Raw genomic sequence first — 280,889 nt, 5'->3', positions numbered from 1 at the left:
TTTGACATGTTAGAGTGGTTGTCAGTCCAGAGAGAACCAGACAGCGGAGGAAACAGAAGCAGACAGTGAAATGTAGTTTTATATAATAGAGGTACCACCTGTGACTGGAGCATAGTTTAAGACGCGCTTGTCAACTGGATGATATCGACTGATGATAAATGTATTAACTGTATGTTTTCCACTCGTCCAGATAAATGTTATTAATGGAAATAATGTAAAAGAATATTGGGTGGAAACCAAGGAATGAAAATATATATTTTGTTAAATTTGGGGCAGGCCCTAACTTCCTAAAATATGTCTCTCCTGATCAAACAGTATGAAACTATTAAACTTTCTAGAAGTTTTAGAAAAAGTTTCATTGTTTTTCCATCATTGTTTTTCCATCCGGCTACATCCTCCTGTCTTTGTGGGAAAACATGTTTCTGTGGGTGCACGTGGTTCAACTTTCTGAGACACAAAGCTTGTGTCACTAAAATTCAGTCCAGCAAGAGTTGCTGATGTAAGTCTGTTTTGGGGTCAGCAGGAAGCAGTGCTGGATCTGCTGTTTGTCTGCTTCGCCGTGTGAGTGTTTGTGCGTGCGTGCGTGCGTCCGTGTGTGTGTGTGTGTGTGTGTGTGTGTGTGTGTGTGTGTGTGTACCCAGAGCAGAAGCTCCAGGCCTTTCATATCTCCAGTTCCTGAACTGGAGCAGAGCAACTGGGAAGCATCGCACACACACCAGTGGCTCGTGGCCTTCCATCACTCATTGAAACCCCAAGGCTTCGTCCCAAATACTGAAAATACATCTCACCCTAAACTTACGGCAGCGATCAGGTGGAAACTTTTTTTTCTCATCTTTTTTCCAACTCAAGCGAGATGTGTAAACATTGTAAACATTTTAAACACATGCATGAGCTTTGTGACTTTGATAAGAGAAAAGGTGATATCCAAATACAGTTTATGATATTAGTTTTGTCTTAAATTATGAATCTACTCAGAGTTTTATGTATCTGGCCCATGGATTTCACAATCTGGACTTTGAGTAAAAGAAGTCAGCAATTGATTAGTTTTTGTTTGAATTTAATGTTTTTCTGCCAGTATAATAGCTATAATGCCATAGCTTCAACGTTATCCATTAAATTCATTGGACAGATTAAAAAAAAAGAGCTCGGTGTAATTAACTGGCCTGACAGCTCTTTGTTGGTTTTCTCACATCACTGTAATGTGTGTGACGTTAGGAGCGGTTTCATTCGTCTTCTTCTTTTGGCTGATCTGGTGGCTTTCTCCGTAATGTTTTTTTCTTCTGTTACTTATCGTAATGCAATCATGGCTTTGCAATTTGTAGATAAGTTATAGAGAAAAACATTGAAAGCAAAGCTCTGAACCGATGAGGGTCTGAGCTATTGTTCTTATTTGGTCCACTAAACAGCTTGGATCGCTCACCGTCACATAAAAACACACATTTACAGTACACACAGTACACACACACACTCCATGCATATCCCCATCTGTCCTAGATCCCCTGGTCATTATTTAAAACGATGCCTGACAAACAACCAGCAACCAAAACACTTAAATAAGCTAAGATATAAATATATCCACCACATCTGCCTCCTTCAGTCACTTCCTGTCTGCGAGAGACAGACACTAATGGACAGAGTTAATGTAGCCATTTACCCTTGATATGTCTGTGTAGGCTGCGATGCCCCGTCCTCTGCTTACTGTCTGCGCGGCTCTTCCTGTCAGATTCCCCAGCCTCCAGACAACCTGGAGCACACTGCTGGCCTGTCATTGGCTGCCAGGAACTGCCACAGTTTGACCTCACTGCTAATAATACCAGCAGGGCCATCAACCCTCTAAACTCTGCTGACTGTTGCTGAAGGAGAAGTGATGTTGAGTGATATGACGATGAGACAGAAGCAAACAAGGAAAAATAACGGGCCGGATGAACATTTTCATGTTGGCGTCCAAAGTAATTGTATGTGTCTGTGAGTGTTTCTACTGCGTACAGGTGTTGATCAACATGAGGTCACATGGTTGAGTCTTCGTTGAGCTTCTTTTCCACCAAGTTCTCTGCAGAAATACCAAGGAATGTGTGGCGTAAGCACTAGAGATGTGTGACGTGACTGATATGATCTGGATTGAATCAAACACTTAGACTGCTGGATGCCTCTCTGGGGGGACGGTATTAGCACCGATAGCAGCGAGCCTTGCTCAGCCATCGCCATGATGAGAGGTTCATTTGCGTCTTTCGCTTCATTCCCTTTTTTGCGGGGAAAACACACACAGAGACAGGCAGTGAACCCACATTTACATTAATGTTATAGAGGACACAAAGCTGTAAACACATTGAGAATAACTAAGTTACTTTGAGTTAATCAGTTTTCCCTTTTCATCAGTTATGACTGTTCAGATTCACCACAAACGTCACACTCACTGATGCATTTGATGACTGTTCTGTTCTGAGCTCATATTTGACACCTTCAGAATTTTAATAAAGTACATATTTCAACAGAAAGTCTACGGTCATATAATCCATCATGAATCCTGGATGCATTTATGAACATTGAATATGTCTGCATTTTCAAATAGCCGCAGGTTATCCTGAAAATAAGATGCACTAGACACCACACCCATATTAAAAGCTCGTCGGAGACTTTGTAGTTAAAAAAAAATTAAATTTCAAGGTGTCTTTGGATAAATGTGTGAATTGGAGATGAAACTGCATTTCCACACGTTTGATAAATTAGCCAGATGTGTCTCTGACCACCCCTGGACATGATGTATAATCACATCATTAGTGGTGATGGGATTTGTGCGATTATAATCCAATCATCCAAGATGAATATTAACGGCAGGTGAAGTCACGGCACATTGTCTGTCTCGGGCGCTGCTGGAGGAGGACACCCGGAGAAGTCAGTTTAATCATATGGTGGGAAAGTCTGTCCACCCTTAACCTCCCTGACAACTGCTATTTTAGCACCCTCTGCTTCTCTGAGCGTCACACTCCCACAGAGCGATCAGCTGTCAACACTCCCACCAGCGACAGCTTTGTAATATGTGTAAGGACTCTTAAAAGTAATCTCTCTCCCCTGACGCCTTTAAGAGCCAACAAATAGCACGACCACCGTCAGAAGCTTGAGATAGTTTCCCTATCAGACGGCCCGGACCAGAGCCCTTCTGCTCGCTGCTGCAAGCAAGACGATAAGGCTCTGTGCACACACACACACACACGCACATACACACGCATATACACGCACAAGCATACACACAGGCTGCCTAGCTGCCTCAACCTTGTTAAAACAAAATATTGTTTTTTCTTTTACATTTGCAAAGAACAAAGGTTTGAATAATGTTTTTTTTTTTTTTCATTTTTAGATTTTGTTTTTGACATTTTGTCATTTTTTATATTTACAGTATAATGTCATAAAGAACTAGTCATTTTCATAGTTTTTGCAAATGTCATAACAGTGTTTAATCAGAGTGAACTGGACCTACGACAAGCATTGTGCTTTCCACCCATTAACTAATGTGGAGTCAATCACAAGACCTTTTCACCATTAATAGAAAAAAGCCAGCTCAAATTAGCTCTCGAGGACATTGCAGGTCTTCCTTTATTATAAGGAAATAATGAAGAGGCCACTTCTGATCTTTATTCCCAGCAAACTGAATTACCCTGCTGCATTAGTTTGAACCAGAGCTTATTTGTCAAGTGTTTTAATGCTTCACTGGTGGCTTTGCTTCGTTTCATGTTTCAACATTTTGTAAATGAATAGCTTTTATTTTCTCTTTCTCTTTGCTCTCTCGCTTTCTGTACTTCATGCTTTCTTTTTTGGTGATGACATCCAAATGGACTGGAACGGCGAGCAGCTTTTCCCCAAACCCACTGATCATTACCGAGAAAAACTTTTTTCAAGGATACCTCTGGTGAGAAGTTTTTCAATTCACAACTCCCACCGAGGTGCAGAAAAATAAATGGAAAGACGAGAAGAGCATCTTCTCAATGACCCTACTGTGACAATATGTGTCTATGTGTGTGTCTATGTGTGTGTGTGCTCTATCTGTGTGCGTATCCGCAACCCCGGTGTACAGTTTTCCACTCATGGACATGCAGGAGCGGTGTTATTGGTGCACTTAACGTTCCTCCCAGACAGCAGCCAATGTAGCACTCAGCGGGGTGTCAGGACTTCACACATTTGTAAAACAGCGAAACACAATGTGAAGAAGGTGACAGTGAGGCAGATGAGCAAATGTGATGTGCTGCTCCAGGAACAAGAGCTCCAGGAGATCCGCCCCTCTCCACAGACACAATACAGACTGGTTTGACACATCTGGCTACACAAAATACACTTTAATGCAAAGCAAAAGGTCAGTTTAGCACATTTCAGCCCATCAGCAACGCCCCAGGTGACCGCTGGACACGATATTCGGAGCATGCCAAGTTGCCCAGAGGAGTCCGCTCAGGCCAGTGCTTCCTCAGGCTCAGTGGATCCAAAAGAGTTTCCTCTGAGGTATGGCATAGTTCAGATTCAAAGCCAGTCCTCTGGCAAGCTGAACATGGATAAACTTGCTGATGGAGCTTTGTTGTAGAGCATATGAAGTGTGACAGAGATATTTAAATGCAACTCTCTGGCAACGTGTGCGCTATAGGGATGTCACACGAAGCTCCCGCTATCTAATGCGTTCATGTCACAAACACATCTGTATTTGGTTTTATTCTGGAGGAAAGGGCTTACATTTGAATTCTTTTGAAAAAACTACCAATAAAATGGTTTGAGTGGAAATTGGTCTGTAGGCTGTATTGTATGATTTTTTTCTGTTTTTTTTTTGAGTTTGTGTTTATAATGGTAAACACTCCACATTAATATAAAGTTGGTGTCTATTTAAAAATAAATTAGTAAGCAACTGACAAAAATCTGAAAAGCACTTCTGACCCATTCCATGCACTTTTGGGACTATCCCTCACATCTTTCTATGTTTAGAGCACATTATCTGTTCATATCCAAATGATGCATTTGTATTTGTTTCCCTGGTGTGTACTGACCTCTGGCAGGCAATAAATCAGCCTACGACCTATGCACACTCCATTAAACCTTTTTCTTCCCACTATTCTGCCATGTTTTATACACCCAAACAGTAAGGCGGTCCACACTAGGAGATGAAGAAATGCATGAAGTTATATTGCATCCCAGCCGGCCCTGACATGCTGCTGTGCCGTGCCATCCAACGCGAGCCAGGAGCTGCAGGGAAGGATGTGGGGCACAAAATCAATTTCCTTTGTCGCCTCACCCAGACCGGCTGCTCCCCTGGACCAAATAATATATAATCCTGCCATGACTCCTCAATTAAAATACAGTCTAAAAAAGCACATTACTCTCTGTGTCTTCTCTCTATCATTTTCAAAAGGAGATTAGCCACAAAAAGGACTTCTTGACAATAACTGTTATTAAAAAAGAGACAATTCAGGACATTTTGGTCTTTCTTCATCTGTGGGTGAGCTCCTTGTCAATGTAAGGCAGGCTGCGAAAGTTGAAAAGAAGGTTCAAATTAATTTTGGGTGGTTACAGACTTAATCTTATTAAAAAATAATGGTAGTCTGTCTGACAGTCAGTGAATTTTTTAAAAACACGTCTGCAGCAAAACAGCGGCTGTAACCAGCATACTTAATTAGCTTAAATAGCTACAGGCACAGCATAAATAATGAAATGCTTTAATAAACAAAATGTATGAGGGGAAAATGAAACCAATTTATTCTTTGCTAACTGTCTCCTACAGAGATGCAAAACACATATTTTCAAGGGGGAGCAAGAGCGTGCTGTTCCCCCGGGAACGACAGCACAGATGAAAAATGAAGTTGAGTGACGACAGAGGGAGAAGGTGTAAAATGAAAACTCACATATAAACCCTCTCCTGAATTCTAGTGAAAGCTATAGATGACGTCGCCCGACCTCTGACCTCTCTTCAGAGACTCAAACATGTGGCTGAGCTCCTCGGGATGATGAGAGGGGCGGAAGATGGCAGCTTTCAGATGCGTTTTGCTGTCAGACAACGACGCGACTTACGAAGAGCGCGGTGGGAAGTGGACGGAAATGAGAGGTGGATGACCTGTGAAGTATGAGGGGAAAAGAACAAAGTGAAAGCGAGTAATATTTTTGAAGAGGTAGAGAAGGAGAGTGAAGGCAATCAAGAAAATGGTCCTTATGCAACAGAAAGGCTGTGCTGGTTTCTTATTCATAGATTCATCGTGCTGCTTCATGTGAGGTGCTCATGTCAGAGAAAAGATCACCAATCCAATAATGCAGGACAGGCATTGTGCTTTATATATATATATATATATATATATATATATATATATATATATATATATATATATATATAAATAATAAAAGACCCCCAAAGAGGTACTGTGGGTTATAATTTACTTTGTGTAGGCTAGTATGCCGCATCTTACAAAACACAAAATATGCATAGCACTGTTTGAAATAGATATAAAAGTATGAAAGACATAAACACAGCAGGAGTGCATATCAATATTATGTCATTTCTTGTGTTGTTTTCTTTTTACTTTGATTCCTACGGACCATTTCAAATCCCCAAAGAGGTACTGTGGGTTACGATGGATGAAAGTGACAATTTCATCCATCATGAAGTCAATTTTGTATCAAACCCAATGTATCCATCATGAAAAAATAACTAATAAAGACAGTTTTCTGTTATCGCGGATTTTATAATCAATGTTGGAAAATGTATTATAATTAGGTATTCATGTATAGCCTGAGAAGTTTCCTTACAAGCTCAGCATTTCACGCTCTTTGTGCTGCTGTCAGGAATGATTTAGTGTCTTTCTGCTGTTTTACAGATGTGTGGACCTCTGGGCCACACGGAGAATGAATAATCCTCTTCTTGACCTTACACACTCGCCACTGTTTGACCAGCCCCACCTCACCGCCTCTGGTAAATGTTGGCATTAGCATTTTGGCATTTCCGCTGTTTGTACTTTTTTGCATGCGTGATTCGTACTGATCTGCTCCAGTGTGCAGCCGGTGCTGTGTATTAGACAACCAGACATTTTTCACAGTTTTGTTCAAGGAAAAACAAACTCATATTGTCATGAATTCAGAAGGGCCCTGCCTGAACAGGAGGACAGAAATCTTGGACGTCAAGAATACCCTCAGCAGATATTCCCAACATGCTGTCTGCCCTTTTCATGAGGGTCAAAAGCTCACTTTTCACTGATCTCATTACAGACAGTGGCATTTCATTAGCTAGAATCTATCATAAAGCACCATTATCTCTCCATCTGATGGAGTCTGCTCTTCACAGCCTCCCAGGCCTGCTATAAATGATAGCTAATCTAATCCTGGAGCTCAGTAAGTCCCAAGTGAAGAGAGGGGAGAAAGAAAGAGGGGGTTGAGGAAGAATGAAGACAAAATAAACTGAACTATAGAGCTAAAACATTACAAAGCATGACGAAGCGGACTTGGGCGTAATCCTTGTCCTCCTGTTTGGATATTGTTTTTGCCGTACTTGCCATTCCTCAGAAGCCTGGAGGAAACAAACTGTTGATGAATGTGCTTCATATATTCAATACCTTTAAGTTTCTGTTTTGACGTAATTTTTAGAAAATGAAAAATTTGCCACCTTTTATGTCAATGTGCAAGCAGAGAGTTGATGGGAAATGTAGTCAATTGAAGTTAAAAATTTGGTTTTTGCCTGCTGTCCTGAGAGATGAATGCTGAGCAAAATCTGTTGTTCTTCCTTCATCAAGCACTATGTCATTTGACGTGACAGTGACGTGGTTATTGGTGAGGAAGAATTAAAGCCTTTTTTTCAGCTTGGATTTCTAGTTTGTGCCTCTGGGTAGCCCAGAGTTGGTTAACTTTAGATGGCACTAAAAAAGAGAAAAATATAACTTCTTTGTTCTCTTTGCTTGATTTGCAAAAGGTTGCTACATGTCCAACAGCAAAAATGGCTTCTCGAAGTATAAGAGCAGAGGCCGTAATGGACGAGGATCCATTTTGGATGTGAGCATACAACAGTGCAACAATATACAACCAGGGCTGCGACTGCATTAGGCAAGAGGATATGGACACAGTGCATCAGAAGCTGCATGCAATGCATCATGGTACATGTTGGCACTGAGCAAGAGAAGAACTCGCTTTCTCGGTGAATAAAGCTTGCCCTGAGAAATGTATTCAATTGATTACATTTACCATTAACACTGATTGACATATAAGGGGGAAGGGATTTCAATTCTACTTTCAATCTAATGCTTGCCTTAATTATGTTAGCCAGCGTGAGATATGTGAGACTTTTATTCTGCTTTCTAAAATTTAAAAGGAATTCATTACAATCAGCCACGGTGACGTCCTCTGCCGCCTCGGCAGCCCTCTGTCAGGAGCTCTCCATGATGGCGATGTCGGTGGTTTGACCTCTCAACCCGTCTGTGTGTGGGAGGATGTCAACAGTCAAGCTACCAAAGATAATGTACTCAATTTTAGGGAACTGTGCCATGACATTATGTTATAGGCTTTAATTAACAGCAGAAAAGTGACTCGAACCTCCTAATTTATGAGTCCTTGAAATAATGGGAGGGTTGATGTATTGATATCACAGCTGTATGTTTTCAGCACGCTGGCGCCATTACATGCTTTTAGCTTCTGATTTACAGCTCATGAACCTAAAGGATGAATTTAGAAAAACAGACATGCATGACTTCGTCTGCTTTTCAGAGAAGACTTGTGATTTGTGTGAGATCCTGCCACGGACGCCATCGCTCAATCGTCGTACACGCCGTGACAGACGGGCTGAAGTGGCTCTCAGCCGAGTGACAGCCGATCTATGAAAGCCTTTGAAGTGTAAAGCGCCAGAGCTCTGTTACGTTGAAATGTTTCTGTCGCTGTGGACATTGCTTCGTGTTACCAATTAAATGTTGACTAGATTTGCAAAGAAGAGGAAAAAAAAGCCGTTGAGATTTAGTCAATAACTGAAGTGCTCAAGGGCCTTCAACTCAGAAATGATGAACCCAAAGGTCTAAGAAAAAGCAGAGTGATGCGTTAACTCAGTCCAGTATTGTTCTTTGAGTTCAATAGATATCAGTGTTGCCGACTGATATATACAATATGAATCATAAAGGCCAAGGTGATCGTCTTACAGTTAGATGGTGTAAGGTTTATTATTAAATGTAGGGATTTATATGTAGGACTATATCAGGGGATAAAACACATCGTAAAGGCCGGTCCAATTTACCTATTTTCCCAGAAATGTCTGTAAAAAATGAGGTTTTGGTGAGGTTAATTGTGCAAAAATAAATACAAAATATTCCTTTTTTATTATTAATAAATAACTTTAAAGTTAATAACTAAAATATTACCATTTCAAATGAGTTATAGAATAAGGATTAAAACATAGGTATGAGTGAGTGTTTGTGTTCGTGGAGGAGAGAAATAAGAAGGTGGAGAGGAAAACGCTCTTTGTGCATCTCTCTGCTTAATAGAATAGATAATGAGAATTAAATAGGATTTTCCAGGCAGAACATGGATACCCATAATTCCCATAATCCCAGAGCCCAATAAGACTAAGTGCAGGTAACCATCAACATGGCAGTTGTTTCATGCTCTCCTTCCACCCCCACCACCAGTTTAATACGAGACCTCGGCATTAATCCCTCACTGATATTAGCTTGATCTTGAGTATTTGGAAGGTAGCACAATGTGATTAGCAGAGCGGAGTCAGCGGCCATGAATGAGCCCAGTTGAATCCCTTTTCAATAGTTTTTATAATCTCCTTTGTGTCTTTCCAGACCATTTTTTTCAATCCAGGTGACAGAGTACATGACATTTCAATGTTATCAGCAGATCACTTCAGAGACGACAATAGGATCCAACAGTAAAATGTTTTCTCTTCCAGTCTGTCAATGGTTTAGAGTTTGTGGTTTATAGTTTGCAGAGTCCAGATTTCTCTTGACACGGTGCTCATTAATTTCTCTTTGGAAGACCACTTGGAGTTTGTTCTCACCACTTTGTGGCAGACAGTTAGAAACTGTTTCAAGTAAGTAAATATTGGTTGTTTCATTATTTTAACTTTACTTTGTGGTTTATGCTGATCGAAGTACTTTAAAAACCTTGCCTTGTTTCAGATTCACCAGTATGTTGTGTACGAGAACAAGTCCGGTGAATTTTGATTGTGAGCAAATCCCAGGAAACGATGAAAAGCAACAAGATATTGGTCTTAATAAAAAGGTATTGTCTGTGCGGCCAAAACCTGATAGATTGTATTTCTCTGTGCCATCAAGAGGTGTTGCTGTATAATATAAAATCTACGCATCAACCTATTTGTCAGTGAGCCCACCTTTACTCCTTTTATATGATGTTTATAGAAATTAAAGTCTTACATGACATGGTGGTATTTTTAACCTGATCTTTGGACTACACAAACAGAAGTAGGGATTTAGAGTTGCAGACAAATGTGGTCATTTTTCCACACGAGTCTTGTTATTGTAGGTTTTGGATCAAATGCTGCGATCTTGGGATGCGGCCAACAACGCAGCCATTGCTTCCAACTAATTTGGTTGTTAACAACATATCTGATCTGCTTCAGTATTGTGGTGCTCTGCCCGTTGGACATGGTAGTGTTGTGTCAAATAATCATAGGAAACACAACACTATTCACAATAGTATCGTGAAAACAATCCTTCTACAAAGTGTTTTACATTAAATACAGCTGTACATAAAATTATTAAGTTACATTTTCTAGACCTGGTATTTTGTGTGTGTCTTTCCAGCGTTTCCTGATTGTTAATTTCCGTCACCTGCTCTCGTTCCAGACTCCTCCCTCCTCCTATGTGACTGTAAAGCCCCGCCCTCATTGTGTCCACCTGTGCCTGGTTGTCTCCCTTCTGTGTATTTAGTCTGCGTCTTCCCATTGTCAGCAGCAGGATTGTCTTCCCGTGTGCTTGGAGGCTGTAGTTTTATAGTGTTTGTTTCCTGTACCAGTCTGTTCCCTTTGTTTTGTAACTTTGACCAGTAAAGTGCCTTTTTGATTTTCCCTTCCACCTGGCCTCTTGTCTGTTTCCTCTGCTCCTGAGTCTCTGCCTGTCACACCCGGTCCTGACAGACCTGTGTGTCACACGTCGCCAACAAGTGTGGCCATCCAGCCAACTGTCATGCAGTGCTGTCGTAATGAAACTGTCTACAGGTCAGTGTTAAAGACTAATGGTCAAACCTATGAAAATAAGACCCAGACTGTAAAAAAAAAACAACTGTGCTGAAAGCAGAGACTGTTTAAGGATGGCCTCACACTTAAGATAGTTCAGGGTCTGCTACACAATAGACATCAAAAGGAAGTCTGGTGGTTATGAGGGGGAAGACCTAACTGCCCCTGTCGACAGACTGCTGCAAAGGTAGTGCGGCCTCACGGAGAAATGCAGAACAAAAACACCTCTGAGAATGAACTCTCTTCAGCGAAGCCTGAATTCCTGCATTTGTCTGAACCAGGTTCCAGTCTGCTTTGTACTGTCTTTCATTCAGCAAGCCTCTGCCACAGCACTCTAGCTATCAATGAATGGCAATTAGGGACTCCTGTCGCTTCCTCGCCTCCGGAAAGAGCAGGGAGAAGATGACAGACGTGATTTGGTGATTAGGTCCCATCCTTCAACCTTCATTTACAGATACAGGCAGGATTGCTGTGTTTCTAACCTCAACACCACCATATTAGCATCTGAATCTGTGGAGAGCCTCTCTACAGGTAAAGCTAATGATGAAAAACATCCTCTCCACCGGGATCGTGATTAGTTAAGGGCATGGGCGGTGTTGTCACTTATCGGGGACATGATGAATAAAACATGAACTTTCAAGCGATGGGAATGAAAGAGGGGAATCAGCTTTTACGAAAACACACAGGATTAAGAAACTGGGGAGAGGGATGCATAAACTCAAATAAATTGTGAAAACATTGCTTTGTAAATACGCAAATCTATTCAAATGGTCTACAGTAATCGAAAGCCATTTCAATTTCAATTTACATTTTTCGGCTTGTGTAAAAGGAGAAAAAATTGCCCAATGTGGAGACAGTTAACAGCAAAGCAGAAAGAAAGGGTTTGTCATTTTTGCCTTTTCTGGTGAATTTGTTGACAACTTTAGCTCCTCTGCACTCTTAAAACTAGTAAATAATGTTAAGGGGCCATAAGCCAAAAAAGTTAGGGGACAACTGTAAGCGACCATTTTACTTAGCTGCTTTTATACATTTTTAATGAGCAGTTTTTTTTTTATTGAATTTCCCCTACAATACTTTGCTGCAAAATGAGTGGGCTGTATGGGTAAAGTCCTTGCATGTACACGTTATTTCATCACAACAATATCAACGTTTATCCAAATATAATACATTTACTGTGAAATCCAATGTGTTGGTGTTTAATGGATAAAATATCCAGACAGAAATATTTGTCTGATCCAGCCAACGACATGACGAATCAAAGTTCATCATTACACTGATTCCCACCGAATATTGTAAAAGAAAATCTGTGTTTCCATCAATCAGTGATTCAATTTGAACGTCACCCACGATGGTATAATACACCTAATAGATATTCACGTTGATGTTCATTTAATGTCTGTTATGTTGCTATCTATTGCCGAATGAAGTAACACAATGGTGATTAAGATCAATTAATAAAAACCTTTGCGTGTGTGGTATTATGAACTGTGGCAACATTCACGGAAAAGGTGACACCTGCAATTACCAATTCATTGCCATCAGTAATGCTGACGAATGAGATATAAGATTGTAACTTTAAAAAGGGACAAATTGATATATTATCATGCAAATACATGAGGTATCCTGCTATTGCAATATAACATGACACAGTAAATAATAAAATGATTCTGTTGTAACAGAGCTGTAACAAAAACTCCCTGTAAAGGCAGCAGGGCTGCACACTCCCCTGTGCCTATTCAGTGCCATGTTAGAAACCAGCGGCAATGATTCATGCAGCGTAGTTCACCACCAAATGTGTCGGTGGACATGAGTCGATGAGCTGATAAATAGTGTGAAGGAGAAACGGCACAATGAAGATTAGGGCTGTAGAGGGAGAAAGTAGTCCCTTGACCCTGAAGAAATATACCGGTCCATACTGCAGCTCAGTGCCAACTCACCTTCTTTGTATTCATGGGAAACACAAACCATGTGCTACTATGTACAGCTTCATGAAATGCATAGTTATGCTGTCTCGGGCTCTGCTAGTCCCATCATTTGACCCCATTTGAGTTACGTGTCCGTGCACAGGCGCACACAAACAATAATGTAATTATATTCCACTAACCCACCATATGGTGCATGGTAATAGAGTGGAGGACATCCCTGAGGAAACAGCAGCACAACTCTCTGGGCAATGAGCCTACACAGCAATGTGGGCTCATTGCTCACTTCACTGAGTCTCTCGCCAGTGTTATCAAGTAAAGCTCCCACAGACTCTTCTTTTATCCATCTGCTGGGCTCGATGCTATTTATTACTGACGCAGTTCATTCTTCAACTATCACAGTATCCATATACAGTTGGAGGCCAACAGATTACAAGCTCCTCCAGGTTGTGGAGGGCAGAAACAAAAAGGAACCTGCAGCAGAAAGAGTAATGAAGTGCTCTCTGGACTCAGAGAAAGACACATATTATGGAGTCACAGCTCTGTGTAACTGGGTGCAAGACGTGAGCAGTGGTATGTTCATCCAAATGCAACTTCAGGAAGAATGTGAAATTGTTTACAAAGAGAAAAACAAATGGCTGTGCAAAAAAAAAAAAATATATATATTTTATTTTCCTGGAGATCTTTTTCCCCCTGCCCACATCTGTAAGATGGCTCCTTCATTTCTTGTTTGTACTATATTGTGCAACAGTAGTGTCCATCAAGGCCACCCAAATGTTGTCAATTGTCACAGGAGAAAAGGTTTGGTTGCCCATGTCCATAAAAACTGACAGACACGATAGCCAGACCTATAAAAAATAAGATCCAATTCATAATGAATTTAAATGATCCTTCAAGGAGCTTACTTGTGCGCCTATAGAGGCACAACAACACAATCACACTGAATGATCAGCCAATCAAAAAAGGATGGAGAACGAGAGGGGCTAGTAATAAAGGGCTGCAGCGAGACATTAACATGCATAGATGTGAAAGGAAGATGAAAAATGATGAGTTTTGTGGAAAGTGGGTGTGAATGAGGTACATGGGTACATATGGAAGGTGAGAATTAGTTGGTGCCCAGATGGAGGGCACCAAGATGCAATCAGATACCCTGACTGGATGTGTGGACAGGGGCTGGACAGATGATTAGCAGATGTCACAACACAATCTCAGCACTGCGTGACATGTTATCTGAATGAGACAATTAAAAGGCCTGTCACATTGGCTGTGGGAGGCAAAGGAAAGGATGTCTGTGGAATCACTCTGCTCCATTTAAGGCCCTGCTGCAACTGGAAGTAGGTGTCCTGTGATCATGTTATGGACCCAGAATTATAACTAGAAAACAGATTCAGAGTGGTTCCCCTTAGCCTCACTGCATGTGATAACGATCAAGTCTGCAGTGGCATCTTCATAACATGAGCATACATTTGCATGCAATATATAACAGGAGCTTGTATTGACGCCACAAAAGTCCCTTCTTAATCCACCTCTGTCTTCAACAAGCTGTCTCTGGCTTTGTGCAACAATTTCAGCATTTTCCCGATGATGCTATAATGTCCAGTATCAAACTATTTATACAATAGGTTAAAATTGTTGCAATATATAAGAATAATAATGTGCAAGACAATACATACTTTGGTCTTTCCTGATTATATGAAATGATTAAAAAAAAAGGTCTTGCCTTTAAAGGAAAGGTTTTTGCTTTTCAATGGAAAAAAAACCAACAAATCAGATGATATTATATTAATCAGTGGCTAGAGAGCCTCTTAGGCTGTAATGGAAAAACTGACAGGTGCTACTAAAGGCCACCTATTACAGTTCAGGTTCCATTTTCTCCTGCCCACCCTGACCAATCCTTATCTGTATTTCCTTGTCAGCTTTATCCCCCTCACCTGTCCACTCTGCTGCACCTATTCCCTCTGGTATATAACCCCCAGCTTCACTCAGTCACTGCCCGATCGGTCTCTCTGTTATGCCAGACCATCCAGCATACTCTGTTCCCGAGCCCAAGATTCCTGCCTTCATCCTTGTCTTGTTTCCCTTGTGTATTCTGCTGGAATTAACCTCTGCTTTCAACCCACCCTTCTTGCCCTGAACATGGACCCAGCATTTCATTTCATCATAGGCCCAACTTCTGACCATCCTGGGAGGCCAGATCCAGTGGCTCTGCCAATTTCCGGACCAAGGCACGATTGTGCTTGCAGAACACGGCCGCTCCGTGTGATGCAGATTAGCTGACCTCGCCAGCCGGTCTCAACTGTTCACCGGCCTCACTGACCTCCCCGGCCACGGCAGTCATAGCCCAGACCATCGCGCCACCACTTCCAACAGTCCACCCCGGGATCAACCCCAGCGGAGCGACACCGATTCCTGAGTCGGTGGAGCAACCCTACGTTTCCTCAATTTCCAGCTGCCGCCTCCAAGCCAAAGCGAGCCTTGTTTCCAGCTGCCACCGCCGAGCTGCAACAAGTCTAATTCCCCGTTGCTGCCCCCCAGCCAACTCCAGGGTCCAGTCAGCAGCCTGTTTCCCATCGGTTGTCGAGCCGACTCCAGCTCCACGCCTTCCCTGACCCCGAAGTCCTGCTCCCCTGAGGAGCCCCAGCTTCAACATCCAAAATTCCCATTAGCAGCCTCCTGCTCCAGCCTCTGAAATCCCCATAAGCAGCCGCCTGCTGGTTCCCGCTCGTGCCTCGTCAGCTCTATCACTCTCACCTGCCGACTCTGCTGTTCCCCCTGAACTCAGCTGCGTTTGGGTCCTTCCACCACCTGTTACCCTGCCTGCATGGGGGTGATTAATGCACTGCTTGGAGACAAACAAACTCTGTACGTTATGACAAAGAAATGTAGCGTGTGTCTATCTGGATGAAGAAGTAAGGAACTGTATACATGGTGTGTTTCTTGTTGTTTGTTTGACTGTTTCTTTAATATTTCTGTGCGCATTCATACATCTGTTTTGTTTTATTTGTTCTGTTTATTCAATGTGGATAAAAAATATAAGCATTGTACATTTAATGGAAATCATAGCAATCTTTTATCAGAATTGTCCTTTTGAATTACACTATCGAATAACAATTATATTACCGGCTAAACTCATGCTGACATCACAAGATGAAGCAATCAGGAGTTTAAGCTCAACAACAAACTTGAATGTAAAATTGACTGAGGTTTTTCGGGCTAAAACTGAACCCCAGCTGTAGCATTTCCCTTCCCAGGGCACACCTTTTAATGTAAACAATAATGAGTGACGAGGTTAAAATGGCGGTGGAGATCCCACTGGGAGTAATATGGGTAGAAGCCAATAGTATAGTGGTGAGGGGGGGGGAAGCATAAACGCACACGCCTAATCACTGCCAACAGTGCCAGTGTGCATATAAAGCAGGAGGAAGTGAGCTGAATGCATAATGGTAGCATGAACTCGAACAGGCAATTTACCAATTCCGCACACGCCCTGCCATGATTTAATAAACTCCTTTACAGATGCAATCGTGTATGGGGCACATAAGTAGTTGTTACATCAGCATCGAGGTGTTGTGTAGGTTAGAACACCCAGGAGTTATTTACATTTTGACGAAGAGAGCAATTAACATGCTTCTCCAAACGACAAACTATACACGCTATGAGACCTGCAGATGCAATTCTTCATTGAAATGGCATCAGGAGAAAGGAAGAGAGAAAAAATATCAATTAGTCTTTTGGAAAAAGGAATTGATAGTTCATATTTCATCACACAGTACTCGGCGGTGCATGGACTAGTCTGCTTTCATGTACAGTTCACTGGTTATCATGGGAATAGAGCTTGACTAATTGAATTGCTGTGTTGTGTGCGATACAACCGATCTCAATCAGACGAGAGCGTCAGTAAACAGACGGCAGGCCCATACATCTCCGAGCCTGACATCTGATCGCTGGAGGAACAATTATAAGCAGATGCATTTGGATGGCTCCCGTAGATAAAGAACGTAGCTGGACGATCTCCTCGCTTTTGAGATGTCTTGTTTCCTGGTGATTTGCGATCTAAACATGCCAATCAGGGTTTAAGGGGTTATTCAGGCCCTCCACAATCAAGAAGAGGCGCCTTTTCAAGAAAAACAAGAGTTGAGTGTTTATATCAAAGTCAGGACTACTTCAGGGGGATATACTCTACATATAAATGCCATTAATCACAGTGCATGTGAACAGTCAAATCATGACGGTCACGCTGAGAACTCAAGCTTGGGCGTAAATGTAGATGGGTAAATAGATAGATACTTTATTAATCCCCAAGGGTTATAGTTATAGGTTATCGTAGCGCCCAACACTATACAGACACCAAATGGAATAAGCTTAATAAATTGAACACACAAAATAAAATACAATAACAGGGATGACAGATTCATGCAAAATAAAGATATATATATATATATATATATATATATATATATATATATATATATATATATATATATATATATATATATGATAAAAAATAACTATAGGGTGTGTATTAAGGACAATAATTAGGTTTAAACAGTGTGCAAAATGCAAGGTATGTGGTGTTTGAGGCATAAATCAACATAAATAATGAATGTGTACAGTGAAAATGGGTCCAGAGGATCTGGCTAGAGGTGATTTGTTGTACAGTCTAGTTGCCGTGGGCAGGAATGTTTTTCCTGTAGCGGTTCTTGTGACAGCGGAGCGTAATGAATCTCTTGGAGAAAGCGCTCCGCTGACCCTGCAGGAGAGGGTGGTCCGGGTTGTCCAATATGGACAATGGTTTCTTCAGTGTCCTCCTCTCCACCACCTGTTCCAGATGCTCCTGCTTGCAGCCGATGATGGAGCCGGCTTTCTTAACCAGCTTGTTAAGTTTGTTGGTGTCGCCGGCTCCAATGCTGCTCCCCCAGCAGACAATGGCAAAGTGCAAGACGCTGGCCACAACCGACTGATGTAGCATCGTGCTGCACACGTTGAAGGATCGAAGCTTCCTCAGGAAAAAGAGTCGACTCATCCCCTTCTTGTAGACAGCGTTGATGTTGGCCTTCCGGTTCAGTCGGCTGTCGATGGAGACACCCAGGTACTTGTACTCCTCCACCACGTCCACTCCCAGGTCACTGAAAGGTCTCGGAGCTGTCGTCTTCCTCCTGAAGTCGACCACCATCTCTCTGGTCTTGGCCACGTTCAGAAGCAGGTGATTCTCACCGGCGTGCTACACAAAGTCACTCCCCACTGCTCTGTACTCCTACTCCCGTCCATGTGTTCAAGGGAACATGTGTTTTGATAAATGACTGAATGCAATTCAGTAGAGTTACTGCGTCAGTGGTGTAGTAAATATTCAGATGTTCCACTTAAATGACTACAGCAATAACACAGTACAAATACTTCTACAGACAGAAGCTTTGTTTTTATTCAAAGTAAATTTCATTATATTTCAGCAACAATTCATTATTTTGTGATCTGCTTCCATTTTAATTGGCTGGCGATGCCGTTTGTCAGTAATTTCACATCAACAAGTCTTTCATGTTCACCTGCTGTCTTGATTAATTCAGAATAACACACGTTTCCATATTCACCACTCTGCTGCGCTCATGAAAAATGAAAGCATTCATTAAGAAGTGTAAACATTGTCATGTGATGAATTAGATTACTGGTACTGAAAGTGAAACAAGCAATTTAACGCTGCGGCATGGTGAAGTGTCCATTTCTATTTACCACCGACTCATTGGATGAAGGCACGTTATTTTGCATTTGTTATTAATGCAAACCCTAAAGTGGAATCAAAACTATGACTTTAAAACAAGTACAGTGGGTTAAAATATATACACTTTATTTTGAAAGGTACGGTAAAAACAGAGGCAAAAATGGAATTACTGAAAAGCAAAAAGTGAAAATGCTTTCTGTTCAGAACTTGAGTAAATGTGTTTTGTTAACCAGCCTGCAGCTTTTCCCTCAGTCTTTCTCAGGGAAATGTGAGAGTATCTAACTTTACAAGATGGATTTCATTCAACCCTGGACTCCCTGCTGCCGATCCAGGAGGCACCGCAGCTGAAACGCCATCACTCTGCCTTTATCACCAAAATCTTCACTCACTCTGGCCTCTGCCTTCCTCTATCTATCTCTGGCTGGATTTAAAATTGCTTTGGCTATCTATCTCATAGTGAGGTGTAAAAGGTATTCACTGAGCAGCTCCAGTAAGAGTAAAAAAAAAAACACAAAACCCCTGACAATAACAAAACCCCTGTTGCGTTCGCTGCACTGATGAGAGGAGGGCGCCTTTTCAAGTGTTGTGCATGAGCAGACACGGCTCTGTAAAATCTGTATTTTTGCCGAGGCCTCTGAAATGCAAACACCAAAATACACTATCCTTTGTGCTGCTGAATTTCCATGTGAAATGTGAGGTGTATTTGTTGAGGAGGTGGTGTCCCTGGCGATGGAGGGCTCCATATGTTCCACATTTGTTTACCCAGTCATTACAGGCCTCTTCACCCTGTGTGACTGCACTGTTGTCACCCCCTCCGCCATTCTTCTTCTTCATCTTCATCGTCACAGGAACAGCAGCCACAGGGGCGAGTCGGTCCACAGGAAATTAGTAGTGTGACAAGATAAGACCCAGCGTTCATCTGATACTGTTCCTTGGCAACCAGTAAGAGCAGCGGAGAGTAACAACAAAAAAAAAGCAGTACAATGTGTCGGAAAAAGTACATGCTGATATGAGACGTCAGCTTTGTACCCATTAAATTCACTTAGACTGTAAATGCATCAAGACGAGCTAAGCAACCGGCACTGTTGCTGACTATAACTCGTGCATAAGTGACTGTCTAGTAGCCTGCAGTGACTGCTGGCGGGTGAGATATTTCACTATGCGTGACTGTATCTTTGTGTTTTATTAGTTTCCACACCAGCACGTGCTGATAAAGTGTTATTATTAAAGCAGCTGTCCAAGCCAAGAGAGTCACGGTGAAACTCGTTAAAACTTTCCCGGTTACATTAAATTCCAGGGTGCAATGAAATATTATAAAATAAGTTTTTACACAGGCTGCAAATTCAAATGAATCCACTTCTGACACACAGCACGTTGTGAACAGGAATTGAGCTACAGAGGATCTCACAGGTTTGCGTCGTGGCGCCACAGACGTCAGCAGTTTCGGACGCTTTGTGGCAAATTGACCGGCACTTTCTGTGTCTGACATCTCATTTAATCTAAATTGTTCCAATGCGATTAGCCATTCAACCTGTCTGCAAGTTCAAATGAACACAATTTCACTCTGGATTGTTTAACGATGGCAGAGCCGGAAAATGTTTTCATTCATGTCATGAATACGGCTGCTTACATAAACTCCTGTCTTTGTTGTTCCAGGTTCACTGTGAGTCACAGTCCAACAACGAGAGCACCCAAACCCATGTGCATGCATCCACTCACCGCTCACCGCCTGCGTACAACCTCAGTGCTGCCTCACACACAGAGCAAGAAAAAGGTGGTGTGTGTGTGCGCAATAGTCAAAGTAAATATGTTCAATATTCAGCATGTGAAAACATGAAGTCCTCAGAAATGTTTCATATCATTTAAGTTCAATGAATAAAGCATGACCATACTTTACTTTTGGAAGTAGGGAAAGCCCTTCAAAAACAACCTAGTAGTAAATGTATTTGTATCGTTTAATCCATGCTACAGGCCCGAATGCAAACATAACTGAGGTACTGGTAATAAACATGCTCAACCAGTTTACACTGAAACATACCTCAATGTTCAAATGGAGGGGATCGGTTGCTCTAAACTGATCTTCACCCAGATCTTGTGACCCTGCGCAACAGCAAAGTATTGTTGCCCGGTAAGAGGTAAGTGCAGTCCTCTTGAAACATATCAGTTAAAGTTTTTTGTTAGCCAGCTGAGGTTGAGTGGCATCTTATCCGCAGCCCGTGTTGCTTGATGTTGCATGACCAACTGGAAAAACTGCAGAGTCAATGAGTCAATCAGGGCTTTGTGGAGGCTGGATCAACAGAGCGTGGCATGTTTCTGAACCAGAGCCAGAAGAATAGCAATAGAAAGAAATGTTGACATGCAAAAGTAAGTATTAAATCAGAACATTTCTTCAATGAACGTTTGTGTTAACTCAAAACAATTGTAGATGAGATGGATCCATAAGTCACTACTTATTGTGCTAAAAACTGGCTTTGTGTCACTTTTATTCAGTAAAAAATATTTAGACTGACACTATTTTCATCAACACCTGTAAATTTCTGGATTTTTGTCATAAAAAGGAAAATAATGAGCTGGAGTCATAAGACCCTCTCGTTTGCCATGCCATCAGTCAGCAGCAACACATCCCACACAGAAACAGCAACACATGTAAGTCATCACTCATCTGGTCTCACTGTTCGTATATTGCACTCTGATGATGGTCATCAAGCCCCCGCACACACTCTGAAACCCCTCCATCCTGAGCCTGAGCCATCAATCTGCTCTCCACCACAGAGGCTGATTCATTTTGATCCACCTGGTCACCTCCACCATTACTGCAGAGGCCACATCTCATCGCCACAGCTTTACAGACATCATTAAACAGTATGCTCGCTCACATACGATTAATTGATTTAATGCCTCTCCTTCAGAGACTTAAAAGAAGAGGAAGAAGAATTCAGATCCTTTACTTGCAGGTTCTCAGTACAATCGTCAGAACATTAACATAACTGATACATAACTTCTGTTTCATTGTATCATAAATCAGGTAAAATGCACTGTGGTCAGTTGTGCCAGAAAGTGATGGGGGCACAGACAGATTATTGGCAGCACTTAAAAAAGTGATTCAGTGCCTTTTATAGCTCAGGGGTAAAAGCTATATCTCAGTCTGGGGGTGCGGGCGTACAAAGTCTTATAACATCTACAAAAAGGAGTTCAAATGGACCGTGGCAATGATATGTGAAGTCCTTACAGATGCTGGTGGCTTGTCTGAGGCAGCGTGTGCTGTAGATGCCCTCCAGGGCTGGGAGCTGTATCCCAATGATCTGCTTTGCTCTGGAGACGAGTCGTTGAAGAGCTTTCTTATCCACTGCTGTGTGGCTGAGATACCACACAGAGATGAAGCATGACCAATGACCATATTTTTTTTTTTGCTTCTTAAGGGGAAAAAAGCTTTTGCTGTGCTTTTCTGACCAGTGCAGCAATGTTCACCATGCGAGGTCCTCTGAAATTCATTGGTTATCGGTGGCCGCCCGCATCCGCTTCAAAACATTGGTACTTGCGTACCGTGCTGCGAACAGATCAGATCCAATCTACATCCAGGACATGGTAAAACCGTACCCCTTCAGCTCGTTCACTCCGGTCGGCTTCTGCCAATCGGCTTGTAGCTCCGTCACTGCGAACTAAACACTCAACAAAGTCACGACTATTTGCTGACCTGGCTCTTAAATGGTGGAATGAGCTCTCCATTGACATCAGGACAGCAGAAAGTCTCTACATCTGTCGCAAACTAAAAACCTTTTTTTTTTTTTCCTACACCTTGAATAAGGAAAGTAGCACCGTAGTAGCACTTACTGATAGCACTTTATTGAAGAAATTGTACTTTCTAGATTCTTGTTGTTCTGAGTTTGTACTCATGGTTGCACTTATTTTAAGTCACGTTGGATAAAAGTCAGCTAAATGTAATGTAAACCTTGATGCTTTCTCCAGTCTGTCTGGAGACTGGAGCATACTCATCAATGTATGACCTTTTAAAGTGGATGACGAGGTCTTTGATGTAACAGGTTTTTCTTTCAACACCGCTGACACCGCTGTGTCATCTCCAAATATGATGTTTGTGGCAAATGCAGGACCCCAATTGTGACTGAGAGAGGGTTTGGGATAGGGCTCAGAACACACTCCCGTGGTGTGCCTGTACGAAGAACACGCCTCGGTCTCCCAACATGTAGACGCTCCGATGGGAAACTCAGGATCCAGTTGCGGATGAACTCCGGATCCAGTGGTGAACTGTATAGACTGTCTGGTGGAGTTTGAAGGTGAGCTTGAAGGAGATGACAGCATTGAGAGCAGAGCTGTAGTCTACAAATAGCTCCCTCAGATATGTGCCCCCATCTCTCCATGTGAGTCAGGACGGTGAAGAGCCAGAGAGATGGCGCCCTCTGTAGATCTGTTAGCAATGTAAGTGAGCTGGTGCGAGTCCAGTGAGGCGGGGACGATAGCTTTGAGGGAAAGCTCTTCAATACTGTTTGCGTGGAGGCAACCGGATTGCTGATGTTTGTTTTTCTTTGCACCGGCACTATGTAGAAACGGATTGAAGATTTTTTTTTTGCGTAGATTGACCCCAAATTGCAACATCTGGAGACGTGTGGTTTTCAAAGCACAAGAATGGTATGAAAAATGTAATCTGTGAAGTAATGTAAGCTGTCTAACAAATGTAGTGGAGTAAAGCGTATAAAGTTGTGTGAAAAATGCAAACTAAAGTAAATAACTAAAATGTGTACTAATCCTCATCCGGTTAACGAGTAAACGTATATACTTACATCCATCACAAATCAGCTCACGTTTGAACATGTGTGAGAGACAGATTTGGTTTTCATTGTTGCCACCGTGGTTTGTTGAGTCCACTAAACGTAAGGTGGAAATAGGAGTCGCAGGAGGGCCGCGTGCTGAGCGTTAAACGTGTCTCTGTCTTTAACACAGGTGGCTGACAAGCAAACCAAAACCAGATCACCAGCATGTGGAAGAAAACTGTGCCAGGTGTCATTTTTAATTACAACACCAACAAGCCACCAGGCTGAAAGGCAGCGAGATAAATCGCTCCGACGGGTGATTTTTCTCGTGAGTGGACATGCTGGAGAAAGTGAGCATCTGTTCACTTACATATGCTGCCATGAATGACTATTTCTGTATGTGTGTTTTTACATGTGCAGGGAACAGAAAGGAGGACATCAACATGATTTCCAAAGGTTGGATAGAGCTCATAAACATGACAAGTGATGTTGTTAATAACACAGGTAAAGTCATACAGCTTGTTTTCATCAATATTTCTATTGCAACTAGTGAAGGTGCATATTTGTGTCTTTTCTAATCTGACCTTTTACCAGAAGACTCCACAATGTTTTTAACTATTAAATTGATTAGCGATGAACTCACAGTGGGATACTCTTAGTGGAGAAGGAGGGCCAGACAACAGAGGTGCACTTAAGGGACAAGAGTTACCGAAAATAGATCACAAACACACTTAAATTAAATAGAAACACTGACCTTCAGTGCTCCACTCAGACAACAAAGCCTCCCAGTTGGGTACCAATAAGGAACATGTGACAAACAATCTGACAGAGAGACATTTAGATTTCACATTTAACATTTCCTCTTGCCATCACAGTGACAGCAGGATCATTTAGGGGAGCTGCTGCCAATGTGTGCCATTCAAAGATCAATAGCTTTTATATGCAATTTTAGATTGCGTGTGCGGCTATCATCCCTCCTGTCGTCATCAAAACAACACAACTGGATTGTGAGGAGCTCCTTCCACACAGTGTGCAGTCACAAAATATCACAAAGCAAAACTGTCAAACAATTACTGAATACATTTGTTATTGTTTGTGTGGAAAAATCAGGTATTTAATAGATGCAAATAGGCCACTGTAAGAGAAAATGGATAACCAATGTATATCCATTTCTTGGGCTGCTTCCAGTTACGAATCATGGTACAAATGGAAAGATGAAGGAAGTTATCATATTTACTATAAATTTAAGAACAAGATAACATTTTACAGGGTCTCTGTGAAAGAGTTGCGTGCTGAGTCCTCATCAGATTCCTCTGGCAGCCCAGTGTCACTTTCTTAAACCAGTCGCCTCATGCTCAGCAGGTTGTGGAGGTGTCGCTCTACATCACGAAGCAGATCTTCTTCGCCACATGAAGCCTCATCACAGCCACCCTGTCTTCATTCTACTCCTTCCATCCCTTCAGTGTTTAGCCCTCATCCTACAAACTGAGGGTCTCTGCAGATCCCCGAGGGAAACGTGTTGTCAGATCTCAATGCTGTATTCTATTACGCTCCATTAGTCATTTTGAAGGGGACGGGTAAAGATGCAGAAGACACATATTTCCTCACGTGTGCTTTCAATTTTATTTTTATTTTTCACATTTTGCAAATAAACAAAAAAAATGTTTTGCAAAAATAAAAATAAGGTTTTTTTCCTCACTTCAGATGACATCACTTGCAAAACTAGAAATCTTTTGAGACGAAGCCCGGTGAACTTTTCCATGACAGTTGTTTATTACAGGATTTTATTCTCCGGGTCCCCAGTGACTCTCCAGTCAATTATTTATTACTAGATCCTGTAAAAGTAGCAAACCCACTGGATAAAAATAATGTTACAAGTTAAAGTACTGCATTAGCATGTTTTCTCAATCAGGAGAACAAAAGTATTGATATCAACTTATACCTTAATAAGCACCAGAAGCAAGTATTTTACGAAACGAAGGTTAAAGACTGGTCCTGGAAACAAACACGACAGATCGACAGCGACGCAAACACACAGGTAGACAGGCAACAGCGCAGATGAAAGTGATGAGGGCGGGGCTTCACAGTCACACAGGGAAAAGGTAAACGAGGAGGGAGGAGTCAGGAACGGCAACAGGTGAAGGGAATTAACAAATCAGGAAACACTGAGAAGACATACAGAATACACAGGGTGTTACAATCATGCAGAAAAATAACCCTTTCATCATTTTATATCAGAATGTCACATTTGTGTCATGAGTTTGGTAATGATCTTTTCGCAGGTTCACCTACGGAAACCTTGTTACAACTTTTACTTCCTCTAGATAGTCAAGTTTGATCATCTTCTCGGCTCACATTATTCTGTAAGCAGCATTTTAGATTTGTATTATAAAGTATTCAGTACAAATGTTGAAAAAAAAGCAGCATAAAATGCAACTTTTTAAGTAAATTCAAAGAGAACTGAGTACTTTTTTTGTGTGCATACAATAAAACACTTCCTGGTGATGAGCTGAATTATGCATATGTTGTGTATATAGAGGACACATGCACGTCCTCCTCCCCTGCATTTCATACGACCCCTGACCTCAACATTAGTATGTGAAAGTCAGTACACTTAGCATGCCCACAGGCAGTCAGGCTGTCAACTCCCATCAACCGTGCTGCTGAGCTGTGATTCAGCAGCTGGATGTGGATCCAGGGGGGTAAAGAAGAGAGGGAGGTGGAGGAAGACGAGCCGGATGTTGGGTGCATGCAGGGGGCTTGGCCCTCTGTCAGCCTCAGTCATTCAGAGCCTTTCCTGGACTCGGCACCGGCCCTCAGGGTGTCAGAATGACAGGGAGACGTGAAGTCGCAGGCAAACAGGTTAACAGAGGCCGGGATATAACTGAAAAGCTCAGTCACCTCCCCGTCGGAGCATGCTGACTTTTAAGAATCACACAAAGTCACTCTATACCGCCGTCATCATAACACCTTTTGAGGCTACAATAAAGTGTGTGTGTGTGTGTGTGTGTGTACAGTTTACTGTACATGGTCATGACTCCAGGCTGTGTGATTAAACCCTTTACTTAGTCTCTCCTTTCTGTTTGACAAGGCTTCACTCTGACATCTGAGGTCCTGGGAGTCACCAGAGTCCGCTGGATTGATGGCAAATTGGCACGAATGCAAGATTCGACTCAACGAATACACTGTGTAGAAAGAAGACATAATCTTTTGTGGATGAATTCAAAGAAGTGATTGATGTCATTCTTCATGTCATTGTTATTTTCCTCTTTGGATTTCCAGTAAATGTCTGGTTCTCAGCTTGTTACTGACTGCAGGTATAACAAAGATGAGAAAGAGGAATGACCCATACCTGTGACAGTTTCATAAACCCACCAAAATCAATGCTCTTAAATTAGATGTATGGTGACAGCAAAATGACTCGCAGGGATAGTTGCCTTTGTATGTCCTTCTCTCTGCTTCTTGTTATGTCTGCTAGTCTTTTTTAGTTTCCTCCTTATTTACCATCTATAGAAACCTATTTAGCTTCAATATGATATAAAAAGCTTCCACTGTTCCAGAGAAGCAACTGGAACATATAAAGAAGATACTATTTATAGAAAACATGCACAATATAAAGACTAGCATGCCTAGATGCATAAGATACACAAAAATGACATTAAAACAGTGATATGTTGCCCTCAAAACGCATTGGACTTGAATCTGTAAAGGTTCAGTCAACTTTCTGAAAAAGCCACCTAGACCTTCCCAAACACAGCATGGCTAATACATTGTAATAAAATACTGATTCAGTCTGATTATCTGGCTTAAAAATTGGTTTTAATGGAGTCAAAGGAGCGAGCTTCAGAAGTCAACAAAAACTAACAAATAAAGCTTAGCAATGAAAAAGTATGCGTTAAAACACACTCTAATATCTGACTGTTAAAACCTATGAAATATGGATTCATGGTAACACACACACACACACATGATCGTCCACACAGAACGTCTGATAAATCATTTTCTGAGCTGATAATCGAGGGGAACGACAAACCCTTATAAGAAGCTAATAGTAAAGCTCAAGAAGAGCTGGTGTGGATTACATTAGAAGTTCAACTTTGTCTTTTCAAAAAGATATTCACCTTATTTTATGTCTCGATATTCCTCCATAAACGTAGCCAGTAAGCTCTTTACTGCTTTTGGTCATCCAGTCGGACGGGAGAGGGCATGCTTCTGTTACCATGCAGGTAACACCAACCCTCAACCACGGTGGACGTGGTCTCACTGATCCTCTCTCTCTCTCTCCCCTGTTGGTTTAATTATTGCAACCCCATGGATTGTTTGTGTGGTGATGGAAAAATGTCGACTCTGCAGGGAGGTTGAACACGATGAAATCCTGACAGAGTTCCCCTATAATCAGTCTTGTGTGTTTTTCTCTCTGTTCTGCTCACTTTGTGCAGTGTGACTCACCACGTAGTAGAAGTGTAGAGGGAACGATAAGTTACCTCTTTAAATACATGACATGTCGAACAATATTTTCTCGGCTGTCATCACATGAAGCATTAGCCAGGGTTGGTGCACGTGAAATCCTCGGCTGAGAGGAGAAAACTCCCCGCGTGACGCCCAGTACAGCACCCTCATCTCGTGCCACCAGCGCTCATGAAAGGGATTCTAAAATTGACTTTAAGATTCAGACTCTCAGAGACTTGGTTCAGTCACAGCTCCTCCTGTATTTGCATAAACATCACCAAAGTCGTTTCATCTGCAGATTTTAATGAGGCGATATTTAGCCCATCCAAGGAAACGTGAGAAAACACCTCTGAGGATGTGAAGTGACAGCAAAGTGAGATCCAGTTTTAAATTCAGATTCTGCCTCGGCACACCTGGACAGGTCTTAAGTATTCAAGAAACAGTTTGACATTTTTGATAATATGCTTATTTGTCTTCTTGACAGGAGCAAGATGAGGAGATCGATACCACTCTCTATATCTGTACGATTAGCTTAGCTTAGCATAAAGACAGGATCTGGAGCCCGGCCCTGAACCAAGACTAGATCTACTTACCAGAACCTCCATAACTGACATCCTTATTTGTTTAATTTGTACAAACATGTATTTTGTCAAAATGTCAATTTGCCATTTTACAAGTTAGTTAGTTGGTTAGTGGACTTTAATGTTGTTTCTAGTGGCTTAGCTGGCTAAACAATTTTCAAGCATATAGTGTGCAGAGAAGTGAAGCGAAGACATCCTGTGGTTGTGTGTGTGTGTGTGTGTGTGTGTGTGTGTGTGTGTGTGTGTGCGTGCGTGCGCGTGTGCGTGCGTGTCACCAGCACATCAAGAGGTGAAGGGTGCACTGAGGCTGAATGGTGATTACATTAATTGTCTGTAATAATGCCTTTTAGTGCCCATCTACGAGCACCGGGAGGATTCAAGAGTCTGCTCCAGCGCCGTGCAGGAACAAGAACACACTTTCCGTTTCCAGCTTCTGAAAGCAAGAACATGTAATGTATGCAACGATCTCAATAGAGCTGAGGACAATGAAGTGGGGGTTAAGCTTTTAAGCCTTGTGTTCATTTTGTCAACATTGCCGATGTGCTGAGAACACGATTAAATCGTGTATTCCTGGCACGTAGAATGCATCTTCCTTTCTTTGTCTCTCTCTCTCTCTTCCTTTGTCTTTGGTTGTTTCATCTATCTTTTTGGTCTTTTTCCCATTCCCGCCATGCTCTCTGTTTAGATCACATTTGACTTCACCTTTCTGAGCCAGCTCTGTTGAAGGCTGCTCTGTGCTTTCAAGGTGTCACTTTGATAAGGACACGACAGTATTATCCTTTATTGTGGCAGTCGTTGTTTTATTTGTATTTTGAAAAGACCCAAAATAAGTTTCCTGAGAAGCGTCAGATCAGCAGGCTCACTATAGACCCCTCTGGCCTAAGTATTTGATTTGTAATCCTGATGAAGCGAGTCACCGGGAAATGAAGCTCTTTGTCATTGAAGGAGGTCTGCTAAAGGGCTGGAGGATATCCCAGCATGCACTAGGCCAGACACAGGGTAAAAGATAACTGGCAGACAATACCATGTGCAATTTCAGATTGAATACATCTTATCTTGCAGTTGATATAATTCCATTCATCTTAGACAAAACAATAATCTACCATGTTAACAGAATACTATTGAACGACTAAACGGAAGCATTGAACTGTGTTTATTATTAGTCGCTGACAACGCTTTGAAATAGCGCTTTGTATCACGAGCCAAACATTAGACACAAATAATGAATTAAACTCTGTTGGTCGGTGAGATGATTCTAGTTTAAAGGACCTGAGAAATTGATTTTTTTTGTGGCACTCTTGGATGAACATTTAATGATTCCCTTGAGGAAACTGGGCTGTTGCTGCAGCAAAGGGCAGCAGAAAAGAAAATATACGCTGTGAATAAGAATTAGGTGTATAGAGGGAAAAGGATAATGGAAATGAAATGCAATGTAAATGAGTGTTCTTAAAGACTAATGCAATAAGACATGATATGACACAGAAGAGGATGAAAATATGCATGAGATCAAAAGTCTGCTTTCAGTTTCTAAATAATTTGTAGAAAGTTAAACCAAAATAGCGGCACATTTCAAAATATGATGAATAATAAGAATGTTAATTCCATATCAAAAAGGAAACTATGTTCATAAAATATCACACAAACCAAACTGGAAGCAGATAAACAAAATGGTGCCTGAGCTCTCCGACATGCGCAAAAACATCCCAAGGCTGAATCAAACATTGGCGTAGAATAGCATGGCACTGTAATCCCTCGGCTACTATCTAATACTCCATTTTTAGCCAAGTATGTGGCTCAATGGATAAGACTAAAATGTCTTGAAAAAAACTGTTGGATGGACTCCAATGAAATTTGGCCTAAATAAAGAGTGAAACTGTACAAATCTGAAAGATTCCCTGACTTTCTCATCTGCCGCCTTCAACAGGTCAAAATTGTATTTGTCCAATATTGTGGTTTCTGACCGAATACCTGAACATCTCGGCATACTAGAAACATTGAATTCACAATACTAGGAAGCAGATTCTGCTTCATGTGGTCAACCAACTGAACAAAGCAGTAAACATCAGCTGATTAGACCACCAAACTGCTAAACTGTGTTGAGTTTGAGGAGGCAGTGAACCTGAGAAGAGAAATCAGCAGCACTGCTTCACCTCCCACGGAAAAAAGAAAAAAAAAAGCAGGACATCCGGGTCGATCTGACCCAACCATCAGGGACAGTTTTAGCTGGCTTGTCAGGCCAACGCATCCTGACAACAGCCTGTATGGAGATTATCCATGAACAGCAGGGTGGGACTGGTAAAGGTCACGACTATGATTTCCTTTTTCACACTGCTTTGCCGAAGCACCTGTCACTGATGAGGCTGGACACAAAGGCAAGCGGTCATGCCGTTTCTCATCCACTGTTGAATCTCAACCGCACATGATCAACGCCATGTTTGCTGTAAATGGGACAAAAGGGAACTGAATAAATGGTAAGATTGAGCTTTAGGAAGTTTGATATTGTCTCTCTTCAAATAAACATGCACAGTAAGAAGTGCAAGACTTCTTCTTGACTCAAAGCAGTGCAATTAGCTCTATAATTCTTATGCAATCACACCTTTGAAACCACCATCCTCCATGGAGCTCCTCTCCATCTCGCTCTCTTCTTTGGTAAGTCAGCCAGCTCGGAAAGCCAGACATCAATACTTGATCAGGGTCCAAGGGGGCCTGCAGCTACCCAACTCCACCAGCTGGTCGGGGCAGCGTGGAGTGGGATGGAAAACCGAAACAGGCTCCTGTAGGCTCGCTGCGTCCAGAGAGCCGGCATCAAGCACTCGGCGGTTCGCAGTCAGCCTCAGGTAGCACCGGGACTGCATGAAAAGGATCCGTCTTAAAATATCCCAAATTCAAAAAATATAAATAAAAACGCTCCCTATCAAGCAGCTGAGGGATCGTGTGTTTGTAGAGAAGGTGTTGTTTGCTTGTCGAGTCCCGCGGGATCCTAAATGTGTTGAGTCCCATGTGAGATAATATGAGACAGCCCAGCATCTGGCACAGAAGCTTCCTTCCTCCATTTTTTGACTGTCTCGCCACAGAGCAAAGCCACGGTTCGTCTCTGAGGAGACAGTCAGACCCGTCACACTGTGACATCCTCTGAGAGAGCTTTGTCTTGAGGCAGCAGCCACATGAAATACTGAGGACGGCTTTCATTCTCATGCTAATACCTATAAAGAGAATATGAATACCATCTAAATATTGCATAAAAATAGATTTCATCGTCATCCATCAATGACAAAATGAAGAATTACCATTCAAACCTCAGAGATTAGAGAACATTTGCCACATTTGTGACAAGGATTTATTTTAATTTGGAAAGTTTGAAGTATTGAGATTCTTTAGTGAATAAAAAGATAAAATACAATGTGAAAGTACTCAGCAGAAGTCAAAGTTTAGTTTTGAATAGACAGTAAACTTTACTGAAATATTAAGTCTAAATATCATTTAACCAAAAGGTCTAAAGGTCCACTTACTAGCTTTTTCCTGGAGTTTTTCACCTCACCTCATAAATTGCTTAGTTGAGCAAAAACTATAAGAACTATAAAAAAGATAAAACATGAGGTTGAATGCTCTGGAAAATGTTGGAAAATAGACCTTAACTTCAAGATTTTATGTAATTTTCTTGTTGCAAGGGTCAAGAACAAACTTTCCCGTCCACATATTAACTAGTTTATGTAATGTTTGTTTGTTTCATCTCTAGTAAGGCGTCATACTTTACGATGCATATCGTGTAAAAGACAAATGAGGTAATACAAAGTAACACAAATATGCAAGTCTCTCAAAATTGCATTGAAAAAAATGTATCTGACTCTTTATGAGAAAAGGCAAGGCTGCGTTATGTAACTTTAACGGCAAAAACATTTTTTATAACATACTAAATGTGTTTGAAATATCTAATTGCAGCATAATACGGATCTGTTCCTGTGAGTTTGTTTCATCGTTGTATGAACGTGGCTCAGACTCCTGGAAGAAAATCTGATAATTGCCGTGAAATTTGAAAACAGCAAGCTAAAGCTCGTTTCTCCGTCCAGCTCAGTAAGTTTTCTCTGATCGTGATATTTTCTTTGAAATATTTTCTAATCCGGTCTTGCCTGATACAGTAGCAGCGCCCCACAGGGCGTCATGTGGGCCGCAGTTGGACACGATGACTCTCTCAACCCTCCTGACCTGACAGGATTCGACTCATTCGAGTGTTTGTAGCTCAACAAAGCTGTCCATGATGTACATGTATGTCCAATTAGTCCCGCAGCGTGGCGAATCTCTCTCCTTTTATAAACAGCATCCTGATTTAAATAGAGGGACAGGCTCTGGCGGAGCCGAGCGGTGTTTGTGCAGCGGACGTCCAAATGTGCAATCATCAAAGGATTTAAACAGATCTGAGAATTTGACTTGGAGTGAAGCTTTAAGCTACAACGGGCAGATTGTGTGGACTGGAGGGACGAGTGTCAGCGTGTCCGGATAACTATGAGTCACAAAAAGAAAGATTGAGCCAACAATCCAATGATAACCTTTATTTACGCGCACGGCCAGGGGGCTCACAGCTGAGGAAATACATTTATATTCATCCTCCAAACCTCATAATATTTATCTTTTTCTTTTCTCATTGGCGACAAAACATCCACCAGCCAACATCATGCATACCCAGAAATAATCTCCTGTACTTTGGATTAGAGATGAGGTTTGTTCGCATTTCGTTAAACTTTAAGCCTTTCAAATCCCTTTTCAGATCTTTTTCTTTTTGCCGTACATGAAGGTTAAAATATCTAACTTAAATACCTTTCATCACATTTTGTTGGCTGAGAAAGCAGAAATGCAGAAAACTTTGTAAGGGGGGGATCTTACTGATGTTCACGACCTAAAATGAGATAGCGGAAACAAAATAATTTGCATTCATTGCCATTGTGTATAATAAGACAATAATAAGGCAGTGGGGAAAATTGCAGGATTACAGCAGCAAGAGACACATAGTAAAACAAATAAGCAAGGAATATAAACAAACAGTAAAACAGTAAAGAATCTACAAGAGCAGTAGACTATAAAACCAAACCTGCGTGGTGAGATACTAAAAAAAAAAAAAAGGGGGGAAGGAAAATGTGTTTCCTTGGCTGGACGCAGCAAGGCGAGGAGAGCCCAATAACCATGAAAGTCTGTCACTGTCTGACTGAGCCACTGAGTGACGGATGTTACACCATCGGTCAGTCGAGCGTTGGAGTTTCCCGGTTGGCCGTTGCTCTTCCGAAATGAATAAGAACAATGAGCTGCTGCTAAGATCGCTCCGATCAATCGTCTGATCCATTTAAAACCTACGCGGATGTTGTTGCTGCGACATCCTTAAATTGTAGAGGGTTGATGCATTATGATGCCTGTAAGTGTAGCGCGGCTGCTGTAAGGAATAGTGTATACGTATCGAGTGTGCGGTTGAGCAACAAAAACAAAGAGAGGGTGTTCGGCAGTGGAGGCGTTCAAAGCAGACCGCGAAGTAGAAATTAGCAGTAAAGTTGTCAGATGGTGGTAAATGTACAGTCTCAGTTTGTATGCTGCAGCTCCTCAACACCAAGGTAAAGCAAACTAATTCTCCCCTGTGCCTCCCGACCGCGGTCTGGAAGCTGAATCAGGAAAGCTATATTGTTAAACTTCAACATTTGAGGCTGTTGGCATGTTAGTATAATTGGGATGCAGCCTATGTCCGTTAACAAAGTGATGCAAACCATTGCTGTTTCAGTGACTGAAATAGGATAATAACCATTTAGATATGTAATCTAGGAAGACAAATGATTGAAAATAGCATGATTATATTGTTGAATTTATGAAATCACAGCAGTCCTCATGTTTGACTCAAACTGTAGCTCAATCAAGTCATATGATGGTTAATATTACTGGGACCAGGACATTCATTTCATATCCAGGAATTTACAAAACACTACCGCTGACTATTGATGTGCGATTTGTCCACAATGTAGCACCCGGACCATACAAGGTCCTGCCACTTCATGTGATGAACCCCTTGCGTAACTATCTCCATATCCCATGAGTCTGTGGGCTCAGCTTGCAGGAGCAGAGCACTGTCACAGTGGTAATCCCCTGAGAAACAGCCTCCTCACTGGGACCGTTCACTCACGAGAGAACTGGCAAACCCAACATCTAAGCTTTGACAAGAAAAATGACCTGTGTCGTAGAAGAAATGTTGTTTATGGCTTTTTAAAAGCCTCTAACTAAGCTTTACAGTAAACAATACTGATATGGATAAACGGATCCAAACTACACACATGGGCCACACATCTACTCACACGGGCAGAAACAGGAAACTCCTGTCAAAGTGACACACGGGCAGAGCTGCTCTCTGCTTCACTGGACACTGTGCACCTGAGTCTCTGGCCTCGCGCCTGGATGCTCCGCTGAAGAGATGGATCTTCCAGGAAAAAGCCGCAGCTAAATGAGATCGCTCATCCCTCCTAGGGGGGGGGGGGGGGCTTTTATTACCTCTCTGACACTGCCCAACCTCTGGACAACCACACACAAGGCACAGTGACCCCGTCGCGTGAGCTCTCGTCCAGAGAGCGCAGCGTAACAGGCGGCCCACTGCTCTCCTGCAAGGTTCCTCGCCACTGTGCATTACGATCAGATGAGCGACCGACAAGCCGCGGCGGACGCACACTCTCACCGAGAGACATCCCCGATGAGCCGAGGAGATGAAAAGAACGGAGAGGATGCAGATTAAAGGAGCAGCAACAGGGAGAAACCCTTTCCCCTCACATCCAGTCTGGCTGCTCGTCCCTGTCTGCAGGTGTGTGCCTCGACCTCTTTGCTCCCACCAACGAAAGCGTAGAGTCGGAGGGCTGAAATTCTCTTGCTGAGCAGCACGTGGAGCGGAGGATGAGAACATGAGCCCGAGGAGAGCCGAGAGGCCGGGGCGCTTTTCTCTCCCTGTGTATGTGGCATCTCGCTCATTACCGCGGCGAGCGTGAGTCACCATGAATAGCTCAAATCACTGTGGAAATAAGTGATACATTATGTATTTGTCTATTAAGTATGTGTGGATGTATTTTGTGAAGACAAATTGCAGTAATATGAAACAAGGAAGGCTGCTGATGTGTATTGATTTATTTTTATTTTTTTTCAACGGAAGAACAACCTCGAGAAGTCATTATGAAAAATCCTTTTGTGCACATCGATTTGTGTGTTTGCTTCTCCATGCTAACTACCTCTGAGACCTGGAGAGAATACATAATTCACAGACTGGTTTTTAACTCTACCATCCAGCAGAGCGACAGCACGAGTGTAAATGTGAATCAATCCTGCAACACGTATGATTTGGTCAGAATGTTTAAAACATTAAAATGTATTAATTATCAAAAGTGTGGGAAGAAATAACAGCTATGTGCTGCAGAGATAATCTACCGACAACAAGGTCTGGCCCTGTCTTGTCTTGTCATACCAATTATAGTCTATAGAAATAAATAGAATATGTTCCATCCCCGTCATAGGTCATTGAGGAAGGAAAGTTGTTCGGCCTGAAAGATACACACAACGGGTTTTGGTGAGAAACAGAACAAGTAAACATATATTTGTTTCCATTAAAGCTCAAGTGAAAATTGTCTCAAGTGATTTGTTGGCAACCAGATATCTTAAATCAAACCTAAATCCCATAAACTGTGTATAGTCCATCATATATGGAAAAATGCAAAACAATGTGTACTTTATCCATATTTTCAGCTTTGAGCACATAAATGGAAGTAGAAATCTAACACGTATACTCCGAGATGCATTTTTTTAATATAATAACAAGGCATGTGTTTGTACATATACACAGTGCAGGGTTTCTTTTCTCTCTTGAGCAGCAGAGGTAAACTATAGTCGACATGTGTGTAGCGCTGCCAAAGGTCACATAATTGACATGAGAAAGTGTGTTCATGTACAAATGACATCAGATGGGTTTAAGCTGCGTGGAGGTAAACGTCTGGATTATCGGCCTGCCTCAGAGGAAGCGCTGCAGCCTCGCCCGCCTCTCTGTCACTAACTGTTGCCCCGTCTGTCTGGCTTCAACTCACTCAGAAACATCCTCACGTGTGTGCTTCTGCTGAGATGAATATGATTTATCCAAGGTGTTATACCTCCCCAAAGACAGTTTCCACCCGAATGAGCAGCAACCACGTTTCCTTATCAGGAAATAGATTCACTGAATGCATCCCATACTACCTGACTAATTCAGTTCACTGTGTGGAGGGAGGTCTCAGTAGTAATTCCTATACGGGGAAATGTTATTCAGCCTCCACTTTGCCAAGGTCAGATTTTGTCTTCAGACCATTTTTCATTTCCCAGGAAGGAGGAATAAATGAGTTCATATTTCGAAATAGACAAGAACATTAGTCAAGCTGAATGTACCAAGTAAATACCATCACATTATGTAACTCTGTGTTGAAAATGTTGGTACGTATCGTATGCTTATTCATAAATCCTTATTCTTTCTGCAATCTGTTCAAAATAATTGTCATTGTTGTACCTCCTCCGTAATGCAGAGGAGGTCTACAAGGTGAAGGAGAAGTGGAAGAAGAGAAGAACAAGAGAGAGAAGAGAGAACAACACAATCTTTTGTATCTAATCCGAATGCAAGAAGTTTTTATATTTACAGCCGTTGTGTCCCAAAGATAAAATGACTAAATAGCATAAAATATGCAGCAAGAGTGTATCCATGCAACTGCAACAGATGGATAATATGTGCTGCATCTGAGTGGGAACAACCTTTCAAACCTCGATATTTTTTCAGTGAATAAGAACACTCATTATTTTCAGAGACAAACCTATAACTTTATCCAAAACAGAAGAAGGCAGAGTTTCTTTAAATAATAATAATATGATGGTAAGTGGAAAAAAAATGTCTTCATTCTGAATGACAAACCTTAATATGAACAGTTGAATCCGTACATTCATGTGTGTTCATAATTTCATAAACATGTGTGTGAAAATACCAAACATTTAGTCAACAGAGGAGCTCCCCTGCAGCACACATGTGTGTATAATAATAAATATACAAATAATGACTGGAAACCATCTTGTGATCGGATCAAACCACCAGATTGGGACAAAGGCGTAAAATACCGACTCCCTACCCGCCAACGTCCGCTGCCCGAGCTCTGACCACACCCGTCTTCAATCTCAAGCTTGATTTTGAGTTCACCGGTGAAGTTTCCTGACAACATGCCATGGTGCCTGTCCACAGACCAACAGAAATGTAAACACCTGGGATCTCCCACTCAGACTCACTCGCCTGGCTGTGGCTCAATGTGAGTGGATTTCACTGATTTGCAAGATGCAAGTACAGTGTTCATCTCCTGCATGTGGGACTCTTGATGTTAGGTAATGCAAAGAGGCTTCTTTTAGTCACGCAGTGAACAGGGAGCACTTAAGGGGACGATGGGAGGTCTTTTAATCATCACAACTGAGCGTGCAGCACAAACAACCGCACTGCAGTCACCATGACGGGTACAACACTCTCCATCTTACGCTGAACCTCTCCGCTGCCTCCGTGGCTCCATGTCCGTGCTTTCTGACTGCAGCCTTCCCAGCAAGAGCTTCCCAGACCTGGAAGACACATTATTTTGTGTTCTGTCGGTTTCCTGTTTGTGGTTGACACTTTATAAAAAACTACACATTATTTAGCATTAGTAAAGCATGAGTAAACAAAATACAAATTAGTTCTGGTTGGAACAATGTTTTTTTTTAAATGATTAATTAAGTGTTTACTCATGCTTTACTATTGCTAAATAGTGTGTAGCTATTATAAAAGGCTACCAATTATTTGTGCAAATGTTACCAAAAGGGTGTCTCTCACACTTGCTTGCATCACATTGCTGGGAAAGCTGAAACAATTTATTAATTGATGACTTAATTAACAGAGAATTGGTTAGTTTAGTATTTTTTCCAGAGAGAGAAAAAGAGAGAGAGAGAGAGAGAGAGAGAGAGAGAGAGAGAGAGAGAGAGAGAGAGAGACTATCTTCTAATGTTTAATAGACCAAATGATTGCTCAAAAACATATTCCTCCACAGTAAGCTTCTGCTTCTTTGTCGGCAGCCTGATCAGAAATTCAATGTGCGGCGGCTCCATTAGAGGGTTCAGGCACATTTGACTCTCAGGTCTGCAAAAGCCTCGGGCGCAGTGCCCTCATCCTTCTCTTTATTTTTCAAAATGTTTTTTTTTTTTTTTTTAAATGATCATTTATACTGACAAATGTTTGCTTTACAATTAATGCAACACCACTGGCGGGCAATTCAGGAAAATGATGTGTTCTGGCCCAGGGAGCCAATCCTGTATATACGCTAATTAAGCCATGGCTGCCACACCCCGAGCAACAGCGAAGGGAACGGAAGACTACGACGAAAATGTACCTGAACCCCTGCTAGCAGCTTCAAAGATGATATTAAATGGTTTCCCTGTGGAGCTTTCAGCCAGCATCATCAAACAGGTGTTAGATTGAACCGGAAAGTGTTGCCGCTCTAAATATGTTTGTTGGGTGTATAATGCATAGATTCAGAGTCACATACAGTTCACAACATGTCTATCATTTTAGTGTCTGATTACATGTTGAAAAAGATGGAGGAAAAAAAGGACACCACAAAGAAACACACACTCACTTTTGTACACTCATTGGGTGATATTAGCTGGAGTTATGTAACGCTCTCTGATGCTCCATCTGTTCACCCCAGTGACTACTGTATCTATCTATGAAGAGATGGATTTACTGAAGCAGACACCTTTAAGGTAGTTACAGTAGCTTCCTGTCTTTAAAGAGACAACAGAGCACAAAGAGAGGAGGGAAGAGGGAAAAGAAGAAAAGAGAATATAAGTTAAAATTGTCCACCTCTCTCTCTCTCTCTCTCTCTCTCTCCTCTTTCGATGAGCTCTTCCTCTCTGGACTCTCGGTTACGCTTCAGTTCATCAAGCTCAGCGCTCCAGAACAGATGTAGTTTATCAGGGCATGTCCCTCCAGCAGCCCACCCACCTCTGTCTGGGCCACAACAAACCTCGAACCACATCCACACAATAAACAACAGCATGGACAAGACATACTCAATGACGTGCATGGTAACATGGACACATGTTTAACTTTGTATGGTGCAAAATACAAACACCAAAGGCTTTCCAGGAATATGTAAAACAATGAAAATTGTGATTACGATTAGGTGGACGTCCCAGTATATAAAGAGGACATTGTGGAATGAAAAGAGGTGAAATTTAAAAATATTGAAGCAAGCTTTACCTCTTTCATTTAGTTTCTGTTGTGTAACCTCTGTTGTGTTAGGACGTCACTGAAGAAGAAAGAAAAAGCAACTGTCAAGTTGATAATAGATATATATAAATATGAAATATGACTGCATAGAATTATATCACTGACAAATTAAATTGTTCAAAACATGCGCCTGTCCAGATCGGATATGTATTCAAGTACTGTACTTAAGTACAATCTTGAGGTTTTTGCACTTGAGTGGTTCCAGATAACAGTATGCTATACTTTCTACTACTACCTTACATCGATTACTAAATTGTATTAATTTCTACATGTTCAGCTGCCAAGACAAGATGCATTTTCAGATTCAACTATGTAGCAGTAAAAAAAAAAGGAAACCACTATTATTGTTCAATAATATATGATAAATATAACACTCTGAATGCTGTGATTTTGCATAATGAGTGACATATTAACATATGTAGCCGCAATATGCACTTTGACTTTAAGGTGCAGTGTCAGTGAGGAGGTTGCGAATGGCAGCCACCTGAACACTCACTTCTCTTTGCAGGTGTGTTGGAGAACTACGGTGGCCTTCAGGTAACGTAAATAGGAGAAAGGCCCTCTCCAGAGCCAGTGTCTGGTTTGGTTACTTTAGGAACAATTCATGCAACAATAACAACAATTCATGTAATAAACCAAGTGGGGATCACTTGAGGATCTGGAGGGGAGGCATCATTCATTTTGGTGTCTTTGTTCTCAATCTTTAGAAGCAGCATAAGCAAACAAACGGTCCAATCGCTCAAGGATTTAGTGCATTGGTTTAATCAAGCAAAGGTTGAGTGCTGTTAAACATGTATTTAGTCGAAGGTGCTTGAAAAGCAGACGGAATAAATAAGTGAGTAAACACTGAATATAAACGCTGGAGAGTAATTTTATCCTGCTTTTAAAACGAAGGCGCGTTTGCTGCTGGGAGCTAATCACCTTTGTGCTCCAGCCTTCATTAGCTTCTCCGGGAATCAATGAATTAAAGCTCCAGACGAATAAAACATCCGCCCTCGTCTACATTTGGCCTCGCATCTTTTTTAGATGTGTCCTCAAACTACTTAAACTACGGAAGTGAATGTGTCAACATGAAGCCACAAGGGGAGGAAACAGAGGTCAACGATGTGAATGCTTTTGCTTTGACTACATTTTTAATGCAGTACATTTACTTACAGCAAATATTTTTTTTTACATGTGGTACATTTATGTTTATATTCGTCCATTTCCCGCTTCATAATACATTTGCAAAGTAGATTAATAGTAGATTAATTAATTAATCCAGGTTTGCTATCTTTTCCCCCCTCCTGTAGGAGCCATAATAGACTTTAGTAATTTATGTTTCAGTGATTTATTAAAATGTCTTCAAATGGTCCTTTGAATTACTATTTAAGTCATAACTTTATAACTACGTCATAACCTATTTCGCTCAGTTGAGGTTCATCAGTCTGTGGATCGAGACAGTTTTTTGACCGTCGTGCCAAGTTGAGCACTAAATGATTCTTGTAACTTTGTTTTTGTTAAGTAAACTTTTTGAATTGGAGTTACTGCTTCTGAAGACTCATTACGCGTCAAACTCATCGCCCAAACACAGATTGTAACCGTAGTGGTAATTCGGATTACCGGACAGAGACAAGATTGCTGCTACGCCTCCCATTCGTTATGCATTTCTTTTGTGTGTGTGTATGGGGATGTATTTCATTTCCCGCATGCTCACATTTGTGTACACGTAAAAACATTGATCCATAGTGATCAAGAACTGAAGCCTGAATTCTCCGTTCTTTTTATTTAAGGAAGTGTAAACTATGATGCCGCTGACAATGCAGACAAATAATATATTTTTGGATTCATCTGTAGAAAATGAGTCTAAACACTCAGCTAAACACTCAACCTTTGGGTACTAATCCAACACCCGTGTGTGTGTCAAATGTGTGTGACATGTATGTTTTAAGGTTGTGATGTCACTCGATTAAGAATACAGGACGCGCACACATACACACACGCATAAACACACACGCTAGATGTTAGGCGCACCGGTGCGGTACAGATTTGGTTGCACTCTGGAGCCATGCTAGAATTTAATTAAAGAGATTGGCCACAATGTTACCGATACCTGATCCAGCTGTTTTATTAAGTATTGGCCAGATATACGATAATAGTATCGGTGCATCCCAACTTCTGGATGAATATTTCCCTGCGGTGTCTTAATAACACAATATTAACACAGTGCTGGTTATGTACTGTGGGCCTTTTAAGAAATCTGAATTATCAGTCAGAAGCCAGAACCAAACATTCACAAGCTTTTTTAAGAGAAAACGTTGCAATGGGACGCTATCGCCGCAGAAAAATTATTACAACGTGCATTCTTTATCTTTCTAATATTTCCAATTAAGACTCTAGGAATACACTGTTTAAATCAAACACCAAAGTATATATTCCGATTTTCTAATCAATCACGTCAGTTCAATGAGAAGGATCTGAGTGCTACTTCTAACGTAAGACTTATAGTCAAGACAAAGAGTGAATAGTGTTGGCATTCAAGTGACAACGGGGTGAAAGGTGCTCTTTTGTTTTGTTTCAAGCTTCTTTTTTTTTTGCAGTGACAGGAGACAGCTATGACGGTAGACATGTTTTCAAACCGGCAGACACCCAGTACTACATCAAATTAGCATGACAGGAAAATGAATCGGCGCTCACGGTAGAATAAAGTGAGATTACAGTCAAATCCAGTGACACACATCTCATTATTCCATCTTAGACCCGCACAATGCGACACGACGCACACCCTGGCCCTTCCACAAACATCCAACACGTGCAGACGCATTCTCCCTGAGGACGCCTGTCCTACCTTTCAGAGTACGATGTGTACGTTCACGTTTTCAGAGGAGAGAAGTCATTGCTGTGCTACTGTATGTTCTCACACGAGCCTCTTGTGTAACAAGCTGAAGCCAGAAGTGCTATTTTATTCAACTGAGTCATGAGGAGGAAAAACTGTCAGCAAGCAAAACAGGTAACGTACGCATCACCTAAACCAGCACACATACGCTATGATATAGTCAGCCGAGCGATATGCAAATAAATAAATGCACGCCCTCTTTGACATAACATTAAACATCCGTCATGCAGCCACAAACAAATGGAGAACAAACGCGTGGGCTTCGGTCTGTGCCGACAAAGCCGGAGTGGAACCGCGTGTCTGAACTTTTGCCCACTCCATCGTGGGAGTGGGCGAGGAGCTGGGGTGATGCAAGCTCAGGCAGAGGCAAATTCTCATTTCCCGGCTTCAAAAAGCCAGCAGCCCTGTAGTGTTTCATGTCCTGGCAGCCAAGGCTTTCCCTCTGCTCTGCTGGTGAATACAACCTGACCCAGAATCCACTGCGGGGGAGCAGCGAGCGCAGACTGCGGGGATCGCCTTCTGTTCGGTCTCTGCTTTCATGTGGAAGTGAGAGTGTCGTGGGCATTTGTCTGTGGCGGGAGCCGAGTGGGTGTAGGGTTTCAGTGTGATGCTGGCCACAAGTACGATTACAGCAGCGGCATGATTAGGCGTCCCAATTTGCTTTCCTCTACTCTGTTTTATTCTCTTTGTTGCTGTTAATTTCTTTTCTTCCTCGCAGCTGTTTAGGCTTGTTCATCCTCCTCACCTCGCTTCTCCTCGATATGAGAGCTCCATCCCGCTGACCCATTGTTCATCATTTAATACGGACTGGACCTCCATTCAGCACTAATTGAAGAACACAGCTATAATTAACAACCAGCCTTAATTGGCACGTCTTAATGATACTGCTTATCAAATCAGGGTATTTTTCACAGTACATGATGTTCTTTAGGTGATTAGTTCGTCATTCACCGTTTCACCACTGCTGGCACACGCACACACACACACACACACACACACACACACACACACACACACACACACACACACACACACCTGGGTAAATCCCTTGTAGTAGCAGGGATGAATGTGAAAAAAAGATTATGCACGAATAAGAACATGAATATGAACTTATGCATATGTATTAACTAGTATGGGAGGCTTTTTTGCCATTAAAAGAATAAAAATATTAATATTAAGTCAAAATATTGACATTTTATATGTTACTTAAATAAATTTATACGTTGACTTAAAAGTCAAATATTTAATATAATTTCTAAAATGTATTATTATTCACAAGTTTTGAGCAATACAAAGCAAGTTATTGCAGACTGATGAGAAAATGAATCTGAATTTTGATCACAATTCTTATTATTCTTATAGATTCTCATTCTTAGTTCTAATGTTAATGAAGTTCTATACAACTTTATTTTTAAAATACTGTGGAGTAAGTGCTGCTTGTAATCAGGAGGTCAAACAAGAAAAAATAAATCTAACATTTCCATTTTGGATTCAGTCAACTAACTGTGATGAATATTGTATTGTAATTGAATAGAGTATGAAGAGTATTTTAATGAGTATTTTCTAGCCTTGATAAGTTCTTTTAGTTTAGGCGTCAGTGAAATAATGTTTATACTTTCAATCATGGATATCAAGTATGAAAAAAAACATTCAATCATGGAACTAGAGTTCAAATTATAATGTTCATTTCATTATAGAGTTCAGAATCTTTCCTTATATTGTAAAACTGTGGAAACAACATAAAATTATCTTACGAGCTGTCCATATAAATGAATATTAAGCTATAATTTAGCATAAAGCCATTATAACCAGTAAAGGTATAACACCATTAACATGACTCATTTGACCAGTTAGCATCTAAGCTAATTTTAACAGTGATGTCAATGGAGAAATGCTAATCGCGATTAGCATCTATTGCTACAACACAGAGGTTAACAATACGCATACAGAGAATATATCGTGGCAGAACAGCAGATGATGCAGACTTTTCTATTCTTAAATCCAGATTTGGTACATTAAATTCATCACAATCAAATACAAAATTAAAGGTGTTTATTCAAATATGTGTGGTTATTATGTGTGGTTATTATTAATAAGCAATCTCTCTCTTAACTATTGCACGGCATAAAGTTTGTATTTGCTAATGTGTGACAGTAAAAGACGTGCAGGATGACACAAGTAATGAGTAAAGCAGGGCATATAAATGCTCTGGAAGCACACACTGCTGTTTCTAAATGAGTAAACATGGCTAAAAAGCTTGTGCTCTCGAGGCTGTGAGAGTGTTTGTCACATCTCAGAACTAATTACAAAAGTTTTGCCCCAACAAAGTTCAGATAAAAGACAAAGATGCAAAAGGGACTTGCCTTTCTCGTCTTCCCACAACTTAGGGCGCTTTACACACACACACACACACACACACACACACACACACAGCCTTCGTCATGCAGACTGGAGGACCTGCGGACTGAACCGCTGATTTTCCGTTACATCTTCGAAGCCACAGCTGCTCAAAATAAAAAAACAATTCAAAAGTTGTTTATTTTTGTGGTTGTATTTGTGGTGGTACTGCTGCCAAACAAGAGACCTCGTGACAGTCTCCAATAACCACCCAGGGAAAGATGAGGTGCTTCACCCATAGGCAATAAACAATAACCACATGGATATGTCGGTGCATAAAAACATGCAACATATTCACTTCCTTTCTCACCACAGTGGGACTGTGTGTGTCAAAGTGACAATGTGACTCATTGGGCCCTGGGTGGCCCTGTCGGGCCTCTTTTCCTGCTGCTGACTGAACGTCCCCGGCTCTGTAAACATAGACAAATGCGCCCTACAGGAGCACCTGCCGCCCTGCTGCTCCCACATGCCTAAAACTAATGAATTTTTAAAGACAGCATCAATCAAACTGCGGGCCAGATCAATAGGCCACAGAGTGAATTTCATCAGCGCTGCAAAAGCAAGGTCTCGCAACACACATCGCTTCCACCCGGGCGTCTTGTCAAGCAGCCTTTCACTTCAGCCGAGCTTCCCTTTGGCTTCGGTTAAAGCCAGAGCAGCAGACCAGCATAACCGAGGCAGGTCTCTAGTAATATAATCTGATTGAGGGTAATAGAGGGTGTATATAGTGGCGGTGTGTCCTCTGCGCAGCACTGACTGACCCTACATGGTTGATTTGGACACATGGTAGCCAGTCAATCAGAGCATCGCCGCAGTGGTCATGGACCATCATTGATTTTAATCATCCAAAACACAGAGGTCACTGTGGAAAGAAATCCTCATCAGAAACACAGCTGACTGGAATTGACCATCAGTGCATGATGAACGTCACGTCAGTGTTTTCATGAAAGTCACATGCGCACTCCCTCACACACACACACACACACACACACATAGAATATTAGAAGGAGTCACATGTTTTACATATTAATTCTCATTTTCATTGAATATGATGTGCAGACCAGGAAATCTTTTCATTCATTTTTTTTTATTTTTTTTATTTGGACAAAATTTTGCCTTTTACAAAAATTGCACAGTATGTGTATTGTGCAGAACTATAGTTTTGGTTGGAGACGGAACTGCTCTCAAAGCAGACACTAGATTTGTTCAAGAGGTAAAGCTCAAGGGACCAGAGGCCCAGGAACATTTCTTTTTTTTTTTTTATTAATTTTTTACTCCGGTCAAAACATGAATAAAAACATCTAAAAGTCAATGACTTATTTTAATCATTTATCAAATATGACATCCCAAAATGTCAGCAGGGTTTTTAACTGGTTTACCTGCATAAATATCAAACACAGGGTCATTTTTCTAAAGGGGAATGTGAAATGCCAGACTTGGCTGAACAAATAGTTCGTTGTCCAAATGATTTCACTGGAAGGTGGAGTGAAAAGTCAGCCGTCATAGAGACGTGGGAGCTTTCACATTGCTTTTGTCTATTAGTCTAACTTTAGGTTATTATTACTCTCCACTCAAGAAACATCTTGATCACCAGAACTCCAGTCTGGAGATCTTTTTTTAAAAAAAGAGGGTGTCAAATCTCTGTGTTGTGTTAATTCAGCCATCTGCGTGAGAAGTCCATCCTCTCCATCTTTCTGAATAAAAAGATTCGCAGCAGCAACGGATCCGGCAATTTACCTCCGATGAAGATAAAAGTGTCGGCTTTCTCGTATCTTCTCGCTCTCCCTTCGGCTTTTGGAAAGCAATAAATTGCTTAAAGATTACGCTCCAAGGAGGAAGCAATTTAACAGCTCCACGGTGCAGCGATAAGAAATCGAGAAGTGAGTAATCCCTGAAATCAAATTTGACTCAATTAAATGAAATTAGAAATGTTAGAAGGGAATATATCATCAGCAATGATTGGTGGATAGAGGATTACAGTCAGAAGACAGAGAACGGAGAGTTCCTTTGTCATCTGTCCGTTTCCAGGTAAACTACTCCATCCCCAAAAAAAAAAAGGCAGCGGAAACAAAACATACCAAGGACTCCTAACAATTTGCTATTGGGTCCAAACAGTGGAAGGATGTTGTATCTGTTTGTTAACATCATAAACTGACTTCTGCCTGCAAGCCAGCATACTACTCATGTGAACTCAGAAGGAACAAAGCACAGAGGTGGAACACACGGACGGCTCCAAACAGCCAGCGGCTCTGCTGATGGCGTGTGGCGCTGAACAAAAGTTCATTTTCAGGGTGACTTCACTCTATAATTTTTCTTTTTTTCGTTCACTAATTTTTCTGCTTTTAATAATACAAAAAAAATATGTAGGACATTCCAGAGCTGTGGTGTGGACTCCAGTGTGTGTGTGTGTGTGTGTGTGTGTGCGTGTGTGTGTGTGTGTGTGTGTGTGTGTGTGTGCATGTGTGTTCTAGTGCGAAATCTAAGAAACCGACTCTGACAAGTAAAAGTATCTGCAAGTGTAGATATGAAACTACTTACTGTGAGTCTGTCAACCAGTGGGAGAGCATCAGGTCGATCATAAAGGAACAACTTCTTTGCCACACATGATCAATTCAAAGCAAATAACTTCAAATTGTAAAAAAAAAAATGAAGTAACTGTGCAGAAAGATTCAGGGTGAATAAAAACATCACACACATGGACTGGGACTCCACATGCGTTTATATACTTGATTCAGATCTGCTCAAATGTTAGACGAGTATAATCCCACTGTCACTAAACTGTAATCGTTTAAGACATGACAAAACCTAATGTTAGTGTCGTGAGACTCAAATGATTGTCTTGCTAAATGAACTAAACACAGAATCCACAAATACTGGGAAACAAGTAGCTCTATCCCACAACATCCTTTAATCTGCTGGAAAAGCAAAAAAAAGAAAAATGTTTGCTGTTTTTTTGGTTTTACTGCCAAGACGAGGACTCCAGCAGCACCGAAGAAACGAGGACGAGCAAAATAAGGAAAGCAGCGTAATTTGGCTAAAAGCCTGCTGGATTCTTTGAATCTCAAGGACGTTTATTTGTCCTGTGCTCCTCTGCGCACACCCCGCCCAGCACCATTGTATCGTTCTCAGTAACAGAGCGCTTCCAGCCATTCTTGCTCAGCTGCTTATAAAATAGGAAGTCATGTAAGCCTTTGGAGCCACAGGGATTGGAGGTCCCTCGAGTAAAGCTGGGTACATTCAGAAAAACTCCAGTTTTGCTTTTGGATTGTTTTTTTTTTCTGAGCCCCTTTTCTGAAAGTCAAGAGACTTTTAAGTCGCTCTTCACAGAAAATTGGCTTTTTAAAACATTGAAAGGCCAGAGAGCAGAACAAGTTTTATGACACGGGGTCATTAAATGCAAACTTTCCCAGAAGCGGCACTTTGAATGTTCTGTATGCAAAGATAAAAGTGTATTCACTGGCTGATCTATTCAGACTCATCCATTTATGAAATACAGCATATACCAGTGATTCAGTCCTCCCCAGTCATCGCTTACGTCATGGGCTTCTCAAAGATATCACCATGCAAAGCTATTCTGCTTGCTGTGTTGTTTGAAAACTCAGCATGAACACACAATGTGAATCTATTCTCATTGTTTCAACTATACTGCATTTATTGTGAGAGACTTTCTCTCACAATGTCTTCACCTCTCCTCTGCACCAGGTAAAGCTTTACAATGTTTTGTCAAGGGAAGAATACAAAGACACGTTTATTGGATGGATTTCAGTCTGCGACCTTCTTCTTCGTTATTTGTTCCCACAATAAAGGTCTTGTTTGCTTCTGTTCCTGCTCCTGAAGGTTAGCATAGCTGCTGCAATAGCATCAGTTATATCAGAACTGCAGAGTATTTTTGTGTTCATTGTAATAGGAACAAAGAATAGTATATGTGGCTTTTGTTGAAAGAAAATATGTGTTTTATCTTCTCCCAACTCTCGATGGCAAGAGTTTGAGTGACAGATGGTTCATCCAATCGCCTGCCAAGTGTTTTTTTTCATAGTGTCTGCCCTTTTCCCAGCAGCTTCCAATGACAGCTTCTCACATGGTTCAAACCATCTGGTGAGTCATGTTGGAACTGCTGGGCCCTAAACTATCATTTCTGAATAATTGAACTGTATGAAGATAGACTTATTTTCTTGTAGTGACCAATTGCAACTGAAATGCCAGTTGGAGGACATTTTGGTACTCGGGTCAGCAAGGAGCTCAGAGATAATTAATACAAATGTAGGACGCTATGCTAAATATGGGGAATCTAATAAAAAAAACAGTTTGAGTCGCGATTACTTTTTCGATTCGAACAAGCAATTTTAATACACAACATTTCAGAAAACGGTTTGTTAAGAACTCCCACTTTTCTACAAGACATCTCACACTTCATTTATCCATTTCTATCAGCCATGTCTGATGCAAATCTGGATCCAGGTCACAGTGGCTGCCAACTTTCTCCCCAGTCACATTCTGCAGCTCTCACCACACATCTAAACTCACACTACACTGGAATCGCTTCTCATTGAATTATAAAGAAATTGGTTCACGATATTACAGCCATTTGTGGCAGCCATGCTGAGTTTTGTCTCTAGTAATGCATGCTCATTCAACCGTAATACAGCTGCATGAAATTGTTGTGTTACAAATCCCAAGTATACAAACTGTAAATGTAAAACACAAAGCAGACAGGTGATGATTCTGATGCACAAAACATAAATCAACAACGGAAACGAGCTACAACAGAACTACTCTCAGATCATTCAGGTCTGAGTTTAGGTCTAAAACAAACCAAACTCAGAATCAAACATAGATTTATTATACCCGTTTGTGTTTATTGGGGTTTGTACTGTTTTCTTATCTTTGCCTTGGACCACGTCTTTGAGAGTAATGTCTCTTTACCAACAGTTATGGGTTGTCTCTGTTCCTCTCCAGCCTTTCTGATACAGATGGTGTTGTCATGGTTTGCCTCCAGCTCCAGAGTGCTGATAAAACAGAGAAAACAAAACATCTTTTTTTTTTTTTCTTCTCAAATCTGGGAAGCATTACCACCCCCACAAAACACATAAGATGGGCATAGAGAATACAATAGAGGGCGCATTGGCTCCGGCAACAATTCTCTCTGCAGACTGGCCGGTAACATTTTCCAATATATTTTGGGATGAAAACAATTCTACATTTCTATTTTCAAGCAAACGTTCAGTCTTTGCTCTGTCGAAGTATAACCTAAACCCATGCAGGAAAATATGAGATTAAAATCTAATATATACAGCTGTTTATAGAGACATTTAATTTAATCACGTCCCTTGTTATCAAAATAATATGAAATAACACAGCAAGAAATTGCTAAAGTTTATTAATTTTCCGCCTAAACGACCACACCTGCCGGGCAGGCTGAGGGAAGTACATGTGTTGCCTGCAACTCTGTCAACCACTGGCATCGAACACAAAGACTGTCGTCAAGCACCGACAGTGAAGAATGTGTTGCACTGTTTCTGATTAAGAGACAGCAAGAAATAGATAAATCATCAGAGTACTGCTCCAGATCTGCAGCTTCTCGAAGGCCACCCTCAGCCATCTGTTAAAGAAAGCACCCCCCGTCCCTCCTTCACACACACACACACACACACACACACACACACACACACACACACACACACACACACACTTGTCTGTGTTAACTCCTCTGCTGCATGCAGAGCTGCTCAACAAGGCCACAGATGCCATGGAAGGCCACTGGGACTGTAAACAAACCCACTTCCTCCCTCCACATTAATCAGTCATAACAGGGGGACAGATCCAAGTTTCAATAACTAAGAACAAATATTTTTCATTTCTGTTTAGTGTTCGAGAGCAAATTACATCGATATGAACTAACTCATTCTGTCACGAATCTGTCCGTGACGCGAGGAGCACGTCTGGAATAATGGGGAATGAAATAAAGAAGAGTTGTTGGGAAACCGTGCACCGTTTCCTACCTCCTGCCGGCTGCAGCTCTCAGCAGCTGGCACACCAGTTCAATCGTCTCTGGAGGAGACGACAGGTGGACATTTCGGTTACGATACAATCCGTTGGCTTCAAATATAGCCAGTGGGTAAACATGTCGACATGCTAATGGCTGCTTCTGTAAACATGCAGTGAAACAACATTCAAGAGGTAACTTCAGAAAACTCCACTTGTGTCCACAACCAGAGGACAACTGGGCTCTTCCTCATTTACAAGTGAATGTTGATTGGAACAACTGTAACTTACATACTATTGTAACTATGTGGCAAGAATATGTGGTGATTTAGTTTTTTATTATTGTGCATATTGCAGCCGCAAACAATTTGATCAATCTGCCAATTCATTTCTCTATTTGAACATAATTGTGTCTACTATATTAGAGTGAGAGCTTTGGTGGTTAACATATATGGTTTGGCTGATTCACCTTTTCATTTCCCAGCAGTCTTAGCTGTTTATTCATGCTAATTATCAAATCCTTGCAGTTGCCGGTTCAAACAGTTGCTGCTGCCAAAAGTGTCAAAGTGTCAAACGCATCACATCCTGTGTGTCAGACGACGTCTCCGTGGAAAAAACACTGTGAACCAAAAAGCTGACCTGGGTCTTGGCTGATTCGGGTTTCTATTTTCTACAGCCTGGGTAATGAATGAAAAACTAAACAACTCTGACCAGGAATAAACTGTGTACTAAATATCGTAGAGACATTCCTCACAGCTCCTTTTCTCCTGACAGCCACCTCAGCAGCATCAAGGACAGTTAATAGTTCAATTACAGCTCGGCAGGTTCACTCTCAGGAGGAATCGACTGTTAGCAGCTGATTAGCTCTGCTGCTGCTCAATACACCAACGGGATAACACTCAGCTGCTGGTTAACTGCCACAGCGACATTTTATGAACAATAAGAACTACACGGGTGAGCGGAGTCCATTAGTGGAGACTGAGCAAAGTTTTGATAGAGATGTTGGAGAACAGTGACATGAGAATTAAGATAACTAACTGTCCTCCGATAAGGTGGATGAAACGGTGGATGTCTGTGTGAGCAGCAAAAACAGAAATAATTCATCATGCTGGTGATGGTGTTTCAGTGAAACTTTGAGAATCTATACTTCTGTCCTCAGCCCAAGCTCACGTTGTTAAATCCCTTTTTTACTCTGGGATCTATTCTAAAACTTCAAAGACATGTGCCAGAATCCTGCACAGACGCACCTAATGATGCATCGCAGTGATTGGCAGGACCGCTCAAACATTAACCAGCTTTTGCAGGCTCCGCGCCGAGGCACCCGGCTTTATGCTGGATTCAGTCGGGGAATAATTGTCTCTGCAGGTGGCGTGGATCTGCTGCAGCAAAGAGGAGCACGCAGGGGAAAGTGAATGTAGGGCATCAATGTATGAGAAAAGGCACCAAACTGTGCATGCGAGTGCCATACCTGTTTAAAGTTGTATTGTGTGAATTCCTCCTGCATGTTTGTCATGTGAAGCAGCACCTCATCCCTCTGTGGACTGATGGCGCAGTGCTCTTTGAAGTTGAAGGAACATCAGATCAACAAGGCTCTGATTTATATTGAAACATCACTCGCACGCCAACAAGATTACATTCACTTCTTTTCACAGCCATCCCTTTCTAGTTTGGATTTCTTTGATGAATGTAGTTGTCAAAACAATCTGTTTAGTTCTGTATAGATTTTGGTTATAACAGCATCGGCTGATGCAATTTGCTCTGTTGACATGGAATAGTAGATGTAAACATTTGAATATAAGGACCAGTGTGTGGACTTGAGTGGCTTGTATAGCGGTGAGGTTGCAGATTGCAACTACCTGAATGCGTCCGCTCATCACTCCCTCTCCAAGTGTGTCGGAGAACTATGGTGGACTTCAGGTGACATATAAGCCAGTGTTTGGTTGGTCACAATTTGTATAATATAATTTATTTCTGCCAAGAGATTCCCATAAATCCACCGGTTCGTTTACAGCATCAGTAATGATATTTTAATAATCAGGGGTCGAAGGTAACCAAGTACATTTACTCAAGGACTGCTCTTAAGTATAAATTTGAGGTACTTGTATAGTACTTGCGTAATTTCTTAATAATGGTACTTCTGGTCTACGTTTCAAATATTGACATATACGACAATATACGACAAATATTGTACTTTCTACTTATTTACCTTTAGTTGTTGGTTAATTTGCAGATTCAGACTATTATTACAAAATATAAATCAACTAATAAATGATGATGCCTTAGTGAAGATTAAGCTAAATGCCAGTAAATACATGTTTCTAAATTAGCCTCATCTATACCAGTTACAAAATTATGATTGATGATGATTTTTACTCTATGGTTTTCCACCACTGCCAATAATATGATATATGTAATAATGTATATTTCTGAATGGGACCATTTTGTGCAAGAAGCCATTTGACTTTAATACTTGCAAGTACATTTAGCCGTGTTGTAACATTCAAATGCAGGACCACTAATAGTAGGAGTATCACAGTTACCTACACAAATGTCTCATTATGCATTACTTTGTCAATTCTGCAGTAGAATGTGCCAGAAACTCCACGTGGAACAACAGAAACATTCAAAATCGTCACGTCTTCGCCTCCAACCACACGTTGAGAAGCAAACAATATGGCGGTTAGCGTACGCCATCTGGCGTTAGCTGGACCTTCGTGTGTTCGTGTCGGTTCATATATTCGCACAACAGCTTTAGCAGGAAAGAACATGGACGCGAGAGCGCGCTTTCCGCACGCGGATCCAACGAGAGGCAATCCCGAGAGGCGCGTGCACCCGCCACCACGCGCAGCTACAGCGAGAGGGGGGCGCGCGCGCGCGCCGGAAGGTTTCTACGAAAAAAAGAAGGAAAGTTTGATCATCAGTCACCCACCGACAGCCTCAGCGCCGCCGTGCGCGTTCACGCCCCAGACTTGGAGATGTCGGCGCCGTCTCCGTGCGTCTGCTGGCTGAGAGAAAACGTATTTTGTCCTCTAAAAGAAAGTCAACGTTAAGGAAAAAATGTTTCGGTAAGTACTCAATTGTCTTTGCGCTTTGTTTAATTGAAAAGTGTTAACTTTCAACATGTTTAGCAGACTTTTAGTACAACTGAACATATTTAATGACTGTGATGCAACAGTGCCGATACTGTAGGTGTTTGTGAAATAAAGCGAACAATTGATTCTGTGTTTGCGTTACTGCGCGCGCGCATGTTTGTGTCCATTCTGGTACAACTGAGGGGGAATAATGAACATGGTGAGGTATAAAATTAAGTTTTTATTCATCATCTCTTTTGTCATCTCTTCAGGCAGAACAGGGACTTTCTAATATTCAGCAGATCATAAGGGGTTTTATGTCAAATTTAACTGTTGCAATGCACAGTAACTCCAGCTTTCAATGTGGTGGAGCATATCTTAATAACTCATATGTTTCGTGCGTAAGATATTACTGTGAAAAGTTATTAAAGCTGCCAGTCACATAAATGTAGTGGCGTAATAAGTACAATATTTCCCCTATATATTGTGGAAACATAACTATTAAGTAGCAGAAAATGGACATACTCTGAAAAGCAGTAAGTAAATGTTCTTAGTTACTTTACACAAGTTAAAGAGCTCCACTATGTGCTTAATCAGCATTAAGGCTTAAGACTTTAGGGCCAATGTTCCTCTCGGGGAAAAAAAAGTCCTTTTCTGTGTACTAACATATCTCCAGTTGCTTCATTTGCCTTTGTAAGTGTTGTATATTAGCAGAGATTTCTAGAAAAGAAAAGGGAGTCAGAAAGGCTTTGGGGCAGCAGAGAGACAGTAGAACGCTGTGTGATACGGCGAGTGTAACACAAATTAATCAGATTAAAGAATTACAGCATTCCATAGCAGAATCTCACGTAATCATCCGGGCAAAAAAAGTGGAGATTTGTAAGGTTGGAAGTTCAGCTGCCCTTTGGTCATGTAACAGCACACACAACCACGTCTCTCTGCTTTGTAAATGGCATGCCTAAACACAAAGGAATTATATTCTACTTTACCTCGAGAGCTGTCTGCTTAGCCAATGACAGCTTTCCTCCAGAGCCTTTACTCACATCCCATGAATATGACCAGGTGGGGCAGGACGGGTTAATGATTGACAGGACCGGGCAGAGCGCAGGTACACTTTACACTCTCTCAGAGAGGCTGAATGTGGGAACATGTCACCGAAATTAAACTGCAGATAATCCAAAAGTACTTCAGCCGGGACTGAAAACATCAGATGGTAAGAGGTCAAAGTTCTTCAAGGTTTTGTTCTGGAATTTATTTCTGTGTTTGAGAGTTTAAATGTGTGTTTTTCTGACAACTCAACGTGAGAAAGAACAGGAAATCATCACAAATTTAAGGTTTTTGATTATGTGGCTGGTTGTTACAATCCAATAGAATCAGTAGAGTGTTTGTTGTGAATCTGATTTGGCAACAAAAAGGTATCCGTAAAGCAACCATACTGTTCACATTATGCTGCATGAAGTGCAAACAAAGAACAGGTGCACTTCAGCTTTTTGTGTATGGCTGCTCCGATAAAGATCAGTTGTATGTGAGTCGAAGGTGTGCCACATTTCAAACAGTGAAAACACTGCTGATTGTAATGTATTCTCCCCTCCATTGGTTCGGAGGTGCATTCAACAAAAGTGGAAATCAGGGAAATGCCTCGCAGAAATATCCTCAAGTACCGTAATAATGTCACTCATCTCTGGTTTGATGTCGGGCAATCAGACTGAAACCACCAATTACTGTCCTCGACAGATGAGCCGCCGTCCATAATCGAGCTCGGACAATCAGCCGACCCTGATTTGGACTTTCTTCCTCTTGAACGAGTCGCTGGCTGCAGCCGCTGCGGGAGCCGGAGTCGCCATGGAGACGGTGGTGATCGTGGCCATCGGGGTGTTGGCCACCATTTTCCTGGCCTCCTTCTTTGCCCTGGTGGTGGTGTGCAGACATCGCTACTGCCATCCTCACGACCTGCTCCACCCCTTCGACTCCAAGTCAGTGAATCAGTACGAAGCCTCTAAGTCTGCATCAGAGTTTAACTTTTATCACAGTTTAAGCTCCTAAAATGTATTACAAATATTACAATATTGGTTGTTCTCTGCGCAGCTGTTTTAAACTGTATGATAAGGGTTTGTGTGACAATAGTTTAGCATTATTTTAAAAAGAAGAGAAATGTCAGGAAACAAGGGAATTCAATGCAACAAAGGTCTTGAACCAGCGGCTTTACAGTTCATGGTTGGCGTTCGGACCTTAAAGCCACGGGGACGCTTCATGTATACGTATTCCTTAACCTCAGTTGGACTTCATTTACCTCAACAATTAATTCTTTTTTTTCAACGTCTTTCCACCCTATGGATGCCCTTGACAGTGTTATTAGTTACCATATGTTCAACCAAAGCTTATAGCTTTGTTTTCTTGTCATTCTTTTAATTGTTCCTTATAAAAAGGTCACAAATCATCCTAGAACTTGATTTCCACATTCTACCAGGAAAGACATTTTGCATGTTCAGACCCTAATTCATTCCTCCACATCCCGCCAAATGTGGATAAGTACCTCGCGGCCTCGACTGGGCCCCCTTTAGACAACAGGGGCAACAACTGAAGCTATCGCCACTAAAACCTGCTTTACTGGTGCAATCAATCAACTCACCGCAGCCAATCTAAATATAATGGAACTGTGACTTTCTGGTTGGTAACCCAGCCTCGCTTCCTCTGCTTTCGCTGTTCTGTTTTACAGACCCACGGTGGATCTGATTGGAGCCATGGAGACCCAGAGCGAGCAGTCGGAGCTGGAGCTGGACGATGTGGTCATCACCAACCCTCACATTGAGGCCATCCTGGAGAACGAGGACTGGATCGAGGACGCCTCGTACGTCTTACTGGAGCCGTTAGAGCGTGACATTGGTTTAACATTTCAGACGTTTGAGTGACCTCTCAATGCCACCACTAACTCAGTAAATAACTAAATACATGTTCTCGGGTACTATTGAGTACAATTTTGAGACACTTGTACTTTACAAGTAAGTTTCATTTTCTTAATTGCACAACATTTATTTAATAACTAAACTTAATTTGAGACTTTAGATTAACAGTACAACATATAATCAACAAATACAATTTGGTCTATTATTAGAGGTTAAGAGAAGCCCATTTATCTTTCGAGGAAGCAGAAGCTTTGAGATAAAGTCCCGCCTTTAACATGTAACATTGAAGCAATGTACACACGAATGCATCAATTAATGATACGTGGAGAATTTAGATAATTTATTCTGAAATTGATCATTCTGCATAACAAGTATTTATACTTTTGGTACTTTAAGTATATTTCCATGCTTACTTTTCCCTCAACATTTTGATTGCAGGACTTGTACACGTGAGTGTTGCTGCTTTGATATCCAGCTCCTTCTTCCAACTAATTCTGTCATTTCTTTTCTCCACAGTGGATTGGTCTCTCACTGCATCTCAATCCTTAAGGTAATGTCATTTCTTACTAGTGCCTTTTGTCCATTTTCAGTGCATATTCTTATCCACTGATAACTCTCTAACACATCATTTCCATGGACAGATCTGCCACACTTTGACTGAAAAGCTGGTTGCCATGACAATGGGTTCAGGGGCAAAGGTCAAAGCACCAGCCAGTCTCAGCGACATCATCAGTGTGGCCAAACGCATCAGCCCTCGGTAGAGTATTAGATCTACACACAACTCTCACTGACACGTTACTGACTCAGTCTGACCTCACTGCCCCGTCTCCTCGCAGGGTGGACGACGTGGTCCGGTCCATGTACCCGCCTCTGGATCCCATCCTCCTGGATGCCAGGTAATCACATTTGTTGTCCCATCATTTAAGTTAAAGGAGCTTTTTTTTGTCTGACTGATAGTATAATCCACAGAGCGTTGACTCTTATGGATCTGTAAGAGCAGAGGAGGAGCAACCACACGACTTGATTTATCTATAATGTATTAACCGTTGACATATTCAGAGATAGTGACAGTGATACAAATGTAAAGTGTCACAAGCAGCTCAACATTTGAATATAAGCTTTATGCAATCCTTTATGTGCGGTCTTATTTCCGTCAGCTCCATCAGACCCCTTCTAAGTCTTTTTTTTTGCTTCATTTTTAAAGCTTTTTGGCAATAAGTGCTTTAAATTGAAGCTTTCCTTCTCTTCAGGGCCACCGCTCTCCTCCTCTCAGTCAGCCACCTGGTGCTGGTCACCCGCAACGCCTGTCACATGTCTGGCAGTATGGACTGGATCGACCAGTCGCTCAACGCGGCCGAAGATCACATGGTGGTTTTGCGCGAGGCAGCGCTGGCCTCCGAGCCGTATCGAAGCCTACTTGTAGCTGACGTTCAGAGAGAACAGGCCATCTAGACATAAAATACATAAGTCTATGTACTTCTGTACTCAGTTGACACTTAACAGGTACTTATATTGCCAGACAGTGTTGAAAAGGCACACTTACCAAACTTATCAAGTCCACATTACCAGGGACATCTGACCGCCGTGCTGATGGGTGCAGGGACTTGACATTTTCACTTCTTCCACAAAAAAGAAACTTGAAAATTGTTTCTTTTTTTAATCATATTTTTACCAAAAAGTGCTTGAAATCAATCTGCATTCATGACAGCAACATGGTAAGTAGATGTCACACCTTCAGATACAGGTGAGGTTATGTGTGTTACCCTACAGCAGATCTTTTCTTTTATAGACTTGGTCTGCTTAAACTGCAGAAAAATAAAATTCTCGGGTGCGCCATCACCCAGCGGTGGGCCTAAATCCAATCTCACCAGCACTGCAGTCACATGGAGGCTTAGTCAGCTAATCCATTCTGAGGAAAATAACATCCAGTTAGCCAGTGAACCCAAAGGGTTCCAGCTTAGTGGACCAATGGAAGACTAACTGGACTCATTTACAATTTGTCGGGTCGGCCTGATTGTGGATGTGGTAAAACGTCCCTCGGATACTCTTACGCTATTAGAAACAGCGGTCTGTGAGCTGTAACCACATAACGGCAGTTTGTTTTAGCCACATCAGCAGCAGAGTAAGAGTTTTTTTTCCCCAGTTCAGTAATTCCCTTTAGGCCAATAGCTGCATTGTATTATGATTAATTGAGGCCGTTATCGATGGAGAAGAACCACTTTGGGCCACACCGAAGTATGTCATCAGCTTCTCGATGGATTAGCACACACATTCGGACAGACATTCATGGTTCCCAGAGGATGAATCTTATCAACTTTGGTGATCCCCGGCCCTTTCCTCAAGCACCTTAAGCAGTTCCACCATTGTGAAGACTACTTTTGCCTTAAAAATCAGCACGGGTATTAATTTACTCCACAGCATGGATCACACTTACTTTTTCAAAATGGAGCCAGTAATTAAAAAATTTTTTTTTTTAATCAAATAACTGAAAAAGGAATGAAAATGCCATCAACCGGTCCATTGTGTTTGTGTGTTAGCATGCCGACACACTAAACTAATATAGTTAACATGGACATCAGCATTTTAGCGTTGACAACATGCACATGCTGATGTTAGCATTTAGCTCTCGTACAGCCTCACAGGGCTAGTGAAGGTTGGAGAAGTCTTGTTTTCCCCGGTGTGGTTCTAGGAGTCAGCACTAGACAGTCAAGAAACAGTTTTTTTTTTTAATTCTGCCAACAAACTTTTTTTTTTTTTTTAATTCTGCCAACAAACTTTTTTTTTTTTACTAAAACTTCAAAATCAACATTAGCTTTTGTTTCTATCTACATTTGTCCAGGAATAAAAATATTACTCGAATATAAGTACCAATAAAAACATAATAATCAGCAGAAATACTGAGCTTTCACTCACTACAGAGACATACAGTATGTTGTTACGTATTGCCGTGTTATGTGAGGTTGTTTGGAACACAGTGTTGATTGAGCAGGAGCAGAATTAGCGTGTTGTTTTGGGCCAGAGGGACGTTATTGGAGCATGTCTACCTGCTCTTTCATGCATAGCTAACCGTGAATCCCCAAGGAGTCCTAATAAGGCATTAGCCTGCGCACAGCCACAATGAACACATGGGCTTATGCTGCAATATGCATGGCACAAACCTTTGCTCACACAAGGCAGCCAGACAATGAACACATCCGTGTGACACGAGACTCTAAAACACACATAATAGACTACGGAGTCAAACACACTCGATGACAATCAGGACAAAAACGCAGTGGTGTTAAAAATCTGTTCACTTAAAAATCAGCTTTGAGCATGTTTTGATGCAAGAGGTATCGATCGAGGAGGAAGCCTGTAGCAAAGTGGGTAGCCTTTTATTTTTTTTCTTGTTTACATGTTTGTTTTTTTTAGCATTGAACCTTTTTTATGCACTTTTTTGTCATTCCTTTCCCACAGTTTGTTACTGATGTCCTTCCTTCACTCCTACACACCTTTTCTTTTTATCTTTCATTGATTTGTACAGATAAAACTCAATAGGAAAATGTTTTGGTTCTGTTGGGTTTTTTTTGTTCTGAACAACAGCTACAGAGAAATCCTTGATATCCTGATAAAGAGTCCACACACTCATACTAGTTTGACATCAATAAAATGAATTTCTTTCCTCTTTTTATTACTTTGTAAGCAGTCCTTTGTGCAGCAGCATGGTGCTGATGCCCCCCTGGCATCTTCCCTTCTCAGAGGAAGTCCCTGCTGCCGGAGCGCCAGTCAGCCTCCATTTGTTTTCGCTGTCTAGCAAAGCAGCCCTTTGCTTTTCTTCAGATCAATTTGCTTCCAGTCTGGTAGGGAAGCATATTCATCTCTCTTCATTTCCAAAATAATCTGAAACATAATTGCCGTGATTTATTTACAGAGAAAACAATGTGGAAAATCAATTCATATATAATCAAATATAAACGTTAAAGTTTAGACTTCCTCTCAAGATTTATCATCAGATTATAAACATTAGTGCATTTATTTTTCATTTGCAAAATACAGCAAACACTGCGGCCTGCTGGTTGAAAGGCCTCACTTGCATACTACGCTGTCAGCTTACCTGAAAGTCTTGATCAGACAGGTAGACTTCCAGGCGCCGGGGGTCCACTCCTTCAGGTAACGGGCTCCGCAGCAGCTCCTCCAGAGGGTACTGGGTCTTCATGAGCTGGGCCAGGGCGTCCTGCACCAAGGTCAGCTTCACCTGCCCCGCATCGCCCTGACGCAAACAAACACACCCAGGGAAAGAGAGAGCGTCAGCTATGACTGCCAATATCAGGCTGTATTAATGTCTCGACTACAAAATGAGAAACAGCAGGTGTATAGATATAACTGCGTGGTCTTCGTACCCGTGTGTGGGGTCCGAGGCTCCTCTCCCAGCGGGGGAACACGTTAGTGAAGGTGAGAGGTTCTAAACCCTCCAATATGAGGTAGGCCTGTGGTGGGCGTCTTGGGTTCATCTCTGGGATACAGAAGGAAAAAAAAACCACCTTAAAGCATGTGATAAACACATCAGCAGACCAGTGACCCTTTCATTTCCATGGCGTTTCTTGTCAAGCGTCTTCCTCCTACCTTTGCAGTACTGCAGTGACGTCTGCATGGCACACCTCCTCTCGTCATACCAGCTGCTCCAGGCCGAAGCAGAGCTCTCCGTCTGCTCGGGCGGACCCCTCAGCCACAGGTAGACCTCCAGACGGTTGTCGAGCAGGAACAAGGCTGGCGGACAAACAACAAACCTTGGTCACATAAATGGATAATAAAGTGGGCAAAGATTAGATTGATATCAAATGTCTAATAAGTACCATTAAAAAAAAAGCATTATAATGTTTGTTTTTATGTAGTGTGTTTTTGTGTAGTGTGCTCTCACCCGGCTGCGGTACAGAGTACAGACTCTCCTGGACAAAGGGTGCTGCCATCAAGAGTCCCGGCAGCCGCGATGGACTCTGCAGCTCTTCGGCCCGGAAACTCCCAGAGGAGGCACTCATGTGGAATAGACGAGGCGTGAAGTTATACTTTCCTGGATCTGACGGAAGATATTTTTTCAACTGTAAATTTTAAAGTTCACAGCGCCGAAAGAAATGTCCGGGGTTGAAATAAGCGGTTTTACTACCCTGGAGCATGCAGTCGTAGGCCTTCCTGTCCATTTGCCCCAGGGCTGCCCAGAAGTCTGCAGGCTCTGAACCTTCCTCCACTACCTGCACCGCCACAGGGCTGCTTTTACTCAGACCCAACTCAGATGGACACCTAATGCATGACACATACAATTCACAAGCTGGGGAATTATTTCAACTTTCATTGTTTAAAAAAACAGCACCGTTTGAAAGCCCACTCTGTGAATGTGACTCACATTTGAGTGAGACGCTCCACTGCCCTCTTGCTGACCTCTCTGGAGCTGCTATTAGCTTTACAGCCAGTCCAGAGGTACAGCACTCCCTGCTGGCTATTGAGCAGGACAACAGAGCCCCTGGACCTCAGACCTGCACAGCAGCAGTCCGCCTCCAACAGGGAGCCTTCCTCCGGGAGCTCACCTCGCACACAGAACAGATGCCACTCTGCTACAACAAACAGATAGGGTGGATTTTTAGTCCAATGCCAAAACAAGGAGAATGGATACGGGAAGACAGAAATATGCCCTTACTGTACAGTACCTGCATTAGTGCAGGCCTGCTCTCGCTTTCCCTTGTGAATGACCAGGCCTCCCTGGAAAAGCTGCAGAAAACAGGGAGGTTCCTCTCCCTGAAGTACCACCACCTTCAGAAACATAACCAACAGACGGGCTGTCAACAAAAACAGGCCCGCTGGAACTGAAGATGTCAGCCTATAGTTCTGACATCTACAACTCAATACTGAAATAAGCCTTAAAATATAAAAAAGGTATGAATAAATGCTCTATATTTGCAGTAAAAAATGTCAGCGTAAGATGATAACAGGTGAAGAGGTTAAGGACAGTGTACGGGGAGGAAACACTTCATATGATACTGAATAAATAAAACATTTCTCTGCATCATTCACATCTGCTTAAACTGTAACATAGGCTGAGCACATAAAGTATGTAGTTTGCTTCCTACCCCTTATCCTGCATTGACTACGGTCATCAGTGAGTACATTATGTTTCCATCAAAAGTGTAGTTAAACAAAAGTATTATCCCTCACCAAAACGGTGCCTGAAGACTTTACCTGTGACTCTTCATGGTTGTTCGTCCCAATAGACAGGAAAGCAGCGGTGTCCCGCCCACTGACACTGGAGTGACAGCCCCGCCACAGGAAGAAGGCAGTGTTTTCTTTTTGTCCGGGACTTTTGGTACATTCATCAGGGCCGTGTGTCTTATCTACAGCAGAGAAAATCCATTTATGTCTACATTTCAAATCAAATGACACTGACTGAAACAACAGAATGAGCTACAGTGAGGAGAGTGACGGTAAGCTATCGCGTGATGATGAGGTCACTGACCAACAGCGGTCATGCTGTACTTCCAGCGGATGACGTAGGAGTCTCCGTCGTGAAGCTGTCCGGTGCTCTCTACAGGGATTTCACTGTCATCGAACTCCTGGACGTGCCAAGTGTCCACAGCAACCGTCTTCAGCTCCATCTGGCATCCTTCCTCCAGCGTGATGACCCCGTGGCCCCTCTGGACGTCCACCCCAGCCAACACGTTACGGACCGAGCCGTCCCCTCCCAGAGACTGACCCGACACCAGAGCCTTGGCGTCACAGGCGCTCAGGACGTTTGGAGCTGGAGACACAAGCTGGGGAGACGGAACGGGAACGGGCTGTGCAGAATTAGAAGTTAAAAGCCAAGAGGGAACCTTTAAAATCATGGTCATCTTCCTGGTATCAGTCAACAATTGACTTATGAACATTAAACTGTAGGATGAACCTGTGTCTCCTTGCTGACTGCAGCAGCTTCCTCCGTGCCTCCTTTCGCGTCTGTCCAGTCCAGAAACTTCTCTCTGAACAGAGCGGTCTCGTTGTGCTCCGAGACACAACCGAACAACGCCCAGCTGGGACGCCCCTCTCCTTTCCTGAGGACAGATTTAAAGACTTAGGAACCTATTTTCAAGGAGTATAATGACAGTAAATACACATTACAGGCTTAAACCTTAATAGACAGTGGAAATCATTACTAACAGTTTAGTTTTAGACAGCCATCAGATGTACCTGCCTCTCGAGGTGCATACTAAGGCTTTGGAGCTTATACAGAATAAATGTCTGTATATACTAAGTGGCCAAAATTACATGGACAAGCCTGACCTGAACCCCTTCCAACAGCTTTGGGGTGAGCTTAGAGCCAGGCCTCATCACCCAGCATCAGTGTTGGACCTCACTAATGCTCCAATGGAACTGAAAGGGAGCAAATCCCTGCAGCCCGTTACTGCAATCTTCACAGAAGCGTGAAGGCTGTTAAACCGGCAGATTAATGCAGATGGTTGTGTAATGACGTGTTCAACAGGTTCCTGTCCACTTGCTTTAATTTCTAAACAACTGTCTTTTGCCAGCTGCAGCATGTCAGTGTGTAGTGTGGACGGCATGCCGTGTGGACACAATGCTGGAGTTTCTCCGTGTGTGGCAGCTGCATGCACAGTCAACATAAAGCTGTTTGCTCACTGCGAGCACAACTACAGCCACGTCTCGTCATGTGTGCACCGCAGTGTTCAAGACGCTTCGCGAGTAGCTACCGCTGTCTTCAACCGCTTCTGTAATGCACTCAGATATTGATATGCTGTGTATTTTTAAACGGACTAAAAGCTTCACCGCATGCAGTGTGAACTTACTGCTGTGTGTTCGGGTTGCACTGCGTGGGATCCAGTGGATTGACTCGACAGTTGCTGTAGTCGTAAGCGCCGACCCACACTTGGTGAGTCAGCTGAAGCGCAATGTTCCTCCTGCTGAGGGAGACATCCTGTCCAAGCCACAGGTACACCTCACTGCCGAAATCAAACACCAGGGCCTGCACACAAACACGGAGGCACAGGAGGCGCATAGAGAGGAAACCGAGACATGAGCAGTTCAAACTGACATGAAACAAATTGGAATTGGGTCAAACAGGAGGATCCAGAGGAGACCTCCGACCTCAGTGGAGCCCAGCAGGGAGGTACGAGGGACAGCCGCCCAGGCCTGCTCGTGAGGCACTAGTCTGTTCTCCACCAGCCGGTACACACAGTTGGACTCCACCACACCGCACTCGTAGAGCTCATCCTCCTCTTCTTCACTGGCTCCTGCGGAGAAAGCAAACAAATCTTCCAGCTTATTTTTGTCACTTTGGTCGAATTTGATCACAACTGACTAGTTACATTACACAAAGCGTTAAAAAAAATGTAAATAATTACTTTACAACAGGGATTACAATATATGGACATCTGGAAGTTCACTTTATAATCTCATTAACTTCCAGTTCCCCCACCTCATCCAATGGATATTAGTTTGTCCAGAGCAACACAACAAGTTCATAGATTCTTGATATAGTGATTCATTTATAATCTTCCATTTACACCTTAGTGATACAGTAACACTAACACAATCTACTCCAGACATTATGACCACTAACCCCTGTATTGTCTCCTCCCTCCGAGGAGCCTCCAGAAGTCTGCAGCCAGGCTGCCGTCACAGTTCAGCCCCTCCTCCAGGTGGACCACCTGCGAGGCCCGACAGCCCAGATCCTGATGACTCTGGATGGACGATGCCAGCTCAGAGGCCTGAAACACAATAGTGATCACATTCTAACACCACAGCTGAACAGGCATCTGGACTTCAGTACTAAACCAGGTTCCTCACCTGGAGCCCATCTAATGCTGTGAGGAACAGTATTTTAGTATTATTATAGTATATATGTTGGGTTTTTTAAGTGCCCTCCGAATACTGAAACTGAGTCACAAGTTTGAATATGTTTGAAAGCAGAAACTGTTGTGATTGTATTGCACCATGTTTGTTAACAGCGTTCATACACAAACACTTTCAGTGGCCCAGCGGCTGAAATTCTTAATAAAGTCACAGAATTTAACACCTGGAATCTTTAATTGTGAATTTACGAACCCAACAATTGAATGTCACTTGTTCTGCCATATTGTATAACCTTTCATTTGAAACTTCTTTCAATCAATAACTTATAATAACTTGGAGCATAAAGCAGAAATCATTACAAAGCATCAATACTGCCGGCGTGGCCTCCAGAAACGGTACAAGCTCTGAACAATGTGTTCCAGTCACAAAATGTTCCTGACGAGTAACACAGATGTTCTTCTCTAGCACATGAAGTGATATTTTATTGCGTTTGATAATAAAGGTTTTAAAGTGAAGCATTTCTACACATTTTCACCAAATCCACATTGCATGGCCCACAATGCTTTACACCTATTACACCGTGGCATCCTGTGAATGTATACTGACAACATACGGTGTTGCTCCCCACCATAGACAATGATAACAGTCCTCTCTGGTACCTTGGCTTTCTCTTGTTCATTGGCAAACTCTGCGCTCCACAGGATGCAATGCTCCGGAGTGACCAGCAGGAAGCAGTCTCCACTGTTCAGCGACTGCACCGACGGCTCCACCAGACGCACCTGGACATGCCGCCTACCTGTCACCACAAGCACTAGTTGTTGTAAAAAAAAAACCTCAACACAAAGACGGCATTTATGAGGACACTCGTGCACACAGATGAAACCAAAGTGCTCTGACCTTTGATGTGAATGAGCATCAGGCTGCTGAAGGGAGGAAAGGACTTGGTGGAGTCTTCCGATGTGGAAACATGCGACTCTGCCACCGAGGAGTTCTTGGACTCTGTTGGGAGGGGAAATTGAAGATTAAGCAAAAGATGAATGAGGAAGATCAAAATGAGAAACGAGAAAATAGTCCCACTCACTCTTCTCTGCTTGGGATCTCTCCTCTGCAGCCGTGGTGTCGACTCTCTCTCCCATGTAGTCCTGCCTGATGTCCTCCCGGGCAGCAAGAGCCCGGAGAGGGTTCCTGGAGCCCTGAGTCCGACGGGACGGACGGACGGACCGCCTGTGCTCTGCGACTGATGAGGTCAGTCTACACACACACACACACACACACACACACACACACACACACACACACAGAGTACAGCGTCACAGACCGCATAGATAGTCTCCATGAGACAACACTTAATTACATGTTTGAATAGGAATTAGTACAAACATGTATGATCGCCACAAATGGACTCAAAATTGCTAGTTTATCCCTCGTAAATTAATTGATCTAAATATATTATATTCAAAATTAAATATTGTCAACAACTATTATCACAGGAAGATTATTTGTTTGTTTTTATATATTTATGGCAAAGAAATAACATTTTTAGGACCATTTCTTGGGATTTTTAAGCATTTCAAACCTGATGTTTAAACACTTTTATTCTTACAATTACTTTGTCTGTCAAAGAATTATGTAAACCCTGATTAAAAAAAAGGCGTTATTATTATTGTTTTTTCATCATCACTACTACTACTACTACTGCTGCTACTGCATCTTCCTAAAATCAAGATAATTTCCAGACCTGTCAGAGACCATAGCACAGTATATACATTATTGCTCAGATAACTATGAACAATAATTAGAATACAATCTGTGGTGAAAACCAGGCTCACATGGGTGCGTTTGTTTGGCAGAGGACACTCAGGTCCTGCTCACTCGCTGCAGCGGCGGCGTCTCCACACGGCGGGGGGGCGCAGGCGGCGGGAGGGGACGGAGCGCTGTAGAAACCAGCACCGGGCGCGTTCGATTCATCCACAGGAGTCTCCTCCCTCACGCCATGTGGAGACACTGAGAGCGGAGAGCTCTGTGGGGCTGCAGCAGGACAGGACAGGAAATATAGATCTTTTTTTTTAAATACTTAAGACTGTAACAACTTTTTTTTAGTGAGACTTTACACGACCTTACCGACAAACTCCAAAGACTGCGTGGGGATTTCTGTCAAGCAAGAGAGCAAACAGTTAAGAGAAACAAATAATACAAAAGTTGTTTTTATTCACAGCTAATGCAGCTCTGACCTTCATATGAGCGCGTCAGAGCTTCAGAGTCTTCCTCCTCATGAGAGGTGTCATTTCTGACTGATTCTGGAGATCCTAACGGAAAACAGAGGAGACGAGTCAGAGACACAAACCCATTGAGGTGAAGACGTGATGAGAGCCGAGAAAACCAGAGCCAGTAAACGCACCTCTCTTGTTCATACATCCGGTCGCTTGCGCATTGCTTTCCTGCTCTGTATTCATTTCCTTGACTTCGTCCATCTCATCCTCCACCCTCTATGAAGACAGACAAACAGATGTGTCCATGTAAGAAACAGATGAACTCTTCTGTGGATTAAAACGTTAAAAAAAATTTCAAAAAGAGATGGCGCTCTGTGCCACCTTCTGTCTCCACTGAGGCTGAATCTGGTCTTCGGGAGAAGAGGAGACTTCTTGTGCCTCAAAGGACAGATTGGTCTGAGGACGAAGGGACAACAGAATACAGAGATAATCAGGCAACAGGTGAGTTCTTCAGTGGAGAGGGGAAAGGCCCCTTTGGAGAGATGCACATGAAAATATATGACGATGAATAAATCCGCCTCCGTTGGGAGCAATAAACAAATCGGATAAAAGCTATCAAGATACAAAATATATGAAGGAAGCAAAACACATGAACTCCAAGATGTACAGACTTCTTTTGACATGGACGTAAAGGAAAACTTTCAAACTATTTTTTAACATTACTTTATATTATGCATACAAATTTACAGAGCATTGATTAATGTGTGTTGTCCTGATGAATACACAAAGTGAAATAAAGGGAAACGTGACAAAGAAACATGTCAGTAACCTGCTAAATGTGAGCTTTTGAGTTTACTTTCAATACAGCGGGAGAAATATGGTGAGGAAATACTTGTCTCAAGCTTTGGTCTTCTTTCTTTTGTCTGTCAAATATTGTGAACATAAAGATTAGGAAGGTTGGATTTGGACGTATGACATTAAAAAAAAAGTGTTGTGTAAGAGAACGACGAAAGTGAAAAGCACAGAATTAACAGGAACAAAATGGAAACCGTGAAGTGAGAGCTGCGATGTATCACTTGAGAAAAATTGACAAAAAAAAAAAAAACACTCTGCAGGTGACGAAGTCGACTCGTTAGCGAGAGTCAAACTTCACACATCACCTGCGCGTGAAACTGTGCGATGACAAAAAGCTTTCACTGCATCCAAAAACACTGCAAACCAAAAATAAAAAAATAAAAATAAAAGCGAAAATGAACCAGCCATGCAGCGACTCAAACAATTACCTGATTGAAACACATGATATATTGGGGTGTACTGCTAGAATAGACAGAGGCAAAGACGGGTTCCTGGGAGAGAAGAGGAATTAGAAGAGAAAGGGGAAGGCTAAAGCTATTGTAAAATTAGTAATGCATACAATCTTCATAATGGGGATTTCAATAGATCTATGCATTTCAAAATATCAGTGGAAAACTTACCCAGCACTGAGCGTTGACACTTTCCACAAGAAGGCGCTCTGTCTCTTCCTGCAGAGGACAGTGTGTGTGAAAATCAGTAGAGAATACAAACAGGAAACTAATTGAAATGTTGCCCTGAGAACAAACAGAAATTATACTAAGATGAAGGGGAGACCTTCATACTTCCAAAAAGTATCCGACATTTATAGAACCGAAACCTGAACATTGGATTGAGCAAAGTACAAAACTCTTTTAATTCCTATAATTTTAGATATCTTGTTGAATCTATTTGATCGCTAACTTTTGGTGAATTGAAGAGAAATTAGTGTGGAAACAAACATCTTTATGTCTATTTTGAATGTTTTCTTTCCACTAGTCTGCATAAAGATATTATGGAAGCAAAATAGCCCAATATGTCAAAATTGACCATAGTTTTTGCCTCGTGTCCCCCTTCACACAAACGCAGTTAATGTGAACCCACACACACCCACACACACCCACACACACTCCCACACCCACGTCTCCAGGGTGCAGCTGAGACCACAAGGTCATGAAAGGGTCAACATTGAACCACCAGAACCAAATCAGTCTGTTTACATTCCACATAAAATCCAGAGTGCTGTTGCTAAGAAATGCTATATCTGGTTTCACTGGCATGACAAACGCACGGCTCTAACCACTGGCCTCTTCTCCTGCTAGATTCCAGCAAGGTAGGAAGGGTGAACCCAACAATGTCAAAATACATTTCAACAAAGCGCATTGTGGATATGTCATGTCGGTTTCTAATATGAACCAGTTTAAGGAATAGTGTCAAGTCAAAGTCTAATTTTCTTGATGCCAGTCGAGCGGCCTGTTTTCCAAAACGTTTCTGAATTGTGCCGCTCTGTGAATATCTCTCACTCTTTCATACATTCAGTCAACTGTGTCTGCACCAACATTTTACCAGGACTTGACACGACCGCATGCTGTTTTCAGTACAACCAGCAAAGTGATGCAACGCTTACAGGTAATGTTTGGGTGATCTGAAATAAGCCCTGAATGGTCCTGAACTCAAAGCAGAATATTAAATGGTAGAGCCCGGTGATACAGGACTATCAAATAAACCAGCTCTCAGTTGAAAGGGTCTGAATCTCCAAGTAAAGCAAACTGAAAAATGAAGGGGACAAAAAAAATGTGATTTTAAGTTACACTGGCTCCAAACTAGACTTTCAGAGGATGAGAGATTACGGCGGGCCAAACAGTTTCCCCCGTTACAGACCAGAAGCAGAGCAGCTGTTGATTCTGCAGCTGCGACTCGGTCCCCTGAGATCCTCATTGCACATACTGAAGATACCACAGACCTTTGCAGGAACAGTGTGACATATCTTTGTTCCTCACCTTACTTCTGCTGGTGTTGGTTGCCTCCTGCAGTTTCACGGTGCCATCTACCAGTGTGACCTGAACATGTCCCGTGGCTGTCGTTTCTTCCTTCGACCTCCTCACACCCTCTTCCACATTCGGCTGTCTTTTGGATACAACGATTACACAGAATATTAGCCAAAGGAGACTTTTTGCAGAACCCAATACATGAAGCAGTCGATGTTCTCCCCAAATTTCTCCATTTATTTTGTTGCTTATAATGAGACATCACTCACCGAACTCTCCCAGCCGTATCCGAGCTGTGATTCTCAGAGGAAACCGGCGTTCCCGGCAGCTTCGTCTGGCAGGACCTCTCTTCCCGAGGAGTGTCCCGCTCCGAGTCGGCTCTTGTTGGTATACAGGTAACGGTTTCCCTCCTGCTTCGAGCCCTCTGCCTCCAGGGTGTGGCAGCCAGTGAGCCTCCCTCCCCGCCTGAAGCCGGTCCTCTCGCTCTCCGTGGTGCTGCAGACATTTCCTGCAGCTCCGCGCTCCCCCTCCTCGCTTGCGTCGGCGCTTCTTCACAGCCGCCACCGTTCTGTTCACGGCTGCGAGGCGCGTCCGTCTGACCGCTCTCCTTCCTGCTCCACTCTGAGCCTCCGGAGCAGCTCTTCTTCAGGATTCCTCTCAAGACCGGCTCAGAGTCGTGGTGCTGAAGGCCCTGTGGGCCACCGGGCTCACCAGGCTCAGGACCAGTGTCGGCTCTCGGCTGGGAAAAGCGTATCTCGCTGGGTTTCAGGTTGACAGACGAGGCCTGCTGTCTGTCCGACAGATGAGAGGACAAAGAGAAGGCGGGAAGCTGCACGGGGCCTTTCTGGAGCTGAACAGAGTCAAGGCACAAGGGTGAGACATACAGAAGGTATATATATATTGTTTCTAAATACTATTCAGTATATACTATGTACATTTAATTACTAACCATGTTTGAAACTTAAAAGCCTTCGCTGCCTGTTTTAAAAGCACTTTCTTTTGTGTTCTTTCTTCATTTAGTTTGTAGTATTGACCGTTTTTTATTTGTATTTTTGTATTAAAAAAAATGCTCGGCTCGTCTACTCACCAGGCTGAGGTCCTCCACAGTGATCGGCTGTGTGCGGTACCGCGCCCCCTTCTGCCTTCGTCTCTCTGGGGGCCCGTCAGCGGGGACGTCCCCCTGCCTCTCCGGCAGGGCCAGCTTGTTGAACAGGGCCAGCTTCTCGCTCATGGTCATCTTGCAGGTCTCGTCATCATCCTCCACCGACTCAGCCTGACTCACAGACTGGGACTCCACTGGTGGTGCTGGTTTGGGGGTCCTGTAGAGAAACATGAGCGCATGTTATCCAAAAAAAAAAAGAAAAAAAAAAGAGGCTTATAATTCCAAAATAAGAGCAAAGCTAATGAATTGCTCTTGCTAATTAATATTGACTGTTTAGCCAAAACCTGATGTTTCTTATTCCTCTGTGCCATGTAGCTCCGTTGGTATTAAAACAGGGCAGGCACATTGTTACTCTGGATCATGTGCTCCTTCATCAACATGAACAGCGAAGTTTATTACGAGTCAATCCCACATACACATGCTGCTGCCGGAAATAATTATTAGAGCACTGAATGTGTATTATACACCGACGGTATTCCCCTATAAATACACCATTTACTCCTTTAGTAAAGTTTCCCAATAACTACAAAGCACCGGTTTTAGGAAATGATTAAACTTGTTTTTTTTATATTTGTGACCTGTATTTAAAGATGTGTCATTGTTGGATTTGTTCTATGTAAAAAGGGACTTGTTGACAGTAAGAAATATATAGAATAATGCTAGATTTACCCTTTATACATGCGAAGATTAAAAAAAACAAGTCAATAATATTGCCATGCCAATATTAGTTGCTACTGTGCATATTCTCTGTTGAGAATACAACCGAATGCCAATGTAATATGCCTGCATATAACAAGGTCAGTATTCCTCCATGTGGCCACGAGGCTTCCCCACCTGATTGCCACGATTTCCTCACAGGTGATTGGCTGAGTTAGAAATCGGTGGTCGTTGCCACGGCGCACCCTGCGTTCATGACAGAGGCTGCCCGAGCGAGGCTTGAGGAAGGCCGAGGCCTCCGGCGCAGCAGTCTTCTCCAGCTCCTACAGAAAAGGAGGCGGAGGAACTGCGTTACTATCAACAATACGACATCGGACCATCGCATTAGGTCCTTTTAGCGGCTTCAATCAGCAGCCTCCATCTGCTAAATAAGTAACAAGGGGGACCACAAAAATGGCAGCGAAAACTCTCCTGTTCTATTTCTATGGATGGAGGGAGGGCGGTGGGTCGGATAGCCGGTTAATAAAGCAGCTCGCTGTAAGGTGGAGCGTGTTGGCGACATGGATAGAATGCCAGCCCAACAGGTCACAGTGTAACCAGAGCCCTGCCGGCTTCAGTTACCTCCCCGCCTGCCTCCACAGAGTAGCGGGCTAATTATATGCACCGCTGCTATGGTTGTTATTGGTAATACAGTGTCTGGCACATTTTCACTTATATTTCATGACTAAAAGTGTGCAGGGGGTGAAAAGACAGCGTGCGTTTCATCTTCTGTGCAGAGAGAAAACTAATTAAGCTCATCACACTGTGAATGTAGTCTTGTACAAACAGACTGTGCACCTGTTCCTCCGTTCACATCTCTCAATAAGAGCAGGTTGTGTTCTGCGTGCTCAGCGCCGACTCACCACGCGTCTCAAACCGTAAGGTGAGCAGCTGAGGTGGCCGTCCATGGTGGACGGAGAGGAGCCTTCTCTAGCTGTTCAATACATTTCTCGACAACCTATCACCCGTTCATAATAGTAGCTTTCGATCTCGAATGGGGCGCCGCATTAGTATGCATCATTATTGGACTATTTGCAGTTTGCAGTTGTTCCAGTTAGACGAGTTCATCGCAGCCTAATTGTCATGAGTAAACTTTCAGAAAGCCTTGCAGGATTCAGCTGTGGCTGGACGCAGCAGATGGAGACGCATGGAAGAGCCCCGGACGGATCGCATTTAAAAGTATAAGACAGAATAAGCAGGTCGTGAGCAGCAACAAAGACATTGTTTCAACAGTAAACATAGACTCACTTTGAACAACGACATCTTGGCTGCCACGCTCATTTTGGCTCTGTCGTCCGTTTTCACATCGGCTGAGAGAAGATAGAAGACATTAATCATTGTGTCATCAACGGTTTATGAATCCTCCCATTTCAGACAATGGATATTTAAGGAAGGAGCTGGAGGTCACAAGGGCCTCAATAGGGGTCTGAACTACACTGCTGCCTCAGTCCACAGCAGCACATTGCTCCCGTTTGCTTCTCGCAGCTGGGGGAGTGTTGGTCTACTGTCGATAATAATAAACAGACTAAAGATAAAGTACCTCATACAAAGCCACCTAAAATAAAATCTGAACCACCCCATTCACGTGTTAGTTACTTGAGTTAATACACTGAAGGAGATGGCTGACAACACGCTAGCCTGAAATGAGTTCAAAAGAAAAGTCGAGATTGTCTCATAGTTTCTGTAGTTGTAGTGTAAATCAGTGAGTCGATCCTTGTAAAGACTTGCGTGTAATGTTTTTATGGGAGACACTGACTCAGCAGTGTTCCACTGCGCACATACATGGTTTTGTGAGACATAAATCTGTCACCAAAGAGGTGTTTAAACATTGTAAGCCCTAAAATATAACCCGATTCATTTTAAGAGCTGTTATATGACTTTGTGGAGGCAACTGGGCATCTTGGATGCACGCTTTAAATATTTGATTTAGAAGGGGCGTGTGATGAAAATGTCATATTTTGATTTTATGGTGTTTATGACTTCACTGTTGCCATTTAATGTCCCACACAAGATGTTGACTTGTGCCATCATTGTGTTGCCATCACTTTGTGACCAGTATTGTGTTCTGCTGTGAACTCTTCCCTCTCCGTGTCACTGTTCACATGGCCGGTGCACCAGCGTGACAGACAAAAGCCGTTTGTCTCTGAACCACAATAACAAACTGTACGAATGAAGCCAGGCGGGAACACAGCTTCACCTTTACAGTTCTCCTCTTCCTCGGCGTCCAACGACCTAGAAGAGGGAAGAGAGGCACAACATGAAGTCACCAGGTGAAATACAAACAGCGAGGTGAAGGTCTAAAGGTCAAAATCTCCGGCTCCTGTACGTCCCCTTTCAGATCCTGCTGCAAGCTTACAATACACGTCTTTGTGCTTCACTATGCAGCTCCAGACAATCAAGATACTGTGTCATATTTGCATGCTCGGTAAAGCAACAGCGTGGAGGTCATGACGGAGGTCAAACGCATGCAAACCGCACCACCCGTGGGCATTTATGTAAAGGAGCTGCACCTGTCAAAGCTCAGGCAGGTGTGACTGCATGTTTACACACTACTTTAAAATCATGCGAGCAAAACACCGCAAACAGTATCTTCTGTGGGAAAAGCCAAACCAGGTGCCTCATGTTGCACCACAGCACACGGCCCCTACCCGCTGCGCTCCTCCATCTCGTCGGCCGTGATCGGCTGTGTCCTGAAGCGTTCGCTCGTCTTGCGACCGCCACCTGACCCGCCGGGGAGGTAACGCCGGGAGCGGCGCCGCCCCCCCTCAGAGCCCGGCTTCACAGCCAGATCCAGAGAGGACGTGGCTCGCCCAGCGTCAGGGCAACTAGTATCCCCACAGACAGAGCAGGGAGGGAGGGAGGGAGGGAGAAGAAGATGTTGAGGCAGGACAAATACAGCCAACGAGGTATACGGAGGCTGACGGTGACAGTCTGGATCACACACATGCAGGTGACCCTACACTTTGTGGGGCTGCGCTCCGCTCCCGCTCTGCTGCAGAAGAGCACTTCTCAACTGGCCCACCGACACTCGAGTGTGGAGCTGCGGGGCATCGAGTCCGACAGGGACGAGGTGCCCCTCCCCACTCAGCATGCTGGCAGAGTCCGGGGAACCCTGCCTGCAGGGGGCGGGAGTGAGGGGAAGGAATGAGGATGCAGGTGTGTGCAATGTAGGTGTGAGGAACGCTCTCAGACGGAAGTACAACTTTGAATCTTTTCCAGCAGCCAAAAAGAATGGGTCGCTCTAATCATGAACGGTGCAACGTTGTACCTTTTTTTTTTTTTTTTCGGACACCAAAGAGGTTACCAGTCTCGGTTCCTCCAAGGTAAAGCCCCCAGACTGCATGATGGGGAAAGTGTCGGGCCAGAAGTGTACCAATCAAGTGCAGAAGAAGAATCAGTCTGGCTTTAACGTTCCCTGCTGCGACCCACTGATTTAGAGCGCTCGGTTGGAATTAGTCACAAAGGTTGCAGATCAGCTGGTGACGTCAAGGATCTGGAGCTGCTCGACGGTTGCGAGTAAGAAGCAGACCAAGTTCAAAAACTGGTAGTAGAACCTCCTGGGATTTACATTGTGAACTTCAGAAAGGTTGTAAATACGATGATCCCTCAAGTCTAACATCTAGCTTTATTTAATCTCCACTTGTGTCCAGGTCTGACGCTGTTCAGTAGCAGCGAAGAAAACAAAAAAAACTTCTAAAGAAGGAAACTACATGACGTCCCTTCTTCTCACTGACGATATTAATATGATGCTGTTCCCAAAATTAACTATCCGCTGTGTTATTTTAGGACGACACCTACAGTTTGTATTGATGTCAGAGTGGAAAAGGTTGAAGTCGGGGGTTAGGTAGTGGGCATGTTGCTTTATTGGTCTTTGGACAAATGAAGCCCAAGAGACACCTGCTCCCCTCCACATTTAGGCTCAAGACATTTGTTTACAGCTCTGTCCAAAAGTTGCTCACCCAGATTATTTTAACCCCACGAACCTAAAATGTGTTCAGTTATCAGCTGGACAAGGACACTGATTACTGCCAGTAAACAGAGATGATTTCAAGTATATGATTTTTAATAAAACATGGTTTACATTACTCCCTCAATGGAGTTATCCTTCACTGCAGACATGACTCACCTTCTCAAGTGGTTGGACTCTGCGGGATCCTCTGATCCATTTGAAACCCCTCGTGTCCTGCCGTTCACTCTTTCACTCAGGTCATCTGAGTTGAAAGTCCCTCGGTGGGCTTCGCCTGCTGGGTCGTGCCCCTCTTTGCCGTCCCTCCTCACACACTTGGAAGGTAGCTCCTCCATGTTGCCAAAGCGTTCGGCCAGTTCCCGCCTCCTCTCAGCTTTATAGCGAGCGATCCGCTCGGACCTTGGCTCCAGGACCGGGTTCTCCATGGCATCCATGTCCCTCGGGAGGATTCAGTGGATTATCTGCTCCTCAAATGGTTGCAGAGCATTTAGGAAGAGAAATCACACGCGTTGTTCTTTCTCCACTTTTTAGCGAAGGCAAAACTCAGAGGCCAAACTTTACTCCGGTGAAATTCAGATTCCATTGGACTTAAAAGATTTTCTTAGCCGAGAGTCCACCAATCAGAGGTTGAAGAACAATCTGCTCCTTCACGGGTGAGACATTGCTCCTGAAAGATAAATAAGCAAACAAAACAAAAAACAGTCAGAAGCTGACTCAGAAAGAGACACACAACTCATGTGCCCTTTAGCACTCTGAACACGTCTTCCTAGAGAGGTTCATGACAACATTGATGAGCCTTCATTATACATTAACTCATTTCTCTAAAAGTGCATCCTCTTCTCTCCTCTTGCTAGAGTCCATGTAAGATGACCTGCACCAGCTTGCAGTGCCATGCAGGAATCTCCCCTTGCACTGAAACGCAACACCTCAGCAGCACTCCGGGTCCGGGCCTCGACAGCACTGAGGATTCAGGCTCGCTCGTCTTCTCCACAACAGACTGTAACTTCTTGTTCAAAACTTATCTAGCGGGGCCTGATAAGCTATGGATTCAAATTAGTCTATGAGCTATCGACATTATGACATGTTGCCAGGCAACCTGCTGACAAAGATGAGCCCAAAAAAGTCCCAGTTGGCTCCATCATGGTTGCCTAGAGGTGAATAAACAACAGTAACAACGCCTGAGGCTGTAAGCCACATATAAATAGCGCAGATATGACACGATTTGCATTTAAAGACAGCAGCTAACCATCAGATGGGTTCCCAAATGAAATGAGGGACTGTGTGCGCTGAAACTGTAGATGTCAGCATTCCTGATGCGGGAAGCACAATGGAGCGAGAACAAAGAGACATGAGCCACGGACTTAGTAAAGCAGATACATCTGCAGCAGGGCTGAATGGCTCTGGTGACAGTGGAGCTCACAAAGTAAAAGATGCAAGTGTAATTTCGCATGTTTGCTGCTTCTCTTAGACTGCTGGAAAGAAAGTGAATGATTATAGTACAAAGATTGTCAAAGTGTACACAACTACTGGCAAGATCTTACTTTCAGGAACGTCCAAAATATACTGATATAATGAAGTCATTTTGAATATACTGAAGACCACATTTGCAGACATCGTCAGCGGGAGATTGATCAATACCTACACAAGACAACAAGCTCAAAGATTTGTTCTGTGTTGTCACTCCAAACATGCTGACAAGTGCTCTGAACAAAAACAGTCAGCCAATCAGAATACGCAAACTCTGAAAGCACACCACGAGCATCCTCAGTCCCACTGACGCCACACTTATGTTTTTGCTGGGAGAACATCAGTAAGTGGCTCGTTCAGAGAGCAAAAAGGTCATGTGACACGCTGCAGGACTGTCGATTGGAGGGGAGAATGCCTCAGAGGCTCAACAAGGATCATTGGCTTCTAATCCAGCGACACTTGTTGACACCAGCTCTGAAATAAAGCTTGTGGATGAGCGGACAGGTCCCATTCTCTTCCGACTCAGAAAAGGAAACTTCCACAATGGTTTAATATTCTAATAAAAATATCAACAGGTATGAATCCAAATATTTCACGCAGTTTAATTTCTCAAACACTCCAATAGCACTTTTAACCTTCCTGCATACATTTTACATGCCGACAGGCTGGTTTTACTCCAGTGCAGACATATTGGATGTTACTTAACAAGAGGACCTCAATGTCCAGCAGCAGCAGAGTAAACCTGATTAAAAGGCTTGCCAAGAATAAGCCTCTGACCAATTACACCTGTCCTGGCTCGTCTACCTGCAGAAAGCACATCATGAAGCAAGAGGAATTCTCAGAGGCCTTTCCTTCATACATCCACTAGTGTGCAGCAGCTAAAGTCTTGACTCTGGATGTGTTCATGTAGATATGCATTGACCTGATCTCTACATTAAAAGGCATGTGGCTGCAGTGCAGAGTATCGTCGTCATGTAACCACCCTAATCCACTTGTTGGCTCCCAGCGGGATGTAGCACATTAACAGCTGCTCAGATGGCAGTTTTAACATTTCATATGTGTATTGTATTCATTTGTCCAACAAGTAGCTACCACAAGTGCCACAATCCAAATATTTAAAATAGATTGTGGAAAAAAAATAGATGACTATTTCAAATCACCAGACGAATAGTTACATACATTAATACTCAAACATTGTAGACTGCCACGGTACGTTTAATTTTATTTGTTTTAATAGTAATTCAGAATGAACAAAAATAAACTACTTAAACTAAGGAAAATGCCACAATTGAGTCAGATGAGGGAATAACTGGAGAAGGCTCAAACAACCATGGTGTTAAGATTCACGGTTCTTGCAGTTTATTTTGTGCGTAAACTGCGCGTAAAACACGTTCCGCGCATGTTTCAGAAAATACTCCACACAACTTTCAACACAAGGCTCGCGAAGTGGCCGAACACCATAAAACCTCCATGACCACCGTACCACCCAAACTTCAGCAGGTCTGACAGATCAAACAGCAGCAGTGAATACATACTCAGAACTCGGTCCTGGCTACATTTTCGACTCTCAGCTCGTTAATAGAGACAGTAATGGGGGCAGAATGAAGAACTTACATGCACGAGGCGCCGCGTGAACCGGGCACGAGTGGTGCCGCTGCCCTTCCTCTTCCTCACACCGGCTGTCCCTCCACTGGCCCTTCAACCAGACTGTCGCTCCAAATGTAGTCACACTCGCAGCTGCGGAGGGCTCGCCGTCTCAAGGGGTGAGGTGGAATATAAATAGAAGGACAAACCCGGGGACGCCACTGCACAGGACAGGAAGCTGCCGTAAATATGGCAACCGAGAGACGCAGCTCTCCTCGAGCTGTGGTCGCGTGCCTCGTTGTGGCGTTTACGGGAGAATAAGAGCCTCAAACGCCCCACGGTGACTTCATGGCAGGTGTTTGTTGTTTGTTTTTGTGGTCATTTCAGGAATTGTAAGACGTTGTAAGTGTGTCACTGCGTAAACATATGACCTAAAAGTGAATCAAAATCTAGTTCATAAACTTAATTGATGTATTTTACATTGTCCTCACGTGATGCAAATGTTGCGTTTGGCCACAAAGTAATTTACACACACGGAATACTTGAGGCTCCTTGTTTAAGCATTGCATCACGAGACTGGACGTGTTGAACTGGGTGATATGATCCTTAAGTTAACTAAAATACAACTGAAGTTCTCTGCCTGTGGGCTATGAGAGGACCCATCACTGTCTCTGCACTGCCCCCTTGTGTTCAGAGTAAACAGCTGCAAGAGAAGAGATACCTTCTTCTGGGGCTCTAAAATGAACTGTCCAGAGTTCACACAAGCACCATGTCCAAACCATCTATGATCTATGCTCCAAGCTTAACTAGCTTGGAGCCAGAAGAGATGTACGCTTAGGGTGGAGTCAGGACTCATGTTCAAACTCACCATCAGCCACAGAACCAACTGCAGCAGATCTTCAGATAAACCTGAATGTATCAGCGATGGATAGTGTTGCATTCAAATCCAGAGACGGGGTTTGAGAGACAATTATTTATAGAAATGCTTCTTGAATGAACAGTGCAACTCATGGAGGAAAAAAAAATATTGCGTGCAATCTATCAATACAAACATAAATACAGGTGCCATCCGTTCCAGTGATGACACCATAAATATCTTCACCACAATAACAAAAAGAAAGGACTTCATGTACGAGTCTAGAACAAAGAAGTTCAGGTGAAAAAAACATTTAACCAACTTAAAGGTGCTCATAATAGTGTTGTCTGGAGTTGACAGAAAAACAGAATTGTTATTTTTAATGGTAACACTCAACAACAACAAAGTAGTACTACGTCTTGTGGAAATACACAGCGTACTATCAAATTCAAATCAAATCATTCAAAAATCAAATAACATGCTTTACTACGCTCATAAGAAGGCTTGTCAAGTAAATCAAAAATGTCTCATGTTTTGCTTATCAAATACACAATGGAATGTTTTTCTAAATATATTTCACTGTGTTTCATTATGCCTTTCTATACACTGATGCTAAAAGGCTGCAAAGGCGTTCACTGGACCCTCACCACAGTTTCTCCTGCTGCAAAGTGTACGAGGGATGTTATGGCATTAGTTGGTCTGGCTGAAGGTAGAGAAGACGTTTCTGTTCTTCCAAAGCTTCAGTGCTTCATGAAGAAGGGATGGGCCAGGGCTTTGGCAGCTGAGATGCGACTGCTCGGTCTGAATGCCAAACATTTCTGCAGGTAAGGAGAGGTCACACCTTACGAACAACTCGGAGAAAAGAGCTGAGCAAAGTCTCAGTGATGAAAGTGTGATCCTTTTGTTTTAAGAGAAATATTTGAATGGTCTGTAAATCGTCCACTGTGAAGCAGTGACGACATATTACGTTTGACAGGTAGCCGAAAACACAACAAAAGCATCTATTTACAATGACATCAAACACAGATAAGCGTGCAACTCTTTAGGTATTGTGAAGCTGTCGGTAGAAAATATTGGCTATTTTTGGCATCATGGCTGTGGGGATATCAACGCTGGTCATTCCACACTTGGGTGGAGACTGAACTATCTCAGCAACTGTTTGACTGAATGTGATTAACTTTTGCACAGATGATCCTGGTTCCCAGAGGATGACTCTTACTGGCTTTGGAGAACAACTTACTTCAAATCACATTTGGGAAAGAGGTTAAAAATATTTTCGTTTTATCGAGCAAAGGAATATTTAAGAATTTACGAGTGATCTTCATAACAGCGATGGGTGTTTTCAAACGACCTCCTGGGGTTTTTAGATATTAAATATGTGTTAGAGAAACAATGGGTACGTCTGTGACCCAGATGTATGGCAATACACAGGAAGCACAAACTGATCAACACATTGCTGGAGTACATTCTCACAAAGCTGCTGGTCGGAGACCGATAGGCTGACAGCTCGGTTCAACTCAGCGGCCTTGTGGTACGAGGTACTTGCAGTACAGAGGTCTGCATGGTTTTAACATCACCATCTAGTATCTGCTCAGCTCACTTGAAAGCTCGAATGAGGTAACATTAAAAAAAGTACCAGGTACTATCCACAACTTTTATGCATGGAAAACCAAAAAGAGCAGTTCCAAGTGAGCCGAGTGGAGCCATGCAGTGGAAATGCAGAGTGTACTTGAGGCAAAATACTTTTTGTTATCACAAATTTCATCTCCACCACTGATGTAGAAAAGAAAACAGTAGAGTGAATTCAATATTATCGTCATCATTTTGTGGGTTATATTCTCTTATTTTATGTATTCTAGTTACTCTTATTTTTGATCTGGATCTTCTTTTATTAAGTGTGTTTTATTGTCAATCTTATTTTCCTGTTTTATGTCGAAAGCACTCAGAGCTGCATTTCTGCATAAAATGCGCCATATAAAATACAGTTTGTAAATATTATTAAGTTTGCCTTCTTGATAAAACAAACTACTGGCAAATCTCTGCGAGATTCATCAATTAAATCATAAATTATATCAGCATTATAACAATGTGTCCATATCGTCCGTACATCAAATATATACTTCATCAAAAGGGCATTTATTCATTCTGTTTCTAAACTAATTGAAACTTAAAATCAGAGTGTAACTCATGAAGACAGACACACAAATCTGCTCACAGTTAGTAGGTCGTTCTCCTCGGGGCTCAGGTTGTGCAGCAGTTTGGTGCCGGAGCTCTTCAGTCCCCAGTTGACGGGGTACGAGATCGGGCTGTCCTTGGGCCAGTCGTCTTCGCTGGGCAAACCTGTCACACTGAAAAACACACAGTGAAGCAAAAAACTAAGCAGCAGCAGGGAGAGAAAGAGAGAGAGAGAGAGAGAGAGAGAGAGAGAGAGAGAGAGAGAGAGAGAGAGAGTGACTCACTCAAAGATTTTCTGCAGCTGCTGTACCTCTGTGTATCCCTGAAACAGAGGTCTGTGGGAGACAGGTGTTCAAAGAACAAAGAACAACCAGCGTCAGACTGTAACTCTATCTCTGTCTTGACAACAAGGGAGAATGTTTTACCTCCAAAATTACACTCTCCAGTGCCTCCATATCTCCTCCAGCCAGACACGGACACATTACCTCAGGAGGAAGAGTTCAGCGAAGATGCAGCCAGCGCTCCACATGTCCACTGTGGACATGTAGACGGTGTTCAGCAGCACCTCGGGAGCTCTGTACCACAGCGTCACCACCTGAACGGAGAGGACGAGGTGTGAGATCAAGACTCACGGCCGGGGACAAGAAAAGGTTTCACCTCAGGTTAAGGAGAGAGGAAATAAACAGGCTCTAAAATGGTCAATTGCTGTTCGGCCTTCACTCTCTTCTCTATGCGTGGCCTCACTTACACCTGGAGTGAGAGCGATGTTGAAGGTGTAGATGCGTGCCAGTCCAAAGTCTGCAATCTTGACTTCTCCACGGCTGCTGACCAGAACGTTTTCAGGTTTCAGGTCGCGGTGCAGCACCATGTTGGTGTGCAGGAAGTCCAATCCGCGCAGCAGCTGCTGCATCACATCCTGTACAGACAGACAACACGATGGCTGGAGAGATGGGCCAAAAAACTGGGACCTTTCTTTTACACTGAATATATCTCTGTATTTTAAAAGTCATCACTTATTGATATTTTTTACTTGTGGATACAGAGGGATTTTCATTAACTGGAAGTCAGAAGATATTAAAAGGCCGGTAACACTCAGTTAGTCATATAGTTATTGGTAAAGATGTCACATGAACAATGGAAAAGCAGCGACATGGTCTTATAATACACTTTGATATTTTCAAAATAATACACAGGCAGTTAAAATGCTTCAACTGGGTATGCTATGCTGGAACAATAAGTAGACATCACTTAAGATGCACTTTAAGTGTGTGTTGGTGTCTGTATCTGCAGAGAACCCGCCCCTGTATTTTCCCCTTTCTTTCTTTTTTTTAAATAGGTATCCAAGTATTTGCTTCAGTGCTTTTTCCAGACTTAAATACACGGATCTCTGCGATGATAAGTCGGGTGATGAGTCCACACCTTAATACAGTCACGGCTCAGTCCAGAAGCAGGAGCCTTGGAGAGGTAGACGGACAGGTCCTGGTCAATATATTCCAGCACCAGAGTGAGGTCCAAGCGCCTGCCCACTGGCACAGCAGAGGCCTCCAACAGCCTGGACGTTTAAATCAGCATATTAAGGGACAGAGAGGGGTGTCATTTCAACCGTGGTATTCATTTTGGAGGATGTAGTTTGTTGCAGGTGACAAGTGTATTATGCTTATGGGACATGTGCAATAAGATGGGGAACATTCAGAGTTGACAATATACACATATTGGTACTTGAGATTGGATATTTGTTTTATAACATAGACACATGTTCTTCTCATACATGTCTCTATGAGCAACTTACCCATTAACCTTGCATTGTGGACATTACATATTTGCACTCTTTCCTTAAAACTGCTGCACAACATTGTCCCGAGAGATAAATAAATGTCTATATTACCTTTTTTTGTCCACCCTAATTTAATCACTGAAAGTAGGCTGAATATCTGAAAGCCCTCTCTATATGAACTATATTCCTTATTTGAATCCAGTCCTCTCCAACAAAATCAACACAAAATGAACATTAAACCCTTCATGATGTATGTACTGTTGTGTTACACTGCGTAATATAAAAAAGAAGTGTACCTAATAAAGTGGCAACTGAGTGCACTATCAGACAAACTTACTCGACTATGTTGGGATGGTTGAAGTACTTCATCTTACGCAGCAGCGCCACCTCGCGGATCATGAAGGCAGGGATCCCGGTCTCCGACGAGTCACCGGGGATGTTGAATTTCTTCACCGCCAGGAGGCGCTGTTTCTCCCCCAGCTCCCTGGCTTTGTACACTTTCCCGTAGGAGCCTTCTCCCACTTCTGCCAGCAGCTCGTAGCACAAAGGCTTAGTGCAGAAATCCATGATTTTCCAGATTTGCGATTATTTAGCCTGGCCTTTCTAGATAATAGTCTGTTTTAGGATGACAACAGCGAAATATGTCGATTTTTTTTATTGTGTTCAATGCTTAGTTCAAGCCAAAGAGTAAGCTAGCCAACGAGGCTCTGCGTAAATGGAGGTTTGCCGGTTAGCTTGGAGGTAACTCCTGCCAGACCGCAGCCGCAAACCACCTGTAATAACATAATAACAATGTTGTGACGCAATTAATAATAAGTGTTTCATTGAACTCCGGCGCATCTGGTGTTTATACTTTACCTCAGACTGCTGAGCGCCCTTTGGCCTCCGTGCCGCCGGCTGCAGGAAACTGGGAGCATTAACAGCGGCCAGCATCAGAAAATGATTTAAAAAAATTAAAATCACTCCCCTTTTATTCGCCAACTAATCAGAAAGCTCAAAATGTGCCCACTTCGTGTACACGTGCTCGCTGCTGCTGTCAATGTTACTGCAGGCATATGCTGCGTTCAGGTGCAAGCAATGCACTGAGGTTATAGTGCACATAAACAACATATATAAACAAGTAAACATAAAAGTCGTGGTTTCCAGACTATTACCAGATAAAAGAGCACAGCAGGTTTCAACTTCAACAACACACTGACTGAGCTTTGAATTGAATGGGCCATATGTAAGTTTACACATTTTAGTGTATGTCATTGTAATTACCAGCAAAGTGAATTTGTTTAATTTTATTGGGATAGGATATGTTTATATATTTATTTTGAGATGTGACTTTCAGGAGGTGCAATAAAAGTAGGTGCAGTTAGAAATTACATTAAGAGTACATTAAGAATTACATTAACCTGTTGACAAAAATGTATAAATAGTACACCAAAGACCAAACTGCAACCAATTCATTGTTTGTACCCTTTAATATTCTTACAAGGGATCAAACATGATACAACTTCAAACTCAAAACACACCTCAGGCACAGAGTTAAGAGTTCACTGCAAAGGCACGTTACAATGAAATAGAACACAACGAACTGCAGATGACTTTCAACATTTGGTATTTGAGACACTTGAGGTCATGTTCGCTTTGACAAGTGCAGGTTGACTGTTGAAACAAAACTAAAAAATGTTACATCCAGGCACAGCTCTGTGGGAGTTGGTGAGGAAAAACTCATTTTTCCAGTTTTTTCTGGGAAGAACAAGTTGTTTGTTAGGTTTAATCTGGGTCGCTATGCAGGGAGACGTAAGTGCTCATTTCATTAGGGTTGTCACAGTCACTCAGCTGAATGTTTACAGGAAGTTACTCCTCTTTCAATTTGGAATTTGTGAATTTTATTTTCTTTGCCAAGCCGATGGCATCCAGGTGGAGGTTGCGGTTGAGGATGACCGAGCCGCAGGTGAGCGCTCCAGCGAGAGCACCAGCGAAGCCGCACAAAAACACATCCTGACCTGCAACACAAAAAGCACACCACATGTACTGAAGTCCTGTCAGGAATCGGAGGCGACCTCCGGGTGATATTATGCTGCACGGGTGGTCTCACCCGTCAGATAGAGGTTCTTCAGCGGAGTCTGAGGTCTCACTGTAGCGTTGAGTTCAGGGCTGAATCGGGCGATGCCATGATCCGCTCCGTAGATTTCACCTTTGGGAGCTCCGATATAGTGTGTGTTTGTGATGGGGGTGCCAGCCTCGATGTACTCAATCTACACACACACACAAAAAAACAGGCATATGTATATTTATATGTTTATAAAGCCAGGAAAGCTAGATTGGTTTTAGATTTCTGCATAACCGCCCACATTACTTTAGCGGTCAACATATAAACCGCCTTTCTTTCTGGCAATTGTGAGTTATAAGCTACATAAAACCAAGAACACAACATCAAAAACAATGTGATAATAAAATGATTCAATTACAATAATTTACTTCAAAGAATAGCTTCTTAAAAAGATATTCTTGTAAAAAGGCATTAAAAAAAAGTTATACAATCACACATTCCTTTAGTGAGACAAACCCATCTTCTGAAATACACTCAAACATTAGCAGCCGTAGGAGGAAAACAGAGTTCCTGCATCACTGATTTAAACTCACAGCGATCTACCACATTTTGCAGTTTTCAATTTCAATGCAGCAACAACAACAAAAACAAAGTTCTGACTATTCTGTTCCTGGCTGAGAACAGAGGACACAGATGTTCCCACATTTTGGTAAATTCATGTCGGTGAAGTAGTTGTAACCCAGGAGTGTCTTTTTACCCTCAATAAGTGAGACAAGTTTGTGATAAATCTCTAGAAGATACAGTATCCATAGCTAATGGAGCAGCGAGAGGACAGCAGGCCGACTCAGAAGCGTTACCTTGTCTCTGGTTATCTTGGGGAAGATATCCAAAACCACCTTTAGAACGGAGTCGATGAAAGCCTGTTTCAGCTCCTTGTATTCAGGCGACCTGTTTGACACTTTGTCATCCTTCCACTCCTCAAACCACTTGTAGTTGGCAAAACTGACCAGACTCATGGTGGACTTTCCTAATGTGAAGAAAAAGAGAATATCTTTGGTAAAAACACACACACAAACAAACAACACAGAACACCACATTGTTGTGGAGTTCACACAATAACCCAACTTCACTGTAAAAACGGACACGTGGCATGACATCACAGCGTCTGTACCTGGTGATCTCTCCTCCCAGGTCGGATCTTTGGCCGATGGAGACCCCACGAACAGGAGCGGTACTTTATGAGCAGACTCCTCCCTCTTTCCATTGTAATAATTCTCCACGCTTAGAAACAAAACAGATCATTTGGGTGAATTCTCATCAGACAGGACATAGCTGAATCGAATACATTATGTTCCACGTGTTCATTTTGAAATTAAAATAAAATATGGACGAAAAGCTCTTTACAGTTGCTGTTGTTCAGTGTGTTTTTGCAGTGACTAACATCTCCGCAGAGCTTGTATTTCTCTCTGACACACTGTATTAAACTAGAGCAACTTTATACCCGTATAAAGTTTACAACTAAAGAATTTAGGCCTTTTGAAATGTACAGCTTGAGTTTGTAGTGGCCAGAACTTGTAAAACAAAAAGACACAGCTATGTATGTGTTTGGCCGTAACTTGAATAAGAGCTTGGAATGCAAGCAACAGATGAGAGATGCAAAAACAACATACAGTTCATCAAAATTGTTCTCTGCAAAGATCCAGTAGTTGTTTGCTTTCAGGCCCAGCTCCTCCTTGGTTCCATTCAGACCCACAAATACACTCAGGCCACCATCACCGTTCTTCATCATGCTCAACTGCTTCTGGATCTCTGAGTGTCACATCACACGGGACAAGCTCTCAGATAAAAATCATACTTAATCATGCAAGTCATTGCCTTAATTATTATTTTTTAAATTAAAACAAGTACTGTTTTGCAGCTTACACTGAAATGATTGCTTAACTAATCAGCCAATGCTTAACTCATCTTTGGGGCTTGGGTTGTTGGCCAAACCTAAAAGCTACTCGATCTCGTCACCTCAGCATTTTCTAGACTAAAGAGTGGACCGTTTAAAGTTAAAATAAACAAATAATCCCTGTTTGCAGTCCCTACCCGGCATGGCCTGGAGCTCTTTAGGCAGCAGCTTCTGGTATGTGTTGAAAAAGCCAGCATTAGAGATGACCATCGGGGCATGGATATGTACCTCCTCTTGGCCTTTCATGACACTCACACCTGCAACAATGGAAAAAAAAACACACACACAGTGAGTGTCCTGCCACTGGGAGCTGTGTGATGCGACCGTGTATAGAAACACTGAGGAAATCACCACAAGCTTCCTTGGCATCATTGAACAGGATGCGATTGACCGGCGCTCGGACCAGAACAGCTCCACCGGCCTTCTCAATGATGGGGATCATGTGGTAGGCAATCTCACTGGCTCCGCCTTTTGGGTACCACGCACCGTTCAGGTAGTGGGTGACCAGCAAGCTGTGCATGGCAAAACTGCTGTCCTTTGGTTTGTTACCTGAGAAGGAAACACGAATGATGAGCGGGTTAGGTACGAATAGATTGATCTCACCACCAGGACGACTGCTCGGCCTACCGTAGGTGCCGAAGATGTAGGTGAAAACCGCCCTGAGGTCCTTGTTCTCCGTCAGTTCATTAACCACCTCCGTCAGGCTGCGAGGTGCCATTTTGAAGAAGAAGGACAGACGTTTGGCCAGACCGGTGTAGACCAGGAACTTGGCTAAGGGGACCGGGCAAATCTTCAGCAGAGCGAGGAGCCAAATGCCCCGCCCGACTTTCTGCAGACAGAACACACAAGACACACAGATGATGATCTGTAATAGACCGGCAATTAAAGTGCATTTATCGAGGTAAAAAATTGTGAGAGGAACTGTAGAATTGGACATTAGCTGTGTGAGGATGCACTTTCCCTGGGAAAATAAACAAATACACAAAAGGAAGTAGAGAAAAATACATATTGATTGAAACTATGGACAAAATTATTAAAAATATTGTCTTTAGTGTCATGAAATAAACTGAGTCAAATTGAAAAGTTAATGTATCATAAGGCAACTTTGTAAATATGAATCCATCTACTCTGACTACTTTTTTTTTTGACTCTTCTTTTTTGCCTTTTTTTGTTTCCGCTTGTCAAAATAAATCACTAATAAATTGAAAACTACAATTAGCGCCTAGCGTTTGCCTCCTATAAATTGCAGTTTGCATTCATGTCGGACTAAAATGAGCTTTGGCCAAGAACGTGTTCAATGAGGTGGCTGACCTTTGACCTCCACAATCTAATTAGTTCATCCAAAAGGCCAAGCGGACGGCTTTGCCAAATGTAATTGTTTGAAATTCCCTCCAGGCGTTCCTGATCCTCCACCACGATAAAGACAGTGATGTTCCTTTATCTGTCCGTCAAAGCAAAATGCTGTTGCAACTCAGTCTGGTTATAATGATGCAACAACTCAGCTAATAGGGGGCCTTGCTAATCCCGCCGACCTTTGACTCAGCAACCCTTGAGCCCGTGAAGAATATCAGTGACAACATCAACAGAAATCTGGATAATAAAGCCTCTCCGTGCTAAAGTTTATAAATACACAGTTCACTGGGGTAGGAGGCATTTTCCACATTTAAATACGCAAGGGTTAGTTAGAAATGGGTAGATAATAACTGAAACATATTCTCCATAGTTATATTTTGCCCTGATCACAAAGATCCTACCTTGACCAGCTTCAGGAACTCATCGATGGCCTTCTCCTCACCAGGGAAGCACTTCTTCAGCTCCTCTGGGAAGCGGGTCCTGCCGCTGTAGATGGGATATTGCCGGCGGTTTTCAGGAGGTCCCAGCACAACCTGGTCGAACGGATTCTCCAGAGGCTCCCACTGCAGCTGGCCGTTTGTCATGCTGTCCAGCATGCAGCGGAACGGCTTGTGCTCCAACAGGTCGCCGATGTAGTGGATTCCTGAAGGAGGACGGCAGAAAACAGGTGGACGCGGTCAAGTTTGTGTTAGTTTTTTTTCTGGTGTTAAAAGGATTGCTGCAGTCACTTCCCACAAAGCGACAACAAATGAAACCTTCACAGAAACGTCTTTATTTAGGTGCGACATATTCTTCTCACCAACATCAAACTCAAAGCCCTTCTCAGTGAACGTGTGGCAGCATCCTCCAGCACGGTCGTGCTGCTCCAGAATCAGGACTTTCTTTCCAATCTTGGCGAGCAGCACCCCAAGCCCGAGACCTCCAATCCCACTGCCGATGATGACGGCATCCAGGTTGTCGGGTACTCGACTGGCCAGAAAACCTAACGAAAAGGCAACAACATATTCAAACAACGGCATAGATGCGGCACAAATAGCTGAGGATTCTATTAGGAGAACAAATGTTTACTGTTCAGTGGATTGACATGAAGAGCATCAATGAAAATGTTAACCAATATTATATAGCTTTGTTCCAGCTTCGTAAATGTGAGAATGTACTGCTTTTCTCTGTTAAAAACTGTAAACTGTTCGTGAACTGTTGGCAAGACAGATATTGTGTGCGATATTTTGGAATAATTGATTAAAAACAATCAATACCAAATACGATTTTGGCAGTCAATCACAATTAAAATCCACTTCACACTCAACATCATCACGATTCAGGACACATGTAACTTTGCAATATTAGCTATAGGAGAGTGTCTTCAAGCCAAATGGTTTGAAATAATTCAGTTTTGAATACATATTTGGATGAAGATGTGTGTGCAATGAGTTAGGGCAGCCACTAACAATAGTTTGCATTATCGATCTATCTCTTTTTAGGACTCAGTCAATAAAATGTCAGAAAATAGGGAAAATGATAAGATTCCAGAGCTTAAATATATTTACTTTTCATCAATATACAGAGCAGAAAAGCAACAAGCTTTGAAATGCTGGACACAGATATGTTTTTATAGATTATTTTTGTTTGCAAAATAGCAGTTTATTTTGAATTACAACCTCTGAGGGAAGAAACAATGCCTTGCCAATGTTACTTTGAATCGAAGGCACATATCACAACTATTTGCTTCAAATAGACACTTCTAGTTAACGTCACAACACTGTACTTGGTCCCCACTAAAGTAGCATGACAGGTTATATTCCACACTGCCGCATTCTTCTAGCGACCCTTTGACCTGCAACGTTGACTTTGTAGAGATTTGCAGTTGATTACTCAATACATTGTATCATTCAATTCAAATTCCCTTCAAATATTTTTCAACTAAACACATTGCTAACATGCAGTAACGAGTTTGGCAACTCAATGCTGGCTGCAACTCACCCTGCTTCAGCACTTTATTTTTCTCTTTCCTGTTGTGAACCATCTTTTTCAACGGTTCACGAGTGTCCGTCTCAAAGGGATTGGGCCCGGAGCTGCTGAAGACATATTTATATATAAATATGACCAAAGCGACACAAACTATCCCGATACTGAGCAACATCGTGCCAGATTTCCCAACAACTCCGACTGTACAGTTCCGCGTTACTTCCCTGTCACCTTTTACAGTGCTGGCCAATTAGATTCGTCCATTCGGACACGTGATGCCGGCATCAGCGGTTCCGACCAATCAGCGTCAGGTTCAGTGTGAGACAGAAGAACAGAGGAAACCAGACCCCTACTGTTTCATAATTGGAAAACAAGGGTCTGCTTGACCTTGGTGACGCTTATAAAGTATACAAACTAATCAAACCACCAAGAACATTATCATGAATATAAAAAATAATTCATATGAAAATATAAAATATAATTATCAGATTTTCTTTAGTAATTCCTAATTATATACATTTTCTTTTTAAGTCCTGTATGAATAATTATTACTATTAAAGTAGAATTTGTAGTAGTGTATATGTACGGTAGATCAGCATTACTTGTTTCAACTGTTAAAACCATGCACATCTGTTAGTAGTTGAAACAAAAGCAAAATGTATAATTTGCCTCATGCGTTGGAAAACAATGTTGCTGCATGATAACTCAGTCTTGATCTTGGTCACAATAGTTTGACAAAGAAGAAAAATGTTTTAACATACTTGCTTTTACATTTAGCTGTATCACCATACACTTAAGAATAGATCTAGTCCTAATAACCAAAACACATGGTTCTTGAGGTGGGTTTAATGAAACTTAGCAATTGTTTGATTTGATATCCTGCGTAAATATGCTCCGACAAAAACCTTACAAAATCCTCACAGCAACTTCTAGATTTTATTTTTTGCTCCAAAAAAGAAGAAAAAGAAATCACCTGCATCTTCACATTCTTTACCTGCATCAAAACACCAAGAGACCCATTCTTCTTTTACGTCAGTTTGCAAATAGAACCATGCATTTTACATCAGAAACACTAAGTGGGGCATGTCCCCAGTCGTCATCATCACCACTCGCTCTGCACAATGTCCTGGAAGTCCAGACGGCTTTTCACAGTTCCAACATCTACTCTGAATCTTCAAGACTTTAAACACCTGCATGATCCGCGTCGAGCTCCAAATGCTGTAATGTTACCTGGAGTGCTCATTCTGTAGATTGTTTTTGTTTAACTCTCTAAATCAAGCTCATAAAAGCATAATTTAGGTCAACATATTAAACCTTGATCAATTACCTAGCAGCTAAGAACTAAACACAGGCCGTGCTTTGTGCATTTAAACTCGGCAGATCTTTCAGTTTTTCTCATGGGTGCATCTTATTATATTACTCTTTATGACTATTTTTTAAGACTTACTGTGTGATTCCCTCACGCAAATGAGGTCAAAGTCCTAAAAATCACCCTCACACACTTTCCATTTCAACCTACGCTCTTACTTTTCAGGAACATTTGACAAAACCTGAGAGCCCATACGGGTGGACATTGAAACTGGAGCACAGTTTAAATCAAGAAGTGTCATCACAAATCTGATTCCTGCCATGTGTTACATGAACCCCATCAGAGTGCATTCAACCTCCGTGTGGCAGTCGAACCTCATCCAAACCTCCAACTGAGTTGGTCCATTGATAGTCTGAGTTTCAGGGCTTCGTTTGTTAGTGCAGTATGCTGAGGTCATGAGAGTTAATGCAGATGAAAAGAACCTCGAGAAGGCGTAAACATCTTATCCATAATGATAGAGGCTTCGATGAGAATTATCTGATTTTTTTTTTTTTTTTTTTTAAAGATGGGGTAAAGCGTGATAAAAAACATTTTAACAGAAGCCCTTATCTGGTGTCCACTTTTGGTATTTATTACCTCGCATTTTTAACCATTTCCTTTTTAAAATATTTTTTCATCAATTAGATTTTTTTATTTTACTTAGTTTTTCTCTAAAGCTTAAGAATGACAGATTTATTTTAACTGCAAAAAGCACTTCCAACATTTAGGAATCAAACAGAACGTTAGGTTCTAGTCTGTATGTGTTAGGGCATAATCGGAAGTTTGATATTATTTACATGTCTTCTACATTTGTAGATATGCCAAGAGCTCTCTCAGATGAAATACAGTTGTTTGGGATGGTAACAATGGCTTAAGGTCCATGTGATCGAGGGAGCAGGAACAGCAGCGAGGCTCTCCCTGCCTCCCTGCCTGGCAGCGGTAGTGCAGGTCAAAGTTCAAAAGGTCAAAAAGTAAAAATGGGCGGTGGGTTTTCCTTTCCTGAAGCAGGAAGTCATCAGTCCATCTGTCAGGTGGTCAGTGCGATGGTGCAGTCTCCTGGCCTATTGGTGACACGTGTTCATGGAGTAAAGGGATGTCACTGCAGTACCAACCCAACCTGAGAAAGGTGGACATACGAGGAAAGCAATTACAGACATGTATTTGGGAAACGTAAGGTTACAAAACTATTTTCAGGGTTCACCAGATTAAAAATCAAGACATTTTAAGATCACATAGAATAACAAATACTACTTATTTGATGGTCAAATTGGCCAAGGGATGCAAGTTTAATGGAAAACCAGTGTGGAGTATAGACTCTAGGATTATGTAGCAATATATAGATCCATAGTATATAGCATTTAAAGACTTTTCAAGTCCTGCAGATACTGTGAGGCTGTTATATTGCCACTATATATGTACCTTTTCTGAGCCCATGCTGGGACACTTCCAGTTGTACAGATAATACTGTAAATTTCCATCACCGATGCCGAACTTAAGCTTCTCCAAGAAAGTCTTGTTTTCCATTAGATCCAGTGCGTTGAAGACATCAAACCCTTTCTGGATATTGAGAAAAAGAAAAAAACTCATTAATTCCCTGAGAGTTAACTACACAGAGAACACACACATGGATTGAAGAGGAACAAACCGATTTGGCCAGGATGAGGGCGTCAGACATCAGGTCGAGCAGGGTGGTGGTGGTGTGCACGTTGTAGAAGGAGTACGCTGCTTTTAGACTACGGTGCACTGGGTGGTTCATAATGGTAGAGGGCAGTGTGTAGAAACTCAGGAAATCTGTTACCTTGCCATCGTTCTGTCAAGAGAACATACATTTTTAGAAAGCCCTGTTAGAGTGAAACAGAGTAGAGAGATGGTTTAAGACAGAATTACATTAAAAATGTCTTTACCTCAACCAGGTAAGTGTCGATAATATTCTCCCGAGGTAGCAGCCAGTGTTCTACCTCTGCCTGGTTCATGGCAGGCACCAGGTTGAACTGGCTCAGGTACTCGCGGAGAAGGCGATGCACAAGTGGGACATCCTTCTTGGTCATCGTCCGCAGACCTGAAGTCTTAGGGACCTGAAAGAGCAAAACCAATGGAGGAGAAGGATAAAGGCTTGGCAGAACTTGGTGGCCTATTTGTGTTTGTCAAATAAGTGTGTTTTCACTCACGTCAGGCAGACGGTACAACTTCATGGTGCGCTGCATCGTCATGTTCCTGCTTAGGTGGGAGAACTTCACCTCGATTAGTTTGCGCGGGTTCAAAGAGCGATGCCAGTACCTGTGCAAAGAAATTGGATTTGTGAATCAAGAAGAAAAGAGAAGAGTATGTGCATAGAGTATGTGGAGAACTATTCTGTCTGACTCACCTGCATGTGCCCACAGGTTTGGGCAGGACCACTCCAGCAGTGTAAACTGCCTGGAAGATGCCCTGCAGGTTGACCCGTCTGGTGATTTCTCTGATCAGAACGGGAGCAACTCGTTTGGAGCGAAGCTTCTTGTGGACACATAGGAAATTGATCTCTACCATTTTCTTTTCTCTAAACATCAGGAAAAAGAATGCATCAAGTGAGCAACTCTGCAACAAACTCACACCAGAATGACAACAGTGAATACGTGTTGCACATTTAAAAATCAGAAAAACACAATTCACAGAAATAATTGATAAATTGTACTTTCACTGTAAAGTACAAGACTGTGCTCTATATTATATTTATATTATATTGTATTTAACAACACTATGGCAGTTTTAAAAAGCTCATAAAAGTAGACGCTACACAGAACATGTTTTATTAGATCGTAAAAGAGTACCTGCTAAAAATATATATTCACAGAGTGAATGTAATGTGGAACAGAGTGAGATAATAAAACAGAACAATAGATTTCACATAGCATAGGATGCATTTGATTTAATCTATTATACTTTTACACTGCAGTGTTGTGTTCACTTACATGTCATAGATAAAGATAGAAGCAGGAATGGCACTGATGAAGCCCACTAGCTTCTGGTTGGAGTTCACTCTCACCCCACAATGCCACTGGGGCAACCAGCCAGGGGGCCGCAGGGCCCTGAGAGAGAGCGAGAAGTCAGTCAATAAATAAAACAGATCGATGTATTGCAATCATCTGCATTCATATTTGATAAAAAAAATAAATTAATCCATGCAAATCCAAAAAAAGGGTTTGCTGTCCAGATATATCAAGTAGTGTTTAGCATTTAAATGTAACATCTTTGCCAGGTGTAAAATGGAAGAAAATCAGTTATGAAAAAAAATACCAGAGGAGGAACTCGGGGGAGTAGTCAAATCGGAACATGTTGTCATCATCTTCAACATAATTCTCGTTGAGAAGGGTGTAAAGCTCCTTGAGCTGGTTTTACAGGAAACAACAGAATTAGACATTAGACATTTTGTATCTTTATTTTCCTGTGTGTATATGTGATTCATTCTTGCTAATGCTCTGTCAACTTCCCCCGTTCCCCTGCATCAATTCTAGCAATTCCCTTCTCTAACAATACATTATAATCTTACACATATTGTGCTTTCAATATAAATTAAAAATACAATTGCAGATACTGGGATCTTAACATCTTGGTATTAAGAATATCTCCAATAACTGAGAAAATTAGGCAATAAGCTTATTTTTGCATAATGCAAACTACAACTTTGTTTTCTTTTGCTCCTGTCATTTTCACTCTAAAGTCAACTGTAAACTTTGTAGAACTCAGCGTTACAGTTCAGCTATATTACAGCAGTCATTCATCAGCAATTACACACCTGAAGAGTTGACAGCAATGAATAAAGGATATGTTTACATTACAAGTAAAAATCAAAGTCCAGGAACTTGTTACTAAAAAGGTGAATTCCTCTCGTGTGTGTGCATTCGCGTGTGCGTGCGCTCTCTTACCACAGCAGCGTTCCCCAAGTCAAGGGTGTCCCAGCTGAAGCCCTGCGGAAGGCTGTAGGGCTCCTCACGAATGTTGTCTTTGTCAGGTTCAATGGAGCCGTGTGATGTCACAGTCTCCCCTGAAGGAAATCATACCAGAGTCTGACATAAGCACACATATCTACAATATATGTCTCGGAGAACAACTGACAGCTCTGACTAATGACTTACCGAGCTTGGGCACAGGCTGCGTGTCCCAGAACTGGTAACTCCTCCGAGTTGCCTCCTCCATGGTTTTGGCCGGGCCTTGGCCTACAGAGAACAGTTCAATGGCCTTTTGGATCTCCTGTAGCTTATCAGCTGGCAATGAATTCACCTGTTCACAGATATAAATCAACTGGGTTAAAAGGGTCAGTCTACACAAATTAATCATTTTCTAATTTGTTTGGTGTGAGGGCCAAGGTACATAAGACATGTAATGGTGTGGATGTAACCACGCAGTGTCTAACCAGCACAGCACCACCCTGTGAGCAAAGAATGAACAGATTTCTACATGGCACCGTCCACAACAGGAAGCTGCATCACGACTTCTGAAGGATTTAACCATCCTTGTAGTAGAACTCTAACTCAAAATGTTGGCAAATCAGACCTGCAGTAAAATATTTTTGTTTTCCTTTTGAATTGTAGGCGTTCCAACCCTTTGATTTTGATTATCACTTCATAAATTAAGGATTTCCTGCCTTGGCAAGGGGGTCCTGAGCAGCTTCTGTGGCACCAGATTTCTTCTTCTTTTTCTGCTTCTTTTTCTTCTTTTTGGCACCAGTGTCGTCACCCAGACCCCTGTCACTAGGAAGACAGAAATAGAAGGCATGCAAATTAGTTTCCTATCCCAGAGGAAAGCCCTGTGCTGGTCAAATTTTTTTGTATGAAATACGGCACAAAAGAGTATAGGCCCAATACGTTCAAACCATTTCAGTAAAAACATAGACCAAATTAGAACTATACCTACACAACCATGCAGGTAGACTATATTGACTGATTGTTTCAGCTTTACAAATCCTGGATAATAAAGTCATTCATATTTTAGTAATGAAACAAAGTCACTGTTGGTTAAACAACTACACAGGTCGACCAGCAGAACACATATGGTAGTCCAGATGGCTAGACATATGGACTGTGTCCCTTTCCATCACCTGCTGGAGCAGATAAAGGTGACTGAAATAGATACAGGAAAGTGTAAACTTGCCACTGGTAGTCCTTGCAACCCCCTCCCACAGCCTGTGTCATAAACCCCCATTTCCTGATGAATTTCAAACCTGAGAAACCACACAAACCCCCACCCAGCTATCCCACCCTCTGACCTAAGAGAGACTACATACTTACAGAGGATAATCTCATTAGTGTCCAAGAGACCAGAGCGGCCAAGCACTGGCTTGTATTTGTAACAACAGCACAGATGGTGAATCACATGACCTCAGGAAGAAGACTGCATGGTATATGCGCTTGTGTACATGTATGTACGTGCGAGAGGTCAGTGAGGGACTGGGACAATGGACAACAAAACATTCAATGGTTTGTTCCACAGACTTCCATTTCAACAGAGTAGAGCAGCTAGCAGCCAGAACCACGCTTTGTTTCTGTGTGTTGGGTGCAGGGGAGTTGCATATGTTGCTCAAAAAGAGCAAAAGTGAAGCTCACATTTGCTCAATTGATAAATGGGGTCATCATTTTTTCTCACAGCAGCGGTTGATTAGGTAGAAAGTAAGTGTGTGTGAGAATATATATATATATATATATATATATATATATATATATATATATATATATATATATATATATATACACACACACACACACACACATTCTGCTGTTGCACAAAATTGTCCTTTCTTTTCCATTTGTTTGCATGATTTCCCTCGTGAAATACTGAACGGGTTCACGAGAACCAGAAAAATTCTTAATATTAAATAAAGAAACAGCCAATGAAATAAAATCCCCTCTGTGATCAAACTGTTCACAGCTCATGGAGGCGTGAGATTGATAAGTCACAAGTCACGTCGGACTCAATTATTTGAAGAAGCCACAGAAACGGTCGAGCAACACTTTCTCTCTCCCCAATGGCAGAAGTCGCCTTTATACCGGGAGCAGGACACGCCTTAATATTTGCACGCTAATGCTCCTTTCGTGTGTCACCGCTCTGGTAAAACATTGACATTAACAGAAGTAAAAGGAGTATGATTTAATCAAAACCTGTTCCCGGAGAGCAGAGGTTAGGCTTATTTGGGATATTTCATATTTTAAAAGGAGGGAATTAAAAGCCGTGCTGACTCCTTGGTTAACAAAGACAGCCCAAACAGACGAGGTGATCAACCTGCACGTGAAACAACATGCAGGATTTGTTTCACTTTTAAATCGACTGCAGTCTGCACCCCGAGCCACTTACAGACAATAGGGGTTTGACAGCTATGCTAGCATGCATGCTAACTTGCTAAATGTCAACTGGGGTTGCCATGAATTGCTTCAGTTGCAGGCAACCGACAATGTATGAATGTAAATACATCTCACTGTCTGCTTGATTTAAATAAAAACATGACTTTGTCTGTAAGTTGTACAAGTGACAGTATATTATGAAATGACTGATTTTCAAGCGTAACATTACTTTGGGTTTGCTACCTCCATACTACGCCTTGCTATTAGAGCTGTAGGAGACCGCCAGAGCCCGCCCACATGAGCGACTTGACGCTCTCTCAGCCAATCACGTCCAAGAGCTGGCAGGCGAAGGGTGTTTCTAACCAATCGGGTGAAGGCAAGTGGACGGGACAACCTCCAGCGATGGCTGTCTATCTCGACAGCTCCCCGACGCTTTAGTTTGATCCTGCTTTGATAAAGGGTGCAAAGACGTGGCGTATTTTACACCGCTTTGCTGCCAAGCCTGCCTTCTTACCCATCGTCAGAGTGGTGCTCTTCGTTTTCACAGTCGCTGCAGTGTCCGTGGTCCTCTACATCTTCTTTCTCCGGCATCGGTGCTGTCTCATTCTCATCCGCCATCTTCAACCAGGAAGTGAGGAGCCACCGCGTGCCCTCGACGACTTTAAAGCTCCCCTTATGCCATTGGTTCAGAGCGGGGATGGAAATGTCTTCACTGTTGTCCTCTTGTGGCTGCTTATTATAAGAGGCTGGAGTAAACACACGCGCCTGGCTTTCTACTCTCGCACTCGTGCACGATTAGACTCATGTTATGTGCGTGAAGGGAAATTAAAACACTTTTTTGACAATACATACATTTATCGTTAGGTTAATGTACAACTACAACTTTGAGGTCCTTGCACATTACTTCATTATTTGAATTTCATGCAGTTTCCCATCTAAACTTATAGTTCACTTCCTATGAGAGACAAACATTGCACATTTGACTCTACTACTACATTTAAAATTGTAGTTACTTTTAGAATGCAGGTTAATAAGACAACATATAATCAACAAATCAATTCTGATCTACGGTATAACTATAAATGAAGAAAATAAGTCACCCTTCATAAAATGGGTGTACGTTTTAATAAAGGTTGTATTCATGGTTAATTATTGTTTTGAAAATGTTGCTTACTATTATTATTTGTATTCATACTAAATGCACTTTGTTACATTCACCCACTAAAAATATGTAAGCTATAATTTAAGTGATGAAAGAAGTATGGTACTACTTTCAATTAAGATGTCCTTTATAAAGTAGTTGCAAGCTGGAACTAAAGTCTGTGTTTATTGTTGATACTTGTTATTGCAAATGCTTTGTTTACGTTGTCCGCATTCTATGATAAAATTGGCATTATTCTTAATTTTTCTTTCAGGGGGATCATTACCACCTGTATATATTGTCTGCTAATAAGCATTCACTATAGGACAGTGCATTTTGATGGACTCAAAACAACACAATACAATACTACAACGAAGTGACGTCGCCTTAGCCTGTATGCAGTTCACTGGCCATCTGGATATCCTGCAGATTATCAGCTTGCAAGGAGTTTAGCTGGTCAGATACAATAATTAAATGCAAACCAAATGTGATGTGGAGATATTCATTCATACTATATATACCCCACAACACCCACCCCTCTACACACACACACACACACACACACACACACACACACACACACACACACACACTCTGTCTCTCTCTTGATTGCTTATGCAAAAACAACAAAACACTGCAATGTGTTATTAGTGCTTTTATGAAAACAGTATTTTCTCTTGCATACATAATACCAACTACCATTCACACAACAAAGTCTTTACTCTTTAACACTGCAAAGTCATACTGCACCATTTGTTACATTCTATTGAAATCTATCCTGATCATACATGCTGTTATTACAGTAATGCATGTGCAGCACCTTTCATTACTGCACTATTTTATCATCAGGGAAGCTCTTTATAAGAGCTTTACATGATTAACTGTAGCCTGAAATAATTGGTGGTTTTGTAAAACTGTTGTAATTAATGTTTAACCACAATTGTCAGATATGATTGTAGAGATGATAATTGGAAACACAAATAATTATGAAGGATTGTTAATAAAAAAATAGTAAAAGGAGCCTTCAACCAAATGTCGCCAACACATAAACACTTATTTTAACATGAAATGATGCTGAGGCAAATACAACAAGTTACATTTGTAATAATGTTAAGTTAAAGTTAATACTGTTTAGATTTCAAGTTCATTTGAAAGTTGTGGACATATTTTTCCATAACATTAAAAGTGCCAAGTATCTGAAGTATCAAGTAAGACTAGATGAATAAACAATTTCATAATTTGTTCATTCTTCATAGATAAAATAACCTGTGACAATCTCTGAAACATTAGCATTAACTAATCGTGATTAACACTAAATCATTATTACATAACAAATAGTGTTAAAACTATAATTAATAAAACAGTAACATTTCAATCACATGCTTGGATTCCCACTTATAGCGTTGACCAACTGAGACAGCGTCAGTTACGTAAGTGTTGTTTCTATTTAAAATATCAGTTTTTCTTCAGGTTCAAGTCAAATACTGATGTTTAAAAATGTTAAAATACTAAAATATAAAAGGATGAATTAACACATCTTCAGTCCAACATAGTCTAGGATAGCCACCTACACATGAGAGTAAATGACACAAAAATGTATTTAGTAACAAGTCTATCATTGTTTTTTGTCATAAACCACAATCCTCAGCGCTCTGTTTCCAGAGCACTCAGCACTTACAAGACCAGATTCTCCTACAGATTCATTATCCAGCCTGAGGCAATTCATTTGCTAATATCCAGCGATCTTCCTCGTCTCTGAAAAACAGCGTCTCTCCTCCTGTAGTGGGAAGTGGCTTAGTGTAAATTGGACCACTTGAGGTATAGACTGGGAGACCGGCTGGCGGCAACATTCAGAGCCCCTCGTCCAAAGCTCTTTGTTGTCAGAAAACGCAGCTTTCCATCTCGTTCAGATGCACATCATGCCTTGCCTTTAGCAATGGCCATGGCCATGGCCATGCGCTCGGACACAGTTTTGATGGGAACTCCTTTGCGGGTCACTTTAACATGGATGAAGAGTGTGCTGGGCGACAGACTGGAACCATCTCCCTTCAATAAATGGACATGGCGATAACCTGAGAAGAAAAGAGAATATCAAGCACACGTCACAAACATGCCATAGTGATGGCTAGTTTTCAATATGCTCTGTGGATCTTCATGAGCACCTGTTCGTAGGCTCATGAAGGGTAAAGTAAACTGCCCGACAAAGTCGTTTTTGGCAGTGTGATCATGGTCCTCCACTACAAACCGCACCAGAGCCAGTTCAGGGACCTGCAGCTGGAAGCTCAGAGTGCAGTCCCATCGTGGGTTGAAACCTGTAGAGGGCGCACAAGAGCCATAAATACGTCATCCAGTAAAGTACCTCTCAAAACAACACAAATCATGGTGATGGACAAAAGATCTGTGCAGCTTAATGCGGTCATCTGTTGCCTCCTGCATTAACATCATCACAAACAGCTTTACAGCATACGGTAACATTATTTCATAGCAATCATGGATTTGCAATAAAAAGCAGGAATAAAAAAAGATTGACACTTTAATGTCAAATGTTTTTTAAATTAATTTATGATGTGTTAGATGTGTTACCATTGTTGTCAATGCGGTGGGTTTTGTCTCTTGCATTATCAATATCCACACCATGGATTTCAACCCACACTTGTGGGTCCACAATGGAGCTGGCCTTCTCTGTGTTGATTTTTGGCAGCTGCTGCGCAGATATTATCTAAAAAGCAAAATGTAATTAGTAAATTATCATATCCAATTCTGAGTCATCAAATTTATTTTATTGGTATAGCCCAAAATCTCAATTATGCCTCTAAGGGCCTCACAAGCTGTGCAGCATAAAACTCACTCTATATTTAACTGCAATTTGGATCAAATTAAAAAATAAATATATTTTAATGGAAAAAAAGGAATAAATCTCTGAAAGAGCTACAGAGGAGGAATATCTCTTGCAAACAAACATTTTATAGGTGTTTTATGTTCAGAGGATTCAGAAACGACAGTAAAAGTACACGAAATAAAGCACACTGCCAACATACATAAAGAGTTTTGAGCTTAATGAGTTTTGATCTTAAGGAACAAAGTATATAGAAACTCGATCGAAGTAATTCTGACTTTTAAGATGAATTTGCGCCGGACATTCAGAATTTGCTGCAACACTGTTACCACTCACTCGTATAGTCAGCTGGGTCGGGATGTGACCGGGGCCTCCACCCGTGATCTCTGGGTTGAAGTCGGACGTGGGACTGCACAGGAAGCTAGGTTTCAGAACGTATCCGCAGCGACCGTTGGGAAGGAAGCGACCCTGGTTCAGGTCCATCTGCTCGCCAGAAGTCTGGAAGTTCAGAGCCACTGAACAGCACAGAGAGAGGAGTCAGTAACACGGCGAGCCTGATCGCACGCGTGCCGACGGAAAACATAAAAGCAGCCCTAAATGCTGTCAGTCAGTGAAAGCCGGTGACATCAATGTTTTATGATGTGGCAGCAATTTGCAGAAATTAGTCAAGACAACGTTTCTTTGGCACTTAGTGACCACATAATGTTTTTTCAAATGAATTGCCTTAATGTGCTACCATCAGAGCAGCATCCAGGCTTCTTGTCTGGAGTACTAACCCATCTGGCAGCCACCATTCCACATTTCCTGAGGATCATAGTTGGATGATTGGAGGCGCTGGCCGGAGGGGTAGATCCGGCTCAGCTGCCTGCTGTTGTGTCTCACAAAAAGCTTTCCTGCGAATGAAAGAAGAAATCCACACGCATGGTACACTGGAGGGTGATTATATTTTGTGTAGAATCAGCTGCAGTAAGGCAATATCCTAAAATCACTCTGACTTTTCTCTGTGTAATTTCAAGATGCAATTATTTCCATTGTTGTACCAGAGTCTTTGATGAGCTTGAGGGCATCACTTTCAGAGAAGGAGGACATTTCATTTGGAGGTTTTTCAGATGCATTTTCAAAGCCACGGAAGGGGACACTTCTGCAATACACCACCAGCTCTGACAACTCTGGGCTCAGCTTAGAACAGACCTGAGAAGGGCAAATGCAAACAGAAAAGAACATTTGCTGATTATCTAAAAGTTCACTTAAAAAGTTTCTCAGACTTAACAGCAAGTTTTGTTGAACTGACCTTTGCGGGATCCTTCTTGGGGGTGTTCTTATTGCTGCTTACCGGTTCCTCTTCAGAGCTTGAGGAGAAGCTGGCACAGCTGCCGTCCTTGCTCAGTTGGCCCAAGTGAGGAATCAGCTTCTTCCCTTTCACCAGAATACGGCCCTTCAGCGCCTGCAACGGACAAAAGACTCTGTTAGAAAACCAGACAGCTAGATCTTCAAAAAAAAAGTATCTCGCTGTGTGTTGTACCTCAGGAGAAGGCAGATCCTCCGGCGGCTGGGCACTCAGGGACTTGGTGAGCAGTTTGCTGCCCAGGATGGTGTGGAGGTGCTTGGCCATGACGACCTGCTGCTCCACAGAACAGTGGTTCTCCAAGGACAAGATTAGAGGATATGGTGACGCCTGCAGGGAGAAACACAGGAAAACCGCATATTCCATGCCATTGAAATGCAATTAGATCACATGATAGCTATGCGGGACCAAATACTGTGATGTTATAGTATGTCCAAACCAAAATACCGCAAGGTTGCCTCACAGCCAAGTTTGCAACCACAAGAAGCGCAGAGGGCTGTGAAAGCGAGAAGTCTGACTGACTACTCACTTATTTCATTAGCAGTATTAAAGAGCAGCAAGCATTCTGTCATAGCTGAGGATTTACACCATTCAATCAAGGGCCTCTGACCTTGAAGGCGTATTGGGCGATGGTTTCAATGACCTCCTTGAAGGGCACTTTGGAGGTGAGAGTGTGGCCATGGTAGATGACAGGTTCCCCTTTATCTCCATCCCAGCAGTCCAGCTCCACGCAGCGACAGCCCTGATTCAGAGCCCTGTGAGTGAAAGACATGTACGCAAAGATCGGTCATCTCTAAGAACACCTCAATAGGTTTTGATCATGGCGCAATATGTGCCGTCTGATGATGTTTTTTGAGTCTCAGTCAGAATACCTGATGTACGGCTCAGTGCTGCTGGCGCCGGTGACTTGGTCCTTGGTGAGGTACGTGTTGTGCGACGAGGAGATGAAGTAGTGCGCCAAAGGGCGGCTCATGTCCTGGTAGACTCTGGCATGGTCGGGATTAACAACATCGTTCTCCCGGGACAGCATGTACATGGTGAAACCGTTCTGGGTCATGAAGTGGTTCTTCTGAGCTGCAATACATGGCAAAGACTTTAAAGTCAAGCAACTTTATTAGAAAAAACTGCTGAGATTTAAGGGTTGAAACAACATGTATTAGGACTCTGCTACAATGAAGAATGTTTACACTAATCACAGCTTTTATTCTCTCACACAAATTGAGCTAAACAGTCTAAATATTGTTGATATCTTTGCACCTTATTGACCCCCTTATTTTCTAGGATTCTCTGTTACTGAACCAGACGGTCATCTGGTTTACCTAACGTCTCACTCAAAACTCACTACTTTTTTCCTTGGATATTCTGTTCATACCGTTTGAGTTGTTGTGTGTGGCATTTTGTTATTCTTCATTGCAGATATAGCTCGTGCTAACTACTTAGTGCAGAGGATTTAGGCTCAGTGTTTAGACTAGCAAAGGCCTTCACAGGAATAAGCAGAATCCCCTTTGTCACATTCACGGTGTTTCTATGAAACGGTTGTGCGCTCTTTCTTTCACGCCTTTAATGACTGCTCTGAGGACCTACCCCAGTCATTGAGCTCATAGGTGAGTGTGAGGCTCTGAGCATGATTCAACGAGGCGTCTTCTCCTTGGTCTCCCAGGAAGTCCCGCAGCTCGGCAGTGGCGAGCACACAGCCGTTACTTGAATAGTGTCTGAACACTGCGTCCAGCTCGGGCCGGCGCAGCAGCTCCCTGCAGAACTCCTCAATCTCTATGTGATCGAGACGATCATCCCCGGATCTGTCACACCTCTGGGATGCCAGGCGATGGGGAGGAGTTTGAAAAAAAATGATAACAATCAGACACACATGGAGACACATAGGAAACACAGTAGATTTTTATTTTGGGAAGGCTTCAAATTCCCCGTGATGAAAGTGTTTCCATAATAAATCAACCCAGCTCTGTGTACTTACATTAAAAATACAGGTTTTTGGGGATGGTCAGTATTGGAAAGTGCATCGGGACGGAGCATAAAAGCCAACAATTCAGCTGTAAAAGAGAGGTGAGGGACATAGCAGGCGGTAATGCCCCAACATAAAGAAAGAGCTGCGCCTTGCTTTGTTGAGGAAGACAAGAGGGAGGGGATAAAGATGTGGACGGGGGTTGGCCGCTGGCTTGGTAATTGAACACAGACTCTAGACTCTAGGGTGCCACAGTAAACTGACACTAGCAAAAAAATCACCAACTTTTTGAGCAGTCAATCCCTTTTTTCTTCCAGTGTTCAGCTTATATTACAATCACAGCAAAAGAGGATAATTTACAGGCGCTAAAGATTAAGATTCACAGGATGCTCCTAACCTTGAATAAACAGCGGGCGTACTGCTCACTCAGGTCAATGTTGATCATCTGCAGCAGCCGCTTGACCTCGTCGTAGCTCATCTTGCCGTCCTGGTTCTGATCCGCTCGTTTCAGGTAGCATCGGATCCAAGTGTAGAGGGTTAAGAAATAAAACCTCAAGACTACAGTTCATCAGGCACTTTGGCCTGAAAATACATTTTGAGTAAATACTGCTGACCAAAAGTGTCCATCAAATGAATGAGATCTAATGTAACATAAGACTAATTATAGTTCTTCACCTACATGTGCAAACTGTAACTCAGAAGACACATACACATTACACCGTTCAAGATAAACCCAGGCTGCTTTATGAAATATAATAGACGAGCTAACAAGATAATTGTCCTGATGATTTATTTGTTTACAAAGCTAATAATAGGTCAACGGAGAAGTGATGATCTTAATGTCACGCTCTACCTGATAGAGTCATATTATCCTCTGGCTTTGAGGGATTTTAAATATCAGTGATAGCCAGACTATATTTAGACGTCTCTTTTTTTCCGAGTCATTATGGCTCTCTTTAGCTATGTGCTGTGGACGTGGGCTCGCACATGGGACAGCAGAGTCAGTCGCCATAGCAATGCTGCCTCAGATACACTAAGTTTATTCTAACATATTAGAAATTGGGCAGGATATTGGTCCAGCTTTTGCTCCTGAGTCATGTCGGCCACATGCTCCTTAAGACTGCGGAGCCCTCTCACCCAGCGCTGAGCATCCTCCTCACGGGGGCACAGCAGGTCCAGGCTCTTCCTGGCCCCTCTGAAGACCACCGTGAAGCACTTGCTCTCCGGCACCGAGCCGCTCAGCCGCCGCAGCGCCTCGGACTGGCAGCCTTCACGCACGCACTCCACTTCCGTCACCGCGACTGGAGGAGTAGAGGGGAAGAAGAAGAGTGATTGTGTTGTGGAGTAAAGGAGTGAAGCAGCTGAAGGTCAAACATCGGGCCCTTTTAGGGGTTCATAAGTCCCACACTTCTCAACCGCATAATTTCAACCTATGGCTCTTATAGCGCACACACTGTCATGCAAGTAAAATGCTTCAGTTAATGCCCTGTGTGCTGACACTCACGGAGCAAGGCTTTTAATGGCTTTATAGTTATTATCTCAACATGGTGGCTCTATAGATGATCATTGGAGGGTTGATTAATAGGATATATATTAAAAAAAAGCAAAGCTGAGTCCACAGCCATGTTGTGAGGATGTGTGAGCTAAATGCTGACATCAGCATGCTAACATGCTCATAAGGACATTGAAGTCGAGGATGTAACTTTTGCTAATTAGTTCCGAACACAAAGTGCAGCTAAGGCTGTGATTGTCATTCATTTTGCAGGTGATTAGTAATAAACCAACGGTAGAGCTGTTAATAACTAATTTAATGGCAATTCATTTTTATCAATTAAATGTTTCACACAATTTCCAAGCAAAAATGGCAAATATTTGTTGGTTGCAGCTTCTAAAATATGAGGATTAGCTGCTTGTTCTCATCACGTACGACAATAAATAACACATTATTTTGGTTTTGGACTTTTGTGAGATAAAACAATCTATTTGAGGACATCATTTTGGGCTCTGGGATGTTGTAATGCTATGTTTAAGTGAACAATAATTAAGTAATTGTAAGTCACAGATCTAAAGTAATGTAAACATAGAATTGAACTGATGATGACGCCCAATGGAAAATCAGGGGATTACCAAAGATGTTTACTTCAGTCTGTAGCTCAATGGTCGACTGACAGACATGACATTGCCACATGAATTATGCCAGCGAGGCCGAAAACATATTTCTACTTATTTTTGATGGAGACCAAAAAGGTTGAGATTTACAACTTCATGTGACCTGATTTCATATTTGCTGGTTAGCTTGGGCAACACTTTTTTTCCCCAGAGAAGACAGCAAAACACACAAACACTGCATGGCTTCAAGCTGATCCTCACACAACAACTTCATTCAGCACAGGAGCTTGTCTGTTTCTGCCCTGGGATGCCTGTTGCGGAGTGATCACTCAGTTGGGTAATAAGCAGTGTCTGCCCTGACAATAGCCTCATTCTGCTGCTGGAGGTCACAAAGCCTCTGTAGTCCACCTCTTCAAAATTACTCCACATTCCTCTTTTGTGGTTTACCCAGAGACGTGGTGAAAGTGACATGAATGTGTGTGCGTGTGTGTGTGTATGTGCATGTGTGCGTGGTTTAGAAAGGGACAGCAGAAGTGCAAAGGGTTGTACTCTGTGCCAAGTACTTGAGAGCATCAGACGCAGCATTGAACTGCAGGCGCCAGATCCCACTGGACCTGGAGAACAGCCTTGAGCTCGGAAAAGAGGAACCAAGCCAATCCTTTATCCTGGATCCACACAAACACGCACTTAAACGCACACGGATATGCTCCCCGGCCGCCTGCAGCATTATCGGTATCCGTCTACAGTGTCCCGGCTGTCCTCACACTATTTGTTGACTTCATTGTAGGGAGTGTTACAGGCAGCAACTCGGCCACTCTGTTTCTATTTCTGGAGCTGCTTTAGCACAATCAAGACGGCCTTCACCAACTCTGACCACCCAACCACCTCCTCGTTGTAAGGCTAGCAGGGGGTGAGCAACAAACTGCACTTCAACTTCAGGACAAAGAGCACAAACAGCTGGATGGTGGAGACGCTAAAATGTTGAGCAACAAGGAAGAAAAGAAAGTGAGAGAGATTTATTGTGCACCCAGCTTGCAGTACATTTTCATTCCAATAGAAGATTTAGCTTTAAAAAAGAAAAAAGGGCATGGAAAGAAAATTTGAGATAAGATAAATGCCCTGCACTTTGTCAATCTCTACAGAGTCTAATCTCTTTTGTTTGAATGCCTTTTCTGTGTCAATATGAAGCAGGTGAAATACCTATCCTAGTCTTGCTCTCTAAAAACAACCATGTTCTTCACGTTTATATTGTTTTTTTTTCAATCAGGTGTAATGTCTCTGTCTCTCTTTTATGTGACTCTTTCAAGCATTTGTATTCATGTGAGCCACTGGTGTAATTTGGACACAGTGTACCATCGCAGCTAAAACATGTAAATTTAAAACCATGAAGGAATTTGAGAATAAAAATAATGCCTGTGCCCTGATATTACATTTCATATGCATAAAGTTCCTTGTATTTCCTCACTGAGAGTATATGTGGCATTTATTGTTCAATTACTACAGTTTTGCATTGTTTCTGGGTCTTTTTTCTTTGCAGTCAGTCCTCACAAAAATAAATAAATCCACTTATTTACTATTCTTATCTAGCAATGCAAATAGTTTTACTACAGGAAGTTCAAGAGGACCAATGTTTTTTCTGGTTTTGGATGATTGTGTGCCTGTTCTATCTGTTGTTCTGTTTTGTATATGGAGGTCAACCTGTTACTTTGTCTTTAGATAGACATTTTCTTCATATTTATAAATATTTTTTTTTTTTATATTCTGTTGTATGCAGACAACGCAAGAGTTTTTGCATCTTCTGATTTCTGTCGCGACCAGGGTAATTCAGTGTGGAAGGTATACAAAAGTGTCCGTAGTCTGTACTCTTTACGACTCCAGGGTTTATGAATCGGCACCATAAACTACACATGATTATTGTTTAGCCAGATTACAACACCCATGATTAGTCTCCTCACTTGCAATGGAAACAAACAGCCCTTTAATAAGTAAGAGATTGAGCCAAGATAAAACAGCTCAACAACCCTGAACAATAAGCTGGCTCCCTGAGTCTGTACTGGGCTGGAGGAAGGCCTGCTAGTCTTTCTCTGCTTTGTGCCCCTGTGCAGAATTTCCTTTTCGGCAAAGCCCTTTTCCTCTAATCTGATATCGCTCAAGCTTCCTCTCTTGAAATCAATTTCTATTCATGAGCACTCTCGCTTTCAGAGCTATTTCTCCTGCTTAACCCGCCTCCCTTCTTATAACTAACTTGTGGTCCTTTTCCTCTTTTTCACCTTTATACTTCCTCCTAATCTGCTCAAGCCAAACCACACACACACATGCACAAATACACTGGGCTCTCCATCCCACTTCCCTTGTTCTCAAAGCCAAGTTTAGCAATACTCACATGTCTGCTGGGCTTTGGCTTTGCGAGAGCTCTTGGTGGATTCACACCACACAGTGAGTCCGTCATCCAGAAGCCGCAGGTTTCGGCTCTTCTGCCACCTCGAAGAGCGAACTTTCACCATGTTGCAACCCTGCATCATCACACGTACGTCCTCATTATCCAGCAGTCCTGAAGCACACAAACACACACAGAACAAAACAGGAAGTTTAGTGTAAAAACAAACTGTGATTCAGTTTCATATTGTGTCATCAGCAAGAGCACTATAACTTGGGTTTTTATTGTGTCGACATACAAGGATATAAGGTTTCTAAAAATATTTCTAAACAAAATTATTTCTCTTAGGAAGTGTGTCGGTAAATCCTAATCTTTTGTGGCTGTCTGTAAGGCTAACAATGCTATGCTAGCACTTCTGTGAGGATGTGATCAGCCAACGTGTAGCTTTGTGCTAAATGCTAACAGGCTCACAATGGCAACGCTAGCTTGCTGAGGTTTAGCAGGTATAATGTTTACCATGTTCATCCTCTTAGTTTAGCGTGTAAGCATGCTAATACATGCTGATCAGCACAAAGTGCAGCTGAGGCTGATAGTGTTGCAGATATTTGGGCAAGCATGTTCCTGTTTGTCAGATTAACTAAATTAAAGGTCACGGATGGATGTTTCAGCCTCTCTAATGCCACTTCACCAACCTTGACTAATGATTTTTTGAGCTTGGCAGGCGATGTTGATTTTTTTTAAATGACCAACTCTCATACAACCTCAATAGTCTTCACCGCCCCCACACAAAAAAATGTATACACATATACAGTCAACACTGCTGCTTACACCCTAAACCTAGGGCTGTGTTTCATATACAAACCGCAGAGGAAATGACCTGTGCTAAAGGTCAGTTTAGTTTCAGTATGCTAAGTGAAGCTGCAGTGTATTGTGTTAAAAAAAGTGACTTAATGTTTTACGAAGCAATGTTTCTAGACTTTATAAAATTGAAAAAACATAAAAAACAAATTGAATGCTGGGAAGTGAAACCACCATGATCATTTGTAGATTTATATCTCTCTTGGGACAGTAGCAGGCCAACAGACAGTATTTATCTGGCTCTACTGTTTATGGTAGTTCTCCCTAGCTATTATCATCACATGGAAATTTCATCAAGAAGCTTAAAAGAATTAAGCGCCTCAGAAAAGAGGTATTATCATTATTTGTTGTCAGCACTGATAGGATCAGAGCAAGCTAAAGCAGAAAATAAAAGATCATAGCAGGAGGCAAGGTGGTACCACAACAGTAAATCAACAGCAGTCATGTGCTATCACCGAAACACAGAAAGGAAAACAAGGATGTAGCCTACTGCTGTTTGCTACATTTGCTATCACTTATGAAAAACTGAAAAATGTGATGATCAATCGCAAAAACTCTCAACTTTGGTGTCTGCAGTACAAGGCCACTTTTACATGAGCTGGTTTTGTTTACATCTTAATTGAATAAGGACTAAAGTAGAGCTGACGAGTAGGTCAATTAATCTATTATTAGACGCCGTCGGCCTCTGAGGAGCCGTGACAGGCTTTTCTCTGACATAGGATAAATGAATAATCATACAAAACAATGTCCAAAGTTAATAAAATTGCCAACTGCAGCTCTAGTCTAAAACTAATGATGGTTTTGGCTGGCAGGGTCAAAGGTGAAAGGACATTCAAGAAATGTTTACACACTTGTTCAAACATGACCCACAGACGACTCAGAGTGCAATCCTATACTGTGGAGTGGACATTTTTGTGAATATTTCTACAATTATTTATTGTGTATAGTTGTCTTGAATGTTTTTTCTTCAAATTAAGTGGAAAATGAAGAAGCAGCTTTTATTTGTTGTTTATTATTTTAAGACATTTTAGGTTTTTTAGGAACTACAAGATTAATCAGTAAATGATTAATGTCATAGACACGTTTTTTTGGGGGGCATTTTTGCCATTATTTTATAGTAAAGGGAAGGGTTGACGACATGTGTTTAAGGCCACAGGCTGAATATCACCCAAAACAAGGACGCATGCTTTCAAATAACTGGAAAATGTTCAAAACTGGTTTGATGGTTTGCAAATTAACGTTTAGTTAAAGAGGTGTAAAAAGAGTTAAAAGCTTTTAGTGGTAAAATCTATTTAGTTTTTCAAGGACTAGTTAAATAAATGGTTACTTATGCTGTACTTGCATGATTTGGTCATAAGTTAAGGGTTAACAAAGCACATTCAGCTATGCCTCATTGCTTCTTTTTTTCAGGGATGAATGGGGCCTCTCACAGAGCATTTTCTCTTTCAGGACTTTTTAAAGGAAAAGTCCAAGCAAACTCTCCCTGTTGTTGAATTATTCTTCAGGATTTAGTCTCCTGCTCACCTGCAAAGATTTGTCAAGACACAGTTGGCAAAGTTCCTCTAACTCTCCCTTAAATCACAGTACTCATACTGTCAGTGCCAGTTGGCTAATAAAGTTCCTTAGGGGGCCCCTGAAGCTACAGCACAACAGAAACTGCTCTCAGCTCCCTCCCCCCAACGAGAGACGGACTGAGTGCAGCCGCAGATCTCTCCCCATCAGGTCGAAGACAAAGAAATCCCCCTCCCAGCCCTCCATCCATAACAACCCTGTTTTTCCAAGCTGTTACCACATGCAAGGCATTCCCACAGGCATGGGCCAGATTAACTGCAGGTCATTGACCATGCTAAACTGCCCAAACAGCCTTAACTGCCTGAGTCTCAACCTACTGCTGCATCTTCTTATTGCCTCTCCAGCCAAATCCACATTCTTGCTTTTCTACCTGATTTGTTTTAATATCTAACAGAACAAGTGAGCACAAGCCTAAAAGGGTTTGGCCAATCCACAGTCTGTTTAAACAGAGGCACATTCACAGTTTCAAACACTAGGCTCCTAAAAAAACCTCTTTATTGGAGGGTGTAAGTGGAGGGATGGGCATGATTCATCAGGCTAGAGAACTGAATTGTGTTTTCTTTTCACTGTCTCCTGCAGAAAATCTAGTTGACATCCCCTTCATCGGATGGCCAAAGCCCTGCATGCCGACTGGCTAGCAACCATGATGTATTTTATTTCAAGCATTTCAACACAGCACAGAGATTGTAAGAACAGCCGAATAAGCAATGGTAGAGAGGAAAGAAAGTTGCAAGAGTCTACAACCATGTTAGCTAACAACAAAGCTTAGCAGTGCTTTGAGCTAAATGCTAGTTCCAGCATGCTCACATGCTGTAAATAGCTATGCTAACACGTTAATGATTAAGCACATGTAATGTTAGGCACAAGTAATGTTCAGCATGTTAACTATCTCAATTAAGCGCAACAATATCATGCTAACATTTGCTAAACAGATTACAGCTGATGGGAATTACATTCGTCAAATTTGATGAACATGAAACCTATTTGACCGGACTTAATGAAATGTTAGCCACACTAGCATTGCTGTGACTTTGCAGAGCCGCGTTTTGAGCAAAATGCAAACAATAACATGCCCAAAATGACAACGTTAATATGCATAATGTTTCCCAGGTCCATTGTTTACCATCTTCACCGTCTTAGTTTAGCATATGTATGCGTCATGCCAAAGGCTGATTAGTTTTGCAGGGTCATACTGTCTGGACAGAACTTTCACGATAATGATGACGCTATATGGAAAGCAAAGGTATCCCCAAAGTGATTATAAAATACGGCGGAGGAAATTAATGTTCGCAATAAATATCCTGTCATTGAACATCTATCAAACACTTGTTTAGACATTTGACCTAAACGCACAAACGTGAACCTCGGCGCTAAAGGAAATGTTAAAGGGATTCATGATCTGGAAACCATGAATGTCTGTTCTGACAGATGTTGAGTTTATTCACAGGATAAGTGAAGACCTACTGTCGGAGCAAGAGGAAAAAGCAGTCAACGCAGTCATGAACGTCTTCAATAGTTGCTAATAATATTTCAGTGGTGGACCAGCTGGCCAACAAATAATCTGAGAGTTCTATGTGAGAACAACTGACTCAAAGAAAAACACAAAAACTGGATCAGTTGTGAGAAAAGAAATAAACATAATAATCAGTCCCATAAGGAATATTTCTCTCAGGATACGTGTGTCCACACTGTGAGCAGCGGGAGCGCCTTTAAGATGAGAGGCGGCTCAGAAAGAAAATAACCATATCAGTTGGTCAGTATTAGATTGTGTCTGCGTGAGACCTCTTCACTCGCACCCACATACCAGCTCGTCCTGGGACATGGTTCACGTTTCTCTCAACATAACAACTGTCACAAGAGTCAGCTAGCAAGGATTCTACACTTGCATAAAGATAGAAAAGTTAAGAGTGTCGTTGACGTGATACGGGCCAAAGGGTTAATTACATTTTCTTAATTCTGTCTCCCAGCTGGCCCCACAAGACGGGTCCAGGTCCAGCCTTTAATGAAAATGGTGATATCCACAGTTAAAAGGTGGTTGTGACACTCAGCGGCTGATCTGAGAACATATTCTCCAGTAATATGATAAGAAACAAAGTGAGTGTTATTTTGAAATGAAGAATTATTGCCAACGTTTTTTTTTGGGACAGCACACTGTTCAACATGAAGCAGAATACTAAAAAATTGCAGCACTCAGTTTTAACATTATCTTTGCCTTTTATAATGACAAAGAGAGATTCACGTATTAATAAGCAATTGTAAAGCAAAGCAAACCTGTATATATATGTGTGTGTGTATATATGTGTATATATATATATATATATATATATATATATATAGCAGACATGCAAACCATCACATGCAAAGTGCATCTTAAAATGACAGTTATTTTAAACTTTTTTTTTCAAATCCAGCAGTGACTCATCAATATCGATGCGTCAAGTGAGTAACCACAAGTCATATTGGAAAAATCTGCAATTGTAAAGCAAAGCAAAGCAAACCTGTATATATATGTGTGTGTATATATATGTGTATATATATATATATATATATATATATATATATATATATATATATATATATATATATATATATATATATATATATATATATATATATATATATTATATATATGTGTTTATACTGTTTACACCAATCACAGACACACACAAATCACTTTCCCTATTATGTTGTTCAAAATTACTTTTAAAATTAGGAAAAGCCACTAATACAACAGCACATTTTCTCTCTCTTTTTTTGGAGTAGTATTGTTTGAAAATGTAAATGCAGCATTCTGGATTTTGTTTTATATGAATTTGTGGTGTTTTACAAACTTAAACTGATAAAGTTGTGTATTTTGTTTGTGTAAATCCTGTTTGTTCTCACAATAAACTAATTGCATGTGTTTCACCATCACAGCACCACAGAGCTCCAGAGTTGACAACAACCTCAGACTCGCCCCCTGAAACCAAATCAATAAACCCACACATATATGTATCCGTGTATACATTTGTCTGATTCAAAGATTATCACAAAACAACAAACCTTGGGTTCACGTGAGACTTTATCTGTCGGAAAAGGCTTATAGTAAGTGAGAAATCTTTGAACCAACAAGTAATACTACTCCTGTGACTCCACGTGACACACAATTCCACTCATGGGTACAAGAGTAGGCTGTGTGGTGTTTTCCATCTGAAGTAAGGATTAAAACGCAACTAAGACATGTGGGGTTGAAGGCCAATAGACTGATTTATGACGACACATGTGGGAATGGGGTCAGGGGCGAGTGACCTCACTTCATTATTCAGTATTAGCGGGATGCGTGAATATTGAATTGACAGTCGTGTATTACATTTTCAGGCACAGAGATACAGTTTCATAACTCAAGCATCAGTAATGCTTAAACACGTTTCTGCATAGTGTCAGAGTTTCCAGATAGTTTTCTGTGTCAATGACACGGTCGCGATCCCTGCACGCTCACTGCTGTGAAAGCATGAAAAATAAAGGGTTTGGAGTAGGATTTGAGTTGTCCGAATGCCAAAATAAACTTTATGATACGTAACAAGAACACAAATAGGTAATCAGCAGCAATAGGAAGTTATTTTTGGAGTCTGAAGCCATTTATTGATGGGAGCTTTTGAGAAACTTTGTGTTGGGGAAATAGTCATTGTATTGCTTGTATTTAAAATGTCCCATATACAGTTCTCGTTATAGTTTATAAACAACTTCAACCAAATTGTATTTAATTCTTGATGTTATGCCGTTACCTCAATATTGCCAAAAGTCGTGAAAATGATACATGAATTTTACACTATTGTAGGTTGCAAATAGGTCAAAAGCATGGTCCAGACTTCCAGACTTCCCATGTCTTTTCAAAGATTTTGACAGGTGCTCTGTCGCTGCTCAGCAGGTGTCTATTTTGGGGCGAGGTGTCGCCATGAGCTGAGTGAAGGGTACAGCAGCCAATCGGCGTTGGGCTGAGAGACCGTAGGCTGCAGTCTGCTGAGGAGCCTGAATCACATCAGTAGGCTCGTAGGGGTGTTCAGCTCTTCATAAACCCATGACCACTTAAACGACACCCACACGGCCCAGTTCAGCTCGGGTTGATGTGTCATTATCCGCTGATTAACCGCATGAAATAAAAGCTATTAGTCATATGTATTCTCAGTGTTTTCTCTAATGGAATCCATTATATTACGTGATGGTTTTAACTTGGGGGAGCAACGGTCACAAGCACATGCACAGTACAGTCCTGATTGAGCAAACACATGTTATGACACTTCATCCTCACAAGTAATCAGTATATAGCAAACTCGTACCAAGGAAAATAATCCTTAAAAGGATGCAACGCGATACTTAAAAAAGTACTACAGTAATCACATTGATCACACAACACATTGAAAATAACATTGTTAAAGTATGTTTGTCACTCTTAAAATACAACAAATATCACTACAACTCCCCCCTGAAATGTATGAATACATTTAGTGCAATACATATCCTAATCACTCACTCACATACCAGGAGGTGGCGGAGGTGATGCCACAGTTGGAAAAACACTGAACTCGATATCCACATATTTAGGTCATTGTCGTACCTTTACGGCAACAGGGAGCTGGAGAGTTTGTGTTTCCTTACCGAGCCTCCTAATGGGGTCCATCGCCTTCTCGGCCCCTTTTTTCCTCGGCTCTCTGGGGCCGGGGGCCGCTGACTTACTGCTGCCTAACATTATTACGACCAGCGGAAATAACTGCAGGCTGCAGCTCTCAGCCCCGAGGCTGCCTCGTTAAGTTAAAGTCCGGTGGCGCGCAGGTTGTCGTCCAGCACAGATTTGTGCTGTCCAAGAAAGGCCCCCGAATGGAGAGAGACAGCTAAGCGCAACAGTTACTCGTTTTCCACATGTGTAAAGTCCCTCCCTGACTTTGCTCCCCATGCCTGTGCGTAATGTGACTCCAAACAAGGCGCACAGTTTACGCACTCCCACCTCCTCCTGCAGCCCCAACAAACCCTGACGAACTGCGCAACCCACGGATGGTCAGGTTACTAGAACACGAGTAGTACTATGTTGAAGTAGCTACTCTTTGAGCATTTAAATTTGATTTTACTTTGTACTATTCCTCTATATTTCAGAGGAAAATATTGGAAGTTTTACTCTTTTAATTACTATAGTTGATGATTGCTTGCAAATTTAGATTTATATTCAATCAACGAAGACTCACAAGCCTCCCTGCAGTTTCTAAAGTTATTCAACTACTATACTGGTTGCTTGTACGCTTTAATGCAATATAGCCTAAACTACATGAATCCTATATTATTCTGCATATTACTTTTCATACTTCAAGTATTAGTTACGTATATTTACTTAACATTATTTCTACACTACGGTGTTTTTTTTAGTTAAAAAGTTTAAAAAAAAATCGGAGTACTTTGTCCACCACTGACGATTCAAGCACAAGTTAGTATATATGATGATATAATGTCTGCTCTATGTTTAATTCTTAATTCTTCCCGTTGTAAAGGTAGACGCATTTATACATCGTGTGTACCAACCTTTAATGTGCAACCTAATATCCAAAGCAAAAATATTGACACTTGGGCTAAATGCATTGGTTCAGGAGGGTAAAAACTATTGTGTGGACTTTCTTGTGTATGGATGGTTGTCTGAGTATTTTTGACCATTGCCTGAAAGTCATTGTTTTCCTTTTATTGTGCGCCACAACATTTCTGGCCATCATATAACCTTTATATTATCCAGGTGAGGTTCATGAGGACAACCCTTGTCCTTGGGCGCTGGCTGTATCAAAGTGCTGGGTACTTTTAGGGGAAAATATAGATTATGACATTATAAAACATGTTAACTTGTTGGTCAGAGTAAACAGGCACTAATAGCATAGAAATATTTAATTATTTATCCCGATCAGTTAGAGTGCAGTGCCCCCTGTTGGCCATGACGAGGAATTGCAAATATCTTAACAACAACAATGAAATATTTACAAATCACATGTATCTTATATGGCCAGATGTAACTACATAGATAAAAATGGTGATGTGCTATATAAAAAATAGACTTGATTATGTTTTGTAAGTTGGTGGAGACGTGCCCACAGTTGCAGAGCAGTGGCTGGAAACTTAATTAAGTCTTCGTAATGGAGTTATAACAGAGTAGAGAGGGACAGAGCTCCACCGGGTGGTCTGAAACTGGTCCTGTCAGGAAGAACATTAAATATAATTTTTCCCTGATCCGCAGCAATCCAACAGCACGCACACACACGTGCATAAAGAAGCAACTTTGGCGGGGTGGGTGGAAGTCAGTTAAAGTGACATGTTTCTCTCACTCCAATGCAGATGATGTACTAGTGCAAGAAATCTGGACCTGCTGTCTTCATTGAAATCTAAAAAAAGGACGGCCCTCGTGTGCTCAGATGAATAGCAGCCATTACTAAACATGTACTCTTCAAAGCCATGCATATATCCTAAAAAATGTTTTTTTGTATCTTTCATTCCCTCTCAATTGCAGCAACAACTCCGTTAGACAGGGTGAGAGATTAAGTCATGCCTGCTAATCCTCACAAGCTGTGATCTATGCAGGAGCAGCTCTGGCTCTGTAGCTGCACCGCTCCTTGATTTGAGAAGATGGAAACCCTTGGTATGATTTCCATCGTCATTAGGTTTCATATTAACTGGAACATATCACGTCTTCCTCAAAGGATTCCCAGCTCAGCTTGCTTATTTGCCAGAGCTGTAACTCTGCCTGATTCTATTAGTAGAAACAGTGGGCCTCTGTTGTTTGTAGCCATTGGATTCTCAGTCTTTGTAAGCAGTGTTGGGAGACACACCATAAGAGGTCACAGACTGAATACGCATTTCATCCATTAATGCAATTGGTTTGTGGAAACTGAAGAATATAGGCCTGTGGGTGTACATGGTATAGTGACACATGCACAGTTAAAGAGGAAGCCAGTGAGTGGATTGACGAGCAATTTTCCAGTGAATAGTGTGCAAAGCTCCTAGATGTAAATATAAAAATGGACAATAGAAGATAATTATTAAACATATATATATATATATATATATATATATATGTATATATATATATTAATATGTGTATACTTCATAACAAGGTTATAATGTATTCTTTATCAAACTATAATACAATCTAGCAGTTTAAAGTAAAGATATCGAGAATAGTTGAAGTAAAAGTTATGACAAACGTAGACATAAGAATATTGTTAGCTTAGCGTGTAAAACCCCACCAACGCTGGAGCTTGATCAGTAGACTAAAGGAGAGCTTCAGTGTTGCCTTGCAAGATCCGGGACCGTCTATTTCCTGAAACTAAAGTAGTTCATCTTGATTTCCAGTTCACGGATTAATACCACAGATTATAGCAAGCGCCGTTTTCAATCTGATGACACACATTTAAAGACGGTGGTCCATATTTATTTGCGAGAAAGTAATGATCACTCGGAATTCGTGTTGTAAACCTGACGAGTAACGTTACGTTCCAGCATTTACACGGACCCAGTACAAATACACCGGCCTAGTTAGCAAATGGCTAACGGTAGCAATGTTTGTTGCTCGTGGTCTTGTTATTAATTTACTTTGTTGCATGTTGGCTGTCGCTCTGTCGACAAAATGAACAAATACGAAAACACTTTAATTGAAACTGGTCGACCGTTCGTGGTGAATTAGTTCACTTTAGCGTTAGAAAGCCAGGCTTTATGTACAGTATGGCGCTTGAGTCAAGCATACCGACTCTAGTCCTGACTAGAAACGACTGACTTTGCGACATAGTCGATACGTTTTATTTTGGTTGCAACGTTAGTGCGTATGGCGACACACTTTATGAATGAAGTCAGTGTTTAGATAAGGGAGCGACACGGCGTAGCTAACGTTAGCTAGCTAGCTTCTCCTTCGCTGTTAACACGACAGTGTAAATATAACACTGCATTTTAGAACATGGGTTGCGCAGAAATACTCAAAACTGATCGACAGCACTCCGTCCACTGATAACAGGATTATTGAGCAAGTGTGAGCGCGCCTGACCCACCCTTAAACAACGAGGGGCTCGGAGCTGTGCTCGTCGCGGCGGCTTGACAATAAATGCCGTTTGTTTACGCTGATTCCAACGTTCACTCGAGCCCCATGTCCGACAGTGTATCACTCCGCACAACACATAGTATATTCATACTGAATCATTTAATGGTCCAACTGCCACCAAAACGACGCATGTGGATGCCACTAAACATTAAACATAATTTCATTTTGGAAGTAAGGTGTTTTTAGTTATTTTCCAGTGTGAACGTTCAACTCGGACTAGTTTCCGCAAGAGGTTTTCTGCATTTTGCTTCTAATACAGGAGGGTGTTCATTATATTACTTATTTTACGTTAAACTTTGTGGTCTTTAAATTAAAGTAAGCCCTACTGAACCTAAGTATATAATATCCCTTTTCGTTCCAATGATTATATTATGTCATTAGACTGTATTTTAATTAACTTGTATGTTGTAACTGTTATCACTACCCCTTCATTTGTAGATAGTACCGTCTATATAATGCTCCGGACTGCTTTCTTCGCGAGGATTACGTTCTTTTGATTGACTATTTGGCTGTCCAATCAGAAAATACTTTAAGCTTAGCAACAGCAAAGTTATCCTCTTGTCCAATCATCTAAGAGAGGGGTGGACTCTATCGTACTCAACTCTCTGCCATTTGATTGGTCAAAATACTCATCAGTTATGGTGGACTTGTGGACTATGGAGTTCGATGCGGAGGCCTCCGACAGTGCTTCATTGAACTGAAAACCACATGTCCCACAATCCAACGGGTGTTACAAACAGCTGCATCCGCACGACGAGAGGCGGAGCTGCTATATAAACACGAGCTCCCTCTTCTTGAGTATCACACTGGACACTGTTGTGACGGCGAATCGTCGTCTCTGGGTGAACGATAGTCCTGACAGCAGCGAAACAGTTAATGGTAGTTAGCGACAGTTGCTCTGACAAACCCTTCAAGGAGTAACAAGTGTTTACTGTCCAGAAGTTTACTTTTATTCTGCCAGAGTTTAATTTCACACTCTAACTTTCTTTAGTGATTTCTGGAATACGTGGATTTTGTTTAAATTTAGTTTGACGTATTTCAACGAACTTTAAAAGCTCAGTTTTGAGAACGAGAACATCATCTAAAAATGTGCTGAAGCGGATCCATCGGAGCGGAACCTCAGGATGACGGAGCCGGTGGAGCAGACCCATCACCTGAAAACTTCAGGCAGCCCATCAGGTGGGAGCAGCGGAGACGCGTTGGAGCATCTCCCAGCCAGAAGCCATGCAAGACCAGAGAACGGCAGCAGGGGGCGGCAGAGAGACCAGAAGCACGGTGGGGACATCCACACAGACAAGTTATGGCAGAGGAAAGGCGGACAGAGGGGGGTGTGCCCTGCCTTCGCAGCCGGAAACGTGCTTCCAAAGTGCCCGATTGCAGCTCAGCCTCACCAAAAACCCGGTGCTCATGCAGAGCCTGACGGGGGTCACAACCCGCTGGAGATAAACGGCGAAGACAGACCGCTGGAGGAGCCTATGAACCAGGCGCAAGAGGACAGCCACATCGACTCCGACACCGGCTTGGATGCGCGTCTGGGCAAGAAGCGGCACCGGCGCAGGACCTCCAAGAAGAAGCGCAACTGGAAGCCTTATTACAAACTGAACTGGGATGAGAGGAAAGCCCTGGATGAGAAGGAGACGGCCAGAGCTTCCCGGTTGAGAGAGGAAATGTTCGCCAAAGGGCTCCCGGTGGCACCCTATAACACCACCCAGTTCCTAATGGACGAGCACGACCGAGAGGAGCCCGACCTCAACACCGAGAGCGGGGTCAGGCGGCCCTCGGGGGTCGGTATCCGCATGGAGGACACCGGCAGCGAGGAGGACCTCTTCGACAACAACAACGAGGAGGAGGACGAAGACAACGGTAGCGGCGGAGGCAGCGACGGCATCGGGAGACCCGGGAACGCAGGTGGGGAGTTTCTCCAGAGAGACTTTTCCGAGACCTACGAGATGTACCACGTCGAGAGCCTGCAGAATATGACCAAGCAGGAGCTGGTGCAGGAGTACCTGGAGCTGGAGAAGTGCATGTCCCGGCTGGAGGAGGAGAACAACCGGCTGCGGCGCGCCGCGGAGCCCGAGGGTCTGACCGTGGGGAGCCCCCTGGTCCGGCTCCGAGAGCTGGAGCGAGAGCTGGAGAGACTGAGGGCCCAGAACACGGAGCTCCTCCTGCAGCACCAGCCGAGCACTGACAGGGGCCAAGTCGCGACCATTTAAAAGGACACAATTCACCTTTTCAAAAAGGTAAAATATGGGACTGCTGCATTTAAAAAAAAAAAAAAAAAAAAAAAAAAAGATTTAAAAAAGTCCGTTTTTCTGTAATCAGTTTGTCATTTGGACCCAGAGTCCTTGCATTGCCATGCAATACTTGCCGTTTATTTTCTATTTGGACTGTAAGGGTGTCCTGTTCAGTTGTTGTTTTTTTCAAACCAAATGTAAATATTTCAAAAATAAGATTCTTTTTATAAAGAGAATGTATTTGACAACACGAGAATATTTTTGTTTGTTTCAACTAATATCCTGTTCCGTTTTTTGAATTTAAAACAAACATCGTATGTTGCAATTTCCTCCAATAAAATAAAGAATAACTTACAGCTAATTGGGTCAGCTTTCAAAAAACTGTTTTCCAGAAGTAAATTCCTGAGTGAGAATATTTTAACAGTTGTGTGTTAACATAAGTTCAAATAAAATTTTGAAATGGTGTTGTTCATGTGTCGTAAAGTCTGCTCTAAAACACAGGAAGCGGTGCACTGCAGCCGCCGCGTGAAACTATACGTGGCTTTTGTCAGCAATACAAACAGTCGCAAAGCTTTTCTTGTGAAGATCCTGAAGAGGGCCAGACAGGCCGAGGAAGAATACCCGGACTGGAGCAGAAGGGGGGATGGGATATGATGGAGATGCTCTTTATAAAGGTTAACCCACTCCGGGTTCAACCTAATGTGGATCTCTGCAAGATGGTTCCTGCAAGATAAAATGCTAAATGGGTGTACACCAAAATTTCTTAACCGATTGTGTTGTGCTGGTCACATCAAAAGCCAAATGAGCTGATACAAATTGTGTTTTAATAAAGCTTCGTATGCCTATTATGATCATACGTTTCAGTAGATTCACAGAATTACAGCGAATGTTCACAGATTACATGCATATAAAAACTATTCATGTACGTTAGAAACACAAGGGCTCAGTAGTTACCATGTATTTAGTGAGTAGTTAAGAGGAAGTTTCCTTCACGCGCACAGAGGCAATCTGTGCCATTTGGCGTGGAGACCGTATCACCTGCAGCCACCAGAGGGCGCCAGGTAGCTCCCATTTGAAGAGCCTAACACGCCCCCGCCTACGAGTTTGCCCACCATTTCTAAAAACCAACACAAGTGAGGAATAAGTTTTAAACATAGTTCTGTTTATTTACATTTCATATAACCTTGCTTTAAAGCACACATCCATGAGGGAAATGGTTTCAGGTGGACGACCTTTAAGTCCAGTCATTTTCATATTAGTTATACTCCAAAAAAAGCAATTCCAAATGTACACAATACAATATGTTACATATTAAGAAAGTATGTACAAAAAGACTTTAAAATACAACAATGAAACATAAGGTAAGAAATTTCAGACAGCACGCCAACTTGTTGAGTTTTCCTTTTTGATGAAGTCATCGGCCGTTAGTTCATCTGTGAGAGACCGTACGTCGTCTGACGTGACCTAATGCCGGTTGAGAGCAGGGCTCGTTAGGTGTACCATATTCACACACTGTGGATCACTAGGCAGAGAGAGATGGTCAGAAAGCAGCTGAGAGAGCACTATGCCTCTTGGCAGCGTCGTAACAGCTGTTAATGCCTGTGTTAAAGGCAAAGAGAGTGCATAGACATGTCCTTGGCTTAAAGTGTGCTTTTTAAAAACGGTTTCAGTTCGACTGCTTGTATTAAATGTACACATCTTTGGGTCAGTGCCGTAGTTATACCGTCAACCACAGGAGAGAAGGGCGGAGACCCAGAAACAACAAAAGGAAACGGAAAGATAAGAACCGAACATGGCACTGCAGAACAAAAAACACATTCCAGAAATCAGGCACTTGTAGAAAAAATCTTGAGGTAAGACAAGACTATAACTTATCATTTATTATTATTATTATTATTATTATTTTTCATGGGGTCATTTGGTCAGATGAAAACAAGTCTCGTGACAGGAAGTCAGACCTCCTGTTTGTGTTCTGTTGTGATGGCACATCAAGACGAGAGATGAAAACAATAGATTCCCTATTTGTTTCCTCTACTGTAACTTTTCCCCAGACAGGTAGGATTTATTCAAGCCTTACCTCCCCCCCGAGGTAAAAACATGCGGACAAGATGAGCCCCCCCCCGCCTCTTCCACCACCACAGGGGATGTGATGAACACACAAAGATCACCACAGACTGAGGTGGTAATGTATCCGTTGGTATGAGCTACACAGTGTTGTTAACAGTCTGTTAAACACCGCCAGGCTTCTCTTTCACAAGCAGGAACACACTTGGACTTGAGCTCCGTAAATATGAGCAGAGATCTGGAGAGGCATCGCTCCGTTATCCCAGACACGAGTAACAAAACAAAAGGAGTTCAGCGCACACCCAGTGTGGCGCTGAGCGGCCCGCTATAACGTAATCATTCCCAGATTTCTTCTCTCGCTACATGTAGTTGTTAGATAGTTTATGTACATGTTGATGCAACATTGTTGGAAGTACAATCACCAGAGATACTTATTTATAAGTGTGTATCTCATGAGATAAAGGTTTTTCTGCACAGTGCTGAGAATCAGAGAGGAAGGCCATCTACGAGGAAACAAGGAGCAGGTTTAGTCCCGTTTATCTCGTCTCCTGTGAACAGGTACACCCAGATGAAATAACAATAAAAGTACTTTTTTTTTTACTTTAATACAAAATATATATAATATATATATTGAATATAAAACAAAAAATATATATATTAAGGGAAACATTTCAAGTAACATCTTGAAATAAAATGACTTGTGCACTTGTACGCACTTTTGTAAACCATAAAAAAAGGAACTAAAAAAGTAAAAACAAATATGATAACATAATATTTATATTTACAAGGTTAACTTAACAAGGCTCTGTACAAATGTTACAAAATTGTTCAACACAAACACTTGCACGCTCAGACATGATCACAAATATTGTTGCGCAAACACACACATGAACATTATTAACAAGTAGAGAGAGACGACTGTACGCCGCGTGTCTGTCGCCCACGGTGTCTGTTGTTTGGAGTATAAATGAGCGATTACAGTGTCTGTGGTCTGAGGAGGAACACACTACAAAGACTGATATGGAAAATCAGCTGAGCTCTCTTGAAAAAGTTTTAAACTGACCAATAACGTTTTGTAATTAGAAGTGTGTGTGTGTTTGTTTGTGTGTGTGTGTGTGTGTGTGTGTGGGGTCGACCGTCTCTTCTGCCTCACTGAAGTCAAAGTTACCGTTAAACCCCCACTTTGCTAAGAAGCACCATACTCTGGAGAACCAGGGGGACGTTGTGTCTCAGCATCCATCTCCGGTCACTTGAAGGGATCCCAGCCTTTAACTTCTGTTCATGTCTCTGTCCTGTATCTGTATTATTTCTAGAAAAGCACACATTTTGGAACAAAAAAAAAAAAGAGAAGCTTTGGCAACACTGGAAAACCCCTTGCCATGCAAATGGAGCTCATGAAAAAAGAAAAGAGTGGGTTGCTCTGAAGGACCTGGTCGTTGGTACTCAGCGCTGCACCTGGCAACTGACCCCCCCCGGACCCGGTTCACGCCGCTGCCGGTCTACTGACCTGCAGGGAGGCGGCGGCTCGGCCTGCACCCCCGTACAGAAGCCTGGCTTCCTTGGACTGAAGCGCGGGGTCAGGCTGGCCGGGCTCACAGATACTGGTGGAATCTCGAGGTGGGCGCTTGACGCGTCGCCGGTCCTTGGTGGTCGAGCCCGTCAGCCTCCCGAGGCGGCCCTGGTGGTTTGACCTGGTTTGGAGCGATGGGCGACAGGGGGAAGTCACTGACAGTCAGTTGGGGTCTCTTGTCGGAGATCTCGGTCGGGGAGGCCACCACGGTGTGTCTGCGCCAGGCACGCCTCTTCCTCCGCGTCTCTGGCGACAGCGGTTTTCGCAGCCCGACCCTGCGCAGGTCGTCGGCCGAGCCCAGCAGACGAGCGCGGACCTGCTCCGCTAGAGACCGGCCGCCGGCGCCGGTCGGGGTGAAGGAGGCGGCCTCGCTGGGCGGCAGGGAGGGCTTGGGCCGGGCCAGGCGCAGGCTCTCCTGGCTGCTGCCCGAGGACGGGTTGGTCCTCGAGGTCCTCCCTCTGGGCGCGCCGTCGGACCCGGAACAGGCGCCGTCGCCGTCGGCCGCGGCCCCCGACAGCTCCAACAGGTCCAGCGAGCGGGCCTTGCCCTTCTCGGACTTCAGCTTCTTCCTGGCCAGAGTGTCGCACTGGATGAGCTTGTGGGAGTTGAAGGAGGGCCGCGAGTGCAGTCTGTGCGTCGTGGAGGAGGAGGAGAAGGAGGACGACGAGGGCGTGGTGGACCGCGCCCCTCCTTCACTCCTGTCCGCGGAGTCCGGTGTCTGCGCGAGCGCCGCGGCCGGGGCGAGCGGGTTTGTGGGCGAGAGAACGGGGGCTTTGTAGTGCGTGTAGAGGAAGCTGCGCGGGGCGGCAGCGGGCTGCGTGCTCACCGGTGACGTCGGGTGTTTGTCAGGTCTCTCCTGGGTGAGGGAGCGCGAGGCGAAGCCGCTCTCATTGTCCGTCTCACTCACCAGCTCGCTGTTTTCGTCATCGGCATCATCCCCCCGGCCCTCTGACCCCAGGCTGCGACCTAACGTGGACAGGGTGGAGTAACCGGAGACAATGGAGCGGGCATCGTCCGGCGCTCTCCACGGCGGTCTCTTCGCCTCGGCCGGCGCCTCCTCCTCCTCCTCGTGCAGCAACACGGCCGCCGGCCTTCCTCCTGCCTCCTCTTCCTCTTTACAGCACGGCCGACTGGGGGTAACCGCCACCGCCTCCTCTTCTACCTCTTCTTTCAATCCGCTTTCAACAACTTCCTCATCTTCCTCTTCTTCTTCTTCTTCTCCTTCATCCTCGTCCTCCTCTCCCTCTGCTCGAGGAGCAGTGTCTCCTACGGGCGACTCTGCCTCCTCTTCCTCCTCTGGCCCTAAATGTCCGGCTTTGATTGGCTCGTGCTCAGAGTCGTCATCGGTGCTGCTGCCCACGCGGCGGGCGTTATGGCGCTTCCTGCGTTTGCGGCCCGTAACAGCCGACATGATGGACAGGGTCAGGAAGTCTTTGGGTGTGAGGTCTTTCTTTGACCCCCAAGAGCCCTGAAACAGGAAGAAATAAACATAAAAGGTCATACGTCACACTTTATATGTCTTTGCGGCTGTCTGACATTATGTGTGTCTGTATGAGCGGGATAGCAGCATCCAGAGTATCCTTGTGCCATGTTAAAAGATGTTACCTTTGATTTCGCTGAGTCACTGTTGGTTGAGTCTGGGGAAAAGAGAATAAAACATCAGTGGGTCAGAACCATTGAAGTGAACAAAAGGCCAGAACAGTCAAGGTGGAGGGCACAAAGGCAGTTGGTGTGATCCATCACTTTTTTTTTTAAACTCACAGAAAACTGCGACTGCATGTCGCACTTCTGTCAAACCCTGATGTCACAGCCGGTGTTTTCCATCAGCTGTAAAGGGGAAAGCACCCGCTGTGACATCACCGACGGGGTTGTGGCTTAAGCACAACATACTTGAAAGTGTTTGCATTTTTATGTCCTCTTCCGGATTGCTAAATGTTTTAATTACAAAACCAATTCCTCTGAATTTGAAGGGACTCTCCTTCCTCTGTGCCCTCTGACCCCGGTACAAAGACACGTGTGCAGGAGGAGAAACAATGAAAGCAGGGTTTGGTGTTGGAGGCATTAGGAAACCACGGCACACACCGATGACATCACAGAAACACACTGATGACATCAATCAGTGAAAGAAGCAGTGAGAGGCGTGAAGGTAGAAATAATGTTTAAGTCCAGAGTATAAAGAAACACATTACAACACAAACACAGCGATGCAGGATAAAAGCTGTTTTTTTTCTGTCTGTCATTAGTCTTTGGAGAAACTTTGGGCTCATGTAGCAACGACAATAATATCAATCCAGTTTATGTTGTGTGTCGCTTCCAGATGGTGGACCAACTTTCACCATCCATCCGTGCTCGTCATATCACCATTAAAGCTCTTTGGTTTTCACAAAGCGCAGCGTAGCTCAGGTAACTCACTAGTGCTGCTGTTGTCAAGCTCTCTCATGGAGGAGAAGCAGCCTTTCACGGGAGAGGATATTTATATATCTATATATATATACTTATATACATATATATATATATGTTATTTTTTTGTCAATAATGTTCAAAATCTCGAGGTAAAAAAATGTTACATGGTCAAAGTTTATTATTTGATTAGTGAATTAGTCAGCAAAAAAAGCAACTTCAATAACTGACCAATTGTCTCAGTCATTAGTCCCTGAACAAGAATAAATACAAGACATGTCTGATTTTAGCTCTGCCAATGTGAGACATGGATATACATTTATTTTGCTATTTATAGACTAGAGAAACGATCCACAGAAACTATTCGTTTCTGCTATATTGGTTATTCAAATCTGGAACCTGTCATAAGACGAGGTCACCATTTCTAGTATTATCTATGGTATCAATGACAAAACCTAACGGTGGAAAGATGACTTGAATTTCTAACGAGGTGAAAGAATCTGATGGCTCAGTAAATGTTTAAATAGCATAGCTGGTCTTCTTTGTGTTTTTTACTTTGAAAGGTCACTTTTAGAATATTTGCTTATCTGAAATCGAGACTGTAAAGCCCTTTTAAGCAAATGTGGATATAAAAAGGACTTTGTGTGCAGACATCACCCGTGAGCTCGCTGTGATGTTGGCTCGCGGCTCAATTAAGAAACATTTGGGGAAAGCAGGACTTTCTGTTTGTTCCACTGCGATACAAAAGCCGTGGAGGACGGGTGACAGCGTGAGCTACGACTGAACCTCACACAAACAAATCAGATTATATCTCTGATGTCATCGGGGCATTAAAGCAGCAGGATAGAAACACCGCCACCTAGAGTCCCTTTAGAGGTAAGCAGGACGAGAGGAGCCTGATGATTGGACGACACTGACTGGAGCTGCACGTAGGAGGAGTGGCGCAAAGGGCCACTAGAGAAGTATTTGTCTCTCAGCGACAGACCACAGTTGACACTCCAGTGTCAGATACAGCAGCTTTAACAGGCCGTTACTTCGTAAGTCGGACCGGGGCCACACTGAAGTGACATGTTCGTACAGGTCCTCCGCCTGACACTGAGAGGCAGACACTGAAGGTGGGTGATGGAGACCATGGAGACACAAACCATCACCAACACTAACACCCTCTCTCTCACCCACACAAGCACACATTATTTCACTTTCACAATATGATGCACAGACTCGGTTGCACACACACACACACACACACACACACACACACACACACACGCACACGCACACACACACATTGCCAGGGGAGTTCCCATCCTACCGCAGTGGCTGCTCCACAGGCTCAGCTAAGAGAAGGAAATGCAGAAACGTACAGAGAAAGTGAAAGATGAGCAACGTGGGGGGAAAAAAAAGAGGTCAGCAGAAAGGATAGAAAGTGTAGGCACGCTATCAAACACAGAAACACTCTGAGAACTAACGCATGTCAGACTTTCATTTCTTATGCCGCGTTCCAGTTCTGTTGGAAAAAAGGAAATTCTGGCTTTAAATTGGGACAAACTTCCAAGGAGTGATCTCATTCAGGAGAGGAGCGTGACGTCATGTCAACCCTTGGGATCATTATTTTTAACATCTTTTTAAAGAGCGCCATCTTAAGTCGTTTAGTTTTATAGATCCTTCGAAACCTATTCGTTGGAACAGGAATCTTTTTCCGATTTAAGACTCAGTCCGTCTGATCATCTTGATAATGTCTGCCAGCTCCATTCACTGGAGCACACACATTGTAATAATGATTCCCTCCTTCCAGCTGGAAATGGAAAGCAGCATTCATTTTGGATCACAAACACATCTAACCAAACGCTATTGGTCGGCTTGGTCAGAGCTAGCAGGCGATTGGCTCTGAGCAGGAAGCTCACCTGAGGCCTCTCCGAGCAGAGCGGTCCTGCCAATGTTGGACAGCAGGTGGTCGATGTTGGGGGCGGGCTGCACGTCCTGCGTGTCCACCGGCGTCTGGACGGAAGAGACACAAAACAAAAGGCTGTGATTTACTGCCACTTTGGAAAACTGTGGATCCATGCGGCGTGCAAGACTGGATTGCATGACCCTGACCCTAACCCTAACTGACATTTTGAATGGGGATTTTTACAGGTAAGACTTTTGAAAAGACGCGTTTTACGTTATCTGCGCTCTCAACCACAAAGACAAAACTACGAGGTCAAATCTAAGGTTTCAAACGCCACGGTGACGGACGGGTTTTGTGAAAAAGCACAAATGCTCAATAAACATTTCACTCTTCTTCTTCTCCTTTTTTTCAAGGACTTTTTTCAAAGAGTAAATATGCTGTGTTTGCTGCACGATAATGCATTAAATCATACACGTGTTGGTGTGAGCTGTTGAAGCACGATCCGCCTCGGTGGGAGAAAACAATATTTCATGACTTGAAACAACGTGTTCAGATTCAGTCATTTCACACCAACTTGAAAAGATTCTCAGATAATGAAGTCACACACGACACATAGCTACAAGCTCTCAGAGCAACTGCACATCATCAACTGAATCTTTAGATAACTGTCTCTGTCGTGCATTGGTGTTTTCAATGTGCAAGTCTGAAGAAACAATACGGGAAGCTTACCTTCTCATCCTTATCTTGCTCTTCAGCGAAAAACCAGTTGCACTACAAGAACAACACGGTGAAAGAAATATTTATCTTGAAAATGAGTCATTTGCACGTGTGTGTGTGTGTGTGTGTGTGTGTGTGTGGCCTCTCTTACATGCTGGATGAGCGTCTCTACTATCTTGTAGCGGTCGGGCATGTGTGTGACCATATCTTTCATGTTGTCTTCAGACGTCCGGACCAGCGTCGGCCCGAACACCAGAGCCAGGTTACGGGGCTCCATCTACCCGACGACAAAACACATCATGAGCAAAGCTGTCACGGCGATGTGTGATTGTACTTTTACTTCATTTACAAACCGTCTCTTGCGCACCTTGTTTTTATCGGCCGTGTCGGCTACAGTCTTCAGGTGAACAACCAGGAACTTCAGAGTGTGGTAATAGTAATCTGGAAGGTCTCGAATCTGCGGGAAAAAACAAGAACGACAATATTATTTAACCTGTTGAGCCTGTCAAACCTCCTCTCACACTCACACTCACACACACACACACACACACCACCACCCACACACGCAGAGTAATAGAAATGCGCACCAGTTTCTTCATGGTCTTCAGTCTGTCTGATGTACTTTCCATGCGGTTGGCGTCGATGAAGTCGTTGTACTTGTCTGTCAAGATATACATTTTTGTTGATAAAAATCTGAATCAGACGTGGATACCTGCACGCGTACAAGGAACGTGACTCCAGATTTCCTGTAGAACTACCATGTACGAACATAAAATGTATACGGACATGAAAACCTCAACAACACTGACAGTGGAGTGGAGGTAATAGTGCAGTCACATGAAGGCATGGCAGTGAGAGTTGTGTGTGTGGACGGCTTGTTGTGACATGTCCGGACAAACCGTTGGTGAAGAGCGGCTCGGGAAGCTTCCTGAAGAAGGATTTGAGTAAACTGCTGACGACATTGAGGTCTTGCCACTTCTGTTGACGGCGGAAAAGAAACAGAGAGGAGTCAGCGATCGACGGCGTTTTCCTTCCGCGTCTCACGACACACAGTTTAGTTGAGTGAAGTTGAATGAAACCCGTCTGTCCGTGGAACGGTTCATTAAATGTACAGGTGCACTCGCGATTCCTCACCTCCTCCGTGGGGATGATCTCACATCCCTTGTTGAGCTGATCCTGAAGCGCCGACACCATGGCGTTGTTCCCGGGGACTCGGTAGATTCCCGTGTACTCCAGACCCATTTCCTCCACCAGACCGCAGCAGATCTCCACGATCAACGGGATGAACTGAGATGGACACAGACACAGAGTTCAATCACAAATAAAACCTTCAGTGGTGTAGTAGTAGGAGCTGTACTTTATTCCGGCATGGCAGATGAGACTGAGGCTCACCTTGTTGTTCACACCGGGCTGACAATCCTCCAACCGCACACCGAAAGCTTTCGGTCCCGACTTCTTGGTCTTCTTCATGATGTTGATTCCCCACGGAGACTTCGGAGGGCCGCTCTCATCTGAGGACAGTTTGGACAGAAACTTCATGTTTGCTTCTTGGTTTCTGTAGGACTGTTACATATTTTTACATCATATTCATGATTTAAAGGATTATACACCTGCTGGGGTGGAGTTATGAGATAAACTGATATTTGAGCTCATACCCATAAATATATCTTATGGCAAACATCTGATTTCTATAAGACAGGTCAAAGAGTCACAAACAGTAGAAATTAAAAGTGTAAACGTTTTGGTGTACAAAATTGAAAACTGGCACCAAGTCAGATATTTAGTCCTTGTGTCCACACGCCTGAGCATTAGTATTAAGCTGCAGTTTGTATTACTTATATCACTTATAGTAAAGCATATTACCCTAATGAATATAAAATATAATTACCCAGAACTGCCCCCATATCTACCACAAATAGGTATAATGTGGCATAATAAAGGTGATAATACATCTTATAACGTCTGACATTTAGTCAAAAGCAATAAAACAGTTATATTTTAGCACAATAAGTAGCAGGTGTGTTTGCTGATCCCTGACACTGACCTTTTCCCTCTGATTTGGGCGAGCGTGGCGCCCCCGCAGCGTTTTCCGTCTTGTTAAGCAGGAAGGGAGGCTTCATGCGGGACATCCTGGGGGAGGAGTCGGGCTTGCTGCCTGTTGGACTGCAGGGGGAGACAGAGAGACAGGTTTAACTCGAGCCGTCTGTCGTGACAACGGACAGCAGTGTTGAAGGCAGATCCGTGATCTGTTATCACGTGACTCACCTCTGCTTCCTGTAATCATTCAGTTTCTTGTTGATGAGGGCCTGTCTGGATAAACCGAGTTCCTGCGACACACAAAGCACACATCTGTGTTGTAACTACACACTCACAGAGGAGGTTAAAGTCTGACAGGCGGCAGGTGTGTCCTCTGACCTCGCTGTCCGTCTTGCTGTTCTCCCTGATGACCTTTATCCAGTCCAGCATGTCCTCCCGGTCCTCGGCCTGGAGCAGGTACTCACAGAAGTCCTGCGTGGTGAGCCGCAGGGCGTGTTTCCGCTTGGTCTCGCTGTACGCGATGTCCACCAGGCAGCCCCGGATGCTGATTGGCTGCTCGTCCTCGACCGCACCGCCGATCGTGGCCCCGCGGAGCACCGCTTCCCTCTTGTCCTTGTAGAGGAACAGCGAATGGGAGCGAAACACCGAATAGACTCGCTTCCACGGACGCATGCCGCTGCCCACCTTCTGTGAAGGAATAGATGAGACGTGAGTCTCTGCTGGCTTTTGATGCTTTTTCTGTCTGGAGCTATTTTCTAATCACGCCCACCTTGCCCTTCTCTGTGAGGATTTGTTTGAAGTGCAGCCACCCTTCTCGCCGCACGTCGCTGTACGTAATGTTTCCCAGCTCTGAGGTGGAGTGGCGTTTAGATCGAACCTCTTCTGCTGTGCCGAGGTTGTCCAGAGACTGAAACACAACCGAGGAAATGTTCAGAGCTTTTGTTGTTCGTTGTGGCCTTGAGACCTGAAAAAAAGCCATTGAATCTGAACTTTTTTTTAAAAATACTTTTCAGTTTGGTAATTACATCTGACAATGTTTTGTATCCAAAAAAAAATCCTCGGTCTCTTCAGCCATAAACAATAACATGATAATGTTTTTGCTGAGGTGTTTAGTCAACTTGTAAATTCTCTCCAAACATTTAGTCGGTGCTGGTCAAGATGTAGTTGTAACTCGTGTTCTTCCATGTTTGGCATATTTTAAATGTGTCCTATTGTATCACATCATGTTGCAACTGAAGCATCAGGAGCTGAGGCGTCATCTGTTTGGCCTCTTTGTGCCGCGGCCAAATGCTGCTTTCAAAACTCCCATGGAAATGATTCAGCTTTATTAAAGCTGACACTGAGCAAATATGACTAACTCGAGGAGCTACAATGTTTTCATTCAAGTCTGAAACCTTGATTGCAAATTCAAAACGTCTATTACACTTTCTGATCTGCAATAACAGAACAGAACAATGAACACAGGTGACTAAAAGAGGAAGATTTCTTACAAATAAAAAGCTTAATTAATAAGCTCAGGAGTTCTGCTACTTGCTCATGGTGGCTAATGTTAGCTGATGCTAGCCAACGTAACTGTACCAGTACATCTGATATTACAGTCAATTTAGTGACTTTATGCCTTTCTAGTCACTGTGTTAAAGTTACACTATATTTAGCAGTTCACAAGAATCAAAAGTAGTTGTGACTTTCGATATTCAAGATAAAAGGATGTGAAGGGAAATGCCATTCGACCTCATCTTGTACTGTGGTCGAAAGTGACACAGAACGTCACTCAAAACCTCAGGATGCATTTACGTGGATCAGGTGTTTCAGGTGCTGTCACAGTTGTGATTTAACAAAGCCACTGATTGTATCATTATGTTAAGTCTTATAATTACAGTTGTATGCTTTCATTTGTTGAGCAAATACCAGTTAACTATCTGTAAGTAGTTGTAAGTGTGTTAAAAGTGTCTGTAAAGCTGCAGGGCATCCATTGTTCTTTATTGTTTGTTTCCTTGATTTAATAATCTGACAAAATGACTCGTGAATGTAAAAGTGGTTCCCTGAAGCACTCACCCCGTCTGTGAAGAAACTCTTCACTCTCTTTGGTAGCCTCCTGTGAAGCACAACGACACAAATGAGATGATGCACTTCAACGGGTGCTGCTGAACTCTCATCTGTCTCAGACCGACGGTACTCACGAGAAGACTCGGCCTTCCTCTCTGAACGTGTTGAGTCCCTCGTCACACGACTTGGAGCGCTCGGTGGTGATGGCTAGAAGATAGGAGGAACGGCGACCGGATTTAGTACTGCCTGCTCGGTGAGAAGATGAATGAGCAGAGAGAGAAGGAGAAACAAAGAGACAGAGAGAAAGACAGAATGTTGATGTGATGCCAATCACCCGAGTGGGCGGGGTCGGATTAGGAGAGGGGAGAGAGGGGGAGGCAGCCGGAGGAGAAGGAGGAGGAGGTGGGGGAGGAGGTTTGCGGGTTTGGGTGGCGTAGTTGGGATGAGCGATGGGGAGATGAGCTGGAACAGTGGGTTATATTAAATCAACTCAGGTCACTTTTCTCACCACTGGCATGCAGGTGTGGCCGCTGTAAACACAGACTGACGTGCATTTCTTTAAAGAAACGTATCATGCAAGTTTGTCCAATTCTATTAAACTGGGGCCCAAAAGAGTCAAACATGTTTGTATGCATTTTTTTTTTGTCAAACATGCAAATCTACAAATTCAGCATGCAAAACTATTCATCTTTTTTAAAGAGTTTTGTCTGTTATTTAGCCTCAAGAGTCTTATTTTCCCTTTTTTATTTCAACCTGTCTCCAATAAAAAATCTTCCTCAGAATTAAGACAGCAGTATTGGCACAACTGCTGTACTCGACTCATGAAACATTACACTTGATCCAGGAGAATTATTGAAACAATTTGATTTGAATTAGAAACTGGTTTGAATTGGATTGAATTTAAAAGGGGAAAAAAGACTTTTACGACTCCACAGGCAAACATAATCGAGAAGATGAAAACCAAACAGCGAGGAAAAGAAAAAAAATAAGTTTAACGTACACTAACCAACCAGGTAAGTTTTAAATACCATGCGCGATCAATCCCTCTTTTAAAAAGAACTAAACATCACAGATAAGATACTTTTCCGGCTGCATGCAGTGGCGAGGAAGGGAGTGAGGAGGGGGAGGAGGGGGGCACTCACTGCAGTCCTGTGAGAAGAGCCTAGGGAGGGGGAAGGTGAAGGTGGGGGAGGCGGAGACGGGGCCGGTGACCACGGGGGGCGCCGAGTTCATGCCGCTGGATACCACGGAGGACGCCGGCACATGGCGGGCGTGCAAATCAGCACCTGGGCTGGTGGGCTCATCTGTGGGAGGGTTGAGGGGAGGAGGGGGAGGGGGAGGAGAGGAAGGGGGGGAAGGTTAGGTGTTAGAGAAAAAGGCCAGGATGAAAGAAGTAGGATATTAAAATGGGGTTAGATCAGCAGAAGGTGTGTAAGAGGAGAGAGGTTCGTGAAGGGAGAGGAACGGCGAGGAGCCGCAGCGTCATCGTCAGGTATACGGAAGGTTTAAATTTCTGTCATCACATCTGTAATCAACATGTACAGCAATCATCCTCCAACACCACTTTCCCGATTTCCAGAAAACAAAACGACAAACCACAAACACAACAATCTCATTTACAGAAGCACTCAAGAAACTAAAGGACTGAAAACCTCTGTAACTGTGTCAGTGACGGTAAAATACCAATGCAACCAAAAAATAAGCAAGCCGCTTGCAGCGGAGCCGTACCTGAGTCGCCGGTCGCCAAAGGAAGAGCTATTCAGTTGCTAACGGGGGCGGTTTGTGACAGATTTACTGGCTCCAGGTTTCAGTTCTTCATAAACATCTACAGTGTGTCTGATACATGTGCGGGCACATAAGAGGAAAGCCACAATCCAAACAAAATATGAACAGTGGGAATGACTGAATGGAGATATTTAAAGCTAGTTTTTTGATTTTGTGTTCGAGGCAATTAAAGGCATAAAGCAGAATATATATATATATATATATATATATATATATATATATATATATATATATATATATATAGGTCACCCAGGCTGCAATTCTCCAACAGTTTCAAAGGGATATGAAACCGCAACACACACACACACACACACACACACACACACACACACACACACACACACACACACACACACACACTTCCTTCTTGACTGACAGATAAGATTAGAGTCAGGTGACTTTTCATAGCGTCAGGGTTGAGCTGCTGAAGGCTCCGGTGTGTTCTCTGAGTGAACTACAGAGGGCAGCACAGCCTCAGCAGACTGGAGGGACTCAGACTGAAAAGCCTTTTTGTAAATTCTTTCTCGCGCTCATCTCACTCGTGTTCAGTTTTATATTTATTTTTTACCTCTATGTCCCAGTAACGTCCTGTAATCATCCCTCTACCCTCAGCTTCTTCCCTTTTCTTTCTGTCTCTCTTTCCCTATTGCCATCTTCCTTGCCGGTCTTTTTCCCCCCGTCCTTTGCATACTAGAGTCCGACATTAGGCGGAAAACATTTCCAATCTGGGATGAGGAATCTGCCTTTTTACTGCGCTGCCCCGAAATAGCCGGGCTGTGGGTTTAACAAAGGCCGTCATTAACCGGCCGACAGAGAGGGAGCGCAGAGCCACAAGACGGAGACGGACCAGCAGAGGGGAGCAACATGCTGCATCAACTCTAAGAGGACGTCCTGCAGACACAACTCCTTACTGCGAATATACATTTATCTCAGTCTGGGGATTTTTACTCATTCAGATTAATTTAACAGGGACTACATCTACAGCAGAAAGTCTGTACGTCTTCTGCATCTTTAGTTGGTAGCACTTAAATGGCACTTACTTATAGCATTTTGTCGTTTAGCTTTCTTGAAGAAATCGTACTTTCTCAATCCTTGTTGTTTTGAGTCTGTACACGTTGTCGAATGCACTTATTGTAAGTAGCTTTGGATGAAAGCGTCAGCTAAATGAAATTAATGTAGTCCTATGTTAAAGGTTGAGTAAATTCTCCTGCCTTTTACAATTCCTTCAAAACTCCTTACAAGTCTTTACTTACTGGGAGTCAGGGTACCAACACCAAAATGATACTTTTTCCCTAAACCTACTGATTTATTTTGACAAAACAACTTCTCAAATCTTAAATGCTGTACAGCTAGAAAATAGCTTTGCCTCAGTGAAACAGCCTGCTGTTGGCACATTTTGGTTCAAAACTAACAATCTGACCAAAGAAAATATTCTATTCTATTCTGCTGATTTTCTCCATTTATTGATTCACCGTTTGGTCAGTAGAATGTCAGAAAATAGTGAAAATACAAAAGCCCAACGAGACCACTTCTAACTGCATGTTTGTTTTCGACCAGCAGTCCAAAACCCTCAGATATTACGTTTAGTGTCAAGTTTATTGTCAATAGCTGCTAATCCTCATTATCAAGCCGCTGGGATGAACTAATATTCACCATTTTTCCTTTAAAAATGACATTAACGAGTAATCAATTAACAAAGTAGTTGTCCATAAATGGCTAATCGTCTCAGCTTTATAAACAAGACTATGAATCAGAGAGAAGAAAACCTTGAGAGTAATTGTGAGTGAGAGAGGGGACGAGAGGCCTTGTGGCAGCAGGACAGAAGGTCTTGGTCCTGGTCTGGAGGGTCCAGCAAAGATCGTGGACTGAACCCCCTCACACCCACACAGACACACAAACCCCTTCATCTTCCAGAGCAGCACAATAGCAGCATTAAGGGCGGGAGCTGAGAGTACGGGCCCCTTCTGTTCCCCACAAGGATCGCCACAAAAAACCTCTTAGTAATTTACAGCTTACATTCATGTTGAAAGACTCCAAGTGGGTAAAGAGTGAAATACTTCATCTGTGAACATGCCCCTTCTTGTTTTATTCACATTGTATGAGCTACAGAAATAAAAGAAAATACTGCATATTTCTATATCTCTGTACTAAACGTCATAAAAACCCATTTGCCTTCAGACACAAGCCTGCCTTTGTGGCCTGTACCTCCCAGACATCCGTGCTTAGCAGACAAGAACGACAATGAACGCCTATTAAATCCCATGTTCCTAAATAGGCCCGGATCAAATCAGCATCTTTGTCAGAGCGATAAAGAGACGGACAAAGACAGAGAACAGAAACGTTATGCTCTTGTCTAAGAGGAGAATCTAGCCGAGATTCAGTTTATGGCCATTCGACGTGTCCCGGCCTGCAGCTCCGACTGCCAGGTTTCATCTAATTCAGGTGAAGGTACGAGGCAAGAATGTGCTCTGACAGACGGACTGAGGGAAAGCAGAGCGATCCTTCCTGATTTGCAGATTCCTCTGGATTTTCTCTGTTTAAATTACCTTCTTTTTTTTCTGAGCCGAGCGTGGCCGGGCTCAAATGTCAACGCTCGTTTCATGTTGGGTCAAAGAGCCCAAGGCAGCTGATTTGAATCTTTTGAGCATGAGAGTTAGCAGCGGTTGTTTTCCTCAGGCTGTGACACGATGATGGAGGCGCAGCTCACCTGATGGACTAACTTCATTTGCGTGTGCTTTGACTCAATGGCTGCTGTACATGTCAAGTGATACAAGGCAACATAAAGCCTGCGAAGCCCCTTCTCTTTGAGTCTTTTCAGAGCAGGGAACAAGCTGGGACATGACCACGATCACCTCCCACTGATACCGACATGGAGGCCACAACTGTTCAGTGCATATTCATACAAACGTCCTCATAAAGACAAAGAATTACAGACTATATCCTGCATGCACTGAAGTTATTACAGGTTGTCAGTCGGTTTATGGCACGTATGGTACGCTACTATGTGTTCTCTGTAACACGACATTTTATTTCATTCATTTTTTTTCCTGCGTGGTCTAAAAAAAGCAGATTATTACGTATTTTAGGTAAAGACTAAAAGGCAAGTGTACTTTCCTTAGAAGAAATATGCAGGAAAAACTACACAATGTTGAAAAGGAGCCACAATAAATACACATTGTCAATAGTTGATTAAAGATCTACAGCCATGCCGTACTTTAAGCTACATGCTAATGTTAGCGTGGCATAATGCTAATATGCTGCTGTTTATAATATAATATGTTTACTGTGTCCTTTATTTAGCGTGTTACCAACATGAGCATTTACTATAAAAAAAAAACAAATATGCTAACTGACTGAAAGACTAGATATGAAACATTAAGGCAGCATTGGAGATCACGAGCACTACCTGCTCTCTCACACACACACACACACACACACACACACACACACACACACACACACATTCAGACTCCACCTCATTTCCTCAGCATGGTGACCGTAGCAGCAGGATATAAGGGAATTCCCATCTAATATGATTCAATCAAACTACTAATACTGTCTGTACGAGTGCGGGTGAGTGCCAGTATTACCCAATGCAAACATTCACAGACAAGCACGCACACAATCTCTCTGAGAGAATGGAAACCTAGAGCCTGGAGCCTCAATAGACAGACAAGAAGGAAATTAAGAAACACACATATTCCCCCAAACTCATAATTCTGAATTAAAGCTTCTGCATTTCATCTCAGTAAAGCTTTCACTGATATCCATTAAACACTCAGTGTGGATTACGACTTAGAATGGAAGCGATGAAAATCTCAAGGAGTTGGAGTTTTGGTGAGGGGATTAAGGGGCAAGAGAAGCCACACCAGAAGAAGCCCACATGTTCCTTGCTTACCTATGAAGGGGATGGAGGCCAGGGAGTCGTCCTCGATGGGGATGGAGGCGAGGTTGCCGTTTGGTTTGCGCGGGGCTCCGTCTCCCCTGGAACCAGCGGCCGGAGCCGTGTCCTGGGGATCAGGAGAAAACAAAGAGGGTTCTAGCCCATCCATGGGCAGCGCGTAGTGAGGGTGACGCATGCCGTGGGCGTTCCTCCGCCCGGTTGGAGGTTTCTGCCTCAGCACCACTTCCTGGGTTTGCGCCACCACCTCCGCCTCCGCCGCCCCTCGTTCCCTCTCGTGGTTCGTTGGCCTGTACGCTTTGTCCTGGGATTCGGGGGTGGCGGAGGCGAGGGGGGACGCGGCAGAGGCAGTGAGGGGTGCCGTGGTGCCCTCTGGGGGGCTGGTTTTAGGCGTGGGGTTCCAGTTCATGTGAGGGCCGGAGTACGAAGGGTCCCTGAAGGAGTGCGCTTGCTGCAGGATGCGGCCCGTCTTGCGGTAAAAAGAGGGGCTGTAGCTGCGGTAGCCCACCGGCTGGTCGTCTATGCTCTGCCCAGGGGGGAGCCGCCTGCTCTGGGGGGCCGACTGCTGGGACTGAGGCTGGGAGTGGGCCTGGGTGTGTTTAGTATGTGGCGGCGTGTGCCGGGACCCCGGAGGAGCTTGTGCTGCACCGTAATGGCTCCCCTGCAGCCTCTGCTGGGCGTCAGTCCTGGGGGGCGGCTGGGGAGCCTGCTGGGGCCACGAGGGCCTCTCAAAATGAGGCGAGACCAGTCCAGCCGCTGCCCGGTCCAGCATCTCTAGCGAGCGGCCGTGGCGATCGTACTGGGCCAGCAGGTTTTCAGAGCGCGTCCGGGTGTAGTTAGTGGCAGTCGGGCCCCTACCTGGGCCCCCCTCCCAGTCTCCGTAGGACCAGTAGGGCTCTCCCTGGGGTCCCGGTCCCGACTGCTGCAGTAACATCAGAGTGTCCTGGGAGGCGCTGTGCGGCCAGCCACCCGACCGCTGCTGCTGCCTCCTCGAGTCGCTGAGCCGGTCCTGAGAGTAGCTGCGGTGGCGCGTCTGCATGCTGCGGCCCGGGCGCTCGGGTACCTGGTTGTAGTACCAGTCGGAGAGGGCCTGCTGGCGACGCTCGGGGTGACCATGGCTGAGCTGGGGCGGGGGAGGACTGGTCCAGGCTGAGCTGGACTTGCGAGGCTGAGCCTGAGAGGAGGGGGCAGCGTGGTGGTTGGAGTAGTGGACTTGCAGCGGGCTGGATAGAGGGCCTCCTGATGAGGAAGAGGAAGAGTAGGAGCGCCCCCTGGTCTGGCCCTGAGGCTGCTGGCTGGTCATGCCGTACTGGATCTCTTCTGTGCGGTGGGCCGGGCTGCTGTGACCCACACCGCCTGGCTCTCCTGCCCGTCCTTCCTGCCAGCTGGCGGGGCTGCCCACAGCGGAGCGGTTGTCCAGGGGTGAAGAAGGGCTGGAAGAGCCCGGCCAGCGACTCCAGTTATCCAGCTGGTTCTGGCCCATGGAGCCAGACACAGGGGCTCCAGCAGGGGTCGTGGCCTTGGTGTGCGGGTAACAGAGGGGAGGCGGTGGTGGGAGGTACTCGGCTCCCCCAGTGTAGGGTTCGTTGCCTGTCAGGTAGGCATCCTGGGAGTAAGCCTGAGAGAGGGAAGGAAGATGGAGGAGAAGTGAGATAAGACGAGGCAGAATGAACGAACGCTTGAAGAAAAGGTGAGTGTGTGTGTGTGTGTGTGTGTGGGGCACTGACGACTTTACATAATTCGCTCTCACGGTAAACAAGTTCGACAACAACACTGACCAAAACCATGACACTCTAAGTCAGACAACCTCGTGCCACTGTACGTTACACAACAAGCCTCCAATGGAACAACCTCTCACCTCAACCCCTTTTGTCACAGTTTCTCCCGAGGGCCTCTGCTCTGAACACAAACACATGCTCGCTAGCAGACTGCATGAACCGCCTCGACCGAGAGTCACAACACGCACTGGAACAGTAGCCAGCAGCAGATGTCCCCAACAGTGTTATGCATACACACATACAGGATGTTTATCCACTGTGTGGCACTTTTGGACACTTTGGGACTGTCAGTTTGCAAATAACAAGTGCATAGTCAACTAAGTACTTTATCAATTATCACAGTTGCATTTAAAGCATCATTTACAACTTCATAACACCACAGGGACACAAACATACTCGCCACAATCCCTTTCCCGCTCTCACGATTAAATCAAACTAAATCACAGATAAGTTTTTAATGCATACCTTCACCGGCCAACAGAATCCAGAATCTGTGCTCAGGTTGCGTGTTAAGCTTGTAAGTCACCACAAACAGTCGCAGAGGAGGAGGAAGAAGAAATTACCTCAAACACTCCTGCTGCTGAAAGCTGCCGCTCTTCTCCCAGACGCGTTCAATCTTTTTTCCTTGTTTTTTAGGACTTTCTGTCGTGCGTTTTTTTAAAATTATTATCTGTCGTTCCTTGTTTTCTCCTCTGTCGGATCGTTCCAAACTCCCTCTCTCCTCCCTCTCATTCTCTGCCTTACTCCACCCTGTGGGAGTGTGGAAGGAGGCGCAGCACTGCTGATGTCATGCTAGGAATGCAGCAGATACAGGCGAAGCAGCGAGGGGAGGAGTGGAAGGACAGAGGAGTGGGTTTAGAACGTCGAGATATGGCACTTACACATAGACGGAGAACCGTCTAGTTTGGGCCTCTTTTGGCGGGAACACTGGTGTTTTTGAATGTGATGGACAGACCGCTTACATTTGGTGGTTATCTGGTTTTGTGTGTTGACATGTTGCTTTGGGTTAATGGGAGGGGCGAGGGTTGATGCATGTCTGATCATGTGAGCGACCTTTGGAGCGACAAAAATGTGTTGTACAGTACATGGGTGTGTGAACGAGCACGGAGCTGCTTTTTTTTCTTCGTAATTTATTTTTCGACCTAACCTCTGACAGTCGAGATACGAGTGGCTTTGAATGAATTTTGTGATGTAACCTAAACACAGAGCAGAGAGAGCCTCTGAGTCACTCTGCAGCCATTCCAACAACATGGCTACATTCTCCGACAATGACAGGTTAAACTCTGCAAACACGATTTCCTGCAGTGTCCTAACATAATCCAAAATCCAACAAACAAGTTGCTTGCTTGTCAAGCCTTGCATGTAAGTGTGCCATGCATGAAAGGTGTGGGTTAGTTTGTTCAGAGAAGGTGCGTGAAAAATCCCATACTCACACTTACCAACTGAAGCACGTCTTCATCCTTTGGCATAATGGAGAGCTCCAACACACTTTCACTGTAAGACAGGTCCAGGGGGGGAGGACGAGGGGAGGACAGGACGAATGAAGACACATAACACATCGAGGTGAAAAAACAGCCTCACGTCCAACATCCTGACCTGGTGCTTGATACAAAGTTGGAGACACGGAAATAGAATTTGTTTTTTTTTGAATCCCCTGATTAATTTATTCAAACTAAGCTACAAAATCGACAGCCGAAGTGGAGACCAGCGGGGGACTCAAAGAATCGATCCGCCGACGCTGCATCAAGCGTCATCGACTTCATTAAGTGGATCGGGTATCGACCAGACACAACTGATCCACATCAAATACACTTGCATCCCCACCATCATTGTATAGTTTAGTGTTTCTGCCATGATTTACATTTAGTATGATAGCAACCCCTGGCCTCGTGTTACCCACAACAACGTTCTCAACAAACAGATCTTTAGTTTGGGAAAAAGCGAGCGCTGGTGTCAGATTGGGTGTCGGTGTCAGCAGATAGTGTGAGTAGAGGTATCTCATATCAGGAAAGCAAAAAAGTTGGTTCGCACATCCCTAACACCAGCCGGCTGTGCTGCAGCTGACCTCTAACCTCCCGGTGGATTTTGGGGTCTAGAAGAAGGTCAGCAACTGATAAAGGAAAGTAAATAAGTGATGATAACATTTCTGAATCTAACCCAAGCATTTTAATAGAAAAGGTCACCAGGATTAAATAGTTTCAACAGATAAAACCTTCTAGAGTGTCACTTTTATTAAGACACGGTATCTGTCGTGAGTGAGTCGAGTACGCTGCTTCAGGCTACTCTTTTTTGAACAAGGAAGAGCAAACGAATACTAACGACTGCGTGTGTCATGTCGATTGTAAGCTCGCGATGAAAAAGCAAACAGATGGTTCGCTAGATCAACACACCAAAGGCTCGTGGTGCCGTAAGGCACGAGGTCTTACCTGTTCTGAATGAGGGCTATCACCTGCGAGTACGTCTTCCCCAGAACACTCTCTCCGTTCACTTTCACCAGCCGATCCCCTGCAAGGCACAGACAAACTATCACATCATATCCAGCATATTTGACAGGTCATACAGACGAGAATAACAGGTATGTTGACCTTTGACCTCTCAAGAAGGAGCAGACCTCCAGGCAAGAGAGACACAAAGAGGGACTCGGGCAGCGTTTAAAACTTTAAAAAAAAAAATAAAGCTTGACTCAGTTTTGGAAAAAAGTTGTAATTTTCTACAAAATCCTTCTTTTATTGACGGTGTAATGGCCAAGATGTGCCTGATTTCAACAAAAGATGCAGGCAAAACATGAAGTCTATTCTCAATACGAAGTGAGGCACACACAGAGTTGCAGCCTAAAGGCTTCTTCACACAAAACAAATAATGGAAGGAAAAATACTGAATATTCTTCAACGATTTTTCACTTTTAAATCTTTCGCAGCAAGGCGAACAAAAATCATTCATGTTTGGTCTGAAAAGACAATTCGAAATTCAACGTACGGTTTTTTATCATTATAATAAAAAGTGAGGCTCATTGTCTAAAAGAAACCGTCTTCTGGTTTCTAACAGACTAGCACAATTGTTGTGTGATGTCAGCACAGCTTAGCTTTCTGTGGACTAAGGACCCAGAAAAAGTTGTTGGCGTGCTACATGTGAACAGTCTGCATACATTAATGGAGACTTCATCCAGGCTGAAACACATTCAAAGGTCTCAGACTTTACTGCATGTGACTTTCTGGATGTGACAGCTTGTGTTGGAGCGTGCACACTGAAGTCTCCCAGTCTGCTCTGTTTGAGCTGCTGTCCTGCTGAAGCAGCAAGACACAACAGGATTTAATCTCTCTGTCACTGTGAAATGAACATTTGAGTTGTCATACCGATCTCTGTACTATCGGTAAAGTGTAAATCTCGGACGTCACAAAGTTAGTTAACTGAAAGCAAAACTGGAAAAGCCGTATTCAGGCAGTTCAACAGAATACATCTTTTCTGACATGATATAGCTGACTTCTAGCTGGTCTCACATCAAGCCCGTAGCCAGAAACCTTTTGGGGATTTGTCCTGACTTTCAAGGTGCAGGTAAATATAGTTGTGAAGTTATATTTCCTTCCACTCAGAAATGTATCAAAAGTTAAGTTGTTTTTCGTTTCCTCACACTGATGTAGGGTAATCCATGCTTTTAATTCCTCTCGTCTAGACTATTGCACCTTGCTCTATACCTGCACCTCAGTCAAAAATCAATCTCTTGTCTCCAGCTTGTTCATAATGCTGCAGCTGGAATTAAACATATTACCCCAGTGTTAGCACTGTCTACCAGTAAGATTCAGAACTGATTGAAAGACTTGACTGATTATTTTTGAAACACAAAAAGGCTTATCCCTGAGCTATATCGCTGACCCTTTAACTCCTGAGGAGCCTGAATGCAACCTGCAACACTCAGGCAAGGCTGTACGTGGACACAAACTGCCTGACGAAATTAGGCTCGCAAAATCAATTTCATGTTTTCAATCCCCTCTAAAAATACGCTTTAGTAAACAAGCTTTTATGTGAATCACACCGACGTTCAGGAGTTGGGAATTGCTTGTTTCTCTTGCGTTTCCTTGACTAAGTTTTGATCTGATCTTAAATCGTATCTCTGTTTTTCTCTGTTTACCTCAAATGTTATCTTTTATTAACAGTTTACATTGTTGCTGCTTTGGGGTCTCATTAAATGTAAACTCCTCTTATAACGATTATTATTAAATCACCTAATGGCGTTAAGAAGCAACTTGTCTCTATTTAGGGGAAATTAATATATATATATATATAAAATCTATTGCTGATAACAAAAGGCCTGTTTTGGTTCTTGGCTACCTTTCTTCTCTGAATCTGCTCATGTCTGCAGCATCACGTGACCGGAGCTCTCCCCGACGGATTTACAATGCAAATCAGGATGTTCATGCTCCTGCACCACATGTTCCCTTTACCTGTGCACAAGCCCGCCTGATGGGCCGGCCCTTTTTCCCTCACGCTCTTCACAAAAATGGTGTCCATTGGCTCCAATCGACCTTTCTGATACCCTGCATGACGAAAGACAAAGAACGAGACGTGAAAAGATCTGAGGTTGTGCCGGCTGAATTGTAAAAAATAAAGGCGAAGAAAATTGTACTTTAAAGAAAAAAAGTTTTAAGTTGCTCCTATATAAAGATGAAAGACTTTAAGTCATTATGTTTGTGGTCTTCCTGACCAGGGATTATAAACTAATACGTAACATGTATTGGCTATTATTGCCCTGATATAATGATGTAAATGCAGTTGCACTTGACTATTGGTACTTTAGATGCAGTGTTGCATAGCGTCCTGTAGGGGGCGCAGATAGGCTGCAGCGAAGAAGAGACTGGAGGGAACGCAGGAGATCCCAGTTCATTACATCATCCCACTGTACAAGATGTTTATTTGATGTCTGAAGAGAAGACAAAGAGAAACACTAACCCTTTCCGTTACCGTTCTCCTCGTCCTGCAAAGAACAGAAACAGACAGAATTACTGATCATAGTCAAGTCAAAGTCATCCAAAAACACCCAAAGCAGATCAAAGTGCTTTATCCCCAACGCATTGAAATCATTCACAAAACTAAACAGGTAGATCACTGTAACAGACTAAACTGAAACAATGCTAATGTTAATGAAAAAAAGCTTCACTTTGGCTAACAACGTAAATGTGGCTGCCAGTGAGGACAGATTACCACGAGATGAACGTATGAGATCAATAATAGAGGCTGCGCTTCAATTTCATTTATTTGTAGAACATCTTGGGCTGTTCAGCATTTCACATTGAGGCAAAAGGTCTCTGACTGTTTTCCAATGCAGGAATATTAACACATGCGGCTTCAGGCACATGGAGCTGTGATGAGGGCTTTTAACACTGAACTCAACACAGTTTACAATCCTAACTTCACATGATTAATGCCTGTCATAATAGTAATAATAGTAATCAGAAAAAGAAAGTCAATAAGATCAATAATCAGTGTTGACACCGGTGACTTCCCTCGCATCTCGTGCCAAACATTCCGACGAATGTCGAAGTGCAGCTTTGACACAGAGACTGACTTTCAGGTTAGACCGTCTGCAGGTACTCGGGACGTCATGTGTCATAAACACACAGAGCTGGTGGCGAGATTGGATTGCTGCAGTTTGTCTGATCATGAGCACCAAACACACACACGCACAGACACACACACATACGCACATACGCACACACACTAAGCTGAGTGGACAGTTTGGGGTTAGGGGCACGGTGGGCTGACTGCTGCCTGGCTTTATGCTGCGCTGAGTGGGCTCATTCCTGGCTCTGCAGACAATGGTGGGGGGTTTAGAGGCAGAGAAAGAGGAGCTGCCGAGCCCAGAATGGAGCTCCGAGCTGGGGACGCTGGACAACTGAGCATCCCCAGTGTGAACACATCCGGGACAGAGTAGGAGACAGTGAGCGATTGGCACAAGAGTCTGGGCATGTGGGTCAAATACGGTACCTCCGGGTCCAGACCTGTGTAGTCTGAAGCAGCTGGAAGGGACTATTTGTAAAACTACCCATCCTATCGTTACACCTGTCCAAATGACCTCCAGTGTCATTTGGTCAGTTGTAAGATATATTAAGTTTTGTACAACGACAACTTTTAAAATAGTTCATTATCTGGGCTAATGTTGTTGCTGAGCAGTTTACCAAGATTCACATTTTAAAGTCGCCTGAAACCAAATATGCATTGTAATTTGGTGCCAGTGGGCTTTCAGCACGACTAGTTATTGTTAAAACATTTGAAAGATATTACACGTCTCACAATCAGACAAATATCTTTCTTCCTGCAAAAGGTTTGTTTACCAGCAGTGTTTTGTTGATCTACTTCAGTTAGATTGCGTTATTCAAATACATGTGCAAGCACCTACTCCCGGCCTATGCATTGACAGTTCAGAAGTCAAAGGTAGATGCAAACAAATATATATATATATATATATATATATATATATATATATATATATATACATACATACATGTATATTTCTTGTCCACAGTAAAGAATCAAAGCCACAGTTGATCCAGCAGAGGCTGTCAAGTTTGTTCATGCAACATGCAAGGTGAATTTATTATTATTATTATTATTTATTTTAATTGTAGTTATTAGTCTTAGACGGCAAGGATTTTGCGAGAAGAAGGGTGTCAAGCTATTTTAAAAGACAGAGATGAATTCTGCTGGGACCACACAGTAGATGGGTCCTTGTTCTTGATAATACAATCGAAGACTCTTGAAGACTTGCAGGACCTCCAGACAACATGACACAAACGCCCCGTTGGGTCATGCACCCGATGGGCCTCTAATTGGTCACTATGAGGGTAATTTGGGAGACTTCCATGACGGCTCTTAAAATTAGAACGGGCGGCTCTGTGAGTCCGATTGTCCCAAAACGCCATGTGACCCTCGAGGCAGAGGAGACGAGGACAGAACCGAGGCCAAAGGCCAGCTGTGGGCTTATTGTCCGGGGCCGGCCTGGTACGGCCTGACTGCCAGAGAGTGGTACCAGGCTAAGACAACAGGCCTCATTCAATCGGAGTCCCTATCTGCAGCTGCTGGATGGTGGGGTGGTAGAATAATAATAGAGGCCTTGTTTCAGCTGGCTCACCCCACCCCGGCCTCCGTATCCCTCAATTTCACATCTGGAGCCGTTTGCCCCCACACCTCAAAGAGCTAAATAACCGCTCACTCACATAGAGGACGGCTCCACGACACCAGAACAATCCTGAATTCACCAGAGACTTAAAAACAACGAAGGCCTGCGATGTGATACTGAGAAACAATGAAGACTCCCCAGTCCGCCTGTTTGTGTTTGGAGGTGGTCAAAATGTGAAGTTGTGTTGTTTTTGCCGGCGTCTTTATTTAGTCTCCACATCCTGTTTGTGCCTCCTTTAACAACCTTCAACAGGATTGGTTTGCTCAGTATGTTTTCTCCAATCTGCCGACTTTCTCCTTTTGTCTGTGAGTTCATTTTGATCAGCTGAAACTCCCTGACCCTCGACTCCAGTGTGATTGGCTTTATCTCCTCAAATTGGCTCTGTCCTGGGTTCAGCAAGTTAAACGTGAGGCTTTTGAAAAGCCTTTTAAATGCCGGCTACGTTGAAATGGAGACCATGTGTGCTGTAAAAATAAACATGGAAGTGGAAAGAAGAACTTCACGACACTTGACACTGAATAAAAAGGAAGAAAACCATGAGGCCCGTCCTTAAGACTGTTTATATTTAACATAATTCAACACTTTTCAACACCTTGAAACTCAAATCTTTCAAGGACCTGTGGGTCTCACCTTGAGGTTGGTGTGCAGGGCCGACTCTGGAGGGTAAACGATGAAGTGGCGTAGCGTGAAACCAAAACCCAGGGAGTTCTTGTGGAGGACCAGCGTCCGGGGACCCTTCCAGCCCACGCCGACCCCCTCCCTTCCCGGCCGGGTCGCCATCGGCGGCCGAGGGTTGTCACCGGCTGAGGAGAGACCATCCCTCCGCCCCTTACCCTGTGGACGCAGACAGAGAGAGAGAGAGAAAGAGATTCAGGACAGTTTCTAGATGCTTTTGACACGTTTAAGGTGGAAGGTCATGAAATGGGTTCTTCAACCGGCAACATGTGTTGTATAGGGTGAATCCAGAAAACATGGAGAATGAATACATAAATATACAGCATTGTTATTTACAGATATTTACGGTAGATGTATGTTTTTTTTAAATGTCGATTATAGTATACACATCTGAGATAATCACTTTTACAGATATAGAAAATCTAGAGAAGTATGCACACGAGTGTTGTTAAATTTAAACTACGCAGAACTGAAGGATCATGTTTTTTCCCTGTTAAATCCTGATGAGAATCTCCAGAGTTTTCCCATAATTAGTACCAACTCTGCAGAAATAATGCAGTTTTCTAGATGCAACACACTTTATGATTCCCTGAAGACTCCAGACGGACAAGCTGGTGACATTTCCCTCAAAACCATACAGTCCATAACATGTGGGGCGTCCACTACCGAGGAGTGCCACATCTCGTCGGGACCAAGGAGGCAAACCCAGCTCTGACATCTGACACGGTATCTGAACTCCACTTTCTAAATATCTCATTCCTGAAGCCGAGTAAACAAGCCCGGCTCGCTCAGCTGACAGACACACGTGAGAACTATCACTCTCCTGCTGCCCCGGCGGCCCACACCTGTCAATCAAACACGATCACCTGACCAAACAGGAGTCCGTTTAGTTATCTTGTGCTGCATGTTCACTGTCCAACTTTCTGCCTCTCTGACTTAAATGAGCAAATCTTAAACTTAGGAGACAATGATTAAGAATGATCACACAATCATCACGACTTTGATAATCCATGAATTGTTCAAGTTATGTTTTGGGCAAAAATGATCCAAATGTACAAGTTCCAGCTTCTCAAACAGTATGTGTTGCTTTTTTTTATTACAGTAAACTGAATATCTTTGAGTTTTAAATTGTGAGGTAAGATGATTTCGCTTCCGAGAAAATGTGAAGGCATGTTTCTCTTTTTTTCTGACATCATATTACGGAGCAAATTAATTGAATAAATAAAAACAGGTCCAATATAAGTCATCATGGATTTCACCCAATACTACAACGATAAAGAATATGACGAATGAACATGGAAAAGGTTGCTCGGCTTGGAAGATACGTCTGAATTCATACAAGCCACAAGACCACGAGGACACGGACAGACAGCTGTGGTTTAGACGCTCCAGGTGTGGCTTGGTGTGCGTGGTTTTCTTGCCAGCATCATTCAGCCGAAGTAAAACGCTTGAGGGCGAGGATTGAATAACTCAAATCAGTGCACAAGATAAGTGTGATCATGCCCTGAAAGGAACGTTGACTGATTCATGCATCTTGTGATTCATACTATCATTTCAAAAGTCCGCTGACCAAAACGCCTAAACTTTTTTTGTATTTCTTGAAACTCAATTTAAAGTGCGTGTGTTTGTGTGTTTTAATGTTAGCGGGCCAATGAGCATCCCCACAATTCCCCACACAAACAAACACTGATATACAACAAACACAGACACACAAACTTGACGTGACAGGCCTGTAATGCGGCCACACAACAACAGGGAGAGACAGGAAGTTTGGTAGCGTTGTGGGACGGGATAACCAGATGCTCCTATAAATAAAACCGCTCACAGATCTTACACTCTCCATCGTGGAGGCACTTCCACTCGCTCACACCTCTTTACCCTTCCTTCCATGTTCCTCCACTCACCTCACCTCCCTTCCACGTCCTCTTCCTCTCTCAGCACATGCTTTCATGTGCTGACGAGACCAAAAAATGAGTTTGGACATTTAGATGTCTTATTTATATATGTCGGAAGATGCATGTAGGAATAACCTTATCCCCTTTAAATACACAATTTTCCAAAGCAAACTCTGAAGTATACATGTAGGAATAACCTTATCCCCTTTAAATACACAATTTTCCAAAGCAAACTCTGAAGTATATATGTATGTCTTTTACAGATACATAAATACTTTTGACACAAAGCCCGAGCCTTCATCCTGCAGTCTAAACAATGTAAAGTAACCCCTGCTATTTTCTCAGAGAGGCGAGAATCAAGGCCCATTATGTTGCATGAAAACAGCATAAAGAAGTGCTCGAGGAAGGAGGAATGTTTGGGGTGTCGAATAAAAATGATAAAGACAAAGAAAAGACAAAGAGGAAAAAAGAAAAAAGAGGAAATGAAAGAGCAAGAGGGTGAAAAGAAGGAAGAGAATTCCTCAGAGGGAGCGGTTTGGCTTTGACAAGTCGAAGCACACACTGTACCCGGCACAGGAGGGGAGGGAGCACAGGGAGAGAGTGAATGAGAGGCGAAGGATGAAGAGGACGAAGAGGCGGAGTATCGGGCCCCAGCGAGGGACAGGCTCCAGCACGCCGGTTTCGACCGCATGGCCCCTCCCGGCGCTGGGAATACCAAACCCTGTGATTACCCAAAACACACAGGGTCTGACTGGGTCTCGGAGCCAGCACGGTTTCCCACTCGGACACTCCGGACCGTGTGGGACGAGCGTCTCGGCTCTTCAGCCGAGTCTTCAGTCCACAGTTTTCCCCTGAAGCCAGAAAAAAAAAAAGCCCTCTCTCGCATCTGTCACCTTGACACGACCAGTTTGTCTCCTACCGGTTTCCCCTAAAAGCAACACACACAAGAAGAGCCCAAATGTGCTGACATGTTCTGGCGTCCCTAGACACTCGGTTTAACCAACAAGGCACTTGGAAAAAATGTTCTGTGGTTTTTAAGTCTAAACTTGACTTCCTATGCAGGCTCAGGGCGCAGAAAAGGGAAACCTCGCTCTTGTTATTGACATTTGGTATTTCCTCCTCTCCTACGGGAAATCTATCCTTTTGCACTCTTTTTGCCTGACACGTCCTCGGCTCCTGAAGCTAATTACAATACCAAAATAAACTCTGAATGCTCCTTAGATAAAACACAGCCACAAGGGATCCCATTACCACCTGAATGATGTCATTGAAAACACAGACAAAAAAGGCGCCATGAGAAACTATAAGATTTGAATATGCAAAGCAGCTTGTAACCACACTACGGCTTCCTGCTTTGAGTATGTGTTTAGTGGGCGAATTTGAGAACACACACACACACACACACACACACACACACACACACACACACACACACACACACACTAGCTCTTCCCTGTGGTTATATTCCTTCCTAATTTCAATTAGAGAGCAGATGATTAAGATGCATGACTGAAAAGACAAAATACTAGTGGAGAGCAGAGGATGTCCTGCTGGTAGGATTATAACACGTCTGTTTAGTTAGAAATGCAAATCTATAAGATCTCGTGCCAAAATCTAGAGTTCAGCGAGAGACATAACAAATGTAAATTTAAAAAAAAAAAAAAAAACATAAACTGTGGATTATAATCTTTTAGAAAATCTAGTAAAAAATGTTTTCTGTTTGTAAGAGGCTTTACTAGGACATGCTGGTATTGTCATGCTGCAGTCATAATCATCAGTAACAACATATGTGTTGGTTAGCGCGCGAACACATACACACACACACACACACACACACACACACACACACACACACACACACACACACACACACACTCCCCACTCACTCCAAAGCAGTACGCAGGAATGCAGCGGCCATCGGGGAGCCGGGCTCCTGCTAAAACCCCAGCAGGGCAGAACAATAATGCTCTTTTAAACAGCTGAGAGCTGCAACCTGTTTGAAAAGTGGAGCTTTACGGACGTTGCAAATGCTGACGAGCCTTTAATCCCGATAGCTGTAGCTGTCTGCAGCCACGACCCCTGAGCCAGGCTGCCAAGAGGGAACAGCAGCGGGATGCTGCTGCTGATCCGTGAACTTACCGGCCACATAGGAGGGCGCGCTGCACCACCGTTGCAGGTCTGTATGCATCCTACGCGTTGTGACGGAGATGAATATCCCGCTGTGCTGTCAACACTCCAGCCAAAGTATTCAAAATAAAGACATGCGGCACAAGTTCGAATGCTCCACATTGTTCAGTCATTTGCATAACAAGATGTTTTTATGAGCCATGCACGTGAGGTTGTGTGTGTGTGTGTGTGTGTGTGTGTGTGTGTGTGTGTGTGTGTGTTTGGACGCACCTCCGTGGCAATATGAGTAAAGTATGTGTGCTCAAAAACCAGTTGGACCCCATCGCCGGCTCAACTAGGCCAACAGGTGATGATGCAATATCAGTTAAACAGGGTGTTCTACTAACAGCAAAACATATGTACTTTTGTTTTGTCCCAGTGACACCTGGCTCACTGAACTGATGCCGGTGGGTTTGCTTTTATATTCGGTTTGATACGGTTGTACTGCCACAACAAAGATTATTCGATTATGATTTGTATGCATTTTATGGAACTGCTTTTCTTTACACATTGCAACAGAATTGACAGGAAATAAGGAAGCTGCTCTTGACATCAGAGGATGTTCTTTCATGGAAGTGTTTCTATATTACTCTTATCGATTTGACCGAGGGAGGCTTTAGGTAAATACATGCAAACCTGAAGAAAAAACTGCTCATGGTGTAAAAGCAAAAAAGGAAATCTTTACCAAAATGATAGTCTTATTAACTGAATGCATGACGAGAGCACCTCTCTCTCTCTCTCTCTCTCTCTCTCTCTCTCTCTCTCTCTCTCTCTCTCTCTCTCTCTCTCTCTCTCTCTCTCTCTCTCTCTCTCTCTCTCTCTCTCTCTCTCTCGATAACGAGCATCTCTCTCTTTAAACAAAACTGCGTACATTGTGTGTTTGTCCCAGCTGTGTTAATACAGCCTCTCCCCCCTCCCCTACACTCACATTCCTGATTGTGGCAGTGTGTCATGATGGGGGGGTGGTAACAACCAGGGAAAATGGTTAAAAAGAGGAGGTAATGTTCCACATAAATGCCCACATTTAAATGACATCATGTGGGGATGAGATGCCCTAAATTCTTCGGGCATTGTGGGGGAGGGAGGGGGGAAGGTGGGACGTGCAGTCGCACAGCTTCCACAACCCCTCGCAAAAAGTGGCACTTAGCAGCCCCCCCTTCATCTGTCTTTAGCCGCTAATTAGAAACCCCTCCAAGGGACGAGGAGAGGGTCGATACGCCACACGAACAGAATCACACGGACTGAATCCCATGTCAGCTGTGGAAAAACAGAAAGAAGTGGCGCAGAGAAACACAGACCGTTAAGTTGAGGAGGCTTAACCAGCCTCAGTTTAATTGTATCTATATTTAGAGTGTTTGAAAGAAGTGTCTCCACACTTTAGGGTAATGCATATCTTCAATGCATAATCCACACTTTGCAGCAATGTAAGCGTGTGATTATCGTTCAATCCCATCACAAAATAACCTGCAGTAAGCCAAATAATGAGAAACCCAAAAATACTTACTGACAGACTAAATAAGCCCACAGTGGATGGAAATGTGTGAAGGGACGATATCCTGAAACTACACACAGTCATAATCTAACTGTGCATCTCAATCCGTCAACACAAAGTGGCGTCACATTGTTTCTCGGAAAGCCGAAGGCACAGCGGGCGCCAAACAAAACCGCCTGAAGGCAACGCAACTGCCGGCACGGCGAAAGACTCAAGAATCTGTCAACAGCTGAGTGGATAACAGACTTCAAACAACGGGAGAGGTGACACAGGTATACTCTGTTTACGCGCGTGACTGACAACATCCCACACAGCGGTTTCTGCAGATATCACCAAGTGTCAGTTTATTTCTGGAGGGCCACAGGAATCACCGCGCGCAGCAAACAACCGATGTGCATGATACCCTTAGCACGTAGCGCTTACTAAGCTTACATTGTGGTCTCGTTTAAGACGGTGAGACCATGGATCGATCAGCTGGTTGACAAACTGATTCATAACTCGTACAATCAATAATTAGAAGACGTCAAATGGGAGCCATATTTTAAAAGCGAAACAATCAATTCATCTGGAAAATAACCAACCGTTGCCTGCTGTCGGCGCTGCATAAAAAGATCCATATATGATTATATGCATCGCCTGCAACTAAAACATTTGATTGGAAATCAACAGGAACGAATCCATCCATCAAATAACCGCAGTTTCAAATCACCGACTCCACGTCCGGCCACTAGAGGAAGGCCCCGTCCTTACCCTGGGATGGCGAGCGCTCTGGCTGTTGCCAATGGACATGGTGGGCGGCGTGGGTGGCGGAAGTGAACCCGTGGCGCTGCGGAGCACCGCCAGCCAGATGCAGCGAGGCTCGGGGGAGCTGCAGTCAACCCCCACCGGGTTCTGGAAGCTCCAGTCAGACCCGGCAGGCGAAGGGCGCGGGAGCATAGCAGCGGGCATCGGGGCGTGGAGCTCTCTCAGATCCGCATCCCTCAACGCCCACATGGGCCGCTCACACACACTTTCGCGAGCTCGTGGACGAGGTCCAAGTGCAGAAATACGGAAGATGCGGGTGGTTTTAGTGGGGCTGAATCAAATCCTCCTCTGGGACTCTCCAGTCAATCAAGAGTCAGAACCTCCCGTCCCCTGGCTCCACTCCATCGCTGTCAGAGCGTTTAAATCCCAATAGTTCACCATCACAGCCTCCTGGCCTCTGGGAACCGGCTGCGCAAATCTCTCACACACATTCGAACACTCTCGGAGGGGTTGAGGCCGGAGAAAGCAGAGGGCGGGCTCCTGGGCAGCAGATGGAGGAGTGCGTGTGGCGCAGGCATCGGAGGTAGGTCTGGTTTCACTACAGACACACACAGAGAACAACTGACAGCGTCCCTCCCGTTGGTGTCCGGTGATGTTCTGCATACAAAGCCACTCTGTCCACCCCCAAAACATACACCGCTGTCCCAGAGGGCTGGATCCTCTGTCTCTCCTCCCTCCCACTGCCCCCTCTCTCTCTCGCTCTCTCTCTCTCTCTCTCTTTTCCTGCCTCTTTCTCTCTAGTGCAAAACAAATCCCTTCATCAAACTGTCATCTCGAACCAAAACTTTCTTTATCGCAGCGAGCGTCAGCTATTCCATCCCTCAACCGTTCACTCCTTCTTTTTTCCTGTTTGGCTTTCACTTTCTTCCTTGTTTTTGTGACTCAATCCGTATCCAAACAGTCCCTCCCTCCGCACGAGCCGGTCCGACAGACAAACAGCTGCAATGTCCAGCACACTGGAAGTCTGCGGTTTAATCCAAGCACACTGGACGTCGCTGAGGCCCGACGTTGGAGGCGAAGGGGGTCCAGATGGAGAGATCTCCCGCCGGCTAAATCCACTGGATTGTTGCAGGCGAAGCTTTAGAGCCGCACGTGTGCTGCGTGCGTGTGTGAGCGAGTGTGTGCGAGAGCGACACAAACACAAGTGACAAAGCTGTGATCCAGGCACTAAACTCCACAAAGGCCGACCATGCCTCTGCCGCCTCCCCTCCACCCGGAGGGGAGACCTCAAAGAAAAAAAAAGAGGAACAAAAAAAAGAAACTCAGAGAAAGAAAGAGGCCAATTTCCAGTACAAAGAGAAAAGAAAACATTTGCCCTGCTGCTGTGTGTCTCACTCCCTTTCTTTTGGCAGAAGAGAGGAAAATAGAGAAGGAAAGGTGATAACGAGGAGGAGAGGATGAAAAGAAAGACACGGCTGCTACTGGATGTCAACACTACCCTTTTTATCAAATTCCATCTCTCTCTCTCTCTCTCTCTCTCTCTCTCTCTCTCTCTCTCTCTCTCTCTCTCTCTCTCTCTCTCTCACAAACACACACACACTCTCAGGATCCACCCATACAGCACAGTGACACCTAACCACCACCCCACTAACTCACTCAGAAAAGTGACCTCGCCCACGCAGCAGAGTTCTCACCAAACAGCCGGGTGTCCAGGATCCGCGCGAGAGCGGCAGACAGGTGACCATGTTGCTTCAGACGACTGACTTTCCCCCTGCGACGCTCATCGCTGTTAACACACCGCACATCCGTTACCAACGAGGTTAGACAGGTTTCACCTGCCGCACGGCGGGACAAGTACCAACTCGACCGCGGCGGGCCGTCGGCGGCGCAGAGACTGTACCCTCTGGATACACTGCGCCTCCGCTACGAGAACACACACTGCAGGCTCCAACAGTCTGTCAAGATTGACGAGACGATAAATACAAGGAAACGTAATCTGGGGGCTCCGAGGGCATCACAATGCAAATAATCAGTGTTATATAAAGAGTAATCGCATGTCACATCATTTTAGGATCTAATCCCATGAGTCACGTTGTTTTTAAACTGTTTTCTTGCTTTATTTCCTTCTTTGCATCAGACACATCATGGAAAACAGACTTGTTTGCAATACTGTAGAGTATCTTTGATAGAAATAAGTGTTTTGTGCTCTGCCAATGATACACATGCAGTTACAGGAAACATTTGATAAATATTAAATAGAATTCACAATCAAAAATAACAAAAGATAAAAGTTTGGGCTACAATGTGCTACTTGAACACTGTATTGCAATTTTAAAAAAAAGCTAAATCCATGAGCAGAGTACTCGCTTTAAAATAACTACTTTAGACAACACCTTAGCCAACCATGTCGGAAAATAGAAGTGTGTGTGTGTGTGTGTGTGTGTGTGTGTGTCAGTATCGGTAAAGCTCCAAAACCTACACTTCCCATAATACAACATTTCATTAAAGACCTCCTTGTCATCAAAAGCCAATAGCCTGAGTTTCCAACACAGACTTTCCATCCAAGACTACAAACAACCCAAATGATATTAAAACACATTACTGGGTCCGGTGAAGTACGTTGTAAATATGACCAGATCGGCTGTGGCTCATGGCTGTCGGGTACTGAACTGAGCAATGTTTTGTTTCAATGCTCCTGAATTACACTCTTTTTTTTGTGAAAAACATTGTGTTCATTTTCTTTCTAAAAGTTACAACGCATCACTGTAAAGGATCTGTTTTTCATTAAAATGACACTCCTCTTTATAACTTCTTGAAATACACTTTCACTAACGCACACACAAAGACACACACGCATGCACGCACCCACACACACACGCCACATGTGTCCTACTGAGTCACAGCTGAGTATAAATATACCAGACTATGTAATTAGGGCTCCTCATAAAGGCAGAGGGCTGTGGCTGTGGGGGGTTACTCTTCTCTCTCTGGGTTCGACGCGCCGCCCTCTCGCAGTGGAGAGAGTGCAACGCCGGCGTGCACAGAAGGAGGTCCGATTCCCATCCAGGAGGGAGAGACGTGAGATTAAACCACATGTGTGTGTGTGTGTGTGTGCGGACGGCTGCCAGAGTATCTCTAGTGCGAAGCCAGACAAGAGTTTAATATCTGAAAATACACAGTGGCAGCGCTGAGTGGGGATTTCATGTCACACTTTACACAATAGATGTTAGTTTTGGCAACGGGGGAGCAATGTTTAATTTGGAGACAAAAGGTCTATTTCTGGTCAGCTCGCGCTCTCTTCCTCCTCCTCGTCGGCATGAAGCATGGAGGCATTTACAAAAAGAGGAGAATGAGCGTGAAGAGGGGGGGCTGACAAAAGAGGAATGAACAAAAAGGAGCTGAGTTACAGTTTGCGTGGAGGAAACACAGTCACACATGAAGGGCTGTGACCATAACAGCGTCTCCCACCGGCGTCCCACACCGCCGACTGTTCGGCTGAAGCGTGCCCGAGCAGGCCACGCATCCATCAGCGGCATGTGGGCCCGATGTACATCACTGCACCACACCTCCGTTATCTGTCTGCACGCCGAGACGACACACGCTGCGCCCCGGAGACGAGGCGCACTTCACATCGCTGCTTTTTTCGTCATAACCTGGCAGCTCGAAGCTCTTGAAGTCAGGAAATGAAAGGCCGGCGCGTGCCGCTAATCTCCGAGGAGCGGCCCTTCGTTCGCGCCCACCTCCCTGCTCTCCGATAACAAACACATCCGTGGAAAAGTGAGAGGGCGTAGGAAGGAGGGAGAGAGGCGGAAGAGAGGAGGGAGTCAGTGCGCCTGTCGGTGTAACGGACAGATTAGTCCAGTGATAGGTTTTAATCCCCACCACACTCATAACGTGACCACGGGCCAACAGATTAACGCAGAGGCCTCACTCCTCCTTTTTCCACTGTGGGCGCCTTGCAAGACAAAACAAAATTTAAAGAACAGAGGCATGAGGGGGAGGAATAAACTGAGGCACGAGAGGAACGACACAAGAAAGAGAAGAAGATGGCTGAGTGAGTCTCCAGTTGGCGTGTCACAAACAAGACCGGGCTGCAGACACGACGGGGTGTTTTCTCTAAACACAGGCTGCAGCAATTCAGAAAAGGCACGAAGAGGGTCAGTGCAGGACAGGCTGCGGTCGATGCTCACAATGAAACTCCCCAAAACGGACACGACAGCACCAGGAAAGAGATGAAGGACTGAATTTATACCAGAAATGGATTCTTCAAGAGATGAGTGAAGAGAAGCCTCCTCAGCTCACAGTGTGAGTCCTGTCCCCTACTGGTGAGAGCAGCGCGGCACTGACACGCCGCTGACTCAACATGTGGCGTGGGAGGTTTCATGTGTTGAATTATCCGTGTCAACACACCGTTGGAATGAAAAAGGAACCTCGAAAATATGCACAGCGAAGGGTTTTTCAACATCCCCAAGGGTTCACAACCTAAATCTGAGATGATGAACAGGATGTGAGTAAAACAATTAGGTTTATATTCTCACCCTTTCTCCAAAAAGCTTTTTTCTCTCTTGTGGACTGGACAGTTTTAGCTTTTCATGGCTGTATGTCGATTAAAGTTAAAGAAAGGGACCCAGCTCTAGACATAAGGGGGTCAGATTTAAGGGGAGACAAGCCCTTAAGGTTCAGAGCAGGGCTGGGTATCATTTGAGTTTTGAAAAACGTGCATTGTCAATATAAATAGTCAAAAATGAAACTTTTAAATCAGAGAGTTTAAAATCCATCCCACCGTCTAGACCAGCAATCTGGATTCTATGGGGAAAAGGGGACACGGCTGTTGTAAACAGGTTCATTTTAAAGTTAATCTCCAGTAAAACTCTGTGCCAAAAGAATCTATTGGGCTTATTTGGCTGCACTAACTGTGTCAGCCACTGGAGGGCAGCTACAACACAGAGTCTAACAGCAGATGGGCAGAAGAAGCCCAGTGGGACACATGAGCAGAGGGTGGGACTGCACATGCAGCCACATACAACCATACTTTGCTTTGCTGCAGTGGCTGGCAGAGGGATGTGTGTGCACTGTGTGTGGGGGGGGAGTCAGCCTAGGAGCAGTAATCTGTGTCCTAATTAATAACGTCTGAGGCGGGGGTGGGTGAGGTCACGTCTGGAGATCATAGAGGTCACACCTGCTGTGAGCTGTGAGGTGGAAACAGTCTCTGGAAGTCCAGAGATGTGAGCAGGTGGACTCTGAAACGAAATGGGCAAAGGTCAGATATCCCATCAACCCACAGCTGACTGGAGCTGGGTGGTCCGCCCCTCCCTCGCTGACCGACCAGGATGTACACAACAACAACAACAACAACAACAACAACGCACGGTCTACTCCTGCAGCCCGCAGGATTAAAGCAGGTCAAGCAGCCCGACCTCCCGGCTGCTCCTCCTCAAGACGCCGACGCTTTACGCGGCATGCATTCTTTACATGTGCTCGGTGATGCCATGACGTATTGCTGAATGATGAAAAGACTTTCAAAGTTGTTATCTAAATGGTTCAATTAGATAAATTGGTGGTTAGAGTACTTTATGAAGCAAATATGACAAACGTTGTCTGACTTCAGATTCTTAAAGTGTGAGGACTTGCTTTAAATCAGACTGATTTTGGACGGACAAAAGTAAACCAATTTAACAATGTTACCTTGGTCTGTTGGCTATTTAAAAAAAAATAAAGGTTTAAGTCCAAGCTGACGACTTCAAATGTCTTGTTTTGTCTGATCAACAGCCCAGAAAAGAAACATATTCAGGTTCCAGCAATATAGAAGAGAGAAAAGAAGTCGAATAGTACTAAACCATTTTCTGTCGTTTTATTGTTTCAAATATATAAGGAAAACAATCTGACCTAATGTAGACATGTCTCGACGTAAGTTGACGAAAAATCAAGAACCCTCATTATGTGATCTGTAACACAAACACCTCACGTGTCCATCATACAACATCTGCCACGAGGGAACACGGGATATGAGGGGGTAATAGATGTTGGATCGTGAACGCTGGGGGAGAGAATAAAAAACGAGGGCAGAGAGTGATCCACAGCAGAAAACGAGGAAGTGAGAGAGAGCAGATGGTGGAGAGAGAGCAAGGACCCATGCACATGTTTACTCACAGATACACGCTCGTCACCTTCCACACGTTGCATCATCATCAGCGCTCTGCCACTGACTTCATAGAAGCTAGACGGCGTGACATTTACATTTGCCACCATGCGTGTCGGTCACATTCGGTGAGATCAGAGATTGGGGATGTTGATGAATTATTACACGCTACATTAGACTTGTATTGGTGTGCGAGTGTGTGTGGGAATGTGCATGTTGAGGGGGAGGGGGGGGGGGGAGCCGTCGCATGTGAGCCTTTGACCCGGTTTCATAAAACGTTTTATAGCCGAGAGACAGAAGAATGGCAGCGGTGGTATTGATACAGAGGAACCACAGAGAAATAACACACCCATTATGTTTCCCTGCCCAGTAAGTGGAGAGACGGTGCTCCACTTTAACCTCATTAGCAGGGAGTGTCTCCTGCAGAGCTTTCTCTGTGTTCAGGGCACATCAAAATAAAGCTGCATGTGCATGTTTTACTCAACTCTTGTCCTCTCCCTCCCCTCCCCCCCCACTCCTCTCCTCCTGTATTTAACTATTAAAGTTTGGGTTTTATGTGTTTTTTAAAGATATCTGCCACGAGCTCAATAGTGATGGAGGTAAAGACCACTTTGATAGTGGGAAACAAAATGTAATCAAAGCAACAACATGTCGTTCTGAAACACAAAACACCTCGAACATATCTTTGCATTTCTGTAGTATAAACGTAACAAAGCTAAAATCAGTCAATAAAAAGCAACTCTCATCCAAAATACCTGCATGAAAAGATGCTTTTGGGGGTAAAGTGGTATTTTATAGCACGTCAGGCTTCCTACTACAATTGAAGCAAATTGTCAGGCTTCACTTTGACACCCGTCTTCAACCCCATCACTGTCACCCGTCGCCTCATGCTAACAGTTGCCATGAGAACCAACAAGGTGCCTCTGTTCCAGCATGAGAAAAAAACACGTCGACGGCAGAAACCTTTACGCTCATTATGGGTCTGGATTGGGTTTTCACGGCCGAGAGTGTGATGGTTCACGACTTACAGCTCTGGATCTTGTGACAACGTCAGCCTTTAAATCGGAGGGCGAGTCCGTACAACTGAATTGTGAATGTGGAAACGTAACCAGTGAGTCGTGCACTGCAGATGGTGTATTTGTTAAAGCACGAAGAGCAAATCTGTTTCAGTTAAAGGTGCGATATCTTTTCACAGTGCATTCTCACATTCAGCCGAAAACATGGACGCAGAGCCAGACGGCAGCCTTCTGCCACTTCCTGCCGTTTCGGAGGGTCGGAGAGAAGCAGCGGCCGGGTTTTTGTCGCAGCTGTACTTTCTCTTGAGCAGATACATCTGTGTCCTGATGTGTGTGTGTGTATATATATATATATACCATGAGGTCAATGACGACATCTGGCAAAGAGCTAACCCTGCTCCTCTTGCACTGTACCCCCCCGACCCCCTCACAATCCTTCTCTGGTCTGTACGACCACAACCGCTGGGAGCAATCAGAGCGTCACGTCTGAGCTCCGCTGCAATAAGAGCCAACCCCCCCCCCCCCCCTTTTTCTTTTTCTTCTGCCTCTTCTCTTTCTTTCCTGGTTGTTTTCAGGAGCAGGCCTCGGGAGCAGAAAACCACAGGGCTCCAGCAGGCCTCCCGATTCTCTCTACACCCCATCGTCTCCGTCTGGGCGAAGGACGGCCTTACTTGGAGCCCCCCCCCCTCTTTCTCAGCTGCTCCCCGTCCACGAGCCCAGATATATTTAGCCCATCGCTGCCTCCGTGTCATTAACAGAAGAAAATTATAAGTTTGGGACTGGAGGATGACGTCGCCGTTCTCCTTGGCTTAAGACGGCGCTGGACCCGAAGCGTGCATCCATCTCAGCCAAACCAGGCAGCGGTCCAACTTGTTGGGGCGTGGTGGAGGCGACGCTGAGCCAGGTTGGGAGGCTAACTGAGCCGGAGAGGAGAACAAAAAGAGAGGGCAGGATTGCAGATCGGAGTCTGAGTGTGTATTAGAGCAAGCAAGATGGCCTGCCGGCCTCCATCAGCCCTGGAGTTTCCATTTGAGGTCATCTGGTTTTTACATTCCTGCCATGCACCACCGCTCACACCACGGTGAGGAAGTCATCCACCGCTCTGTTCGCACAGGATCGTACAGTCTAGCGATTCTCAAAGTGGAGTCCGGGGGTGTACATGAGCCATTTAGGGAGCCTTCAGAGCAGCCGAGTGGTTTCATTTCATCAAAAGTACTTCCTAATGAGGCTCCCACTGACGGATTGTGGTCTTCTGAGAATCTGTGGCTTGTTTGTGGGTATTTGGGGAATACTGATGTGAAAATATTTGATAATTGCTCATATATACACTGCTTTTAACAGACTTACTCAAGCATGGGCAACGCTCCTGACACAGCTGGACAAATCCACATTTTAAGAGTTCAAGTATTCCCTGAGATGTATTTCTCACAGACCGTCCCAAATTTCAATCGGTTTTCCAGCCCTCATGACTCTCCGCAGTTCGCGTGGACCTCTTGATGTTCTGCGCAAACGGTGCCACGGGGCAAAAGATATTCGCACACACATAATCAATCACAGCATGAGTGTTCCGGGCCGACGAATCAAATCTCCTCTACTGTAAAATCTACATTTTCTCCAATCTACTCGAGCCTGAAGAGCAAAGCAGAGACGATCACATGCGATGCGAGGCAAACTCAGGGAGCGTGATTCCTCTGGCGTTACCATGAGCTCCTCCGCTCGCACTGAACCGAGTGAACCCATGAACCAGGACGTTAAGTCCAAAACGTTGACGGCCTTTGCACCCTTTCCCCCTTTTTTTTTTCTTCTCCGTCATCGCCACCTGGCATGTTTTGAAAACAAGGGGCTTGTTCCCACGCTATCATTTCATCAGCCTTCCTGGGACACACTGTAGTCTGTAAAGCCCGGCCGCACAGACGGACATCTCTCGTGGAGAGGGATACCGCCGGTGTTTGTTGCTTGCTTAATGCGACGATGTGATCCGCACGCCAGGCTGATGTTGTTTCTGTGCGTTTAGCCTCGGTCACTCCGCGTTAGCGGCCTTTTAATGCCGGGGTCTGACATTCACCCCGCAGAAATAAGCTGTCCGCTGTGGTTTCATGACCAGAAAGAAAAAGGTCAGACCTCGAGCAGTCATTGCTCTCAGTTGTCTCCCTGTTTTGGCTGCCTGGTGGGACGCTAGCATTGGACTGTGACTGCAGACAGAGTCTCTCTCACACACACACACACACACACACATGGTTTCACTCTGTTATTCAGATGAAAGACACATTGGCACCGCTTAAAGCGGAGAGGAACGCTAACAGAAACATACCGTCCCGTTAGTTTTCATTCTGTAAACTGAGCGGGAGAAGAAGAAGGGAGTGGATACACAAGAACCATACCGAAACAAACCTTGTATGGCACAAACTTACACACAAATGCCTCATGCTTTAAGGATGGCATTGAGCTCAGAGAAGCATTTCTAAAAAGCACGGCCGAGTCAAGGTGAAAAGGTTTACGGGCCGCACTGTTCAGAAAGAAACTTGAGGAATGAAAGCAAGAGCAGCAGCTGAAAACAGGAGTATCCCGAAAGGAGATGACCAAAGAAGGCAACAGAGAGAGGATCTAGGATCCAGGACAGCAAACGCTCAAAGACACGGAGAAATGAGAAAAACAAGAACGCTGAAATGTGGGGCATGGCTAACAAAAGAAAAGGCGTGCACGTGGTACTTAGGTTGAGGTGTTCCCTCCATCTTTCTTAAACTGAATAAACAGAGCTGCTGTTCAGCTGCAGTTATGCACATTACAAATTATGCAAGATTCACCAACACTTTATATAAGTTTGAATCAAACAGAGAAGGCTTTGATGCTGACCATGACGTGCTACCAATACAGCATTACAGTGTGTTCTCGCATGTGAGTAACCTGGCTGAATCTAGAGTATCAAAACCACCATAAGGATACTACTATTATATACTACTATTATATTCCTTTGTGGAGCACAACACTGTGTAGTTTTACTTTAAACCTCCTGGGGAGATGTAACAACATTAAGTGTCAAAGCAACTTCTCTGAGGTGTTGCTCCCTCAATTTCAGCGTGGATGAGATTTTTTTAAAATATTATAAGGCTAAAGGTTGGAAAATGACAAAGAGAGAGGGAAAGGTATCAAATTGTTGCCTGGAAACCTCATCGTGACAAGAAGCCTGAAAGTCACTGGTCCTGGTTAAGAAATCCTATCAGCAAGTGACTTCCTGGAAAAGAACAACTTGGATGTTTCTACATTTCTTTCAGTATACAAACTAAACAAACAAGCTGTAATGAGGTGCTTTGGAGAGGGTCGGATGGTCTCCATGCTGAGCTAAACGCATCGCGCGATGGCTCCAGCTTCACGACAGCGTGTAGATACGCCCATGTCTCTTGGCAAAAATAAAGCAGATAAACTCTCAAAATGTCGAAGCGTTCCATTAAAATATAACTTTAATCCCAAAAATAGATTTTGGACCGCTGGTGCACAAATAAACAAATAAAACCCAGCGGTATTATCCTCTGAGAGGATCTCAGTGAACATGTAAACAGAGGCGGTGTTGTGCTGGTCCGGCAGGCATCAGGAAAACCACAGCGCGCTATCTCTTCCCAGCATCCACAGCTCCTCATTAGCTTCTCCATAATCTCTGTCCCGTGATTTTGCCGGACTGGTAAAACAAGCCGGGTTGTTTAGGAAGTACAGATAGAGGTCAGCGTGTCAGCTCACCAAGCACAACGAAACCGCGCCGACGGACAGTAGCAGGCCGACTGCCACGTACCGTATGAAGGAAACATGATCAGAACTCTTCTTCTGTTGCTTTGTGACGCCCTGAACGAGCTGCAGAGACAGACCATGCTGCGAGGCTTCTGGAAATAGTTCATTACGTACTAAAATGTTTTCTAACGTCGCTGCATAACGCAAAGAAATTAAAGTAATAGCTAAGTTAAGGTGAGCATGTTGATATTGCTTGTGATGAATTGTATTGTATTAGAGTGTGAATGAATGAACATGATAATAATAATACATCGGTTTTTGTACATACTGCATGTAAGAAAGACATGGTGTGATTTGCGTAGCTACGATTTGGGGATATACGTCAACAAATGCGTGTGGTTCTGGAGGAGCTTTCTGACGTCTGACCGAATCGCGTCATCAAGGTCACCTCCAGTTTGGGCTCACAAACCGCATTTCTAAAAACAGTCTGCGTTTCATCAATGGGTTTTGAAGTTTAAAAGACGTTGACGTTTACCAGGCATTGAGCGGCAATAAGGAAAATGTAGGATCCATAATTTCTGGAGGTTAATTAAAGAAGATATACTTATAAAATGGTTACTCGTTATATGAAATGCCAATAGAGAGACAGAAGACTTTCCCTTATCACGCACCACAGGGACAACCAAGAACACTTAAAAGCAGCATGTCAGCTAACACTCTCTTGTGCGGACTGCTTACGAGAGCAATGTGACATTTGGCTTTTCTTTTCTGCGGGTTATGAGTTGAGGATTGTTTAGTCTTCCCTTTCCATTGCTTCATTATGTTTTGGCCGCCTCACCAGGATTCACTCTATTTTGTTATCTTCTTCCCTCCTTTTCCTCCTTACCCCCTCCGTCTCCGTCTCGCACATTCCAGTGCAATCCCGGCCGTTCGTAAAAACCCTGAAAGGCTGATTGGAGCGAGACACAGAGCAGCATTCAGCCTTCTGCAAACAGTCTTATCACCGGGCCTCTTTGCAACAAAAAAAAAAAGTAAACACGATGAAAACTCAATGCAGAAATGTGCACATTTGACATCTGGATGTGGGAAAGACAAAATAAGATGCTGGACTTGATCATCTGAGTGGAGATCAGCTAAACAGCGGCCTCTGCTTAACCCCCGAGAGACCTGCCGCACACAGTGACAGCGGTTCCCTCCCGCCTCTTTTGCCTATTAACTGGGGGACAAGTGTGTGACGAAGGGGGCCCCTCACCTCTGAACCTTGACCCTGATCCAAACCCGGTCTCGCTGCCTGAAGGCTGACCCTGCAGACAGACACAGACGGAGACAGGTCTGCATTTCAGAACAAGACCTGACCTGCTCTTCATACCTCTGATGTGCTGAGCATCACCTCAACATGAAGCCCCTCATGTACACTGCTGTATCTTATTTTCCTACAGAGGAACGACACACTGAGACACACACACACACACACTCACACACGTCCACACAGGGTCTCTTCTCTGCAGGCGCACATACAAAGAGGCACTGACGCAGGCCAGACCATCAACAGGCTGAATCTAATTAGGCCTCGTCTGTTTCTGAGAGAGGCTTTGTTTCCCAACAAACCTCCCAGTGCCGGCGAGTCAGACGCCATATGAAATGCATCCAGCTGGGACTCAAGAAAGAAGAATTGTGTTGCCTGTACGGGGAGAAGCTGACTGGACAGGTAAATTCACGTACGGCGAATATGTTGAACTCGAGACAAAAAAGAGGAATAAGAGCAAATGAAAGTAAAAAGCACCCCCATAGGAGGCTAGTCAAGTGAGCCACCTCGGTCTTCAGGGGAACACCAATATATGGCCCGAACATACTTTTCCTAAAATGCTCCCAATTAGTTTCATGAGCTGAAATAGACAGTGGTATCAGGTAAGTACGGTTGGATTGCTGCAGTTTCCATCAGAGAAATCAACCCTTGTGAACTCCTCTCAGATGATAACAACATACTTTCAACTTCTGAACTCAGCCGGCATCATTTCTTCTTTAATCAACCACTTGTTTGTGCCATTCCAGAAGCACGACGTATCCGATCACGTGCACATTCCCAGTAACCCAAACAAAAATGAATTAACCTCTTGAACCGGCCGAGCAGCTGGGTCAGTCATGCTGTGGAGCAGAGCTTTGATCACGTTCAAGTCCCGAAAGGTTCAAAAGATAGCAAATAGGCCGGACTGAATCTGGAAAAGGGGTTCAAATGATGCTGATCTCGACTTTTTCCGTTTGATTAAATGCTGCGGCCATAAAAAAAAAAAGTCTCCAATAAGAAGTTGGAACAAGCAGATACACAATATATTAAATATTGCAGGTCAATGTGGAATAAAATGATTTCAAGGTGTTGTAATTACTAAACTTTTGAAATAAGCGAATAACAATAATAAACCCAATCATGCTCATAATTGCACTCACAGACATGCCCAATAATTTACTTGTAAAAGTAGAATAGATTCAATCACTTGACTCGTACAGAGACCAACTGACTGACGGCAGGGCGATCAATAAAGAGCCATTAGCAACAGAAACACGGCTGCTTTGCAGAGCTGCCCTCCAGCAGCCGCTCCCCTCTCACCACAGTAAACAAGGTCAATGCTGACTGATGTCCTTCGCCCACCTACACTCACACACCATGTTTGCGCTTCGCATCAAGGACTTCCTCGTGCAAACATCACGGGAAAAGGACAAATCAGACGCTCCACAGAGCCAGCTCTTCAAAACAGAAAGCATCGGAAAACAGAGTGCGTGTGTGTGTGTGTGTGTGTGTGTGTGTGTGTGTGTGTGTGTGTGTGCGTGTGTGTGTGTGTGTGTGTGTGTGTGTGTGTGTGTGTGTGTGTGTGTGTGTGTGTGTGGGTGGCCATGTTTCATGCACCTGTGCACAAAATTATGATTTGAGTGTGTTTAACTCTGACCGTTAAAGTGTGATGTAAACATGCCTATTCGTGAACACCTGTGCTTGGCTATGTGTGTGTGGGTGTGTGTGTGTGTGTGTGGGTGTGTGTGTGTGGCCGCTGCGCACAAATTACGATTTGAGTGTGTTTAACTCTGACCGTTAAAGTGATGAAGTGATGTAAACATACTGGAGAGTCTATATTTGTGAACACCTGTGCTTGGCCATGTGTGTGTGTGTGATTAAAGTGTGTCAATACACACACACACTCTCCAAGTTAATGATTGTGGGTGTGAGGCGCGAGCGGCCGTGCAGCTGTTGTCTCGAGGCCCGGCGTTGAGGAATGCAGCGGGGGTGACGGTGTCGAGGTGTAAAGGTGCGAGAGATGTGTTAATGGCGTTAGCGGCCTGCTGCGGGGCGCTCTGTAACACTTCACTGTCATGCTCTCCGTGTGCCCACGGACGCAGCTAATGACAAAATACCTGTCGGGTTTCGGGTATGTCGCATGTTCAGTTTAGATAAATGAAAAACTTGCGTGTGTTATACTGTAATGCTGTCCCATAATGCAATGCACAACAGGCTGGCTGTTGTTGTTGACCTCTACTCCCTTTCTGTCAAGACAAAAAGGGAATAATACAGTATTGTATTATACACTCATTTATAATCAATTTACTATTTATTGTGTCGCACGAGGGAAAGTAAAACGTGTATTCACGATTATTATTGGACCTCGAGAGAGACTTTTGTCTTTCTCAGAATGTTATTCATGAATTATTTTCATGGGTTAAATTCTGGTACTCTCAAGAAGAAAACACCAAAATGAGAGAAAGGTAAAGCAGAAGGAGAATATTGTGCTGCAAAAAAACCTGCTTCGCTCGGTTTTTCTATCCTGCAAATCGCATCGCAACTCTTAATTCATCTTGCAACCCGTCAGGAAGGGGGCCCGCAGGTTAGAAACCCCCGTTGTACAGCATTCAACTGGCATACTCTGTACGAAGAATCTCATGAATGCACAGCATTGCAGTTTTGTCTTTGCTATGTGCTTTCCACGATGTGAGACCATCTGCAAATGATCACAGAAATGCTTTCCTCTGCAGCATCACACAGCTGCTTTCAGTTAACATTGCCTTTGACCAGGAGCCCATCCTGGACCTGCTGACTGGATAGGGGCCTCTGTGGTCTGCAACCATTCTGAGGTTGCTGTCTTGTGATCAGCTGGTGCTCACGAAAAGACTAAAAGACCGTCTGCGGATCAGCTAAAGCCTCTGTCTGAAGCTCTGGCATGACTGTTGGGAAGCTATTATGTAAAGACAGTTCTCAGATTGGGGAGAAAGCGCAAAGGTCACAGGTCAGCAAAAGAAGATCAAAGTCAATGATAGCACGCAAGTCATGTCTGGATGCACTCGGGAGACTGCAGGATCATGCTGCGTTGAGTCTGCGGCGTACCAGAGGAAAACTGGTGCACGTGCCGCCGGGACAAAAGACAAAAGAGGGGCTTTAACATCGACCGGCTCAATTTTCATAAAAGCGCTCTCGTGTTTCCCGTCATCAATACACTCAAGCGTCACGTGGCCCAATGCAGCATTAGACATCATGCTGGTCCCGCCCTCTGCCCCACCCTGCCGTCCACTATTGATCTCACCCACGCACCCTCCCGCTCTGCTACATTAGAGCAGGCCTGCTAACGGCATTGAACCTGTCCCTCTGGACGTCTTCCTCTCTCCGCGCTCGGATGCTGAATCAATCCACAAAGCATCATTCACCCTGCGCCTAATTTTTGCAAGTTAAGCATTGAAAACAGATCACAGCGTAATTGTACAGTTCACTGTTGGTTGCCTCGTCTACATGGATCAGTATTTGATCACAAGCCAAGCCACGAACGTGGGCGTGTTCAGTTTCACATCAAGAAGACAATTAGCGCTTCTGTACAATAAAACCGCCATCGAGAAGATAAACTCCTCTCTCTAGCCAAAGACAAGTGAGATAGCATGCAGAGAGGGAGAGAGGGAGAGAGAGAGAGAGAGAGAGAGAGAGAGAGAGAGAGAGAGAGAGAGAGACCTGGCTGAATGAGAACTAGGTGTTGGCTGGGACATGCAGGGTCAAAGGTCAGGTATGAAAGAGGTTGGGGACTGAGATGAGAGGAGTTGAGGATCAGCATTGGAGCTTATGTAAAATCAGTTCAGAGAGAAACACGCTGGAGGACATCAGGCACTCTGAATGTAGTTTTACGGCTTCTTAACTTCATTAAGGCGACAGTTATGTGGGCACACCAGTGGTGATACTACAAAGTGTTTAACTACAAAACAAGCATTGGAAAATGTAAAAGATAAAAAGAGAAATCAAAGTGTTTGAAGGACCATTCGCAGCTCTGTTACAGCCACACACAAGCAGGGAGGTTCAATTAAAGCGCGACCACAGAGGAGGAAACGTTATTTTTTGCCAAAGGGGATAAAGTCAACCACAACAGAAAACAAGGGCGCAGAGGTAGGTGGAAAATGAGGAGAAAAGGGGGTAGATTCATGAGCAGAAAAAAAATCCCCCACAAGGTTCTGAGACTGCAGAGAGCGGTTGAGTGATAGCAGAGGATGATTAAGAGCGATAATGCAAAATATAACCTCATTGCACACACACACACACACACACACACACACACACACACACACACACACACACACACAAACACACACACAAGTGTACAAGAGATTCAGCGGAGGACCAAGTAACTCCCTGACACAACCACATCACACGTGGAGCCTCTTGGGTTAAATGAAAGCAGACACACACACACATCCACCCACCCACACACACCCACACACACTACCAGGCCAGTATACCAGACCATATGCATCCTTTGACGAGCAGACCACCGCCCAGGATGACATGTCTCACCTCATGACTTCACCATGACACATCAGTGCTCCAAAGCACATTCCTGAAGTCAGACCAGGAGTAACTTCATATACTTTAACAAAGTCACAAGGACTTGATTTATCTCACTGCTTTGCAGAATATAAAGAGCGGTTGAGGATGGGATGTATCTTCCAAACCCAAAGGTATGCAACTATGCTTCTATAACACGGTTATATGACTACTGGTGGCTGTGAAGTCTTGTGATGCTCACACATCTCCCATCTTTCCATTTACTGTTACTTCACCACTTAAGAAACCTCCACCTTATAATGTGTGTGTGTGTGTGTGTGTGTGTGTGTGTGTGTGTGTGTGTGTGTGTGTGTGTGTGTGTGTGACACTATGTGATGAGTCTGCGTGAGTAAAAACAGCAATAGTGATGGAAGTCCAGTGGATCTTCATATAGAGCCAACTCATTAACTCATTTGCCTGATGAATAACACACACAAAAGAATAATAATCAACACAAGACGGAGAAGAAGTAACTCTCCAGACATCCATCTCTGCGTGGGACGTCCCGTCTCCTCTGACAGCTTGCCCGCCTCCTGGTGCGCCGAGAGGCGGACAAAAGACCGAGGATGACTTTGGCGAAGCGGGCCGATACATTCATCCGCACCGTTTGCCGTCAACAATAGTGAACACGCGCTGCACGGATCCAACACTTGGTTTCTGTACAGTATGTCGCCGAGTGTGCGTGCGCACGTGTGTGTGTGTGTGCGTGCGTGCGTGTGTGTGTGTATGTACACAGTGGCTATGCAAACTAGTGTTAATCCTCTTAGGAAATCACGCTCTCTGACCAGCAGCAGCCCGTCCACACACAATAACGAGCAGGTATCCGGACGTGTCGATAACTGCGCAGCGTCCGCGTACTTACGTGGTTCTCAGAGTAGGGTGGTATTCCAACAAGGCAGAAAGCAACTCCATTCATTGGACCGCAGAAACTGTTGGGCTGCAACGAGGAGAGGCAGATTTGTTGCTGCACGGGCGGCAACAGAGGCGGCTCTGAGAGGAACAATGCTCCGGTCAGACACAAACTTATATGTTCAACACTTATCCAGCTTCCTTCCTCCCGGGGAAGAGAAAAAAAGCCCCTTCTGTGTTCCCGTTGTTTCGGGCCGTTCAATGCGCTCACCCCCTCCTCATCCTCTTCTTCTTCTTCTTCTTCTTCTTCTTCCGCCAGACCGCAGTCAGTTGTACATAACTAAATCCCTCTGGGCTCGGCCCTGCCTGGAAACTCTCTGCAGCGCAGTCAAAACACACGGAGGGAAACCGGAAGTCAGGGGGCTCGGCCTTCGAAGTAAAAGCCTAAAGAGGGAACACGCCCACGTTTCAACAAAAGTGGTGGACTGTAGTAACACGTAACTTTACTGAAGTAGTTTACAAGTAAGCCCATTTAAGGACAACTATGTTGAGGTACTTGTACTTCACTTGAGTATTTCCATTGTATGCTATTTTATACACAAATACACATTAAGGTGAGGTAAGTAAGGCAGCTAACTAGACAATCTAAACAACGTAAATTAATAAATACAAATATAAAAGTAATGTAAGTTCACTCCACAACAGCCAGTATTTTACTTTTCACTCTAATGGCATTAGTTAGTCTACTTGTGGTGTTGCAGATTTTTAACCCGCAAATATGAAAAAAATTGCCCATTCTGTACCAAGTAGCGTATGTATTAATGCATAATGCATCATTATTTAAGAAAATTATAACTGAAATGGATAACAAGAGCTTTTCATGTATACTTATAATTATGTTTTAATACTTTTTTGTGCTTTTAAGTAAAACATGTAATACAGGAAACGTTGTACTTTTTCTGAGTATTTATTTCACCACTGTTGAATACTTATGGGAGTAATGAATGCGAAAGCCTGATCAAAACTGCCGTGACACATTTCTGTAAACTATAAATAAAGAGTTATTAATTTAATTTAATTGACTAAAAGATTATTCATGCTCTTTGAACAGGAAGTCTGAGCTTTTATAGTTGATATATTTACCGGAACTACTACACATGTATTGTGTTTAACTTGACCGTGGGGGAAGAGAAGGCAGTCAAATTAGAGGAGGTGCGTTGGGTAAGTCTGTGCGCTCCGCCCTGCAAACCCGCAGCGTGCGGGCTCCCTCTGGCTGCGCCCAAACATTGTGTGCAGGATGGGAGGGGTCACTGATGCCAACGAGACCAAGTCAAAGCACGGTTTAGAAAAACAAAACACGTAGAAAGCGTGTGCACATTATGAAAATAACTATAAAGGTTTAGTCATTAACAATATAGTAAAGTATGTAGGACAAATTAATCAAGTTCAAAACTAGTTTTACCGGGACATCAGCCAAACGATGATCTGTTAGTCTGTCATTACTGCAGCATAAAAATACATGAAATGGGAAAACTAAAATATACCACCAATTGTACTTAAGTATATTCAAAGTTTGTGGAATCTCATGCTGTAAAAATATATTCATTATTTTCACTATAATCAGCAGATTATTTGCTCAATTAATTGATTAATCGTTTAGTCGATTAAGCCAAACATCTTGACTGCACTTTCATTGAGCAACAAATGTTCACATTGGAGAATTTCTTGCCTCTTTGCTTAAAAAAATGACGAGTGATGACGAAAATAACGAGAACTTAAGAATAGAAACAGAGTGATGCCCTCTTTATGGTGACACTGAGAAGCTTCCTCATACCACACACTTATGAAATGGTTTGCCTTAGATGTGAAAAACCTCACAGCCTTCTCATCAAACAGTGTATCTAACAAAAGGCCCATAAGTCCAATTTAGAGAGTGACTCATGATAAGCACGTGGACCCAGATGGGCTGAACAAAGCTTCATGGAAGTGTACCTCCCTGAGAAATGTCAGAATTCCCTCCACACCTCGACAGACCGCACATTCTCGGAAAACTTGTATTTTTAGCCCTCTATTATGGCTGCGGATGGACACTATAGAGAGGACGTACAGGCAGAGGAAGGTTACTCATCAAGAGCAGGAACTTCATGCTGCTGCCAAGAAGTCCCACGACCTCATACTATGCTGTATTCATGCTCCACGATAGCTGAGGCTTTGATGTCAGAGATGAAATATTAGTTGAAGTTGGAGGAAAACTGTTAAACAAGATAAAGAAATGTGTTGCTGGCTGACAAGTGGAGGCCCATGTGGCTATATTACTCTGAGGGGTGCAAAGCCTCGTCAAAAGCCTGCCTGCCTATGGGGAAGCAGACTGGAGTCATGTAGGGAGGGGGGCTTCCCACGCCAAGAGCTGCAGCTGCCAACTCAGCCTCCATCTCAACATGCCCTCTGTGCATCTGGCCCGCTCTGGGACACACAATACCCCAGCCAGAGGCTTAAAGAGGACACTCTACCAAAGTCCTAGTCATGACCTTCACTCATCTCCCATTTGAGACGGATAATTACCACATGTGAGCCAAACTCTCTCCTCCAGGTTACCCGTATGAGGCCAAAAGTCGTTTTTGAGAGCACTCGGCTGGTTGGAAATCCACCGTGGCGGAGTGAGAGCCCAGAGAGGCTTAGCAGCAGTATGCTGGCCTTAAGGTGAGAGAGCAGGGCAGATGGTCTTTGAGAGATATTGAGAGTCATGAAGCTTGCTTTTTTGTGTGTGTGGGGGGCGGGAGGGAGACCACAGCTGGACCTTTTTCCACATCTTCTCTGACCTTGGATCTGGATCTATCTCTGCGGCCTCTGTCTGACGCCCATATGTTTTCTATTATACTATAAATCACTCGGTGCCCCGACACTTTTCTGTGGGAAGAATGATGCAATGTTAGTCAACCCCTCCTGTGCTGAGGTTTGTCCACATCTTACCCCAGATGGCAGATACATGCTCACGCTACACATCAATTTGCCTGTCAGGCCGAGAAAAGAAAAGAAAAAGCGTTGCATCACAGACGTTCCGAGACTGAGAGGTTCAGAGAGAAGGAAGGAGGGAGATTTGTGTGTCTGAGGTGTTGTGTGTCATATCTAGGCAGGTGGGTAAGCATATTTCAAAGAGCTGTAATTCTATCCCCATCTAGCCAAAAGACGTGGCTTTTATCTGACATACTGCATTTGATGTCTCTCGTGTCCTCGTGCTGCGTCTCTGGGTCAGCATGACTCAGTGACACAGAGCCCCGGGCCTCCGGGATGCCCCCGTGATCCACTGAGGAAGCTTCGGTCTAACGGTGATGTCGGGCGACGCGCCACGATCCCTTTCCCTTAAGGGCCGGCTCGAGACGAGCAGGGAGCACCCACAGTCTCCCCTCGGCCATTGCATAATCACACACACACACACGGCCTGTTGCCTTCGAGGACAAACCCATAAACAACCATCATCCTATTTACTCGCTTGACCGCGCCCCGACTCCCACCTCCCCATCCGGCGGGCTTGTCCTGCATTCCCCTCTCACTCGGCTGCTGAGCCTGTGGGACGCAGGGAGTGGCGGGTGGGCAAACCCGGCCATCCTCCATCCACTATTCTAGGCCACATCCCAGAGAGTGTGTGTGCTGATATGCTACAATCAATTGCAGTCACTCCATTTATTCCAACTTTAGCCCCCTCTCATTCTTTCACATCTCCTCAGTTTCAGAGTGTCCGTCAGCCCGCTCTTCACACACACACACACTTTCGGGCTGAGGAGTGTATGTCGCCAGATCTTTTCAACATCATTTACTTTGAGCCTCTCTGGAGTGTATAACACAGGCCACACTATCCCTCCACTGGATACAGTTGCGTTTAATGAAGAGTGCTTTGGATGGGTTTCCTGCTGCTGTGAGCCAAAATGACACAATGTGCAAGTCTTCTCTCTCTCTCTCTCTCCCTCTCTCTCCCTCTCCCTCTCGATATCATTTTTGCTCAGTTGATTTAATATAAAGAGTAACATTTTCTCTGTCCATGTCTCAAATGTAATAAGAAGATTATCGCTGTCTGGGCCTGCAATGTGTCCGGTGAGTGCTCGGTCAGAGTCGGGAGCCAGAGAAATGTGGACTGTGTACTTGCATGGGTTCAAGCTTGGCATGTAATGTTCAGCTGCTTATCGCTAAGCATGTCCAAACACATACATGACTGTACGCGTGAGATCGAGACCTGGATGTGACGAGTGAGGGAGAGATGTGTGAATGAGATGCAGACATGTGAGTGAATCTGCAGTGAGTCTCACACTCCGTCGCTGCCTGTTGACACAGAGGCTCCTGTGGCACTCCTTTGAAGGGTTTTGGGAAGGTTGAGTGTGGGGTGGGGTTTGGGTTCGAGCCGTAAATTCCCCCTTTCTCCGCGACAGGAGGAGTCCTCTTTGTCTGGCCGGACAACTGGCACGAGGGGAGGAAACAGCTGACCGGGCAGCACAGACAGGCTTTGTCACTGTGCTGCACAGGCATTCAGATACAGGACCCAAATGTTTGGATATTCACGTGAATGAGGGAAGAGTCTAAAGTGCAACCTTTGCACTCATAAACCCATTCAAACGGCTCCACACTTTAACTTCTGTATTTACGGCTATGTGGAAAGGCAAAGCATGTGTACTTTTTATTTGATCTGAATATGCTCCAATGTGTGCGGTACAGTTTAGATTTTGGATGCTTCTTTTCCCGCCATTGTCGGTCGCCATTGGTTTCTGTTTATTCTCCTGTGGTATGAAAAGTAATCTGGAAGTTGTGTAATCCATCACAATCTGCGTTGGTTGCCATTAAGTGCTCAAGTGGAGCATCTTAAATTGAAAAAAAAAGTGTCCGCACTGCAAAGCACTCATGTCACGTTGAGGTAACTGCAATAAGTTATACGACTAGAGCAGGCTTCAGGGTTCATAAAGAAACAATAGAGGCCTGAAGCGCTAGAAACCTGTTGTAATACATGATTTGAAGTTAACAGTCAAAAACAAGCAAAGTTTGATCAGGATGTGTCAGTTTTTTTAACTATGGTCATGAAGGAACCTTCATCATATTGTCTAAAGAGGACTGTTTTTGTTTTCAGTCTTATCCCTGCATGTCTGTGGTTTTCTGCTGACCTGCTGACCCGTCTTCTCTCTCCGCCTCGCCCCACGCTGCATTTGGTTTTAATCCCCCTTCTCTGTTGCAGCTGCCTCGCTCATTCTTCTGAAGGACCGCAGTAATTTGGATGGAATACAACTTTGAGCCTGAGGACACACCGGCTTGTACGGTAGCAGAGACCGGTCTAAGTTAGAGTCTCGGCCACTGGAAAGGACGTTCGGCTGGGTGGGATGCTGAAGAGGATGACTTATTGAGGCCAGGAACGCAGAAACACACACATATACATGCAAGCAAAGACCACCACCAGCCGGTGCTCTTGGCTGGACGTGTAACAGAACTTTCTCAACCTTCATTTTAGCCCTTTTTACACTGGTTTCCCAATTAACAAGCATTAGTATCAACACATACTGAATGTTAACATTTCACTAGGTTTTATGTATGTAAGCTTATCGTCAAAAAGGTTCCAAGGCAGTTTAAGTCCTATCTCCCAGCACAAGCTGATACACTATCTCTCCCCTGCACATGAAAAGCTGAGCTTCCACTTCTTTTTGGGGCCTGAACATGGCGAGGGCTGATTAGAACAGCCATGTGGGAGTGTTTGAGATAAAGGAAAAAAAAAAAGACAAGGAAATACAACGAGACTAAGGAGGAGAGTAGTGGAAGTTCAGGTGTCACCGTTTGTACAAATGACCACTGATTCACCTCTCCCACGTCTCCTGTCTGCCTCCAATAACGCTCAAAGCTCCAGACAACAACAAATGAATCACACAGGGTATTCCACTGTTAGCTGTTACTATAAATGCTTGGCACACATCCATCTCAGGACATCCCATAGTCCCCCCCCCCCTCTCCACTTTTTCTTCTTCCCTGAATTTATTCTGAAAGACAGAGAAGTAAAATAAACAGGAGTTCCAGTAGCAGCGCTGCAAGCTTCCTTCCTACTGCCCGTCACTTCATAGAGGCCGATGTGTTTGCGGCTTCTTTACCTTTCACAGCTCCACTTCCTGCCTCGAGCATCACTTCCTGTCACACAGTGGTGGTGGTGGTGGGGGGGTTGTGTACAATGGAAATGAGCTCTAAAGATCAAACATGTCTTCATCAAGTCGCATTCGGGAACCCGTCCATCTGATTTCAACAAAACTGTTTACATCAGATTCTTCTGCTGGTCACTGGTGAGTCAGGAACATCCGAAGACTTGAGCAAAATTAGAATGACAAAATATCAGAGTAGGCGCCATGTTCCCTGAATACACATCGGACAATGGGCGACTGAATGATTTGTGAATTGGAAAAAACCCTGCGACTTGATCAGGTAACAAATCCTAAAAATGTTTCCAGGAGACTATTTTGCCTAAATTCGGTTTAATTGGGAATTTTGCCATTCATTCTGACAGTTACCTAATTAATGTGCCCTTAAAAAAGCATTGTTTTTACAGAGATACAATGTGTATACTATTTTTTATTGATGTGATTCATGCTGACTTCTTGGCAAAGACTCTGTAAGAAAAACAACCTAAATTGCAGTCAAAACTAAATTAAACCAAACCTCCACCCCAAAAGCACAAAAAGCAGTTACAGCTGATCATTTTCATAATGGAGCCCACATTTAAATTACACGCCTCATTTGAATACTCTTGCATCCTCTCATGAAAAGATTACAGATTGACATAAAATACTTTACGACCAAGGACAGATCTTGTGAGCCGTCAACAAAAACTTCAAGCCACACCTCTTACAGAAATACAGTGAAGTGTGTAATCCTGTACATTCGAGGGGGATCATAACCTAATCCCAGCATTTCCCCGCCTTAAAACTCAGAGATAAGTTTGTCTAGACATGGTCTTAGAGCTCCTTTTGGGGGACAGAATACTTTGACAGCTTTTTAACCTTCAGAAAGGTCCCAGACTTCATCCAGCCAACCGTCAGTGCAGAAACATTTGTTTCACAGACCCTAAATGCCTCAGAATTGTAATTCTTATCTTTCTCACAGAGAGAGATAAGGACAGCGTGAACTTTAGCATTGCTCACCTCTAAAACCTTTAAAAAAATATACACCCAGAGATATAGTGAACAAAAAAATAAATGTCAACACTCACAGAAACATGTTTTTCACAAGCTGAATGCTGATAAAGATGGCAATTTTAATCACAACAGATTAGCAAAGAACTTCAACAAAGTAAATATATCCTTGAATGAAGACATTGATCTAAATGAGTACATAAACATTAATAACACAAAATGCTGCACATTTCCTGCTGTGATCAATGTGAGTGAGGTCACCAAGAGGGGATGAGAATATATTTCACATGTGGAATTAACATAAATGTGCACTGTCATCAGCAGCAAAACAAACTTGTTATTCTGGGTCGAATTCTATAAAAGGACCACCATCTGTTCATTTGCAGAGATTTCCCTAAATAGATAATCCTCAAACCCCCTCTGAAAAGATAGAAGTTGAGCTGCAGTTGCGTTTGGGGGCCACAGGAGGGCTCAGTACAGCGGCTGCAGGGTGAGGTGGGGTTAGGGTGGAGAATGCAAAAACGAAGTCCAGATGAGGTGAGTTTATCGTTTTATCCCCATCAGTGGGACCCAACAGGATTCATGGCGTCCACACTCATGCAGACTGAGACCAAAATATGGCAAAAAAGAAAATGTGCCATAGCCTGAGCAACATTTAAAGGAACAGTCTGTTCTGAATGAGTGAGCCACAAAATGCAACAAGATTACCTTAATATGATATCTGATGCATTAAGTCAGTGTGGTTGAACAGGGAATATCTTCAAAATCACAACTCAGATGTAGTTTAGAGAGACAATTGTTATATGATAATGATTTTATCCTCAGGAGTTTGGAAAATAGGCCAAGGTGGTTTATTAGCGTTTCATTACCGCTATGCAGCTGTGGTGCCCCCTAACAGTAGGGCATCTATGTGGCTTGTTTAATTATCAAAGTAATGAAACAGCAGGCATCAGCCGCACAGCTGTTCATTCCAGACTGACTTTAAGTTATGGATGTAAAAGACGGAGGACACCAAGAGATAGAAACAGACTGCCGGGGTCACAAGTTGAAATAAAAAACATGTCCAACTGATTGTGCCAAACATAGCCATCAGCCTAAACTGGACCGAGTCAGTAGCAAACCGCCTCATAATTGGATGCTTCGATAAACCTAATCTCTCTGTTTTGTTCTATTTACCCCTGCTCATCGTGTGTCATCAGCCCACAGATCTCCGACATTGGCTGGACTGATGCAAAGTGCTGCTGACAGGAAGGGCTTTAACCACACGGGCTAACCTTTGACCCCCGGCTGGAGAACCCCCATCGCCCCTGCCATCTGCAGTCATTCATTGGCCGCCACTCAAGTGCATTGAGGTTGAGGTCCAAAGTAGTCGTCCTGGGCTGAACAGGAGCTGTTTACTTCCTAGAGATGGGTGTCCTACTTTTCTTTCACAGGACAATTTGCCCATTGTCTGCCTGCAGGCATCTACCATTTGGTTATCTCCGGCCTGGAAAATCCAATAGAGCCTGAATTAAGAACATGAACTCTGGACTGACATCCTTCACATGCAAACGCATCCTCATCTTACACTTGACCTAATTTCGTTTTGAAGGGAAAGAAATCATAATATGTTGTCAGCTACTTATATAGGTTGTTATATATGTTTTAAAATGCAAAATAGCTCAACAATACATGTACATTATACCAAATTTGCAGCAAATTTGTTTGATATAAATTCAGACTGGATGCTTGATCTGCTACGGAGACCTTGAAATCGCTGCCACAGCTCCATGTCCCACAAATGTCCCTCAAAAGGCTCTGCATGTGTCGCTCACCACACGCAAAACCAGCATAAAAACTCAACTTTCCTCCCATAGCGTGCATGTTAATTTTCATTGTAATGCCCCGCTTCCCTGCGTGGCAAAACTGACCAAAATATCCATGAAGCTGCCACAGCTCTCTGCATGGGTGAGAAGATCAATATATATGCTTATATACGTGCGTTTAATTTCAATTTAGATGCAAATACGCATACAAAGTTCATTCTTTGAGAGTCTTTCAGTCTCTACCGCTCAGGACAATAGCACAAGAAATTCCTGAGAGGCCAAAGATTGGAGGGCTGTAGGCAGGGGGCTTCGGGGTGCTATGGGTGGGGCTTCAGATTAGACCACCTGTTCCACCATGAGGCTTTTCCTTTATTCTTTCCTCTCTCACACTTGTTGTCTTTCGCGTTCCCTCTCACTATCTCGTTTGTAACTTAATAAGACCCTTTCTTTTTCACACACACACACACACACACACACACACACACACACACACACACACACACACACACACACACACACGCACTTTAACTCCAATAAAATATCTCCCTCCATGGCTGCTTCGCTCTGAGCGCAGCAATCCACTTCAGTCACATCTTTGGGAAACAGACAAAACAATTTGCAAGATAACTCTGGCTGGGAACAACAGGGACTCACACACACACACACACACACACACACACACACACACACACACACACACACACACAGTACAGTCAGACATATGCCGCCTTCATGTCCAAGCCGAGCCTCCAGGGAGTCATTTTCAGGCGGCGGCATAAACACAGCAGCGTCACCCTCGTTCACATCACCGAGGCTCACCCAGAAGTATCCGGGATTCCCTCCACTGTCGTGAAACACTTGTCTACATGCAGCAGTTTGTTCAGGGCAACACAACACTATCCCTGAAAGTTGCTCTTTGCTATAGTATCTTTTATGATCTCACTTTTCTCCTTGGCTTGCAGGCTGTTACAGCAAAGACAACCACTTGTTTCTGTCTGATGGATGTGGTCAGGATACCTCAAACCCAGAAGGCATCAGCAGCCACCACAGCCCTGCTCAGATCCATTAATGACTATTGATCGGAAAGCACTAATGACCCAAACTGATTTGCAACCGGTCTGACATTTTAATCATTCTCGCGCAAGAGTGTTTGTTTTTTTTGTCCCGGTGTCAGTCAGTGTCTTTTCCAAACGCCTCCGCTGAGGATGAGTTGCATCAAGTGAGGAGCGTGGAGAGCGGCATCACTCGCAGGCAGACTCTGAGAGAAAGAGGTGTCCCACCGCTGCCCTTGATTCTCTCTCACACACCCTTTATGTAACCGGCCTTTTCTTCTTCCTCGCTGAGCCACTGCCCTCCTTATCGGCGTGCTTCTGAACATGTGTGTGTCTGCCCTCACGCAGGACAGAAGAAAAAAGGGCAAAGAGAAACTGTTCTGTAAACCTTGAGGCCTTTTCCACGACTACAGTAAACACTATATGCTTGTGTTTACTTTCGCACAGCGTGTTTACGCTGCTAAATGTAAGGAGGTCCTTGGGTGCTCCTCAGACATGTTGTGTATCCAGAATCGTCTTGAAACACCAGGCTGACAGAGGCCCACAGCAGGAAACACACACAGAGATAAAGTTTCACAAAACGACAATGACACACCATCACGTGATGAACAGGAAGTGCTCTAATCAAATTTGGCCACGACGTCACAATACGGTCCATCTATTAAAATGACACAGGCCCAGCCTTAGCGCTGCACCAAGGCCACGCTGTGTCAGCATTTCACAGCACTGCGCAGTCTTATAAATAGTTTTTTGTTTCCTGTGAGGTATACATTGTGCTGTAAGCCACACCATTCTTGTTGTTTTTTGGTGCAGAAATTTGAACTGACACTGAAAGTGTGTGTGTGTGTGTGTGTGTGTGTGAGTGTGTGTCTATAACACTGAGGCCATGACCTATAGACTAAGACACACTGTGCTATGGCCCGAGGCTTCCAATTTAAGGAAATAAGGTTAGATGAGTTCGAAAGAAAACAAGTGAATAACATGGCATGCCTCCAACAAATGTGTTCACCTACACACACACGCACACACACACACACACACGTACACACACACTGTCTGACCAGCAGCAGTGATGAGCTCATCCCCTCTATTACTGGGGGGCTAACGTCACTCCGACCTGAGCGAGCAGACACAGACAGGAGATGTTCCCCTTATGGACCGCATGCATTATTCAGTTAAACGAAGGGTTGGGCTGGCGTGTCTCCCCCGTGCACCCCTCCTTATCTCCCCGTCCTCCTCATCCTCCTTAATAACAAACCTGATGCTCACAACACTTCCATCTCAGGAGGAAAGGACGCAAAGGAGAAGCACAGGAAAGAGGGAGGGAAGGGGGGGGATGAGGTAATCAGTAACTAGGACACTTACACTGCGTTCAGTGCAACGTATAGGGGAGATGTGAGGAGGGTGTGTGCACTCTTTCTCCTCCTCTACAACCATTCATCACACGCTGAACTACAAGCAGCTGGTTGCCTCCAGCTTGGTTACAACACCTGCTAACAGCAGCAGCATCAGCCCTCACACACAGACGCTGTAAAACTCTCCAAATATTAACAAAAAAATATGTTGAGAGGGAACGTGGCAAATTGAACAAGCGTCAGCAGCTCTCACAGTAAACAAGCTGGAGGGTGGTAAAGGCGGGTGACAAGAGTACACGGTGTTACAAAGCAGCGGGCGCGCTCATCTGAGCCTCTTTGAATGAATGAACGCGGATACAGACGGCTCTGGATGGGAACCCTGTTGCATACCATCCCGTCTCCATCCTGACTCCAGGCGAGGGAGCCAATTCCTGCATGACATGTCATGACCAGGGGATGCCTGTTCACCCACCAAACTGAGCCACACCCCTCTTTTTATGGTTCTCTCTCTGTCCACTCCCAGTGTTGATCTTATGCCCAGTTTGCAGAGCTAAGCCGGCGATGTTTTCAGCTGTGTCATCTCTCCAGAGGGCCGGCACTTGCCGGTGGCAGCAGCACCTCTGCTCACCCCCCCCCCCTCCCCTCCCTCGAGTGAACACATCGCGGGATAAGCAGCGTGCTGTTTGTTTTCGCCTCGAGGGAATGACAAAAGGGGGATGATGGATGTGATGAATGCTGCCGCTGCTCTGTGTGTTTCGTGTCAGCATGGTGTGAATGTGAAGAACACTAAAGCTGGCGGTCCCCTTCACTTCCCCTTCAGTCCCTCCCTTCCTCTCCTCCTCTCCATCCTCACCTGGTCCATGATTTCAGCGAGTCTCCTCCCTCCTCCTGTTCCCTGTCATGGCACGAGAGAGCCGGCTGTCTGCCTTGTTTCTACTTCTTCTTCTTCTTCTTCTTCTTTTCCTTGCTCAGTATTCCCAACAGCAATCCAATCCGGCTCCCCTCACACAGGCGAGGCAGCCTGGCCGCCGACGGCTGCGCCTCCCCACAGAGGCATGGTTCTGTCTCTCCTTGTGTCTCTGAGTGTGACAGTCTGATACTCGCAAACCAAACACTCCTTGCGAGTCCTTTTCTCCGTCTTCTCTTCTTCTCCCGCTGCTCAGGGTGGAGGTTGGAGGGCAAACTGGGTGCGTGTGGGAACCTCACCTCTCTCCTTGATCACCACACAGAGGCAAGAGTCCCGCTCTCTCCGTTCTCGTTTTGAAGCTCCTTCACTCGTTCCCTGTGTGAGCTGGCCCCTCGCCTCGCCTCCCCTCCCTCCTTCCCTCCCTCTCTGTATCCACTTCCCTCCTCTCTTTCCATCTCCCCTCCCCCTCCTGCTGCACCCAAAGAGAGCGGGAGCGGGCAAATGAGAGAGAAGGAGCGAGGGAGAGAGGAGGGCGGAGGGCTGAGATTGGCTACCAGGGGGATCATGTGACTCCCGGTAGAGGACTGAGGGACCCTCTACCAGCTGTCCAGCTCATGCTTGCCTGAAAACCTCTGTTGCCATTGACAACAGCTGCCGCGCAACGCACCAACCACAGAACCCCGGACACAATCTCATTGGCCATTGGATTCCAAGTCCCCGCCCCCTTCTGGGGGCAGCATGTCGGGACGTGTAGTCCAATCTGTAGTGACGGCGCGCGGCGTGTTTAAGAGCACACATCCCTGTGCCTCTGGGAGGAATGTTTCCCCCCTGTGCTCGCCTCTCTGCCGAAACGTTAATGCACCAGTGCAACATTGGCCGCCCTCCAGAGTGAAATAGAAGGAAAACCGGTCCTATCATTAGCATTAAAACTTTGGCGTAAACTTGTATAAAACACACATGAGAGGAGGAAAGACCTCGAGGCCCGGGCATTCTTGGTCAGCCAGGAAAAAGACATCCTCTGTCGTTTTCCTCTCGGCCAGTGCGAGGGAAACTCCCTCCCCACAACAACAGGAACTCCACCACCGAAGGCCATTGCTAAGCACATAAACCCCTTCTTCCCTCCCTCCCTCTCTCTTTTCTTTCACTGCCTGCTATTTCTTTATTTGCTCTTTCTCTATCCTCTCCAGCCCCCCACCTCACCCCTCCCTCTCCATCTATTGTGTTATTACACTCAATTCTCCTCTGCTCTATTCTCCCACAACTCCATCTCATCGGCATCCAGACGAGGGGTTGCAAGGTGACACACAGAGAGAAGATGTTGATACAAACTAGCGTCTGGCATCAGGAGACACGCGTCGTAGCAACACATCCAAAGGGGAGAAAAAAATCCCAGTGGGAATTTCATGCGGTATTAAATGTCATTGATTTGTGAGAATTTCAGGAGTTATTATGTAATGAAGTGTTGTGATTGCTTCATGCAGCTGTTGGGTATACAAATGGATACAGATAAAACATATAACCACACCCTCTGCTGTGTTCACGACACTATGTTTTGTGGTTGCAGTGCAGTTTGTGTTTTTGGGAAATCAGTATCACTTTCTCTTTTTGAACAGGTCACTCCCTATATTATTGTTGAATGTGTGGGGAAGAATACAGGATTATCTAAAAATGTATTTTTTTTTTTTTTTACTTTTCAGGACTGACACAAACCTGATATGTATTGTTTATGTATTAAATATGACATTTTTCCGCCATCAAATTCTGCACTGAAAACATCTGGCAGTGTTGTCACATTGAGTACATGTTACGGACATCATGCAATACCAAGGAGAAAGGAAAACACAAGCAGATAACAGAATGCTCAGAAATGCACGACACACTGCCAGCAGCTGCAGCTGCAACTGTGCCACGGGGACAGGGTGTCCTATGGGTGGAATTTACCTTATAAAGTAATCATAAACACTTTGAAAATGTCCCGTATTACCGCATCTACCCAGAAATACCGCTCTTGGGGGGAAACCCAGGGCCCCTGCAGCTGGAAAACAAAAGAGCACCTGTTCTGGCTTATTTTGATTCAATGGACGCATAACATAGCTGTGACATGATCTGATATGGTATTTAGGCGCAGTATGACAGGCCAGTGAAGGAAGGGAAGGAATGAGGGTCGGGAATGCAGCACAAGGTCATGTAACATGCAGACTCTCAGACAACCAAACAAACCCTGCCCTACTTTGTACAGTCCAGCTTCAATGCCTCTCTTTCCTTGAACACCCTCTACTGTAGACTGCTGCAGCGTCATTTGATCTGGTCGAGCCAAAGATGCTGTTTGAAGTGAGATGACTGCATGTGTGTGTGAGTGTGTAGCCTATATGTGTGTGTGTGTGTGTGTGCTCTCAGACAGAACAGCGGGTGTATTGTAATGCTGTGAGTGGTAGATTATACTATCAGTAGAGGAATTCCGATTATTTCCCAGAGTGGGTCTGTCTGCACACATGTGGGAGAAACTTTAGCTAAGTGTTCAGAGGAGGATTGCAACACTATGAGCCATGCGCACACACAGACACACACAAACACGCACGCGACACTAAAGGAATATGGACATATGCATACACGCTTTCTTGCTGAGAGTCGATAAGGAGGTTGGTATCCCTCCCATGTCTGTATACAGAAAATGAAGCTAAAGCCAGCAGCTGGTTAGCTTAGCTTAGCATAGAGACAAGAAACAGGGGAAACAGCGAGCTCGGCTTTGTCCAAAAGAGACAAAATTTTAAAAAAAACAGCACTTTAAACCTAGTTTATTGACATGCTTAATTTTGTTTGTTTAATTTATAGAAAATGTAAAGGACTATTCCTGTGAGACAGTGAGAGACTGGCTAGCTGTATCTCCCTGTTTTCAGTCTTTGCATTAAATTAAGTTAAGCTAAACTAAGCTAAGCTATGCTAGCTTCATTTTTTATAGCACAGACATTAAAGTGGTATCAATTTTTCTTTTGAATCTCAGCACGAGAGCAAATAAATGTACTTACCAACATGTGGAACTATTACTTTATGGGGGGATGTAGTGGGCTTTTAGAGTAGGGAAAGCATTTTTTAAAGGTTAAGAAGATTAAGATTACTTAAAGGAATGCATATTCTTCAAATAAGCAACTAGATAAGCCGAGCTGTCACCTTGGAGAGTCATTGGAGAGCCAGATCAGGAGAACACGCAAGCGTTCATCTATTGACAAAATCACAAATTAGAAATTAATCTTGTTTTCAAGCCACACTAAAACTGAGTTATAGTCGATACAATATTACGTCTCTATGACAATCACATCACAAGAACAACAGAGAGAAAGTCCCGAAGAGATAAATTTGAAAATGATTGACATGTTTCACTCAAATATGTTTTACGTTTAATATAATAATCAATAGACTACACTGTAAAACAAAAATAAATAAATTAGTTCTATAAAAACATCAATAACACATTTATATATCTTAAACTAAGGGCTAACATTGCTGAACTAGTGCATTTGAAGACATCCAAACTTAATGAATCTGCTGATTTTAGTCAACTGTGCTTGTTAAATTGAAACACATTGCTCTCATCCTGTCTCACATCACCTGTTCTAACAAGTTGGTTTACTTATAGCTCCACTGCCATCAGCTGATCCTCCACAGCCGACTGTAGGTAAACAGCACCATCTGCAGGACAGCAGGTCATTTTGAGAAGGGGGCTTCAATCTTTAAAACATGGCATTGATTGTGAGTCCTCCTTCACAAACAAGCATCCGTTTAATGAGATTATGTCCCGTGTTTATTTGTTGTGATGAATATTAAGACCCCTACATAACAGTTGGGGTGCAAGGACAAGAGAAACGTATATAGTCCGTATTGCATTGCAGAGCCGCGAGAAGGAGCCACCTCGAGGTCAATGACTCTAATTTAGATACCACTGGATGACAGCGCCACACAATCCTGACTAATAACCACTGTTCCATCATGCACTTCAGCATGGAGGCGCTGGAGCAGGAGGCCTCAGGAATCCAGTAATCAGTGAATGCAAAGTACAATAGACGTTATTTTGAAAATAATTGTCTTACAAGCTCTCCACACCAAATATAAAGGCTTATTTCAAAATTAATATTTGCATAATGTGCCTGGTTTGGGCCAGCCAGGGATTGTTGATGAAGGTCATACTCTTCTGTCTCTGAGTATTATATCCCTTATGTCACTTTACAATAATTCATATATATATATATATATATATATATATATATATATATATATATATATATATATATATATATATATATATATATATATATATATTCTCACAAACTTTATGAAAAAATATAGCATTAAATGCTTGTGCAGTAGAAATGAATGATTATGGACGTCAGCAAAAATACAAATAATATTGTGTTGAAATGAAGACAACACAACTGGGTTTACTGAAATCATCTTTATTAGACGTGTCATGTGAAATACTGTCATGAGCCTCAGTAAACGTAACATATTTGATACATAACACATAATATATATGAGGTTTGGTGGTAAAACTGAGAAGAGTCTACATTTGATGTATATCTGAGATGACATCATTGCTCCCCGTGGATGTCACTTGAAGCCAATGCGATCAACAAAAACAGACATATATATATATATATATATATATATATATATATATATATATATATAAAACTGAAATATTCTCCTGGGCTTTAACCAGACAGAGAACCTTGATAGTGAGGAGAGGAACATATTGGCAACACGTGAATAAAGTAATGTAATAACACTGACGTGAAGGCTGACTCAATCAAGGCAGAACATGAGCACAGAAGGGTTGGCCATGAAGTCATAAGGATACGATCAAACTGAACATAACACATTACAGTAGGAGCCAACAATGAGCTCACAGTGTTGTTGGAAAGGCAAACTCTACACCTGTATGACGCTCAACACTACAAAACCGTCCTGTATCCATGTCAAGGGATGGATCGGACTTGTGCAGAGGTAACACGTCTGTCTCCTCCTCGAAAGAGACATGCATGACCTTGGGTAGCATAGATAATGCATTGGTTAGATTGATTGCAAATAGTGGGAGCTCTTGGAGTAGTGACGTTTTGTAGTAGGATCCTGACCCATAAAGGAGGAGAAACAGGGGCTTCCACTTCTTGTCCATTTGTTTATCTCATTGCTCTGCCCCTCCTACAGGAGAACTCCACTGGGGAAACCACCGTGCCTGGACCCGGCTCTTCTCCCTAAAACAGATGGCAGCTAGTGTCAAACATGTACAGTTTATCAACGTATTAGCTTAGTCAAGTGCAATAGTGTGATCATGTCCTATTTCCTATCATATTGGAGACTGTAGCCGAGATAAAGGGAAAGCTACACAGACATTAACAGGTGAAATCCTCCTTGTAGTGCTCTAATGCTGGAGCAAAATATCACATTTATAACATGCAATAAAACGCCCCCTTACCATTTGTCCATGATGAAAACCAGGGATGCAGGACAGGAAAAACACACATCCCCTGAATGACTGTGCTGCAACCGTTTGTGTGGCCGGGCAGGACGCTTCATCGTTATTATCATCATCATCATCACAGCAAGTAGATGATGTAGGAAAGGAAAACGAGGCCAATGATGGCGAAAAACATCAACATCAAAATGTCCACCATGATGGAAATAGTGGCAGAGACGGACGGTGTGGACGCGATGAGGACACGCAGCTACAACGCAGCACTACCGCCGGTGCAGGAGATCGGCCGAGATCGGAACCATTCGGAGGGAGCGAGAATCCTCCCGACCCGCCTCGGCCCGGGGAGGTATACATGAGACCACGCCCCCTGCTGAAACTAAGACGGCGAGAGTGGGTTTTATTTACCGTGTGTTTGGGCTTTCAGGCACATTTTTGGCGACAAGCTGCAAACACTAATTCCTAATAAACCGCCTACCAACAGCATTAAAACGGTTTGCTTGGGAACCGAAATGTGCCATTGTTAAGGGCGGTACTTAAACAGGAAGTATGACTTGATATGCTAACTTCCGGGTAGAAATGTCCCACCAGCTCGACGGTGATTTTCCTCCATTGTCAACAATGACAATGAGTCTGATGTAACGTTCTACACTGGTCAAACTGCGTCCTCCATAACTGCCATTGAGTAGCATCAACACCTCATTATGCATTTCATCAAGGTATGATTCTTTGCAGGACTTTTGCATTGAATTGCAAACGTTTTAACTAGGGGTACCTAATAAACTGGCAACTGTGCTAGGACGAGTTTTACAGTCTCATATGGGCCTCTCATTCTCAGAGAAATATCTCCCCAATATTGTTCTTTGAGTTATACACATCTTGAATAAATACATTAACACAAGAGAGAATACTTAATACTTGTATTAGGGGTTCAAACTGAACATAAGTCAGATAAGTCACAGCATAAAATCATGCAACAAAAATACAAAAACTACTGTGGTTCCACATTGTGACCTCATCTTAAGTACTCGTCTTGTAGAGATTTTCTTTTATTGTAATTTATATTATGTTCACATGGTGCATATTCCTTAATTAAAGCAGCAGTGAGTAGGATTTAGTGGGATGCAGACTTCATTCAACTCAACGCCCCTTCGCTCACCCCTTCCTTTCCAAGAGTGACGGGAAACCGCGGTGACCTTTGGGTGGCGTGACGACGTTAAAGGTTCTCTCTAGCCAGTGTTTGGTTTGTCCGTTCCGGGCTCCTGTAGAAACATGGCGATGCAACATGGTGGACTCTGTAAAGATGTCTTTGTCTTTATTCAAATGACTGAAAACAAACTGAAAGCTTTCTGCAATATATAATATTATTTCAGCACAAGTGTACATGGCAGGAACCTGAAGGTGAAAGGCTACATGAGAAATAGGCCCAACATTCTGCCCCTGTCCAAACAAGTTGTCTGAAGGACTTTTACATTTGTCCTACTATGCTGCTACAAAATATTAGACACAGCACAATCTGAGAAAAAAAAAGACATTTTATTGAATCTTCAGAATCATAAGTACAGTTTGAAGTGTTGTAACAGGGCAACAGGAGATGATATCAGGTCCTTAATTCTGAGTATGTATTCAGAATGAGTTTTGAATACATATCTATGTCAATATGCATATGGTATCTTTATTTGTTTATTAAAAAAACAACTAAATTATACAAAAAACAAAACAATTTAAGGTGGAATGCACAAAACCGGTCTGAATGCTAAACCTGATTGTGGATTACATGATTTCAGTCTGCAAAGTCTACAGTATATAACCAGTATCATAGAAGCAGGGAATGATTCATCTGAAGCGCAGCAGCCTACAATGAAGTCTGAAGGAAAGAGGGATCTCAGCAGGCGGGTGGACAGGATACTAGACAGAAACGGGGATATGATATGAAGTCACGGTTCAGTCGATGAGTGATGCCAGAGCAAAAGAGCGATATTTGGCGCAAAGAGGTCAACTCCTGACTAATATCCAGGTCAGACAAACAACTTGCCCAGCCTCACAGCCGGGGAGATTGAGGGCATCAGATCACTACCCTCCAGTGCCCCCTCCTCTCTACCCCTCCCCCAGCCTCACTCACTTCCATCACCACACGCTCAAATTGGACATTGCCTTAAGAAATCCCTCCTGAGTCACACTTACACAACACCGCCCACTTTTTGAATATATTTTTTTGAAAATCCAGAACACCAACAGTCAAAATGGAGAGAAAAAAAAGAACGTTTGAATTGGATGTAATCCATAGAGTAACAGAGGCTACCAGTGAGAGTAGCTTCGCCATTAAATCAAATGTTAGCAAACATCACCATAAGCCAGCAGAAACAACAATCATTTCACTTCAGGCCAAACCCTCAACTCTTCAGTTTCACCAAAGGGAGACACGGCCGTGAGCTCTATAACAGCTTTCCCATTAAGCATCTGTTTTGCAGATAAACTTGTCCCGTTGTCAAGTAGAGGTTAATGCAAAATACAGGCATACACGCAGTGTTTTTTTGTGTTTTGTTTGGCAACCTATAAACCTGTTTTCTGATTCAGTGATCAGTAATGTCACAATTTATCAATGCTGCAAAAAGGTTATGAATGTTCAACACCAACCCGCACCAAACTGGATCTTTTTCTACTTTCAAATCACACTCCTTCCCCTCAGCCACATTCACAAAAATAATATGAACTACTCTAATCTGAAGGCAAGCCACTTCCCAGAGCACCATGACCTGTAAAAACAGTTTCCCTAACTTACCTTTATGATACATATACAATTGTACAATGTCATCTAGCTACATAGTGAGAGCCTTGTTTCTTTTAATAAAGCTGAACATTTGCCCTCTGCATCTTAAAAACGCACCGCCCTGATCGCTCACGTCTGTGACAGTCACAGTGCATCACAGAAAAATGAAACGGCAAGAAAAGAGGGGTTCGTGGGGGGGTGGGTGGGAGGGGACGGTGCGCATGGTCAGGGGCCATTGAGATTATTTACACCACTGAGAAATGGTCAAATATATATATTTTTTAAATCATATATATGTCCTCATAGAAATGCAGTATCGCGAGCGAAGGAATAATAAAGCATTTCTGTGGAATGGCCAGGAACTTAAATGCTTGATTTTGTGTTTATGAACCGTTCTCATCTCAGTGACCACCAACAACCGTACGCTAATGGTCTCACTGGTCAAACCGAAAAAAGAAATGTTGACAATTTTCTGATTCACCTGCCAAAAAGGACAAAAACAACAAAACGCTTCCTTGCATTCGGGCTCTGCCCCGACAGGCCTGGCTTTATTACAAAGAGCAGAGCATAGATACATTAAGAACGTTGTGTATTTCGGAACGGGACCCTTTCTTTGAAGGTCCAGAGTATTTAACAGCTTTAGAAGGAAACACTGATCAGAAACAGGCAAACAGACAAGCTGATTTCTCAATCAAGCTGCCAGACTGTTCTGACCTGAAGCTGCAGGTTGTTTAATCCCACAACAGATCAAATACTGCGACAAAACACTTTGGCCTTGGTTCATAAACTGAGTTGCTGGTTTATTTATTTAAATGCACTGACTTTTTTATTCATAATAAGCATCAAACTGTAACAAGAAAGGCAAAGGAAGAACAGCATGATAATGACATCTACCACAGCCATGGATTGAACAATTTCTCTCACATGAAATGGAAAATAAAGATAGGAATGTTCACTCACAAAAACAGTGGAATGAATTTAAAATAGAAAAAAAAAAATCACAATATATAATTGTGCTTGGCCTTCTCTTCTATGAATGTGTTTTCTTGGTGATTTTGTAGCAAAAGGGGGAAGGACTTGACCTGTTCCCATCTCCTTTCTCCAAACAGTTTAACCTCAATCACCATAACTTTGTGATTCTCTCGGGAATGAAGGCATTCAGGCCGCAAGAAACGGGAGTAAAAGGTGTTCAAACTGTACATCCACACCAACTAAGGTGATGTATTCAGTGTGGCTGCAAGAGATGGACTGATAATTCCCCCCTAACTTCTCCCTGATCCCTCCTGGATCGCCCGAAAGAGGCCACGGCAGAAGGTGCTCTTCAGTTAGGCTACGATTCCAGTTTCACAACGATACACACGATGCAGTGCCGAACACGAGGGCGCCAACTTCAGCACACAATGGTCAATCTATAAATATATTAAAAACCTCTCTGTTAAGACTGATAACTGGCTGATTGGTGCAACAGCAACAAGGTTAGAGGTTAAAGGAATGTACACAAGTCAAAAATATTCAAGCTTAGTTCTGATAGACTGAGATTCTACACTGTGTTTCCAGTCTGGCCAAGATCATGCTGCAAAATGAAAAGAAAATGAAAAAAGACCAAGCCTATGAAAAAAAAAAAAGAAATGCCACACCCACCCACACTTCAAACTTATTTTACTCCACAGAACAATGTCTGCAGCTGTGGTGACTAACCCGTGGGGGAAAAGGGCTTTATACGTTTTTTTTTCCTTCCTCCCTATATTGTTGCATGAGGTTGTGCTAGGATTGTTAAGCGCCAAAGCGAGGATGGAGCTGTGGACACGGCATGACCCCTGACATACTGCGATGAACTGCGAGTTTATCTTTTAAGACTTTCATTTTTCCACTTGTGACAGCACTTGAAAGTGGAGCCAAGTTTGGGAAAACAAAGAGGATGACAAACATCCAAACAGAGAGACAGACATCAGCACAGACAGAAAGACAAAGCGGCAGGCAGACAGACAGAGAAAGACAGACAGACAAGTCAACGGTGTCTGTGGTGGAGCAGTAAGAGCAGAACAGGGATGCAGAAGGGGATGGGATTGTGGTTCCGGGTCTCACAGGACAGATTAAGGAACAAGAGTAAAATCAAGAGAAAGCGGCGTTAAGATGAGATGGCACTGGGCTTTTCCTTTCCTTCTTTCCCTCCCTTTCTCTACCTCCTCATTTTCTTTCCCCCTCACTCAGATGGACTCCACGTAGTTGGAAGGCAGCATGCCCTGTAAGCCGGTGCGCTCCACGCGGCCGTACATCCAGCCCTCGTCGATCTGCTGCACGTCTATGATCACATCTCCGTCCACGAAGGACACCTCGTCCTCATCAGCAGCAGCGTAGTCGTACACGGCCCTGTACCGCTTCTGTGGACAACCGCAAGCAGTTCAGTCAGTTCAGGAAACCGGCTGACCCAGGTTATGGTCGGCGAGAAAGGACTAGCAGTAGAAGTATGTGTTATTGATGTAAAGAATTGGTGGAGGGCCTACCCCTGCACTGGGAGGCGGGACACTAGCGGCGGCGGCCTGCACTGGTTCAGGAGTGGGATCATACTGGATGTTCTGAGAGGCTGCAGGCGGCTGGGAAGCTCGTGGAACTGACAGAAAGTGGAGGGAAGATGAATGAGCTTTATTTATATATTGCTTATTATTCAAGAGCCTGTCTGTATGTCCGCGTTGACTTTTAGATAGAGTGAGGAATTTAAAAACATGGCAAGACAAGAGGTGCACCAGTGGCTTCTGATTTTCTTGTTACACAACCGACAAAACAAAGCTGTTTAGTGATAAAGTGTAAATCTGGCATGTACAATACAAACAGCAGGATCATTCATACTTAACCTTTCCACTGACCTAATGCTTCAAGTAACTTTCTGACATCATATTGTTCATATTCATGCCTTGAAAGTTCCCAATTTGGAGCTCCGGCAAACATTCTATATTGGCTTGAGTCATGTTCATAGATTAAACCATTTATTATCAAATTATACATTAGTAGAATTACTTTCATGATATTTTAACACAAAAATAGTACAGAAATACAGCTGAATGGATTGAATGCAGAGGAGGCCAAGACAAGATGCCTGAGGGGTGCCACCCAGCATGGTGAGCTCACACAGGAAGGGTGCTTCATGAAACTAGGCTCTTCTCCTGCTCTTTTAAACTACTTTTACTACTCTTGCTTCTTCTACTGCTTCCTCAACTGCAGACCGAGTGATCAGTAAAATTGTATCAACTTAAGTTGCCACGGTTGGGTGTGTGTCAGAAGGAATACCTTGGCTGGAGTTGCACGGCACGCTTCTTTCCAACACCTTCTTGTCATCATGGTACTTTACCTGCAAGAGACAAACACGACCAGTGTAAGATCACATTAGAAGATAACAAGTGCATGCATCTCCATACAAGAGCTTCAAATCTACACGTGTGGTTTCTCTTTCCAGGAAGACATCCCAGGGTGTAGTTCATCTTCTATCCACCAGAGGTCCCCTGCTTGCTCTCTAGCACCCATGTGTTAGTGGCGATAGGCGGGGCGCCCTATTTGCAAGCAAAACTCTGGAAGCAGCTTGACCATTAGAGGAAATGACATGTCACCAGCCTGAAGTAGTGCGAGCGCAAAGCTGCGCAACAACGCTCATTGGCACATCAGAAAAGGCAGGCGAGGCAAGAAAAAGTGAACCAACTAGAAGCTTGAGCGCTTGAGGCAACCCTCACTGACATATCAGGAAGAGCAGGTGAGCTGAGAAAAAGTGAATCACCAATTCAATTAAAATTCAGCAAGGTCCATTTAAAAAAATGTTGTCGTGCAAAAGGTCCAGAATGTCCCAACAATGTGTAACCTGCACTATGATTCAGTGCCATATGTATTTAAGTAGCCTAGCAGTTGTGTTAACGTCTGGACGTGGTCAACAACTGGTTATCAAATGAAATAAAGTACAATTGAATAATATCTTTGGATGAAGTATAAATAATACATATTCTAATAATAAATAAATGTTTGTTTAAAAGTGTTTTCTGTAGTTACTGTAAGCACTAGTTTCAGCTCTATTCCCTCTTTGTTAACATCATTGTTGGAAAGTGAAATCATGTATTAGAAATTGGATTATATTGGGATATATAGTGGGTACATTTGCTCAAAAGATCTGTGCTGTGTGTCATAGTGGCGATTCACAATGCCGCTTTTAAAAATTGCCGTAAAGGCCGGAAAAGCTGCGTTAAAATGAAATCGCTAAAGGTCAGGGTTTAGAGACAACAGCTGCTGCATCTGGACTCGGACAGCAGTGCGCCTACTAGTGACCCCTAAACAAAAAGCTTGAACTCTTGGGGCAGGGCGGTCGGGGTGATACGAGTAAACACAGCAAAATGCAACTTTCATTGTGTATACAACAACTCCTATATGTAATGGAACATTCTCCTCCGAGATCTTTTTAGTAATTAACAAAAAGAAGCACCTGCACTACAATTTGAGCAGAAAGAGTTCTCGATAAACCTCCAAGCTCTGCAGCCAGTGTGACAAAGGCGGCATTCAGCGATGAAAACAGGATCACGATGAGGAAACTGAAACCGAGTGAGTGCTCTATGACTGCACTATATAACCCGTCCCCTTATTACCAGGCTGATAACAGACTGACTCGCACTGTCTCAGTCAAGATTTACAAGCCCGATTCTGTGCCCGCTTACAGCTACGCTCAATAAGCCCACTGTGCTGCTGGCGTTAGCGAGAAGTGTGTTCACAGACTAGACAGGATGACGACGTGTTTTTGCAAGGACAGTGAAGCGGGTGACTGAGAGAACACAGGGACTGTTCTCAAGTGCAATATGCTAAGCGAGAGAGTGTGAGGGAGCTTATTTTAGTTTGTTTTGAAGGAGCAGGTCAAACAGATGGCGTGTGTATATTAACAGGAAGTCCTTAGGATGCTGCTGCTGCTGCTGCTGCTGCTGCTGCTGCTGCTGCTGCTGCTGCTGCTGCTGCTGCTGCTAAGCTGAACTACTGTACTTCTCAGTCGTTGTTGCCGGACAAGAGGAATATGACGGGAAATGAGAGTCGACTAAGAGAGAAGAGTGATGACAAAGCAAAAAAAAAAAGAAAAAAAAGGTAGAGAACAAGAAAGACAAGAAATACAAGTTAAAGGATTGAAAATGGTTTGTTCCTTAATGTCAAGGGAAGAGAGCCAAAAGAGAGAAAGACGTAGCTTTCAGCTTGACTGGTTCCCGACGTTTGGCTCTGATTGATGCACTAATTGCAAGCAGATGTTTTGTTTATCAGTTTGGACTAAAAACACTTCAGGATGCGCCCGAATCCTTCCCGCCAAAACGTCCTTCTTATCTTGATGTGGCTTCAGTGTGAGCACCCAAAAACCCAGGTCATGCATGTGTATCTTCCTTTGTCTTGGAAATGTCCTTAAACTTATACATACGAGATCATTAACCACATAAAAACAGTGATTACCCATCACCCTCCACTCTAATTATGCAATTAGCAAGGCCAGTGCGGCGCTGGTTATGGGTAATCAAGGCTGCTTTGCGTCCCAGTGTGTTTCACTTTACAGCTGGCTCAAACCGTCTGAGGTAACAAGGTAAATACTGCCTGCCTTTCTTCAGTGGTGTTCGGTATTTACAGAGGAATGGCAAATCAATAACTGGCGCCGAGGGAGAGAGGAGGGGAGAGTGGAGAAGAATCATCCATGTAGAGAGTGATTTGAGGAGAATGTCATTACTATAAATGAGGAGCTCTGTGAGAAGAGGGAGCCTGACATTTACTGATGTCAGTAACCAAGTGATGGACACTTATTAAACAACGATATGCAAAATATCATACAACTTGAGCTCTTGATGTGGTGAAGCGCTCTGAGGACCGAGATGAAGAAGGTGCAGGTCTCAGGAAGTGGAATAAAGGAAACGATCAAAGTCCTGGTGGATTCCACTGGTGACGTTGGTTAAGTCTTCATAATGGAGCTAACGTAAGTATTATGCAAAGTCTTAAACTATGGACCGGATGAGCGTGACCCGAACAATGTTAGTGTGACACTGTGAGCTATTTTCAACTAAAGAAAGGCACCGTTCTGGAGTACTTCATACAGACCAATTATCCTTCTCAGAACAAATTGTGAATTCAATACTGGCAAAGAGATAGTAGTGATCTGAAGAAACTAAAGTTCTAAGGGCCGGAAACCACACTAGAAGAGCTTTTAATGATTAGTCTGTCAAAACACTGAAAGAAATGAGGCACTCTTCTGTTACTATCTACAGCGATACATACAGATGCCCCCCCATCTGTATGTACATGTTTTGGTAGTTGATCGTCTTGGTGACTGTGTTGCTGACACTTACATTGCTGATTTGTTCCTGCGTTTTCTTAAATCTCTGCATCTCCGGTGTGTCCGCGACCGCGCTGAAGCCTTTCCCTTTACTCTTCTCAAACGCCTCCTTGTAGAGAACCTGCAGAACGAACAAAATTCATGTCAGAAACAAAAAAACATGCAAGGCAAACATTATGTGATACAATTTGAAATGAAAATGCACAGCTAGTTTCCATGCGTTTGTGAGGCAACAAGGAAAATCCAACAAATGCCGCGCAAATGATTATTTATAGATGCTCCGACCTAGTTCCTTTCCACATACACAAAATATAGAAAAGATGAGAAAAAAAAACGCTTGATGATGTGTCTTGATATTTCCTTGTGTTAAATTAATGTCATTATAAAAAGAAATTATATAATAGGGCTTCACCAATATTATCTATGGTAGGTAACCAGATAGACCATATTTTAATTAATACGTAGATAAATGTGCTAATAAAAAAAGAATAATCCCCTGTTCATTATATGTATTTAGTAACATTTCTCTCTGTAAAGCAGAAGTTTGATAAAAAAAAAATGGTAACATTATACTCATCAAACACTATCTCCGTCACACTATGTCAATTAAGTTAACACCTTTTCAATTTGTTACACATAATCAATGACTGAAGTAAGCTTTAGCTGTGTGTGTGTGTGTGTGTGTGTGTTTTCGCGTTATGAGTGCAAGCAAAGGAAGGTTGGCCCAGCGCATATTGCATCGTCTTTTGTGGTGACGTTCACTTCCTGTTTGTTTAGCAGTGAAGGCCGTACATACAGGACGTGGTAGTAACCATATATAGTCATAATGAGAGGTAGCGTATGACAGTGTGTGTGTGTTTTTCCAACCTCCCCACCCTGTTCTGACCCAAAGGGCAGAGGAGGAAACGTCCAGCCCATGCAGCGTCCGATGAGTATCAGATATTACAATGCGTGGAGCTCCGATTCACTGCTGCCCTGTGGCCGATCTGTGGTATTCGATCACTCATCAGTCACTTGTGTAAGTCAAGTTGCACACCGTACACACAGAAAGTCAGGTACAGGTTATATTTTTACAGCTACACAGTCTGGCTCTTCTTCATCTGCTCTGCCGTGCCAAGAAATTTCAACGATGACAAATCACTTGATTCCACCTCCTGACACCAACCGAACCCTTCCTCCTGCCTCCATGGTGACTGGACACATTTCCTGCACACCTACAAGAATGGAGCCTGCCCGCACAAATACATTACCAGGAAAGAAAGCACCCCCCCTCCTTATAATATGTCTGACACTGCTAAACAGAGTGCTGACCAGTCCTCATCTCATCTCCCAACATCTTGTGGTGACATGACATGGCTGTGATTCACAGATGTGTGTGTGTGTGTGTGTGTTAGGTTCATATGCGCCACCACCCCTGGCGTGACGTCCGCCGAGAAATCGGGTGAAAACTATGGCTGATGCTTATTCCACGGGAAATTAGACGCGGTTTTCAAGCCTGCGCACAAAGATAAGTCATGAAGAAGATTAATGTGGCCTCGACTCATCATTGTCCTTGATTCTCGCTCCGCTCCCATCGGTCAACGTATGATCCTCCCCCTATTGCTGTTTCGCAGTCCATCTCCTTTGTCTTTTTGAGGCCTATGCAACCGCTTATTTTCCTCCAATCATGCCTCTGCTTTCTTTCCCCACCCACACTGCCTTCTCTCGGTCCTCCTTTTTCATTCATTCATATTTTACTGCCTCAACAGCAACAGAGTTGTCCCGTAGAGCTGGAGCCCTTCCTCATTATAATCTTTCTCTCTGCTTCTATTTGCGTTCCTCTAGCTTTCCTTCTTCTGGGGATTTACTTTTATCTCTTCCTCTTTCACCCTGTACTCCTCCCTCTCTCTCTCTATCTCTCTTCCTCCCTCCCTCCGTGTGTGTGTGTGTGTGTGTGTGTGTGTGTGTGTGTGTGTGTGTGTGTGTGTGTGTGTGTGTGTGTGTGCGTGCCTTCCTGTCTCTTTCTCGTTTCCCCTCGCTCATGTGCGCCTCATTGCTCTCCCTCTCCTCATCCCCAATTCGTTCTCTCCAGTTTCTTTATCTCTCACTCCGTCTCATTTCTTTCTGTTTTCGCTCGCAAAGTCTTGTAACGAGGAGTGACAAACCCTGCTACCATAGCAATAGGGTTCCCGTAGCAACGCAGGCGGCCGCGTTGGATGGTCACAGACACCTTCAACTTCCTGACGCCAACTCAACGCAACTGAAGAGCACAGACCAATAATACTCTAGCAGACAAGCATTGTAGTGCGAGAGGGCAGTGAAGAGGATCTACATTAACTCTGTGTGTGTGTGTGTGTGTGTGTGTGTGTGTGTGTGTGTGTGTGTGTGTGTGTGTGTGTGTGTCAGTCACTCAATTTGTATATCTTTTTTAAACTGGAATTTAATTTAAAACCAAAGCCAAGTGAAGTGGGAAAAATGTGATTGCATTTTGAAAAAAACAAACACTTGGAAGCAAAATATTCTGCAGTTTAACGGGAAGTTCTTAAATGACCATTTATTTAAACGGAGTCTTTAATCTCTATCGGCTACTTTTTATTCAGTTTCCTCTGTCCTTGCCAGGAGATTACTATGTTTACTTTAAGTTGTGTCATCTTTTTGATCATAAATCATGTTTGAACAATCTACTTTTGTTAAAATCTTGGGGTTTCCTGTCCACTCAGATCACAGTGGTCACACAACTGCAGTGGAGAAGAGAAAGAAAGCTCATCTTTATTCATGACTACATCATATTTGTGTATTAATAATCTCATTCTTAGGCAAATCACTACAATAAACCGTGAGCTCAATGTGTTTGGGTGTGTGGTTGTGTGTTTGTGGGGGGCTGTTGATGTACAATCCATGCAGACAAACACCATCTGTCCCTCGATCCCTTAGTTATCCCCCTCCCCACACGACTACTGACCCCACCCGAATACAAAAACCCCTCTCACATACTCACACCCCAGTCTCATCTGTAGCGTTTGACACCAACACCCGGATAAGACAAGGGATGTGCTTTCTTTGATAAGCCGCGTCTCCTCTCCGGACAACACTCTCCTCTGCCACAGAAGAAGAAAATAAGCCACTCCTTCTGACGAATACATCAGTCCCTCTTGACTCTACCAGAGTCTTTTGTGAAAATGATTAAATGTGAAGGGGCTTATTATTTTTTTTTACTGAATTGTGCTAAAATGTTTGCATTTAAATGCTGCATTGTGCTTCTGAGGGCTTCTTCTGTGGTGACTAGTAATCACTTCACAGTGATGGACAAGTTCTTAGAATACTAAAGGGACAGGCCTCTGACGTCATTGCATGAAAACAGAAGCGAAACCTCTCGCGGCAGCCTTCAGGGTTGACGACTGTTTGCCATCAAGTAGAACATAATGTTATAGCCGGTTCATCTGTGACTTGTTACGCCGTCAACATACAAACACCCTGTTTAAATCTGTCGGTACGTACGAATCTCTCGGACTCTATCAGAGCCATCTTTATCAAGGCAATAACACATGACCTAGTTCAGATGGATATTTTCGTCTGATGAGGTTTTTTTTATATCTTAGAATATATTTTGGTCTTTAGTATTTTAGCCTCTGGAGAAAGAGCCGTAGTAGTGTTTTCTGTGGTTACAAATCAGACTGAAGGCTAAGATTGGGGGGTATTTGAAGAAGAATAGGTGCAGTGATAATTTGTGTAGATCACTTGAGCAGCCCACCAAAAAAAAAGCTCATCAACAAGGCAGTAAAAAGAACAGTGGATCCACACTGGGCCACAGCAAACATGGTCTGTTATAAACAGCACACAATGCATTAATCTATAATCCAGTTTGCAACCAGACAGCCAGACACAGTAAGAGCAGTGTGAAACAATACGTCTGGAAGAGTACTGGTCAAACCAGAATTATCGAGAATATTTGGCTTCTGTGAGTGTGTCTTTATGAAGCCGACCTTATATTTAACCAATCAATCAGAGACAGCTTGCTGGAGGACCAAGACCATATTCTGTGGACACGTCGAGCTACTTCTGATGTAATCTTCACGGATGTAGATCTGTGATTTTCAGGAAATTTTGTTTCCACAAATGGGTTCAAATGTGGTCGCAAAGGAAAATGTACTATTTCTTCAGACAAACCTGGTTGTTATTAAACTTCATGTCAAACCACAAGCTTAGGCAGAATTTAAATACTCAACTGGAAGGCCAAACTTCTGGAGTTTTGTTTAAACTAAAAAGGTAAAAGAGCTTACAACTTGAGTAATAGACATTTGCTGCAATGCTTTCTTACGTAACAAACTGTATTTTTTTGAACAGGCGATAAAAAGGAAATGGAAAGTGTTGCAAAACAGTTTCAGCAAGATTCTATTTGATATTCACAAACTACATAACCTTTTCATATAATTTAACAGGTGCTAGTATTCTCATGTACTTCTGTCGGATGTGACATTAAAAAGACAGAACCGGTAATAGTGGAAACAGCATATTCTTGCACACTGGATTGGGATCCAAAGTAACTGAACCAGCATGGACCCGCCCTCTCGTCCAAGTCTCTTACTTGTTCATTGTGAATTTAGTTCAGTTCAGTTTTCAAGCTATGAGCACACAGTTATCTTTAATATACAAACTTAATTAGTATTTCATCTGAAAGTTGGCTTCATTAAAGTACTAACTCTAAGGTCATTTTTTTTCAATTGTCAGGCTATTCAAAATTAAGCATATCTTTTTATTCCCTTTGTTGAAGAACAACACAAGTGGCCCTCAAACCTTTTTGTCCTGGCCCACTTTCGAAGATGAATGTTTTAAAACGGGGTTGGAATAAAGAAATTCTGCATTTCCCTCCTGCACCCCACCTGTAACAACTAGTTTGAGAACCACTGGGCCATGAAGCTATAAGTGGCTGCTAAAAGTGAAAGAGAAAGTTACCCCGCTCTGATTCTTGGTCTGATTTTTGAGGCGGAGATTCTCTGGAGTATCAGCCACACTGGTGAAGCTTGTCTTGGGGTAGTGACTGAAAAATAAAAACACACAAAACAAGGAAGACTGTCAGCACAATAAACACAAAAACACACACACACACACACACACACAGGCCAATGCAAGCTTTTACTCAGGCTCTCACTGTGATGCTCAGGTCTGGGCTAAGTGAAAAAGAAGCATAACTCAAGACGTGTGCAGTTTGTAGCCCCACAGTGTGGGCATTTGTTATTCAAGGTGGTCCTGAGGTTGAGTTAGGAGCCCCTGTAGACAAAAAGCATGTCAGTATTACACACAATGCTCTGTCAGTGGGAGCCAAGGTAGTCTGAGAAAGAGAAAGTGCAGGCCGGGGCTCTGTGGGGGGGATGAGAGCCCAAAGGTTGTAGAGTTTTGGAGGCGAGCCATAGCAGGTGTGGAAAAAGCTTTCCATGCTTACAAAACACAAACACACACTTTTGCACATACACACGGGAGTATAGTCCTATGGGAAAAAACAGGGAAGAGAAACTGTATGCAACAGACACAGGGACGGGGTCAAAGAGACGGTGGGTGAGTGTGAATGATGTCATGGGCAGCCCCTTTCAGCAGAGCGTGAAGGCAAGTCGGTTTTCTAAATGGATTCTTGAAATGTTCTTGACAGTCACAGACCCATAACCACCCAGCCTCCTGCTCGGGAGAAAATGCTCCGCCTGAAACAAATATAACAAACTAAAATAAATTTACACAAGTAAGCAGAAAACATGCAGATGCATGCTTCACACCAAGCATCCTTCCAAAAGCCCTTCATCATTGCATGCTTACAGTATTGATTGTGAAAACGCGATGAATGGTTTGTGCGTGCATGGCATGAGTCACCGTTTTTATACACTGGAGGCTTCTGTGCACAAGTAGCCTTCAGGTTCACAAATAATGGTGCCTGCCAGTTCAGTGTGATCCTTAAGGACGCAAAATGGCTTAAATCCAGTGAGAGGGGAAGAAGAGCCCTCAGGGCTCATATGGACTGCAGTTCCCAGCCTGCCTCGGGCTGCTGGGTGACCTCAAAAATCATCAACCACAATTCGTGCCTCTGGGTAACCCATTTAAGCAATATGTTTACCGTTTCCCTGACAACATGGCAAACAAACTGAATTAGCCTTTGGCCCGTTGTGATTATGGGATGTAAAAAACTTTAACAAAAGGATTGTGGTTGGCGTATTTTTTTTTACATAAAGTTCTGTAAAAAAAATAAAAATACAGGAGCCACTTGAAAGAAACCCCGAAATAATTTCAATGAGTAGGAAGCGTAACATGACCGCAGTTGGGCGACTTGATTGAAGTTGACGTTTTAAGCAAACACAAGCACTTGACCCCGGCCTTCATCCATACAAACGCTTGCCGGTTTGTGCGTTTTACAACCGCTAGCCCTCATTTTCCTGAAAAGGACGCTATCGGCAGCATTCAGATCTGGTGGTTTTCTACGTTAGCAGCCGAGGCCAGGCAGGTGGCGCACAATCTGATAAAACCATGCAACTCAAGCTACTCTTTTATTGTTGTAAGATATCTAATTACAGCAATAAAAAGGTGTTTCCGACTCAGTCTCACTATTCTTTTTAATTTGTTTGTCACTAAGTGCAAACCTTCAAACTAGTGAGGCCAAACTACACGGCTAAAAAGTTTGTGGCATGCAACTTCCAGGCAGGGCTATTTCCTAATGCTCTTAATTTCCATTCATCATAGAGTCATTTGAGAATCAAGAACCCATCCTTCATAGCTGTAAGGCCAATCAATGTTGAATGGTAGTTTGTTAAGAATGTGCTTGCATGTGACAAATGCATAACTGTCGGGATTTAAAGATTTAAATGGGTTCAGATTTAGTAAAATTAACTAATGGACTGCCAAACATTTGCCCTTTTAGTCCATCTTACCAGCAGTGAATGTACTTTCTGTTTGGAGGGGCTGTCCCATTTACATGTACATTTTTGTCTTTGGAGCTGGGCGTGTCTGGTTTGTGGTGCAACACACTTCCTCTCACAGAGCATCCACTGTGTCTAAAAAGCCCTACTTGCCTGAAGAAGATGGGTACGTGTTGAAGCCACACGTCTTACAGTGTTGTCGTCATCTTCAATGCGTCTTTAGAAACTGTCCTTGAATTTAGGGGGTCAGTAAATTGCGACAAAAATACACAACAGGGTTGAAGATAAAAGCTTAGTGACTCAATGGGATCTAGTACTGTGCCTGTTTGTGTGTGTGTGTGCAACCACGCTCACATTTTGGTGCCTGTTTAGGGCTGTAAGTGAGTCACAAGAACACTCATCTCTCTGTCAGGTTGCATAACAAGGTAACAAGTCGCAGACGGGAGCGGGTGACACACGCACAAACTCAGTTAGCCCTGTGAACGCTAAAGAGGGAGTGATCAAAATGGAGGGCAGGAGGTACTGCTGGGGGAGGAGGAAGCCACGCATGTGTAATCACACGCACACACAAACATGCGCACACGCGCACACACAGAAACTGCCTACTGTGCAGGAGTTGAGGCCTGTTTGCATAGTGGAACCAGGAGCTGTTGAGGCCGGGCTTGACCCTGTGAGACCTGGAAAGGTTGCAATTTATCATTCAGTGGAAACATTTCATCTTTATGTAACTTCTGGAGAGAAGGCTCATCGAAACACACGCACAGCAGTCGAAGAGTTGTAGTTAGAGATAGAAAGGGTAGAGACGTCTGCTGCACGGCGACTAGTGTAATCCATTTTACTCTTATCTCTTTGCTCATTTATTTTTCAATGAGAAAGAGCTCTTCCCCGGACCAATACTTGAGTCCTGTTACACGGTGAAAATGGTTTTAATCTTGACTGGTTCATTATCAACAGGTCAACAAATGATTTATGGTAGTGGTTAGTCGAAGAAAACTGGCGGGCATTGTGAATGATGATGCTAAATCAAAACATTTGTGACAAGTTTTAATAACACCACATTTATGTTCAAATTCATTTCAGATTATCAGTCATTAAGACTGCGTCCCAACAACAGCTCCCACAGTCCTCTGGGGAAATGAAGATCCTTAATGTCCACTTATCTGCCCTCCCAAATCTCCCACAATCCCTTCCTCCCCCCACCACCCCGTGACTCTCCGACATCTAATCAGGGATGAGACTCTCAGGGATGCGGTGGGTGGGAATACAGAGAAAACAAACAACGCCTATATCAATTACCGAGGACCAATATAGAGGAGTAATGATAAAGTAGTTATCCCACACAATAATGACAGAGAAAACAGCCTGTAGTCCTTTCCTGAAGCAGGAGGCTCTTCCCCTGATGGTGTTTACTCGAACAAGGCTTGTTTTAAACAAACGGAAAGACTCATAATAAACAGGCTCTGAAGGGCCTTGCTCCTACTGGCGCAGGGAGCTGAGGGAACATCGGAGGCAGGAAAGGGAAATGAAGAAGCCAAATGGGACAGTACAAAGTCACCTGCTGAGAGGCTTAGCACCTGAAACAGAGTGTGAAGGCAGGGATAGGGACAGGGTCAGTGAGAGATGTTTACTGATTATAATAATATTTTAAATGATTATATGTTATTACAGTCATATATGACAAAATGTTATGTTAGCTTATAATTAGGCTGAGATACGGTGTTTATTGTGGCTCACTGAGTTGACTTTGCTGGGCCTCATTCACAAGAGCCAATATGACATGTCAAAGTAGAAAAAGCACAGGTGAAAATAATTAAAGTAATAGGGGCTCAATTCCATTCAGCTGCTTCAGTTTCAGGGTTTTGTTCATAGTGCCTCGCTCTCAGAGCTTGCCTGGACACTCGAGTAAAACAGAGCCCTCCTTCATGTTATCAACAACATCTGTGTGTGCTCCTACTAAGAAAACTCTGTTTAACAAAAAGGCTTATTGTATAGTTATTAAAGCTTAGACAGGAGCTGGGTGTACTTCAGAAACAGATTAACACATTTAATCACGAGAAATGATTTGCATGTCTGTTACGTTTTTTTGGCCAATCAGATCTAGCGAGTAATCTTTTATTTCTGTCTCATTATCTCAGGCTGGAAAGCGATCTTTTATGGAGTTGGAAACAGATCAACTTGAGAGAAAAATTAGAGCTTTGTAAGTAAGATTTTAAGGGCTGTTGGTGGCTAATAAAGGCAGACAACAAAAAAACTTTAGCAGCCAAATTTGGATGAATACAGCAAGACAAAAAAATGTCTTTGCATTTAATATGAACGTATCTTCGCAACACAAATTTATTTATTTAGATTCAACCATATGGACAAGAAATGTTCCATAATGTTCCCTGCAATTGTCTTTTGGGCAATGCTGGCATGACATGACCTTTGGAGGGATTGAGAGGGCATGTCAGAACACAAAGCACACATGTACACACACACAGCGAACACGCACACACACACGCACAAGGGGGATTCCATGGATTCCTCATGAGCCTCTAGTGTGCAAGTATGTTCTGGGGCGTGAGTGGACATGCTAGTTTTCAGTGTGTCCGCCTGTGTCACTGTAAAGGAACTTTAGGAATTTCCTTTGTTGATATCCCCCCGCTCCCTATTAAGGAGGAGGTGGTTGGGAAGCACTTTCCCACACCACACATTGGTTGTTTCTGAGAGGGGCGGAGCTGAAATAGTCACTGATAAACAGCAGAGGAGGGAAAAAGGGGCCTTAGTTGGGTTACATGATTTCACAGACACACACACACACACACACACACACACACACACACACACACACACACACACACACACACAGAATCCTATTTCCGTCTGTGGCCAGATTAAACACTGCCGTCACTGTCTTTGTAATGCAGGCTGAACCAATCGAGAATAAAAAAAAACATGCTCACTGACATACACTAAATGATGACTTAGGGGCAACTTACGCATTGCAGTATGGTTTCTTGTCCTTTCCTTTGTAATTCTTCATGTTTAGAGTCATTTTGCAGACCTCGCAGCTGAAGCATCCTTTATGCCAGTACTGTCAGAAACAGAGAGACAGAAGACACAAAATGTTTAAAAAAAAAGGGAGAGATTTGAGACGTTTGTTTTATCTTGATTGCGAACCTATAAAAAAGGACCACACACAAAAACACCGAACACCAACCAGCACAGGAAAGCTACTTGAATGAGAGTAAGGCCAGAACTCCTTTTTATTCCCTTGAGGTTCAACAGGGACAGCAGGCTGTTGCACAAAGAACGGTGACTGTGTGAAAAAAAGTGAAACACAACAAACCAAAATCCCCCTCATGTTGTGAGCAGTAAGGAAGGAAATGTAGTGTTTGATTGATAAGCATATGTATGCGTTTTTGCCATCTAATCACAGAGGCTGTTTGTGTTTGGCGCTCTGATTGGTCTGTCTGTCCATCTCTGCAAGCTTGTATGTTGCTGTACCTCCACTATCCATCTTCATCAGAGGCCATGCCTCAATCTTCCTTACCACCCCCTTCTCCTTTCTCTTTTCTCCCTAACCACCCACCCACCCTCCTTTCCTTTCCTTTCCTTTCCTCTCCTGGCACTGGGCTGATCTGCGGCCTGGGGGTTCAGCGAGGGATTGAAGGAGGGAGGATTGGAGACAGAAAATAACTGTAAGGAGAGAGGAAACATGACTGGGAGGAGCTGCAGAGAGCAAGAGGAAGAGAGGGGTGGGCAAGAAAGAGAAAACGCCAGAGAGTGAAGCAATGATCTGGCTGCTTCTGCTGCTGCTATAGTCAAGGGAAGGAGAAAGGAGTGCAAAGACACGGAGACAGGCCGAAAGAAGGAATCCTTTTTAACATGGCTTCAGGTCCCATGTCATCGCTCTCATTCTTTCTGACACTCTTTTTCACTTCCACACCAATTGCCCACACACAAAACACTAATCTTCTAAACAAACAGCGCAGAAAAAAAAAGATTGAAAACAGAGGATACAACTGCACATCTAAGTACAACACCACTTTATCAACGTTCACTCACAAACACAATGCAATATTGATTTCACTCCGGATAAGACAAGACAGAGGAATCTACCATTGCCCTGCGCTCCGTCATACAGTTACGGATAATATAATGTGTTACAGCACTGATAAACAGCTGGAAATAAATTAACAGGGTGTTGACGTTTACCGAGTTGTGAATGCTGCAGATGGACAGAAGATACAATCATCACAGCGTTATGTATGGAAACATGAACAAACACACATCACAATGGCCATTTCACTTCCTTCCATTATTGAACAAGAATATGGCTTCAGGAGGGTTTTAACAACGGTCTTGTCTTTTCTGTCTGGATGTAACAGACCACTCAGGATGGTAAGCGATAACAAAAGGGACGTGTGTGTGTGTGTGTGTGTGTGTGTGTGTGTGTGTGTGTGTGTGTGTGTGTGTGTGTGTTATGGGTGTCTGTAGCTGTGAGCCAGCAATGTTGTACTCGGGCATACTAAAGAGGAGGCTCGCTGGTGAGGCTCAGCCTGGGCTCTGTTCAGTGGAGCTGTGATCCACAGCCAAACACAGCTTTCCAATGCAGACTCCTTATCCCACGACAACCCAATCATGGCCTGAGGGACTCGCAGATGGACACATCGTGTTACCCCTTCCACTGCGCTCCGTCTCCATTGTTCTGGCTAGTGCTGCAATGGCAAATCCCTTTACAAACAACAGCATAATGCAGGCAGATTCCATTTCCTCTAGCTTCAGCTGATTTGCGGCTGTGGTGGCTGCCATCTTTGCATGCATACTGGCTGATTTATCTACTTGTAGCGCCGCAGCCCACATTATATACTCCACAAACTACTGCTATCGCCTTCTCATAATGGAAAAGTGTGAATGCAATTGCTGTCCAGAACAGCCGAGCATGGACTTTGACACTCCTGTTGTTTCCCTGAATAAATATTGACTGTGGGTCTATTCCAGCAAACAAGCCCGCTGAACTCAACCTTTGAGAAAACCATTGAAAATGGTCTAGATGCAGTCTCGCAGACTACCAACACTTCACTACACAACCGCCCCACCCCACTTAAAACTATTGCATTTCCAAAGCCTAACCCGTAAGCCCATATTCTACCTTGACAACCGCAGTAACTTCTCAGGTGAACTATTGGACAGCTCTTAACATTGGTGCTACATTTAACTAGGGGCCACATGGCGGTGGTGGTCAGAAGAGTCAAAATGTAAATACACTGACTGAATTACAAAAGATGAACTTGAACTTGTATACAGTATGTATTGAACCACCATAGGCATCTTCTCTAGCTGTGTGGCTAAACGGTCTTTCTTTACTTCTTTCATCAGCAGTGGTTGCAGTTTCTTACAGATAAAATCAATTGTGGAGGGAGTTGAGACCCACCCCCATCTGAACCTAGACACAATCTAAATATACAGTATATGTTAGGAATATATAACGTCTGGGCCTTAGATTAGGTCTAGGATCATGACAAATAGATATCAAAGGGAAAGAAGGGACAAACAGCAATATTAGAAACATCCCAAATGTGTGTCGAAGAGGCCATTCAGCACTTAGCCTTGTCCTGCTCCAGGAAAAACCTGGCTCTTGGGTGCCAAGGCAGGATCTGGCAGTAAAATGAGGACACTGCAGGGACGAAGGCCTCGAAATAAAACGCCAATAAAAAAAACAAAACAGCACTGTCTTCCTGTGTCAGCGCAGCTCAAGGGCACATGTGTACGTGGGTGTCTTTAAGTGCATGTGAGCAATAACTGTGTGTGTACATGTGTGTAGTACAGTCTGTATGTAGGTTATATGTCTTGGTACATGATGCATGCGTGTCAATGGGGGAGACTCCATCCAAGAGCAAAAATGCTCAGTCAGCCTTGCAGCTCTCTCTCGGTGAGAACCAAATACAAGTTGACCAGATCAAAAAACCCTGCAGGGATCTGGGTGGCCAACACATCTTTAGACAACACGTATGCAAACACATCACACTCACAGACACACACACAGACACACACATGCACACATGTTAGGTGAGAGTCAGTAGCATGCTCTCTCATACTAAATATAGACCGATAGGAAATGTATGCGACTAGTTCCATCAACCACTTTCTGTATCAGTATTAGTGTCAAATCTAAACTGGGCAGATGTCTCACCGTGTGGTTTATCAAACACAGCAACGCATTTACAATCATTTAACCATCATTGTCATTTGATTTAATAGAAACACTGGCTGGATTCTTTGCTGGGTTTTTCCGATGGCAACGCTTAATCAGCCTTAAGCAAAAAGCAGTGATGTAGATTAGCAAAGTGAGCTAAATAGACAAGGCTATGAATAATGGGAATGCTTTTTTACAAATGCATATACATACACCCGTGAGTTTAACCCTCCCCCCCCCGCAATTACCTGTGCCAATAATCAGAGTTATCGATTAGAATGCAAAAATTAAGTTACAAAATTAAATATTCATCCAAAAACATACATATCTACAAACACCAAATGAAAAAACAATTTTTGTTGAGAGAACCTTCTGGAGTTGACCTACAGAAATACATCTGCTGTGGCACTGTATAGACACTGGCTATATAGAGGAGGACATCGCGTTACATGTCTGTATGTAGCAATGGCATCTTGTGGAAAACCTACGTTAGGTCACGCTTGAAAAAGGAACTATAAACCAAAACGAGTCCGTCAATCCGACTGCGTGGCCAGCCGCAGTTGTAGTTGCAAGAGTATATTTTGCCCTAAATCAGCCTTAAATCAGCCTTAAGAGTCACACAGGGGCGGAGTCTCTCTTTGGCGTAGGTTTTGAAGATGGCTCAATAACATTCCTGTTTTTCAGTACCTGAAGTCCTCACTCCACCCTCCGGTGTTTGCTCACAACATATTTGACCTAGAAGGAGTTTGTTATTCAGTTCTACAGGTTACAGTAGGAATTCTATATTCTGAGCTAGTCATAAACCCCATGCATTTAAAGTCTCTGCACCTCTACAGCAGTTCAAATGCAAATCGAATGCCCCTCCTGTCCTGATAAGAACAGGAGGAAGTTCCCCAGACCACAGGTGGTCCAGCCAGTCCCTATGTAAAACCAAATGCTCTCCTGTAGACACTCAACCCCCATCTGTGTGTAAATGACCTCTTCATGACTTCAGTACAGACTCCATGCCAACTCGGGTAAGCACTATCTATCTATCTATCTATCTATCTATCTATCTATCTATCTATCTATCTATCTATGTATGCATCTATTGCTTGAATATATTCCATGAATCATTTTAAAGCAATGAAAAACATACAGTGACCTTCTTATGCATACAATTACATATCCTTCATAATAATATCCCATATATATATATATATATATATATATATATATATATATATATATATATATATATATATATATATATATATCTACATATACACATTATATATATATATATATATATATATATATATATATATATATATATATATATATATATATATATATATACACATACATACATACACATTAAACAATTCTTTATTATACATGTGCAAGTCCAATATTCACGCCCAAGACTATTGCAATTCTACAAAACCCAACAGTATGGAAGACTACTTCTCACTTGATGTTTACTGACAACACTGTAAACAAAATCTAGCTAAATCGCTAGTTTAAAGTCTTTTTCAATACAGCGTGATGTTGATTTAGTAAAGTATGGTCCTATTTAAAGTCAAAAAGACCCTCAAGCACAGTATTTAGGGTTTATGTTTGCTTTAGGTTAGCTTGTGATTGAAATGTTGACCTACTACTTCTACTACTACTGCTACTACTGCTACTACTACTACTACTACTAGAGCAGTCCTAAAATGGTCCCTTTCTTGCTTTCACTAGAGAGGGCCTCAATCAAAGATGGCAAAGGCCAAAACACCAAACTCAAGTCTCTATCCACAAACCAATGGATGACATCACAGCGACTACGACCACTTCATGTATACATATCTATGGGAACACAACACAGCAATTTACCAGGACTTGGTTGATGTTATTTTCTATCTTGATTAAATGAAAGTGTTATTTTAGATTAAGAAAGAAGTAGTGACAATCTACAGGCTGCATTAACTGGATTTTCACGATCCAGTCTTCTGGTAGTCACCAAATTAAGCATCAGAGAAATTAAGCGCCTTATAACACTGAAGGACATCCCGAGGGATCCCGATGAAATGTTTCAGAACTCTTGGTCAAATCAGCAGCAATTCAAGTCCAAACCACTTTGTTTCACGCTTTTAGCAGCTGATTAAGCCTCCAAAAAATGCTGTGATAGCTCTTTGACTCAGATGTTTATTTTCAACCAAAAGTGGCTAAATGTATTAAAAGCACCATGGTGGGACATTAAAGCAGCTTATGTGTGAAAGACTATTCTTGCGTAAGCGCTATATGCCTGCAGACATAGTGCCCACATCTGGCTGGTGCTAATAAAGCAAACTAACTCATTTGAGCATGCTGGTTAATTATTACCCAACCTGATGCCATTCATTTTGACCCAAGCCAAGGGCGTTGTTGCTAGCCATCAGGCAGAGGGAGTGATTTGAACAGACATGTATTGCTAAAGAATGCACTTAAGACACTTTCCAAACATCTCCAGCCTGTGATGTGCACTTAGTAACAAACAGATCCTGCCGCCCCAGCAACAATAATAACAAAAAAATCTCTGACGAAAAGATGAGATTAACGCGGTAAAAGGTGAAATGTCAAAGCACTTCTGCCATGTCAGAAATCATGATAAATTCACCTTACAAAACGCAATTTGCCATGTTCTTTGGTTTATAATAGATACAACTATCACGCTGCCGTTTCTTTCTATGAATTTGATATTAAACCAGAGCACAGACATAGCATTTTCTTGTGCTTGTAGGAATAAAGCTGTAACATATTGAGAGCAAAACAGAACATGTGCACTAGTTCCTTTTTCTGATTAAATGCACAAAAGGAGAAGTACCTTGGCGTTAACTGTGGAGTCAACAACTCGGGTGATTTTGACTGTATTGAGTGTCAGTACATGTGAGTCATTAAAAGGAGGTGTCTCGTGGTGGCTGGACAGATTCCTCACCTCTCGTGGCATTTGGACAACATGAATCAGCGCTCAGTATAATCTGTCTAAATATAGACAAAGTGGTAGACAAATTCCTCTAAAACCAGAGTCCGAGGAATTGTGTTGACGCTGAACAATCCGGGGGCAAAACCTCCCCGTTAATGATCAAGACATACAATATGTCTTGAAATAAGATGTAACATTAATCAATATAACATATGTGAATAATATAACATTGTGCTATGTAGAATAACAGATTTACTGTTCATAAGAGAATAAAAGCTTTAATAATATCTCATCTCACAAGTAAAAATGTTTTCATTTTTTTCAGATATATCAGTGTAAAGCAAAAGGTGACTGAAACCAGATCACACTTTTGAAAATGCTAAATGTGCCTAAACATTTGAGTTCTTGTAAAAAAAAAAAAAATTGCAGCCACTGAAACACTATTAAAAACACATTAATGTTTATATAAAATTCTCTTCAACTACATCAAATTATTTGCTGTAATTGCTTGTTCATAACATCAAGGGGGTAAAAGCAGGACAGCAGAAGGGTTTTTCTTGCCTGTTCGCACTTTAAAAGCCTTCAACCACATGCCGATGCAAAAGAAAATAACCTCCTACTTATCCTTTATATGTCCTTGCATATTTGACTTTCTTCTCCACTCATGGGCTGTTTTGATATCAGTGAGGCTGTGTCTGTAATACCCGGTGCCATGTGGGAGATCACTGTTGCTTAAAAGCTGTATTTGAAACAAGCAAACAGGTCTTGCCTGTGAAGAAATCTTAACAATATTGTGTATAAACATTTGTCAGGCTGTTTTGACAATACAAACATTCAAGAGCCAAAGCACATATTCAAGAGCTAGTATTGAGGTTTGTGCTTTATATTTACTTATTAAAAAGATGAGCTGTCAGAACACGTCCATTTCTCACATTATTTATAGAATATGAAATACTATGTTCACTGAAATAGTAGCTGGTTTACTACTCAGGACCCAGTAATAACACTTTATAATCTATGGTATAACAGCACGCTTAAATATTAATAAAACTTGTGTAGAGATATAGGAGGATTGTATCTCTTCACCTGCAGGTACCTACAGGCCCTCTGGGATTCAGACAGCTCGTAGAGATATTCAGTATGCAGACACTTCAGTAGAGAGGAGTGTTTTAGTAAAAAATGTGCTTCAAGCTTCAACCACTTGATACCAATCTCTCAATTTATCTTGAAAATACACACTTCCCAAACGCTGGAAAAAGCTATAAATCTAACAGTGATATAATCAACAAATCATTTCACTTCTTTAGATATTGCCCATTAACCTCAACCTGACCAGTAAGGTTTATTTTTGCAAATACGTGTGTGTGTGTGTGTGTGTGTGTGTGTGTGTGTGTGTGTGTGTGTGTGTGTGTGTGTGTGTATAATATATATCAAGTATTTTAAGGACTGAAAGTAAGTCCTAAAACAAGAGGAAACCGTCACGAAAAAGGGCCTCAACCAAAACTCACTTCCTGTCTTTACATGTGCTGGGCTGCCCGCGCTTCTGCTGGGCAAAGCAACCTCCTATACTGGAATGCAGCTGACAAACAGACAAGCCTCTGTGGCTTAGCCTCTCCACACCACAGTGGGATATTATAGAAGAAGCCTGTCAGGTAAAGGTATTAGTCGATAGCGGAGAATACTAATGGAAGAAGAGGCCAAATCCTCGATTCCCCCTGCCTTCACCTGAGCTAGCCTAGCACACGGAACAATCCCCTGCCAATGTGGGCTCGACTGCTTTAAACAGGCGATGGGAGCGGTGTTCGTGTGTGCCATGGAGAAGGGAAAAGGGAGGTTGTTTTGGCGTGTCTGAAAGGGTGAGCGCTGATGCGGAATGGCAGTAAAGACAGACGGGAGGCTACTCTCCTGTGCTCGGTCCAGAGCAGGGAGACGGCACAGCGGGCATCTGACAGAGCACATTTTTTTATGGAAGTGTCTGTCTGCTGGAATGCAGTCAGCTTCAGGCCAGATACCAAAGCAGATTGAGGCCGTACTTGTGGCAATACCAGCATTCGAACATGCCAATATGCCTCATGTTTGTTTCAGGGCTGTGAAGAATGAAGAAGGGTTCGGAGATAAATCAATTACAGTCCAAAGCACTTTGGGAAAACATTAGTCATGGTGCATTCAAGAACACATCCGTGCAGAGAGCAATAATGCATCCAATCAAGAGCTAGTGTTACTTTAGATAATGTGGTCTTTCCCCACCTTCCTTGTCTGTCAACCACAACAGATGAAGAAGTCTGAAAAGGGATTGATTTTCAATAGTCATTCTGACGTCCATTAGACAAATGATTTACTTCCTCAAAGCCCTGCTTTGGTAAAAAAAAAAAATACATAAGCATTGCTATTGATATGCCAAACGTTACAGACCCCACCCACCTAGTAAATTGAGTGTGTTACATGCATCTGGTTGAAATGTTACAGTGCAACAGCATTCAATACATGCACTAATCAAACGATGTCGACTTTTGCCTCCTTGCAGCTGAAGGGATGACAGGGGATGTGCTGTGCCACTGTTAGCTCAAATGGTTGCTCACATGTGAATGTGTCACCTGGACAAAGTCACTACGGGTAAAATTGATGAGATTAGCACATTGGCTGAGATTAGGCTACTGCTTTTGACTGAAACCTAATCTAGAGGCTCCACCAATGATCTCTGACTTGGATTAGCCGGTGAATTGGACACAGATATGTCTGTACGAGTCCACACTGCCCACGAAAAAGCCTGGTTATTATGATATATATATATATATATATATATATATATATATATATATATATATATATATATATATATATATATATATTCAGTCAGAGAACCCTCGAACCCTCTATCACTTAATATTTAGTCAAGTAAATCCACAGAGCTCGAGTTTCTAGATAAGGTTAGAGGCGTTAGCTGGCGTTATTAATCAGTTTTCTTCAAAGCAGTGTTGCCAGCCAGCCAGGCCCAGACCAGGCTGGCGGAAGCACTGGGAGGCGCCCCGGCTTCATGGTGAATCCATTTCGCTGCCTCGGGTCGTTGTCTTGTGAAACAAATATAATATGAATCGGGCTTTCTTAAGAGTAGCCCGTCGTCCACACGACGAGGTGTCTTTCCGTCCCCGCCTCGCACCCAACGAGCCACCGCCTTACAGACGTTACGCTAGCCGTTAGCTCGCCATGCTAGCGAAATACCTGTCCTGTTGGGGTGCTCGATTCATTCACAAAAAAACATGTGAAAGGTGTCATTTTAGGAGAGCAGAAATACGTGCGGTCAGTGCACGAAGGGAGGGCGGTGCATTGGGAGTATTTTATACCGGGTGAACACAACGTGAGACGACGTTCTCGTGCTCTTACCTTGTCCAGACAATTCACTTTTTCCGTGGGGTAAACGACTTTTCCACATCTGTCACACAACGGATTCATGTTGGAGGAATGCTCTTCTAGCTAGTTAGCACGGAAACCGCCGATGATACCTTTTGTAGCTTTGTGCCGTCGAGTCCTCGCTTCAAAAACGAGCTCTAGTGTACGATTATGATCAGTAGCGGACCGACACTAATCTAGTTGTATGTAGCAAATCCAGGAGGTTGTTGTTGTCGTTGTATCCGCACAGCTGGCTGTCAGTCCACTAACCAGACACGGAAAGCGCGCTCCTGCTCTCTCTCTCTCTCTCTCTCTCTCTCTCTCTCTCTCTCTCTCTCTCTCTCTCTCTCTCTCTCTCTCTCTCTCTCTCTCTCTCTCTCTCGACTGCGCGTGTCCGATCAGAAAGGGAAGAGGCAGTGTGGGAGGTTAAATGTTTTTGCTTGGAAGAGATATTTGATCATTATTTCAGAGGAAGTAGGCCATATATACATTGTACATGTTTAACTGAGACTCGAGTTTTGTGTATTGCAGCACAATCCGACTTTTGTGTAATCGTAAAGAAATGTCCCAACAATGTCTGTCCTCGTCCCATCTGTGCTCGCATAGCAAACTCATGCGATCATCTTTATTGTTGCAGGTTTTTGGGGCTTTACCAATCCAGTGATCTCAATTCAAATGTGAACACATCTGCCACGTTCACTGCATGTCCTGCTTGATGTCCATGTGATACATTTGGTTAGACTGACACCTGTTGACAAAAGAGCTGTACTGTCTGCATCCTCACACATGTACATACCTCTTTATGTTGGGACTGTCATCCCTCTCATGTCCAGCATCAAGTACTGCTGAATTTGACATAAAAATACAGTATGTTCTTGTAAAACAAAAGGTAGAACTACAAAGAATCAAATCCACCATAAAAAGTAAAAGGAATTTAAATGAAACTGAATATTTATTTGTTTGATATAAAACAGCATAGTTTATGTATTTTATCTAAGGTTGCCAAACTTGTGGCATGCATTGTCCAATTCATTGCAGTTAAATTAGATAATGTTTAATAATATGAGGTTTGAATGAATTACAGCAGAGATATACATTTCCAATGAAACCATTCAATATTATATAACATATAGTCTTAATCTACACAAACTGTTACATCTTTTTGAAATGGAAACGTGTACGAATAGCTTTGGACAAATGTATATACAGTATCTTAATGTTTGTAGTAATCTGTTCAATGCAAACATGTATCCATGTTGGTATCCATCATTTCAACATGGCCCGGCTTCAACAATGCTGTTTTTTTCATGACCTTCCCCTTCCACTTCTGTGTAACCCGGGTGTTTCTTCTGAAACTTCAAAGACAGCCAGTAGTTCTTGCGACGCTAAAAAAAATAAATAAAATCAAGCACAGAAAAACGTGTGTGGACGTGAAATTAAAGCATGCGTAGCTCTTGTCAGGGCAGGTGGAGGCCACATTCAGTGCTCACCTGGATGAGGTAAAGTGGTGATGCAGCAGTAGAATGGTAGTTGATGTAAAGTGCGACCAGTATCAGAGCCAAAACTAACACCAGCGCAGCTGCTATACCGGCTATCACTCCTGTGTTGGCCAACCCCTCATTCTTGGTTGAAGAATCTGTCCTCACGTCTGTATTGAAGATGAAGCGCCAAAGTGATCTCCCTTCATAAGGCTTCATTATTATGGCACTTCCAAGTATTAACTCAGCATTACCGTTGTCTTAAATATATGACGTGTTGTATCATTTGAGAAAAGATGGAAAGCAATCATTTGCATTTTTATTTCCTGGCAGAATCTGTTTTTATTTAGTGAAAACGTGTGGTGAAATACTGCAGACGATACTGTGCTGTGTATCATTCTGAGAAAAGATAGCTCAGCCTCACCGTCACAACCGTTTTGTAGAGGAGTCAATGAGGACACGTCTTCCATCTCTGGTGTGGTAGAGGAATCAGTGGAGCTGTCACCTCTGGAGTAATCCTCACAGGTTGCATTTTTGCTCTGCCCGATATTCAACATAATAGATGCATGAGTCTCACAAATGGAAAATAATCAGATATATGCATTCCTGATGTCCAGAAATACCTCTTCTGAGCAGGCGTAGTCCAACCATTCTTGCCTGTGTCGATCCATTCCATCTGAACACCTAAAACGCACAAGATGTATTTTTATTAGGGCTAAAACTGCGCTACATGGACATTTGGGCCACCGTAATGTCCCACTCACCTCTGGAGTACGTTGCACCAACTACAGCCCGAGGTTTGGTTGGACGAGAGGCAGAGTTCGCAGCTGTCATGCTGCAGGCAGGCTGAACACAACAACAGAAGATGTATTATTTTTGGGTGTTGATAAAATCTAACGTATTGAATACTTGAAACTCATCCTTTGAAGATGAAGGATAAGGGTCACTTACTAGGAAGTGGAGTGAACTCAACAGCAGAGAAGCTGGTAATCTTCGTTAAGTCTGTCTCAACCCGATGGTACTCAAAAATCGTCTGCCGTTGGGCATCTGAATCTGATTTATCATGAGCAGATTTTCACATGTAAGAAATTTGTTTTATTATTTGGTGCATAACAATAACCATAGTACAGAAAAAGTACTGCTGACCTGGTGACTGAGGAGAAGGTTGCGTGACCATGAAGGCATCAGACAAACCAGCCTTTACTGGATGCTCAGCGGACCCAATCCCATCTAATGACAGAGGTATCTGATGGACAGATAAAAAGAGAAATCACTGAGACATTCAGCACAAAAGAAGAGAACACGTTAAGAAGGCCATTAAAAGCTCAGCGGCATGTCTCACATCTCGATAGCTGAACGCGATGGCTCCTGTTTTGTAAAGTGCAGCCTGAAACGTAAAGGCCCCTTCTGACTCCTTTCCAGAGAGTCTGACCCGCTCCCACTGGACCACAAACACCTCACCTGAAAAGAGAGACGGTCAAACGGGAGTCAGACAAGTAATCAGACAATCATGTTCAAATATGAGCTGGTATGTTACCATTATCCAGATATTGCACAGTGGATTCTTTCGAGTAGCTGGGGTCAAAATTAGCCATTAAAGGGGCGATGTACTGTGTCGCAGTCAGCATGCGGTGAGTAATGTCCCCTGTGAAGATAAACCCTGAAAATGACCAGATGGAAGAAAATGTAAAGTTTAAGTATGACTTGTTACTTTGCAAAAACACGAAACATATGCAGGAAAGGTCACTTGAACATCTGCTATGAAATCAAAAAGCACCTCCAGTTGCTATGGTGATCTGCCTCAGGTAGTGGCCATAAAAAGGAAAGTCAAACGACAGGGCAACCTTCTGCAAGGAGAGTACATAGAGACGGACAGAGACAAAGAATAAGATCTTTAGGTTACATTGTGCTCCTTTGTGGCACTAAGTATCCTCACCAGGTCTTAAAGAAGGAGGGATGAAGGGAATAAATGCATAATGTTTACTCATCTGGGAAAAACTAGGTTTTGTTTAATTTCCTTAAGTGAAATAACATTTATATATGTGTTAAATGCTCTACAACTGAGCTCCATATTGTGCAAATGTAGCTCAGTGACTTGCACTTGTGTACACTGGCAGGCTATTTCTCAGCATGTCTGGATACTGCATACTGATGTAACGATATTGCAATGATCTAGTTAAAACTTAGACACAACTTGGCTGCAAAGCAGCAGGTCATTGAGGCTTTCTGGCAGGAACTTTTCAAAACAAATATTCTGCTAAGTAGCTGAGATCAAAATAATGTTATCAGTCTCAAGATCAATAGAGCAAATGGAACCATTGATTTAAATGATAACCCTCACTGCGGCTTTTGCTTTATGATATTATACTAAAGACACCTGTCTTTTCATTTCCTAAACTGCAGACATGTTTTTCTCTTTAGCGTCAACAATTTATAATCTGATGTAAAAACTGTTCCTTCTCCAACTATGTAACCTGGATTGGATGTTTTTACAAAGCCAAAGTCCTGTTTCTGCTTGGAGAATGCCTTCCCAAATTAAAGTGAGCTGTATGTATTACACAGGTGCCAAGTGTCGGACAACAGAGGTCAAAACTGGGCAGCCTCTGGCATGCCTGTAGCTCTTGGCTTCTTCCAATATTTCCCAGTCCCTTCACGCCTTCAACAGTGTTACCTTATGTTTCAGACTGAGCTCCATCCTGGCTCGCTGTCACATAAAATGTGAAGGCAGAATTTGTGGATTAGCTGTTTGTGTACTGTACTTGCTGCGCGTTGGCCTTTTGCACTCAATTACACCAAGGACGTAGAATAGATGTACTTGGCATGTTTTCACACTGGTGTGTCTGAACATAGAGAACTCCTCGCTTAGCTTCAGTAAAATGTTTTGTTTGGATAGAAACTGAAAGGCCTGGTTTGTCACTATATCCCAGGAATGACTTGAGAAAGTACATATAACCATTTCATTTAAAACAAACACACCACGTTGAAAATCCATATATTGAAAAACATACCGTCACAAGCAAGGTGCATGTGGATTAAAACCACAGATCTCTTGATTTGCAAAATGCATTCAGCTATTCCCGGTACAGCCACAACCGTACATTACCTCTTGTTGATGGCTTACTATAAGAACATTTTAATGATAATTTAAATTGAGGGCCACTGCAGTCACATGCTCTACTACTGAGCTATACCCATAATAACATCTACTCTTAGTTGTTATTGTGTAGTCTGGTAAATGACTATATGAAAAAAATCCTGATAAAACCACTCAAACAGAGTGTATTCAATTGTACATTTACTCTCGTTGGGTCCAATTCACATGAAGGCAAAGAATCAGGATTCTCTCTTTGATTATTAAACAGCCATAAACCTTCACTGTTATTTTAAGGACATGGTCAGTTGTATGGTGTTAGTACAGATAACTAAAACAGAAAATAAAAGGGCTTGTCTCTGTTTACTCTGGTGGGTTCTTATTAAAAATTAAATATAAAGGGATACGTTTTGGAATTTCTTGTTGTCTAGTAAACAGCCATTATCTGTGTCTCAACAATAGCAATACAGTTTATTTGTCATGTCACTGACTTATGCTATAATTAGGGTGCACCCAGAGTTGAAATGCAGGACCACGTGAGCTGCAAATGTTCTACCACTGAGCTATATCCTCCAATAAAGACTCTCTGTCAGCCAGTATAATCACCATCTATAAAAATGTTTATGAATAACTAAGCTATTAAATGAGAGAGTGCACCCCCAGTGGAGAATACATCTTAGTGCATATTAACAGCTTTAAATAACCTCATGGATGAAAAGTTAACTCATGAAGCAGATTGCATGATCTCCTTAAAATTCAGGTGTTTCTTATTTAAGAAATAAAGAATCACTGCATGTCTGTGTACTTAAAATGACTGCATTTAAGACTGTGTTAAGCACTTAAGTACTCACCAGGGACATGGGAATCATACATTTTTCTATCAGCGTGTAGCACAACAAAATCATTTTACAATTGGTTGCTACCCAGATTTAATGTGTAGTCAAATGAGCTCCACCCTTTGTATGAACTGTCACCCATTTCTTATGGTGGCCTGGTAACATAAAGTACTATTTCCTTTTCTCTTTTTGTAAACTTTTTTTTTTTTAAATTTTTTACGACTAACCGACATAGGAAGTAAGGGCTTGCATGCATATGTGGGTGTGAGACTCACCACAGCCTGTTTGTATGAGTTTGACAGAATGCCATGGACTCTCACTTGGCCATGTCGGACATCACTCATGTCTACCCATAGTTCCTCTGTGCGCTGGTCTTCTGGACCAAAGCTACGCCATGTGTAATACTTCCCAGAATCCTCCTACAGACAAGAAAAACAGAAGATCAGAGGGTGTAAGGGCTTTGAGGGAGTGTGTCATGCAGGCATCAAGAGTCCACTGCATTAAATCAAATGCTGTCACTAATGGAAACAAGTAAACTCTATTTCCAAAAGCAAGCAATGTTTACATCCAACTAAAACAAACAGAACATGTCAAAAGCCAAAAGCATAATACGTGTCACCAAGCATTACAGTCATACAAAAATACTGTGGTGCAGCTCTCACCACTACACGTGTCATGTTGTCTGGCAGGGTGTTGATGGTTAGTCTTCCACCCAGGACCGCCCTGCTTATCCTAGCGTGGCCTGAAGATGACCGCTGCACTCTGTAAGGATGACCGTCACCTCCAGTTGAATCTCCATGGTGCAGTGACATCACACTGGACCCATTGTCTGATCAAAATAATGAATATCAGGTTAGTGTGCGCTTGCAACTTTCTTCTATGCCAACTGATGCATTTCAATCTGCAGAATAAAAGACTCATTTTAATTTAAGAGGAAGAGAAAGCACACCAAAGATCTTTTTTTTTTTCCAACTCTGGCAGAGGTACCACACATTGTCTGGAAACATTTCAGATGCCAGTTTTATTCAGACAATAACAATAGTGTTTACAATTGTGCCTCAGCAATCAGCCTCTCAGGCAAATGAGAAATTACAATTGGCCTTTGATACCGTCAGCCTTGTCAGTTAAAGTCATCGCTGAATGAAGACAGAAATATTACATATACTATTTTGTGATGCTCAAAAAAGAGCTGTCAAATCCAACAAACAATGTAAACCATATAGTAAGCAGACTGGGGAAGGTAAGCCTTCTTTTAAAGTTCTGGGTGTTATGATTGATGGTTTGAGTTTCTTCAAAGCCACACATGGAAAGCCTCATATTCCTAGTTGATGTTAAGAGTTTATTTTAGCATCACACTGTGATTTTCCTTTTCATTGAGTGTGGAAAATGTATGTCTGCTGGAGCACCAAGTATGGGATGTAGATCTAAACATATTGGTCCTTGCATAACCTCGGTCACTGATACAGTTGTACATTTGGAGCTAAAATGTCTTGAGTGAGCGTCGAAGAGTAAGTTATGTTTCCAGTGTACAGAGCAGATACAATGCATAATAAGAAAGGTTTTTTGAGGACTTTTTGCTTAATATCTGAAGAAATGGGTAACTAAGTCAGGAAAACCTTTTTGATCTATTAAATCTATTAAATGTTTGATCGTTAAATGTTGGTTTTGAAGAGACTTCATGATGAGAGGCAAACATGACAGGAAATATGTATTCTTTAAATTACATTTTGTTTTTTTATTTAGGTGAACTTATGTGAGATATTTCAAATGATACAACCAATATTGAACAACGTTCAGACATTTTAAACACAAAACCCAAATTTCCGACAGCTTTTTCAATACTTATACATCCAGTTGGCCAAGCCATGCTGAATCATCACCAATTATTTGATTGATTTTGTTGTCTTATTAATCTGAATTTGCAAAGTAACTAGTGACTAACGATATCAAATAAAGTGCAGTATCTACTGCACTTTAAATACTGCAGTAAATACTTCACGACTGGATTTTGCCAGATATAACAACATCGGGGTTGTCTTTATTTAGCTATGGATGTTCAAACATGTATAAACCAGGACCTTACGACAAAAGCATGCCAGATTATGGATTTCAGTTATATTGCATATCATGTACTTATCTATCGCCGTATTTTTAGAGCATTACGGCGATACGCGGCATTTCTATGTACTTTACGGTACACGGCAGTGACGTCACCTCGTAACCTCCTATATAAACCTCGAGGCAGCGCTTCTTCCGGCTACGGAGTGTCTCATCTAACCCTAAGTCGGGCAGCTCTCCTGTACTTAACGTTTGCTGTTTTTCTTTCTGGCTTTTCAGTGAGCTACAGGAGGGAAGTGGCGTTGGAAACGTTTACGAGCAACAAAAAAAAAGCCAAGATATTCACTCCGTCGTGTTCAGTGTCCCTTCAGAAACACCGCGAATCATGCCGTGGTCAGCTCGGCTGCCGCGAAGAGTTCGTCTCTGTTGCTCCGGTGTTTTCATGTCGGGACTTCGTAACTGAGCAGAGTAAAACTGAGCAAGGGCGACTCTACCAGATCTGCTAGTGGTCCGGCTAGGAAGCCCGAGCTCAAACACCTGTAAACCTCGATTTATCAGTCTGTTTTCACCGTTACTTATCCAGGAAAGTGTGCTTGCGCCCTATATCATGCTATCCCTTGTTGAGGAAGGCTCACGCCCCCTCGTGAGCCTTCCTAGTGAGAAACAAGATGTTGGGACTTGAGTGGAGGTTTAGACAATGGAGTTGTGGAACTGGCATGTTAACCTTAGTTCACTTTGAAACTAATACACTTCGCTCTCCTACAAAGAGAAAAATAAACTGTGTAAGAGTAACTTCGGGAAAGTCACTTTTAAAAAAAGTTGTTCATGCTCAGTGCCATGTTCCTTTATGCATGCTCTCATCTGACGCACCAGATTCAAATGTGTCCTAATGACGTCCTGACATTAACGACGTGAGTCTTGAAACATGCCAGCTAGTGTTGAAACAATTGCTTATGGCTGAAATACAAACTGTCAGTGGTTTATTTTTTTTTAGTTAAACACTAGATGCAAAATTATTACACACTATGCCCTGAGGGTTAAGTCATGTGTACGTGGACCTTAAATAAAATGTTTTCCATAAAGCTGGATCTGTACGGTTTTTGTAAATCTCAAAACTTTGACACAGTTCACTGAGGTTGAGGGTGTCGCTCACATGGGTGTGAAAAACATGGACAACAAGTCCATGTTATAATTTATGGAGTCTGGGCGGCTGTGTTGTTCTCATGAAAAGACACCGCCTCTATGTTTCAGGTGTTGGAGCAGACGGACCTTCCATCTGAATTGGGCAGCAGCTTTAAATCCTGCCATTCTTTAGAAAATGAACAGTCAAGATCTTAATCGTTCCTCTTTTTAAAAACAAAAAGCAGCGGGCCTCTACTCCAGCCAGGGGGTTTGTCTGAACAAAAAAACTGTGTAACCGGCAAAAAAACACAATTAGGAATTTTAAATCTGACATTTAACAACTCCTTATGGGTGCCAGCTCCTCTCAAAGCCGGTGAAATGTTCGCTAACGTTGGTTTGATGCTGGCATTTCTGTCCTGACTGTGGGAGGTGAACACATGCCTGCTGGCCCCTCAGCTGCATGTCCTGTTCCAAACCCCCAGAGTTCATGCTGTGTGGGAGTTTGGCTGGTGATGCCTGCTTTAAACGCCACTCTGCATACACACAATTATCACACTGATGTTTTCCAAAGCCATCAAAACTACAATGCCCTTATTGTGACACCCCAAATGTCGTGACCTCATAGGGAACTTATTGTTTTTGTTCACAAGTGTTTTCTCTCCCCTTGTTCATTCAATTAAGCGGGGCGTCAATGTGTCTGTGACTGCTGGTATATTAAACCTAGATGTGTGATTGTTGAGCGCTGCATCCGCCCTGCTATGGCATCTATGAGGTAAGAGGAGAAATGGTGTTCACACAGTTGTTGAGGTCTGCAGTGCAGCAGATAAACACCCTGGTCTTATAAAAGCTGGGAGGGGTGCAGACGCTGAATATGAAACTGTAACTTTTAATATCTTCTTAGGCCACCAGTGTCAGCCAGTGGGATTTAAATTACCGGCAGATAACCAAAACAGGGACTCATTGTTTCTGCTGTGCAGGAGAAACTGACCAAAACTCTCTCCCCACTCATCTATTTCCAATACTCTGAGCTCTGCTCATTCAATGATAATATATAGTATTGCAATTCATACAAAATTGTACATCAAGTATAACTAAAACATGTATATTAGTTTGGAACTGCACCTTTTTAAACTTATATTTGATTATTCATAAAGGAGTACAAACTATACCCTTCAGATGTTCAAAATGATTTATCAATTAGAAATACTTAGAAATACGTTAGAAATACTTGTGAACAGTGTAGAGATGCTGTTGGGGAGTCAGAAAGTGAGAAACCCATCATTGGTTAAAGTGTCCCTGGTCAAGAACACAGTAAGAGCTCAATAAACTGATGCAAACAAGGATCTGCTTTTTGCCCAATGTTGGCAATGAAAGAGCAGATGTTCTGGACAGAACACGGACCTCTGCCTGCTCTTTTAGAAAGTACCAAACCACAACCTCAGAGCAGTCTGAGAGAACACGCCCTTCCTGAACAGTGAGTTGGCACAGACTCCTCAACATCACCCACAATAAACGTGCATTCATCTTGTGGTTGAACTGCAGATATGCAAAGCTTCACTTACATTCCAGTGGAAGTGAAGCTTCATCCACATTTTTGGTCTTGGAGATTTAAAGACTGCTTTATATTTGCGGAAAGAAATGTGCAGATTGAACTTAACTATATAACCTCCATTATTAAATAGTTGTTGAGTTGATAATGTGGTACATCTCTGAGAATGTAGCCAGTACATGAGCTGTTGACATATTTTAACAAAACTCACAATGGTAATAATGCTTTGAGAGGAGTCTCTCCTCGCTAATCATCCCTAAGAGGCTGAACAAATTCATATCACAATAAAATTACAAAGACATTCCAGTTTTGTGAAAAGAACATGAGTGCAGTGATTGCATCACTTTTCTTCTGTCATGGTGAAACACAATCTTTGCAGGGAAAAGCCAAAAACCTTATCTTTGGCTTTTCACTTTCTCATTTTCTGATTGGACAAATAAGAGAAAAGGAGACAGATTTCTGGTCGAAGCCATTTCCCATGCAAATGCTGGGCCAATGTACAACAAAGAGCAACTTGCTCAGCTGTTGGCAGCAATAACTGATATTGCGTTTTGCCACAAACACAGGCATGTTTTGTTTATCACAAGTGAAATAACGCATGCTTTTTATAAAATAAGAATAAATCTGGGAGCCACAGAAGAATAACGTCCTATCCATGATCCAATCCATCAATCTTTGTCACTTAACTTCTCTTAATTTTCCAGTTTAGCTCCAGCACGTCTGAATCAGCTTCGGGGTATTCGTTGAGTAAACTTCTCAGCAGGACGAGAAACAGGAGGCCAAACACTGAGGTCACTGATGCGTCCACAACTCATTTTCAGCTCGGTGCTTTGTGTTTTTACAGTTTGGTCGGGATGGTGTAGATTGCTCCCTTGGAACCAAGGTCATTTATTAAAACTGAGCAGTATATCATGAGTGACCAGGCAGATACGAGCAAATTAGGTAAAAAGGAAAGGAGGATATGTCAGGTCAATACTGACAGCTGACCCATTATTTGGCAAGCCCATATATGACCACCTCTTGCATGTAATGCTGTTTCACCTGAAACACATTTCCCTCTGCAGAAGAACAGGAGGAGTAACGAAGGATTTGAGGACATTTAGGGAGCAGGAGAGGAGTTTGTAGAGTCCCAAACAAACACACCCTTCATTGTGCTTCGTATCAAACAAATGTGGTTCCTGATAAATGTGCATTCTCCAACATCTCAAAAGGCTCCTGTTGTTTTCTGAGTCTAGCAGGGAGGCAAGAAAAAAAACAAAGTCTACGTCTAATTTTAAACCTGAGACAGACTGTTTGTGGGTTGTTGTTTAGACTCAGTCGCATGCTTGTGGAATTGGGTATTTTTATTGAACACTTTTTTTTTTCGTAAACTAGGTCATTCACTATTGTACGTGAAATAAAAAAGGGCACGGCACGCCCATTTGCTGCTCCATAAAGACTCCGACTGAAGTTTTGCGGTTTACGGTGCAATAGCAACAGCACAGACATCATCATGAAAATAAATCAATTTAAATATTAACCATTCTTTCATCGCAAAACAAATGGACAACTAATGAAGAAAACGATTTGCATGCAGAGTTAAACAGCATAGTTGCCCAGACTTTAGGTGCTAGTTCACCAAAATATAAAGCTGCAACACACACTTGCTTAAGGTGTACCTTTAAAGGTGAACATGTTAAAGCAATGGAGGGAAGAAATACACACAGCTCACCTGTTTGATGTTGAACCCAAACTCTTGCCAGCTCTGTTTGAGAGACACAGAGGAAAAGCATCACCAAACCAAAACACATGATAGCCCGGAGAAGACAACAAAATAAATAAAAGCTTTTGTGAAGGCTGCCCTCTTCTGCTCCCTCCTCTTCTTCCTCTCTTTGCAAAAACAAGTTTTCTCTGAATTCTTCTTCCCCCTCCAGATCTCTCTCTCTCTCTCTCTCTCTCTCTCTCTCTCTCTCTCTCTCTCTCTCTCTCTCTCTCTCTCTCTCTCTCTCTCTCCACTCACCACCCCTGTTTTTAAATATTCTCTCCTCCTCGATGCTGCTCATCCGTTGTCATGGTGACTACAAAGACACAAGGATTAGCTGATTCGGCTTTGGGGCCGAAAGGGGGAAAGTTATCATGGGCACACATTAGACATCTGAATATTGAGTTATAATCTTTTTTATTTCATGAGAGATTATGCATCGTATTCCTCTGTTTGGGGTACAAACAAACATCAGCGGTCAGCGGTGTGAATGGCGCCTCCCTCTGTCCAAACCAGCTGCCAGATTGAGAAATCTGACATCTGAGATTAGACATGGTGATCATGATGCTAACAATAACAGGGCTAAAATCAGTGCTAGTTTTGAAAGTACTCATTCCATGTCAAGTTTGTTTATGACTTTTATGGCAAAACATTGTGTCTGCTCTAACAACAACATGGAACGGAAAAGTCTCTGCCGCATGCAGTTAATTTCCAGCATTTATTGTTTTTTTTATGGCATGTAAAACTGACGAAAGGCGAGCCTTACAAGCATAGCACTCTGTTTTATGTTTATTGTTAAAAGTTTATTGTTAAATGTTAAATGTTATGCACCTCTCGCCAGGACAAATTCCTTGTATGTCAGTGTGCCCAGCAGTGTGCCCAGCAACAGGTGTGAATATTAGCACAATATTAGCATTGATTGTTCTTTTATGAATTATACTGATGAGTTACACCTTATTGTAGAGATACATATCATGATTAGACCAACAATATGGCATTTCTTTTAATTTGTACTGGTAAGATGAAAATAAAAAATGTTTAGATAATTTGTTTTTGTTCTTTCAGTCTAATTTAAAACATCTCTTGGGACTGAAATTTTTCAGAGCCTTTGTTATTTTAAACAGCAATTAACTAATTAATTAAATGGAAATACTCAAGTTAAGAAGAGCAAAGTCACTTCAAATATATACCAACGTAACTATAGGATGACGTTACTTAGTTACATCCACCAGTGCATTTAGTTGAAACAATATACTTCTCCTAACTTTAACCTAAATACTAAACCTTGTAACCCACACTATGATTTTTCCTCGTCTGTTTTGTAATTTACCCTGAAAAAAAGCGTTGTCACGTCATAAAACGGATTTTATAATTGTCAACAACCCATAAATAACCATTATGGTGCAAACAAATTACGTCATCATACCAATGCTGGCGACAGATTTGAGCACACTTTGTGTTTCGTGGGTTTTGTGTGTTGACGTACAACCACAAACGACGTATTTTCCTTTCATTTAGAGGATGTTTTGCTTTAACTTGATGTGGGAACGCGCAGCCACAAATGTGTAGGCTCGTTTCTACACCTAGTGGACGAAACTAAATACAGCCGTGCCTGTGAAAATACAAGTTATAGACACGACGGTCGACAAACTATAACCGTATTCGTCAAGTCAACGTCCAATACGTGGTGTAATATTAGTTATCATTGACCAATATTGTGTATCAGGCCTCGTCTCAGCGTAGGGGGTATAGCTCAGTGGTAGAGCATTTGACTGCAGATCAAGAGGTCCCCGGTTCAAATCCGGATGCCCCCTCTTTTCCACCTTGTTTTTTTTATATATAGCTACTGTCCAGAGCAGGAAAAAGGCAATTTCAAAAACATATGAAATCAAGTTGATTACTGCTATAACATAACCTCTTAAGTGGATTTAGGCCTCCATCATAACAGGCAGATATATTGATATGCAAAAGCATATGCTTCAGAATATAGTCTAACATCCTCCAGTATATAACAAAACAAGAGGATAATATACATTTATTTTGTGGTGCTGCCAAAACTCCTGTGAATAGTGTTGGCACAATATCCGTATATTTGTGCCATTGCTTTTACTGCATGGTCAAAAGGAAAATCCACCCACCTCAATAGCACCCTCACTAGTTGAAACAAAGAATTTCACTGCTTGACAACATTGACACAGATGCATATTTGTAATAATAATAATTCTTTATTTTTAAATTACACGATACAATATATACAGTCAAACCATGAATAGTTCCTTAGCAGCAAGCTCATTTTTCCAATTAGGAAATTCCTGTAATATACAGTAAATAGTTTAGAGCTTTGTTTTCTTTAAATAAATTACTAAACATGTTTATGTCTGACAAACGAGTCTTGTTGTTCAATGGCATACAACATTATTAAAACAGGTGCAAACTTGTATCCACACTAGTTACTGTATGTGTTTTTTCAGTCTCAGTTATTGTGTAAAATACTTCCACGAGAGAGGCATAATCTTTTAAAGCAACTGAACTCAGTTTACCACTGGAAAGCTGTTTTAGAAATAGTGAGGTATCAAATTTGGTTGCGACAAATTAAGTTACGGTAAATTAGGACAAAATGAGGACAAAATGAGGACAAAACATCTTTGGTACAACCTATTCAGTTCTAGGAATTCTACTGAATGAGTAATACTTTAATTACTACTTTGCAGTTCAATAAAGTATGACACTGTCTTGTGATTAACCCCAGTTAAAAGAAATAATCCCACTGAGGGTAGAGAGGGAGAATATTGGTCTGGGAAGGATGTCTCACGAACGTGGTGCACCTGTCGACACGTGTCACTTAAGGACACGGACACTAAATACTCCGGTGTGTATCGTCATGACTGAGAAAAACAGATCATTATAACTGAGCGGCTCTTGAACAGTGCAAAAGTCAACGTCAACTAGCTCTGAGATGCCCCATATTGCTCTGTTGCCCGTCCACCATGAGGCCTCTCACAGCTGGGTAGGACACACTGTACGTGGTGAGGCGGCCCTATCACATGACCCTATCACATGATGTTCACAGGACTTTTCCCCCCAATAACACTGTAAACCGTCCTGACACTGTGGCTGGCCTCTGTAGTGCCCCTCGCGGTTGGCTCAGTTTGAGGAAGTTTCATCCGCCGCGTCTGATGCGTGTTCTAGTTGGCAACAACCCGAGACTTCATCCAGTCCAGACTGGCAGGTAGACTGGGAGAGAGTGAGTGAAGAGGGAAAACAAACACTCTGTGAGTCATTGCAGCGGGAGTTGACGTCGGTAAAGGCTTGTTCTCGTTGACTTGTACACAATGGGTCTGGTGAAAAGACTCACCCCTCTCCTGTCAGGGCGCAGCAGGCCTGAACATGCCACGAGTGCGAGGAGATGGAGTCGAGCGTGAGGCACTGGGAGATCTCCGCCGCCGTCATCGAGCCCTTCACGTCCTGTTTGTTGGCCAAAATGAGGACGGCTGCGTTCTGTAGCTCCTAAAACGAGAGAAGACTGGTCACTAATGTTGCTTTCCGTATCGATTGATCGTCAAGAGGCTGACATGTTTCCATTGGAAACCACCAAAGTGTCCCCAAGTCAGTTTTAGAGAACAAAGAACAGCAACCTCAGTGGAATATTTGTTCGGCACATGTTAACCCGCTGACTCACGCAGTCTGAGTTGAAACTTCCTCATCATGTTGTGTCATGGGTTTGTTACATGTACCGTCTAATTAGTCACTCTGAATGCAGCAGTGTTTCTCTGACATCACACAGACAGACGGCTTGGGAAGTTTCACTGAATAGCAAAAGGATTCTACGTCAATTCCTGAAAGCCAAACCTGTTGGAACCACATGCTCAGCATTCAAAGACTTCACCTATACAACTCTGAGCTATTTGTACCTAACTTGAATATTTAACATTTCTACTACATGAATTCAGTGAGAAATGTAGTACACTGCATTTATTCAACAACCTAAATTACTTTGTGGATTGACATTAATAATACAAAATATAAATCAACAAATAAATAATGATGTATTGTTATAGGTTAAGATAAGATACAACTTTTTGGATTCCTGGGGTGAAATTCACAAGCTGCCCAGTGGTGAATAAAGTCATTCAAATTAGCTCCAACTTCACCAGCTGCAACATTGAAGTGATGAACACATTAATGCATCAGTAATAATAATAACTTAATATACATTCTTCTGCAATGTGCCATTGTGCACAAGGCTGTTTTTACTTTTGGTACTTTAAGAACAATTTGATGTTAATACTTTTGTATTTATATTTTCTGAATGCAGGACTTTTACTTAGTGAGTATTTTCTCTAACACTAAATTGCTCCTTTTACTTAAATAAAAGATCTGGGTCCTTCTTCAATGTGAACGATCTGTGCTATCTGGTCTTGTGTACACAGTGAGTTGTGGAAACACATGGGGGATCTTCAGGGTTATGACTTTTGAATCAACACACATTTGCCAATACAGCTGGATTTGTACCTCGTGTGCGAGCATTCGGTGCAGCTCATCCTTGGTGAGAGTAAGACGTTCACGGTCAGTGCTGTCCACGACCAGGATGACGATCTGAAAGAGCCACGGCACATAATGGAATCAGTAAATAGCAACACAATCAACAGACGTCTCACATTTTCAGTTGTAAGGATAGCACAATAAATCTGCCACAGACATATGTACCTCTGTGTTGCCGTAGTATGAGTACCAGCTGGCTCGAAGGCTCTCCTGTCCTCCGATATCCCAAACCAAGAAGTGTGTTTTACGCACGGTGATCTCCTCAACGTTGCTGCCGATGGTTGGTGATGTGTGCACGGCTTCCTTTGTCAGACTGTGTTTGTGAGGAGGGAAAAACTCATTATAAACACAGATGTGAAGCAGATTTGATGTTTTTGCCCTTAGAAAGTAGACAAATCACTTACAACTGATAGAGGATGGTGGTCTTTCCAGCATTGTCCAAACCCACAATGATGACTTTGTGCTCTATGGGAAAGTAGAAAACAACATATTTATCCATAACAGTGCAAACTGGATTTGTTATTGTCATCTGAACCCACTCCAGTCTTGAGTTGCATAACTTGTTTCAGGGCTTCACAACACAAAATGTACACACTGATAAGATACAGGGAAGTACAAGAGTCAGAGGGACGGTTTGTTATTCAAAGTGAGGTTATCACATCACTGATTACCAGGTAATGTCCATACCATGTTGAGAATGTTACTTTTACTATTCAGTCACAATAAAATGAAATGCATGTAAAGTGATACAACATATAACTTAAGGAAATGTTTATTCTTACACTCATTTAGCGACTCTAATTTGTCAAACATGTGCACAACACAGCACAGACAGTGTATCTGTATTAAACCCAGAAGCAGTGGGAATCCATCCAGCAGTTTGGGGTGCCGGTGCCTTGCTCTAGGGCACCGAGAGGCGAACAGTCACCAGCTCGTCGGACTTGAACCGAAGACCGTCCGGTTCCAATGTAGGCTCAACATGCTTGACTGGCATCTTACAAACAACACATATGATGAAACTGACACCAATGTGGTTGAACTTAATCTTACCTCTGTCCCCGAACACCGCCATCATCTTGGTCAGAACAAACCCCATGTCCAACAAGTGTGTGTGTGTGTGTCAGAAGTGACGAAAAGAGTCCAGAAAACGCTCCCGGTGGAGACACACTTCAGTATCTGATAGCTGCTGACTGGCACGCAAACTCAAAATCCTTCATCTGATATCGCTTTCTACTTGTACATAGCGTGAGTGGGTGGCGCCTCTGAGAAATAAAGTGTTAGGTATTTTTTCATCGGAATGAGTCACGGACAAAGGGCACAGTTGTGGTGCGTTCAGGTGTTGTGGGAAACGTCTGAATACGCACGAGGGGATCAAAACACGGCATTTGAAATATATATTTAATAGTAACAATGTTAAATTCCCATATGCAATTAAATATGGAGGTTGTATAATGAGGAGCAACCCAGAGGCTATAGGTCAGTTATTTATAAAGATATAAGGTATATTTGCGTGCATAATATTCTTAGATAGATATGTACTATATTAATCCCCAAGGGGAATTTTTTTTGTCGGAGTAGCAAAAACAAAAACAAAATCCCCTTGGGGATTAATAAAGTACATAAGTCTTATTTATAGAACCTTCTATGCATAACCTGCCATCTCTTTTCAATTTATTGATATTTGAATACACTTACTAATTAGGGAACAACAAGATTAAGTTATTCATTTTTATCTAAAGGTTTATTTAAACACGTTCATCTCTTAATTGTTAGATCTAATATAATGATGCTTTTATGTAGTTCATTCTGTCCACATGACATTTATTGCATTTCTTCCCATCCTGGAAGAGGGATCTTCCTCTGTTGCTGTCTCTATACACATTTTTGGGGGGAGTTTTTCATGTTCCTCTGTGAGGTCAGAGGTTGTTGTATGTTTACAGATTGTAAAGCCCTTAGAGGCAAATGAACAGACTATAGGGCTGTACTGTGGTGTAGTGTCTACACTGTCACCTGACTGCAAGAGGGGCCTGGGTTAAATTCTCCCAAAGTCCAAAGATATCTCAGCTCAGGAGACTGTCCGTAGCTTGTTTGTCTCTATGTGCCCTGGATAAACTGGTGTACCCTGCCTTACCCCAGCTCCAGCTACCCTTAATAGGATAAGTGAGTTCTAGGACTCTGCTATAGTGTTGCCTGTAAGTTACAGATAAAATACATTAAAAAGGTCTACAGTGCACATTGTATTCTGAATCTGAAAAATCTACGGCTATATAAATACAGTATTTGCCCCGAAAGAGGTTGACGACTATAAAGTAGCATCAAATGGAAAGGTGGAGGTAAAGTAGCCTCAACATTCAGGCCAAGTAGCCTACATTACTTTAGTAAACGTTTTTAATTTTAAGGTAAAGCTGCTGAACATTTGTTTGCTTTTTAGAAGTGCAGTCCACCTGCCGTTCATCCTAAATGAGCTTCCTGGTTTGCCAAAACCAAAAGGATCAAACCACACTGTAGCCCTCGCAGCTCAGACGTCCGAGTTCATCGAGGAGCACGTGAAGGCAACATACAACAGAGGCGTTCCTTCCGTCACGCAGAACACAGGAGGAGACTGATGACGCAACCAATGACACACAGGGGCCAGTCCATGTTTGGAAAGAGAGATCACGCTGTGTTCCGTTTTTTATTCTGGGGCACGGCGACTTTATTATGAGTTAACAGAAAGCAAAACTGTTTATAGAGAGGAATGTCCCGGGATTTCCAACTCTAGCATGTATTTCACAAGTCACGTTTGGAAGGTTTTACTTTCATGTTTTTCATGAATCAGTATAGGGCAATTTTGAGGTATTTATACTGTATTTAATTGAGTATTTCCAATGCTTATTTTTTTTTCTTCAGATTTCATATCACTTCATATATTTAACACTATTCTCTTATTATTATTTCTTATGTATTTTAAAAGTGTGTTTAAGGACAAAACTGCCTGATAGTATATCTAGTTCATTAGCTGAGTTCTTATTTCACAATTTAACTGAAAGCTGGTCTATTTCAGGACTCTCACTGGGCTCTTGACTTCTCTCCTCGTTCAATAATTCTGATGTAAAGCTCACAATCAGGTTTCAGATGGAAACCATTTGCTCATGTGTGACATTTCCTTCACTGCAGCTGTTGAGATTATAAAAACAATGAATACGAGAAAAACAAACCACATCCTGGATATAGCTGCACTTTAACTTCAGTCTTTTTCATATTGTGTTTCCTCCTCGACCGAAATACTTAGTAGGCGTGATCAAATGTCCTGCAATTAGAGAGGAGTGTTCAGTAGAAGAGGAAACAGTAAAGTGTTGATGCACTAGAATGTTTTCTTTTTACCAAGTCAAGTTATGTTGACGTGTGCGTCCTGAAACCAACAATGTGGCCTTTGTTTCCGTCTCATTGAAGCCTCCGGATATGTTCTAGCAGGGTAACATTCAGTGCTGTTCAATTGTGTAATCAATTATTGGAAAAAGCCGAGGCCTTTGTGATACATGGTTTCCCCTAAACTTAAATCCCTTTTAAAGACAGAAAATGTAATGACTATCGAGATGAACAGATAAAAGTTTTGCATCTTTGAAATCTGTCTTGACCTCTCGGCGCATTCATGAAGTGACACAATCGCATTTTTTTGATTCAATTTTTAATTAAAATACGAATTTATCCACAGATTAAAAATGAAAGGCAGAAAAAGCAAAATGTAGCTACAATCAGGCACCAATGATACATGTTATTTCATATTTTTTAACAATTGCGATAACGCAACAATAACATTATTTACTGATCATTATTTAATATTTATTTATTCAACTGAAGACGGGTGGGCAAAATCAGCCCACCAAAGACATTCATGGATTCTCCATTATAGATAACTGAGTAATGACCACAGCTGATCCTAGACCCCCCCATCCCACCTCCACCACCCCACTTGATACTCCTCTCACTACCTCACAAGAACAGAAGATTTAAAATAAAAAATAGAATTGCAAATGTCCACAGGAAAAAACAACACCAATTCAGTCAGAAATCAAGTGTAAGAAGAGAGTGGTATTTAATATCAGACAAGCTAGCCGTTTGGGTGGAAGTTGGGAGTGATTGACCACACACACACACACACACACACACACGCACGCACACACACACACACACGCACACCCACACACAAGTACTTTGTATATAACCATTAGCCCTGAAAAACAGACGACGAAGCTGGTGCAAAGAAAAAAACGACATGAGCTACGTGCTGGAGCGACGTGCTGGAGCGACAGCATGGGCTACCGTGCAGAGTAGCCACGAGACACGAAGAGACACAGATGTGGTATGAAAACGAGTAGAACGAGAGTTAAGACATCCCACCGTGGCAGTGGTGGACATGGCTTGGCGAGACATTCCGGCACTTGTGATTGGAGTTTTCTTGAAATAAAGGTGTTTTAGGTTGCGAGTGACTAAGGCAGGACACTTCATTCACACAACTACAACTGCGGTGCTGCTTTGAATCTCCACCACGCTAGAAAAAACAGAGAACAAATGATTACTGCGGGCGCCCTTTGACGCCCGCAGGGGAGAGGAAAACAGAAACGGGAGGACTGGGTCAGACATGTCGTCGGGTACAGTGGCTGAACCAGGTCAGGGAAGAAGTAAACGTCTTTGGAGTCTTTGTTGTTGTCAAGCTTACATGAGTGTAGCAACATCGATAAATTGTTGTGTTAAAATATGGCAACTTCTCCACCAGCTTTGTTTTTTTTTTAAGGTCTGGGTGATAAGAATGTGGAGGCGAGACACTCATTACTTCTGGATCTCAGTACGGGAGAAATCCAAGAGCACTGAGTGAGATTAAGGTAAAGAGAAACCCCGACACTGTACATGGGGGCGGTGACATTAGACCCTGTTTAAGACTGCAGAGGACAGACAGGAAGGACTACAGCTCCACCGGCCTTCACACTCTACAACTGAAGGAGCGATCGAGTCATACAGATCACAATCAGAGATTCACAATCGTAACAATTACTGTCCTCGTGCTGTCAGTATAGAAATCCATGATATTCATGCAGTATTAACGGAAGAAACAAAAAAAAAAAAACAGACCGATAGTATTTTTTTCTAAACATAACTAAATTGAATTGCAAGAAGTTGACAAGAATGGCATCTGGCAGTTGATGTTTTTCTTTACATTGTACTGGGATGTAAACAGATTCACTTGTTAGCCTGACTGGCATGGCCCCGAACCCACACTTCAGTTCCTTCTGAACCCCAAACCTGAACGTCCCCTCTCTCCCTCCCTCCCTCCCTCCCCTCATCTCTCTGTCTGTCCAGTAGCTTCGGTGCCTCTGTGGTACGATGCGCGCTCAGCGGATGTAGACGTCCCTCCCCCAGTCGTCCTGGTTCTTGTTGTGGCTCATGTTGGCCCCGGTGTCCACGGGGTCCTGGCAGTAGCGCTCCCTCAGCTTGGCGCGTCCGTGCGGCTGCGTCTGGCTCGGCATCGTCGGGTGGTTCAGGTTCTCCTGGTCCGGCTCGGCGCCCTCGTCTTCCCAGGACGCCTGTCTGCCGTGATGCTGCGCCAGGTGGAGGCGGCTGCCCCCACCGCCTCGGTACGGCTCGGGCTCTTCGTAGGGGTCGGTCTCAATGTCCATGCAGGAGTCGCCGGCCTCAGTGTACGCGGAGTCCCGGCTGCCCTGGGTCTCAGAGTCAAAGGTGTCTTGCCTCGACAGCCCGCGGCCGCTTCCTCCCCTGAGCTGGCCACGAGAGGAGCGCAGGTACGCTTGCTGCTGCTCCTGCTGCTGCTGAGGTTTCCCTCCCGTGTCTGTCTGATAGTCATGCAGGGTGCCGCTCCCGTCGCACTCTGTCAGAGGCCCTTCCCGCTTCTGCTCCCCGTGCACCAGGTACGGCCCCTGCAGCCACAGCCATGCCACACAGCGACCATGCAGAGACACAAACAGCAGAGCAGAACCAAACCGTCAGTGGTTAGTCAGCAGGGTTAGCACCAGGCCGAGCACGGACACAGAACCACAATGATTAGACAGACCTGCGGTTTTGAAAACATTAGTGTGCGTGACCGACAATTCATTCATAACTCGCACGGGCACACACACTCCAGGTTTTCATGGTGTACACAAACACACACTGGCTTACGATCAACACGAAACAAACACGGCAAATATTCAATTAGTCAAACAAATTAGTTCTCCTAACTGATCGTTTTTTTTTTTAAATCATGATACCTACCAGCAAACCCCAACACACAATATAAGTTATTCAACGAGCAGACTCAATATCTAACGTTACAGCAGCGCCACCTTCTGGCAGATTGACCTCGTGGCAGAAAAAAAAGCAAAAATGTCAAAATGACAATTATACGATTATGTGATACTGAAACCATTTCACATGAATCAAGAAATAACAGCTGATGTGAAGGTCAATTGGCTCTTAGATTCTTGTTGTTTTTGGAGTAGTTGTGTTGCCGCCTCAATAAAATGGAGACATAAAACATGTTTCAAGCTATTTGGTGCAATATTGTGGCTCGACTGACATAAATATATTTACCAGTGCGCGACTCATCATAATTGATGTGTAGCCAGTCGTAACTTATGAATAGATCCACGGCCGATTAGTATTTTGCTGTTAAAATGGTTATACAAAAAGTTTAAAGTAGACAGAGTGTTAGTAACAGCCTCCTCCAAAATAAGCAGCTCTGTTTGAAGAGGCGGACATGACTTGCTGTTTTCAGGGGCAGTGCCATGGCAACACGGAGGAGGACAGCAAACTGGATTCCTCCTCTCAAGAAGAAAAAAAGTGCCGAAGAAAGGAGGCCACCGAGCTAAAGAGGGCAGATATCATTTTACTCTTGATTACAGCGAAATGGAGGGGGCCCCAGCGGCAGAGGTGCCTTCTGGGTCACTCCTGGAGTCCAGTGTGGTTTGAGTTGCGCTGCTCTCACAGCTGCAGCGAAGCAAACAGACTACGTAATCTTTCTTGTGGGTGCTCTAAAAGCTAGCTGTTCACATGTGTCAATTTGGCTCATGAGTATGTCAGGTGTGTTTGTGTGAATGTGTTTCTATATACAGCATGAACAGGTTTTCGATGCACTTCTCCTTCAGTGTAGAGAGAGCAGGCTGCTGGGTTGAGGTTGGGTTGCCGGAGTCCTCGCCCGCCTTCCTGCTGGACTTCAGAGAGCATGCTCTTCCACTTTCCCCTCATTGGCTATGGCACTTTCCATGTCGGGCCACATATCCATATTTCTGCGCAGGGAGGTGAGCACCTGTACCTGCAGGTTGGAGACGGGCTCAGGGGAGGCGGCCAGGGCCGCCGTCGCCATTGTACGGTTGAGCAGGGGGTTGGGAGGATTGCTGCTCGGGGGGTGCGTCGCCTTCCAGTAGGCCTCCAGGTAGTCGGCCAGGTGTTCGCAGGCGTCCTCCAGCTGGTTCTCGTCCAGGATGATGTCGAACAATTCCTGCCAAAATCGATGGGTTACTATTTTCAGAAGTTCTTTAACGTTTTAGATCTTTTATCACTGAAGTCTCAAAGCAGAACTCACAGGTGGGCATTGGGCCAACTTGTCTGCTGCCACCATCTGCACATTTAGGTGTTTCGCCTGAGACTTCCCCCTCGATTTGATGAGCCTCTGGAGGACCTGCAGGGAGGCAACGACACTCAAATGTTTTACGTAAGTGTAGGAAGGCAGTTTAAATCCAGGCAACACTTTACAGACGATTAATACATTGCTAACACATGTACAAATATTATTAAAAATGTTCATCTGAAAGATCCCAGGTCATCTGGTGCCATACCTTAGGTGAGGCTATTTTGATGTAGACAATGATGGGAGCCAGGGAGGTCTTCGCCAGCTGAGAGGGGTGGTTGATGGTGTCGGCATCCAGAGCGACCAGCTGGAGAGTGCGCGCCAGCTCAAAGATACGCTCAATCTCACTCTGCACCTCCGCTGAAGGCCCGGGACACAGATAAGACACATAAATACAGTGAGAAAGCAAAACGATCGCGTAAACTACCTCCCTCTTTGAGAAGATGCAGCACCGCATATCAGCCATAAGTACATAACCAACATGTTTGTACTTCATCATGCATGATTAAGATTTTTTAGGAGAAAGAAAACAACAACAAAAAAAAACTGTTCAAAGCGTATGAATTAGATTGGATCACAGTTCAAGTTCCATTTAAGCACAGCTAAATGGAGCAGTGCCGCATCCTCATTCTGTTGCCGCTTCCCAACATTTGCAATGTCCTTACGTGCGTCTGAGCCTTTTATATTTTAAAAGGAGGGAGGCACTTAAGAATGAGATGCCTGTTGCACTTGTAATCACTAATACTAAGAGCACAATTTCTCACCATGTCAATAAAACAGAAAAAAAACCCCTCTTAAAACAAATTAGGTGGAACATTAGTTGTTGTTAGCGCTAATGGGCACAGCAGTAATTATTCATCAGGTTGTTATCAGGAGAACCACTCAAATCTGTTGGACCGCTTGTGTGTTTTGTTTTCATTGTTCCTCAACTACAGCCTCCAAGAACCTGTTATTTAGCATTTCAAACACAGTCGCCGCCTTTTTTCTTTTTAATCAGCCTGTTGACGTGTGAGGAGAGAGATTAAAACCGGAAACCAGACTGTTCCTCGCCTGTCTGGTCAGACCACAGCGCCTCCGAGCTGTGTGCGCCGCCGGCCCAGCAACAGAGAGAGATAACGGGGGGCACGGCAATCTCTGGAGAGACGAAGCCTGCACACGTTTCAGCAGCGTCCAGAGGACTGGGAATTAAAGCTGGAGGCAAAAATCGGGCGCGTGCTCGGCAGAGTGATAAGAAACGTGAACTTTAACATAAAGGAAATAGCGGCAAGGTTTCCATTAACCTCAACAAAGACTTGGGACTTTTTTAGAAATTTGGATTTGACTGCAGAAAGAAACTGGCTCAGCGGACACGACGTGACGGAGTGCACGAGGCGAGGTCCGGCTTCCATAAAGGCGACCCTTGGGAGTGATAGCACACATACAGTATATGACTTGCTTTATACGTGGGTCACAAAAAAAAATCTCTGCTCACTCCCCGCTCATAGTTTCGAGCGGACACCAGCCGTCCTGCTGCCCTCCCACAGATCTCTTACGGCTTTGATTTTGTAATTCCTTTCTTTTTGTTCGAGACTACTGGCTGTCACACGGAAGCATGAGGAACAGAGAAACTGACAGGCAAGCAGACGGGCAGACAAACGATGTATGAGCAGATGATGAATATAGTGAGGAGAAAAGGGGAGGGTGAGGAAGGAGAGAGGCTTCATCGTTTTGTTGCAAGGAGAGCATACATACCCAGAACGTCTGAACCAATAAAGAGTGGAAGAAGAAGAAGAAGAAGATGGGAAGTGGGAGAGAAAGAAGGATGATGGTTGAAGGGCAGAAAAGACAGGATGAAGAAAGAAAGGAGGCCAGATCAGACTACACAAAAACTTCACATTTTCTTTGTATGACCAAGCTAAATGTACTCGAACATAGAACTATAGTTTGTCAAACTATGATTTGCAATTCTGTCTCCAACTACGCCTTTGCCAACCAGTCACGTTGCAGTTTACATCCATGTCTGTCTAAAATGTCATCACTTCATCATTTTGTCTTGTTGTACACTTGAAATTGTCATAATTAGCATATGAATTCATGAGTTATGGCCTAAAATATGTTTCAGTTCAACATTAAGTCCAGGTGGACATTTGTGTCGAAGAATTTCTCTCCAGGCTTATCTGAGATGTGAAGTTCAAAAGACAACCTGAAACAGCTGTTCAAGAGTAGAGGCATAAAAAAAACATGCAGCCCTCATTACATTCAACTCATAAATCATGTGTCATCACCAGGATCTTTGCTGAGTATGTCCAAATTACAAAATATGCACATGCTTGCCGATATTCTTTGTCGTTGTCTTAACCACTGCAGCATCACAAAAACTAAATATGTAAACAGGTTTTTGTACGGCCTCTGAAAGGACAGTCATAAGTCATAAATAGATCTGATCATATACTATATTTTCCTTATCGTCAACAAATCCCATGTAAAGTCTATCATCTCTCTCTCTCTCTCTCTCTCTCTCTCTCTCTCTCTCTCTCTCTCTCTCTCTCTCAGTAAACATATATGTCTGTCTATCTGGACACACAAAGCAATAAAGACATGAAACACATATAGGGAAACGTATTTAAATGGATGTTTCGCAACATGACGTGATGAAATAAATGCGTTTCATTGGCTTGCTCTTTACTGCTGTAATATTTGTGTGCTGTCCAATAACAAAATAAGAGTAATTATTGTCTGAACTGCAGACTCAATGGCAGTTGTCTTTGGTTGTGGTTTGTGCAGATCCGAGGCGGCTCTGTGTGGTCTTACCCAGGCTAGAGCGGGTACTCGAGCGCTCAATGATGGTGTGTTTGCTGGGGTTGTTGAGGACTGAACGTTTGGCCAGGGAGATGTCCGCTGTCACTCGTGTGATGGATATCCTGAAACGGACGTCCAGTGCACCAGTCGTTACCGGGTCAGAAAACCGAAACCACTTAAAGGCTAGCCGACAGTGCATAATGGCTGTGGATAGCGGATGATCTCATTCTTACCTGCCCTCAAACTTGTGTTTCAGAAAGTCAAAGAGTGCTTTCTGCATCATGTCTGTGACCTGAAGACCAAACACCAGCCGTAAGACAAAAAAAACAAACAATGAAAGTAAAATTCAATGTGCAACAAGCACCTGTTGCAAGTTTACCTCATATCCTTTAAGTGACGGCCCGACGAGGATGATAGGTCTCATGGAGGGAACCACGTCGTAGGGGGGAACATGCTCCATCTGGGCCAGAGAGAGAAAGCACCAACATCGGGGTGAGTGAAGCCGGCATGTTGCGCCTGAACGTACTCTCAGAGGAGTTCATTAAAGCTCACGCCGATGTACAAGTCACACATGAATCTGCATTAACTCGACCCAAAACCTCTCTTCCCCTCTCTGAGCGGGCAGATTGATGGATGGTGAGTTTCAGACGCTGGAGTCGATTCGTTTCATATACTAACTATGAATGTTTGGAGAAAGGGATCAATTTGCCACTGAACAGCACTCTATTTCTTGGTCTGCAGTCTCACATAAGTAAAGTGTCCATAATTAAACCAGACGCTAGGGTGTCAGCTGCTGCTCTAACACAGGCGTCATACTTCACACTTTTCTCTTTTCTCCTTTGGTTGTGCATCTGCACTAAAGTTATTACTGCCAGTAATTGCTGAATTGTGATTTTCATGGAAAAAAATGCACTTTCTTTTTCGTTTGTGCTTCAACTTTGTTATTTAAAGAAATTTCTTAAGCCCACTTGTACCCATATATGGTGAAAATCTACAATAATCATAATGTTCAATGCACACATCTCTCTTACAGCTCGAACCCATTTACACCCATTACACTATATGTTGTCCTATTTTCAGAAATCTTTCACAATGTAAATAGCCTGTATATACACTCTGTGGCTTTTTACAGCCATTTACATTAAACATCACAGAGACTTATAGGACATACACACAACACCCACACACAAACACAACCCATATGGCTGCGGCTGAACTTTAGGTTTATTTATACATTACGAATCATGAAAGGAATGATTCATCTAGAAGGATTCATAAGCGTTTGTGCTCTTTAGACACAGTCTGTTTTTCAATGAGATCGAGGGGGAAACGGTCACATGTGTGTATACCTTGTGAATGTCCAAATTGGATGTATTTTTTTCTGATCTGTATTTCAAGCACATCCCCTACTCTATGTGTGTGCTGTGCAGCTCTTCAAGCAGGAGATAGTGCTGGAGTGCACCGCTCCATTACATTACATAAAGCAGAGCCACACGGGCTCATTTCACCTCATTTGTATTCACACAAGCTAAAAATATAGATATTTTTAAAGTTTCCAAACAGCTCTTGTGTCTAAAAGGGCAGCGCTGGAGCACAGAACAGAACATAAAAGTGCTCGTTGGTTTTGAATAACATGAGCGCAGTGCACAACTTAGTGTGGTGAGTAACAGGCAGGGTGGTGTGCATAATACAGATCTGGATAAGAGCTCAATATTACAGTTTATTGTACAATGTGTACAATCCGATTCTTCTAAAATACTACAACTACTAGTTGCCATGTTTACAGCAAACAAAATATATTACATTTTCTAAAAATAGATCTATGGTACTTAAAGATGTACAGTATATATCATTCTTGGACATTATAGGATCCTCTAAACATGGTATGAACATGAGTTTTACTTTTCAATGTGTATTGTTGGCCCAAAAAGAGTCTGAGTGCAAATTTTGACCATATCTCTGTTGAATTATATAATCACAAAATGCTAGTGCTGAGATATTGTTATTCACATTCATCCTGCAGCCTTAACGCGTGATTCAAATTGTGCTGAAAAGCATAAAAACAGCTGATTGTGAGCTATTGCCACTCAAATTAGCCGTCATAAATGCCAATGAAAGCATGTCAGGATGAGTTACTGTTACACTCTGACTAACAGGGTCCGGGCTGGATCTGCACCTGCACACTGACAGCTGTGATACGAGCTCAGGGGAAATGACAGAGGCGTCACACAGTGATTCACAAACGATCCTGTGAATATTACATGGTGTGATGCGTCCTTGGAAGCATAAACGGCGCTAGGAGAATATTCGGTGGACTGGTTTCTTACCAGCACAGGAAGGAGCATGTGAGACAACAGACGGGGAGTAAGAAGTTGAAATGTTAGAGGTTAGTTTTGAGAACAAACCACACTCACCGACTTCTGTTTCTGTTTAGCTGGCCCACCTACAGTATCATTCCACACAAAAGCCAGAAGGGACAAAAAACAAAACAAAGCACAAAACACAAGAGCACATTTGGTTATCGACAGGTTAGGATTAGTGGGGTGGAGGAGCTGTTGATGGATTAAAACAGAGTTCACACTGACTGCCAGCACTTGCTGCAGACGCCATTTCAGAGTTTATCCGTTAGTTCAAGGCCTCTCCCAGCTGACAAGCACAGAAACAAACAGTCAAACATATGTCAGCGCAGTTGTGACCGCAGCCTGAGGGGCCACACAGTGTTAGATTCAGGACCTACAGTAGCGGGAGGGACAGTTCAGTTGTGAGCGGTTAGTGAGAGGGGAAGGATCTTGGACGAGTCAGGGAGCAATGCGGACCGGAGGCTGGCAAGATGAGCGAGTTATCCCGGGCCCCCGTATGTTACCTTCTTAAAGAAGGGCAGTCGGTGGGCGTTGGCCTGAGGGGACGTTACGCTGCCTGACACGCCCTTGGTGGAGCGAGGGTCACCCTGGAACTCAGGGGGCTCCTCGGCATCCAGGTCGAGAGGGTCAACGTCAAAGGACACAGAGGACATGTCCACGTGAGCTGATGAGGCGTAAGGGCGAGCGGTGCAGAGAGAGAGAGAGGGACAGACAAGGAAGAAGAGAAGGAAGAGAAGGACAAGGCAAAGTAAAAGAGGATGGGAGAAGAGGAAATAATAGAAGAGCAAAAGCAAAAGGAGAGGAGGAAATAGAAGTACGGTTGTGAGATGCATCCAGAAAGAGGCATGGAAGACATTGCAAAAGATGTTGCTGAGATCAAAAAAAGGTGGAATTGTAGGATTTAAACTGGCAACAACATGAACAAGAGTAAAAAATAAGAACACGCCAGATTATCACAAAGGACGGCACAGATGTGGCGTATAATAACATAAACAGACAGAGAAGGTTCAGAGCAGATGTGTAAAGGAGGCTGCAGAGGAAACTGGAGGAAAGTAGTAGATGGGAAAGAAGGAACCAAGCAGAGAGGAAAGCCGGGGTTTCAAATGAAGTGCTTGTCGGTATTATTGTTGGTGATGTATGTGCAGAGGAGGGGGCCGACGGGGCCCGCGGAGGTTTTGTTTTCAAAGGAATCGTTCTAGATTTTGGGAAATAGCTTTTCCCTTTCTTCCCTGGAGTTGAGAGATGACAAGATTAATACTTCTCGGTCCGATATGTATACGAGGCTACAGCTGGTTGTCTTAGCTCAGCACAAAGACTGAAAGCAGTGGGAAACAGCCAGCCGGGCTCCGTCAAACAAGAACAAAATTGGCCTGCTTTTTACGTATTGATGCTTTATATCTCATCTGTTTAATCATAACAACAACATATACATACACTTTGTTTTTTTCTACTAATTAAACAAACAAGATGTAGCATTTTAACTAGTGAGCTTCAGGGGTGTAAATACGTGGATTTTGTCCCAATATACAAACATTTTGCTTTAAAGGGGAACACCACCTAAATTCAAAGTTCCAGTATGTTATTTCCACGGCCTGGAAAGCACAATCAACATTTATGAACATGAGCTGTTCAAGTATCAAATATAAAGTCTGGAGAGCTCAATTCTATTAAACTGTGTTCTCAGTTGTAAAACTGATAATGTGCCTTTATTCTCCGAGATCCTATCTTTTTCAACTCATTGTCTATGGAGCAGTTCCACACGTTATAAGAGAGTTCAGAGGTGTTCATGGACTGCCTCAGACCATAGGAATAATGTAAATTAAGTTTGAAATGACCCTTTAAGTCAGATTGGCCACTTACTGTAGGCACTAGGTGTATTATACAAGTGTGGTTTCTACTATACACGTATTGAGTTTGGTTCAGTGCTATTTGATTAACAAAACAACGTTCAACCTGGGTATTTCCCTCATGTTTGCACTTCCACCTCGCCTGCTGTCTCTCTGAATATTGAGAAGCAGCTCTGTGTCGTCTTCCCAAATGGATGACGCACACACACAAGCTAGACATACTTGTCAAGTGTAGTGAGCGCGGTCCATTCTCAGCTCTATTTCAGTCCCGTCCTGTGTGCAAATGACAGACCTAAGACCTCTCGCGCTTCACACAGCAACCCACAGAGGCGCGGCGTGATTCATCATCATGCCTGACTAACTAGCCAATTAAAATCTTCATCTAAATATCAGGCGCCTGTCTCATCTCTTTCTCGCTCCGTCAGGATTGCACCGACACCCACGAAAAACTTGCAAAAACAGTCACGATTTTGTCGGTTGGGAGGCAGACCCCCCTGACCTCACCTGTGCCAGGTGGGGTGGGCCTGCGGGTTCCCGTGGCAACGTCCAGACTGGAGCTTCCTCCAGATTTACTGAAATGGGGAAAAACAAAGATTGTGTGGTGCAAGAAAGACAATATGGTAGCTTCATAAATATGAGTGCATAGTACTCATTATATTCATATTTTTTACAAATTTTAAACAAGAACAAATAAAACTTTGAACAGATTTTACTTCTATAAAATATGTTATGATACAAGGAAGCAATAGTTAGGTTTGCTCGTGTAAGAGGACGCTGATCATCATAGTTTACGGCTGCCATTGTGAGCTTAGTGAAAAAAAACACTATTAGGAGGGCAGAGTGTATATGAAATCCCTGTTTTCAAAAGCTGGATTGTCTTTTGTGGTGCTGTCCCTGTTGCAGAGGGTTTCTCATGGTCACCTGGAGCTGAGTCGGTTTTGTCTCATCTTCTGCTCCTGCAGCAGACGGGTGTTCTCCAGCTTGACCGGGCTGGGGATGAAGCCCACCTCACAGCCCTCCTTCACCAGACGTCCGATCCACCAGTCATTGTTGTATTTCTGCAAACAGAAAGGCACCAGGAACCAATTATATTTAATCATTTAACAGTGTGTTGGATAAAAAATCAAAACGTATGCAAAGAAATAATTTCCAGTTCTTGTCATTGGGAATAAAATAGCATTTTATGGCGTTACGGCTTTAGACATAGTAACACTATTTTCATACCACCTTTAGAAGCTTGATGATAAAACCTAACAAGGGCTTTGACAGAAGGGGAAAGCATGAATCATGATCCCTCGGTGGCTTCCCACCCACCGTAACTGCCACGTTTGGTCTTCTTCAGTCAGTTGGCGGGCTAATATGATTAACCTTTAGTTCAGGATTCGTACAAAGTTATACTTTAGACCACAAACACTGCTCAGGAAGTTCCTACCTCTTTAATGTGCAAGAAGTCTTTGGATTCGAAGGATATGGCCATGCCCTGCACAGGAACGTCATCACTGGGCCCGGGGTTGTAACCAACATTTGTCCGCACAGCAAAGGCAACCGGTTTGGTCTGGAGCAGTGATGAGAAAGACGGATATTAATATGAAGAAAACCCACCCAACTCCGAGTACAGAGTCCCTTTGACACTGATGAAGTTCAGCAGTGTCAAATTACTTAACACCGATGTGAAGACTAGGCAAAATGGATGACTGTTAAACTAACACTGACCAAGATGGACGGCATAGTGGAGATAAAGCAGTTGAACTCTGACCTTTGCTTTCTCGAGCGTGGCGAGGGCCTGTCTGTCGGCCTCTTTTCTCAGAGCCTCAGGGTCCTCCTCCAGGGACACGTCTGAGTCCGATGGCCGGCTGGTGTAGGAGTCTGCAGAGCCCTAAAATGCAGAATAAGTTGACATGAAGGTGAGGAGGGGAACATCACAACCCTTGAGTGAGAAAAACAGGAGAAGACCGGGTGAAATCGCAGGACGAGCTCAATAATGTCTGGGTGTATGTTTGAATGTCTGCCGTCGACTACTCGTCTTCATCTTTAGGTTTCCTGGAAATCACTTTACTCGTCTTTAAAACAGTTGTGGCTCTTCCATTGCAATGTATTTGTAGTCAAAATGCCTTGAGAAGCGTAACCTACAGACACAAAAGGGGGTCTCTGCCTTCATATTGCATGAAAGCGGACGGAAGCATCACGCGCCGACCTTTCCCCTCTGCAGCTTCAGTGAGGCCGAGGTGTCGAGTGTTTTTTCACAGGTACAACAGATTTGGTGTGTGGGTGTGTCAAGTAGGGACAGACAGAAGTAGAGCGAGAAAAAAAGTGGCCTGAGGACTGTTCATAATATTAGGACAGGTATGAATTTCTCATGAAGTGGCTACAGTTTCCAACACTCATGCACGGTAACTTGACTCTCTGCTGCTGACCCTCATCCAGACACCCATACCACAATAAAAACCTGAGCCTCCTGTGGGCCTGCGGCGCCGGCATACTGTACTGTTCAGCAGAGTAGTACAGTGAGGGCGGCAGCCTGAACTTCTGAAGTGTTCGAGTGTTCAACTTATATAACAATCCCACTTATTCTCTTCTTGCTGTATTTTTTTTTTTTTTTTTTACTGCTGACAGGCTGCCTGGCGCTTTGTAGGAGGTGCTGACAAGAATGCGGACAGCTGAATGTGCCAAGCAGAAGAAGTGAGTCACTAGGTGTGGGATTTTAAAATAGAGGTGAGAATGCACAAAGATGACATACACCATATGTAATGATGATGAAAAATTCCCTTCACATGTGTAGTCAGACAACACAACGAGTATGACAAACATCTCTGGACTGAGGCTGCTTATTGTAACTGTTTTGATATCAGTGATTTTCATATAGCTTAGTTTGGAATATCAATTCATATAAATAATGTATTGCAATGTTTCAGCCGTTTTTTGATTTCACAAAATATGTCGGCTCGTTGCATCAGTAGTAAAGAAACATCTTAAATAAAACCTTAAACTGGAAAACTAAAATGATTGCAGATGAAAGGAAAAGTAAACACTTTAAGAATCATATCAAACTTGCGATGCAATATAAATCAGTGTCGCACGCTTAAGTACTGAGATCTGATACCCAGCCCTGCTCTGAACTCATGGCTTCTTGCTGCCAACTTGTTGTAATTTGAATCGTTTTCACAGCAAATGCTTCTTATTTTAAAAGATGAGAAGCAAAGTGGGACGCCGTGGTGGCCTTGTGGTTGAGACGCATACAAACGACAACATCCCAGGTTTGATCTTTCTATTACAGCCAACAGTAAAAAGCAAAAAATATGTTCTTCAAAAATAAAAAAAAGCAGTGAATGACAGAGTCATTGGTGTCATTCCTTATGAGAAACACCAAGTGCTCCTGAAGGTGTAAATATATACAGAGAGAAAGAAAAGAGTCACATGAAGAGAAGCATCTTTGCGGTGCGTGAGCCTGATGTGTGATTCATGCTCCTCTGCACCTCTGAGCAGCGTCCGCACGTCTCCGTCTGATGTCAAACGAAACGCAAACACACATGTTGACTCGAGCTCAGCCACCTGTCGCACCGAGAGGCTGAGCGAGTTGCCAACGGCGCGCGAAATGTGGACCCTCCCTGTTGCCAAGGCAACGGCCAGCTACTCCTCGCGTCCTCGGGTCTCCACAAACCATCCCCACTTCCTGTTTCATTTACTCCAACTCAGACGCTTGCGGCGGCGCGCCCGCATCCCACTCAGGTAGGAGGAATAATCCTGTGAGTGGCATGCAGCATCTAATGAGGACAATAACAGCCGCCCCCACTTACCGGCTGTGAGTCATCTTCTAAATCATACAAGTGCATCCCGACACGGAGCACTGACTAAGTGGAGGTTAACAAACCCTGATGGGGAACCCACGGGAATGTTTTTTAGTGGAGGGAAAATGAAAAACAAAAAAAAGCCGAAATGACGTCTGGAACAACCTGAGACCAACTGGCTCACGACAACAGGTTGGTGATGCAGCAAAATGTAGAAAGACAGTGGGAGGGATTACTCTGGCTGTGTGTGTGTGTGTGTGTGTGTGTGTGTGTGTGTGTGTGTGTGTGTGTGTGTGTGTGTGTGTGTGTGTGTGTGTGTGTGTGTGTGTGTGTGGACAAATGCTTTTGTGAGTCACTCATCCAGTTGATTCACGTCACACACAACCAGAGGGGGAAAAAACAGTCGGTCAGAGAAGAGGAGGAGAACGGAGAAGGACCGATGGCCACAATAGTAAATATTTGATATCTTTCAAAGCGGTGCATGTGAACAAGAGAGCCAACAGAGCGACTGATCAATAACCTCTCCGCACCCTTTCTCTACTATCAGAACGTGTTGATGGACGGCGCGAGCCACTGAACACACTCCCTCCACCTTTTCTTTCTGACGCTCTCCTTCCTTTCTTCCCTCTCTTCTTATTCTCCCCTCATGTCATTGGGTTGTGTCTCTAATTTAGCTGCTTGCTTCACTTCACATACAGCTCCTGTTCAAAATAGCTACAGGCCACCTGATGGCAGAGCTTCTTTCCTATTGGCGGAGCCAGACTCGAGACCCTCGCAGTGTCATAGTAACCGTCTTCGCAGCTTAATACAGGCAGCCTATGAGAGCGGCATCTGGAAGGAGATGGAAGGAAGATACAGGAGTCAAATGGTAAAAAAAAATACCCTGAAGGGAAATCAACATTAGGCCATCAATGATTTTCTCCCACAGTGTGAGTTACAGCTGCGAGCTCAACGCCTGGAGGATACCACAGCAATAATGACATCAGACAAATCATTATGGCCTTTGAGGAATCATCCATGTGTAACAAGACTACCAAACTGAAACTTTTCTACACATCTCGCTGGTCAAATCTAAACTATTCCGTATTGAGCACAGCAGGTTAAGAAAGCGTAAGACAGGTGCAGGAGGTGAAGCTCAGTAATCATCCTGAAAATTAAGCCACTGTTTTCTCTCCATTTTCTGCACAATGGATGCCAATGTGATGAATGTGCACCTCCTTCACGTTTGATATTGGATTAATGGACATGGGGAAAAAGAGAGCAAAAGAGCAGAGGGGGAGTGATAGAAAAAGGAGTGATGGTGGGCAAGCAAGACAGAAGTGCTATGAATAATGAGTGTTGGAAAAAAAAAATCACCCTGCAACAGGGAAATTAGTTTAAATAGATTCTTCAAATGCAATGGCACCTTCATAAAATTATTTCAAGAACAAGGGGACATTTAATAATGTAAAAATGATTTGACGTTAGGATGTACGCACAGCTGGATAGAAGTAATCATGAAAATACTGAACCGGTGTGACAATTTGATGAGCTTCCTCCTCTTTAAGCTCTTCATAAAACAAAGGAAACGATCGCCTGTGTGTCTTCCTGGTCCTGTGACACATAACAGGGCAGAGGTCAAAGATTTAAATATGCTGCTGCCAAAAACAACAGGAAGTGTTGTCACACAAAGAAGAGACACCCATCTGAGAGAGATTGCATTGTGCGAACCCCTTTTTAAAAAGATGAAAAATGTATATTTCTACACATCAGCTCAGATAATGTGAGAAAAATAAAGGAAATGTACGAACATTAAATATAACTGTCTTATTTGCTTTATCTTAGAGTCCCCTCGTGCCCCATGTCGTCACATATTTCAGAGAAGAAGAACACAACATCTCATCTCAAGCAACTGAGGCCAAAAGACAGAACGTATGATCGGATGAGGTTCAAGTGTTTCAGAGATGAGTTCAGTGGAGACAAGAGCAGGAAAAGAAACGTGGAATAAGAGAAGAAAATGGGCAATACGTCGGCAATACGTCGGCAATTTGTCGGCAATACGTCGGCAGACGGAGGCTACGAACGGAGGCATCACAAAGGACAGACTTCCAGTCAGACGCTGAAGCCCGGTGGCTGTAAACGGCCGTACTCCTTTACGCAGTCACAGCCGCGTCATGGCAACCAGCTGGACAGTGCGGCGATGACTAAAACGATGACTCAGGGACTGAATTCACTAGAAACCCCTGTTTTCACAAACGAGCAAAAGAGAGACCAACATCGTATCATTTAGTGGTGTGGTAACACAAGGAGCTCTGAAATTAGCTCAAGAAAAACAAAACAAAAGTTATGTTATCAAAGAGTACGACTCTGGCGATGAACACCGAATATCTGTCCAGATTGATCTTAATCTGAGCTAAAATAATTAGTCAATCAGCAATAAATTATAGGTTTGTTTTTGATGTTTCATTTATAATTTATTTCCAAAAAGACTGTTGCTCCTGCGCCTTCAACGTAAATATTTGCTGGTTTTCTTAAACTGCTCTGAAAAGTGTATTGGATACTTTTTTGTGAAATTTTATTGACATAATTGGTGGATTTATTAATAATAAAACAGTAATTCAGTTAAAAGTTGCAGCCTTAAGATCAAGTGACTGAGGAGCAAAGTGTGTTCAACTGTTATAAATTCAATACAATTTTTTGTATTTATAATATTTAGTAAAATAACAGCGTGTGATTCTCCATCAATCATCAAGTAACAATTTTAAAAATCACTTGATTGTTCGAGGCTATTTATTCAACAAAAATGCACACAACTGTCAGGATTTCCTTTGGTTTTCTTTGATTTATGTCATGATAAATTCTTTGGGTTTTCAACTGTCAGGTGAGACGTACCAAGCAATTTGAAGATATCACTTTGGATTCTGGGAACTTCCCAGTGATAAATATGTCTCCGTCCCTTCTAGCACTTTACTGACATAAGAACTGACAGATTAATATAGTCAACACAACAATTGTTATTTGTAGCCCCAATCATCACAACACACTTGAATAATAAAATTAGCTAGAAATGCAATAATTGCACCAAAAAAAAATCAAAAGAGTAAGTCAACAACATAAAATATGAACAATTGTAAAGCAAACAGCCAAGCTCAATGAGAAGAAATGAGGATCCAGCCCAGGCCCCTTCGGGACAGCGGGGCCGCAGTGAAAGGAGCCCCTGAAATGGCCACAGTGCTGGGACAGCCGGGCAGGCAGTGCACATAGCAGCAACCGGTGGGTCTGGAAGTCTAATTAAAAACTCAGCGCCTTTCCAGCAGCTGTGGCCCGGCCCAAAATGGAATCACACTGAGGAGAGCAAAGAAAGCCGCAGACCAGGAGGTAAAGCGCTATCAGGACACGGGCGGCAACTTGCATTCTCCTGTCATATCTCAGACCAGGAGCGTGTGCCGGAGTTTCAAAACTCGATCCAGACTCGCGCGCTCACAGAGAAACTCGCACACAATCTGCCTCCAGTTCAGTCAGACGCAGTGAAAAAGCTTATCCGGAGCATTCTTACCATGACGGGCCTTTGAATCCGCTCCATAGCTCGTTTGCCACGCTCGCCACACCAAGGCAAACCAAGCGGGCAACGCCGGAGTCCACAGACAGAGTTATGTGTGTGTGTGTGTGTGTCTGTGTGTGTGTCTGTGTGTGTGTGAGAGATAGCAGCTACCAGTGTGATCTGTCTGTTAGCTTGACAAGTGCAGAAGAGTACATGTGTGTGTGTTTGTCAGCGTGTGCGGGTGTGTGTGTGTGTGTGTGCGTGTGTATGTGTGTGTGATGTGTATGATAAGAGAGAGAGCCAGAAATGAGCCCTGTATGTGTGAGACTAGGAGAGCACTCTCTTAACCTCCAACCCCTTCACACACACACACACACACACACACACACACACACACACACACACACACACACACACACACACACACACACGCGCGCGCACACCCCACCTCCACAACCCAGAGGAACGTGAACCTTGTGTAGAGGAAGGGAGCTGAAGCGGACTCGGGGTCGGGTTGCAGGACTTGTGCTACATTTGCAAACTGGGGAAATATATTTAGCCCTGGCCGGGGCAGAAACAGGGACATGAACGCACTGAGACCCAGAAGGAGGCTTGGTATGCAGCCGTCAGCCATTCAATGCCCTGACTGACGTGGGAGAGGACTGGGGCAGTGCCCAGGGAAACCCCCCTCCCTTCTCTCTGGCTTTGCTTCATTCCTCCCAGCCTCTGAACCGGTCTCACTCCTCCCAGTCCCTCTCTCCGCCCGAAAAAAAAGGGTATCAGAGAAGGGATTAGGGTGAGATGTTGGCACTGGTCACCCAATTTTATTCTGTTTTTCATGATTCAGTTACATCAGATGCCGATGTCGTATGAACGGCTCCTCAGAATGCACTTTTACATTTCTTCCACACTCAACAGGTTAGTTTTATTTATGGATATAAGAGGCTTTACAATCAGTACAGCCTTCAATAAACAATTCCTTGTTATGAAACTACGGACCAAGGACTCATTTTCTTTGGTCCAATGTAAAAGAACTATATTGTGCCATATCTATATTGTGTATGCCCACATGTCAGCACAAGATCTCAAGTATCCATTTTAATTATCAATTTGAGCACAAACAAAGCAGAACCTGGAAGTCTGTTTATTAATTCATCTGCACCTTTTGTGTTGCGATCACTGCAGACAGCTAGCTAGTGTTAGCGACCCACACTGTTCACTTCCACGGTTGCACGTCTCACAGACAAAGAGAAACTCGCTCACGTCAAAGTTTAGGCGAATGTCACGACGCAAGGCAGCTAAAAAAGCCTTAGGTTATCTGCATTACAATTAAAATAACCTTATGAATATCACATGAATGACATTTTTCCTATCACGAAGCCTTAATTCACCCCCAAGTGACCCCCGTCAACAAATAAGACCGAGTGTAGATAGATAGAAAAGCCACAAATGCTAAGATTGATGAGCTCAATAAAAATCTATATTGGATCATTTAAATAAAAAACTTAATGCAATTTGTTTTAATTCAGGGATTATTAGGTGTACATATGTACCAATAAGGTGTTGTGTACCATTTATTTATTGTGTGCTAACTGAAAAAAGTGTATACTATAAAATATATATCCTGTATGGAATTGGGAAAGAGGGCGGTTTACAGCCTGTTGGTGGTTTTGGGGGCCCCGTGTGTCCACTAGAGGGCGACCTCTGACACAATGAAAGTGGCTCCTCTATGGCCACACACCTGACCGCTTCCTCTCCTCTTGTAGAAGTACCTGATGACAACACAACCAGCTGGGGAAGGGGAATAAAGGGAGGGCTGCCAGCAGACCCACCAGCTAAGTCTTTGTGCAAACACAGCAGCGACTGAGGCTCTGCTGGGATTCATGTGTCAGAACTGACAGGAGGAGCGCTCGTCCCTTTGAAATCCTTCACATATGCCAGCTTAGCCAAGACACAATCTGGTCTGTGACGCAATAAAGGAGAGGGGGGGGGGGGTTATACATAAGAATGAGAACTAAAATTAACACCACTGTGTATCTATTTTATACCTTTTTAACTTGAGAAATGGGGGAACATGCAACGAATATCTCCAGACTGATTTCAATTAGTTCACCTTTCCCGAATACACTTTGCGAGCTGCTTACATGCAGACCCAAAATGGGTGTCAGCATCCTGTTTTGAAAATGATTGCCTCTTGCAAATTGTGTTTTTTTTCCAGGGACTCCTGCATGCAATGCATGAGTTGCAAGTACAACATTTACTTTGATTTGTCAAATCTGTTCAAATGAACGTAAGAGCAAATTATCTCCTGTTGCAGAGAGCAGGATCAATGTTACAAATGTAGGGCATAGAGGCATTGCAGATTATGGCTGGCACCTTAATCTCTGGGAAAATAATTGCCCAAACGGGTTTAAATTGATTAACATATTTAATATGAGCTGTTGTTTGCTGTATGCCAGTTTAGAGGCTCAATCCTCCGCATTTTAGAGTGGAGCCTCCAAGATTCAAAAATACAAAAAAAGAAACATCCAAATCTATAGAAATAGGATTTGTTTTTTATCTATGCATTTGACACATAGTTAATCATCATATTCTTCTTTAGAAGCTCTCACATCTTTGAATAGGAAACCATGCTCTGTTTAGGACCACCAGATAGACAGCAGTTGGTTTTTTGGAGCCAACAGATCCTTCACTAAGCCCCGCCCCCTGCTGCGCCTCCATCAAGCTGTCAGAGCTACCATTGAGCCAACACTGTCCCTGTCTGTGAGAAGATAAGCAGACATAAGGCTCTACAATATGCATTTGAGGGATATATCCAGTACGTCAAACTGATTTAGCAGCAAAAACAGGTCAAATAAAATAAAAGATAGAAGCTAAAGCCACAAATCACAGTGTAAAGTGAAACACCTGGCAATCGAGACGGGATCATGGTCCGAGCTCGCCAATGCTGCATTGTGATTGGCCAGTCTGCATTCAAGGTGGGACTTCTTTCATACTCACCGTACCACAAAGCTCAGTCCTTGGGCCCTTATAATCTTTTATGTATGAATTACCTTCCTTTAAAATTGTATTTACAGATGACACAAGCTGTATACGTACTTGGTTTATATACAACTAGCTATAAATTAGCATCTTTTTTGGTCTCAACCAGGGATTTTTTACTCCTTGTATTAAAGGAAAAGTCATTGATAACGTCCCCATAGGTTATTTGCATCAACATGATGTATTGGCATTCTGCTTGATGTATTTTTATCTTGGAAACCTCATATCAGGGCTGTAACCACAAAAATCACATTCCTAGATTTACACTGAGCTAGCTCTTATTTTATATTATTAATAAATATCTGGATATAGATCATTGTAAACTTTAGCGAGCTACCCAATCACACAAGCTGCCCATGTACACTACCTGCAGAAACCAGCATGACGATTAAGAATGTTTTTAAGAACAAGATTAAGATGTTTTGTGCGTCGTACATTTTCTGTTTCTTTCTGGTCTCATGAAAACTCTACGCTAGATCACATGAGTGCATGTTCTTAGTTTGTAAATTATATTGATTTATTAATGAAACTTCTTTATATGTACTTGTGTGTTATAACTGAGTGATGCGGTATATTTGTGCTACAGATCGACATTTATTTAACTATGTCCGTTTTTACAATATCTAAAATTATTGATAGACACATACAAATTACAACATTAAAAAAAGTAATACAAATATAACATGCGCAATCCTCAAACTACATTTTATGTAATGATGCTACAGCGTTGGGTGTGAGCGTGTGTGTGTGTGTGTGTGTGTGTGTGTGTGTGTGTGTGTGTGTGTGTGTGTGTGTGTGTGTGTGTGTGTGGTGAGGGAGCCTGCATTTACGTAGGTGTGTGTGAGACTGTACATCCTATCCAGGAATCCGCTCTGGGTTGTTCAAAGGGAGACTAAAAACAGCTACAAAATGTAATTTATGATGAAACCCAAACGGCAGCTGTATAGCAGGTATAGAGCCTCTTTCTAATCGGAGGATCGACGGTTCGATCCCCGGCTTCTCTGCATGTCGCAGTATCTTTGGGCACCTTCGGTGGATGTCCCCGCTAGCTCCCTGCTGTAGCCAGCTAGCGCTGCTGCTAGCTCCCTGTTTGCTCACCGCTAGCTCCCCGACAACCACCGAAGCTAGCGGGGTTCTCTCCATTATGAAGAGTGAAGAGGTCAAGCGGAGATGGCTGTATCGCCACTAGATGTAATGAAAACAGCGCCACCTGTCGTATCGGAGATGACATGCTTTCGGCCAATGATTCGATTCATTCACTGCCATGTATATTCGGATAACAGCAGTTGCCCCGAAAGAGAGCAAAGTCCGACTAAAGCAAGATTTGAATTAATACCATCATATAAACGCACCGACTGAACCCCCAAATACTGCCGAAAGCTGTGATAGCATTGTGTTTGTGTGTGTGAATGATTAGATTAGCACACAGTTGGTCATAGTGTGGCAGCTTCTGCTGTGAGTGTGTGAATGCTGCCGCTTCGCGCTAGATAAATGCAATTTCTAAGATGGCAAATATGACAAATTTGTAGTAAAATCCCCCCCTCCACTCTGCATCTTCACCAGCAGCATAATGGTACCTTTTGTAATACTGTATGCAGCAGTAGCAGACAGTCTCTGACGGAAAGACGTGTTTTTGTTGAACTCAACACACAAAACAGCACTGAACAAAAACACGTAGGCTGCACCCCCCCCCACCACACAAACACATACACACACACACACACACACACACACACACTCACAAACCCATCCAAACATCCTCTCCTTCGTCTCTCCATCCCACTGTGCCTGCACACAGAGGGAGATTCAGTGGCCCGGTTGCCTTGGAAACCAGGCCGAGTGTACCAGCCAGCTCTACCGTTGGCTGATTGTGGCTCTTGTGTATTTGTGTGTGTGTGTGTGTGTGTGTGTGTGTGTGTGTGTGTGTGTGTGTGTGGTGAATGAGCCTGCACTTGCGTAGGTGTGTGTGAGACTGTAAAGCCTATACAGGGCTCTGCTTCTCGATGTTCAAGGGGAGGCTAAAAAAGGCTTTATGACCAAAACCTATAGGGCGCCCGAACGCTTCTTTTTGTCTGATGAAAGCCAGTTTTTTTTTTAATCCTGACACGGTTTGAGATATTGCATTCCTGTTACCGTAACACTCCGATACTTCATTTGTTCTTAAATCCATGTTTGATTTCTGTGCTGCATTTCAAGTGTTTAAAACGCCAGCTCCTGCCTCTGCTGGCCTTGATGAGGGAGACGCTGTGCAGTAGCACGAGACAGGAGAGGACATTTACCCGAGGACGCGTTAAATCATCCTTACTACGGGTAATGAGTTCCTTATACAGTGAGAGTGATTATGAATCCCGCCCAACCTGCAGGCCTCCGTTCCCGTGGTCCTCCAGCAGGCACCGTCACAGAGTTAATGAAGGACAAGGCAGAGGGAAGGGTGGTGTGTGTAGGCGAGGATGTAGCTAACCTTTAGAAACCACAGGAGAGTTCAGCTCCGTGTTCACCAACAGCGACTGGATTCTTTTTTTTCCTTCTTCTTCTTTTTTTTTTTTTGTCTAAAGCAAACACCCGTACTAAACAGGTAAATGTCATCCGGCAAAGGGGCAAATCATTTCCTCTCACAAATGAAGAGTTCAGGCAGAGGGACTCATTTACCTGCCACACAGCGTGACTTTGAGAAATGTCACGTCCAGACAGCACTGCGGCGCGGGTCGCGAGCGTAACCCCAGCCACCGGAAACTCCTGGAGGAGAGGAAGTGTTCCCGTCTGACCGAGAAAGCCTTCTTGACCCTTTGTTAGGCCTAAAAGAAATACGCTGGACAGCTGACAGGTCTTTTTTAGCTCTTTCTGACGGAGCCAATCGGATACATCTACACCTACAGACCAGCGTCTTCCACCTGGGGACCAATGATTACCGTCAGAGTCCCTGGAGGAATCTCTGCTGACGTCTCTCAGCCTCAACTCTGTGACGATGAGGCCAGCTGTGGAGCTGTGGTCAGAGGGGTTTTACTGCTGTTACCAGGGATGTTATCAACGCCATGTCAGTGTGTGAGATGCAGCAGAGGACGTGGGCTGCCTGTGACAAACACAGTTCAAGAGAGAGAAGGACACGCCTTTCAAGAAATTACCTATTTGCCTTCTATGTGCTTCTGACTGCATAACACTTCATATCGTTATTTGCTTGTGGAATTTTAGCAAGATGGAATTAATTAGTTATCAAAATTTGTACTTTTATAGCGATCTACTAATTAATGAATTATCCAATCGTTTCAGGTAATGTGAAAGTTTTATTTGAGAGACATGTAAAGTCATGAATAATGATTAAACTATATTAAGCTGCTTTATTCCCAGCGTTGAAAGACCTCACTCTGACTCCATTAAACATTTGTATGAGTCTTCATTAAATTAAATTAAGATGAGACTCAGTCTAGCACCTGGATTAGTGGTCTGGAGGAAGGATTAAGTGTGAATGTTACCTGTCGGACAAAGCTGTTGGAGGTGGTGTCAGAGGAGGTGCTTCCATCCGAGCGCTTAAATCGGCTCTTCCTCTTTCCGTACTTCGCCTGAAAATGAAGAGGTTGGAGGGCAAGGGAGTGGAAAGAAAGAGAAAAACACAAAAAGTTTAATTGAGTTGCTCCATCATAACTTATCTTGGCATATCTCAAAGAAAAGCTGGTTTCCGGGGGGAGCATGACAGCAGTTTACATTCGGCAAAGCATTTGTAAAAGCTCCTGAATAAGATCAGATGGAAGCAGAGATCAAGCTGCACCAGTCCCAGACTGGAGAGGAAGTCGACCAGAGTAAATGTGTCCAGTGAGTCCACTCGTCATCATGCGCTGATGCAAACTGGGACCTTGTAATCTTGTAATCTGATTGGCGGACCCCGAAGCAAATGGCACATGCGGGTTGGGCAGAGGCCACACGCTGCATTATGAGACCACCCTGCCCACGTTGCCTTGGTTACCCAATGCCGACTAATCACATTTGCAGGAGGCTCATCCGGATGCCGACCGTGTTGTGCTTTCAGCATAAAAAACAGCAACAGAGAACTATGAATGCTGGGATAATGCTGAGAAAATAAAGCTCCAACATTGACGTACAGGATGTGGCCCTGCGATAGTCCGGCAGCCGGTCCAGGGAGTACTCCGCCTTCGCCCAACATCGGATGGTTTATCCCCAACGGTGCTTTTGGTAAACCAACCCGAGCCCCCAAGACTGTAACCTGCAGACACGTCCTGTACACCTGCTGTATGTAAACGTTGAATATGACCAAGCAGCTGCTTCCAACCTGTCCACAGGTCTGTGTGCGGTTGTTCTCGGTCAACAGAAAAGCTCTCGCCAACAGTGATCCCTCCACGGCCAAGTGTTTCATTATCACTTTCACATCGTGTACCACGGGGCCGGCCGGGGCCCTGAGATGACTGACGCTGCCCTGCCTGCCTTCAAACAAGAATTACCAATCACACATAAAAACACGCCGCCGGCCGAGAGGTTTTCAGTGTTAACCGATAAAAAGACAAATCGGTTTTGAGTTCAGGAGTTTGTGTGAATATATTTAAACCTCCTGGCGCGCAAGAATAAAGCATCCGGCCCTGTGCTCCATGCTTGATTTACTGCTGCTGATGGATCGGATGAGCACACAGCAGGATGGTGCACAGCAAACCAACTGTGATATACCCAACAACCGCTGTATTGCAAACTTCTGCAAGCATTGTTACTGGCTTTTGACGATGAACTTAAGGCGATGATGCGAAGATGGAACTGGGCCACTGTGCTTGGGGGTTAGGTTACAACGATACTAAAGAGATGACATCATTGCTGGCAAATGTTTCCCCTACACTGCAACATAATCTTGCACAATGGTGCGTACGGAAAGTTATTCCGTTTTATTCATGCGTTGCTCTATAAATATTGAGCAACGCACGTTCGTTTGCACTTGTTTCATGTGTACAGTCTTTTCAAAATAGACATCCGTCAAGGACGTTGTCGGTCTCACTATACTTCCTGGGTCAAGACTACATGACTTATATACAAATTGATTTTTTGGGATACACACAAATGAAAGTGCATTTGTTTCTGTGGGTAAAGCTAAAGGAAGTGCATGAGAACAGCCTGTGGACTGAAAACATTGTCCAACAATCATGGCTTTTTGGAAAATGCCATGTGTACTGATGGCTATGAGGAAACATATTTTTTGTGACTCTATACTGTAGACACTGTAAAGAAAAAAAAACACCTTCCTATGGTTTATAGTCACATTTTCGATCACAAATCAGGGTATACTTAAAGTAAATCACTGATCACAGGCTTTTGCTTTTACACCAAAAATACCGGGAACCATGGATGCACCAATCCAACTTTTTCAGTCAGGATATCGATATGTGGGCTTTGAGTATCAACGAATACTAAGTACCGATCCCATACCATTTTCAATTAATTAACTCTATGCCTCACTGTGTGGAGGTGTTACGTCTAAGGCAGCGCCAGGTGTGACTTAAAGATTGCTCTTCTAACTGTTTTTCTCACTATATATATATATATATATATATATATATATATATATATATATATATATATATATATATATATATATATATATACTTGAGGGGAGGAGATCTTCTCACCCATTAACTTTTCCTGTTTGTCCTTGATTGTCATAATGAGGAGATCTGCTCCAGATGTGTGGCTTCACACACCTGCTCACAATACTGTCATATGGGAGCGGGTGAAGCTACTTGTCAGTAATGTAGATGCCTCCCATAACCCCGCCCCTCAGCCCCTTACGGTACACTGAAACGGTTGCGCAACGTAATCCTTCCTCCTGTTCACCCTGGCCCTGCATAGATCCCCTCCCGATGTTCTCTCAATGTACAGGATGGGGAACAAAGCCAACTGTGCTCATTCTGTGCATTTTTCCTTGTTATTAACAATCCATTGCAGCTCAACAACGAAACACAAAGATTACATTTTACACTAAAATGATCATAAAACCGCTCGTATGAGCTTCAGACTGATGATTTTGTCACGTTGCTTACATTGAATGTGTATTTAGAAGGGATCTTTGAACGGCCAGTAGGAACAAGAGGAATGATTACAGCAAGCAGCAATTAGTTTTAATGTTTTCATGCACACCTGCCTATTGTTTTAGGACAGACTTAAACAATAGTAAATATATATTTTAAGGATGTAGTCAATATGTACACCTGGCTAGTGTCTGATCACACGTGAACCAGACCTCCTCCAGATGTCAACAGGTCAATAACATCCATTCTGATTGCCATCCATTTTGCATTAACATGTGTTTCACTTCATCCAGATAGGATATGCATACAAATCTCTGGTGTAAACAGGGTCTTACTCTTCATCCTAATTGCTAAGTTCTGAAGGAGCAGCATGACTCAAACAGGTTGTAAACAGGCAGGTTTTGCCAGATTGCACCAAACAGCTGAAGAGCCTGAACAAGCAAGCAGCCCCGAAACAAACAACCAACTCTCAACATCCCCTATTTTCTGGATTTCCAGCCACTGGCATCAGGAAGAAGACTCCGTGTGCCAAAGTGTAAAAGCAGTCGCTTGAAGCTGTGCGTGTTCAAGCCTCCACCGAGCTGCTTAACTCCCATAAATCTTGTGCAATAAATACACAAGTACTTTAGCACTTTAGTCTGCCGTGTTGTAAAATGTCTCTTACTCTATGTTAAAACATGATTTCTTACAAACAACGTATTGAAGCAATGTTCCATATCCTGTCAAAACAAAGTCTTAGTTCAGTTATATAGTCTGAACTATATTCACAAGAGGCTGAAACATAGATGAACACGCGGTTACATGATCTATTATCCACAGCGCTGAAAAACAAAGTGACTCTGCAAAACCTTAATGTTGACAATGGATTGTTTAAATCAAGAGTGTGTGCACCTTTCTTTTCATTTGCAAATAACTGACTTAGATAACCTGATTAGACTGTGGATGTTTGCCCTTCGTGAGCGGTTGCTGTGCCACCAGACATCTCAGCAGTTAGGCAAATAAAATGGACCATCGCTAAATCACTCAGATGAGACCTGCGTTGTTACAAAATGAAGTTTCTAAAGGACGTTCTGCCGTCACAAGTTCACAATTACATTAAACGTCATGTGCGTGGGTGCAGGTGTTTACGGGGGTCTCTGCGATCGGAGCCATGATGGGCCGAGTTCCTGTCAGCAAAGGGCAGGGAAATGCCAGAGGAAGTAGGAAGGGAGGGCTTCCTGTTGGTAAACATCCTCCCAGATTAAGTGTGTAATTAAAAAGGGTGGTGTGTGTGTGTATGTGTGTTTGTGTGTGTGTTTGTGTGTGAGCAGGGGGCTCCAAACTTGAAAGCAAGGCGCGTGGAGGGTGAAGGGTATTTGGGTGCACAATGTATTGACTGTAAAATGTACATCCCAATACAATCTTTGGCCCTGGTTGCTCCAAATGTTCTGCTCCGATAGATCCACACTGATCTACAATCTGATGGCGGTCAACAGGCACAATCTTTAATCTGAGCGACCCTCCATTTGGATCAGTTCCACGGTCTCCTCCAGGATACTAGAAACACGGTTCCCTGCTTGTCTTTCCACGTCAGAGTTATAAATACATTCATACCTGCTGCAGGTATGAATGAACTTTACATCTAATTGATCAGAGGTGTCACAATTACACACACACGCACGCACAAACACACACACACACACACACACACGCACAAACACACACACCGTTCCCCGCTGCCTGGCACAAGGAGGGGGTCCATCTGTTTCTCACCACAGCCTCGCACCAGATAAAGATATGACTTCTAAAAACAGATCAGACGAGATGAGATGCTGAGAGCAGGATGGAGATAGTGGGAGCACTGGGATAGCAGTGGGAGCACTGGGATCGCAGTGGGACATTCAAAGAGGATGCGGATCTGGAGAGCTGGGCAGAATGGGAGAGGAGCTGGGAGGAGTGGGAGTAAAAAAAGGAGAGAGCAGGACTTGGCATTGTTTGAAGCGTTGGTTGTCTATGACAGGGTGTTTCTTTTTTTTTCCCTTCTCCAGAGAGACAATGACTGAGCTCAGTGTGGGTGTGTTGTTCTAGATATTCTCCTCTTTTTTTTTCATCCATTTAAACTGTTATGACTAAACATGCCCACTGCATTTTGCGACTTCCTCACAGCCACAGCCTGTAACTGTAAAAATAGTGACACCAACGAAAGTTGATGGATAGAATTGTAATAAATGAGAGGCTGGATGAGGGAGTCAGAGAATATTTTCTCCAGATTAAAAAAAAAAAAAAAAACTGATCTGACGTCAGATGAAAGACTAAAAAGACACACTAATTACTTTCATGTAAGATTTAAAAACTTTGCCTCGTATTCTTTTCAGATTTATGCTAATTTCCATAAAAGCGTCTCTCCTCCAGCCAGACACGTCCACCTTGAGTGCATCGTCTACTTGGTTAATTAATGATTAATTGAGCAAAGGCGTGGTTTTCGTAAGAACCCAATGAGGGACAACAATAAAAAAAACAGCGTTACATCATAAACCCGCATACGGTGACATATATGGAGACTTATTAAAAACCAACACAACAGACTTAAAGCGGAATTATACACCAAAATCCAAACTACAACCTCATCATCCATTTCCGATTTCTCTTGAAGAGGTGGAAGAAATTCACATCCAAATTCAGGCTTGAATCAGTGCAGCGAACAAGCAGCGTTTCAGACTGCCGGAGGCAAATTAGGACGACTTAATTGCCGAACAACCTGTTAATCTCCAGAAGTGAAGCCGCTCCGCCGTCATCGCATTTACTACAACAATAAATGCACGATAGTTCACGCACGTCTTCGGCTCCGTCCGTCAAGATGTATCTGCTCTTCATCCGTGCGTGCTCGTCTCTTACCTGTGTGTGTGGATGATGGTCGAACATGTCCATTTGGATCTCCTGGGTTGAGGTCGAAGGCGTCCTGGACATGCTACTTTTCTGTACCATTGATTTAACTTTTTAAAAAAATCTATTTTCAGTTTCGAGTGTTTATGAAGGTGTCGACAGACTCATCTTCTTCTTCTTCTTCTCTTTTTTTTTTTTAAGGAGGGGGAAGCCGCTGATGTGTCTGAGCTGGCTGGTAAAATAATGGCAACAGCTGCCTGCTTTCAGCCTATAGCGTTACACACTGGCGCACCAGGCTTTGACTCCGGAGTTAAGTCACCGCAATGACGCCGCGACACATCCGGTTACTGCTTTCAAAATAAAATATTGGGCAAAGTGATTTTATACACTATATTGAAGACGTAATCAACCGGATTTCTAAATTTAATAAAGCACAACAATACATAGGCCTAATATGTTTGTGAAATTGGCTATAACCTATATACTATATGAATATTCAGTCGTTTATAACTTTTGCACAATGCGCATTTGAACACAAAATGCAAACAACAGTGGGAATGTAGAGCGTAAAAAAACATCACCCCTTAGTCAAAGATGAGGAAGCAATCCCCATAACAGTTGTTAAAAGGCAGCGAGACCTAAACCATTAACACTCACATGCTAATACACATATTAGAATATGATGTATGATGTACCATTGCACTGTGTATGTTGCTATCCCATTAAGATGAAGTAGTAGTAGTAGTAGTAGTAGTAGTAGTAGTAGTAGTAGTAGTAGTAGGAGTAGTAGGAGTAGTAGGAGTAGTAGGAGTAGTAGTAGGAGTATGTGTTTTGTTCATTCAATCATTACAATACAATAAGTAAAGCCATGATATAATACGGTAAACAAAAAAGAAATACTGAAAGTGTATAGGAAGAAGCACAATGCTATTCGTATCCTAAATTATTATCTATTGAATTAGATAATTTATTTATTTATATTCAGGGTAATAGTCTGTAGTTCCCTAAATTGTTCTAATATTTGGAAGGAAACACAGTTGAGCTCCATTAATAAAAACATGTTTTACTTTGATTACAAACTTTTTTTGGCCGGTGCCTTATTACAAGTTTATTATCACAACATTAATGACAATAATAGTCGTTATAGGAGTAATATCAAAAGCAAAAGTAATCCTCCCCCAACAGGTCGCAGCGTCACACGCCGGCTCTTATTTTGAAGGCGGATTACTCGCATATCCGGTATGTGTCTGTCGTGCTCCCTCTCTGCCTTGACGTCGTTTCTCTCTCCTGTGTTGCGCTCGACAGCCTCCAGCTGGGAGCCGAGGCCCACGCCCCGCTGACCAGACCCCACCTTCACTTATCGACTGATGGAGAACAACAGAGTGGCCGTGATGACGGAGGAGCGTGGACGGACCGCGGGGCCGAGCCGCTGGGGCCCACCCGGGGCATCCACACACGAGAGGCCCTGCAGGGCTGACAGGGGGGATGAGCATGTGGTTCAATTTCACAGTTAGTTTGTCGTTGCAGCAGCAGAGATGAGGTCTGAAAGCTCATGCTGACGTGGCCTTGAGCAAACTAAGCTAAAGTAAACAACTCCAGGGACCAGCTCGAGGGACCAAGCTCTATAACTGACAATGTGGACCCATGGGTGGGGCCCTGAAACATGCCAGGAACTATAGATATTTATGGCCTAAGCTCCTGGGTGAGTTGTTATCAGGGGCCCCTGATGTTCTTGCAGTGTGGATCAAGAGAGGAAAATACAGAGATTATAGATTATATTGACATCATTATATTAACTTCAAAAGTGAAGTATGATGACATCAGGAAGGATTGCTCTGTACACTTAAAGCAAAACAACAACAACAAATGTATTTCTTATATATAAAAATAGCATAAAATATAAAACTTTGTCTGGATCTATAAAATGGTCACACATTGTTTAACCTGCACACTCAAATGTGTTGACAGGTCCTTCATGAGTAGCAGCTACACATCAAAATGGTTACTGATTACTTATATATGTAAACTCTTATTTGAAAAGTATCTTAACAAGCTAATTGCATCTAAAAAATAAAATATCCTAAAACACTGATTAGTGCTGCTTTTGAGGTTTCAGATATCTACTTGATGACTTAAGTTTAAAACATGTGATTCATTTTCAGATGTTTTTTTGAGGAGCCTCATATATCAGGAAATGTATCTCGTGAAAAAAATATGCAGATTCAGATGTTAAATGACTGCATAGACAATAATAACTACTATTTCTTCTCATTGTAGAAATGAAGGATGATGCTCAACTTGTAAAACATTGTGTTCACTGTCTGTGACAAAGATGAGATGATGTCATATTGATTGATTAAATAAACCTCCACCACACAGAGCAATAACCCGTGACCTGGGAGGACACTTATCTTCATACCTGTGACAAACTCCTTCTGGGACATTGGAATCAGAGCTGATGACGTTGAATTTAACGCCCACAAGCTCGTCCTCTGTGGCTCATGCTTCCGGTGAGGCGGTTACCTCCGTAGAAGCCTTGATGGTTATCCTCTTCAAAAAAGAAGAAAAAAAAAAAAAAGAATCACGGTGTACTTTCAAAATGATGCTGGAGTCTCCGTGACTCTTCTGCAGCAGCTGGTCGACATCTTCCCCCAAGAACACAATGTGCAGCAGGAGGACGGCGCTTCAATTTGTCCTCAGCTGCTCACTTGTTTGTCATCTTCTGTGTTGTGGCTCAAGGTAACTGAACGGATGGACAGGCGACTTCTTGCAGTGGCGAACTTAGGTTTTGGAATATAAATAAGAGTGAGATACAAGGATAAAGACTTATATTCCTCAATATCTCAGTGTTGTGTTTTTGTTGTATTGTGTTGTATTTTTAATAAAATAAGATAATCCTTTATTAGTTTATTCGTGGGGAATTTGCAGGATTACAAGTAAGTGCACACAAGAAACAGAAAGTAAAGTAAAATAAAAAAACAAGTAATATAAATATAAGTAAATCTATTCTTCTATTTGTGTCTCCTTTTAGATGTCTCCTCTAAATGTGTGTCCTAGATTTGTCTCCTTCTAGATTTGTCTCCTCTAGATGTGTTTCCCTCTAGTTGTGTCTCCTTCTAGATGTGTCTCCTTCTAGTTGTGTCTCCTTCTAGATGTGTCTCCTTCTAGTTGTGTCTCCTTCTAGTTGTGTCTCCTTCTAGTTGTGTCTCCTTCTAGATGTGTCTCCTTCCAGCTTATCTCCTTCTTGATTTGTCTCCTTCTAGATGTGTCTTCTAGATTTGTCTCATTCTGTGTCTCCTAGATGTGTTTCCGTTAAGATTTGTCTCCTTCTCCTTTTTTATTTTTTTGTCTCCTTCGAGGTGGGCATTACATAATGAGTGACGTCTATACTTCATGAAAACCCTTGTTAAGGACAGCAGTAGAGGTACTGGTGAGTTCAGCATTTAAGGACCCTACAAATGTAATTGCGGTTTCCATCTGACCCCACTAGAAGGTCATCCTGCTCATTGGAGGACTGAGGGGCTTCACTGCTGGCTCAAAGTAACGGAAGGAGAGGCCTCAGGCTTAGTACCTTTCACAGAGGTACGAAACAAAAGGCAAGAAAGGCATGCGAGAGGAGACTAGTGTCTGTTGAAGCTGTGGTAGGAGCTCATCCGGTACGGTGGGTTATACTTTGCCTGGAGATGATGACTTCAGTTGGTATTTCTGGGTAACCTGAGGTGAAGAAGTCACACAAGTGCTCCTTGTGCACCCACACTGCGAGCATGCAGCGTTGCTGTGGTGACGGGCTCCTGCTGGAGAGCCAAGAACGCAACAGAGCACTGGCAACCTCAATAAGTAGCCATGTCAGATGGTAGTGCACCAGCAGGCTATTTTTAATACAGCCACTTATTATTGTGCGTTGTTTTTAAAATGTAACTTCAACCCGGTCTGAGCCTCACTCCATCCACTGCATAATTCAGAAGATGCAAAAAAGTGGGCAAGAGGCTGAGGAGGGGAGGGAGGGTGGATGTGTGGATGTGTGTGGAATGAGTTCAGTGACATCTGATTAGAGGTTTCAAAATAAAGTTCATGACATAGATGAGTCCCAAACGGTGGACTCTGTCAGCATTGGCCTTGAAAGGTTCAGGGCTGCAGATTTAAAAGAGTAAATGAAATTCTGGTTTTTAAACATTTGGAAAGTAATGTCAACTTTCTCAACATACATTGATTTGTTTTATCAAAGTACAGTCACAAAATTTAGTTTAAAATCAAAATACATGATGTAAGTGTGCAGTACTTCGTTAAAAGAAGCCACTGGAAAGCTTAAAATAAAACACTTCTATCTGTTAATATGTTAAAACGTTTTTTGTAATTGTTTGACTTTCTTGAAGCTTCATATCGAAGCTGCATATTTTAGACATTAAGTTGTTGCTGAACCTGATACTGTTAGTTTTAAACAGTCCCTTTTTCATTAAGGGTTTCACACCCTTAAAAGGCTGAATTTCACAGTGCATCACTTAGAAAGTATGAAAACACGTTGGCTTTGTGCAATACTTGTGAAATTTGAATTTTTCTTTTGTCTTCTGTCTAGTTAGAGATAGTGGCATATATTTTATGATAAGTATCACTACTTTTGACGAGTGAAGAGATAACATACATAATTTATGACAAACAGTCAGAAGACACACCACAAATACATTTGGCATTAATGAACTTTACCTAAAATACATTTTGTATTTGTTGACGGTCTGGAAGGCATTTAGTCTTAATAGGTCAGGCTGGTCTCATCGGTTACATGATGCAGAATATATGTCACGCAAACAATCCTTTTTTTGGGAATAATAGAAAAATGGCCACTATATTTAACCGGGCTAATGATTTAAGAAAGTAAGCGCACACAATGAAACTATAATAATACTTTCTACTGCTATTATTTAGTGAATTTTAAAGTACCTTTATACATTGTGGTATTTAAATTTCCTTTTTTTCATCTTGTTCTTTTTTTTGTAAGAAGCTGAATTGAATAATTGTACGTCAAGGAGTACACATACAAACTGGTTAAATGAGACGTTTTACAATATATCTTTGTATATTTTTCATCGGTGTATGAGTGCAATATATTAAACATAATATAAATATTCTTTAAAAGGTATATAATTGTGTTATTATTTTGACTGGAGTCTGGTATCTGTGGCGTTTCTGATCTCAACACTGCACCCTTGTGTTTAAAAAGCAGAATGCGCTCTACAATTTCTCACCCACAATGCATTGCACAAACTCTGGTTAGTACCATTATTTTACGAGGGGAGAACAGCGATTGTAACTTTTTTTTACTAAACTCAAGATGTCTTATGTTTGTATATTTCCCATGCGTTTTAGTTTTCATTTTGCCGAAATATTACCACTTCCAAATATAAGTGTTATTAATAACGTGTGATATGGTCTGGGAAACCAAAGAGCTGTTTCGTGTTCAAAGATGGACTCTCCTCTACAATGGTAGATTCCAGTCCGTCTACCAAGCCTTCCTTTCCCTACTGAAGTAGCAGCCATGAGGTAGGATCGCTGTCGATGGCATAAAATAAGTCATCATTTAACTGTTAAAATGCACGTTTTTAAACCCTATATCGCTGCAATAAAGCACACGTGTGTCTCCTCAATCGCCACATGAACCTTAAACCTTACTCCAAAACCAACAACACACATTTCCACGTGCCTCTGTGTGACACGTTGTAGCAGCCGGGAGAAGCCATGTTGGCCACCCGGCGGTTGGACCGTTAGCTGTGCGGCTAGCGGCGCTTTCGCCGCTGAGACAGCGTGACAACACTATGACACGTGTCAGCGTCGTGACCCTGCGTTTGATACACCCGTAGAAGTGGAAGGGTGGCAGTGTAATTGTGAGGCGTTAACCTCGGGTCGTGTGTGTCCTGCAGCATGCTCAGGCTCCAGAAGAGGCTGGCCTCCAGCGTCTTGCGTTGCGGCAAGAAGAAGGTCTGGCTGGATCCCAACGAGACGAATGAGATCGCCAACGCCAACTCACGTAAGTTATGGTTATTCTATCTTCACCGTTTACTGAGATACTTATGACCACTCTTATGAGTTTGTGTGTCTCAATGGGGGAATTAACGAAGTTAAACGTGCACCAGCTTGTCACTCGGAAGTGATGCTGAGAAACATGACAGCTGAGTTGGACTGTCTGCTTATCTTGTTGTGCTGATGTTTGCTTCTAGGCCAAAATGAGAAACACATACAAATGACAGGTTGAAATGTCAAGATATCCTGACAACCTGATGGTGGTCACCCTACATTATTTTAATATGAATAATGTATTTCATAAGAACCTCCATGCACGATACATGTTGAACATTCACAGTTTTTAACACGTTTTAGTTTACTGTTTAAAGTCTGTTGTCCAGCTTTTGCTGACCTTATTTAAATTATAAACTCCAAATTGGGTGAAAAAACAAGAGAAGACAATCTTCAGCTAACAAAATAAAGAGTAAAGCAACATATTTTGTCCATGTAATATTAAAATGGTTGCTTAACATTGCAAGGTCCTAACTGTTGTGTTAAGAATAAATGTTGCGTTATGTAGGTTATGTTATGTTCGGTCAGGATGTTGACATAGCTAATGATGATTTCTAAAGATTTAATAGATCAGTGCTTTCCTGTAGCTCACTTGTTTCCTTCTGTCTTCAGGCCAGCAGATCCGCAAACTGGTGAAGGATGGTCTTATCATTCGCAAACCTGTCACGGTCCACTCCCGTGCCCGCTGCCGCAAGAACACACTGGCACGTCGCAAGGGAAGACACATGGGAACTGGTGAGTTTAAACCGCCATGTTTGAGTAAAGTTATCGTGTAAAGATGGCTCAGATAAGAGTCTTACTACATGGATGAATAGGCTCAGTACCTCCAGGAGAGTTGACATGCTTTATTTTTTCCTTTTCCCAGGTAAGAGAAAGGGTACCGCTAACGCTCGTATGCCAGAGAAGCTCTCCTGGATGCGCCGCATGCGGATCCTGCGCCGTCTGCTGCGTCGCTACAGGGAGTCCAAGAAGATCGACAGGCACATGTAGGTTCATGACACAGTCACTGGTTGTTTCTGCTCTTATGGATGTGGCCGGTCTTGTTTTGAATGCACATTTTGTTAAAATATTGGTTTTAGTTAGTTTCTGAAATTGCTTTTTCACATAAGCCTAAGTTTTTAATGTAGTTGATGTTCTAGTCATGATATTTGGTCACACAGCTCTACATTAGGCTTTTAATAATGGTTCATTTGTAGTTTCAACCCTGGGCTTATGTTACACTACCGAGACCTCCTAGAGGTATTTTTAAATTAGGATTGGAGCCCAGTAAAGGTTATTGTTACTTACTGGCACACGCACAAGATCTGGTGCCTCTGAGCAGTTGGTTTATTATGCTATTGTTTCAATGCTTGTTATCCTCTTCTGTCTCTCAGGTACCACAGCCTCTACCTGAGGGCCAAGGGTAACGTGTTCAAGAATAAGCGCATCCTTATGGAACACATTCACAAGATGAAGGCCGACAAGGCTCGCAAGAAGCTCCTGTCGTAAGTTCTGACCCAGCTTAAGTGTTGTTTTGTTTGTGTTTAGGAAAAGGCAGTTTGAACTGTATTTATCCTGAGAAAGTGTTTGAGTTGGACACAGTTTTTGTTTCCTTTTCAGTCTTTAACATTATTTCCCATTTTCGAGAAAGAGGTGAAAAGTAGATCCAGTAATTAATACGTAAATGTTAGCTCTTTTGCTCTACACTCAATTGTGTCTTGATGAGTTTAAGCATGCTGGAGATGCACGCTATAAAAGCCTTTCACATTGTTACCGAAAAATGGTTTTATCTAGATTTTCTCCAGCGTGATGTTGTTGGGCTTTATTGTCAGTTGGGTGATGTATTCCCCTCAAAACGATTCTAACTAGGCATATATTTAAAACTAGTGCACACACATTGGTTTTGTTTTTGATTGCACTGTATGAACACCTGTCTGTCTGTCCTACAGCGATCAGGCCGAGGCCCGCCGCTCCAAGACAAAGGAGGCCCGCAAGCGCAGAGAGGAGCGTCTCCAGATCAAGAAGGAGGAGTTCATCAAGGCCCTGGAGGAGGAGACCAAGAAGTAATCTGGTTCTGTCAATCCTGCCTGACACTACCACCTGTCAGGTGCTGACAATAAAAGTGTACATAAAGACACTGATGGCCTTGTGTATCTTCTTTCCTCATGAAACGAATACCTTATTGTTTGTCAGTGGTGAATTATAAGTAGCTTCAGGGCGAACACCTCGAGTGATCACGAGTCACTGGCTGCTAATTGCTCCACTAAATTCACCGTCTAGTCTATAATTTGGTTTGTTTACCTTTTGGTGCGGAACTAGTGCCGTCGCAGCCAAACTACCAA

At 43.2% G+C, this 280,889-nt stretch overlaps 13 protein-coding genes and 1 non-coding gene across 30 annotated transcripts; 4 read left to right on the top strand and 10 right to left on the bottom strand.

The window, feature by feature from the left end:
- Positions 1-54,130: 54,130 nt before the first annotated feature.
- tmem98 (transmembrane protein 98) lies at positions 54,131-60,840 on the top strand. 2 transcript variants are annotated; one of them, XM_068577879.1, is made up of 7 exons: positions 54,131-54,261; positions 56,002-56,240; positions 56,984-57,115; positions 57,687-57,720; positions 57,812-57,927; positions 58,007-58,066; positions 58,421-60,840. In XM_068577879.1, the coding sequence occupies exons 2-7, from the start codon at positions 56,110-56,112 to the stop codon at positions 58,620-58,622; spliced, it is 675 nt and encodes a 224-aa protein (XP_068433980.1). In that variant the 5' UTR covers positions 54,131-54,261; positions 56,002-56,109; the 3' UTR covers positions 58,623-60,840. The 2 variants fall into 2 exon arrangements, with proteins under 2 accessions (XP_068433980.1, XP_068433979.1); XM_068577878.1 differs by having other exon boundaries at positions 56,002-56,252.
- On the bottom strand, positions 58,996-80,038 carry svilc (supervillin c). 5 transcript variants are annotated; one of them, XM_068577870.1, is made up of 34 exons: positions 79,914-80,038; positions 76,992-77,499; positions 75,826-75,981; positions 75,514-75,690; positions 75,063-75,097; positions 74,114-74,175; positions 73,004-73,149; positions 72,095-72,326; positions 71,277-71,857; positions 71,020-71,146; positions 69,664-69,711; positions 69,472-69,534; positions 68,570-68,644; positions 68,377-68,464; positions 68,210-68,284; positions 68,100-68,129; positions 67,808-68,006; positions 67,060-67,229; positions 66,876-66,977; positions 66,638-66,774; positions 65,746-65,893; positions 65,271-65,416; positions 64,973-65,148; positions 64,078-64,222; positions 63,652-63,970; positions 63,378-63,529; positions 62,849-62,951; positions 62,548-62,755; positions 62,311-62,444; positions 62,068-62,223; positions 61,773-61,916; positions 61,550-61,662; positions 61,264-61,419; positions 58,996-61,049 (listed from the first exon to the last, which is right to left on the bottom strand). In XM_068577870.1, the coding sequence occupies exons 2-34, from the start codon at positions 77,264-77,266 to the stop codon at positions 60,960-60,962; spliced, it is 4,968 nt and encodes a 1,655-aa protein (XP_068433971.1). In that variant the 5' UTR covers positions 77,267-77,499; positions 79,914-80,038; the 3' UTR covers positions 58,996-60,959. The 5 variants fall into 5 exon arrangements, with proteins under 5 accessions (XP_068433971.1, XP_068433972.1, XP_068433973.1 ...); XM_068577871.1 differs by having other exon boundaries at positions 62,548-62,752; XM_068577872.1 differs by lacking the exon at positions 69,472-69,534.
- An 835-nt stretch (positions 80,039-80,873) lies between these two features.
- Positions 80,874-85,623, bottom strand: cdk21 (cyclin-dependent kinase 21). 2 transcript variants are annotated; one of them, XM_068577876.1, is made up of 8 exons: positions 85,547-85,623; positions 85,026-85,461; positions 84,334-84,466; positions 83,663-83,830; positions 83,400-83,509; positions 83,199-83,249; positions 82,955-83,087; positions 80,874-81,557 (listed from the first exon to the last, which is right to left on the bottom strand). In XM_068577876.1, exons 2-8 carry the CDS (start codon positions 85,253-85,255, stop codon positions 81,480-81,482), a joined length of 903 nt encoding a protein of 300 aa, XP_068433977.1. In that variant the 5' UTR covers positions 85,256-85,461; positions 85,547-85,623; the 3' UTR covers positions 80,874-81,479. The 2 variants fall into 2 exon arrangements, with proteins under 2 accessions (XP_068433977.1, XP_068433978.1); XM_068577877.1 differs by having other exon boundaries at positions 85,026-85,303; positions 85,547-85,616.
- Positions 85,624-86,164: 541 nt separating this feature from the next.
- On the bottom strand, positions 86,165-92,223 carry retsat.2 (retinol saturase, tandem duplicate 2). Its single transcript, XM_068578650.1, has 11 exons — positions 92,020-92,223; positions 90,839-91,021; positions 90,441-90,682; positions 89,314-89,515; positions 89,038-89,235; positions 88,824-88,943; positions 88,403-88,541; positions 87,904-88,013; positions 87,590-87,759; positions 86,778-86,937; positions 86,165-86,685 (listed from the first exon to the last, which is right to left on the bottom strand). Exons 1-11 carry the CDS (start codon positions 92,177-92,179, stop codon positions 86,537-86,539), a joined length of 1,833 nt encoding a protein of 610 aa, XP_068434751.1. The 5' UTR covers positions 92,180-92,223; the 3' UTR covers positions 86,165-86,536.
- Positions 92,224-92,903: 680 nt separating this feature from the next.
- On the bottom strand, positions 92,904-100,294 carry nmt1a (N-myristoyltransferase 1a). Its single transcript, XM_068579332.1, has 12 exons — positions 100,178-100,294; positions 97,974-98,079; positions 97,465-97,609; positions 97,255-97,373; positions 96,626-96,717; positions 96,301-96,417; positions 95,718-95,888; positions 95,521-95,629; positions 95,257-95,427; positions 94,998-95,162; positions 94,772-94,909; positions 92,904-94,469 (listed from the first exon to the last, which is right to left on the bottom strand). Exons 1-12 carry the CDS (start codon positions 100,279-100,281, stop codon positions 94,449-94,451), a joined length of 1,458 nt encoding a protein of 485 aa, XP_068435433.1. The 5' UTR covers positions 100,282-100,294; the 3' UTR covers positions 92,904-94,448.
- A 1,150-nt stretch (positions 100,295-101,444) lies between these two features.
- plcd3a (phospholipase C, delta 3a) lies at positions 101,445-124,328 on the bottom strand. Of its 2 annotated transcripts, none has more exons than XM_068578539.1 (15): positions 123,963-124,328; positions 111,438-111,605; positions 108,018-108,246; positions 107,343-107,472; positions 106,570-106,795; positions 105,858-106,059; positions 105,596-105,740; positions 105,163-105,315; positions 104,932-105,084; positions 104,681-104,831; positions 104,417-104,533; positions 103,977-104,155; positions 103,388-103,523; positions 102,967-103,116; positions 101,445-102,876 (listed from the first exon to the last, which is right to left on the bottom strand). In XM_068578539.1, exons 2-15 carry the CDS (start codon positions 111,574-111,576, stop codon positions 102,722-102,724), a joined length of 2,265 nt encoding a protein of 754 aa, XP_068434640.1. In that variant the 5' UTR covers positions 111,577-111,605; positions 123,963-124,328; the 3' UTR covers positions 101,445-102,721. The 2 variants fall into 2 exon arrangements, with proteins under 2 accessions (XP_068434640.1, XP_068434639.1); XM_068578538.1 differs by lacking the exon at positions 123,963-124,328 and adding an exon at positions 118,497-118,852.
- hexim1 (HEXIM P-TEFb complex subunit 1) lies at positions 122,749-124,654 on the top strand. The gene has a single exon (XM_068578540.1). It carries the CDS (start codon positions 123,081-123,083, stop codon positions 124,167-124,169), a length of 1,089 nt encoding a protein of 362 aa, XP_068434641.1. The 5' UTR covers positions 122,749-123,080; the 3' UTR covers positions 124,170-124,654.
- A 2,186-nt stretch (positions 124,655-126,840) lies between these two features.
- Positions 126,841-188,717, bottom strand: arhgap23a (Rho GTPase activating protein 23a). Of its 8 annotated transcripts, none has more exons than XM_068578536.1 (25): positions 158,529-159,240; positions 152,181-152,384; positions 149,324-149,348; positions 148,819-148,911; positions 146,806-146,884; positions 145,813-145,873; positions 142,599-144,219; positions 138,058-138,219; positions 137,050-137,161; positions 136,925-136,964; positions 135,639-135,776; positions 135,248-135,556; positions 135,098-135,159; positions 134,877-134,995; positions 134,225-134,343; positions 133,967-134,119; positions 133,732-133,810; positions 133,420-133,493; positions 133,200-133,289; positions 132,984-133,109; positions 132,845-132,886; positions 132,129-132,222; positions 131,537-131,561; positions 129,430-129,461; positions 129,168-129,292 (listed from the first exon to the last, which is right to left on the bottom strand). In XM_068578536.1, the coding sequence occupies exons 1-24, from the start codon at positions 158,769-158,771 to the stop codon at positions 129,446-129,448; spliced, it is 4,086 nt and encodes a 1,361-aa protein (XP_068434637.1). In that variant the 5' UTR covers positions 158,772-159,240; the 3' UTR covers positions 129,168-129,292; positions 129,430-129,445. The 8 variants fall into 8 exon arrangements, 7 of the variants coding, with proteins under 7 accessions (XP_068434636.1, XP_068434631.1, XP_068434633.1 ...); XR_011077582.1 differs by having other exon boundaries at positions 129,247-129,292; positions 131,512-131,561; XM_068578535.1 differs by lacking the exons at positions 131,537-131,561; positions 158,529-159,240 and adding an exon at positions 188,296-188,717 and having other exon boundaries at positions 126,841-129,292.
- Positions 188,718-196,781: 8,064 nt separating this feature from the next.
- Positions 196,782-222,591, bottom strand: lasp1 (LIM and SH3 protein 1). Its single transcript, XM_068578704.1, has 7 exons — positions 222,269-222,591; positions 212,762-212,856; positions 207,841-207,925; positions 202,922-203,029; positions 199,869-199,929; positions 199,088-199,194; positions 196,782-198,964 (listed from the first exon to the last, which is right to left on the bottom strand). The coding sequence occupies exons 1-7, from the start codon at positions 222,335-222,337 to the stop codon at positions 198,791-198,793; spliced, it is 699 nt and encodes a 232-aa protein (XP_068434805.1). The 5' UTR covers positions 222,338-222,591; the 3' UTR covers positions 196,782-198,790.
- Positions 222,592-223,254: 663 nt separating this feature from the next.
- Positions 223,255-234,239, bottom strand: LOC137786852 (plexin domain-containing protein 1-like). Its single transcript, XM_068578968.1, has 13 exons — positions 234,120-234,239; positions 228,342-228,508; positions 227,955-228,098; positions 225,530-225,599; positions 225,290-225,412; positions 225,095-225,213; positions 224,899-224,998; positions 224,704-224,805; positions 224,517-224,598; positions 224,376-224,436; positions 224,177-224,291; positions 223,765-223,922; positions 223,255-223,659 (listed from the first exon to the last, which is right to left on the bottom strand). The coding sequence occupies exons 1-13, from the start codon at positions 234,196-234,198 to the stop codon at positions 223,546-223,548; spliced, it is 1,434 nt and encodes a 477-aa protein (XP_068435069.1). The 5' UTR covers positions 234,199-234,239; the 3' UTR covers positions 223,255-223,545.
- A 1,652-nt stretch (positions 234,240-235,891) lies between these two features.
- trnac-gca (transfer RNA cysteine (anticodon GCA)) lies at positions 235,892-235,963 on the top strand. Its single transcript has one exon. It is a non-coding gene; the product is annotated as a tRNA-Cys (tRNA).
- Positions 235,964-237,142: 1,179 nt separating this feature from the next.
- On the bottom strand, positions 237,143-239,884 carry arl5c (ADP-ribosylation factor-like 5C). The gene is made up of 6 exons (XM_068578869.1): positions 239,742-239,884; positions 239,096-239,156; positions 238,857-239,004; positions 238,662-238,745; positions 237,505-237,656; positions 237,143-237,383 (listed from the first exon to the last, which is right to left on the bottom strand). Exons 1-6 carry the CDS (start codon positions 239,785-239,787, stop codon positions 237,335-237,337), a joined length of 540 nt encoding a protein of 179 aa, XP_068434970.1. The 5' UTR covers positions 239,788-239,884; the 3' UTR covers positions 237,143-237,334.
- Positions 239,885-242,742: 2,858 nt separating this feature from the next.
- cacnb1 (calcium channel, voltage-dependent, beta 1 subunit) lies at positions 242,743-272,782 on the bottom strand. 3 transcript variants are annotated; one of them, XM_068577821.1, is made up of 14 exons: positions 272,515-272,782; positions 267,094-267,180; positions 255,033-255,152; positions 254,709-254,831; positions 254,198-254,334; positions 253,781-253,848; positions 251,933-252,093; positions 249,449-249,529; positions 249,303-249,361; positions 249,082-249,191; positions 246,500-246,651; positions 246,247-246,342; positions 245,977-246,162; positions 242,743-244,603 (listed from the first exon to the last, which is right to left on the bottom strand). In XM_068577821.1, exons 1-14 carry the CDS (start codon positions 272,602-272,604, stop codon positions 244,061-244,063), a joined length of 2,013 nt encoding a protein of 670 aa, XP_068433922.1. In that variant the 5' UTR covers positions 272,605-272,782; the 3' UTR covers positions 242,743-244,060. The 3 variants fall into 3 exon arrangements, with proteins under 3 accessions (XP_068433922.1, XP_068433924.1, XP_068433925.1); XM_068577823.1 differs by lacking the exon at positions 251,933-252,093 and adding an exon at positions 251,484-251,512; XM_068577824.1 differs by lacking the exon at positions 251,933-252,093 and adding an exon at positions 251,484-251,512 and having other exon boundaries at positions 244,511-246,162.
- A 5,183-nt stretch (positions 272,783-277,965) lies between these two features.
- rpl19 (ribosomal protein L19) lies at positions 277,966-280,684 on the top strand. Its single transcript, XM_068578479.1, has 6 exons — positions 277,966-278,037; positions 278,415-278,521; positions 279,181-279,303; positions 279,434-279,554; positions 279,942-280,052; positions 280,497-280,684. Exons 1-6 carry the CDS (start codon positions 278,033-278,035, stop codon positions 280,612-280,614), a joined length of 585 nt encoding a protein of 194 aa, XP_068434580.1. The 5' UTR covers positions 277,966-278,032; the 3' UTR covers positions 280,615-280,684.
- Positions 280,685-280,889: the final 205 nt, after the last annotated feature.

The sequence above is a fragment of the Clinocottus analis genome, unplaced genomic scaffold (assembly GCF_023055335.1).
Source record: "Clinocottus analis isolate CAN_PGR_092001 unplaced genomic scaffold, fCliAna1.0.p SCAF_16, whole genome shotgun sequence".
In the NCBI taxonomy this organism is placed as follows: domain Eukaryota; kingdom Metazoa; phylum Chordata; class Actinopteri; order Perciformes; family Cottidae; genus Clinocottus; species Clinocottus analis.
Note: the sequence above shows the minus strand (reverse complement) of the source record. Positions and strands in the feature narration are given on the sequence as shown.

Excerpts from the sequence above, each read along its gene's own strand:
- tmem98 (XM_068577878.1), top strand. The coding sequence starts at position 56,110 with ATGGAGACGGTGGTGATCGTGGCCATCGGGGTGTTGGCCACCATTTTC. Across the intron at positions 57,721-57,811 it reads ACTGCATCTCAATCCTTAAG|ATCTGCCACACTTTGACTGA; the intron begins GTAATGTCATTT and ends TTCCATGGACAG. Across the intron at positions 58,067-58,420 it reads CCCATCCTCCTGGATGCCAG|GGCCACCGCTCTCCTCCTCT; the intron begins GTAATCACATTT and ends CCTTCTCTTCAG.
- svilc (XM_068577870.1), bottom strand. The coding sequence starts at position 77,266 with ATGGATGCCATGGAGAACCCGGTCCTGGAGCCAAGGTCCGAGCGGATC. Across the intron at positions 73,150-74,113 it reads CCAAGATGTCGTTGTTCAAA|GAGCTGGAGAAGACTGCTGC; the intron begins GTGAGTCTATGT and ends CCTTTTCTGTAG. Across the intron at positions 71,147-71,276 it reads GATACGGCTGGGAGAGTTCG|ACAGCCGAATGTGGAAGAGG; the intron begins GTGAGTGATGTC and ends TGTATCCAAAAG.
- cdk21 (XM_068577876.1), bottom strand. The coding sequence starts at position 85,255 with ATGGATTTCTGCACTAAGCCTTTGTGCTACGAGCTGCTGGCAGAAGTG. Across the intron at positions 84,467-85,025 it reads AACCATCCCAACATAGTCGA|GCTGTTGGAGGCCTCTGCTG; the intron begins GTAAGTTTGTCT and ends TTAAACGTCCAG. Across the intron at positions 83,250-83,399 it reads GCTGAACTCTTCCTCCTGAG|ACCTCTGTTTCAGGGATACA; the intron begins GTAATGTGTCCG and ends TGTCTCCCACAG.
- retsat.2 (XM_068578650.1), bottom strand. The coding sequence starts at position 92,179 with ATGTTGCTCAGTATCGGGATAGTTTGTGTCGCTTTGGTCATATTTATA. Across the intron at positions 91,022-92,019 it reads AAATAAAGTGCTGAAGCAGG|GTTTTCTGGCCAGTCGAGTA; the intron begins GTGAGTTGCAGC and ends CCTTTTCGTTAG. Across the intron at positions 89,516-90,440 it reads AGTTCCTGAAGCTGGTCAAG|AAAGTCGGGCGGGGCATTTG; the intron begins GTAGGATCTTTG and ends TTCTGTCTGCAG.
- nmt1a (XM_068579332.1), bottom strand. The coding sequence starts at position 100,281 with ATGGCGGATGAGAATGAGACAGCACCGATGCCGGAGAAAGAAGATGTA. Across the intron at positions 98,080-100,177 it reads GAGCACCACTCTGACGATGG|TGACAGGGGTCTGGGTGACG; the intron begins GTAAGAAGGCAG and ends CTGTCTTCCTAG. Across the intron at positions 95,889-96,300 it reads TCTATCTTTATCTATGACAT|AGAAAAGAAAATGGTAGAGA; the intron begins GTAAGTGAACAC and ends CCTGATGTTTAG.
- plcd3a (XM_068578538.1), bottom strand. The coding sequence starts at position 118,587 with ATGTTAGGCAGCAGTAAGTCAGCGGCCCCCGGCCCCAGAGAGCCGAGG. Across the intron at positions 107,473-108,017 it reads CAGGAGCAAAAGCTGGACCA|TTGGATCCGATGCTACCTGA; the intron begins ATATCCTGCCCA and ends AACCCTCTACAC. Across the intron at positions 105,316-105,595 it reads TCGCCCAATACGCCTTCAAG|GCGTCACCATATCCTCTAAT; the intron begins GTCAGAGGCCCT and ends TTCTCCCTGCAG.
- hexim1 (XM_068578540.1), top strand. The coding sequence starts at position 123,081 with ATGACGGAGCCGGTGGAGCAGACCCATCACCTGAAAACTTCAGGCAGC.
- arhgap23a (XM_068578530.1), bottom strand. The coding sequence starts at position 158,771 with ATGTGGGCGTTGAGGGATGCGGATCTGAGAGAGCTCCACGCCCCGATG. Across the intron at positions 136,965-137,049 it reads GAGGAAGGCCGAGTCTTCTC|GAGGCTACCAAAGAGAGTGA; the intron begins GTGAGTACCGTC and ends TGTGCTTCACAG. Across the intron at positions 132,223-132,844 it reads AGCAAGATAAGGATGAGAAG|ACGCCGGTGGACACGCAGGA; the intron begins GTAAGCTTCCCG and ends TCTTCCGTCCAG.
- lasp1 (XM_068578704.1), bottom strand. The coding sequence starts at position 222,337 with ATGAATCCGTTGTGTGACAGATGTGGAAAAGTCGTTTACCCCACGGAA. Across the intron at positions 212,857-222,268 it reads AAGTGAATTGTCTGGACAAG|TACTGGCATAAAGGATGCTT; the intron begins GTAAGAGCACGA and ends TGTTTCTGACAG. Across the intron at positions 207,926-212,761 it reads AAGAAACCATACTGCAATGC|TCACTACCCCAAGACAAGCT; the intron begins GTAAGTTGCCCC and ends TTTATTTTTCAG.
- LOC137786852 (XM_068578968.1), bottom strand. The coding sequence starts at position 234,198 with ATGTGTTTTGGTTTGGTGATGCTTTTCCTCTGTGTCTCTCAAACAGAG. Across the intron at positions 224,806-224,898 it reads ACCTTCTCCTCAGTCACCAG|ATTCAGATGCCCAACGGCAG; the intron begins GTCAGCAGTACT and ends ATGATAAATCAG. Across the intron at positions 223,923-224,176 it reads TCTACAAAACGGTTGTGACG|ACGTGAGGACAGATTCTTCA; the intron begins GTGAGGCTGAGC and ends TCTTCAATACAG.
- arl5c (XM_068578869.1), bottom strand. The coding sequence starts at position 239,787 with ATGGGGTTTGTTCTGACCAAGATGATGGCGGTGTTCGGGGACAGAG. Across the intron at positions 237,657-238,661 it reads ACCGAATGCTCGCACACGAG|GAGCTACAGAACGCAGCCGT; the intron begins GTACAAATCCAG and ends CTCTCGTTTTAG. Across the intron at positions 237,384-237,504 it reads TGCGCCCTGACAGGAGAGGG|TCTACCTGCCAGTCTGGACT; the intron begins GTGAGTCTTTTC and ends ACTCTCTCCCAG.
- cacnb1 (XM_068577821.1), bottom strand. The coding sequence starts at position 272,604 with ATGGTACAGAAAAGTAGCATGTCCAGGACGCCTTCGACCTCAACCCAG. Across the intron at positions 253,849-254,197 it reads CAAAACCGACTCAGCTCCAG|TAAATCTGGAGGAAGCTCCA; the intron begins GTGACCATGAGA and ends TCCCCATTTCAG. Across the intron at positions 249,192-249,302 it reads AAACACAAGTTTGAGGGCAG|GATATCCATCACACGAGTGA; the intron begins GTAAGAATGAGA and ends CGTCCGTTTCAG.
- rpl19 (XM_068578479.1), top strand. Across the intron at positions 279,304-279,433 it reads GGGAAGACACATGGGAACTG|GTAAGAGAAAGGGTACCGCT; the intron begins GTGAGTTTAAAC and ends TCCTTTTCCCAG. Across the intron at positions 280,053-280,496 it reads GCTCGCAAGAAGCTCCTGTC|CGATCAGGCCGAGGCCCGCC; the intron begins GTAAGTTCTGAC and ends TCTGTCCTACAG.